At 44.7% G+C, this 222,220-nt stretch overlaps 1 protein-coding gene across 1 annotated transcript; it reads right to left on the bottom strand.

The window, feature by feature from the left end:
- Positions 1-49,862: 49,862 nt before the first annotated feature.
- On the bottom strand, positions 49,863-177,836 carry LOC310749076 (thrombospondin type-1 domain-containing protein 4-like; the record flags this gene model as incomplete). Its single annotated transcript, XM_083585478.1, has 7 exons — positions 177,699-177,836; positions 151,144-151,238; positions 138,530-138,599; positions 117,436-117,875; positions 91,153-91,600; positions 60,532-60,631; positions 49,863-49,963 (listed from the first exon to the last, which is right to left on the bottom strand). Exons 2-7 carry the CDS (start codon positions 151,170-151,172, stop codon positions 49,863-49,865), a joined length of 1,188 nt encoding a protein of 395 aa, XP_083441604.1. The 5' UTR covers positions 151,173-151,238; positions 177,699-177,836.
- Between the last annotated feature and the right edge of the window lie 44,384 nt (positions 177,837-222,220).

The following is a 222,220-nucleotide window of genomic DNA, read 5'->3' on the forward strand; positions in this document are numbered from 1 at the left end:
GTTTGGATCCATTTCTCCGTGTCCGCTTCTCTGGAGCAGCAGAAAACAACCTTTCTCCGTCCTCTATGTGACATCCTTTTATATATTTGAACATGGCTATCATATCACCCCTTAACCTCCTCTTCTCCAGGCTAAACATGCCCAGCTCCCTTAGCCAGGATGAAGAGGAACCGTTGATGAGCACCCTTTGGGTTCGGTCAGTCAGCCAGTTACAAATCCACTGAGTGGTAGCATAGTCAAGACCGCATTTTACCAGCTTCTTTACAAGAATATCATGGGGCACCTTGTCAAATGCCTTGCTGAAATCAAGGTAGGCTACATCCACTGCGTTCCCTTCATCTACCAGGCTTGTAATTCTGTCAAAAAACGAGATCAGGTTAGTCTGACATGACTTATTTTTCAGAAATCCATGCTGACTATTGGTGATCACAGCATTCCTTTCTAGGTGCTCACAGACTGTTTGCTTAATGATCTGCTCCAGAATATTCCCTGGTATTGATGTCAGACTGACTGGGCGGTAATTATTTGGGTCCTCTCTTTTCCCCTTTTTGAAAATAGGGACAACATTTGCCCTCCTCCAGTCTGCCGGGACTTCGCCTGTTCTCCAGGAATTCTCAAAGATGACTGCCAGTGGTTCTGAGATCACATCTGCCAGTTCTTTTAATACTCTTGGATGCAGTTCATCTGGCCCTGGAGACTTGAATACATCTAGACTAGCCAAGTATTCTTGTACTATCTCCTTAGTTATTCTGGGCTGTGTTTCCTCTGCTGAATCATTTCCTCCAAATTCTTCAGGTCAGGCATTGTTTTCTTTATCGGAGAAGACTGAGGCAAAGAAGGCATTGAGGAGTTCAGCCCTTTCTGTGTCCCCTGTTTGCATTTCACCATCTTCTCCTCTGAGTGACCCCACTGTTTCTTTGTTCTTCCTTTTGCTACGAACATACCCATAAAAGCCTTTTTTGTTGCTTTTAACCTCTCTAGCAAGCCTGAGTTTATTCTGTGCTTTAGCTTTTCTGACTTTGTGTCTACACGTGCTGGCTATTTGTTTGAATTCCTCTTTGGTGGTTTCCCCCCTTTTCCATTTTTTGTACACATCCTTTTTTAATCTTAACTCAGTTAAAAGTTCTTTAGATAGCCACCCTGGCTTCTTTAGGCACCTTCCATGTTTCCGTCTCATTGGTATTGCCTGAAGTTGTGCTTTTACTATCTCCCTCTTAACAAACTCCCAGCCATCATGAACTCCCTTTCCTTTTAGTATTACTGTCCATGGGATCTCACCCAGCACTTCCCTAAGTTTTATTAAGTCGGCTTTCTTAAAGTCAAGAAATTGAGTCCTAGTATGCTTGGCTGCTCCTTTCCGCTGTATAGTAAACTTCAGAAGACCATGATCACTCGCGCCTAATGATCCTTCCACTTCTACCCCACTAACCAGGTCATCAACATTGGTTAGGACCAGATCTAAAATGGCTGTTCCTCTTGTTGCTTCTCCCACTTTCTGGACAATGAAGTTGTCTGCAAGGCCAGTGAGGAATCTGTTTGACCTTATGCTCTTGGCTGAGTTTGACATCCAACAAATATCCGGGTAATTGAAGTCCCCCATTACTACTATCTCCCTTCCTTTTGCATGCTTGGCCATCTGTTCCAGGAAGGCATCATCTATGTCCTCCGTTTGGCTTGGGGATCTATAGTAAACTCCCACAATGAGGTCACTGTTATTCTTCTCTCCCTTCATTTTGACCCAAATGCTCTCACTTTGGCTTTGAGGTTCTAAATCTTGGATCTCTTCACAGGTATACACATCCCTGACATATAACGCCACTCCTCCTCCTTTCTTGTCTGGTCTGTTTCTCTGAAATAGATTGTATCCCTCCATTATTACATTCCAATCGTGGGACTTATCCCACCAGGTTTCAGTGATTCCTATTATGTCATATTTAGTTTGCTGTACCAAGAGCTCAAGCTCATCTTGTTTATTTCCCATGCTTTGCGCATTAGTGTACAGACATTGAAGTCCATTAATCATCTGATAATAGTTAATGAGGTCTGATAATAGGTCTGATAATAGTTAATGAGGTCAAATACTTGGGAATCTGTTTACAAATAAAAACAGCAATCCTTTTAATGCTAATTATATAAAGATGTGTAAAGAAATCAAAAAGGATTTAAAAATATGGAACTGGCTGAACCTGTCGCTCTGGGGGAGAGTATCCGCAGTAAAAATGAGTGTGCTCCCTAAGATGATGTTTACATTTCAGTAACTGGGGGGGACAGGATGTTTCAAGTCTTGGCAGAAAGACTTATCAAGGTTTCTTTGGCAGTATAAAAAACCTAGAATAAAACACAAATTATTAATAGACAGCAAGAACAGAGGGGGACTCACACTGCCAGACCTGAAACTTTATTACAAATTGGCTTGCTTATCTTGGGTAAAGGATTGGATGACACTGCAGAACTCAGATTTACTAGATTTGGAAAGTTTTGATAGCCGTTTTAGGTGGCATGCATACCTGGGATATGAGAAAGTTAAAATTCATAGAGGCTTCCTGAACCATGTTATAAGGAAACCACTATATAAGGTATGGGAAAAATATAAAGATATATTGGAACCCAAAACTCCCTGGTGGCTATCTGCTTTGGAGGCCATAGCAGTGAAAAGAATAAATATGAGGGGGGGGACTGGACCACTTATAAAGATCTATTAGAAGAAGAAAATAACAAATTGAAAGTGGGGGGGGGAGATTGAGGAAATAAAACATCACCTAACAGGCTAGCTACAATATTATCAACTAAACAAGGTGTTTAAGATAGACAAGAAAAATGGTTTTGCAATGGAAAAAGAAAAAGTAGACAAAGAATTACTACCGTGCAAGTAGATTAATAGGTACCGCTCCGGCGGGAAGGTAAACAGCATTTCCGTGCGCTGCTCTGGTTCGCCAGAAGCGGCTTAGTCATGCTGGCCACATGACCCAGAAAAACTGTCTGTGGGGTGGACAAACGCCAGCTCCCTCGGCCTGTAAAACGAGATGAGCGCCACAACCCCAGAGTCGTTCTTGACTGGACTTAACTGTCAGGGGTCCCTTTACCTTTACCTTTAAGAAAAGAGTAATATCTAGAATGTATAGGCTTCCTCTAGAATGGGAGGTGAAAGATGAAGAGGTTAAAGAAGTAATGATTGAGTGGATGAAAGATTTCGATAAAAATATCCAACTATCGGCATGGGAAAGATTATGGAATAAAGAATGGCAATTTACGCCCTGTTATACACTAAAGGAAAATCTTTTGAAGATGTTTTACAGGTTGTATATAACTCCCAGCAAACTATCCAAAATGTATAAAATGAGATCTAATACGTGCTGGAAGTATAAACAGGCAGAAGGGACACTGTTTCATATATGGTGGGATTGCAAAAATATTAAGAATTTTTTGGATATTACCGTATATATGGGGAATTGAAAAATATGTTTAAGCAAACTTTCATAAAGAAACCAGAAGCCTTCCTCTTAGGCATTTTAGATTAAGATATTCCAAATGAAACAAGATGGACTGTTTCAAGAAGTGGCAGAGAGACATTTCTAGATTTGTCTGGCAGGGCAAGAAGCCCAGAATAAAGTTTAAAATATTAACTGACGCAAAGGAAAGAGGTGGATTTGCCCTGCCAGACCTCAAACTGTATTATGAATCAGCAGCTTTCTGCTGGTTGAAAGACTGGCTACTTCTTGAGAACACAGACATTTTGGATTTAGAAGGTTTCAATAATGTTTTTGGGTGGCATGCATATTTGTGGTATGACAAGGTTAAAGCACATAAGGCATTCAAAAACCATATTGTCAGGAAAGCATTTGCTGGGCTGCTTCAACTCCCGAGACTCCGCAGCAGCCTTTGTCAACCTGGTGCCCCAGATGATGCAGCAGCAGCAGCAGCAACAGCTGCAAGCAGTGCAAATGTAGGCTTTCAGAAATCCATGGGACTTCATGTTCAGGAAGATGGAGTTCTGAAACAAAGACTGTTATCCCAGCATTATCCATCCACCCATCTTTCCATTTTTGTCCCACCTGTCTCCAAGGAGTTCCAGGCAATCTATGTGGTTCTTCTCCCCTGCCCTCACTTTAACTCTCACAACAGCCCTGTGAGGTGGGTTAGGCTGAGGAAAAGTGACTTCCGGCCACAGCAGTGACTTTTGAGGAAGAGTGGCAATTTGAAGCTGGTTCTCCCCCAGGCCTCTAACCACTACATCACAGTGGCTTTCAAACTTCTGAAAGGAAGGAAGATATGAGTAGGTGTGTGTTATGTGTGTGAACATTTGAATACTATAAATATGCACAGATTGGTCGACCCAAGGAGTGACGCAAGGGAGAGCTCCGTGAGGAGCCCGCAACACCATTTCTCTGGTGAAGAGAAATGGCTTTGGTGGAGCGTTGGCTCCTGGGCAGAGCAAGGTCCAAACTCACAAATTGCACTGTTTGAAAATTGAAATATTTTTTGGTTTCTACAAATTCCTGGGCAACACCAGGCACTCCCCACTAGTAACAAAATAAACGTAATGAACAAACAGTAATTCCTCATTGGAGAACAGAGTCACGAGTGTCAAAATGTCATCATGACTTAATGGTGTTTTCATCTTCAATAGGGTTGTAAAATGCTCCTGATCCATCAGGGCATTCACTCTGCAAAAGATGAGGATTCAAGGTTTCAGACTCGCTCCATTAAACTTCTGCCGCCACCTGGCAGAAATCATCTGGGTAGCATGATACCAAAACTTTAATCTATATCTGGAATTTGGCACTCCACTCCTTGCCTAGTGAATGACATGGGTAGCAGGCAATAGGAAGAGACAAAAGACGATGGAGAATTGCATGGAAACTCTTCCCTAGGTACAGGTGCCAAGGGGGCCTCAATTTACTTTCCATTGCAATTTTTAATCTTCCCTGAAAGATCAGCAGATTATGAGCATTTTCTTTTCTCAGCACAATCACTTAGAGCACAGCTTCACAATGACACTGTGTGCCACATCACAAAAAAACAAGAAGCGGGGAGGTGAGGAAGAAGAAAGGAACATCAAGTTTCAGTTCGTACAACTCAAAGCAACATGTCAAGCAACGATTCAAGAAGAATATACAGTGTATGTTCACAAAGTCAAGTGAACATATACAAGTTTCAATTCAGTCGAAACTGGATGGGGAGTTGGGAATGACTCTGCAAGGCAACAGCACAGAAAGCAATCTTTGTCATTAGCATAAAAAACTGAATAATATGTTAAAATATGAATGAATTCATAAAATGCCTTCAAAGCAGATGGCTATAAAACATAGGCACAAGGCCACCTTTTGTATACCTCTTTTGTGCTACTCAGTTGTGCTACCCAGATTATTCATGAGGCTAGCCATTAAATGACATAATGGATGCTTTTTAAAAAGTAAAGAAATATCCAACTTTTTAAATTCTTGCTAGGCTCCAGTTATATTGTGCTGGGTGCAATATGCCTGTGAGACAATGGCATTTCCACAGGCCCTGAGCACTATTAACAGGTGGAATTATTGTTAACATGAGATGGAGGATCTAAAAAACTACAGACTATGAAAACCAAACCAAAAAAGCATGCCCTGTCCCAGTGAGCTTAAAATATAATTAACTCAAAAGCTAAAAAGGAAGTACAGGAAGGTGCCTTATAGTGGCTCAGACCAGTTGCCCATCTAGGCTTTAACTGTCTTCTCAATTAATGGCTCCCATGAAGAGGCCTGAGTCCCTGACCCATCAAGAAGGAGATGAGATGCCTAGGGCTCAGTTTGGGTATTTCTGCAGCAAAGGAGAAGAAAGTGTTAAAAAACAATAATAACATCAACCAGGCAGAATAAAAGGCATTTTAAAAGAGATGGAAAGGATCAAATGGGTATCAACAAGTGAAGAATCCCACCTATAACCATTGATAAGAGGAAAGCAGGAAGTCACGAAACAGGAAGTGTAAGAAGGGGTTTAGAAAGCAACAAAGACCAGAAAAATGCAAAGTGGGAAGATGTAGAGAAATGAGAGATGAAAGATAAGCAGGAGCAAAGGATTGACTGCATTTCAAAGTAACAGATTCTTAAACTGGAATGTGAAAAGGAAGAGATAGCCAGCACAGGGATACCAAAAGCAGGGAAACCCAATCATCTCTTTGTGTGTCCTGGAAGGTGGGGAGGATACGAAGTGACAGGATGAAAGAGAGAGAGAACCAGCATGTGACACAATTCTACTCAGATACATGCCCCATTGAGTTCCATGGGCTTTACTCCCAGGTAAGGGAAGCATGGGATTGCAGCCTTAAGGGAGGAACAGGAGACCAGGTAAGAGAGCACTGTAACAGCATGTGTTAATTTAATGCATGTATTTGCCACCATCAATGCACAATATAAATCCTCAGGGTAGCTGAGAATAAACCAACCAGAACACTATCAGCACAGTGGCATTGTTGTTTTATTTCATCTTTGCATGCTCAAAGCACTTTACATACATAACGAATTTTACAGCAACCCAGGAAGGAGGGTCACTTGTTGATTATTGATTATCTTCATGCTCTCAGGTGAGAACTTCCACAAAATTGCAGGGCATTCCTAACCGCTAGCTGTGTTCCCATTCAGGAACAGAAGCCTTGCTGTGCTGCTCATGTCTTGGGAAAGGGGATACACTTACCCCTTACACCCCTCCTCAAGGCTTTACCTTGCTGATATAGCACGGCAGGGGACAGCTTTGGGGCTGGGTGCCAGTTCTGAACCTGAGCATTGCATAGCTATAGAGTGGGGGGGGTGCTCTGGAAATGGGGCAAACGGGGAAGGATATCCTTCTTCCTTCCCACCCTCCTGAACCCCCCCCCCCCCCCAGCCATAGAGCACAAAGTCACCCAGTGCATATCGTGGCTGAGTGGGGATTTGAACAAGGCTTTCACAACCTGCATTTAAAGTGCTAGGAATGCGCAGTCATGGCTTCCCCAAAGAATTCTGGGAGCTATGGTTTGTTAAGGAGGATGAGAGTTGTTAGGAGACCCCTATTCCCCTCAAGAGCTACAGTTCCCAGAGTTTCCTAGGAAAACTGATTGATTGTTAAACCTTTATGGGAAATGTGCCTCTGGGAAGGGAATAAGGGTCTGACCCTATCAACTCCCAGCACCCTTAGCAAACTACAGTTTCCAGGATCTGTGTGTGTGGCATGACTGTTTAAAGTGGTCTCGCATGTTTAAAATGTATGTGGTGTGAGGGTGGCCTAGGTCTTAGTCCATCACTCTCATCATCACACCCCACTGGATTGTCAAAAGCATGTGTTGTGAGCTGCCTTGAGGGTCAAAATATTCTAAACAAATAATCCGCCAGAGGGATAATTTGATGATAAATGGCATGTCTAATGACAGCTCTTAAGTGTGGCCAGCTGCATCTTTTGCAGTCCGTCTTCATGCAACAATTTAACATGTAGCACTTAAAACTATCTTTACCGCACCACACAAGGCAATAGGTAGGCAACCAAGTTGCTGAAAGGTCATTAATAAAAGTTAAATTGCCTGACTATAATTGCCAACTCTCCACTTGAACGTTCCCCTCAGGCACCGCTGTGGCATATTAATCTTATAATGGAGTTGTTACAAGGTTTTGGCATTTTCCAGCTCACTGTTCCCAAACAATTAACAGGGTGTGTTTTTTTCTCTGTGTGTGCTGGCTTGGGTGATTTTAAAAATTATTTTAATCAGTCTGACCTTTGAGGCCCATAAGAAAATGCCCCTTTGTTTATAATGAGATAACCAAAACCAGGGTTTTTTAAAAAGGCACAGGCCTGCTGCTGTGCCAAGGAAAAAACTAATTCTTCAAAAGTTTTGTTTCTGCTGCCACAGGAAGCTTACTGATCTTGGGCAATCATGGATCACATGAAAATATATGAGGAGGCGGGGTACTCTTTGGGAGCTAGAGGAAAGAGGGCAGCGAGATAGCAGAATTCTTTTCAAATTGGGACTGAGGGCTGTGGAAGCCAGTCTGGAGACAAAGTTATTGTTGCTTCGAAGATTTATTGGTAGCTTTTCTGTGAGGTTGGGAAGAAGAGAGACTTTGACACTACTGGGTTGGTGCGCCAACGAAGAGGCTGTAGCCACAGAGGCTGGTCTGTCAGGGTGACTGGAACACTGTTCCGCCAGCCTCTGCCAGCCTCACCTGCCTGCCTTCCAACTCACAGCTCAACCAGGGGGTGGAACTACCTGCCAGCTATCTGCACCTTAGTCTCCGGGTTGCTTTTGTAGAACACTGCTGCAAGGAGGAGGAAAAGGACAGGGACAAAACCAGAACTGGTTGGTTCCATCTGGCACCGCCTCCAGTTGGCCTCCCTTTCTTCTGCCCTGCACACCAGCCACCACAAGGCCCAAGGTAACTTCAGGAAGAATATAGGGCTATTAAGTATCCACAGATGACAGATTCCAAAGCAGACTCACCTGATTTGATCTGGGTGGGAAATGACCCACATTGGATCATGAGACCGCTACAGAATCTGAGGTCCTGCAAGTCCCTTTAGCAAGGCATCCAAAGGTCACAGAGCTGCCTCTTTCTGGTCACATTTTTTATTCCATTTTAAGAACCCTTGGACATTCAGTTGCCTACAGCCTAGAGCTACTACGGAGGACTCCTTGCTGCCACTAGAGGAAACCCGCACCCCTACCGCGAGCATAGATAGATAGATAGTTTATTTACATTTATTTATTTATTTATTTTCCAACCTTTCATAATAAGATCTCAGAGTAGTTCACACAATAACAACCAGATGTTCCATTGCTTGCAGTGGGAATTCAATGGAAAAAAACTGGGATGGACATAACTTAAATGGGCCTGCCCACCCCTCTTGGAAGTGCCATCCTCACAACTGTTACCAAAGGCAGGAGTAGTCATCAATAGTATTAGGAAGAGCTAATACCCAGTGTTAGGTGTAGGCACTGACATGGTACTATCCTCTTAATCACTACCTAGGATACATCGTTTTATAGATATAGTGTGTGTGTGTGTGTGTGTGTGTGTGTGTGTGTGTGTGTTGCAGGAGGAGCCTGAGTCAAGAAATAAAGGTTCTGGGGCCATCTTCTGGGAACCCTGATTCAAGAAACCCTGGTGTTTTACGCGCCAGATCTTCCAGCCAGTCCAGAAAGGCTACCTGGGTGCTCTCATGGATGTTACAACCCCCACAACTCTTGAAGGTCAATTCTATATATGTGGAAAAGTGGAGGGAGAATGGTGCCTTTACCGGTTGCCAAAATTCCAAGAGGAGAAAGAGAAAGAAGCAGGGGGAGATCTTTGGAGAACTCCTATTGCGAAAAAAATAATGCACTCCAAGCTGTAAGCTATAAATTGTTCCTTTTTTCACCAAAGAGCAGCTTTCACAAAAGCTGCTGTTATCCATTATGCACTCTCCATTGTAACCATTCCTCATTGGCTCAGGCCCTCGAAAACACACACACACACACACACACACACACACACACACAGAGAGAGAGAGAGAGAGAGAGAGAGAGAGAGAGAGAGAGAGAGCTCCCTCCAGCCATCTCTCCTGAATTACCAACTATTATTTTGCACACGCACACAAAAAAGAGTCAGACAGTAAATGCACTTAAAAGTCACTTGTTGAACTTGATGCCCTGAATATTTAAGGATGTGAAGAGTACCAGACCTAAAAAGCAAGTTAGGAAGAGGTGTTTTCTTAGAGACCATTCAATGTGTCCAGGCAGGAGAAAAAGCATTAAATACTAAGGATCAAATTAATATCTGTGGGTTTCAAGTCCCAAAGAGAAAAACAAACATGCACAGCTACAAATAAATGTCCTGAATAAAGCAACAGGTTTCTGAACTGTTATATTGCAGATCCATAATAAAAATAAAACCTAGCAACCTTTTGTGCTGGATGTTGTACAATCAGTTACAGCATCCTGTGTGTGTTTACATGGAAATAATTCCTCTGTGTCCAGGTAATATTTGTTTTATGACATATTGATCCTGCCTATTCTCCAAGCACCTCAAAGGAACAAATATACAGCGTGTCTCCCCATTTTACCCTCAGAGGGAGGTCAGGCTGAGAGATAGAGACTTGCGCAAGGTCTCTCAACGAGCTGCATGACCAGGTAGGGATTTAAAACCTGAGTTTCTTCAGTCCTCATCCTGCTCTCCCACACACGCCTAGACTGCAATCCTATACTTACCCAGAATTTAGTGGGGTTTACTTCCAAAGAGGCATGCCAAGAATAAGCACTAAGTTATGGAGCTAGTTGGTTGCACTGTTAAACTACAGTTGAGCTGAAGTCCACTCACCCCTCTTGGTGTGATGGCGTTGCAGGACGGTAGAGGCTTCACTGGGGCCCTGACAAGAGAACTGGAACAGTGGTGCCCTTCCTGGTAGGCAGTGGGCGATTAAGCCCCCTCCGCCTATCAGGAACTGGCTGTGCCAGGGGGCGGAGCCGACAGAGCAGGTAGGCTTCCCTTGGATCCGCCCCTTGCCCATTTAAGCAGCCTGCACCTGTTTGTTCCTTCGCTGGGTTTTTTCCCTGCCCACCCACCCTCGGTTTAAGCTGATAGTCAATGACTTTGCTGTGGCTATGGTGGTCGCCGTTCTTTAAGGGATCGGGTAGGAATTTGCCCTCTGGGCTAATTGGCACCAAACCGGTGGTTTTGCCTACCTCATAGCAATCGTCACAACTGGTTGGGCATTAGGGCAATCCTTCGTTTTGGATGGAGGGGAGGTTGTAGTCTCCGCCTGCCCCTCCAAATACTGGGGTATCGCATTAAAGGGATCTGGGGGGAGTGGCCATGTCTGTGTGCCCGGGCGGGGCCAGGGCCAAAGGCACTCCCCCATACAGCAGTCCCTGCAGGGGTCACCCTATTTGATGTAAGTCTTAGGAACCCACACCTGGATTGACCACATATCAATTGCCCCATGCTCAAGCCAAATCTCGTTCATCTGTATTCAATAAAGTTGTGGCCTGTTATGACCCAAAAAACCCAGCCTCAATGGTCTCTTATTTGCATGGGTTGGGGTATAGGGAACCCGATGCCTGGTCCTGCAACTCTAGAAACTCACAAATAAATGAAAGAACATTGTTTATTCATCATTCTAGCTAAAGTCCAAACTGGGCATGAATGCAGTGAACATCTACATGGGGGGGGGCGCTAATCTCAGCCACGCAGGGCCCTCATAATAAACATAAAAATATTAAACATAATAAAATATTAAACTTTTTTATTTAAAAAAACAACTTCCCTATACAGTGCTGCCTTCAGACGACTTCTAAAGTCAGTATAGTTTCTTATCTCCTTGGCTCAGGGGTCAGATAACTCCATAACTGCAATATGGATGGAGTGCAACTGTTTGCTCTTCCAAGCAATAGCCTAGCACCAGTTGAAATAGGAAGCAAGTGAGCATTTATGCATTCATTAGATTTTTATATTAGATTTCCATGCTGCTCTGCCCCCTTCCACACACAGAGAGAGGAACAACAAACCATCTAGCCAGATGGCCCACACTTTGGTGAGGCGGAATAATCAGCAGCAGCCCAGCACTGCGCATGGCAGGCCCCTCGCCCTGGAAGGTGGGGGGTGCAGTTTCTGTGGGGAAGCAAATCAGATATAAACCAAGATGTCCTAAGTGAAATCTTGCAATGAAAAGCAGAGCACAATGACTAACAGTGATTGTGCTTGAATACTGAATTAAAGCCATACTCCTGCCCTGATCCAGAAACCACAGTGATGTTTTAAAAATGAGAATAGCATCAAATCAAATCCACCAGATTTTCTTTTTCTTTTTACAGTTTGGAGAACATAGATTACTATGATGATCCCAAACATCATTTAATATTTATGATTAAGGTTATCCAAATTTACCAATAAATATCCTAAATATTGGATTATTCTGAAAGAACATTCACACACAATCATAAAGTTGTTGACTATACTCAGAAATATGTCCTGCTTAGTTCAATAAGTCTTAGACTGCCATTCTATACCCAGTTATGTGAAAGTAATGAACTCAGTAGGTTTTTCATCAAAGTAGACATGCACAGAATTGAGCTGTTTGAGTTCAATATTAAATATATTTATTTAGAAGTGCCACTGAACTCTATGATGCTTAGTCACACATATGCACTGGACTTTGAGTTTCATTGTATCCAAGAAATAAGATTGCATGCCGCTTTACTCATTCAATCCAATCATGTGTGACTTACCCTCATGTATCTGTGCATAGGACTGCAATCCTATGCCTAAATCTCACTGACCTCATTATTGCTTACTTCTGAGTAGACAATGATAGGATCGCACCAGTCAAACTGCATTTAGGCAGACTTGAACTCACAACGGTGCAAACATAAATTAATAGCACTCCCAAACGTAAAAGTCATATTCATTATATGGAGCAATTAAGAAACCAATTAAAGCAAAGGTTCCCAAATTCATTTGACCTACCACCAGTGCTGTTTTTGTAGAAAGAGAGGTGCCGGAACTCACCATGAACACCCCCCTTGTTCTCTCAGAATGGCAAAGGTGCCCACCTGAGAGGTGCTGGAACTGAGTTCCGGTGAGTTACAGCTGAAAAAAAGCCCTGCCTACCACCCTCTTTTCAGAAAAAAAAATATTCAGTGCCTCCCCCCAGAAATCTACCTTCTTTAAGTGAACAGTGGTTGGTTTGGCACTGCAACACGCCTGCCATTGGCCAAATAGGCAGACAAGCTGCAATTCACTTCCCAAACCTGGGTGAAGCCGAAAAGGGTCCACCAAAGCCCAGGAAAACCCCTCGCCTCCAACACGGATACAGGGAAGGCATTGTTGATGTCCTGCAATGGCACCCAGCCTGGCAGGAAGCGTCATTACACAACAGATGAAACATGCACAAACAGTTTTTCAAAATTCTCTTCTCTTCTTTCTTTATGCTTTCACCACCCCCTTATTTTTATTCAGTGCCCCCAACTGCACTGCACCCAAGGCTACAGCCGCCCCCCTGGATCATTCCAGTGCCGCCGCCCACCCCCCAGGGTGGTATCGGCCATATTGGGAAACTCTGAATTAAAGCATCAGCTCCTCAGTGCTGTCTTAAAAGGACCTCTCTGCACACAAAAAGTTGCCAGCGTTGTTTCCTTTCTGTAAGGCAGAAATCCCATCAGCCAGTTCTTCCTGCAGCTGTTCAGGCAGAGAGAAAAAGCAAGCCTGAAGTTTCAAGCATTATCAGTGTGCAATCTGACCTTCCTTCAAATTGGAGTTTATCCAGTGTTCCTAACAACGCCCCAAGGGCAACTAAACCAGGAATGACTTTTTAAGCAATCATCCAACAATAGATTCAACATGTTTCAAATATCTTCTCTTATTTCCCAAACATTAATAGACAGTATTTTCATTCTGATAAGCATCTAGGCAAGTCACAAGAAAAACAAAGAAACAAACAACAACAACAACCAGGAATCACACCACTAGCATTTTGCTAGTCCTTGTCCTTTGCATGAAAGTTACAAAAAGTATGAGAAATAATTAAGATAGCTTCAAAGACTGGGGTACACCAGCCTCTTCCCTCTCCTGAAAATGGAGGGACTTAAAGGATTTAGAGGGGAGCTGCTCTCTTTTTAGTTTGGCAACAGCAGATGACCTCTTGGTGTTAGCCAGCTACTGACCACCATTGTTTCCCAAGAATATCCCAGATATAGTGTTGTTTTGGAGCATTTAGGTGGGGAAATGGTGCCCTCGTGGAATAAGTGTATCCAAGCTGTCCTTGATATCAGACTTTGTAGCATTGCGATGCATCCTTGGGACTCTGCAAGGAGGCTTTGCACCTCGACAGAGCTCTCCCCCATGCCTACCCTGGACCCCCCCAGCACTCTGCACCAGGCAGTGAAGCACCTGCCATTTAAATTGTTCGCAAAGCCCTGAGCCACGCTCTGGAGCTAATCCGAGGAACCCTGCTACAATGTTAGCTCACCCAGGGGCACTGTGCTGTGCCCCTCCCCTCAAGTCTGGAATCGACTCTGCTTGAAATATTTCTATGCATCAATTTCCTCACATTCTTCTCTTATCCCCCACTTTGGAGCTGAGAAACCATCTCTATATATCCTTTCCTTGCACTGCTAAAGAGAAGAATTGGGAGGGGGGATGACACGTCTGAAGTGGCTGTTTAGTTGCCAGAACACTTAATCTAGCCACCACCCTAAATTTTAAAGGGGGCCCCTGGATAATGCCTTGAGGACTTCCCATTAAACTGTCTGTAACAAGCTGGAAACCACTACAGATTCCTGCTTCCTATGACAATTCTTGCCAATGATGGGTTCAAGATATGTGCAACAGTTCCACTGTGTGTGTGTGTGTGTGTGCGCGCGCGCGCACGCATAAACATTATTAAAAAGAAATAAAACTGCATGTCATCAATTCCTCCCAAGGAAAGCCTCAGTCTGCAAAAGAATTTGATCATTCCCATTTCAGCAACAGGGAATTTCAGCATTTCAGAACTATCACCCTGGAATTTCCCTCAACTTTCACTGAAATAAGGTCTACACTGATACTGGTTTCAAAATTGCCAGGGACTCCAAGACCTACAACATCATTACTCTCTACCATAATCCAAAATATTAAATTTCAGCAACTTGTTGCTGCTTTCTTTTTAAAAAAAAATAACAGCAGCAACAACAACTTTGAGCATCTGTTTATATTTAGGACAGTCATTTTACTGTATTCAAAGGCAGCAAAAAGAAAGGGTTGGAACTAATGTTTCTCTGCTCTCTCTCCCACTGAAGAAAAATTAAGGAATGAGCAGAAAAATGTATGCTTAATGTAAGGAATCAAAGAGCAATTTACAGTGAAAAAATCACATCATCTGCATCAAAATATTAGGGATGGTAAGAGGAAGATGTTTGCTGTATGAAATTCAGAATACTCTTTATCTAGTTTATCAGTGCTCAAATGTATTATGAGACATTTACACCACAAGTAAATGAAGGATCCTCAGCATACATCCAAAATGTCCTTTAATTTAGGTCAATTGACTTTGCCTATACTATGGGAACTTTGGGTTGGGAACTTGCCCAGATCTTGTTCAGAAAAGCTTAGGGACTGCCCAGTTCCTGCCCCACCCCCAGCTTGGGAGCATCCCTGGGTTTGCCCAGTAGTCTTTCCCTGGAGGTGTAGATTAAGGCTTTGGGGAGATTTCCTTAGATCTGTTTGAGCTCACATTGGTATCCAGAAAGGACACACACACAGAGGCTAAATTTTAAAGCAAACCAATGAAATGCAAATAACAAATAAATAATGCAAAGTTTTATGGGTATACAACTTTCAGGAGGGAAATGCAGTCTTCTGCATCCGCATGTATATTCCAAAGATGCTCCTGTTCTACTGTCCCAATACTTCTGTGTGTGCAAAGTGTTTTATATCCTTATAACAACCCTGAATGTGAAGACTACTATTTTTATTCCCATATTGCCTGGGGGGTGGGGACTGAGGCTGAGAGGAAGTGGCTTCCCCCAGGCTATCAAAGGAGGTCACAGTTCAGTGATGGAGCACGTGGTTGACATATGCTCCCCAGTTCAATTCCCAGTACCTCCAGTATGAAGGATCATCTAGCATGGTGGGAAAGGCCTCTGCCTGAGAGGCTGCAGGACCAGAGTTCCTCGATTTTGACGACTTCAATCTGACTCTGTATATTGAATGGAAAAGGCAAGATTCTGGACAGAGAAGTTGATCTGGCAAGCTTGTGCATAAGATGCTTGGAAGACGCTTCAGGAGTTGGAGGCAACCTCTACTTCCTCCAGACAGATACAGAAGAAACACAGAAGGCTCCCCTGGGTGCATCCATCAGGCTAACAGTGTGTGTGTGTGTGTGTGTGTGTGTGTGTGTGTGTGTGTGTGTGTTAATAAGAGTTAATAACACGCTAATAAGCAGTTCCTTGATATACTTGCTGTGAACATTTGGACAAGGGCACTTGCATATAAGGGAGCACCCCACTGAAATTCCTGTGCACACGCTTGGTTCACTATCCAGAACCACATGTGCAAGATCCCATGCTGAAATCCAGCTTTTACATCCACATTTAACTTTGATCCTCTGCATCAGACCTCCTCAGCCTGATGCCCTCCAGATGTTTAGGACTACAGCTCCCATCAGTCCCAGACAGCATGTCTAATGGTCAGGGACAGTGAGGATTGTGGTCCACTATGCCTGCTCCAGATTGGGAAAGGTTGCAATTCACTGAAACCCAAGAAAGTCAGAGTTTGCAATATGCATGCAGAGAGAACAAACCATTTAACTGCTACTTTATTTGTAGTCCTGCCCATTAGAAGTCCATGATTCCTAATATAGTCAAGAGTTTTTTTCTGTTTAATTTGCATCTCCTGCTTATACTCACATGTAAAATATAGGATTCAATGGACCTTTTAAGAGATTAAGTAATGATTTTAACATGTCCTTCAAAACTTTAAAGTTCTTTGTTGGAAACTGCATGTTTGCTATTCAAACATAGAAGGCTAATGAAGTTCTTCATGAAATTACTTTAACAGGTAACTACTTGTTCAATTTGCAGTAGGAAAAGTTTATTTAATTAATTTCTATCTGAATGTTCTGGTATTCGAAGGACGATACCCAATGGATTGGGCTAAGAAAACAGAGGATACTGCCCATTGTTTAAAACCAGCTGGGAACAAACAGCATGGATGGTGGGGCTGTGGCTGTACAAAGAGAAAAAAGTTTAATCTTTGTTTAAATGTTTTTTTAAAAGCTGATGATGAAGGACCCTGGAATGGGTTTTTAATTGCTATTGCTCTTTTATCTGCATGGGATTTATGCTGGCCTGTGTTAACAGCATTGTTAAAATTGCCAATGTCATAATGCCGTTATACAAATGCAACTGCATTTGGAAGACTGTGTGCGGTTCTGGTCTCCTCACATCCAAAGGGACATTGCAGAGCTGGGAAATGTTCAGAAAAGAGCAACCAAAATGATGAAGGGGACGGAGGAAGCCTCCCCTAGGAGAAGAGCTTGCAGCATTCAGGACTTTTTTGTTCAGAGAAAAGGACAGGAAGAGGTGACAGGATAAAAGTTTATACATTTATACATGGCATGGATAAAGTGGATAGAGAAAAGCCCTCCCCCCTCTCTCATAATTCCATATCCTCCAAGTGTCCTGATTTTCCAGGGACAGTCCTGCAATTTGATCCTGGAATTTCCCTGTTTCTTCCTCTAGTGCTTGAAATCCTCTGAACTGTTATTTTGGAGTACTGTAGATTGAATCCAGCAGATTTAATGGGAATCCAGAAGATTAGAAATTAATCACATCCATTAGAAATTAATCATCATTAGCAAGGTAGGGTTTAAAAACCTGGGAAATTTGCTTTAGTTTCTTTTTCCCATTCTAGGAAGGAACATATGACACGGCCTTAATCCAAGTTAGACCATGATTAGTTCATCTAGCTCAGTACTGCCCTCTGGTAACAGCTAGCACTGCAGACAGGATAACCTTGGGTTTGTTAAAGACTGCAAAAGCACCATCCTCTGTAGATTCACTCTGAGGCAAGTCCCCTTCTGTTCAACGCAGCTGATTCTCAGGTAATTGCACATTGGATTGTGCTGTAATACCTGGGAGTAAGCTTCAGTGAACTTAATCGGACTTACTTCTGAGTAAGCATAGGATTGGTCTGTAGGAGTATTATTAAAAAAAAATTTCTTTCTATAGTAACAAAACTGCCGTGTGCATTCCATGGTATAAACAGAATCCCTTTCCCTGAAGCCACAGTCTATTTTGACAATTAATATTATATATGTTTATACATTCAGTGTTCTCCAAAAGCTTGATCAGCTGTTCCTTAAGTGTAAGCATAATTGCAGATTTCCAGTATCAAATCAAGGCTATATAAGCAGCTAATAAGGGATTTAAAATAAGTACTCTATAGCAGTGTTTATAACGTATCACCTGTATCATTAGGTAGCAAGGACTATGGTTCCAATGTAGTACTGACACCCATAATTTGAGAGGACTTCCCCTTCAGAAAACCAGAGGCCAATAGGGCTGGACATGATTACACTCGCCAAAATTTCAACAAATGAGCATGAACTGCTGAGCTTTTTAATCTAATTAAACTGCCTGGTAGTGCTACTGATATATCAAAAAATGTGCTGACAGCAATCTCAATGACTGACTGGAGGAGGGCCGGGGTGAACAACGACAGGGTAGGAGGAGGACGAGACTGGAGTATCCTGGAAAAAGTATTGGTTGGCTAGAACCCTGAAGAGTCGGAGCATTCCAGATTGCAACATTTTCTTGCATATTATATTGTAATAGATCATTGGTGTTAGTTTTTTTAGGTTTAGTAAATATTAGCTTTTGATTAGAACTTGTATGTTATTACTGGACTATATTATAAGACAGTCTCAATGTCAGTCTAAGGTGGCTTACAGATAAAAATAAGATCTAAAAAGGGGAAATCATTAACAAGCAATTAAACACTGATAGAATTAAAACCACACACACACACACAATTTCTTAAACCTATACAAATAATTACAATAAAAACAGAACAGCTGTTTTCATATTTGAAACAGCCCTTTCAAATATGGCTTTTTGTGCACTATCAGCATATCTTCCTATGACTGGGGGTGAGTGCTGGTGGGTGGGTATAAATGTGCTGAAATACACTTGTGTTCATCGTATTTATGCAATAACTGCACCTTTGCATTCCACGTCAATTGCAACTACCCAGCAGGTTGCCTTGGTGTCAGAATGCGCAGAGACGAAAAGTCCCAGATGTCAGATGGGCTAGACCCACAGAGCTCACACTAATCTGTAACAAATTTGAGGCACATCTGAATTGCTTGCATTCAGGCTTCTCTCACTTCTATGGAATTTACTTCCCTCACAGGGCTTTTGATACCAAAATAGATTTGCCGGCAGTTGTCTGGGCTGTGGCAAGGTTATCAGGGGAGCCCTGACTTTTCAAAGCAGCTTATTTATGTGGTTGTAAGCTGTTTTAAACTGTTTTTAATGTCGTGTTTTAATGTTGTAACCTGCCCTGAGTCCTTAGGGTGAAGGGTGAGTAATAAAATAGGAGTGGGGGAGAGAGAGACGCTGGCGCGACATCTCAAACAGAAAGGTTCAAAACCAAGAGAAAGTCAAAGCTGCATCATTGAGCATATGCTTGGGAGGCAGAACTGTGGCCTTGCATCAGCAGACCCAATACAAGTTTTGCTTTAGCTCTTCCCTCAAAAAAATAGTTTGTACAAGCTTGTGCTATCAATGGGATACCATGGCAAAGTAGTTCCCTGGGCAGCAAGTGTGAGCTTGAAGGCCCCCCCCCCCCAGGTGGTGTTGGGGGTGTGCCAGGGGGAAGACTTCAGCCTAGATTTCTGCCTGGCTCTGTATTTCTCTGTGTATAGTCCAGAATGAGGGGTGGGAGCAGTTGCCCCTTCCCAAGTGTGGGGAGAGGCCAACCACCTGGGGCCGTGCCAGGGCCTCAGGAGACAGAGGGAGTCCCAGGTGATGAGTCAGATCCCAGGGAGGTTCCAGTGGTGTAGCCCCCCAATGCCTCCCTGCACATCACCCAGATGCTTGGCTCCCGCATCACCTGTCCCTGCCTCTCATCCTCACACTGCTGGAGGCAGCCCATAACCCATCCTCCCAGAAAGAGCCCGCTGCTCAGTCTGATTCAGAGCTGCCACTGCCCCCACCTCCATTATTTAGGTCATGGAGATGCCAGAGCAACCCAAAAAACAGTCCCACTTGCCACACTGAAGTTGTGCCCACCCCTTTCCCATATAAGGGACCCAAGCGGGGTGTCACTTGTTGGCTCAACATCTTCGTTTGCCTAGCCATGCAGAGCACCTGCTGAGTCTCTGAACCCCTGCATGAAAGACAGAATCATTCAATGCCAGAATGGAAGAGACTCTGGGGGACATCAAGTCCAACCCCCTGCTATACAAGAATCCCAACTAAATCATACATACCAAATGGCCATCTCTGCTTATGAACTTCTAAGGAAAGAGAAAACACTGCCTCAAATGCACCTAGAATCATAGAATCATAGAGTTGGAAGAGACCACAAGGGCCATCGAGTCCAACCCCCTGCCAAGCAGGAAACACCATCAGAGCACTCCTGACATATGGTTGTCAAGCCTCTGCTTAAAGACCTCCAAAGAAGGAGACTCCACCACACTCCTTGGCAGCAAATTCCACTGTCAAACAGCTCTTACTGTCAGGAAGTTCTTCCTAATGTTTAGGTGGAATCTTCTTTCTTGTAGTTTGGAACCATTGCTCCATGTCCGCTTCTCTGGAGCAGCAGAAAACAACCTTTCTCCCTCCTCTATGTGACATCCTTTTATATATTTGAACATGGCTATCATATCACCCCTTAACCTCCTCTTCTCCAGGCTAAACATGCCCAGCTCCCTTAGCCGTTCCTCATAAGGCATCGTTTCCAGGCCTTTGACCATTTTGGTTGCCCTCCTCTGGACACGTTCCAGTTTGTCAGTGTCCTTCTTGAACTGTGGTGCCCAGAACTGGACACAGTACTCCAGGTGAGGTCTGACCAGAGCAGGATACAGTGGCACTATTACTTCCCTTGATCTAGATGCTATACTCCTATTGATGCAGCCCAGAATTGCATTGGCTTTTTTAGCTGCCGCGTCACACTGTTGGCTCATGTCAAGTTTGTGGTCAACCAAGACTCCTAGATCCTTTTCACATGTAGTGCTCTCAAGCCAGGTGTAACCCATCTTGTATTTGTGCCTCTCATTTTTTTTTGCCCAAGTGCAATACTTTACATTTCTCCCTGTTAAAATTCATCTTGTTTGTTTTGGCCCAGTTCTCTAATCTGTCAAGGTCGTTTTGAAGTGTGATCCTGTCCTCTGGGGTGTTAGCCACCCCTCCCAGTTTGGTGTCATCTGCAAATTTGATCAGGATGCCCTTGAGTCCATCATCCAAGTCGTTGATAAAGATGTTGAATAAGACCGGGCCCAAGACAGAACCCTGTGGCACCCCACTAGTCACTCTTCTCCAGGATGAAGAGGAACCATTGATGAGCACCCTTTGGGTCCGGTCAGTCAGCCAGTTACAAATCCACTGAGTGGTAGCATAGTCAAGACCGCATTTTACCAGCTTCTTTACAAGAATATCATGGGGCACCTTGTCAAATGCCTTGCTGAAATCAAGGTAGGCTACATCCACTGCGTTCCCTTCATCTACCAGGCTTGTAATTCTGTCAAAAAATGAGATCAGGTTAGTCTGACATGACTTATTTTTCAGAAATCCATGCTGACTAGCTCCCCTAAATCTAAAAGTTTGAGACTAGCTCCCCTAAATCTAAAAGATGGGTCAAACTGCACGCGCCACTAGGCGCGCGCTGCTGCCCTGCAAGCTCTGATAAGCCCCTCCCACAGCTAATCACCTGCTCAACAGAAACCCTGCCCCCTCTGACCTTTGCACAGGGAGAGCAGCTAATCAGCCACAAAGAAACACACACACGAGAAAACCCTTTTTGCTCCTTCTTCAGCTGCTGCCCTGCAACCTGTTCCACTGTTGAACAGATCTTACTGTCAGAAAGTTCTTTCTGATGTTTAATTGGAATCTCATTTTTTGAAGCCATTGGTACAGGTCTTAGCCTCCAGAGCAGGAGAAAACAAGCTTGCAGGGAGCAAGAGCTTCCATGGGACAACTCTTAAATATTTCAAGATGGCTCTCATATCTCCTCTCAATCCCCTCTTTTCCAGGTTAGACATACCCAGCTCCTTCAACCGTTCCTCATCAGGCTTGGTTTCCAGACCCTCTATTATCTCAGTTGCCCTCCTCTGCACACATTCCAGCTTGTCAACATCCTACTTAATTTGTGGCATCCAGAACTGGACACAGGATTCCAGGTGTGGTCTGACCAAGGGAAAATAGAGCGGTACAATAACTTTCCTTGATCTGGACACTAGACTTCTGTTGAAGTAGTCTAGAACAGAATTAGCTTTTTTTTTGCTGCTGCATCACACTGTAGACTCATGCTAAGCTTGAAGTCTTCTAAGATCCTAGATCCTTTTCACATGTACTACTGTCAAGCCAGGTGCCCCCCATCTTAAATTTGTGCAGCTGATTCTCCCTGCCTACGTAAGTGTAGAACTTGACATTTGCCCCTATTGAAATTCATTTTGTTAGTTTGGGCCCCGTTCTCCAACCTGTTAAGGTCATCTTGAATCCAATAAAGCTTGCAGTAGAAAGAGATCCAAGTCTGAGTCCTCCCTCTAGCGGGAGCCAGGACACCATTCCCAGTCACCTGCCAGTCCAGTTGCCTTCTGTACATGGAATTTGAGGGTGCAGGCTCCTTCTTGGCCTTCACCTACAACAGAAACATGTCTAGGGCCGGCCTCGTTGATACTGATGTCTAGAGTGCAAACCCCTTGGGACAGGGACCAGCCAAACCTGTCACTTGTTAAGTGCTAGATACAGAAATGCAATAGTGATGGTGGTAGTATTAGGAGAAGCCTAAAAACAGAAGCACATAGAGAGTAGCCAAAGATGTGCATCTGTAAGATCAACCACAGAATAAAAAAAGGCTGCATCATAGCCAAGATTCGCACATCTGGCAATCATGTTTGGCCCTTTGTACATCCCAAAAGAGGCCCATCTCCAACAATTTCCTGGCCATTTCTCTCCAACCGGTTCCTTAAAAGCACAAGGAGTAAAATGTAACCCTAGAAGAGGCCTTGAGAAGAATGTGGCTTTAAGTAAACACTTGCAGAGTCAGAGAGACCACAAATAAGAGCAAATATTGACACGGAAATAAAAAAAGAGATGAATAACTGGAAGAATTGTATTTGTAGCCAAGAAAGCAGAGAGGGAGGAACCATCTAGAGTTTGCACTGCAGAGACACCATAAACTTTGCCCTGCCAGCACTACTATCTACATGACAAGCATCAACACATAACCTGAATTTTTTGCATTCTTCTTCCACCCTGAAACACACACACACACCAGCAGATTTCCAAGCCATGACTTTATACAAGCAAAACAGTACTTCGGTTTCTAATGTACTACAGAGGCAGAGGGAAGTAGCAACCATTTCTTTGGGTATCTAGTTTCTATAGTTTCAAACTTATTATTCAGACTTATTACGGTACTTGTCCTAAGGACCAAGCTGCTAGATCTGTGCTTAGAATTCCTGCACTTTTTAAAAGATGAGACGCAGTGGGGAGACCAGATCAGACAATGGTTGCAGCATTGGCAGGGCCAGAATCAGAGGTCAGGATCACTGGCCATTTGCTGAGGGTTGCACCCCAAAAGGGGGCTCACTGCAAAGCCCTGGGAACCTTCTGGCTGGGTGAGGATGGGGGCAGAAATGAGATGCAGTTCAAATGGGAATGCAAACCTACCTAATCTGCACTTCCCAAAAACACAACCCGAACAACAGGCATCCTTCACACTCTTCTGAATTTTGCTGAGAACGATATGTACAAAAATGACTATATGACGGGAAAGTGTACATAACAGTGCATATATATATTTGTGAAAATAACATACAGGAATGCATTCAGCTAGGAGAAATTGCTTGCAAAAATATGTCTGTGAGGCAAACATGCATACAAAAGTTTTTACACAAGAATATTGGGAAAAAATGAATGAGGACCTTGCAAAAATTATTGAAAACTGATCTGGACACGTGAAAAACTGAATGCAGGATTGGAAAAGTGGAGAACTGAAATGGCCAGGTCCACCCATTCCTAGCTGCTTCTCTTCCTTTCTTTTGGTGCCTGTTCACCTGGCACCTCCACACATCCCGCCCCCCAACCCGCCGTCACCACCGCCTTCTCTCTCTCAGTAGTGATGCTAATTGGGCACAAAGGAATAAGGCAACTGAGTGGGCATGAGCAAAAGTGGGCAAGGAGCAAATGCAGGGCTCACTATGAACATTTTTTGTTTTCCAATAGTTGAAATGCTGAAACAGTGAAGATCATGCATAGCCTAAATTTTGGCCAAAGTATTGGTGCATAAATGCAAAGTGAGTTTGTCCCCTTTCAGTGCACCCTTTGGAAAGCCCCTTGCAACAGTATTTGAAATGTTCTCTCCACTTCTGCATGTGGATCTTCCAATTCCAGTCTCCAGGGCTGCATTTTGCAATGTATTTATTTTTAACCTAACTATCCACCACCCAGTATCATGTCTAGTTTGGTCCCAGCACTGAAATTTCAGAGAGAGCCTCGTTTGCCTCAGCTGTGCTTTCAGAAGAGACAGCCCCAGTAACAATAACACCAGTAAAACGTTAATTTAAACAAGTGAAATACAGAAGAATAAATAAGGAAAGACGTTTATCCAATGGGTAGGTTTGTTTATCTCCCATGACAGCCCACCCACAACGCAGTGGAGTGACAAAATGCATCTTGGTGATTAAAAGAATGAAATAAAGTTGAACCTAAAATAGCTAAACCCAAAATGTCAGTAACTGGAAGGAAGTTTATTTCTGCAGCTTGACATACTGAACTATTCCAAAATGTTTTTCTGCATTCCAGAGCAATGCTTCCACTTACCATTTTTAACTCCCTGGTTCTGCTCCTGGATTTACTGCCTCTGTGTTGAATACTTCAGTTCAGCAGCATCCACAAATAGATAAGATCTAGTCAGACCTTATGACTAGAATGCACAGAGTGGGATTTTACCTGATGGCCCTACTTCCTGCTATCTGTATATTCAGCATAATTTCACCACACAGGCTGTTAAAAGATGGGGAATCCTGTAATAACAGGGACTCCATGATGCGTCTAAAGCCTTCGCAACAGCAGTGAGGAACCTCAGACCAAATGAGCCATAGGCCAAATACAACACTCCAGGCCAAATGAGCTTCAGACCAAATGCACCACCCCAAGCCTTACAATGCAGTTCATCAGATCCTTCCTAGCTTCTACCCCCTCTCCCTAGAACAGACCCCTCACCAGGACTGGCACCAACGATTTTAATGTCAACTTGCTCTTAATATTTGATTTTATAGGTACTTTAATGAATATTTTATATAGCTTTGTGTAAACTGCTTAGATAGTGGCGGGGGGGGGGGGGAAGGTTGGTTGGCTAAGTTATATATAGTAAAGATACCCCTGCCCGTACGGGCCAGTCTTGACAGACTCTAGGGTTGTGTGCTCATCTCACTCTAGAGGCCAGGAGCCAGCGCTGTTTACAGACACTTCCGGGTCACGTGGCCAGCATGACGAAGCTGCTCTGGAGAACTGGCACGAGAGCAGCACACGGAAACGCCGTTTACCTTCCCGCTATAAAGCGGTACCTATTTATCTACTTGCACTTAAGGGTGCTTTCAAACTGCTAGGTGGGCAGAGCTGGAACCGAACGACGGGAGCTCACCCCGCCGCGGGGATTCGAACCGCTGACCATGCGATCGGCAAGTCCTAGGCGCTGAGGTTTTACCCACAGCGCCACCCGCGTCCCACCCAAGTTATATATAAATCTCGTTAAATATATAAATCATAAATTTAGAGCTTAGGAGGCTGCCTTATACCAACTTGGGCTGAATGTCTTGCTCAATACACTGACTGGAAGTGGTCCTCCGGAAGTCTGCTTCAGAGAGCAACATCTCAAAGATGCCAAGGGAGGGACACAGAACCACCAGTGTGCAAACAGGGGCTCTATTGCTGAGCTACAGCCTCTCCAGGCAGACAAAAGCAGCATCCCTCTCACATAGGAAACATTTGGGGTGAACACAAATGGTGAACACAAATGGAATTATAGACTTCCACTCCCTGGTGCCAGTAAATCAACTAGAGGAAGATAGGGGAGAAGAAAATTATGCCAAGCAATACAATGAATTACTGTGTGTGCTTTAATGAGTGCTTTGGAAGGTGGCAGCTATTAAAAAGTAATCTCCACTGATCTTTTATTCAAAAGAACTGAACACAAACTTAACACTTTCTTTTTTCCTTTTGAGATGGTGGTTTAATCAGCTTGGATTCTAGCTCCCATTCTTCTGTAATTATTGCCAGGTTACATAAAGAAACTGCTGGAAACATCTGAGCCCAATATCATATTATTTACAATATTGTCAGTAGCCCCAGTGCTGAGGAGTCTGCTAAGTCCTGAAGCTGCTACATCCTTCTGCCCAACATCTCAGCTTTCTTCTCCCACACCCACCTTGGCTCAATCCACGACGTTGTCGTTTATGTGATTAACATGAATACTTTTAGCGGCTTTTGCAAATAAGGCTGCTTTCTATGTGACAAGCAGGTCGCAGTCAGATAATAAGTAGGAGAGTCAATGAGCACAAGAATATAAGAAGAGCCAAAGGCCCATCTAGTCCAGCATTCTGGGCTCTACCCTGTGTTCTCTGTGCACTAGTGCAAGAACCCTTGTGCTAGCAGATGGCAGAATTCAAAGGTTGTGCAACAAAGGAATCCAACAAAGCAGTTGTGCTAGTGGAAGCTTGTTGCACAACAGCTGGTTTTTGATGTCCATCGTGTTGTACAACAGTCTTTGTTAATGCTCTAGGTTTTTGCCTATGCAACCATATTCCATCAGTACAAGTATACCGCTAAATGACTAACAGGGTTGTGGTGGACACAGCCCCCTTTTCTTACCGTGGCCAACCAGATGCCCATGGGAAGCCCAAAGGCAAGCCCTGAGCATAATAACAACAACAACAACAACAACAACAACAACAACAACAACAACAATAATAATGTTGTTGTTGTTGTTTAGTCGTTTAGTCGTGTCCGACTCTTCGTGACCCCATGGACCAGAGCACGCCAGGCACTTCTGTCTACCACTGCCTCCCGCAGTTTGGTCAGACTCATGTTTGTAGCTTCGAGAACACCATCCAACCATCTCGTCCTCTGTCGTCCCCTTCTCCTTGTGCCCTCCATCTTTCCCAACATCAGGGTCTTTTCCAGGGAGTCTTCTCTTCTCATGAGGTGGCCAAAGTATTGGAGCCTCAGCTTCACGATCTGTCCTTCCAGTGAGCACTCAGGGCTGATTTCCTTAAGAATGGATAGGTTTGATCTTCTTGCAGTCCATGGGACTCTCAAGAGTCTCCTCCAGCACCATAATTCAAAAGCATCAATTCTTCGACGATCAGCCTTCTTGATGGTCCAGCTCTCACTTCCATACATCACTACTGAGAAAACCATAGCTTTTACTATACGGACCTTTGTTGGCAAGGTGATGTCTCTACTTTTTAAGATGCTGTCTAGGTTGGTCATTGCTTTCCTCCCAAGAAGCAGGCGTCTCTTAATTTCGTGGCTGCTGTCACCATCTGCAGTGATCATGGAGCCCAAGAAAGTAAAATCTCTCACTGCCTCCATTTCTTCTCCTTCTATTTGCCAGGAGGTGATGGGACCAGTGGCCATGATCTTCGTTTTTTTGATGTTGAGCTTCAGACCATATTTTGCGCTCTCCTCTTTTACCCTCAATAAAAGGTTCTTTAATTCCTCCTCACTTTCTGCCATCAAGGTTGTGTCATCTGCATATCTGAGGTTGTTGATATTTCTTCCAGCAATCTTAATTCCGGCTAGGGATTCATCCAGCCCAGCCTTTCGCATGATGAATTCTGCATATAAGTTAAATAACCAGGGAGACAATATACAGCCTTGTCGTACTCCTTTCCCAATTTTGAACCAATCAGTTGTTCCATATCCAGTTCTAACTGTAGCTTCTTGTCCCACATAGAGATTTCTCAGGAGACAGATTAGGTGATCAGGCACTCCCATTTCTTTAAGAACTTGCCATAGTTTGCTGTGGTCGACACAGTCAAAGGCTTTTGCATAGTCAATGAAGCAGAAGTAGATGTCTTTCTGGAACTCTCTGGCTTTCTCCATAATCCAGCGCATGTTTGCAATTTGGTCTCTGGTTCCTCTGCCTCTTCTAAATCCAGCTTGCACTTCTGGGAGTTCTCGGTCCACATACTGCTTGATAATTATTAATAATAATAATAATAATAATTTATTATTTGTACCCCGCCCATCTGGCTGGGTTTCCCCAACCACTCTGGACGGCTTCCAACAAAGATTAAAAATACATTATAATGTCACACATTAAAGACTTCCCTAAACAGGGCCGCCTTCAGATGTCTTCTAAATGTCAGGTAGTTGTACTCCCCGCTTGTGATTCTCAGCAACTGGATTCAGAGGCATACTGTATCCGATAGTGGAAGCAGAACATAGCCATCCTGGCCAATAGTCATTGATAGCCTTATCCTCCACAAATTTAATCCTCCACAAATTTGTTAGTCTTTCAAAGCATAACGTTCAGAACATGAGATGTAACAGTTCTACTATTTTCTGTTCTGTTCAGGTCACCTCTGGAAGCAAGGACATTGGAACTTGTCCAGAGGAGGACACTTGGGATGGTGAGGGTATCTGGAAACCAAGTCCTAGGAGAAATGACTGGAAAAAAGCTTGGTATGTTTTGCCTGGAGACATGACAGCTGTTTTCAAATATCTGAAAAGCTGTCAGATCAAAGATGGAGTAGGATGGCATTCTGTTGCCCCAGAGAGCACGACTAGAATCAGTGGGTAGAAATTGCAAAGAAGCAGATTTCATCTGAATATCGGAAGAAACTTCTAATTGTAAGAGCCATTTAACAGTAGAACTGTCTGCCTCAGGATGCCGTGGGCTCATTTCATTGGAGGTATTTAAGCAGAAGCTGAAGGTCTACCTGTCAGGGGTGATGAAGCTGCATCCGGCATTAGAGGGCCCACACTGAGCAAGGAGTTGGGCTAGATGGCGCCCAAGGTCACAGCACGCTCACATGAAAGGCAATGTGTCTGTTTGCTTTTGGATGTGCTCTTATTTCTCAAGCAGCAGTGACTGCTCCTACCAGCAGCGGCAAGTTGTGCCCAACATCGTAAGGGCCCGTCGTGTGTGCATGATGTCCCACGCAGAACGCCCTCTCCCCCTCTGCCTGTGATCCTGATGGAAATCACCCTGCCCTGCAACTAGAAATAGGAGAAATGCTGCTCTTGACAGTATGGGGGATCCCACCCCCACCCCCACCCCCGGCATGCTAATTGTCAAGATCATGGCCAAAGAGGGAAGGATTAATCCTTCTTTTCCCATGTACTACAATGTGGGTGGAAAAATTGGGCCCCCATGCCTAAGATTTTAAAAAAAATTAATCCCCCAAAGTGAGGAGGAGCCAAAGCTTTAGCCCCATAGAATCAGACAGATTATGGGAGAATGAACAAAGGCAAGCAGGTGTTCTCTGGCCAACAGCGTAATGCTTTGGTTTGGAAGGCAGTGAAGCAGTAGAAGACGAGTCAAGTTTGCACAGCAAATTAGATTTCTCGTGTCATCATTTGAATCCAACATAACTGCAACCACCCACTACCAGGAACTCAACAAAGCCTTCCCATATCTGCCATCAAAAGAGGCAGTTTCGTTATTTCTTTCCCTCACTGAAAAACATGGGCTGGTGCCCCTACCCATGAGAACACAGGAAGCTGCCCTGTACTAAGCCAGACCCACTGGTCCCCACTGGTTCATACAGCTCAGCACTGTCTTCCCAGACAGGCAGCAACTGTGCAGGGTTTCAGACACCAAGTCTCTCCAATCCCTAACCTGGAGGTGCTGGGGACTGAGCCTGCGGCCTTCTGCATGCAAGGCAGATGCAGCCCTTCCCCAGTCAATCTACTGGGCTCTCCAACCCACCAGCATTTCAATGCCGCAGGGTGGGCTGCTGGCCAGTGAGCCATTTAGCAACCTTGGATTAAACACTTGGAATTCCTCCACAGATGCTTCATGGACTAGCCTTGTTTAGCTGGAGAGCATCTTAGCGTATTTGCAGTATTGCAATTTATATGCACAGAGCTGCCTCCTTATCAGCAATAACAACCCAAAGAAATACAGAGGGCGAAGGGAAACATTCTATATAAAATTTCCAACTCCAATGATGTCACCAGCTTAAAAAAAAAGAAATCCTGGCCCAGTGAAAATTGCAGGCCCCATTCTTTGAGGTCTGTTTTTATACTTGATACCTAAAGAGGCGGCCCAAGCATAGCCAAACAGTTTCTTGTGATCCTTTTCCAAAGCTGTCACATTATTGTTTCACCAGCAATTACACTACAAAAAGATTCTCATAACTTTCCCCCGCTTCTCAAACCCTTTGCATCCTCCTGTCCCACGCAAAAAATGGGCAAAAAAGTGTATGTATGTCCCACAAAGGGCCGGGATAGGCATTTCCATTATTTGCCCCTGGATCTAATCTGGAAAGCAGATTACACAATTAATAAAGCAACAAGCCATTGCAAATGTAGGATTCATAAGACTCTTGGCTCACTTATTTTATTCATTTTTAAACGTTCTTAGCAGGAGTGGCTTAATAACCTTTCCTAGTATCCAGACTCAGTCTCGAATATTATTTATCATATCCTGAGATGAATCACATCACAATCCTAAACTGAAGATATGATGGCTGAGGATTTGGCAGAATGCAAGACAGGTAGAGTGAGAAGATATTCCAGTGGGACTCCTCAGAGATGCCAGCAGAACAAGGTGAAATGAGTTGGATGTGAGCAGCGCAGAGACACGGAGCTGTCACAAATCTATCCCTGAGACAAAGAGCATTTATCACATTGATGTCAATGGGAGAAGAGAATTTAAAACAGCTGCCCCTTCAGTTTCAGGGGGGAGTGGATGGATACTAGCATGGAATTAAGAGACAGTGTATTTTCAAGAGGGTTTTTTGAAAGGAAATGGAGACTGGCCCCCATCCCCACCCCATCTCAGAATGAAGCAACACGTTGCCATGGTGTGTTTCCAGAGGCTTTTGGGGGAATCAAAATGGTGTCAAAATTACCAACAAGGGGGTGATGAATAAAGATTCTATCCATGTTTCAGCTGCCGCCCCTTTGACCACTAATATCCCCCCCACAAACTGAGCAAACAGCTCAAAACTACCAACCTTCAGTCCTAAGCAAAACCTTTTCATTGCATTGGTGCAAATCTGCCAGAGCGTTGCACATCAGAAGCATGCTAGTTCATAAATTATTTTTATTAGATATTTGTTTGTTTTGCTTTTCTTTTTACAGCTTCTCGGCTTTGGGAAGGACGCAGCAGGGCTCCAGCATCCTGCTAGAGACCTGGCGCCTCCTTCTCAAAGCCCAGGAAACTTCTGCCTGGCTTAGGAAGGGAGGAGCATTACTTGTGTGTACAACATCAGAACATGGCAACGTCATGTGTGCAACATGCCCCCCCCCATCACCCTTGCAAGCTGGCGCCTCTGGCCCTAACTGTTCCCCTACGAAAAATTTCGTCGCACGCCACTGCCCACCTCTCCTCCAATCGAAAGCACAGGGCTGCTTCACTTAAAACATTAAAGTGTCATTAAAACAGCTATCTAAAATGAACATAACCTTAAAATCACTACATTGCACTAGAAGTACAGCTGCCCAATCTACCCCCCCCCCCCCCGGCCAGGCACCGATCTTGGACCTTCTCTTCCCCTCACAGAGTTACAGGTCCCAGAGTTCCCAGTGAAGAGAGATTCACAGCTAAACCACTTTGGAAACTGCAACTCTGTGAGGACTAGAGGTTCCCTGACAAGTCTCAGCACCCTTAAACTACAGCTCCCATAATTCTCTTCATGCTTTAAATGTATGGCAAGAATGTGGCCCTATGGTTGACCACAGCCCTAAATTCCCCTCTTTGCATTAGCGCACTCGTGCATCAGGTCTGTACACACAGCACTATAATTTAATAGATCCCAGTTCTTAAAGCATCCCTAAGTAGAATTTGCTCAACCAATGTATCATACATTTATGCATATTCAATCACTCCAGTCGAGATAGCTTTATAAGATGCACATTTCTCTAACCAGTTTCTTCATTTCAACAAGAAATTGCACAAAGTGCTCCCACCCATCACAGGAAAACCAAGCCATGATCGACAGAAAGTTAAAAGAACTTCAGCTTATAGTTTCAGAGGGAAATACACACCTGGCTTTTCCTTTTTAAAAAAACAATTTCTCCAGAACAAAATGGCAGAAAGCTCAAAAGATTCACAATACATGGCTGGTTTCTGCACAGATCAGTGAAAACATCTGGAAAATAGAGGAGAGAGGGGACCTAAGCACTCTAGTTGTTTTACCATATGCTAGCATTAACATTTGAGAATTCCTAACAAACAAGGAAGCGATTAAGCCAAAGATGATCTACATGTGTTCTATTCTCACTGTTGAATCCATGGAATCCATTTCAATAAAATTATCCTCTATACAGCAAAAATGTTCACAAAAGTCACATTACACAGTAGTGCCTTGCTCTGAATGAGCTCTGTTTACCAGTAGTGAGAGCACCCCATTGCCAAATCTGGGTGCATGATGATATCATTGTTCCAAAGAAGTAGAACTCCTCTGAACAAAGAAAGATGGGGCTGGAGCAAGGAGGCCAAAAGATTTCTCCAAAGGACTACTATGATTTATTTCAAACTGGCAGTGAGTGGCATTTTAGTCACCGACCCACCACCTGCTACCTGACTTTTTTTTAAGGAAGAGAAAACAAAAATTGAACTTGAAACCTTTTACATGCAGCACTGGCACACAACAGGGATGTGTGCTAAGTCCCTACCTGTGTTCATTGTATACATACGATTGTGTATCATCTGACCCGTCTACTACAGTTATTAAGTTTGCAGATGACACCACCATAATGGGTTTAATAACAGGTGGAGATGAATCAGTGTATAGAGGGGAGGTCCAAAAAATATCTACATGGTGCCTAGGGAACAACTTGCACCTTAATATCAGCAAGACAAAGGAGATGGTGTTGGACTTTTGGAGGAAGAGAGGAGAACTAGCCCTGCTGTACATTGGGGAGGGCTGTGTGTCTCTTCCTTTAAATTCCTAGGAGTTTATATCAGTGAACACCTTACTTGGAAAATCAATACAACCCAGATGGTTAAAAAAGCCCAAGAGAGACTCCATCTCCTCAAAGTATTGCGAAAGAACAATGTCAATCAACATTTGATGATCTCCTTCAACCGGTCCACAATAGAAAGTGTCCTTTCATACTGCATCATGGTGTGGTGCCTACAGAGGGTGGTGAATGCAGTACAATATATTATGGGCTGTCCTGTGAACCCGCTGGTTGACATCGCGGAAGAACGTTGAATCAGGAGAGTGAGGAAAATTCTCAGGGATGATTCACACCCTGGCCGGCACTTTCTTGATCTCCTGCCCTCAGGCAGAACATACAGAAGCATGATTAGTCGCACCAACAGGGTAAAAAACAGCTTCTATCCGTGGGCTGTTAGGCTGCTGAATGAAAAGATAACAACAGGGCAACTGACTTTTGGGTTTGGTGGGCGTGCGTCAGTAAACGAGGGGAATTAAGGCTAAGAGAGCTGAGTTGGGGGTGCTCGTGTAATCTCACTGTATACAAGTTGTACAAGTGGCAATAAAGTATTTCAATTTCAATGTGCTCTGCCTCTTACCTGTGGCCTCTTCCTTACCAGATTCTGGGGCCATTCAGTGAAAATTAAGGACAGACCAAAGAAGGTACACACAGCACAGAGCTAAACTATGAAATTCACTTCCATGAGGTGTAATAATGGCAACCAACTTGGATGGCTTTAAAAGGGGATTAAACAAACCCATGGCTGATAAGGCTATCTGTGGCTGCATATCCATTTTCACATATTGTCAGCCACCTTGAAGGCCTGTTATCAGGCAAAAAAAAAAAAAAAAAAATTTCCTTCCGGTAGCACCTTAAAGACCAACTAAGTTAGTTCTTGGTATGAGCTTTCGTGTGCATGCACACTTCTTCAGATACACTGAAACAGAAGTTGCCACCAACACGGCTACCTATCTGTAACTGTTATCAGGCAGGTAGGCAGGATATAAATGTTATCTTTATACCAGCAAATAAATAAGTACGGTAAATGAAAGCCTCTGCTCCAATTTCAGATACAGAAAGTGAAGACGTTTCTTGAACATATTGGGTGGGCCATCACCTCTCCACAGCCACAAAAACCCACACTCACACAAACCATCAGAAAGGAGTCCCTTCAGAGCATCACTTGAAAGGGAGGCCACGCTTCATCGGGGGATGGGAGAGAGAAAGTCTTCACAGCATGAGCCCTCCCTGTTTTGACTCAGCCCTCATGACCTGCACCCTTGATCCTTCATCATCAAACTTCTCACTGTTTGTCCGCTGTCAATGTTTCTTCTACAGATAGGTAGCCGTGTTGGTCTGCCATAGTCAAAACAAAAAAACAAAACAAAAAAATTTTTTTCTTTCCAGTAGCACCTTAAAGACCAACTAAGTTAGTTCTTGGTATGAGCTTTCGTGTGCATGCACACTTCGTCAGATACACATCTGACGTCAGATACACATGTATCTGACGAAGTGTGCATGCACACGAAAGCTCATACCAAGAACTAACTTAGTTGGTCTTTAAGGTGCTACTGGAAAGAATTTTTTTTTTGTTTGTTTTGACAATGTTTCTTCTGTAAGACATTCACTCACTTGCAATAATTGCCTAGTTGTTTTGTGAAATGCGACTGTCTGTCAGGCAGTGACTCGGCCTCAAGAGGCTTTTGCCTCTACTAGGCTTTTAAAGCAGAGAACTTGGCTTCTAATGCCCAGGGGCAGCAAAGGGCAGAGGATCTGCATTACAGATTTTTGTTGGGTTCTTAAGTATGAGGCTCTGAAAAAGCTGGTTCCAAGAGCTCAATGGAACAGGTTGTTAAGGCTTAAAAACCAGTCTATTGTTTCTATTTTTATAAAGTGATTCGATAGTGTGAAGAGGTGTGCCAGTAAATCTTGGCAGCAGAATAGAGGCAGAATTAAATTACTTCAAAGAAATAGGGACTGACTCTCTCCTCCTCCTCTCACCTCACTGTGTCCCGACAAATCCCCTCACAGCACAAAATTAATGGATACGTCATTCACATGTTGATGTGCTTCAGGAAAATAGATTGTTTTCCTCCATTTGCCTTGATCTTATCCTTGAAACAAGACCCGTCTCTTATTTTATGTTTCCAACAACTGTTTAGCCAACAGCCTCACACATGCAGAATCTCCCAGTCCCTTTCTGCTCTCTCTATGGCATCCATTTTGAGATGCCTCTAAGGCAGGGATGGGAAGCCGGCGGCTCTCTGACCACATATGGTGGAAAGTGGGGGGGGGGGTATTTAGAATTAGGAGCTTTAGACTCTGGTGCCATCAATCTTTGGCTCTGTCCCATACATCATTGGCCTTCAACTGGCAGGTTGGAGCACTGCAGCCCATCCTAAATTAAGGGAATTGAGTCTGTTTAACCTGGAGAAGAGAAAACTGAGAGGTGTTAGAATAGCCATCTTTAAATATCTGATAAGCTGTCATATGGAAGATGGAGCAAGCTTGTTTTCTGCAGCTACATTAACTCATTGTGGTTACATAAATGATGGAGATATTTAAAATATTATGTTTCCTTCAACTTATGAAATGCATGAAGTATGGGGGTTATTTAGAAGGATTTAGATTGGATACAAAGCTGGTACAATCCAGCACAAGTTAAGCACTTTCAAGCCCCATTGATTCCAGTGGGAAAGATTCAAGCATGTGCCTCAAGCTCTTGTTTAAATTAATGAAACATAAGAGTAACTGACTTTGGTTGAACTGTGACCTGTGTGGTTCTGATTAAAGCAGAATCAAAATCTTGAGGAGGCGCCTGAATGCGAAAACAGAGGAAGAGATGGTTGGGTGCCCAGCAGAAGACCATCCCAGCGATAGAGATCCAGAAGGGAAAAGGGGCACAGGTGGGCAACAGGAAAAAGTAAAAATAAAGTGTACTAATTGGCATTCGTATAGAGAAAGGTCTGAGAAGGATCATACAGAACATAGCTGGGGAGTCAGTGGCCCTCCAGAGGTTCTAACTTCCACCAGCACCAGCCAACTAATTACAGAATCAACAGAGTAAAGGATGTGATGGTAAAATTTCTGTGTTTTGGAGTAAGACATAGTTGAAACCCTAATATAGGACAAGCAAAGATTCAAGCCTTTGCAGGTTATTTTTACTGAGTATAAAGTGAGAGGCATCTAAAGAAACTGGTTTGGCTGCCTAAGAAGCTTACAGATGGGCTGAGATTTAAAAGCAGAAATGGAAGAAGGGGCAAATCATGAAAGAAGAGTATAAACAAGTAGCCAATACTTGCAGAGCTGAGGCTTGCAAGAAAGAGTAAATATAACAATAATAAAAACTGGCTATCTTTGAAGCAAGAGGAAGAAGGAGGAAGCAGTATCTCTGTGTGGAGAAAACTGATAAATGCTATTGGGTGGAACTTCTCAACACCTGCTTCACTCCAAAGGAAAACAGTGCCCAATCTGGTGGTCACAGAATAAAAGGAGGGAGCTGCAACCCAACATAGGAAAAGAGGGAGCAAGGGAACTATTTTAAATGAATGGGGCCTGAAGAACTGCATCCAACTTGCAGATGTAATCTCAGAGCCTCTGTCTATCATCTTTTAGAATTCTTAGAGAACAGAGGAGGTCCCTGAAGATTGGAGGTAACACAATGACCCTGCCAATTCTACGATTCTATGATTATTATTGTCAAATATGTAATCTATTGTTTGAGATTTTTAAACAATCTAACAGTATATAAATTTAATAAAAAAGGTAGATAGATAAATAAATACTTGCAATAACAAATAACATTTTTTAAAATAACATTTAAAGTGAAGAAAAGAGAAACCAGTAAGGATATTACAAATATGTGATATTATAAAAATATTGATCTACCGTAGGTTCATTGTGATGATGCATGTGAATTGCTAACAATTTAAATACTGCTTGCAATTATCCATACATCTGTAAAGGTGGTCATGCCAAAGTCCTGATTTTATGGATGAAACTTATTTCAAGATGAACAATACACTCAGAGCACGACTGCTGATATTTCAGTTTATACACACAGATACTATGGCAGCACAAAGCAGTGGAGAATTTAAACAGGACTGACGAATCAAATATACTCTGAGTCGAGAGTGGATTTCATGCTCTTTATTCAGCTCATAGTGGTGAGGAGGAATGGAAGTTCCCACCAAATGTCTGCCTTACATACATTATTTACACAATGGGCCCCACGTGATTGGCTAATTCCGGGAGTCTCCTGTGGGCCAACCAGGTTGCGGATTCCCTTCCACCTGGAGCTGGATTGGGTGGCTCCTGTGGACCAATCAGACTGCTGCATTCTGAACCCTATTGCTCTAGGACCAATCAGACTGCTGCCTTTTGGATCCTATTCAACACAGTACATAACAAAGCAACAATTTTTTCTCATGTAAAATAGGAACAGCTTGTAACCCTCACTAATGGGCTTGCTACAGTTCACTAGCATACTGGGGGTAGGGGCATAACACCCTGGGCGGCACTTTTTGGGGGGTGGCACTGGAGCCCTGCTCACCTACCAGCAGCTGAGAGGGAAGGGGAGTGCACATCCGCCAGCTGGCCACAGTTCCAATCCCAGGAGCGGAAGCAGCGGAGAAGCTGCGGCAGCATTGCTGCCCCTCTCTGACGCTGGGATAATGATGATTATAACAGCAACAACAACAATTTATTATTTATACCCTTCCATCTGGCTGGGTTTCCCCAGCCACGCTGGGCAGCTCCCAACAAATTAAAAACAGAATAAAACATCAAACATTAAAAACTTCCCTAAACAGGGCTGCCTTCAGATGTCTTCTAAAAGTCAGATAGTGATTTATTTCCTTGACATCTGATGGGAGGGCGTTCCACAGGGCGGGCGTCACTACCAAGAAGGCCGTCTGCCTGGTTCCCTGTAACATCACTTCTCGCAGGGAGGGAATCACCAGAAGGTCCTCGGAGCTGGACCTCAGTGTCGGGGCTGAACAATGAGGATGGAGACGCTCCTTCAGGTATACTGGGCCAATGTTCGGAAACGTACTGGAACCCAATGTAGGTCTTTCAGGATTGGTGTTACATTGTCTTGGCAGCCACTCCCAGTCACCAGTTTAGCTGCCACATTCTGGATTAGCTGTAGTTTCCGAGTTACCTTCAAAGGTAGCCCCACGTAGAGTGTGTTGCAGTAGTCCAAGCGGGAGATAACCAGTGCATGCACCATTCTGGCGAGACAGTCTGCGGGCAGGTAGGGGGAGCTGGTAGACAGCTGCCCTGGACACAGAATTGACCTGCACCTCCATGGACAGCTGTGAATCCAAAATGACTCCCAGGCTGCGCACCTGGTCCTTCAGGGGCACACTTACCCCATTCAGGACCAGGGAGTCCTCCATACCTGCCTACCCCCTGTCCCTCAAGAACAGTACTTCTGTCTTGTCAGCATTCAACCTCAATCCTGCGGAGGCAGTTTCCTCTCGTGGAACCCCAATGCTTCAAGTCGGCCACAGCACAGAAGTGGTGAGCTCCCGTGCACCACCCAGCAGCGCCCCCAACCCCAAGCAGCGACCACAGACACTACGCCTCTGCTGCAGTGCAAAAGCTGGCTGCGCCCACAACATTATCACTGCTCAACATGCCTCAGCGTGGAAAAGTGAAAGCACTTTGGGAATGCTAAAAATTGCTTTAGACTTGGATTTCAGTTTGAACTTTTGGTTGCCTTCACTGGAGAATTCTGATCAGACAGAGCACTTAGTTACACATTAAATACAAGACCTGCAGCCCCATTCTCAGGGAGGCATTTTCCCCACATTGGGGGATTGGCTGGACAATTTCTTAGTTAGCAACTTAGTTTTAGCAGTGGAACTGTAGCAGTCTGAGGCTTCTCCTTTTTAAATGTTCAACTGTTCAGATCTTATGTAAACATATTTCTTCCCACAACTTTTCAAAGTACCATTCTTGATCCATAAGTTTTCAAACTGGACCAACCCTACTGTTAGGTAAAGCGAAGTGATTGCCTAAGGGGGCAGGTGCAGGTGGGTGGCAACACCAGCATCCATCACTGCCCTGCTTCCCAATCAGGATAGGACGAGGCTTCAAAAGGAATTCCTTATGGGCAAAAGCAACAAAATGTGGAACACAGCATATACTTTACCTCATAGTAAATATTTATCCCTTGCCCCACAGTAGTTCTTTGTGTTTTGGGGACCTACACGCATCTCTTGCCCTATGGGAAGTGCAGGTAGGTAGAAGAAGCATAACCTATTTGATTCTGTTATCTACTAATCAGAAGTAACACATTCCTTTAAAGCCAATTCTGTTCAGAGATACTAAACCCTCTGAGACTTGGTGGGTTGGGGAGAGACGCTATTCACTGCTCCACCTTAGGTAGCAAAATGTCTTAGGCCAATCCAGCTTTCAGATCATAAGTGCTTCTAAATATCAGCTCTCAATCAGAAGCTGTTGTTTGCGTCTCCACTTGCTTACAAGTCTCATGTATCACACAACACAATGATATAACTGACAGCATCTGGATCCGTTCAGCTAAGTCCTCATTTTCAACCGGCATGAAGTCAGACCTCCAGTATTTCATGGCTGGTTAGCGAAACTTTAAAACTTTATCCCTCCCTTTACATAAACCTACAAATCCCTTACGGAGATTAATGATAATTGGCTGTGCTAATGCATGCCTACGCTGCTCTATTGGCGAAAGGCGCTCATTCAGAGCTGGCAAAGTTTGTTTCAAAAGAATTTCAAAAGAGGAAGAAAGTGAAGGCATTGTATGGGAAGAGGCAGGGATAGTGTTGACAGGTGGCTGAACTCTTGGATCACAAGTGCCTGAAGTACTTTACGGTGACATTTCTCAGGACCTTCTCCATTAGCTCTGGGATATCGCAAAGAGGTTTTTGTTGCTGCCATTGGTGCCATTATCCTAAGTGTTGACAGAGGAAGCTTACTGTATACAAGGAAAGAATGAACAAAGCAGGAGGACAGGCATTATGGCAGGATTTCTTAACTGGAGCTGCAGAAGGGCTGTGTTCCCTAGGTTTGCACACCTGGTGTGCACACAAGAGGAACCAAGTTTAGTCGCTGGCACCTCCATGCAGGGAAGACTAATCTGAAACCATAAAGAAACACTGCCAGTCCATGTAGACATTACATCACTAGATGGATGGACTCAGCATAAAGTAGCATCTTGTGTTCCTCTCTTTTTCTTGTGGGATAGGACTCTGGTTCAGTGGCAGAGCACATAGTTCAATCCCTAGCATTTCTAGGTACGAATGAGGAAAAACTGTAACCCTGGAGAACCACCACCACTCACATAACTGAGCTTCGCAGACTTATATTCCTAAATGTGGACCACCCATTTGAGACTAACAAATCAATCACGGAAGTTTGTGGTTCATCAGTCTCTCAGAACTAGCCATTCCTCCAAGAGAAGAGGTAGAAGAGCTTGACATTGGGTCCCTGGCATCATCCATGTCCTGTTCTTGTCATCTCCCACATAACTTTTCCATTGTTATTTATATATCTGTTCAATTTGTATGCCACCCTTCATCCGTAGAAGTCAGGGCAGTTCACAGCATAAACATTACTTGCCCAATGCTATGGCATAAAAAGATTCCTGATAGATCAAACCAACAGTTCCAGTGAGGCAATGGTCATAACTAACTTTATCTGGATCACGGCCACAGAAGGTAGGACAACCAATAGGCCATAGCAGCTCAATGGAATCTCCATGTTCAAATACAGTATACAGCAGGGTATACACAAACAACAAGGGACAGTTATCAGCTTCATGACGTGCTTGGGGGGGGGTCTTTCCAGAAACATCTACTGCCCCACTTTTGGAGTCAGAATGCTACACTCCAGAAAGTCAGTCTTGTATTATTACTCACAGCCAGCTCTTATCTGCAAGGCTCAAGTATCTTGCTTTGCTGTATGGAAGAATCAAAGCCAGTAAGCCTGTTAATTTTAATTGGTTTCATTTGGTTGCTGCAGCTTTGCAGATGATATCCCGAGCCACATACTCAAGAATCCCAGATGACAGAAATCGTCTAGGCCACATTTTACTTGAGTGCCTTTGACATCCCATATGTGACATATTTTCCAGAATTATGGAATTAGGAGGAAGTCTGATGTGGCTTAGCATCTTTGCAATGGGAATATATACAAATGCCTTCACTAGTCACATTTTCCCTTTCACATTCTCAAATTGATCTGCACCTCTGCTTTCCTGTGGCAATGTTCCTGATGACAAAGATAAACTTTAACAAAATGCAAAAGCAAAACAACAAAACAAAGAACAGCACAATGGTCATGCAAAGTGAAGTGACAATCTTTTCTCCAAGGTTGTTTTTTTTTAACTTAGCTAAAAATTAAAGATGCTGCTTTAATATGTACTCATTGCTAGTAGATTCTTGTGTAATCGTCTTGATGACTGGGAGCAGAAAACACCCCACCTGCTTACCGTATATAGAGACTGGAACGGGTGTACATTGGTGGAGAGGGATGGTTTAATAACTGGCTTTTCACCAACGAGGTATTGCAGATTGCCAATAAAGAGGAGCCCTTTCTATCATGCCTCAGATTAGTGCATTAAATAGTGCATTCCATTCACTTTAATGTTCCCCCTCAGCTATTTTGGAAGGAAGATTTAATGGCATTCCACAAGTGAATCAGTTGCAAAGTTTGTATTTCATGCTACAAAGATTTATATGGTTCTGAAGGGGGTCAAGGCATTCTCTTATCTGGCTCCGCTATCTTTTCTTAATAGAAAATGGAAGTTCAGATTTTATAAGGAATACTGCAATCCAGGCAAAGTTCAGAACATTACAATTCCATTTAATTAAATGACAGAGTTGATTCAGAAACTGCCAGACTGAAAATACACACTTCTCAAAATGGTAGGATCCAGTTCTGGTTATTTAGAAGCTTCCCCAAGGGGACACTGCATATTTCACTAACAACACTGTATTTACAGGTGTTATTTACCATTTCCAAGACAAATGCAGGCACAGCAGATGGCCAGGAAACAGAGGAATTGATTAAGCACCAGGTTCAGGAATTGCCTCATATTTTAAAAGGAGTCTCCCCCACCATGCAAAAAGTTGCAAACTCCCATCTGTTTTCCCTGATGCATCATTCACAAACCAAGAATTAATGCAGCTAAAAGGAGAGGCATGGTTTTCAATAAATAATCATTTGCTTCTTTTGCAGTTGACTAGATTTTGCTTTTGCTGCATTATTTATTACAGCATTGGGCACAATATTATTACTAGCCCATAGCTCTAGATTTAGGCAGTGAAGCTATAATAGCTATATAGTGCCTACAGTCTTTACACAATGAACTTATTGTACCCATTTAGCCAATGCAGCTTCTCCTTAAAATTCCTGGGAAATGCAGTTTGACAGTGCTAAGAATTTCCTACTGGACATTTCTAAGAACATAAGGAGAGCCCTACAGGATCAGACAAAAGGCAATAATCCTCTCTACTGTTGTTCTCCAGCAAGTGGTATTCAGAACCACAGGCTGCATTTGATCCTGGTGGCAATATAGTCATAATGACTAGCAGCCCCAGCGTTTCTGACTTTGTGTAATTTATTTTTAAAACCACCCAAACTAGTGGCCAACACTATGACTTAAAAAAAAAACAACTAAATTCCTTTACTTACAATGGGAAGAGATTATTAGTTTGGAACATGGGGTAGATGAGGCACCACAGGAAAAACATGGAACACTCAGGAGGTGATGGCGATCCAAGATGGAAAGAGACTAACCTTGAGAGTTGCCTTCCTCTACATCTCACTTCACCGGGCAATCACCACTGGGCTTGTTATTTGAACCAGTGGACGCATTTTCAATTTTTCTCATGACAAGCAGCCCATCAGCTATTTTACCAAAGACTACTTGCTTCCCAGCCATCCAGCCACACTTGGAGCAGGTGATGAAGAATTGGCAGCCATTAGTGCGGAGGCCACTATTTGCCATGGACAGCAGGCAAATAGTGTTTCAGCTTGAAGTTTTCATCTGTGAAGGGACCCCGGTAGATGCTCGCCACTCCGGTGCCATCTCCATTTACAAAATCACCTCCATGGAGTCCTTTATGACCCTGTGAAAAGTGCTGCCTTTGCAGCCAATAGGAACACCATCTTTCCTGAATTCACCTGTGCAAAACTGCCTTGATATCAGGAGTTCCCCCACCAAAGAAAGAAAGAAAGAAAGAAAGAAAGAAAGAAAGAAAGCTATCAGCCATGTGGGTCCAGAACAGCTTCCCACACACATATGGGCCAAGAGGCATCGCTCTAGGCCTGCAACTCACTTGTGACCCACTGCCATCATCTGCCAACACTATGACTTGTGGCAGCGAACTCAGCATGTTAGCAATGAGCTCTGTGAAGAAGTACATCCTTTTTCTGTCCTGAATCTCTCAGGCGTTCTGCATGCAACTCCTGTGCCCTACCACCAAGTTCTGTTGCTTCTCCACTAACCCATATTCCCTGGTGATATTCTACACAGCAGGAGAGTGGATGGCATCCTGATTCATACCCAGACCTCAGCATGGAGAGCCCCTCCCAACATCCATCGCTCCCAGCAGCTGCCTGGTTTCTGAACACTGAGGAATTACGATATCTCCTGTTGGAACTTAAAACTTTCTCAACCACCCAGCTCCTTTTGGTTTTAGTTTTCCCGCTGCCTTCTCTGAGTTTTCAACAGTAGTTCATGCAAAAGTGAGAACAACAAAACTGGTTTATGTCATCCTTCTGTAACTGGAAACAATTAAAATGGAAGCTTAAAAAACAGATAATCCCTTCCCTACAAAATGAAACAGGAATAACAAAACTAGCAGGTGGAGTCAGAAAGTGAAGGGGATCTATCGCCATGAGAAAGAGAGCCATAAAGCAGCTGGTACAGTGGAAGTAATAATTTACAGCTGGAAGAAAAGCAGAACAGCTGGATTACTTCTTGAGATAAGCATGCAGATTGTCAAAACATCTGCCAGGCAACCAATTCAAATTAGTTTACTCAAGGTAAATTGCAACTAACGAGATCATTCTTGACTTTGGCTGCAACAGTAAGTAACTGGGATGGTGACATTTTTGCGTAAGTCAGAAGATTAGTATTGATTGCTCCCAAAATGAACATTTGTGGAAGGCATGATCTGGAACGCCAAGACAACATCGGTTTTTGCTTCAGAGATGGCCCCATCCGAGCCAAGAATTTACAGGCCCATGGGAAGCATCCATCATGGATTACCTTACTGTGTCTTCTCTGCAGATGTGAAGACTTAAACATGCAACAAAGCCAACGCACTAGGCCATCCGCAAACATGTCTGCTGCTTCCCGTTCTGAAGGATGAGTGTCTGCGGGTTCAACTGACATCATTTATTCAAATCTGGGCAAAACTTTAAAAGGCATATTTTGCCCTGGGCTTCAGGAAATAACATCGCTCACCCCTCATTCCTCCAATGCAACCTTTCCATCCTACAGTGTCCCACAGTATTCACAGTTCATTTGGGGAGAACCCCCTAAATCCTAGAAATTAAGAAATGGTAGGATTTTGATAATTCGGGATGTGAATGGAGAAGTAGAAGAATTCCTGCGCTAACCTATGCAGAACAGCCAGGCCAAGCTAGAGTCATTCAGAAACAATACAGGGTCCTTGAGGCCATTGGCAATGCAAGAAAACAGTCCTTTCCCACCCCTCCTGCCCTGAGGTATGAACAGGGACTGGGGGTTTGGAAGGTTGCCAGGGTAACTGGGTGTGAGGTGACTGGAAAAGAGAGTCTTTAGCAAGGTGTGCTGGGAAGAAGAAAGGGAGAAGAAAGACTGAGATCCATCTTGGGCAGGCTGGCTGAAGGCTGGCCGGGAGAAATGCTTCTTTGCATAAGATTTGCATATGTTGATTTATATGTATAGATATAAATTTAGAAACAATTTCTATGATTTAAACAGAAATACATCTCACCATAATGACAAAGGCTGTAACCAACTGAGTTCTGTGCCAGCTCAGTTGCTATCCAGTGCTGTTGATGGGCAGGGGCGGAGCTACCTGCCCCGGCATCCATAAAGCAGGACATATGGCCACACAATGCACAATGGTATCGTGGAAGGAAAGACCCTGTTATATCAATTCTCTCTCATGTCAAAAAATCCCCAACCATCAATAAAAAAACACACAGAAAACTAGTGGTTCTATCCAATGTTAGCTCTACTCAGAGTGAACTCCTTGAAATTAATGGACATAATTAACTTAGGTCCATGAATTTCAGCAGATGTACTCGGAGCGGACGTACGCCCCATTCACACCATTTTAAGCATTGTGATTCTACTTCAAGAAGGCTTGACTTTCCCCAAAGAATTCTGGGAGTTACAGTTTATCAAGAGTTGTTAGGAAACCATTCCCGTCTTGGAGCTACAGTTCCCAGACAGGCTTAACAGTCAATCCCACTTCACAACGAACTCTGTGATATGCAGGTTGCTTTTCTCTCTGCAGGGAGGAAGATGCAGACAACTATAGCATTTCCCCCCCAAGGGAAGGTAGTAATTTTGGTTTGGGCAGGGGGATCAGCCAGAGGGCATGGCATTAGCCTGCACCTCTCTGCACCCCACCACCCGACACAACACACCACACTGTTCCACCGTTTAAACTCTGTGCAAGGGGGAGAGAGAGAGAGAGAGAGAGAGAGAGATACAGATACAGATACAGATACAGATCCTGGTTTGAATACAACTACTGTATAAAGAAATCAAATAACATGGAGAAAGTTTGTGCTTGAGAATGCAGCACTTTTTCAGATGCAACTCCATATTGTAACTGTACTTACCCGTGATGTACAATGTAAGGTTGCACTGCTGTTATTGTTTTTCCTTTTTAAATTGTTTAAAAAACACACTTTAAAATCAATAAAATATTATACCTCAAAAGTGTGTGCATGTTTTTTTTACATCTAGTTTAGTCGTGTCTGGTTTCAGCCTTTTGTCAGGGCTCCAAAGCAGAATGGTGCTTTCTGGGTAATGGCAATGCTTCTGGCACTCCCTTGAGCCTGTTATCTGCAGCAAGGTCTGGGAATCCCAGTATTAGGGCTAGGAATCCTTTCTCAGGGTGATGTCATTGACCATATATTTGCTGAGCTAAGGGAAGGGATCCAAGTGTTAGGGAAGGGCTGTAGCTCAATGGTAGAGTATCTGCTTTGCATGCAGAAGGTCCCTGGTTCAGTCCGTAACACCTGCAGGTAGGGAAGACTACAGCCTGAAACCCTGCAGAGCTGCTGCCAGTCAGTGTCAAAGATACTAAGCCAGACAGGCCAATGATCTGACACATGATAAGGCAGCTTCCAATGTGTGCCAAGTCAGTGCCCTTGAGAAAACTGTGAGGCAGTGATGGCCACCAACTTAGATGGCTTTAAAAGAGGACTGAAAAAGTTCATGGAGGAGAAGGCTATCAAGGGCTGCTAGTCATGATGGCAATGCACTGCCTCCGTGCTCAGAGGCAGCAAACGCTTAGGAATAGCAGTTGCTGGAAAGCACAGGAAGGAAGAGCACTGTTGCCGTGGGATCCTGCTTGTAGGCTTCTCACAGGAATCTGGCTGGCCACTGCGGAACAGGATGCTGGACTAGGTGGGCCACTGGCCTGATCCAGGAGGTTCTTTTTATGTTCTTAAAGCTCCTTGACGTCATGAAGAGGCAATCAGCCCAGCCCACTTTGTGCATGCATTGCTCTGCTTGATCCCAGCACCATTGCTACTCTGCTGCAGCATTTTTGTTGTGGGACCGATACCAGGCAGAGCAGTGAGCAAGGAGTGGTCAAGTGTGGTTGCCATGCAATGAGCCCACCCAACACCTCCTAAGCTAACCTACTGCTCTCCCGTATGGCAGAAGACTCAGTCCATCCAGCTTCTGGGGAGGTTACATCTTGTCCTTCACCTTGGGCAGGAAAAGGTCTTGCACTGGCCAGGCAATGGAACTCATGCAGCCAAATGTCCTGGGAAGGAAGCGGGGAGCAACTATGCCCCGAAGCTTCAATACATCTTTAATTAAGGGGCACAAAGAAAATCATCTCATAATATAATTTTCATTGTTATCAACTTGTACAAGGTGGCAGAGTCAGCCAGCCCCACAGAACTGCCACCTAAGGCAAAGATCAAGATAATGCCATCCCACATTCCACCAACAGAATCCCACTGGACTGGTACCAGTGCCTTCTCGGTAGTGGCCCCTGCCCTGTGGAATGCCCTCCCATCAGATGTCAAGGCAATAAGCAACTATCTTACTTTTAAAAGACATCTGAAGGCAGCCCTGTTTAGGGAAGTTTTTAATGTTTAATGCTGTATTGTGTTTTTAATATTTTAAAAGTTGGTTGGAAACCCAGCCAGATGGGAGGGGTATAAATAATAAATTATTATTATAATTACCATAATCGTTCTTCTGTGCTTGCAAGCTAAGTTAGGGAACAGTGAGGGGCCTGCTACCACCCCGGCATCTGCTTCACCCCGTCTAACAGTAGGGCTGGCGCTGTTAAAACATCTGCGCTAACTGCCCATCTACTACCAAGACAGGTTCAAGGTCCTTGAATTAATTTCGAAAGCCCTGAACAACTTAGGTCCAGGGTACCTCAGGGATTGTCTGAACCTTTCTATCATAGCTCGATCACTCATTCTGCTTCAGTCTCTTCAGCCATATTATTCTCCTCTCTCATTAGCAAAGTGTGAGGTTCCACTATGCCAGCATCCTTCACTGTAGATTCTAAACTGATAGGGTTCTTCATTCCTGAAATATGGCCCCTTTTAATAAATACAAAAGTTTGTATTGGAGCAATAGCAGATAAAACATGGTTTAAAACTGTAGCTGCACCACAGCAAATGAGGGAGAATAAAACTGCATGCCTTACATGGTCACACAGAGATACTTTAGAGGTGGGGAAGGTGGCAAAATTATTTTGAACTCCATCGTTAGGGCTTGGCTGTAAATTGGGTGAGGTGCCCTTCCAAGAGTTCCAATTCAAACAAGAGGTGTAAAATCCAACCCTTCCTATAAAGGATTGCGTTGTTCAGGAGAGTGAAACAGAAATGGTATAAGCTATACATTGAAGCCTGCAAGCTTTCTTTCCTGGCACCATAGAGAATGAGTAATGGCTGGTGAATTGTGGGAAGGAGGAGGTCCCCAAAGTAGCACACACAGTGTTATTGCTTCAAGGAGCAGCAGCAGACTCTGCCCACAGTATGGAACCAATTACCATCTCTGTGCAATTACAACATGGCCTAGACGAGCGTTCCCTGGAGCTATCTTGCTCAGCAAAGAAGTTGGCATGCTCACTCACTGTTCCCATGTGCGTACACACAGGCCGTTGAAATACACAGTTGTGAAAACGACTACTTCCCTTAGGCTGCAATCCTAAACCCATTTAAGTTGGGGAGTAAATCCCATTGATCTCAGTGGAATTTACTTCCAAGGAGACATGTATAGGATTACCCTGCAAGACTGCTATGTCCCCTTCTATAACACGTGTGACAGAATTTTGATAATCCCACCAAGAGGAACTGTTAAAGCTAATTTTTAATAATCTTGTAGCATTATCATCATATGCTGTTATTATGACAGCTTTGTGGCCTACTGAGTCCTGATAGTTTGGGGCAGGGCTCACCAGAACTAGGGTTGCCAAAATTGTTGAAAACTCCGAAGAAATGTAATTTTTTGATTGACTTGCCTAAAATTCAGGACAAAGTGCCACCTTTTGGAAATTCCTCCCAGACATCAATTCCACCTCTGAAATCCCAGTAATGTCAGGCAAAATCAGGACATATGGCAGCCCTACCAGAACTCAGCTCTGGCCCCTCTCAGGTGGGTGCCATTGCCATTCTAAGAGAACAAGGGAGGCAAGTTCACTGGTCAGTTCTGCCACCTCTTTTTTTTTTAGAAAAATAGCAATGGTTTGGGGAAAGGTTTGGGAAATAACAGCCAAGTTTCTGCAACATGCACTGAGGATTTGTGAATGTTACACAACATTAACTTGAGTGTTAGATGCAGATTTTGCTGAGTGACTTTTTTGTACTGATCCTTAATGGAATATATGGCAATAACAGTTTGAGAACTGATTGCATGAACAACACAGCAAAATTATCAGTTGTGACATGAAGGCCAGGATAAAAAGAAAGGTTCCCACATTGCTTGAATGTGGCCAGTGTGGAGGCCAACCAAACTTTATTCAGGAGGGAGCTCCATAATCTGGGGGACACCACCAAGAATGCCCCGCTCTGCTTCACCAGCCAACTAGCAGTAACTACTGTTGGGACAAACAGGGCATTCCTGGCTGATCTTAACAGTCAGTTGGGGCAATACCCGAGAATGCTCTCCTTAATGTCTTTGAATCTCAAGTTGTTCAGGGCACTTTACACAAAAATTAGCACCTTGAATTGGACCTCTCAGCTCACTGGCAGCCAGTGTGGAGATTGAAGATCAGGGTAATATGATCCCCACCCCTCGCCATCTGTGAATAACTGAGAAGCGGCATTCTGCACCAGCTGCAGATTCCAGGCTGTCTTCAAGGCTACCCCCACATGGAGTGCAACTGTAGTAGTCTATACAGGAGGCAATTAGTGCCTTTGATCTGAACCAGTAGAATTCTTCTTACGACAGTATGTAAAGACAGGAGGTGTCTCCCATGCGCATGTAGGCTCTCTCTTCAGACATTCAAACCAATATGTATACGTCAAGGGTAGAACATGCTGCCAGCATGCTGCTCCCCACCCCAAAGATGTGCTAGTTTTACACAGGTCAAAGTTTCACACAGATCACAGATGTGACCCACAATGTCCTCCATGTCCTTAAAAGCCCTGACTTGGCACTTGGGTGATTTATGAAAGAGGTCCAGCGGACTGAGAGAACGTGATGAGATGCATTGTTTTCCTCCCTGCCTGAGGTTGACAGATCACAATGGGCCATGCTGTTTTTCTTAAACACATTTCAGCTGCGTTTATAAGAGGATAGGAAGAGAGGCCTTAACAATATGGAAGCATCCTTACATTCAGAAGGGCAATATATATATATATATATTAATCAGGGTTAGGAGTGAATATTTGACAAAAATCCATAGCTGATCTGTTCTCTCTCTATGTGTGTTCTCTGAAAGCACAGAGGAAGGGGGCCTCTCCTGATCTGGTCTGCTGGTAAGAGGAAAAGTACCATAACTTCCTGCCAATAATAAGAGAGGTAGTTGATTTGTATTGCTTGTCAGCAGGTATCTAATATTAACCTGCAAGTGTTTTTACACATCCTTGGAGGAAACTCTGTAAGAATATATTACTGCAGGGGCTTCAGAAATGTACACTCAAGCCCTGCCAATGCTTTGCAAAGAGAAAATAATCAACATCTATATCGTACCTTTTAATTAAATCTGTTTCTAAGCAAATAGGTCAGCCATGAGGCTTTAAAAGCAATCCGAGTCTCAAACACACTGACTTCCAACATTTATTCCTCAAACAGACTGTATTGCATAGCACAGTTTGATTGCACTTTTTGTACAGCGCCTTAAAAAATTGATTTTATAAGGCATTAAACAAACAAACAAACAAACAAACAAACAAACAAACTGATTGTAAAAATACAGGGACAATATACCTAGCACCAGTTTCACAACTGAGAGTAGTCAATCAGCCAAACCATTGCACACTAGGTTACCAGTATTTGTATCGAAAGAATCATGGAGTTGGGAGGGATCTTATAGGTCATCTTGTCAAAGGTCCCATTTGCACCATACATTTAAAGCACCATGATACCACTTTAAAAAGTTGTGGCTTACCTCAAAGAATCCTGGGAGCTGTAGTTTGTTAAGAGTGCTGGAAGCTGTTTGGAGACCCCTGTTCCCAGGGCCAGCCCATGCATGAGCAGAAGGAGGCAGCTGCCACAGGCAGAAGTATTCAGAGGCTGCCTCTGCCAGAGTGATCCCCCACCACTGCTGGAGAAGTAGCCGTGGCAGCTTCCAGGTTCCAGTGAGATCCTGCAAATGCCCACAAGATCGCACAGAGGCCTCACGAGATCTCGCCAGAAGCTGCAGCCGCCTGACCCTGGTAAGCAAGGCTTGGTCAGGGGTGGCAAGGGGGCAGGCAGCACGCACCCAGGGTGGCTCGTTCCCATTTCACCTCACATGGCGAAACAGGATGCCCCCACCCCCCCGCTTGTTTCCCTAGCAGAGCTACACTTCTTAGAATGGTTCAACCCCCCTTCCCAGAGCAATCTGGAAACTGTAACTCTGTGATGGGAACGGAGAACTCCTAAAAAGCTCTCAGCTCCCTGAACAAACTACTGTTCCCTGTATTCTTTGGGAGTGCTAAAGTGGTATGAAATGGATGGTTGGGCTTTGGCTCCACTCCCTGCTTCATGCAGGAAGCCCAGAGCTGGCGTATCCATATCAGATGGTTGCCCAGCTTCTGCTTGAAGGTCTCCAACAAAGAGAGCCCACCATGACCCCTCCAGGATCCCACTGCCAAAGTGATTGTACTGTTGAGACATTTCTCCTGACATTCAGCTGAAATCTCTCCTCCAGTTACTTAAGCCCATCAGATCCACACTATTGTCATTGGGCAACAGAGAATATGTCTCTTGGCTCTTTCATGAAATAGCCCCTCAATATATTTGAATAGTGATGGGGTGAACACCCTGCATTTGGGCTCAGAAAGCCAAAGAGGTCCTATTTTAAGGAGTGACCTCTAAAATATCACACCCATGTTAATCCACTGCACTAAAAAATACCCCAAATGAAGAGTCCTGTTAATCTTGAAGATTAACATATTTGGTGTGGCAGAAGGGGAGACTTCCGGGGTCGGCGCCATCGGTAATGGCGGATTCCCTGTAACTTTGAGGGATTCAGCTCTGCGGAAAACGGGTCTTGCCGCTACAGCGAAGCGGGGACCCTTCAAAAAACCACAGGCGGGTGAAGCCTGTGATCGTGGGACTCGGCGGGCACCTTCAGCGCCCCCCCAATTTGCAAAGGAACCCGGCTACGGGCTCCGGAGCGAAACGGGGTGAGCGGCGCCGTGCTGAGAGTCAATTGCTTCTTCTGTGGAGTGAAGCCGCACAGCTGTTGCCGGAGAGCGCTGACTTTTTTCCTGTGACAATTCGGCTATCAAAACAACTACCCGTGAGTAGGTTAAAGCTAAAGATTTGAAAATAAGGGAAGAAAAAGTTCTAATTTGGTACCGAAGCGGGAAGGCTTAAACAGGAAGTCCGCCTTCCGTTTCTTGTAAACAGATTAAAGCAAAGAACTCCTAAGCTAAGACTTGGAAAATCGTTTGAAAAGGACTTAATCCTAACATCAATACAAGAGATCTTCCTCCCTGAGCTGCAGGAGAGGGGAGGGAAAAGGGAGAAGTATTTTTTCCTGCAAAAAGAGAGGAAAGGAAACAAAGACCACCGCTTAATGCCTAGGAACGGGCTGTCAATGGGCAATAAGATTGCCGCATTGTGAATCGCGCTGTTTATGGACAATGTAACTTTTTGACAGCTAACTCTGCAAGGGAGATACTTTGTTTTTGACTGGTTTCTCCGGACTCTAAGGTAACTGTAAATTAACTGAAATTGAAACTGTTGCTTATTTTGTTAAATGGGGGACTTGGAAGAGTTATTTTAATGCAACAAGTATTGACTGTTACTGTGTCCCCCTAGAGGAACTTTGAAATTGTTACAACTGGCCAGGGAATTTTCCACTTTAAACTGGCCAGGGGAATTTTCCATTTCAAAACAAACTCCGGCCGTGGGATCGACCTTGAGCTTCAGATAAAGTGTTATGGCAGACTCGCTTCAAGAAAAAACAACAAGGTCTGGTAAATCGTGGCAGCAGCGAAGAGCATCAGCATCTGGCCCTTCTGTACCACCAGGGGCAGCATCTGTTCAAGCTAAGTCAAAAGGAATGGCATCTGAAGATGTTTTAGCTTTGGCATTAGGTAAAATCAATGAATCTTTGGAAAAACTAAGTAAACAAGTAGCTGAAGCAACAACTAAAATTGACCAAAATACTACAAGCATCAATAACCTGGGACAGAAGGTGAACTCTAACACAGAATCTATTGAGAAATTGCTACAGGAATCTACTTTGACCCGAAAGACAGCTGAAGAAGCAAAGGAAAAAGCAGTGGCTGTAGAGGAGAAGATACCACCGATATGTAGGCAACTTGAGGACCACAGGTCGATGTTGTCTATGATTGAATTGAAGGAAAAACAAACAAATTTAAGGATCAGGGCCGTACCTGAACTTGAGAAAGACAAATTAAGTGACTTTCTTATGCAGGAATTTGCAGACTTTTGGAACCTAGATTTAGAGAATCAAGATTTCAAGATAGTAAGTGCTTTTAGGCTTGGAGGGGGGGGGGAACAGGGTGAGAGACTGTTTGATTACCCTCCGAACAAAAGAGGAGAGAGATAAAATATTGAGTCTGCATTTTCAGAAGACCTTGGAAATACATCAATCAAGAGTGGAGATATTTATAGACATTCCGAAATACCTTCTGGATCTTAGATCTAACTACGGAGATCTGGTTGCCCTGCTGAGAAGCAATAGAATTGTTTTCAGGTGGGAATTCCCCCAAGGCCTATCTTTTAGTTTCAAAGGAAGAAAGATAAAAATATGATCAGTGGATGATAAAGAAAGATTTTTGAAAGATCACGGAGAAGACCTGCAGAAAGAATCTGTAGAAGAGCCAAGAGCACTAAAACCAGGAATACTAGACATAGCATCACTACCTTTGGATTGGACAACTCAGAGAAAGTGATACCACTGACAGAACAAGAACAATTACTGGGTGCAGTTGGAGGAAAAGTAAAGTAACTATGCCATGGCTCTGCAACTATTAAGTTGGAACATTAATGGTTTTAACTCCCCGCAGAAAAGGAAAAAAGTCTTTCATTTATTGAAAAAGGAACAATTGGACTTGATTTGTTTACAGGAAACACATGTGATAAGACTACATAGAAAAGTATTGATCAATAAAAGATTGGGCCAAGAGTTTATTTCATCGGACAAGGTTAAAAAAAGAGGAGTAGTGATTTATGCAAAAGAGAGCCTATCACTGAAATTTATTTTTAAAGATGATCAAGGAAGATTTGTGGCAATTGAAATTCAAACACAAGGAGAGAAATTTTTGATAGTAGGAGTTTATGCACCAAATGAGGGGAAATCTGATTTTTTTAAAAAGTTGCATGAGACATTGCTGGACTATTTGGACTACAACATCATCATGATGGGAGATATGAATGGAGTGGTATCTACCAATATGGACAAGGCACAGAGACAGGTAGTCACTAAGGACGGCAGACTACCAAAAACCTTTTTTGGGATGACTGACAATATGGACTTAATTGACATTTGGAGAACAAAGAATCCCTTGGGTAGAGAGGGAACTTTCTTCTCTGAAGCCAAAATGACATGGACAAGAATTGACCAAATTTGGATAACTAGAGGACTGGCTCCTAAGACTAGAAAAGTGGAAATTTGCCCTAAAACTTGCTCCGACCATAATGCTGTGAAAATGGACATGAAACTAACACCAATTGGCTCCTTCAGATGGAGGATGAATGACACCTTGTTTAGAGACGAAGAGGTTACCAAGAAGGCCCAAAAAACTTTGAGAGACTACTTTGAGATAAATATGAATACTACCATTGAAAAAAGAGTAATCTGGGACGCAAGCGAAGCGGTTATGAGGGGGTTTCTGATTCAACAGAATGCAATAAAGAAGAGAACTCAAAATGAGAAAAAAGATAAAATTCTGGAGAAAATAAAAGAGGGTGAGAAGAAATTGAGAGCGAAACCAAAGTCACAAGAGATTCTGAGAGAAATAAAGTTATATCAAGTCCAATATATGAAAATGGTGAATCAGGAAATAGAATGGAAAATTAAACAGATGAGACAAAGGACATTTGAATCGGCTAATAAATGTGGGAAACTGTTAGCCTGGCAAATGAAAAAAAAGACAAAAACTGAACACCATTACAAATTTGGAAGTGGAAGGAAAGAATATACAGAATCCAGTGGAAATTAGAAAATGTTTCCAGAGGTACTTTAAACAGTTATATACACAAGGGCCACAGAAAGAGATTGATATAGATAAATTTTTAAAAACAAATGGATTACAAAAAATCTCTCAAGAAAACAAGTTAATGTTGAACTATAAAATAACAGAACAGGAGGTAGAAGGTGCCATCCAGAATATGCAGCTGGGCAAATCTCCAGGGCCGGATGGGTTAACTTCAAAATACTATAGATCTTTGAAAGATTGGATAATTAAACCACTAAAGGAAGTTTGTAATGAAATTTTGGAGGGGGGAAAAGCACCAGAGTCGTGGAAGGAAGCTTACATTACACTTATACCGAAAACTGAGTCTGAAAAGACACAACTTAAGAACTACCCCCCCATATCCCTGCTTAACGTGGATTACAAAATTTTTGCAGATATTTTGGCTAAAAGATTAAAAAAAGTATTAGTGGAAGAGATGCATAAAGACCAAGCTGGCTTTCTCCCGGGTAGACATCTGTCTGACAACACAAGAAATATAATTAACATTTTGGAAAAACTGCAAGTGAACATTAATACTAAAGCAGTTTTAATATTCGTAGACGCGGAGAAAGCTTTTGACAATATTTCTTGGAGTTTTATGACGAAAAATCTTCAGGGGATGGGGGTTGGTCAAGGTTTTGAAAATGGTATAGGTGCAATTTATTCAGAACAAAAGGCTAAACTAATTGTTAACAACGTGGTGACAGAGGAATTTAAGATAGAGAAAGGGACACGACAAGGTTGCCCAATTTCCCCATTGCTTTTTATTTCGGTCCTGGAGGTTTTGCTAAATATGATCAGAAGGGACCAACTGGTTAAAGGTATACAGGTCGGAGCCAAACAGTACAAATTGAAAGCTTTTGCAGATGATTTAGTACTGACATTACAGGAGCCAGAATCTAGTACTAAAAGAGTATTGGAACTGATTCAAGAATTTGGTCAAGTGGCAGGATTTAAGTTGAACAAGTTGAAAACTAAGGTTCTCGAGAAAAATCTAACACCGATTGAGAAAGAGAGGTTTCAGAAGGAGACAGGCTTAACAGTGGTTAAGAAAGTAAAATACCTGGGGGTTAACATGACCGCTAAGAACTTAAATTTATTTAAAGATAATTATGAAAAATGTTGGTCAGAAGTGAAAAAGGATCTAGAAATATGGTCAAATTTGAAGCTTTCCTTGCTAGGCCGTATTGCTGCTATAAAGATGAATGTATTGCCAAGAATGTTGTTTTTGTTTCAATCATTGCAAATTTTGGACAAAATGGACTGTTTCAAGAAGTGGCAGAGAGATATTTCTAGATTTGTCTGGCAGGGCAAGAAGCCCAGAATAAAATTTAAAATATTAACCGATGCAAAGGAAAGAGGTGGATTTGCCCTGCCAGACCTTAAACTTTATTATGAATCAGCAGCATTTTGCTGGCTGAAACAATGGCTGCTTCTTGACAACACAGACATTTTGGATTTAGAAGGTTTCAATAACGTTTTTGGGTGGCATGCATATCTGTGGTATGACAAGGTTAAAGCACATAAAGCATTTAAAAACCATATTGTCAGGAAAGCATTGTTTAATGTCTGGATAAGATATAAAGATTTACTTGAAAATAAAACCCCAAGGTGGCTATCACCAATGGAAGCGAAGGCTCAGAAAAAGCTCAATATGGAGGCCAAATGGCCGAAATATTGGGAGATTTTGGAACAAGAAGGAGAAAAACTGAAATTGCTGAGTTTTGAGAAACTTACAGATAAAGTGCGAGATTGGCTTCATTATTATCAAATAAGGGAGGCTTACAATCTGGACAAGAAAATTGGCTTCCAGGTGGAAAAATCAAAATTGAAAACAGAACTGTTAGATCCCAAAACTAAGATTTTATCAAGAATGTATAACTTGCTGTTGAAATGGAACACTCAGGATGAAACGGTGAAATCTGCTATGATTAAATGGGCACAAGATGTTGGACATAACATCATGTTGGCTGACTGGGAACAGTTGTGGACCACAGGTATGAAATTTACGGCATGTAATGCCTTAAGAGAGAATATTATGAAAATGATATACAGGTGGTACATGACACCAGTCAAGCTTGCAAAAATCTATCATTTGCCCGACAATAAATGTTGGAAATGTAAAGAAAATGAAGGTACATTCTTTCACCTCTGGTGGACGTGCCCAAGGATTAAGGCTTTCTGGGAGATGATTTATAATGAAATGCGATCGACTAATGGCGGATTCCCTCCGAGCTCCGGAGGGAATCTGCTCAGTAGGGGACGGGTCCTGCCGCGGCGACGACGCGGGGACCCTCAGAAACCACAGGTGCTGAAGCCTGTGGACCTGGTGACTCGGCGGGCACCATTTGCGCCCCCCCGACCCGCGAAGGAGCCTTTTTAAAGGCTCCGGAACGGGGGACAGGGAGTGGCGCGGTGCTGTGAGTCGACTGCTTCCCCTACGGAGTGAAGCCGCATGCCATGGTCGGAGAGCGCTGACTTCTTCCTTTGAACATTTGGACTAAAAGTAACAACCCGTGAGTAATACGGAAATTGGACTTGAAATTTCTTTTTTGGATTTGGCACAAGCGGGGAAGGCGCAAAGAGGAAGTCCGTCTCCCCGTTTTGTAAACATTTTAAAGCAAGGACTAGATAACTAAGGTTGAGAGAACACCTTCTTCTTGAGAGGATAAAAGTAATTAATTTCACGTTTTGGCAGTATAAGTGAATTTGCTGGAGGATAAGAGCTAATTTTGAGAGTGGAACTGTCACCCCCCCCCCAGGACCCGGGAGCGATCCGTGAGAGAGCCTGTTGAAGAGACATAGAAGATTTTGACAGCTGTCAAACTAGCTGTCAAAGCTGGGGGGGGGGAAAGAGACTTTGTTTCTGTTGCCTCGGCTGGTTATATTTGTCACATTCAGGTAATAAATTGTTGAAAATAAAGAGAAAAAAGTTATTTTGACTTTTGGATTGGAACTGAAAGGAATACTAAGTAACCAGAACTCCTCTAGAGGGGGCTCTGGGACATTACAAGAATGGCTGTAAGTGGAAAAATACTGATTGAACTGGAAAAGACTTTTCTTCTTCTGGGAAAACTTCAAGAACAAAGCATTGTTTTGGCTATAAATGTTACAACATTGAATGAAAAAGTAAATAAACTTGCTGAAACTGGAAGGGACTTGACTCAAGTCTTTGTATCAGAACAAAAAGATTTTGTATCTGAGCTAAAAAAATTTGCAACTGAACAAGAAAAGAAATCTGAGAAATTTGAGAAAGTGGGGAAAGAGATACATGACAATTTAGAGGGAAAGGAAGGAGGAGCTATAATGCCGCAGATGATTAAGGAGAGCCAGAGGCCTGCTAAGATGGATATAAAGGAAAAGAAGAATGAGATTATGAAAATCTGGTTTGAATGGAAGAATGAGGAATGGAGAGATCTCCTCATGTGGAGATCTGAAGACTTATGGATTACAAACCTGACTAAAGTGGAAGCTGGAGTTTCTGGGACATTTGGACTTAAAAGAAGTAAGAAACAAGATTTGGACTACAATTTTAAATATGGAGGTCTGGCTGGAAGAAACATGGACCTTATTGGGGCAGAGCTTCTCCGAGATTTGGTGTTTAATATAAAGGACTACCAAAAAAACCGGCAGAGAGGAAATGAGAGAGACTTAAGAGCCTCGGATGTGAGGTCACCAGGCTGACACCAGATAGACTGATGGACATCTGTTGGAGCTTGAAACCGGGAAAGGTGGGGAGTGGGGTTTTGGGTATCCAAAGGCTGTACAATTATACTTTGTTTTTTTATATATATTTTGTTTTGTTACTTATATCAAAATGGGGAACTCGTGAAAGGGAATTGGGGTCGATCTTAGAAAAAGATATTAAGAATAAGTATTGATGCATAAAGATTGAGGTTTATGTTAAAACTGGTTAATCAAAAGGATTTAAATATAATAAGGTAAAATTTGGGGATAAGAACTTGCTGAACTAAAAATTGAATTGGAATACAAGAAGGGGAGGTGTGGGGAAGTCAAGGAAATATGTTATTGAAAGAAAGGAATGTAATTATATGTGTGTTTTTTTATTTATTTTTATTTATTTTTATTTTTTCTTTATTTTTTGAAAATTTCAATAAATATCTTTAAAAAAAAATATAATGAAATGAAAAAGGTATTTAAATATACCTTCCTGAAGAAACCAGAGGCCTTTCTCCTGGGCATGGTCGGCCAATTGGTGTTAAAGAAGGATAGAACTTTCTTTATGTATGCTACAACAGCAGCAAGAATACTCATTGCAAAGTATTGGAAGACACAAGATCTACCCACCCTGGAAGAATGGCAGGCGAAGGTGATAAACTATATGGAATTGGCGGAAATGACTGGCAGAATCCAAGACCAGGGAGAAGAGTCGGTGGAAGAAGATTGGAAGAAATTCAAAGACTATTTACAGAAACATTGCAAAATTAATGAATGTTAAAATGATGTCGGAATGAATTTAAGTGGTTTTAGCAGCAATGTTAAAAAGGAGTATGTAAAAGTGGATTGTTAATAGGTGAAAATGTAAAGCTATAATATATTAAGATAAAGAATTAAGATAAAAACAAAGAGGGAAAGGATTTGCTGAAGTAACCATTTGAACTGGAATACAAAAAAGGGAGGTGTGAGGAGGTCAGGGAAATGAAAGGCAAGATATGGAAAGATGGATTTACTTTTAACTGTTTTTATTTTTTCTGTATTTTGTACTTTTTGTTTCTTTTTTTATTTCTATTTCTTTTTTACTTTTGTAACTCTTTTTGAAACTTTAATAAATATCATTTAAAAAAATAATAATAATCCACTGCACTAAAAAATACCCCAAATGAAGAGTCCTGTTAATCTTGAAGATTAACACATTTGGTGTGGCAGAAGGTTTCATGGGCCTATAAATCAATAAGGACCATGTCAGAATATGTATCTAGGAAGTACAAGAGCTGGTGTTCAACTAAGTTCTGATCCATTCATTAGTCCAGGTCAGTTTGCATCCAGTTCCTTAGGTAGCCCTATTCAGCAGCTTCAGCCCTTGAAGGTGTCTTGTTGCAGGATGGTGACGGGGATGGGGAACCTCAGGTCTAGGGACCAAATTCAAGCCTCCAGGCTCCTCTATCCAACCCTCACGACTCCCCCCAGACCACACCTGCTTTCCTCAGGACACACCAATTGCCAGCCTGCTTTGTGCTCTCCTCCCAGTGTGCTTCTGGATGGGGTGTGTCCTTAAAGTGTTTAGATACCTCTCCCTTTCCTTGATGGAGAAATTTATATGGTGGAAGGGATGTAAAGCAAGACGCCACAGACTTTTGAGGCGGTGGTATGGCAGCCTGCTCGTATTCAAGACAAGAATGGCATCCCTTGTTCTACCTGCTTTTGCCTCTGCTTCCACCACCCCCCAGCAGGCCCTTTGGTTCCTCCCCCTTGCTTTAAAGTCTGCTGCAGGATATGCTGGGGGAGTGAAATGTTCCCCACTGGTTTCCACTGTTTTGTTTGAACTATTTATTCTGCTTTTATCTTGTGTTTTTATCTTGAGAACCTCCCTGAGAGGTTTTGGTGAAGGGTGGTATATAAATATTATAACAACAACAACACCAAAAAACCCACATCAGTTGAATATTGTGTGGCGGGACAGTGAAAGTCACACCATGTTGCCCAAAGGTAGAAACTTCCCTTACCTTCCGCAAAAGGTTCCCACTCATAGAATCTTCCCATAAAAGGCTTGTTGTTGTAGGAGGAGCACTGCAACTCTCTGATGTTTCTGTTCTCAGGACACGCCTGTCAAATAAGGAAGAATTAGATCAGAAACATGTGCAATTGACATGACTGCTGACATTCTCTCATGCATTAATGATAGATCACATCTGGAAGTGTGATCTCCAACAGAGGTGTAATCAATTATTTGTGAGATATCAATTTTGGTGCATCAGAGCCAGGGCTTCTTATACATATGGAAATTACAAACAGGCTACGCTAGTATTATGGGAAGGTTTGCTTATTTATTGGCTTTCAAAAACGTTCTCAGTATTATTGTTATGTGTTTTTATTTATATGGAAAAATCAGTAAAAACATTTTTTTAAATATGTTGGATTTCAAACGTACATATTCAGGAAAAAACATAATATCTCTTATATGTTTGCATGCAACTCAGTAAAGACAAAGGCAAGTCAAAGAAAATGCATAGTAAGATATCCTCTGTGACATAGAAACAACAATATGCCACAATATATTTAAGTTATGTACAGATTATGGGGCAATTTATTACAGGTCTTGGTGGCTACTGTGGATTTCTGTGTCTCCACCCCCACCCGCAGTTTCTTACTGTCTTGGAAAGCTGTAATCAGAGGCAAAGGGGAGGTTGGAAGTGGGGTGCTGCTTAACCCTTTCTACTCCTGCTATTTGTTTGTTAAGCCCGCCCACCAGCAGCAGCCATTTTCCCACTTGTAGGTGAAAAGTATTTGACCCTCAGCACATCTCTCAGTCTACCGCTTCTCTTCAAAGTAATTTACTAAAATGCATTTTGAAAACTACCTCTGCAGACCTGTCCATTGTTTGGAGCTTTTTGGCCAAGTGCCCTGAAAATGCCAGCACTCTCCCAGACACTTGTGAGTTCAGACTGGTTGGATACCTGCAAATGAGCACAGCTGTTCCAGACCTGTGCTGAGATGACACACGTTTGGAAAAGGAGCCACGTGGGTCACTTTCTAGCCAAAACAACCTCAAAAAGCAATTAGAGCCCTAAGTAAGTCCTTGCATGGTCTAGCTTGCATGGCCCTCTAGAATCTGGCAAAAAACGCTCCCCCCCCCCAGCCACTCTAGCTTTCCTGGATTTCCCCAGGTCAGGCATGGGTTTGCCGGCTTAACACTCATTAGGATTTCTGGAAACTAAATGCAAGGAGTGAAAGGGAGGAAAAAACCAGCTGATGTATCACTCGAGAAAAGTCCATCCTTCTGTGGAAATTATAAATTGGGTGGTCTTAGTCTTACTCTTATATTTCCCCCAATAATTTTGCTCAGCTACAACCTGCAGCTGACCAGCGGCATCCTGGCTCATGGAGGACCCCAGTATAAACTAGGAATGGGGGAGGGATTTGATTTGTTTTTTTTTTTATTATTATTAAATATTTATTGGTATTTTCGAAAAACACACAACAAACAAAAACAAAAAATAAACAAAATAAAAACAACACAAAAAAGCATATTCGAAACTAAACAGAAAAATAGAAAAAACACATACAGTTTCTGATACTTATTTTCCTCAACCTTGTTTCTCAGACCTCCTCACACCTCCCCTTCTTGTATTCCAATTTAAATTGTCAATTCAGCAAGTCCTTAACTTATTTCTTCACCTTAACTTAAACATTTATTCTAACATACTGTTATTTTACTTTACTTCTTTTTTCCATTTCCTCCATTTATTTTTAACAGCCTTATTTTCACTTAATTTAAAAAAAAAAGAAAAAAAACCAATTTCACCTTATTAAAATTACACATCAATACTTATACCTCATTAATTTATTCTTAAACCTTTTTCCTAAGGTCGACCAAAATTTCCCTTCCACGGTTTACCCAATTTCCTTACCACTAACAAAATATAAAACAAACAAAGCAATGCAAATTATCCTTATGTACCCTTTGGATTCCCAACCTCCACCCACCCTTCTCCCGGTTCCAGTCCCCAACCAATATCCATCAGTCTTTATATTATTTATTTAGCCTGGAGATCTCAGGTCCGAGGCCCTTATGTCTCTCTCAGTTCCTTTCTGCCGGTCTCTTTGATAGACCTTGATGTTAAGCCCCAGGTCTCGGAGGGGCTCCGGCCCAACAGAATCGGTGTTGCTTCTAGCCAGTCCTCCATACTTAAAAGCAAAAGCAAAGCCTATGGGGTATTCCAACTCTTGTTTCAAATTTCTTTCAAATCCAAATGTCCCCACAGCTCCAGCTTCCACCTTCAACAAATTTATAATCCTCAGGTCTTCAGATCTCCTCAAAAGAGGATCTCTCCATTTTCCAAACTCCCAATCAAACCAGGCTTTCCGCATCCAGTTTTTATTGTCCTTTTTTATCATCATGTCAGGCCTCATATTGTAGCTCTCCTTTGACTCCTGCAAACCTCCATCTCCTCCTTCGTTTTCTTCAAAAAGAACATATTGCTCCATCGTGTCTACGCTTTCGGTTTCATTTATTTGTTCAGTTGAATAGGCTTCCTGTTTCAAATCCTTATCAGACTCCAAGCTGTTGTTTACTGTCCAGTGTAATAGCGATACCTCTGTAGACAAAGCATCGTACTCATCTTGTAAGTTTCCCAAGAGAACAAGTGCTCTGTCCAATTCTGCTTGGAATTTAGACACTCCAGCCATTTTTGTAATGTAGTATCCTTGTTACCCCTCTAGGGGGATTTAATTCCTTGATCTTCCTTTCAGCTCAAAAACCAAAAGTCCAGTTATTTTGTATCAACCTTATTTTCAACAAGTTATCCCGAATAAACCAGCAAAAACAGCAGAAACAATGTTCTCTTTTTCCAGCTGACAACTAGCTGACTAGCAGCTCACTTGACAGCTGTCAAAATCTTCCATGCAACAGGCTTTCTCATCGGACGTTCCCGGGTCTAGGGGGGGTGTAGTTTCAGCTCCCAAAATTCTTTTTATCCTCCAGAATATCTTCTTATAATGTCCAGACCGTGAGGTCAGGATCTTTTGTTAAAAAAAGCAAGAAACAGATTCTCTCGACCTTAGCTGCCCAGTCCTTTGCTTTAAGTTGTTTACAAAGAGGGGGGGGGTGGACTTCCTTTTTAGCCCCTTCCCGCTCGTTCCAAATCCAAGATAAGAAATTTTTTAAAGTTCCAATCTCCGTATTACTCACGGGTTGATGTTTTAGAATCCAATCAATCTTAGAAGAAGTTGGCGCTCTCTGTCAATGGCTTGCGGCTTCACTCCGTAGACGAGGGAGTACTCTCAGCACCACGCCTTACCCTGCCTCCGTTCCGAAGCCTTTAAAAAGGCTCCGTCGCGGATTGGGGGGGCGCAAATGGTGCCCGCCGAGTCTCTGTGTTCACAGGCATCCGCGCCTGTGATTTTAAGGGTCCCCGCTTCGCCGCAGCGGCCAGACCCAGACGCTACGGAGCCGATTCCCTCCGGAGCTCGGAGGGAATCCGCCATTAAACAATGGCACCAACCCGGAAGTCCGGGATTTGATTTGTTTGTACTTTAATAGGAAACTACCCAATTTGTACTTCTTGAACCAGTATGCAAACTGAAACACATCTACCCTTTCATTGCACTTTGCTGAAATTTGCAGTGCAGTTCTCCCAACCAAACTATGCGGACACAAATGCATATATTCATGAAAACAGCAGGCACAAATGTATTATATTGGGAGGGGGGAGGCCATCTCGGTCAGCTCAGTCAGGGGAGCTGCTGAGCAACAGAGTGGTAGATAGACCAGCAGCATCCCCAACCTGTCCTTGTAGCCTAACACGAGGTGCAGACCTTTGAGGCCCTTCCCAAGTGTTATGTACTGAGTTGAATGGGATCCAGAATGCAGCAGTCTGGTCCTAGAACAATAGGATTCAGAATGCAGCAGTCTGATTGGTCCACAGGAGCCACCCAATACAGCTCCAGGTAGAAGAGAATCCGCAACCTGATTGGCCTACAGGAAAATCCTGGAATTAGCCAATCACGTGGGGCCCATTGTGTAAATAATGTATATAAGGCAGACATTCGGTGGGAACTTCCATTCCTCCTCACCACTATGAGCTGAATAAAGAGCATGAAATCCACTCTCGACTCTAAGTGTGCTGGTCTAGGGGGGAGGTTACCGTGGGGCAAGGTCCAGGACCTGAGTTGAGGGTCGGCAGACAGTCCTCCTCGGGCGAAGCGGGGTCCACAGCGAGAAGCCGGGCAAGGACAGGAACTCTGGGGGAACAGGACTGGATGCTGGCCGAAACAGCTCTTCAACGACGTTGCTCCCGCAACCTGGGACCGGGCTGACTGGCCTTTATCTTCTCTGAGGCCAGGGGCAGTCCCGGCCCACAGGAGACCTGCCTCTCCTGGCCTTAAGGCGAGCACTCCTCCTGGGAGAAACCAGTTCCCTTCGCCTCTCTGCCCTGAGCCTCTGCAGTTCAGGAGAGGCTGAAGGGTTACTGGACCCAGGGGGAGACTCACCTGTAGGCACTGAGTCCTCAACCACCTCCGGAGCCAGAGTGGATTCACCTGGTGCCTGCTCCTGAGGATCCGGCACAGGTGCAGGCGCTTCAGAATCAAGGCCCTGCTCCAGTTCAGCCTGCCCTGGAGGCGGGGACTCCTGTGCAGGCTGGGATTCCTCCAGTTCAGCCTCTGAATCGGATTCCCATGCCATCACACCATCCCCCCTCAATCGAGGGTCTGGACCCGGCTTGCTGGGGTACGCCGCATGGAAATCTCGGAGGCAGGCAGGCACATGGACGTTGGCTGCTGGTTCCCAGGAACGGTCCTCCGGTCCATACCCCTTCCAGTCTATGAGATACTGCAGCTTTCCCCTGTGGTATCGGGAGCCCAGAATGCGTTCCACCTCGTACTCAGGCTCCCCCTGAACCAAAACTGGCTGCGGTCAGGGACGGTTTGGGTGGAACTCGTCGGGTGGGGCCACCGGACTCAGAAGGGACCTGTGGAATACCGGGTGAGCCTTCAGGGTTGTGGGCAACCGGAGACGGAATGCCACAGGCGAGACCTGGTCCACGATAGGAAACGGGCCGGTGAAACGGGCGTCCAGCTTCCGCGAAGGTCGAGAGGGGTGGAGGTGGCGAGTGGAGAGCCATACCAGGTCACCGACGTGGAGTTCCAGCCCCACCTGGCGGTGGTGGTCGGCCTGGGCCTTGTACGCCTCCTTGGCCTGGCGCAGTTGCTCCATCAATAGCTGTTGCTGGGACTGTAGCTCCTGAAGCCACTCCATCACTGCAGGGACCGCGGATGCCGGCAGCACATCCGGAAACAGCCGTGGATGATAACCGTAACTGGCCTGGAACGGGGTCTGCTGGGTGGACGCATTCACCGCGTTGTTGTAGGCGAACTCCGCCAATGCCAGGTGGTCGACCCAGTCATCCTGCTGGTAGCTGCAGTAACATTGGAGGTACTGCTCCAGCACCGCGTTCGCCCGTTCCATCTGGCCATCGGTCTGTGGGTGGTAGGCTGATGAGAGACAGACCTCTGTCCCGAGGGTCTGGTGCAATGCTCACCAGAACCGGGATGTGAACTGAACGCCCCGGTCGGACACCAGGTAGGCCATGCAGGCGGAAGACATGCTGAAGGTACAGCTGAGCGGTTTCCTTAGCTGTGGGTACGGATGGGCAGGGGGCACAGTGCACCATCTTAGTGAAATGGTCAGAGAAAACTAGAAGGCAGGTACAGCCACGAGATGGGGGTAAGTCCACTACAAAGTCCAGCGAAACCGTGTGCCAAGGACGTGGTGGGACTGGCAACGGCTGAAGTAGGCCGGGGGGTCGCCCAGTAGGGCCCTTGGCCCGCCAGCAGACATCACAACCAGCGACGTAGCGAGCCACGTCAGCCTTCAGGCGGGGCCACCAAAACTCACGGCTTACCAGATGGGTGGTCTGATACCGCCCAAAGTGTCCCGCTGCTGGGGCATCATGGGTCATCCAGAGAACCTCAGCCCGCAGTGGCCCTGGCGGGATGTACAGGTGACCATGGTGCAGCAGAAGGCCCTGATGCAAGACCAGCCCCGGATACTGAGGGCATGACCCTTCGGCCAGTTCCCGGAGTCGTTCCTGGGCCCAAGCGTCGACCCGCTGCTGTTCCTGCACCCGAGCCTGCAGTGGCTCAGCCTCCTCGGTGGCCAGGAATGCAGCCGGTGGTAGGATCGTGGTGGGTACTGCTTGCTGTACCGTGTCTGCGTTGTCTTCAGGTTTCCGGGACGGGGCATCCGCCTTCTGGTTTTGGGAGCTAGGGATGTAGCGGATCCGGAACTGGAACCGGGAAAAGAACAACGCCCACCGGATCTTCCTTTGGTTCAGCTTGCGGGTGGTCTGGAGGTATTCCAGGTTCCGGTGGTCGGTTCTCACCTCCACCGGGTGTCGTGCCCCCTCAAGATGGTGGCGCCAGACCTCAAAGGCCACCTTGATGGCCAGTAGTTCCTGCTCCCACACGGTATAGTTACGCTCCGCTGGAAGGAGCTGGCAGGAATAGAAGGCGCAGGGTAAGAGTGGCGCATCAGGTCCGTACTGCTGAGACAAGACGGCACCGAGAGCCGTACTGGAGGCGTCGGTCTCTACCACAAAGGGTCGAGAGGGATCAGGATGTTGCAAGATCGGCGCTCTCTGGAAACAGGCCTTCAACCCCTGAAACGCCTCCTCTGCCTCCTTGTCCCAGGAAAACGGCGTCTTGGGGCGCAGTAGCCGGGTCAACGGGGTGCTGCAATGAGCATAATCTGCAATGAAGGTCCGGTAATAGTTGGCGAACCCCAGGAATCGCTGTAGGTCCTTGCGGTTCCGAGGTGCCGCCCATTCCTGAACCACTGCCACCTTCCCAGGATCCATCTGCACCCCATCTGGAGAGAGTCGGTGACCAAGGAAGTCCACTGACCGCTGATGGAACTCGCACTTGCTGAGCTTCGCATACAGGCAGTGCTCCCGCAAGCGCTGCAGCACGGTCCGGACATGAGCCTTGTGGCGAGCTGGGTCATGGGAGAAAATCAGAATGTCATCCAAGTACACCACCACGTACTTGTCTAGCAAGTCCTGGAACACGTGGTTGATGTACCGTTGGAACACAGCGGCCGCGTTGCACAATCCGAAGGGCATAACCAGGTATTCGAACTGCCCGTACCGGGTCCCGAATGCTGTCTTCCACTCATCCCCAGCTCGGATCCGAATTGAATTGTAGGCCCCCTGGAGGTCTAGTTGGTGAACACCTGCGCCCCTTGCACCCGCTCCAGCAAATCCGAAATAAGGGGCAAGGGGTACCGGTCTGGGATGGTAATTTTGTTCAGGGCCCGATAATCATGGCAAAGGCGAAGCTCCCCACATTTCTTCTTAATGAAGAACACTGGCACAGCGGTGGGCAAGGTAGAAGGCCTAATGAAACCACGCACCAGGTTCTTGCGCAGGAAGTCCTGCAAAGCTTCGCGCTCTGGCTCTGTTAGAGAGTATAAGCGACTCACCGGCAGGGGCGCTCCGGGCTGGAGGTCTATGCCGCAGTCAAAAGACAGATGCGGCGGCAGCTGGTCTGCCCCCCATTCCTCGAACACGTCTTGGTAGTCCCGGCACTCGGCGGGGAGCGTGGATGCAGCCTCCTCAGTGGGTGCGGCTGCTAGCATCTCGGACCGAGCATGGGGACATGGGTCTGGGAAGTGCACAGTCCGATTGACCCAGTCAATCTGAACATTGTGAGCCTCCAGCCAGTCCATCCCGAGCACCAGGGGGAACCGGGGCATGGAGGCAATGTCCAAAGTTCGCACCTCCCGGTGCTGCTGGAGACACAGAACCAAGGGCTGGGTCTCCCGAGTGACGGCACCCGAACGCAGGAGCCGTCCGTCAATTGCCTCCACCTGTACCGGTTCTCGCTTGTTCTGAAGTGGCACCTGATGATGAGCGGCAAAGGCAGCGTCCATATAGGAGCGGGTTGCCCCCGAATCTACCAGAGCGTGGGTAAGAATCCAGGGCCCACCTGGAGGGTAGAGACGCACCGGAACCATGAGATGTCGCAATTCCACTGGTGAGGGCCCCTCTTGCATGGTTTGGGACCCCAGGTTGCTAGGGCCTTCGGCTACCGAGGTTGGCGGTTTTCCTGCGACTGGCATCTTCTCAGGACAGGATCAGGCGTAATGTCCACTCCCACCGCAGTAAAGACACAGGTTCCCCTCCCGACGCCGCGTCTTCTCCGAGGGGGAGAGGCGAGGTCGCGCAGCCCCGAGCTGCGTTGGCTCGTTTGGCAACTCGGCTGTGGGCGTGGACCTGCTGGGAAGGACTGGAGCCAGGAGCCGGGGGTGCTGGTGGTCCCAGGCCTGGCAACGGTCCTCCAACCGATCGTCTATCTGCAGGCTCCGCTGAATAAGGGCGTCCAGCGTGGTGGGACGATCCATCATGGCCAACTGGTCCAGTATCTCGTCCGACAGTCCCTCAAGATACTGGTCCCGAAGTGCAGAGTCATTCCAAGACAAGTCTTGTGCCAACAGCCGAAATTCCATGGTGTAGGGTGGTGCAGTGGACTTGCCCAGTTTCAAACGCCTAATTGCCCGGTTGGCTTGACTCTCCTTCTGGGGGTTGCCGAATGCGGCCTCCAAATGGTTGCAAAACCCCATATAGTTTGTCAGCAAGGGGGAGTCTTGCCTGAGCAGCGGCAATGCCCACTTGGCCGCCTGGTCCTTTAACAAACTGATCAAAAAGTGCACCTTGGTGCGGTCGTCAGGGAAGTTCCGGGCTCGCCCCTGAATATACAACTTGGCCTGGGTGAGGAACATGGGAAAGCTGGCCGGGGCCCCATCCAATTTCTCTGGCAAGGCCACTGGGTACTTGCCTGGAGCTGGGGCGTCGGCCACAGGAGCCGGTAGGGCATCCAACCGCTGCTGAAGTGCCGTAACCGCATCGCTGAGCTGCTGCACGGTGTGAGTCAAGGCCTGGTTCTCCTGGGCCAATGCCACGAGCGCAGCTGCCTGGTCGGCCATGGCTTCTGGCTTTTCCCTAACGCACCCCAACGAAGGGGGAGTGCGGGTGTGGCGGGAGAAACTGTGCTGGTCTAGGGGGGAGGTTACCGTGGGGCAAGGTCCAGGACCTGAGTTGAGGGTCAGCAGACAGTCCTCCTCGGGCGAAGCGGGGTCCACAGCGAGAAGCCGGGCAAGGACAGGAACTCTGGGGGAACAGGACTGGATGCTGGCCGAAACAGCTCTTCAACGACGTTGCTCCCGCAACCTGGGACCGGGCTGACTGGCCTTTATCTTCTCTAAGGTGAGGGGTGGTCCCGGCCCCCAGGAGACCCGCCTCTCCTGGCCTTAAGGCGAGCACTCCTCCTGGGAGAAACCAGTTCCCTTCGCCTCTCTGCCCTGAGCCTCTGCAGTTCAGGAGAGGCTGAAGGGTTACTGGACCCAGAGAGAGACTCACCTGTAGGCACTGAGTCCTCAACCACCTCCGGACCAGAGTGGATTCACCTGGTGCCTGCTCCTGAGGATCCGGCACAGGTGCAGGCGCTTCAGAATCAAGGCCCTGCCCCAGTTCAGCCGGCCCTGGAGGCGGGGACTCCTGTGCAGGCTGGGATTCCTCCAGTTCAGCCTCTGAATCGGATTCCCAGGCCATCACACCAAGTATATTTCACCAAGGTAAGAGGTTTTCTGGCAAAGGAAATGGTGCTTTGTGGGCAATAGCACACTGCCAGCACCTGTCAAACCCCAGCCTAGCCTGGTGCTTTACAGAGTAGCCAGGTGGGCACAGCTGTTCAGCAACTCAGACAAATAAATTGTCCATTTCAAAAGCCTCCCTTTTTGCAAGGTTTTGACACAGCCTCTTTCTCTCAATGCATCTGCTACCTTTCTATGCTCATAAGATATATTGAGAGATTGTCATTTCCTTCACTGCTTCTTCAAAAACGGAGAAAGAAAAACCCTTGGGTCAACCTCATCCAGCCTTGCTGATTGGTATGTGTTAAAAGTTTTCCCAGGTAACTACCTCCAGCCATTACTTTGCTGTTAACCTCCTAGGGTCACCCTCCCCACCACGACTATCACCTGTGAGTTACCGTACATTAAGTTACCAGAATTTCTCAGAGCTGAAACACACTGGACAGAACTGGGCTGCTGGCTGCGCTGCAACAATGCAGTTAATGCCTAGGAACAAAAGATGGACCTTCGATTCACCAACCAGTCAGGAAGGATTGCTGCACACCTGAATTCACCCGACCCATGTTGCTTGGATCACTTGAATGAGGCTTTCCACAGGTGCTTGTAGCAGCTGGTAGCTGCTATGCTCATCTAAGCATTGTTGGGATGAATCCATGGGACACAGAACCCCAAATCTCTTCCTAAATGCCCCAAGTGTTTCAAGTAATAAATTTTGAGGACTCTGATCCTCAAGAGGACCTTGATAAGATGGTGTTGTTTAATAAATATAGATATATCTACACACACACTTTTTCTTTCTGTTTTTTTTTTTTATATCTTGAAATACAAAGCCTGAGGAATGGAAAAGGATGAGGGGCTAAATTGCTGGCCCTTGGAAGAATGGAAGAAAACCAGTTGGCAGGGGTAAGATGGAGAGAGTCCTCTGCTCCCTTCTCAGATGCTCTGGGCATAGGGATTAATCTGGAGTTTGTATCGCTGCCAGGAAGTCTGGGAAATAGAATTCTTAATGTGCCCTGAATCATTTCATTCACTCCATTTTCCAGGCTCTCTGGGAGCTACGAATTCACACAAATGTATAGGACTTCCTTCATTCCAGTTCTCCCTCCTACCAACCTTACCCCAACTTAAGAATGGTGCATTTTAGGAAAAACAGGGGACACTGGAGCCAGGTTGACCCCACTCCCAAGCCAGGAGGCTTTTGGTTCCTTGTTTTTCAAACAGCCTATGCCACATGATGTCACAATAGTGAAATGATAGAGAAGCAACCATGACTAGCAACCCAAAAAGGATGCTTGGGAAAGGCTTAAATGAAGCTTGATGGAAATCACCTCCATGTGGTAAGTCCTACATCAGGGATGGGGAACCTGCACCCAAACTCTTGACGGAAGGCGCTGGCACTAATTGCGCCCCCACAAGGGATGGGAGTTGGCCCCCCCCAATCCCATATCGTCCCGACCCAAAGGACCTCTGTCTTTGAAGGATTTAACTTCACCGGCTCCCATGTAGCCATCCAGCCACAGCTTCCAGACATCTGATTAGTGTGTCTGGGGCCGAGCCGGGATGACTGTCCATCAACAGATAGAGTTGGGTGTCATCAGCATACTGATGGCAACCCAAACCAAAATTCCAGACAAGCTGGGCGAGGGAGCGCATAAAGATGTTGAAAAGCATCGGGGAGAGAATTGCGCCCTGCGGTACTCCACACACCAAGGAGTAGCGTGATGACAGCTCCCACCCCCATCCCCAGCGCCACCCTCTGTCCCCGACCAGAAAGGAACGAGCGAAGCTATTGAAGGACTGTGCCCCAAATCCCCACGTCGGCGAGGCGGTGGTCTAAAAGTTCGTGATCGACCATGTCAAAGGCTGCTGACATATCTAAGAGAATCAACAGCCCCAACCCGCCTCGATCCAGCTGCCTACGGAAATCGTCTGCTAGGGTGACCAGAGCTATCTCGGTCCCATGACCAGAGCGTAAGCTGGACTGGAATGGATCTAGAGCCGGTGTATCATCCAGAAATCCACCCACCAGTTCAGCAACCGCTCTCTCAGTCACCTTACCCAGGATCGGAAGATTCGAAACTGGGCATTAATTGGATAGATCTAAAGGATCTAATGATGTTTTCTTTAAGAGCAGACGCACCACTGCCTCCTTCAGTTCCCCTGGGAATGTCCCGGTGCCAAGGGACAAATTGATGATCTCACTGAGGGGGGCCCGCACCTCATCTGATCATGCTCTAATCAGCCAGGACGGGCACGGGTCGAGAGGACAGGTGGCGGGCTTTCCAACATGGAGGAGTCTGTCCACATCGGCTGAGAGTATCCTGTCAAAGTGGTCCAGTAGTGGACCTAAGGACAGTCAAGGGGCCTCCAGTTCCATTATTGTATCCAAATTAGCAGGGATGTCACGGCGGAGCATCAGAACCTTCTCTGCAAAAAAAGCTCACAAATGCCTCACAGCTATGTGCCTGATTCATATTTAAATTTGGCTGTCCCTCTAGGGACATTAGAGAGCTCATTATACTAAAAAGTTGCGCTGGGAGAGAGGTAGCGGATGCAATGGAGGCTGAGAAGTAGGATTTCTTAGCAGCCTTCATGGCCATCTCATAGATTTTCATAAACACCCTATAAGATGTTCTTGAGGCTCTGTCGCAGGCATCCTGCCATACTCGTTCCAGCCGTCTGAGGTCCCACTTCATTTTCCAGAGCTCCTCGGTAAACCAGGGGGCCCAGTTTCTGCAGGGTCACAGAGGGTGCCTAGGTGCGATCTCATCGATGGCCGCCAAGAGCCGGGTATTCCAACCCTCAACAAGCTCAGTCAATGAGTCACCAGGGGGAGCAGGATCCCGCAAGGCCTGATGGAATCTATCAGGATCCATCAGCCTCCGCGGGTGAGCCCAAATAGGCTTGTCACCTAAGCAGGGAAGGGGCAGGAAGCCAATCCTGGCTTTCAGAACATAGTGATCAGACCATGGCACCTCCATAGTGGGGGACATGATCACATCTATGCCTGCACCGAAGATCAGGTCCAGCGTGTGGCCTGCTGGATATGTAGGGCCCAAAACAAACTGGGAGAGCCCTAGTGTCGCCATGGAAGACACCAGATCCAGAACCTGCAAGGAGGGGGAGGCTTCAGCATGGGCATTGGAGTCCCCCAATACCAGTAGAGTGGGGAACTCCAAGGCCCAGCCGGTCACCACCTCCAGCAGGTCTGACAAGGTGGCTGCTGGTGCGCTAGGTGGCCAGTACACCAGCCAGATAGCCAAGCTCTCCTCGGAACCCCACACCAGGCCAACACATTCAATGCCGGGGATTGATGGCAATGGCAGAGCCCTGATAGAACAATCTTCCCAGATTAACAATGACACCCCTCCCCCCCCTGCCCTTAGTATGCGACTGGTGGAGGACAGAGAAACCCAGAGGCGCCATCTCTCATAAGGTAACTATTTCCCCTTTGTGCACCCAGGTCTCCGTCACACAAGCCAGGTCAACCCCCTGCGAGGTAAAGAAATCTTGCAGGGTGGCGGTTTTGTTGCCTATAGAGCTGGCATTGCACAACACCAGTGAGGGAGGTGGGTAGTCCTTGCTCACCCTACCTTTGTCCCTCAGGATGGGGCGCAGACTGGAAGGGGATGAGCATATCCATATCTCATACCCCTTTGCCTATAAGATCTGGCCCCACCGCCATACCTCCCTTGCCCTTCCATGGTAGTAATTCCAAGCTCCATGCTTGCCTCCTTTGATAGCATTAGGGTTATTATTAGAGCCTTGTAAGCTGTGGTGGTGAGTATGGGGCCGACCCCCAGGTCCAAGATGGGAAATGGGCTTCAAGGGGGAGCAGTCCTCCCCAATACTCACAGGCATCTGCAGCAGCAATGCCCTGAGGCCTTTTTTACACACATACACACACGCAAAAGAGAACTCCACATATACCGTATTTTTCACACCATAGGACGCACTTTTTCCCTCCTAAAAAGCAAGGGAAAATTTGTGTGCGTCCTATGGAGCGAATGCAGGCTTTCGCTGAAGCCTGGAGACCGAGAGGGGTCGGTGCGCACCGACCCCTCTCGCTCTCCAGGCTTCAGGAAGCTATTCGCTAGCCGTGGGAGACCCAGCTCTCCCACGGCTAGCGGAGCGCTGCATTAATCCCGAAGCTTGGGGGGCGCGGAGCTCAGCTCGCCCCAAGCTTCTGGGTGCCGGCAAGGTCTCCGCTAGCTGTCTAGCGGGGACCTTGCCGGCACCCAGAAGCTTGGGGCGCGCTGAGCTCCGCACGCCCCAAGCTTCGGGATTAGCGCAGCGCTCTGCTAGCCATGGGAGAGCCGCGCGGCTCTCCCACAGCTAGCGGAGACCTTGCCGGCACCCAGAAGCTTGGGGCGCGCTGAGCTCCGCACGCCCCAAGCTTCAGGATTAGCACAGCGCTCCGCTAGCCGTGTCTAGGCTGCGGATAGTAGCCTGCTTCCCGGAGCATCGGGCGCCCTGAAAGCAGAGCGCCCGGCGCTTCGGGAACACATCCGCAGCCTAGGCAGCCCTGCGGGAGGTCCCGCAGGGCTGTCTAGGCTGCGGATAGCAGCCTGCTTCCCGGAGCGTCGGGCGCCCTGAAAGCAGAGCGCCCGGCGCTTCGGGAACACATCCGCAGCGTGGGGAGCCTTGCAGGAGTTCCCCACAGGGCTCCCCACGCTGCAGATAGCAGCCTGCCGCCCGGCGCGAGAAGCGCCCTGAAGCAGAGCGCCCCTCGTGCCGGGCAGACATCCGCAGCGTGCGGAGCCCTGCAGGAGTTCCCCGCAAGGCTCCCCAAGCTGCGGATAGCAGCCTGCCACCCTGCGGGTGGGGCGCCCTGAATCAGAGTGCCCCTCGTGCCGGGCATACATCCGCAGCGTGGGGAGCCCTGCAGGAGTTCCCCACAGGGCTCCCCACGCTGCGGATAGCAGCCTGCCGCCCGGCGGGTGGGGCGCCCTGAAGCAGAGCGCCCCTCGCGCCAGGCATACATCCGCAGCATGGGGAGCCCTGCAGGAGTTCCCCGCAAGGCTCCCCAAGCTGCGGGTAGCAGCCTGCCGCCCGGCGGGCAGGGCGCCCTGAATCAGAGCGCCCCTCGCACCGGGCAGACATCCGTAGCGTGCGGAGCCCTGCAGGAGTTCCCCACAGGGCTCCCCATGCTGCGGATAGCAGCCTGCTGCCTGGCGGGTGGGGCCCGCTGAAGCAGAGCGCCCCGTGCGCCAGGCAGACATCAGCCAGCCCCACAAGCTCGGGGGACAGCAGGGAGGCGCAGCGCCACCATCCCGCTGTTCCTCGACCTGGTTCGGTTTCCCTGACCTGCTTTTGGGGGGGAAATAAAGGGGGAAAAAAATTCCTTTATTTCCCCCCCAAAAAACTAGGTGCGTCCTATGGGACGGAGCGTCCTATGGTGCGAAAAATACGGTATATGGAGTTCTCTTTTGCTGCATCTGTATCTCTTTTGCAGAAGCAGTGACTATTTCCAGAAAAGAGGCAGCCTCAGATGGCCCATTTAACATCACAATTCAGATTCAGGACTATGAAATAAATCAGAGGAGAAGGGTCATGCAAATTCACACCCAGGCTGACCCCCTTCTTAAGTATTCTCCCCAACTAAAATTGCTATGCACACATCAAGCACAGGCAGCTGAACTTGGCCAGTCTTCCCAGATCCTCGAAGGCCAATAGCAGAAAGCAAATCAGAGGGAATAAATTTGGAAAACAGGAAAAAATGTTCCTGTCGTTGTTTTTCCAAGTTTCTGTTGGAGCTCAGTTCACAGTGAGATGCAGAAGCAATGACGTCTTTGTCTTGACTATCCCGTGGATCTTCTCTGAATGATCCCAATCAGGCATCAACTTGAGGCCACTGCTATTTCGAGCAAATCCTCTAACTACTTTTACAAACCCGTCCAAATATCCCTTGCCTAGAAAGTCATATTTATAGAAAATGTGTGTAATGCAAGAGGCACTTGGTTAAAGGGAATGAAAAGCTATTTCCATTTGACAAAAACTGGCTGATGGTTTGCAGGCTGTCCAAGCTCTAATCACCGTCTGGCTCCTCCATTGGCTGCACCAGGCAAAGGTGCTTAAAAATCAGCATTCCCTAACCAAGTGCCCTACAGATGTTTCTGAACTACCAGTTCCATCATCGCTGACCATTGGCCATGTTGTCTCGGGCTGATACGAGCTGAAGCCCATCAACATCCAGAGGGCAACAAATTTAAACAGGCTGATGTAGTGCCATTCCATTTATTCTGGGAAAATAAATATGGTGGCCCCCAAACAAGAGTGTGCCCTAGCAGTCCCCCCCCCCAAAATGGGCAACATACCACCACAAAATATGAAAGAGGAGGCCATTTCACCTCCTGTCATTTCACCTCCTCCAGTCCAGGTGTGGATTGGTTTTGCAGCTGACCTGAGAAAATTGAGTGGCATTGTGGAATAATGATCATGTTCCAAGAAACCATTTTGGACTTCAGTAGGGTAGAGGATCAGAGCTTTGGGGGAGCAACAGCAATATTTTAAGCAAGGTTTAAACTCCTTTTTTTTTTTTGTTAAATATTTATTAAAATTTTCCATCTTAATAAAAAAATCAAAAGAGAAAAAACAAAAAAAAAATTAAAAACACATAAAGTTTACAATCCGTATTTTCAATAACATATTTCCCTGACTTCCCCACACCTCCCCTTCTTATATTCCAATTCAAATTGTTAGTTCAACAAGTTCTTATCCCCAATTTTTAACCTTTTTATATTTAGTTCATTTAAAAAAAAGAAAAAACCAATTTTAACTTATAAACATCAATATTTGTACATCAGTGCTCATTCTTAAAACCTTTTTCTAAAGTCGACCCAAATTCCCTTCCACGAATTCCCCAATTTTCATACTAAGAAAACAAAATAAAAAACAAATTATAATTGTACACCCTTTGTATTCCCAAACCCCACCACCCCCTTTCCCGGTTTCGATCCCCAACAGATGTCCATCAGTCTTAATCTACTATCAGCCTGGAGACCTCACGTCCGAGGCTCTTAATTCTCTCTCAATTCCTCTCTGCCGGTTTTTTTGATAGTCTTTAGTATTAAACACCAGATCTCGGAGAAGCTCTGTCCCCATAAGGTCCATGTTTCTTCCAGCCAGGCCTCCATACTTAAAAGTGGAGCCTGAATCTTGTTTCTTACTCCTTTTAAGTCCAATTGTCCCGAAAGTTCCAACTTCCACCTTAATCAAATTTGTAATCCATAGGTCTTCAGATCTCCACATAAGGAGATCTCTCCATTCTTCAATCTCCAATTCAAACCAGATTTTCATCATCCAGTACTTATTTTCCTTTGTAACCATCATGTTAGGCCTCTGGCTCGATTTCTTATTTTCCTCTGTAGCCATCATGTCAGGCCTCTGGCTCTCCTTTGTCATCTGCAAATTTACAGCTCCTCCTTCCTTTTCCTCAGAAACAACATATGTCCCCTTCTCCACACTCTCAAAACTCTCAAGTTTCTCTTTTTGTCCAGCTGCATGGGCTTCCTGAGTCAAATCCTTATCAAATTCAATGATATTATTTACTGTTAAGTTCAGAGTTGCAACATTTGTAGCCAAAACATCCATTTGGCCTTGTAGCTTTCCCAAGAGAACAAAAACTTTGTCCAACCCAGCTTGAATTTTCCCTCCTCCAGCCATTCTTGTAATGTCCCAAATCCCCCTCTAGAGGGATTTTGGTAACTTAGTATTCTTTCCAGTTCAAATCCAAAAATCAAGTTAGTTTGTATCAGTTCTTCCTTGTTTTCAACAAAATATAACCAAATTGCAACAAATATATCCAGCAGAGACAGCAGAAACAAAGTTCTCTTTTTCCTTCTTGACAGCTAATTTTGACAGCTGTCAAACTCTTCTATATCTCCTCAACAGGCTCTCTCACAGATCACTCCCGGGTCCGGGGGGGGGGTGGCACTTCAGCTCTCAAAATTAGCTCTTATCCTCCAATAAAATTATTTATGCTTATACTGCCAAATCATGAAATTAATGTCTTTTACCCAATGAAGAAAAAGAAATTCTCTCGACCTTAGTTAACTAGTCCTTGCTTTAAATTATTTACAAGACGGGGAGGCAGACATCCTGTTTGCACCTTCCCCGATCGTGCCAAATTCAACAAAAAAAGAAAAAATTCCTTTACAAGTCCAATTTCCGTACTACTCACGGGTTGTTACTTTTAGAATCCAAAGTCAGCGCTCTCCGACCATGGCATGCGGCTTCACTCCGCAGGAGGAGCAGTCGACTCTCAGCACCGCGCCGCTCACCCCATCCCCCGTTCCGAAGCCTTTAAAAAGGCTCCTTGTTACCACCCAGAGAAAACTCTGGGCAGGCTTGGGGCGCAAATGGTGCCCGCAGAGTCACCAGGTTCACAGGCTTCAGCGCCTGTGATTTCTGAGGGTCCCCGCGTCGCCACAGCGGCCAGACCCAGCTCCTGCGAGGCCAATTCCCTCCGGAGCTCGGAGGGAATCCGCCATTAGCCGATCACGCTAACCCGGAAGTCCGGTTTAAACTCCTGTATAATCTTATTTCATTAACAAAATTTGTATGCCACACCATTGTAACAAAACCTCTAAGCACTCAACAATATTGAAATTATTAATTTTTTAAAAAGTAAAAAATATTAAACAGCATTTTAAAAAATTACATTACTAAAAAGAATTGAATTAGGAATACTTACTCATGATTGTGGTTCCACCCTCAAAAATGCAACCCAAGCCTGCCCAGAGTTTTCTCTGGGTGGTAACAAGAAGTGCTTAACTTGAGAAAAATTATAATATAAACAAAGGAGGCAAGTGACATGAGAAGCGGAGGAGGATTACACATTCCTTGGCTGAGAAGCTTCAGAGACTCCAAAGCCAGGGACACAGGCAGTTGGCAAGAAGGATCTTGTTGACTTCTTCCTACCTGCAGATAAATAAAGGTCTGGCTTGTTTGGTGACGATGAGAACTACTGTTCCCTCAGCAAGGTCATCACCTGCAACATGAATGCTACAGAAATGTAAGGAATTTGCAGCTCACTCTCCTGTCATGAGGAGGATAGGCCTGAAAAGTAGAATCATATGAAGGGACCCCATGGTTCATCTAGTCCAACCCCGTGCAATGCAGGAATCTCGGCTAAAGCATCCATGACAGAAGGTCATCCAGCCTCTCCTTTAAAACCTCTAAGGAAGGAGAGCCTGCAACCTCCTGAGGGAGACCATTCCACTGTTGAACAGCTCTTACTGTCAGAAAGTTCTTCCTGGTGTTTATTTGGAATCTCCTTTTTGTAACTTGAAGCCATGGATTCAAGTCCTGCCCTCCGGAGCAGGAGAAAACAAGCTTGTTCCTTCTTCCATGTGACAGCCCTTCAGATATTGGAAGATGGCTCCCATATCTCCTCTCAGTCTCCTCTTTTCCAGGCTAAACATACCCAGTTCCTTCAACCATTCCTCATAGATGCCATTGGACTACAACTTCCACCACCTCTGACCATTAGCCACATAGGCTAGGATGGATGGGAGTTGCAGTCTGGCAACATACAATGAGCCAGGTGGCTGTTGAGGGGAAACACCTCTACCTGAGCGCTGGAGAAAGAGAGCTGCCACCAGTCAGCAAAGACAGTACTTTTTGCTCTATAGGGGCGGCCCTTGAGTCCAGTCCAGGAGCTACGGCTAGTGCAGAAGGCTGCAGCTAAACTGCCAGTGGGGGCAGATGACTGATGGCATGGGAGTCCCATGGGACACCTTTGCTAAAATATCTGCACTGGCAGCTCATATGCTACTGGGCAAGGCTCAAGGCTCTTATGTTATGTTAACATACAACACCCTGAATAACTCAGGTCTGGGGTGCCTTAAGAATCATCTGTCTTAGCCTGATCACTGAGATCATGCAAAGGAGCATTGCTATTTGTCCCCCATGTTACAGAAGCAGGGAAAGCAGTTATCTGGAAAACATTCACTATTTGCATTCTGGACGAGTAGAAAGAGTAGCTTTGACTCTTAAAAATTCCTACAAGGACAGTAATGGGGGGGCGGAGGGGGGGCATCCTGCCAGTAGAAATTTGGTCTGTCCTTCTGTCTGACACACTCTTTTTCTATGTTCAAAAAGCCTCCTCCCACCATGGGAGGAGCATTCAAATAGGCTGTCCCCTGCCTGACACCTGAAATTGTCCAGACTTGTCCCACTTAGTTCTCCTGCAGAGGTGAGGAACTGCCATCCCTCCAGATGCTGTTTGACTCCATCTCCCATCAGCTCCAACCTGAACAGCCAACAGCCAAAATGGTGGGAGCTGCAGACCAGCAACATCTGGGCGGCCACAGGTCCTCACCACCACCGTTCTGCTGTTTCTATTAAAAGCCTCTCAGAAAAACTTTTCCTTAAAGATCAGCATTTTGGCATGAGAGATACACAGTCCTGCTGACTGATACTTCTAATCATAGGCTCCTCTAATGACCCTTCCCCCCCCCTTCTGAAAGCAGCATACTGAATATTAATTTGGCACAGACACATCACGTTCAATGAATATATACCCCATTTAAACTTCATTGTCCATTGCATGCCAGCCGTGCAGGACCTAGGGGCTTGTATTCACTGACCACCAGGCAAGGGTTCAGAAAAGACATTTTTCGCCTTCCATGAAAGGGAAAGTAGCATCTTCCAAGGACAAATACTAGCAACACAATAATTGTTGTTGTCCCTCAAGCAAAATCACACTTCCTCCCCAAGCCTGTGTGGCCCAGGGCCCATTCAGCCTTGACTCCCGACCTGTGCTGAAGACAGAGCCACCCTGACCAATGGAGGGAAAGCCTGCCTTGCTATCAGGATTCTTTCAAAACCGCAACTGGGAAGGAAGCATTGGGCAGGGATAAAGAACTGCAACAGGAGGGGAAAGTCCTTGGAAAGGAAGCCACTGGATTCAAACTCCGCTTCTGAGCCACGTAAGAACTGAACCACTTTACTACTTTCCACCCACGTTTATTATTGAAACTCATCTTGCAGTATTCATTACTACCTATTTCTGGTCTTCTGATTGATTCAGAATGCTAGATGCCACTGTTATGTACTCTGTGAAACCAAAGGACACTGCAGCCTCAAGCGAGGGCTGGGCTTGTTTTTATGCCCAGAAAGCAGACCTGAGTAAAGCCTTTGGCAGAAGTCTGCATCAGCCCCCTCCCCAGCGCAGCCATGCCCCCAAGCAGACTAGTGATTGCCCAAACTGTCGACAGCCATGGGACCCCAAAACCAGGAGCCAGGAAGCAGCAGGTGGTGGCTGGGCCACAAACACTGTGCCACCCCCAAAGAAGTGTTGAACAGTCATTCCCCATGATGGCAGTTATGGGATTGTTGTCTATCACAATGGTGTATGTTTTGACTCAACCGAGTGGGAAGTGACGGAGACAAGATGTTTGTGTTCCTGTGTTCCGTGAAGTGGGACTATTGTCCTTTGTTCTTTCTCTTTGCTGTCTGATGCTAGAGAGAGAGGGAGCCATGTTGCAGTGCTCCGTGTGTGCTTATATGTAAATACAGTAGATTAGCCCAAATGCTGAGTTGCTGAGTTCTGTTACGCAAGCTGCGAAGACACTGCGGATCCCTAAGTGTGCCGATGTCTGTTGGCATCGGCCCCTGTGATGTTTGGGCAGAAGAAAGCTTTTGAAGCTCCCGAACGAACGACCAGGAGGGAGAGAACATGCTAGTCAGGCATGTGTCTCTCCCAGGGTCCTACTCGAGAGTAGGACAAGCTCCTGACAAGAAGATGGCCAGATATTGCCCCAGTCAAGGTGCCTTTTTTGTTATTTTTAATATGTTCTTACCCACTCTGAGCACAGTTTCTGCAATGGAAGGGTGGGGAGGTAAATATTCTTTGTAATATTCTCAGTGCTCACCACTGAAAACATCTTCTCTTGAAAGCAGTCCACATGCAACTTTAATGCCCCTACAACAGGCACTGGTCTCAGTGCGTGGAGCACTTGCACACTGCTGCTATGCAACTATAAAGAAACTGCAAAGCACATTCTTCATGCGTTTGGCACACCACACATGGAGCTTGGCCAACAAAGTTGGCTAAGACATTTACCATTGATCCAGTGCACTATTTCTAAGCCACAAATCTGTGTCCAATCGTTCATTTTCCTTGCAAAATCAAATCCCACAGTCTCAGCCAGCCTGCCTAAGCAGTTTTACAGAAATCACTCACAAGCTAGCAGCAACACTCAAATCTATTTTTTTAGGCTTACAGCAGGAGTGTGAAGCTTCCAAGTCGTGGAAGCTGAAGTTTGGTTTTCCAACAACCAGGATCAGCTCATGTCCTCTTCCATCTGTGCTAATTTAATGGGAAGAGCACCTGTTTCCTCACGAGTGTTGCCAGACGCTAGTGTGAATCAGATCAGGGCCGACCAAGCGTACCCAAGACGCAATATTGCAGGGCAAGATACACATTACCAGAGCCGTAGCTAAGTGATCTTGCGCCCCTGGCAGAACCGTCCAGATTGCGCCCTCTAGCCATGAACATATTAGCTGTTCTTTCCACCTCTCCTCCAACCCCCCCCCCCCATTCAATTCCTCACACACTTCAGCTTGTAATGAATTATTTCACAGAAAATCCAATATTAAATTTATAATTTCTTAATAAAAGGTTTCAGCAAAGAAAATGACATTGTGATGTGAGTTGACAGGTTTTTTAAATGTAATTCAGTTGTAAAACAATACACAGATAGGCCTAAATGAAACAAACAAACAATATCATAGTGATTTGGTCCACAATGATAACTTTACATTATACTATATGATGTAAAATGGCATTACTTTCACAATATATGTGTTATTTGGTTGATATAGAGTAAGAAAACTTATTATTATTCACAAGTCACAAGTTACAAGTTCTTATTCACAAGAGTTGTAATTTTTTTAAAAAAAAAGTCAAGTTAGGCCAACTCTGGCTTTAAGTAGCAATCTCCTCAATGAAGTCTGATGTGGTTAGAACTTTATTTTTTTCACATTAACCAAAGAAAACTTGTTTTGGCAATGATCCACTCAGGTCACAGCAGGATTCAGCTACTGATGCTATGTACTGGAGCTGAGAGGAGGACATTTGTCAGTGTGCTATGTGATTGCTATCAAGTTGGTTGGGTTTTTTGTCTTCTTCCATTTAGTGAGCTTGTAAAATGTAATAAAATTAAAGAAATGGCACAAAGTTGACTGGTCACCCAGAAAGCCATGTAAAATAGTACTATTAAGTAAACAAGGCTACAGTTATGAAGAAATCAGAAGAAAAATTGGTGGAAACTTAACCAAAGGTGGCATTTCTAATTTTTTGAAGAGGTATCAGGAGACTCAGCCACTACAAAATCAGGAAGGCAGGAAAAGGTGCACAGCAGCAAGTGATGATAGAAGAAATGAGAGACTGTGCCTATGTGACAGAAGAAAATCATCTGGGTGTATACAAGATGACATGGTGCAAGGTAATGTGAAGTTGAGTGCAAGGACTGTTCAACACAGACTGCAGGAATATTGTCTAAATGCTAGAATTCCAAGGAAAAGGTCATCGTTATCTCTCAAACAAAGATTCAGAAAATGAAACTGGGCATGTTAACTGGACAGCGGAACAATGGGAAAGTGTTATTTGGAGTGATGAGACCAAAATCTCCTTGCTTGGTAGTGATGGCATGAAATACGTGAGGAGAAGAATTGGAGAAGATTTACATCCTACTTGCATTACATCTACCGTGAAACACTCAGTTAGCGTTATGATCTGGGGTTGTAGGACAGCAAAAGGTGTGGGCAAAATTTGCGTCATTAATGAGAATGTAAATTACATTATGTTGCAAGCCATCCTGTAAGGGCTTTGTTCTAAAAAGCAAGATGCAAATATTTTAAAACAAAGAAACAGGTAAACCTGGAAATACATCAGTGGTGGTAGTCATGAGCAAAAGTCATTTACATTTTTAAAAAGGGATAACCTTTCGCACACACAAGAACATCAATAAAACTTTCTGCTCCCTGCTGCACAACATTTCATTACCACATAGATCATCCAACAGCATACACATTTTTTGCTTTTGAGCAAGGGGTGGGGGTTTTTATGGCATTTGCTTGACTCCAATAATAGACCATTCCCCCAGCAAAAAAGGGGGGTCTTCCTAAAACCTGCATGCAATTAAAGCAACACAGAGGTTTTCTAACTGAAGTTTCTGCAGATGGAGGGTATTCAAGCAACACATCTTATATGAACTGACAAAAGAACCGAAGACGGCTTGGAATGTGTTATCACACTTTCTAAGTGTACATTTCTGCAGTCAGAAAAATGGCTGGTGCTCAGATCTGCAGGGAATTATTAAAGACACATTAAAATATATAAGGAATGCAGCAATCTGGCTTCAGATAAGATATGAGCAGATCCACATGCTCGCTCTCAACCCCACATGGAAGACACATTGGATTGGGGACAATCAATACAAACTAGAATTTGCCACAAGAAGAAAATGGCTCCTGCAAAAAAAGCTCAGCAGTAGAGCATCTGCTGTGCCTGCAGAAGGGGACCCAGGTTCAAGCCCTGGCACAGCTGGAGAGACTCGGACTGAAACTTCTGGAGATCCACCAGGTGGATGTGCAGAATAGCTAAGGACTTTGGGGAGGTGATTTATTATGTGTTGGAAAATATATTTAAGGTAACTCTCCCCCAAATACCAGAAGCTTTCTTACTGTGGATAACTGGAGCAGATACCCCCTCCCAAAGAAACAGAGAACTCTGTTTCTTTACACAACAATTGCAGCACCAATATTAAACACACAAAAATGGCAAAATGAGGTGGTACCTACCAAAGAAGAATGGCAGCTGAAATTGATAGAATATGTAGAATTGGCAATTTTGACGTGTAAAATTAGAGATCAGAAAGAGACTGATTTTAAAGAAGACTGGAAAATGTTTACAGAATACTTAAAAACTCAGTTAAAATGCAAATAGGATTGCAGTAAGAACAGCAGTGGGGGTGAACTTTTTGCTTTTCTTTCGTGATAAGGTGAAGGTATATAATATGCAGCATAAATTGAAATTTTGGGGGAACCATGGAGGGAGGGAGGGGAAATCAAAGGTGGAATAATTGATTGCTAAATTTGGAATGTTGTTGAATTGTTATTATTATTATTGTTGTTGAATAAAATTATATAAAAAGGGCAATACTGAACTAGATGGACCAATGGTGTAAGTCAGGCTTCCTCAACCTCAGCCCTCCAGATGCTTTTGGCCTACAACTCCCATGATCCCTAGCTAGCAGGACCAGGTCAGGGATGATGGGAATTGTAGTCTCAAACCGTCTGGAGGGCCGAGGTTGAGGAAGCCTGGTGTAAGTCATAGAAGGCAGCTAAGCTTCTAAAAGAGCACTGAACATAGAAGGCTGGCTCAGACCACGTCAGACCACTGGTCCATCCAGGGCTCCCCACACCAGGGTAGCCAACATCCAAATGCTGCTGGACTATAACTCCCATCATCCCGCATCCAATAATCTATAATAATATGCGGAGGGTTACCTATACTGTCTGGCAGCATTTTCCAAAGTTTCAGGAAGGGCTCTTTCGCTAACTGATCCCTTAGCTGGAGATGTAAGAGCCTGAGCCTGGGGCCTTCTGCATACAAGCAAGGTGTCCTACTAGAGTTACGGCCCTGAAGTTCCAATTAGAGGCCCAGGAGTTTTATCTCACTTCTAAACCAGACCTTTCAGCCTTCTCTTCACATCTTCCCTACTCCCTTCCTCTGCTCTTCCATATCCCTGGGCAAGAGCTTGAGGCGGAAGGGAACTGTGTACACCACCTTGAACTCCTTTGAAGAAAAGTGGATTATTAGATAGATAGATAGATAGATAGATGACTGACAATGATGATGGAGGAGAATCTTGTCCATTTACTACAGAGATATACGTCCACTGCATCAGCATGTAATTCAAATGCAAGCAAAAGGTAAGGCAAACATCTCCACTCTACAAAATAAAACTGCCATCTGATCCCTCTCTCTCTTTTTCTGTGGCAGCTTGGAAGAGAGTTCCACTCCACCACTTTATTCCCTACAATCACAAAGCTCACTAGGGAAAAAATCTTAGAACTCTCCCACGAAAGATCCCAGATGCAATGTGTGCAAATAGCCTCTTATACGCAACATGGATTAGAGCCATTTAGAGGGAATGATTTGTAATTGAAAACCCCTGCCTTTGCAAAAGGGCTAGAGAAAGAGGAAGAGGAGGAATGCCAGGATGCTGACCTGGCCATGAAACTGAAGTTCCTTCACCATATAAGCAGAGGCGGGATTGCGTAAATGTTATGTGCATTGAGTTTAAATGACTTTAATCAAGGATGCTGGAGAAATATTTTTGGGCACACCAAATATGAATGCCAAGTGCGTCCATACAGTTTGCAAAAGAGAGAGAGAAAATCTTGAAGACATGAAGCAATTTAGAGAAAATCCACAGGCGGGGAGGCTGTCAGGCCTGGCAACAAATGGTTCAAAAAGCTAAATGTGTCTGCATTAGCTGAGTGGTAGGCGAGGAAGACGTGGACTAGGCTTTAGGTATGAATACCAAGAAAGGGTGAGATGTTACGGATGGAGGAGGGAATTATACCTAGGAGAAATGAGAATAATGAAGTGAAAAACTGAGACACACACAAAAAGAGAGAGAAACTTGGGGTGAAAACTAGGAAAAATGTCTGGGATTTCAATGGAGTTGGTTGGGGGATTCTGAAAAGGGGAGGGGGAAGGATGGAATTTGATCTAGTCACACTTCATTGAGTTTTTAAAAGAACAGACTCTTTGGAGTGCCGTTAGTTTTTAATTTTCATTTCAGGGCAAAGAGAGTGGGGAGGGACACCAGCTGTTAGAGGCAGACATTTGCCACGTTTCAATAGAAACACCTCCCTTTCGGCTAAGGGGGAAACTAAAGGGAAACCTACAACTGGTCATATTTTGAGAACCTGATAGGGACACACTGCACACTTTTGTTTTTTAGGCATAAGGGTTGAACCTGCAATGTCTATACAAATCAATACACTCTACATTATTTCAGATGGCGTGGCATTTTATTTTATCCTTGTGAAATTTTGTTTTTATGTGAAATTCTGAGAATGCCTTTTTGGTGTTGTTGATTAAGCAAGCAGCTTCTCAGGTGCAAGGCTGGAAAGGAAGTAGGCTGCATGATGATGTTCTGGTTCTTCACAGACTATGGGGAATAGGAAGGGAAGCCTTATCAGTACACTATTATTCCTCATAGATCCAGTTACAGATAGGTAGCCGTGTTGGTCTGCCATAGTCAAAACAAAAAAATTTTTTCCTTCCAGTAGCACCTTAAAGACCAACTAAGTTAGTTCTTGGTATGAGCTTTCGTGTGCATCTGGTATCTGAAGAAGTGTGCATGCACACGAAAGCTCATACCAAGCTCATACCAAGAACTAACTTAGTTGGTCTTTAAGGTGCTACTGGAAGGAAAAAATTTTTTTGTTTTTATTCCTCATAGAGTCTTACTCTTTATTATTTAGAGCACAGTAGTACTTCCGTTCTGGAAGTCTGTTCGACTTCTGAAACATTTGACTTCCAAAGCGTGGCTTCTGATTGGCTGCAGGAAGCTCCTACAGCCAGTCGGAAGCTGCGGAAGCCCCGTCGGATGTTCGGCTTCTGAAAGAATGTTCGAAAACCAGAACACTCACTTCTGGTTTTCGATCGTTCGGGAGCCGGAACATTCGAGAGCTCCTGAGGCGTTCGGGAGCTGAGGTAGGACTGTATTTTAAATAAAATAAATAAAAACTATTCCATTTTGCCAAACCTCTGATCCATGTGTTGAATTCACAGCATATTGATCTCTCACTCACTCTCCAAAAGAGATTGCAGTGCATACATTAGTGCAGAGATTCAGGCTCTGGCCTCAGTCCCAACCAAAGTTGTTGGATCTAACTGCCATTAAAATGAATGGAACTTAGGTTGCCCACAAAGTAACTTATCCCATTTATTTCAGTGGCACTTGGACATAACCAGATTTCTGAGCACTGGGACCGCTATATCCACATTGAAGCCCCATGTTTTCTGGGAAACACTAGAGCAGGGGTCGGCAACATGCAGCCCGTGGTCCGGATGCGGCCCACAAAGACCATTTTACTGGCCCATGAGCCAAACCAAGCCGCCCGCTCGGCGAGTCCCCAACATGCTGTGCTAAACTGGCGCAGCACGGCGTGGGGACTTGCCGAGCTGTGCTGCAAATCATGTCTACGCATGCGCAGATACCAGAAATCGCAACTGCGCATGTCCAGATGCCAGAAATCGCTTCTGCGCAGGTGCGATTTTCGGCATCTGGGCATGCGCAGAAGCGATTTTCGGCGCTGCAGACATGAGCAGACACGATTTCCAGCATCGCACTGTGCCAGTCCAGCGCGCATACAATCTCTGTGGGAGTGATCCAGCCCATGGCCAGTAAACCTTGGGATCACTAAATGAAATAGATAGATCAACATCTTATCTCATACTTAGCTATGCAATTCACTCATTCTGCCTTTATCCCTTGCCTTGCCTTGCCTTGCCTTGCCTTGCCTTGCCTTGCCTTGCCTTGCCTTGCCTTGCCTTGCCTTGCCTATGGATCACTCAGATCTATTTATTATTATAATATAATATTGTTATTAATGATAATAATACTGATTTTTAAACATATGAATTGCATTTATATCCCACCTTTCCCTCCAAGGACCTCAAGGTCATATACATGGCTCTACCCCTCCTCACTTAATACCACAACAACCCTGTGGGGTAGGTTGGGCTGAGAGGCAGCAACTGACCCTAGGCCCCCCAGTGAGTGGGGATTTAAATGCTGGTCTCCCAGGTCCTAGTGCAACTACTCTAACCACTACATCACATAGGTTCTCATGGCAGCATTCTGTGCATTAAAGAGTCTGGCAGGAACAGGAACCTGAGTTCAAGTTCTTCATCTGGCAGTGAGTTCCAGGACGCTTCACTCCCATGAACATATTCCAAGCTGTATATCTGACTGCTGGCCACACAGTGAACCCAAGGCTCCCATTTCTTTCCCCAGCACAGATGACGGCTTATGTCAGCTGAGATGTTAGCTGAGATGGCTTTAAAAGGGAACCAGGCAAATTAGGAGGACAGACCTTGCAGAGGAGGCTGTTCCATTAGGGCAAATGCAGCCCTGTTCCACCCACTGCAGCCTACCTTCTGTCCTGGGCCTTCACTGGATGCCCCTGCATTTCAGTATTATGAGAGATCCACTTTGTCCGCATCAGGCATAGTTTTATATAGCTCTGCAACTCCCACAGAATCATAGAATAATAGAGCTGGAAGGGACCCTGAGAGTCATCTAGTCCAACCCCCTGCAATGCAGGAATCACAACACGGATGACTGGCCATGCTGGCTGGGTCCAGCAGAGCCCCAGGTTCTCCATCTCTGCTCTAGATGTCTTCACATTCTGCTTCTAGGCCTTCCAGAAGCATCCGACTAGCCACAGTTGTATAAACAGAAGAGTGGATTAAGTGGACCCAGCAGGGCTGTTCCCACACAAGCCTGAGAAAGCCCCGCACGACTCTTGGGTGCTGCGCAAGTGCACTTACACTGCTCATTACAGAGAAGGAAATGCTTCCCCTCTTGAGACCCATCTTTACCTCTGGCAAGCCTCAACACTTTCCCTCTAAGTTAGCGACTTTTTTATATATAAAAAAGTTTTGTTTGTTTTAATTATCCTTTTCCCTTCTCGTTTCAAATCCTATCGTGTCATGTTTGTAGGTTCTAAGCAATCAGCAAGGACTTACTTGCCCTGGTTTTTCTTTGTAACTTGTACAACAGCTAGCACAACTTCAAGCACTTGATCAAAAACACTACAAAATAAGACTTTCTTAACCAACCACCAGTCTCTATTTATTATTAATCACACAAGCTGAAAAATGTAAGCTCAAACTTCACATGCACCAAAGTGTCAGTCACAAGAAAGCAAGTTCTGCCTTAAATGAAAAAACAATAAAAATGTAACGACGAGGAAATGACCTAATGGACCAAAGCAGATTGACTTAATTTGTTATTAATTAACTGCCCCAAGCAGAATCCATAGGGGGAAACGACCCAACACTAGGATTCCAAATAACAGTTCTTTCCCCTTGATAAATTATATTAACCTCATGGAATGTTCCAAATAAAAGAAAAAACTCAGTGTTCTCTGGATGCCAGCGGGGGGCCTCAAAACATTACAGCTAATAAATTAAATTACTGCCCAATTGTATGAACTGGGAGGTCATGTACTATATGGAGAAACACTATAGATTTCCCAGCATCAAAAGCTTGCTCATTTTCCTAGCTTTCTGATTTGGCTTTTGGGAAGTTCCTCTAGGGCCGACTTCACCATCCTGATGCCCTCCAAAAGTTCTGAACTACAGCTCCCATCAGCCACAGGGAGCAGAGCCAAGCTGCCTAGGGCTGATGGGAGTTGTGGTCCAAAACATCTGGAGTGTGTCAGGCTGGCAAAGTCTGATCAATTGTATTGGTGGGGCAGAAACCAGAAGAATCTAGGAAGAGCCCTGCTGGATGAGGCCAATGGCCCATCGAGTCCAGCATCCCACTCTCACTCTCAAGAAGGATCTTGACTGGCTGGGAGAGATGCCTTGGACTCCAGGGCTGCCCTGCTGTGCGGAACAAGCCCTTCTTGAGATGACCATGTTGTAAGATCCGGACTCTCTCCATCCAAATTCAGGTGACTAAATCGTATTTCCTAAAGCTTCAACAGCCCCCGCCGTGTCTTGATTCTCAAAGGCACACAGCCCCTGGGTCCAGGCACCCCCCTGGAATCTTGCTGCAGCTCAGCAGAGAGCGGGGGTGGCACCCAACTTTTGTAATGAAATTATGTGGGTGGTTCTCACCCAGCCAAGCAATTACTACATTCTTTCAGTAGCTCTTAACAGTCCAATGAATCCCGCAAAGATCCTAAAAGCAAAAGCAAAGGGAGCACCACTTACATTTGTGTTGCAGAGTTTGTGCTGCTTATAGGCTCCAGTGCACACGATGGCCGAGGTCCTCTGAGTGGGAGTCTGGCTTTGAACTGCCCTGTGAGCAACAGGAACATGAGAGACCAGCTCTGTGCCATGGAACAAACTCTGAGATGCTGGAAAGGCTTGCAAGTGGGGCCCAGCCTGGGGGTAAACAGAGTCACTTGAAACCTGAGTCCTGGGTGGGGGCCTGGAGTCCTCTTGGTATAAGTTTCCATGGCGAGGCGAAGGGTTAAAAGGGTGAGCAAAAGGGCTCTGAACCGCTGCGGCCCATTGCTGGCTGGCTGCATTCCGGGTTGACTGCCGCTGCCTGCGTGGCTTGTTGGGTTCCTGCCCCGTGTCAGTCTGCAGAGGTAGGATATAGGGCACTTTTCCGTAGCCATACTTCCCAGGTCCAATGGGGCTTTTATTTCTGCCTCTGAAGACAAGAGGGGCAGGGTGTGAACATGAACAGGTTAGCTCAGCAACAATTGAAAACAAGCATGAATTTATGGATAGTTTCAAGGAGAAGTCCAGGTTAGGGGGGTGTCCTAGCAGGATGTCCTGAGGTTGCCAGCCCTGCTCACTCCCCCAGGTCATTGGCTCAACTCAAAGTGGTGCACCACAGAGGTTTCTGGAAGTCCCATCATCCCCAACTGCTGCGCATGTGGGCTGTGTCCGATGGAAACTGTAGTCTGGCAACATCTGGAGGGTACCATTTTGGCTGCCCCCAGCTTAGCTGGTGGAAGCAGCTGCCTATGGGAAGCCATCCACCATCTGGCCTTGTTCAAGGTGCTTGTGAGTAACTCTGTGTTGGGTATTCCAGGGTACTGTGGAGATCAAAATGGCTGGTAGCTTCCCACTGCAAGGAATCAGGTAGGTGGCCAGAAGATTTGCAGAAGAAGGGGGTTTTAGCCTAGGCTCTTGGGTCCAGCACCTGCCCCAGGAGAGCAAATGTTGCCGTCTCTCCAGTGCACTTTGAAACCTTTTAACAGCCTAGATGTCCAAGAAAGGACCAGTGCCCAAAACCCTTCCTGCCTCCACCACTGTTACATATCCCTGAAGACTTTGCTTCAACCATGAGACATTGTATTGCTTTAGGTTGCAATAAATTTCCTCCGTGTCAACGGCGGCAGCCAACATGGAGACCTCCAGATGTTGCTCCAGTTTCCAGCATGGTGTGGAGGACACCATGTGAGCTACTCCTGATTTAGAAGTCAAGAGGCTTTCGTTCTGCATGAAGATATATTTGGAGGGAAAACACTGTTGTACTACCATAAAATAAATAAACAGCAAATCCTACACACTGCTTGATTGCAGCAAAACCTCTAAGTGGTTTACATGAAATATTAAAATTATCAGCAAAAACAGATTTTAAAAAGCAATTAAAAACATTTAAAATTCAATTTATAAAAACTTAAAAGCAGCCTGCTGCATCAGGCCAGTGGCCCCTCTAGTCCAGCATCCTGTTCTCACAATGGCCAACAGATGCCTGTGGGAAACCAGCAAGCGGGATTCAGACTCAAGGGCACTCACTTGTCATTCAGCTGGTTTTCAGAATCATTGTTACCTCTGGTTCCCTCCAACTTCCAGTTCTTCAGACTGGAGCAACAAAGAACAAGCAGAGGCTCCATGTTCACAGAAGGGATTATGCAAAGGTTGTGTATGTGATTGTAAGACGTAGCTCAGGGGTAGAGCATTTGCCTTGCAAGCAGAAGGTCCCAAGTTCAGTCCCCAGCATCTCCAGGTGGGGCTGGGACAAACGCCTACCTGAGTCCCTGGAGAGCTGCTGCCAGTCAGTGTATGCAGTACTGAGCAAGATGGACCAATGGTCTGGCTCGGTATAAGGGAGCTTCCTATGTTCCTCTTTCACCAGGACTTACTTGACAAATTCTGCTCACTCAGCATACAAAAGGGGTTCAATGGGTAATTAACCCAGCTACTCCCCAAAACCAGCAATTTAAATCCAGCCTTGAAATTGAATGGGAGCCAGAGGAGCTGTCATAGCACAGGTGAAACAAGCACAAACTTCCTATCCCACAATGCAGCAGAGCTCTTTTTATGCCCTGGGAGGAAACATGCACTTGGAGATGATGCCACCATGGAGCCAAACATGCCTTCTCTCCTGATGCAAGCAGGGTCTTAAGGACTTGAGAGTGCCTCAGCTAGGGTCTCCTTTGTTCAGAGCCAGCCCCCAACCCCAACTCCCTAAAGCAACACCTTCTTCAGCTAAAACAAAAGCATGGGACAAACATTTCTGATATGCATTTTCAGTAGGAAAGGCAAGCTCCAAGCCTCAGTTCAGGGGCTCTTCCCAAATTCCTTGTCCCGGGAGTGTTTGTTTTCCTACTCACCCTCTCCCATTGCCAGTCAGGGTGCTTGTTACACTGACGTCTTTGAGATCATTTACATAACCTTCCAGCATTTGGGGTTTATGATCCATTTCCACCCTTTAAGCATGTATGAACCAGAGTGTTGGTCACCAACCCTAAGAGAAACTGTCACTCAGGACTTGTTCACATGGCTTCGTTTGTTCTTTTGAACAAACTGCAGCAGAGGCACCTTTTTCAATTTTCTGTCATGACATATGGAACTGCCCTGGGCTTGAAAGAGAGGGAGTTAAAATGACAAGGCAAAAATGGGGAATGATGAAAGAAAGAAAATGGCAACCTATGTGGATCAATGGTTCCCAAACCTTGGGGAGGGGACCCTGCCTATAAAGTCATCCCCAGCGCCCCTCCCCCAATAAAAAGCATAATTCAGAATAGTGGTTTGCATGACCCTCTAAGGAAGATAATAACACAATAAAGTTCAAAAGAGTAACAATGAATTGCCCATTTATTCAAAAACCAGTTAAAACGATTTAGTTTAATTCGTTCAACAAAATGTATGAACTTAATCTAGTGATACCATCTTTTTAAGTCTGGTAGTCAACTGCACAAACCTGCCACCTGCTTGGCCCTTCCTGGTACCCCCCCCCCCCGGGGGGGGCAGTACTGTCCAGTTGGGCTGCTCAGATAGCACACAACCCTTTCACTGGCTGCAAATGAGCAAATTCTTTCGGCAGCTGGATACTTGTGAGTCAAGGCCCCACTCCCTGCTTTGTGATGAAATAAGACACATGGGCACAAGTTAATGGGCTAAAAAAGGGCACAACTTTATTGGTTACAGAATGTGAGTGGTATTGGCTTAGGCATTGGATCCGAACCAACTATACTTGACTCCTGCCCGCTCTGCAGGGAGTCACACGAGGGTTAACAGCCTGTAGGGGGAGCTTGTTGGTGCAAATCAACTGGAAGCTTTCCCCTAGAGTCACCAGAGGGTCGTGCCATGGCCCTAGCCATCACCTGGGCATCAGACAGGAACCACAACCACCAGATTCCTTTAACGGAACACCCTTCAAAGGGAGGGGTAGGTGATGGCCACAACCTCGCCTCCGACACAACACATTTTTCAATGCCTAACCACCAAACCTTACAAAGTTGTGACAATTTGCTACCAGGTAGGCAAAAAACCAAATGGCTGGTGCCAATCTGCCAAGTGGGGAAAAAAATCCTACCAGGCCCCTTGAACAGGAGACCAACCGAGGTCCATAGCAAGGTTAGGTGCAGAAGCGAAACCTAGAGGGAGGGCAGGTGATCCAAGGAAGCCGGAAGAAAACAAGGATGAGCTTGTGGGCCCGTGGCCATTTAAATGCAGCTAAACCACGTCCCCCCAGCCAGCCAGATTGCTGAGTGATGCAGGGGGGCCCGGCCACGCCCCCCTGCGAGTGTGGGAAGCAATTTCTGCTCACAACCCCTCCCCTCTGGGAAGAGGAGAGGCTTTCCTGGAAGTTCTCAGACTTCCATTTGGTTTGCAGCCAGCCACCATTTTGTTTTGCCCAGAAATAACAACGAATTCAACTGAGCTGAAATCTTAACTCCAGGGAAGGGGGACTGGATGCCCTCTAGATGCCACTGGACTGTTATGAGAGGTTTCTGTATCCAACCAAGTGCCATCCAGAAGAAAATCAGAGAAAACAAAATGGAGCAAATTAGGAAAGAGATAAGTACAAATGAGAAAGAACTGTAAAAAAACCCATAAACGAGATCACAAAACAAAGTATCAAAATGTTGCAAACCAAATTCTCCATATTTTTAAACCATGAAATTGAACATAAATTAAAATGGTTAAAACAAAAGAGTTTCCAATTTGCTAACAAACTGGGTAGAATGCTGGCTTGGCAGTTAAAGAAGAAACAAAAAGAAAAGACGATAGGAAAACTCATAAAAGGAAAACAATTGATGAACCTGAGGAAATAAGCAAAAGTTTTACAAAATATTTTAAAGATCTCTACCAAGCAAGAAAGGAAGATGATGAGAAAATAGAAAAATACTTCAGTTAAAGTAAATTTCCAAAAATCACAAATGATAAAATTGAATATTTAAACTCTCCCATAAAAATGGTGGAAATTCACCAAGCAATTACAAAGGCAAATCTAGAAAATCTCCCAGAACGGACAGACTCTTGGCAATTAACTAAAAGAAGTTGGAAAATGTGCTTTCATCACCACTTAAGACATAAGATACTAAAAGAGGGGCTGATACCAGAGTCATGGCAAGAAGCATTCATAACGTTGATCCCAAACAAGGGAACGGATTTGACATCAATCAAAAACTATAGACCTATATCACTCTTGTACAATGATTATAAACACTTTGCAGATGTGGTGGCAAACAAGTTAAAGAAAATATTGAAAGACCAATAAATGAAGACAAAGCCAGGTCTCTACTGGGTAAACAAATGAGCAACAACATGAGAATGGTGATCGATATTCTAGACTATTTAGAGATGAGACCCGGCAAGCAAGCAGCATTGATGTTTTTAGATGCTGAAAAAGCATTTGACAATGTTTTATGGAAATTTATGGAAAGAACTATAGAATCAATGGGGTTAGGGGAAATATTCAGAAGGGGAATAAGGCAATTTATAAGAACCAAAAAGCTAAATTGATTATAAATAATGAATTATCAGAGAGCTTCAAAATAAGGAAAAGAACCAGACAAGGTTGCCCACTCTCTCCATTATTGTTTACCACGGTTCTGGAATCACTGGTGACAATAAGAATGGACTCAGAAATAAAAGGAATTATACTAGGAAATAAATCCTTTAAGTTAAAAGCCTTTGTGAACGTTCTTATTATAACAACAGAAAATCCATTAGAAAGCGTACCAAAAACTCTGGAAAGAATGTATGAATTCAGTCAGATGTCAGGATTTAAATTGAACAAAAGCAAAACGAAATTGTTGGTAAAAAAATATGTGGGACCAAGAAAAGCAGGAATTACAAACAAAGTCTGGTTTGATGCTAACGGAAAAAACAGAATACCTAGGAATTTGGGTTTCAGCAAAAAACATCAATTTATTTAATGATAACTATAATAAGATATGGAAAGAGATAAAAAAGATTTGGAAGTTTGGAACAGATTAAACCTGTCACTTTGGGGGAGAATCTCAACAATTAAGATGAATGTGCTTCCAAAAATGTTGTTTACATTTCAGATGATTCCAAATTGGGGAGGGGGGACGACTGGGTGCTTTAGGAATTGGCAGAAGCAGTTAGGAACAGAACAATTGGCTGGAACAGATTAAACCTGTCACTTTGGGGGAGACTCTCAACAAAACCCACTAAGTTTTGTTGCAGAAATAGGTGAAAGCCACATTTCCTTCGTCAGAAAAGCATCTGAAAACAAAGACGCATCTTTAATTCTCTAAAGGAGCACAAATCCTAGCCTGGAACCCCCTGGAATCTTGCTACCGCTTGGCTGAGAGTGGCGCCTGGCTTTCAGGATGAACAAAACATATTTATTTTTAAATACCTGGCAAACATTTATTTTATATATTAATGATGATAGCAATTTCCAATTGCCTCCTGTGAAATATGCTATGAGTCATTTATCAGCTTTAAGTGAGTTGATCATAACGCCTTGAGGACAATATCCTGATAATTATATATAAAACAATTTTAAAAAATGTTAACTACATCATAGCACTAATAGTAATATTTTTTTTCCAGAGAATGTGGCTGAAACAACCCACTTTATATTTCGTGTGTGTGTTTTCATTTTCATTCAGTTCATTCTCTTAGCTTTTTCTTGTTCCTTTGTGTTATTTTATGTGCATGTTCTTGCTTAAATGAATAAAAAGATTTTTTAAAAAAGTTTTTAAAAACGGTACATCAACTCAGGCAAATTTTAAAGTGGGGCATTAGCTTTGAAGCAATCATTAGAAGGCAAGCTTCTGTTTAACATACCACATGTTTAAAGAGGAGAATGTCATGACATTCAACATCTCCTGAGGCTTTCAGGTTTACTGGACTTATCTGAAGTGGAGGACTATCTCGCTGATAAAATGCAAGGCTGCTGATATCTTTTCTCTAAGAACCACTTTTGTCCTGCAGTTTAGTTTATTTATTTCCCAATGCTTGATCTCTCAGAGGAGGTGTAACCAGCTGGAAGCAATGAGAACCACCATGATCACCAGAAACCAGATTAAGACCACGTTCACACCATACATTTAAAGCACAAGGATACATTTTTTAAAAACTGTCAAAGCTTCCCTCAAAGAATTCTGGGACCTGTAGTTTGTTAAGGGTGCTGTGAGTTGTTAGGAGACACCTCCCTCTCCCATTCCCTCAAAGAGCTACAAAGGCCAAGAATCATAAAATCACAGCTGCAGAGTTGGGAAGACCCAACTAGCCCAACCCGTGACGAGGATCTGATTGACCACTCTGGAACCACTCTGGAAATAGGGGCAATGAATGGGGGTCACTTTTGGCAATGGGATGTTTCCCATTAGCCACCTCCCCTAGCTCAGATTCCAAACTTTCATTTCTCTTTTTTAAAAGTCTCTATATAAAGCAACAATTATGGTGCTGGAGGAGACTCTTGAGGGTCCCATGGACTGCAAGAAGATCAAACCAATCCATTCTTAAGGAAATCAGCCCTGAGTGCTCACTGGAAGGACAGATCCTGAAGCTGAGGCTCCTCATGAGAAGAGAAGACTTCCTGGAAAAGACCCTGATGTTGGGAAAGATGGAGGGCATAAGGAGAAGGGGACGACAGAGGACGAGATGGTTGGACAGTGTTCTCGAAGCTACCAGCATGAGTTTGACCAAACTGCGGGAGGCAGTGGAAGACAGAAGTGCCTGGCGTTCTCTGGTCCAGGGGGTCACGAAGAGTCGGACACGACTGAACGACTAAACAGCAACAACAAATATAAAGCAACCCAAGACATTTTCCTGTCTAAGATGAAAGAATAGATCCCTAGCCACCTGAAAGGGACCAAGCAGGCAACTGCATCTTTCTTCAACACTGGTGACAGAGCCACATCTTTTACAGCACCAGAGGGCAGCTCTGTCCTCCAGCTCCACATACACCCAGCCTTTGCTTCCTCATTCAGCCTCTTCTCCAACCTGCTGCCCGCCAGAAGTTTTGAATTACAGCTCCCATCAGCCCTAGTCAGCACAGCCCATCACAGTAAGGACAGAAGCTCATGCTCTTTCTTTTTAACTCAGACCTTATTTCATGTTGGGAAAGATTCTAAGTGGGTTGTTTTAGTTTTTAAAATATTTGCACATTTCCCTGCCTCTCCTCATGCAAATGCAGCCCGTTATCTCCTTATTGCTGGTGGGATTGCAATCCATCACCACCCCTACTAAATTAGGTTCACAGGTGGGAGATACTTGTTGGTCCAGATCTGTCACTTCCCCCAGCCAACAGAGATGGCCTAGCAAAACAACATGCAAAGACCACGACTGGATGTCCCAGGAGCATGCTAACCTGCGCTCTGAAGGCTTGGGGATAGCTGCCTGAAGCCTTCCGAGCACAGCGCAAGTTCCTGCTGCACTCCAGAGGCTTCAGGTTCCTTTTGCTGAAGCCAGGAGAGTCTTGCTCCGAAGGCTTCAGGCGGCTATCCCTGAAGCCTGGAGAGCGAGGGGTCGGTGCGCACCGACCCCTCTCGCTCTCCAGGCTTCAGCGATAGCAACGCAAAGGAGCGCGGAGGGAGCACTCCCTCTGCGCTTTGGAGGCTTTGCGTTGCTGTTGCTGAAGCCAAGGAGCCTGCATTCACTCCATAGGATGCACACACATTTCCCCTTAATTTTTGGAGGGGGAAAAGTGCGTCCTATAGAGCGAAAAATACGATAATGGTGATCCAGGAACACCAGAGGTTGACACCTGCCCTGCATCCTGCTTCCTGAACCTGCAGGCCCAAATGACTACTGGCCACTACTTTCAGTCCAATGAAATTACTTTCAGTTCAGAACCAATGTGGTGTAGTGGTTAGAGTGTCAGCCTAGGACCTGCATTCAAATCACCACTTGGCCATGAAGCTCACTGGGTGACCTTGGGCCAGTCACTGGCTCTCAACCTAACCTACTTCACAGGGTTGTTGTGAGGATTAAATGAGGTTGGGAAGAACCTTGAGATCCTTGGAGGGAAAGGTGGCATATAGATGCAATAAATAAACAAAAAAACCTGATACATAGTTCAGTAGCAGAAAGGAGTCCTTGATGATGTGAAATGTGGAAGAAGCAAATACCTCAGTGGAAGAAAAGGCTCAGCAGCCATCTATATAACTCAGGTGAGCATCACTGCCTCCCTGTCAGTGAAAAAGTTAGTAAGTAAGTAAGTAAGTAAGTAAGTAAGGGCATATCCTGTTCAAAGTAATGGTAATTATGTAAAGGTTTGGAAATAAATAAAAAAAGATTTGCAAATTTGAAGTAAAATGCAATTGTCATTGTTGGGTAAAATTTCAGTTATAAAAATAAATATACTCCCAAAGAAAGCCTACTTTGCTGCCTCCATTGCATCCTCATTATGTCATCTGGCAGAGCTTTTCCAGGCCTTTAACAGGCTGGCCCAAAGGAGGTGGGAGAACCAAGAGTAGCTCGCTGTGACTCATTTGCAAGGCATTTTGAGGATAAGATCACTTGCATCCACCAAGACCTTGACTCTGCTGTTATAGCAGATGAATCTCATGGGGTGTCCAGAGCACAGTCTAGTCCTGTTGTGCTGGATGAGTTTCAGTTGTGGCCGAGTTTCAAGGATGTGGCCAAGGTGCTCGGATCAGTCAGGGCGATCACTTGCGCTCTAGACCCTTGCCCCTCTTGGCTGATAAAAACCAGCAGGGATGGAACAGCTGGCTGGGTCAGGGAGGTGATCAGTGCCTCTTTACAAGACGGGGTGGTCCCCACCTGTTTGAAGGAGGCAGTGGTAAAACCACTCCTTAAGAAACCTTGCCTGGATTCAGAAAAACTAACTACTGGCCAGTTGCTAATCTCCCTTTCCTGGGCAAGGTTCTGGAGCGAGTGGTTGCAGACCAGATCCACACACTTTTGGAAGAAACTGATTTTCTGAATCCATTTCAATCGGGGTTTAGGCCCGGTTTTGGCACAGAAACTGCTTTGGTTGCCCTGTATGATGACCATTGTCAAGAGAGAGACAAGGGAAACATGTCCCTGTTAATTCTTCTCGACCTCTCAGCGGCTTTTGATACCATCGACCATGGCATCCTTCTGGAGCGACTCTCCAAACTAGGGATGGGTGGCACCGCTTTGCAGTGGTTCCAGTCCTACTTGGATGGTTGTTCCTAGAGGGTGTTACTTGGGGAATGCTTTTCAGCCCCATGGAACCTTCAAGGTGGGGTTCTGCAGGGCTCAATCTTATCCCCCACGATGTTTAATATCTACATGAAACCACTTGGTGGGGTTATCTGGAGGTTTGGAGTATGTTGTCAGCAGTACGCTGATGACACTCAGCTCTATTTCTCCTTTACATCTGCAGATGAGGCAGTGGAAGTGCTGGACCAGTCTTGGTAGTGGACTGGATGAGAGCCAAGAAACTGAAGTCCAATCCAGATAAGACTGAGGCTCTGTTGGTGGGGGGTTCCCTAGACCAGATGGGTGGGAGGTCGCCTGCTCTTGATGGGGTTATGTTTCCTCTGAAGGAGTTCGTAGTCTGGATCCTTTGCTGTCACTCAAGGCTCAGGTGGCCTTAGTGGCCCAGAGTGCCTTCCATCAGCTTCAGCCGGTGGCCCATCTACATCCCTATCTGGACAGGGAGAGCTAACTACTGTTGTCTATGCTCTGGTAACCTCAAGGTTAGATTACTGCAGTGTGTTGTACGTAGGGCTGCCTCTGAAGACAGTTCAGAAACTTCAGCTACTGCAGAATTCAGCGGCCAGGTTGCTCACCGGAGCAAGACGGTTTGAGCATATTACATCGATCCTGGTCCGACTGCACTGGCTACCGATTAGTTTCCGGGTGTCATGGACATGACTGACTACAACCAAGAGGAGCAGGCTTAAGTGGGGGGCAGCCAAGCAGAAGTGGAAGAGGGAGACATGCCTTTTTCTCAGACAGTTGAAAGCCGTGGGCTAAAAAAACCCTTCTCAGAAAGGAATGCGCCTTATCAAGGTAGTGAGAGCGGGCTGGAAGAAAGCCAACTCTCTGCTTGGAGGGGGGGATTCTTTCTCAGAGGAAGGGGAGGCAGCTAACCCTGTGAGCCCAAGGTCTTGACGAATGGCAAGGGTCAGAGACATGTGTCGACCCCAGAAGCGGAAGGGCAGGAGATTCCGTGTTTCCTGCTGGGGGAGGGACTCAAGTTCAGACGTTTCAATGGAACTATGATATACAGTCGCTAGAGAACGCAGCTCCGAGAATAATTGGCTGTAGACAATAAATCTTCTTGTAATTACTACCACTGCTTGCTGTTTCTCTATGCCGGCAGCCTGCCTACTCCTGATACCAGGCCCAGTTCAAAATGATGGTTTTGACCTATAAAGTCTTAAACGGCTCAGGACCGCAATACCTCAAGGACCGCTTCTTTACATATGAACCTACCCAGACTCTGAGATCATCTTCTGAGGCCTTTCTTTGTGTGCCTCGGAGACTATGGGAACAATTATGGAAAGTAAATATAAGGTTTACAGCATGCTACACGCTAAGAGTAGGGACACGGGTGGCGCTGTGTGTTGAACCACAGAGCCTCAGAAGGTTGGCGGTTCGAATCCTCGTGATGGGGTGAGCTCCCGTTGCTCGGTCCCTGCTCCTGCCAACCTAGCAGTTCGAAAGCACGTCAAACTGCAAGTAGATAAATAGGTACCGCTCCAGTGGGAAGGTAAATGGTGTTTCCGTGCGCTGCTCTGGTTCACCAGAAGTGGCTTAGTCATGCTGGTCACATGACCCAGAAGCTGTACGCCCTTGGCCAATAAAGCGAGATGAGCGCCGCAACCCCAGAGTTGGCCACGACTGGACCTAATGGTCAGGGGTCACTTTACCTTTACCTTTACCTTTACCCGCTAAGAGTAAGCTTCACGAAGATGATGCACAGGTGGTATTTGATGCCCAATACTAGCAAAAATGTCAAAATCAACAAAGGGCAACTGTTGGAAACGCAAGGTAGCAGAGGGAACTTTTTACCACAAGTGGTGGTCATGCAGCATAATTAAAATTTATTAGGAAATTATCCATAATAAACTTCTTCTCTTTTTTTGAAGAAAAAAAATCCTTTTCTAAAAATCCAGAAGCATTTTTGCTGGGGTTAATAACAACAGAAGTTACTGAAAAAGGACTCTGTTCCTATATGCAACAACTGCCGTACATGTGTCATTAGCACAAAAATGGAAAAGAGGTAAGGTACCAAGAAAGGAAGAATGGCATATTAAACGATTAGAATATGCAGAGCTAGCAGGGATGACCAGTAGCATAAGAAATCAAAATGATAAAAGATATAAGGAGGACTGGATATTTTGCACTGAATATATGAAGAAGTTTTATAAGCAGAGTGGGAAGCCTGCCAGCAGGACCCAAGACAAGAGCAGCTCTCTCCCCTCCGGGGGTTTCCAGCATCCGGCCTTCGCAGGCAGGGCTGCCTCCGACGTGGAGGCAAAGCCTGGACACTGAAAGCTGCCTCCTCCTCCACGATCCTGTCCCTTTCTCTGTTAAGGCCACCCAGCTTGGTGTCTGCCACGGCCTCCTGTGGAAGCCAGTTCCATCACTGAACTATGCCCAGCATGACCAAGTCCTTTCTTTTTTCTGTCCCTGAGTGTGAGAGTTACGAGGGAGAGAAAAACTTCTCCCCACCCACCTTCTCCAAGCACTGCATGATTTAATTCACATTGGTCTTAGGGCTATAAAGGGAGGAGGATTAAAAAATGCGGGAAGTTCAGAGATAAATACTTTTAAAGGTAAGGAGTTAAGGTTTGTTTATTGTCTCATTTATTTCCAGTCTTTTCTCCAAGGAGCTCAAGGCAGCATACCTGGCTCCCTCTCCTCTTATTTTAACCTCACAACTTCACCGCCTCTATTGCATCTGCGGAAAACAGCAGCAGGAGACTTTTTCAGGTGGTTCACAATTTAGCGGAAGCAACTGCTACATCGGGGCCCAGTATGGGCCACATGATCTCCTGCAAGGATTTTGCAAAGTTTTTTTGCAGATAAAGTCGCTCAGATTCAGAAGGAGGTAGACTCCACCGTGGGAGCAGAGCCGGGGCGGGAGAGTGCTAGAGTCCTGTCTAGTCAAGTTGCGAGGGATCAGTTCCAATCTGTTACCCTCGAGGATGTGGACCGGCTGCTTGGACGAGTGAAACCAACCACTTGTCTCCTTGATCCTTGCCCATCCTGGCTTATAAAAGCTAGCCGGGAAGGGCTGGGCAATGGGCTTTGTGGGGTGGTGAATGCTTACCTCTGTGAGGGAGCCTTCCTACACCCGCTGAAAGAGGCGGTTATTAAACCGCTTCTTAAAAAACCATCTTTAGATGCGGCCACGATGGCCAACTATCGCCCAGTCTCAAATCTTCCATTCTTGGGCAAGGTGATTGAGCGAGTGGTTGCTGAACAACTCCAGGCGCGCCTGGAAGAAGCGGACCATTTGGATCCCTTCCAATCGGGATTCAGGCCTCATCATGGGACTGAAACTGCCTTGGTCACACTGGTTGATGATCTCCGGCGGGACAAAGGTGAGAGCTGTTTCCTAGTTCTGCTGGATCTCTCAGCGGCGTTTGATACCATCGACCATAACATCCTTCTGGACCATCTAGAGGGGCTGGGAGCTGGGGGCACTGTTATACAGTGGTTCCGCTCCTTCCTCCTGGGCCGTGTTCAGAAAGTGGTAGGGGGGATGAGTGTTCAGACCCCTGGGCTCTCACTTGTGGGGTGCCTCAGGGTTCTGTCCTCTCCCCCGTGCTTTTCAACATCTACATGCAGCCACTGGGAGAGATCATCAGGGGGTTTGGGCTGGGTGTTCATCAGTATGCGGATGATACCCAGCTCTACCTCTCTCTCAAATCAGAACCAGTGAAGGCGGTGAAGGTCCTGTGTGAGTGTCTGGAGGCGGTTGGAGGATGGATGGCGGCTAACAGATTGAGGCTGAATCCTGACAAGACAGAAGTACTGTTTTGGGGGGACAGGAGGCGGGCAGGCGTGGAGGACTCCCTGGTCCTGAATGGGGTAACTGGGCCCCTGAAGGACCAGGTGCACAGCCTGGGAGCCATTCTGGACTCACAGCTGTCCACAGAGGTGCAGGTCAATTCTGTTTTCAGGGCAGCTGTCTACTAGCTCCATCTGGTAAGCAGGTTGAGACCCTATCTGCCCGCAGACTGCCTCGCCAGGGTGGTGCATGCTCTGGTTATCTCCCGCTTGGACTACTGCAATGCGCTCTACATTGGGCTACCTTTGAAGGTGACCCGGAAACTACAACTAATCCAGAAGGCGGCAGCTAGACTGGTGACTGGGAGTGGCCGCCAAGACCACATAACACCGGTTTTGAAAGACCTACATTGGCTCCCAGTACATTTCCGAGCACAATTCAAAGTGTTGGTGCTGACCTTTAAAGCCCTAAACAGCCTCGGTCCAGTACACCTGAAGGAGCGTCTCCACCCCCATCGTTCTACCCGGACACTGAGGTCCAGCACCAAGGGCCTTCTGGCGGTTCCCCCACTGCGAGAAGCCAAGTTACAGGGAACCAGGCAGAGGGCCTTCTCGGTGGTGGTGCCCTCCCTGTGGAACACCCTCCCACCAGATGTCAAAGAGAACAACAACTACCAGACTTTTAGAAGACATCTGAAGGCATTCCTGTTTAGGGAAGCTTTTAATGTTTGATGTATTACAGTATTTTAATATTTTTTTGGAAGCCACCCATAGTTGCTGGGGAAGCCCAGTCAGATGGGCGGGGTATAAATAAATTATCATTATTATTATTATTATTATTATTATTATTATTATTATTACAACAATCCTGTGAGGTAGGTTAGGCTGAGAGACTATGACTGGCCACCTAGTGGACTTCATGGCTGAGTGAGGATTCGAACCCTGGTCTCCCAACAACACTTTAACTCCTAGAGCACGCTGTAACTTTTAAACACCACTCCATAGCCTTCAAAATGACCTGTGAAATACAATTAAATACAAAAAAAGAACAAAAACACACATCAGTCAATAAGAATTATTATTGTTAATATTAGACTTATTAGGAGGGGGAGCCAGCAATAGAAGGATTCTGACTGGAAGACGCTATTGATCTAGAAGATCCTGCCTTATGGCAAAATATGGCAGTAGACCACCAATTAATCCCTTTTCAATTAAGTGGGCATTTGTAGCACTACAAACCAAATTTAAAATGGCTTAGAATAAAACACTACATTTGAGATCAGACAGTTAAAATGACAACACATTCTTCCTTCCTAGAACAGAAACATTTCCAGGGCAAGACAAGACTGTCTTAGTTAAGCACGAAGGATGAGGGGCAGTAGCAGACCTGGTGGCTGGTGGTGTTACACATATAGCATTTCTATACCAGCTTTACTATCTTGGCATCCCACAAAGAAGCCAGGCAAGTACCGGCTGTTTGCAAACACAACATCAAAATAAGAGTATCCATTGATTTTTCTCACGCCAGGTAATCCCAGCGTTCTTTCACAATCAAAGTATAAATGGTAGAGATACATATGAAACAAACTGGATGCTACTCAATCAGTCTGCACTCAACCCTCCCATCTTATTTCAAGATCTTTTAAAATAAGAAAACAACATGTTAGTGCCTCAAAAAACAATTTTTAAAGCTGCTCCAAGGATGGAGTGAGGCGTTTTCCTGATCACACTGGCATTATGCAATCAGTGCTATGTACAACAGGAATCTTGGCAATCCAGTTCTCTTCTGACTTAAATCTGGGTGAGAAACTTACCACTTACACAGAGTGGAGGGTCCCAAGCTAACCAGAATTCTGTTAAGAAATCCCTTGTCTAACATTTTTGAGAGACTGAGTTTTGAAATGTAAGGCAATTTTTCCTCTGCCAGAATATTTTAATATTCCAATAAAGAATTGATTTGCTTAGTATACTTTCCCTTTTTTATGAGCGGTAGCCTCCTCAAATTTTAGTAGTTCTTTCCCTCTACAGCAGAAACTCCTAAAGGTCAAAAGAAAAGAAAAGTTCAATCACATGGTTTGTGCCCAGCTTCCTTGATTCGAGGTTTGTTGAAAAAACTCCCATGTGTGCATGTCCCAACCCTTGGATCCACTGCTATGTGGTAGTTGTGGTAGCACCACAACTGTGAGACTCCCTTCCCATGGAAGCTTGGCTGGTCCAATCTTGTTTAACTTTTCTGAGACATGTCAGGGTCTTGGTATCACACCCAGCTGATTCTCTGAGGCTTTATGCTGCTGCACTTATGTTTGAGATGTCTTTCCGGGCTTTTAATATAGCTAAATTTTAAAAAACATGGTTACTTTAGTGCCTCATCCCTGCATACCTGAAGGAGCATCTCCACCCCCATTGTTCAGCTCCGGGGTCCAGCTCCGAGGGCCTTCTGGCGGTTCCCTCCCTGCGAGAAGTGAGGTTACAGGGAACCAGGTTACAGGGAACCAGGGCTTTCTCGGTAGTGGCGCCCTCCCTGTGGAACTCCCTCCTGTCAGATGTCAAGGAAATAAACAACTATCTGACTTTTAGAAGACATCTGAAGGCAGCCCTGTATGAGGAAGTTTTTAATGTTTCATGTTTTATTATGTTTTTAATATTCTGTTGTGAGCCACCTAGAGTGGCCAGGGCAATCCAGTCAGATAGGTGGCATCTAAATATGAGGATGTTTTCATCAAACAAGCCATCTTAGTGAGGGGTCCAAGCTCACAATTAAGAATGAAAAACAGAGAAAATTGTTCTCAAAAGGTGCCAGCTAAGAATATTTATCACAGCTCAATGTGTCATGGTCCCTTTTCATGAGGAATCCCAACCTTTTAAATTCCAGAGAATAGCTGAAGCCAGCTTGCACAAATACTGCTTTGTGTTTCACACCAAGAGGTCTCACACTTTCATGGTCCCAGATGGGGAGCAGCATTTGTGAAGGCTGCTTCAGCAATTCTTCAGAACCTGAATTTGGGCTCAACCACCACTTTTGCTTGACCCATATTTTGATGGTTAGTATGCTGGTCCAAGAGCTTTTCTTGTTGTTCTGGGACTATGCAATCTTACCCCCTGAATCAGAGAGAGAGATTCAATTGCAATAATTCAATAAAAGCCACATTGTCACAATACCAAATTACAATACAATTTAAAAAGCCGATTATTCAAATACCAAATTAAACCATTTTAGGTGACTTCCCATGTGCTGGATTTCAGGGTGCTAAATTCTTATTTCTTCCTGCTTCCATAATCTTGATTCATCCAATTACAACAGTTCTGATCTTGCTTCTTTGTTTAACAGCCACTGATTTCTTGACTTCCGTTCATGAGTGCATATTTAATTAATTTTATTTCTCCAAGAGGAGTTTGTATCCTATAAATTTCCTGTGTGATGTTTTGTTTCTTCATTCTTTGTGTTGTAATCCAGTCAAACACAGCATCTCTGCTTCTTTTTCGCTTTCTCTCTGCTCTGCTCTCAAGGGCTATAATTTCAGCTGCATCATTCGCCATCTTTGTTTGTCAAAGACCACGAGGAAGACTGGCATCCTGCCATAGCCCCAGGCAGGTCTTCAACTTATCTTTCTCTTCCAACACTCAGTCGCTAATGATCTGGCGTCCCGCCAGAGCTATGGTAGATCTTCAAAGACCATAGTCCTAACTGCGATTCAGTGGAAGATCGGTGCTTTAAATCATATCAACATTCTCACACAGTTCTGTTTTCGTAAAAATCCATAATTATTATCTTGTTCTTGTTAATTTCCTCTTGCCTTTTGTCAATCCATTAGCACTTGAGGTGGTTGCCGAACCGTTAAAGCAGCAAACATGGTATATATAAAGAAAGGGTAAAGGCTCTCCCCCCCCCCCAACATACCACACTTTGTTACGAAGAAAATCTTCTCTCCAGTTCAAAATGTTGCTGCTCAGTGGCTGATTTATCATTTATCAGTTTATCTTGTTCCATTAGTCCAGCACACACCTGTTAATTAGATCCAATTCATCCTGATAAACAAAAGAACCTCTGCCCATAATGGCTACATTGGAGGGGTACTGATAAGCAAAGTGCTTTGCACTCAGTGCCTCCTGCCTCTTGGAGCGAGAGCCGGGTATCAGGGCCGGCGGGAGGGAGCTTGCAAGGACCATTACACTCAAATCATCCTTGTTTATGCTCCACAAACGATCTCTGCTAATGTGGGAGCTGCCTCCATTATGGCAGAAAGCATCAGAAGCCATCCCCTGAATCAGATCTAATCAGATCTTAACAGATGTGCAGAAAATCCAAAGAGAGATTTAGCTCAGCCAAGCTTCAATTCAGCAGGTAAGAAACTGCCCCCTCAAAAACTATTAGAGCCCTGGTGGGAAGCTGGTTAACAACCAGATGAGTGAATAATAGCAAACAAACAGACAACCCACTCAGCAATCTTTGGAAAAGGCCCTGCTTATTTCTTCTTATTTTAGTTATTAATGCATTTTCTTCCTGGTTTAGAAGCAATGATAAAAGTTCCAATACAGCTGCTGAAAGCGTGGCTAGCAGGGCCAGCTGAAACATTTCTGCAGTGTGGTACTCTGGAGCCTCCTGCGTCTCCCCATCATAGCCACTGATGGCTTCTAAAGGATCCTAGAACAATTGGAGATCTCAATAAATTTAATCCCCACATTCCCCTTCCCTCATCCATCTCCACTGCCTCCAGCAGACTCAAACAAAACACCTTTTATTGCCTTGATCAGTGTCTCTCCCTCCCAGATTTCCAGCAGAGTTCAAGCGTCTCATACTTTACTGCTTATCATTCTTTTTTTACAAGATGCTGCCTTCTGTAATTTCAGACGTTTCCTTCTTTTAAAATCTCGAATCACGATTCAAAACATGCATCACAATGAATAAAACTCCAAGACACTGCAGATTAGTTTTTGTTTTTTGTATTTTTAAGACTCTTGGTTGGAGTTGAGTTTAAGGTTCTCCATTACCTCAACCCAAGGGACGAATTTAGACTTTGCATTTCAAGTAGCATTTAAAATGGTTCACTGTGTGTGTGTGTGTGTGTGTGTGTGAACAACACGGGCACTGGGCTTATGTTCACTAGTTTGATGCACATCATATGAACCTATTGACACTATCAAGATCAACTGCACAATCAGATTCTCAGGTCCCATGGGCCTTAAAAGGTTAAAAGGAGCACCTTGAATTGAGCCCAAAAGTAGAGCTCATTAAAAAAAAAAGTCCCATTTTAAAAATTTTGTCCCATTTTGAACTGAACAGGGTTCAGTTCAAAAAACAAGTAAATGCTTCAGTAAAACAAGAGGATGCACATCTGCATAATGTCTTCTGTCACGGTGTCCCGTTGTGCCAGAAGCGGTTTAGTCATGCTGGCCACATGACCCGGAAAGCTGTCTGTGGACAAACGCCGGCTCCCTCGGCCTGAAAGCAGAGGTGAGTGCCACATTCCATAGTCAAATTCAATTGGACTTAACCATCAAGGGGTCCTTTACCTTCACCTTTACCTGTGCTAAATGATACGCAAAGGTGCAAATGCAAATTTAGGTGAGGCTTTCTCATATACTCAAGTTGGCCAGTGAAACCAGGGTTCAATCCCCACTCAGCCATGAAGCTGAATGGGTGGCCCTGGGCCAGTCACTGCCTTTCTGCCTAACCTACCTCACAGGGTAGTTGTGGGGATTGAATGAGGAGGGGGAGAACCATGTAAGCCACCTTGAGTTCCTTGGAGTAAGAAAGGTGGGATATAAATGCAAAGAAGAAAGAGAGGAGGAGGAGGAGGAGGAGGAGGAGGAGGAGGAGGAGGAGGAGGAGAAGAAGAAGAAGAAGAAGAAGAAGAAGAAGAAGAAGAAGAAGAAGAAGAACTGTAGGGGCAACAGGACACTTTTACACATATGGTGGGACTGAGATGTGGTAAAGTGGTTGCGGTCTTGGGTATCTAATATATCAGATATCATTTCTCAGCAACTATTACCTGATTCCTTGGTAGTGCTGTCACTTCCTGAAACCACCCCCCTCCATGCACCATAAACATTTGGAGGTTGCTCAGAGCTGGGGAACCACAGAGGTGACCCTCTAAATAACACTGGTGGTCAAGGGTGTGGGAAGTTGCCCTTTCTGAACATCCAACATGCCACTACAGAATCATAACAGGCACAGCCAAACTGGATAAATTTGTCAAAATTTGGTTTCCCCTTGTAAGCTTTATTAATAAGGTCCAATGCAAATTTTGGTTGTCTCCAGCAAAACACACCTCCAAATGGAGTGCCTACTTCATGGAAGGGCTGAAAAAGTCCAGTTCTTACTGTATGATAGCTGGCATTGTTTCTTTTTACAATCTTTGTTTGCAATCACAGATCCTGTGTTTCTTGTTATACCATTTTTGTTTCTGGTTTTTTTTTAAAAAAGTTTCTTTTTTTTAAAAAAAAAGAGAGAAATGAGTTCTATAAATTAAATAGAAACAGATCTTAAGCAGAAACAGAATTAAATAGAGATGTAGGTAATCTGGTAGCCTCTCTGCCTGCTTAGTCTACTGTTCAGGTGCTGAGCAGAGATAAGCCACTTCAAGGCCCCTCCTGATTTCTCTTCTTAGGGTCCTTTATCTTTCAGCTGGACGCAACCCACCTAGCCGGCAAACAGAGGAACATCCTCTGTGAAGAAGGGCCACATGGTCATCCAACCCGGCCCTTGGCGAGTGTGAGGTGGCAGCTGCTGGAGAGAGCAGCCCCAGGCGCCACAAGACCCGCCCTGCACCCACCCCAAGCCAGCCTGCTGCCTCGGGTGCAGGGTCCCATCTCCAGTTTCTAAATTGTTTCATTTTATTGAAGTCAAGCCTAAAACAAAATCATCAAATAAAGCAGCTATGAAATATTGAAGCAGGCACAAAGAGGTCAGAGACATCAGTAATACATTCCAGACGTTTGGTATAATAGAAACTATAAAAATAAAAACTTATTAATAAATAGAAACTTATTTTCTAGGGGGGGTGAGCTGCATTTCCAACAAACCTTAGTTTGTGAAGCCCTACAAATATTCCTATTTTATTGTATTGTATTGGGGGGGGGTGATCTGTTATGTTCCACATTATTAACGTAAACAATAAAATCAAACCAAACAGAAAGAAACTTGTCCCTACTTTTTTGACCTCTAGAGATTCTCAGTTTACATGTCTATTTTCCTAGTAAGGCTGCTTCCCATATCTTCGCATAACAGTAGGGAATATCCATAGCTGTCACCTTTTCCCTTTTCTTGCGAGGAATCCTATTCAGAATAAGGGAATTTCCGTTTAAAAAAGGAAAACATTGACAGCTATGGGGAATATCTGCTCCAGCTAGATCCCTCCAAAATCTGGCTATCATGACTCTGACCACAATGTACATATCGATAATCAACTCCTTAAAGCCTTATCATTTATCATTCTCATCAAACACTCTGTTCCAGTGCTGAAGCAACTACAAATTTCTCCTGTCCTCTTTTAAAGCCACCCAAGTTGGTGACCATCCCTGCCTGCTGTGTGAGGGAGTTTCATAGCTGAAGTATGCGCTGTGCCAAGAAGTCCTTTCTTTTATCTGCCCTGAAGACTCATTTTCTGTATGTGGAAAGGGAAGGTGCCATCTTGTTCCTCTGGCAGCAAAATGTCCTGGGCCAGCCCTGCCATGACTCAACCCCCGAGTTGGCTGGTATCCTTCTCCACTTTTTGTTTTTTTCTCAGCATTCTCTAAAAATAAATCCACTGTCCGTTGCTCGGCCATTGCTCTAGTCTAGTTGATACTTGGAGGGTTACTTTAATCGGGGGCAGGTTTGGGGCTGTCCAAGTGCTGTGCACCCACTGTGTGCTGAGCTGAGGGGGTGCCATCTCAAAGCCCTGTAGGCAAGTTGCCGGGCTTTGGGAAGGTGGCATGTGGCTCTGACAGGATTCCAGCGTCCTCCTTCGCTTTCCCAGCTTTGAGAAGGAGGGGGAAGGCTCCACGACCCTGCCAGAGCCTTCACGCCTCCTTCCCAAAGCCAGGTGCCTCCTCCCCCATCTTTGGGAAGTCAACTTGAGGGTTGGGGGGGACCCAAATTTTGGCCTCACACAGGGCGCCACAGCACCCAAGTCCACCCCTGTTTTAATGAAATCTGGCAAACAGCTGGTGCTTGAAGGGTGATGCTGGAAGAGTGCAACGCCATCTTCTCACACAGGGAAAAAAGAGCGTGATCTGAACAGCCAGGTGAATTTATTGCCTCATCTGAAGCAAAGCTGGCCATATATCACCTTTCGGTAGCATATCACTGCCACCAGGTGTACAGATTAACATTCCAAGAGTTCCCATTTCACTGTGATGCTCTTAAAGCAAATGAAGTGTTTAAGGTTCAAATGCAACCCATTCTAAACAGACAGCCAACAAGGGGAACACCTCTGGCAAACTGAAAGGAAGAATTTTAAAAACATGTATTTAACATTGCACTGCTACAATTTCATTGCTTATTTTGCTATCTAAATGCCCATGCATAATGTCTTACCTGAAGCTCAATCCAAATGAGACTGAGGCAGTGTTAGTGGGAGGTGGCCCACTCTTGATGGGGTGGCACCCTCTGAAGGAGCAGGTATGCAGCTTGGGGGTAATTTTCGATTAATCTTTCTCTTTTTTAAAAAAGTGCTTTTATTGAGTTTTGTGACAACACATAAACACTCAAAACGTAAACAAAAACAAAAGAAAAACAAACTAAAAAGAAAACACACACAAAAAGAAATTACAAACATATAACCATAAATCCAAAAGTTCTTACAAACGAACTTATGTTGTCTTCTTTTCTACTCCCAATTCTTATTCTGTTCTTATAGACTTCCTTCCTTCTCAATGCCGTTCTGATTTTCCTTTCTTGGTAAACTGCTTCCTTCTCTTTTCATCATTGCTATCTTTTTCTATATAATATGCCTGTAACCCTTATTTTGTTTTGCAAAAATTACTCAAAGCAAGTCCAGGTTTTTATTTGAGGACACTGTTTTTTAAGATACGCTTTATACATTCCCCACTCTTTTTGGGATTTTAACTTGGACTGTCCCCTAACTGTGTCATTTTCACCAGTTCGAGATAATTGAATAATTTATCCTGCCACTCTTTTTTAGTTGGTATTATATCACTTTTCCAAATTTTGGCAATTAATATTTTTTGCTACCATGGTTGCATATAAGAATATTTTCTTATTTTCATTTATGATATCTGATTCTAGTATGGCCAATAAAAAGGCTTCTGGTCTCTTTACAAAATTTTGTTTAAATATTGGATTCATCTGTCTCTTGAGGCTCAGGGGGTCTTGGTGGTGCAGAGTGGCACCTGGTCTGGGCAGAAACAACCTTTTGTTGTCTACACTCCCCACTGAATTTGGCAAAATGTCCCTCCCTCATTTGGCTGCCTGCAAACAGGATGCAGAATTTCACAGCAACATGTTCACTCGGCACTACCTGCTTGTTTTCACTAAATTGGAATTTGGGTTTTAGTTGCCTAGAAACACATTTTCATGCCCTCACAACAGACAGATTGACAGAGAGAGAGAGAGAGAGAGAGAGAGAGCGCGCAATGCCTGGCCTCTGTTACAAGCTGCAACCAGGAGAAATTTCTTGAGATGTTATGGCATGGAGAAAGTAGATAAAGAAAAGTTCTTCTTTCTCTCCCATAATGCTAGAATTCATGGACATCCAGTGAAGCTGAATGTTGGAAGACTTGGGACAAATAAAAGAAAGTCCTTCTTCATGCAGCGCATAAACTATGGCCCACCCTCCCCCAGGAGGCAGCGATGGCCACCAACCTGGATGGCTTTAAATACGACTGGACAGATTCATGGAGGAAAGGGCTATCAATGGCTATTCACCATAACGGCTCTGCTCTGCCTCCAGAGCCAGGGCAGCCCTGCTTCTGAATGCCAGGTCCTGGAAACCACAGGAGGGGAGAGGGCTCTTGTGCTTGGGTCCTCCTTACGGACTTCCAGGCATCTATCTGGTGGGCCACTGTGAGGACAGGGTGCTGGTCTAGATGGGTCACTGGCCTGATCCAGAAGGCTGTTCTTGCGTTCTCGTGGATAAAGCAGCTAAACACAGTTTCTTCCTCCTCTGCTGGCACCAAGAGATGGGAAACTTCACTGTAGCAATGTGAGAGGTTGGTGGTTTCTTTGTACAAATGCTTCCTCTGACCATTTCCTCCCCTCCCCTTTCCACATATAAAAATAGCTTTGAGAAACTATCACACCTGCTGCTGCCCCATTAATATTTTGACAAAATTGCGGGCAAGGTCAGTGTTTTTGATTACTGGGGGGGAGACGTAATTCCTTTCAACTCACACTGTTTGTTTAAGGCTAGGCTACCCACCCACCTCTTTACCCTCTCATAAATCTAATTGACAATTACATTTTCCCCCTCAGCAAAAGAAAGCGTATAAAGGGTTTGATTCAGACCAGAGCCCACACCAACCTCCATCAGTGGAAAAAAAGACTTGGAGTTCTCATAATTAACCAAAAGCCAATGTACGAGCATCAATGGTTTCTTGCTAAGCAAAGGCCAACAGGAGGTGAAGCTTTTCTTGATGATACCCATTCCAATTCAGGATCTTCCCAAAAAATGCATTTCCAGACTCAGAGATACAATTCGTGGTGGGCTCAGCTCAAGTCCTCAAGTCAACATGACTGCGAGACAAGCATTACAACTCCAGAAGTTCTTCATTAGCTCAGATTTTAATCTAACCCAGAAAGGAATTTGTGGGGAGGCCTCCCACACTGCCAACCTGCCTCGAAATCCCCTTTTAGAAACACGCTCCTCTTTCTTGATGCTCTGTCAGTGGTGAAAATGTGGGAGGGTTCTCTTCCTCCATCCCTTGCTATGAGCCAGGAAGCTCACTGGGTGACTTTGGGTCAGTTCTCAGTTTAAGCTACCTCACAGGGCTGTTACGACAATTGCATGGGAGGGGGGAACCACATCAACCTTGCGTCCCCTGAAACACTCAGACTGAAAATTTCCCTGATCAAGCCGAGGAGAAACAGGCAAGATCTGTATGGCTTAACAAATTTTCCTCTCAGAATAAGCACTTATAAATAAAATTCATTTTATTTGGTATCAAATAAAAGGTATCAAAGGTATCAAAATTCCTTCTTTGAATGAAGAATGGTTATGGGGGCTTTAGCTCATCAACATCCAGAGAGGACCCTGTCAGCTACCCCTGGTATAGATGAATATCAACAGCCACACAACTTCAACTGACACTGAAATTACACCAATGCAAGCACAAAGAAAACTTCCCTGGGCAGAATATTCCACAGAATGTGAGGTACCACCAAGAAGGCCCATGTTCACAGGAGTCACCCACTGTACTTTTGAAGATGGAGGCACCTGAAAACCACCCTCTTAATCTACAGACAGACATGTGTGGACTGTGGAGATCATCTTTATCTACAAATAGAAACAGTGGAGGTTTGTGGGGTTGTCAATGGGACCAATAAGGCAGAAGGCAGAGAGCCCAACAGCAGGTGGAGCCAGAGCAAACAACTCTAATCCATTATAAAGCAGAGCCAGCTAATCGTGTCTTTCCCTGCTCAGTTCTACAAAGGTAGCACAGAAGGCCGCATTATACAGACCATGGGCCCATCTAGCTCAGTCTTGTCTATATGGATTGGCAGCAACTCTCCAGGTTTTTAGGCAGGTCTCTCTCCCGACCCCACCTGGAGGTGCTGGAGTTTGAACCTGGGACCTTCTGCCTGCAAGGCTGATGTTCTAACCCTGAGCCATGGCCCTTCCAACATGGCCCCCTCAGCCCCAGTGGACCAGCCCCTCCCTCGTGCCAAGTGGTGAAGGGCTTTGGAAATCAGAAGCAGCACTCACAGAGCTCCTGGCCTGAGACTCCCTCAGAGCCCATCACTCGATTGCATTTGTTAGTCTGTTTCCTGGTGAACTGCCTAGAAGCAGCTTGAAGACATTTCCACTTGTCTCCAAGTGGTACAAATGTTTTATTTTGCATCTTTGAAGGATTTCCACAGCTCTCCAAGGTTGTTTGGTTTGGAGTCTGTCCCATTTCATCTTGAACTACATTCTCCAGAATGAGTTAATCTCAGTCACAAATCTTTATCCCAACCTTACTGTTTCATAGATGTCTGACATTAGTCGGCGAGGGGGTGGGTATCCCAAAAGCTTTCCATCAGTACAAAGCATTATTGTATTGGAATCACTTCAGATCTTTAAGCATTTCCCATTGCCAACTCATTCTGCAGGCTTTGCCATTCGTCTTTCTATCCAGCTACAGACGATGCCCCTTCCCTTGCATTCTACATTTGACCTCTGGAGCCCATGCAAAAATTTAGAAAACAGATTAGGCTTATCACACTCAGCCACTTCATTTAAAATTTTATCTTCCATTCCCCCATAGATCTGCATATTGATGTATATTTAAAGCAGCGAATTATCAGCAAATGTCAGGAAGATGTGTCCATTTTGCGTGGACACACCTTTTCCTAGACTGTCAGACTCATAGTGTTGTAACCTGCTGAAGAGCAGGTAATAAGTTTATCAGTAAAGTAAATCATCATCAACGACGACAACAACAACAACTAGTACAGTGGTACCTCGGGTTAAGAACTTAATTCGTTCTGGAGGTCTGTTCTTAATCTGAAACTGTTCTTAACCTGAAGGGGTTAACCTAATGTTCTTAACCTAATGGGACCTCCCGCTGCTGCGACACCACCGAGGTACTATTTCTGGGTTAGCGGAGTCTGTAACCTGAAGCGTCTGTAACCCGAGGTACACTGTAGTAGTACCAGTTATCATTATGATAAAGGTATTATTGTTTTTATGTGCAGCCTCTCCTCCCCCCCCCCCCCCGCCGTCCTACCTTCTTTCGGCTTTGGGGCTGCGCCTCTGGGACTGTGAGGGCCGGCGGCCTCTCAAGGCTCCCCTGCTCAAGTGGCTGACATTGCGCCCTTCGGAGGAGGCTCTGGCCTGGAGTCCTGCTCGCAGCCCACCTTCGTTCCGGTGAAGAGGCACCGACGTACGGATGGCAGAGATGATGTGGCCAGAGAAGGGACTGAGCAAGTCTTCGTGTCGGTGCGGAGGCTGGTGGGCATGAGTCCTCTCAGAGGTCGGGAACTGCCCAGGCCTGCGGTGGCTCCTCTCGTAATAGTATCCTGGGAGGCAGGGCCTCGTCTGCTCCATCACGCCGCCACTGCAGCTTCGGGAGCAGGCCGACCAGGGCCCCCAGCTGCCCCAAGCCCCCGGGGCTCCTGCGCTGTCGTCTTCCGTGGCAGCACTTTGCTCTCCTATCCTCTGTGGAACCTAAGGACACCAGAGCAAACCAATTAGCAAGAAAGAAACCCCCAGGGTGGCCGGTGCATCTTTGGAGACCAGCCGCTTCACTCCACCATCTCTGAAAGCCGTGCTGCATGTCCTGGGCAAAGCAGAAGGCAGTCCTTGCGTTTGAGCACAAACTGCCATTGCGCTTTGGGATCCGAGGCTACCGTGGCTGAAGGCAACATCTGCAGCACTTTCAAGGCAGTGCTATACCTCTTCAGTCAGGCTTCCCCCAAAGAGTCCTGGGAGCTGTTGTTTTTGTTAAGGGTGCTGAAAGTTGCTAATAGGCCTAATTCCCCTCGCTAGAGCTACAGTTTCAGGGTGGTTTAACCATCAGTCCCTCTTCCCAGGGAACTCTGGAAATTGTAGTTCTGTGAGGGGACTTACATTCCCAACAACAAACAACAGTTCCCAGGGTGCTTGCAGGGGGGAGCCATGAGTGCTACCTTTTCGTAAGGGTGTTTGACATGTATGGGTGGTGTGGTCTTTGTATTCAAGTGACTTCTATGTCTGCCCAGCGCAGTGTCTGGAAACCTGTCAGCCAGGCTCTGACCACGGTGTCAGTCTCCACACCTGCTGACTGGGCCTGAGGAGAATAGCGTGGAGTTCTTTTCCTCCTTCACCCCTGAAATTATTTTTACAAAATAACACACATATCTATGTGTATATTTAGTTCTCCCCAAAGTAAGTGTACATTGTACATTGTGTGAGAGTCCCTGTGTGTTTGTGGGATTACAATGGCCCCAGACCCTCTTTTCCCTGAAATTTACTTACGTTTATTTTCTTGAAATAACTAGCTATATTATGTCCATTACACATTTAATCTCCATTCCCTTGGTTCTATCTCCCCCGCCCCCACATAAAAGATCCTTATATGTGGGCTTCATTTTACAGTGGAAAGGAGGGTCTTCTGAGGAAGATAGGACTTGGATTGTATCCTGCAGGGCTGTTAGTATGTCCCAAAAAGAAAAGGAAAAGTACTTGCAGTAGTACTGAATCCATTGTGTCCTGGAAACCCCAGATCCTACCTGCAACCCACCCCTCCCTCGACCAGGTTGAGAAGGCTGGAGCAATCAATTGTTGGGGTTTAACTGCAGAAAGACGCAGCAAGACGTAGCAGACCTTTCCACCTGTGACCCTCAGCAACAGGTACACAGAGGCATTCTTTAAGCAAGCAATCCATCCCCTCAATTCTACACCACCTCTTCTTCATTGGTAATGTAGGCAGAATTATTTTTATGAAATATACACCAAAGTATTATGAAATATTCCCAAGGCGAAGCACTCAGGAATGAATGAGCTTCAAAATTATGGGAAAGAAGCACTGGCAAAGCAGAATGGGCTCAATAATTTGCAGAAAAATTAAGAAAGCAAGGTGGCATCTCAAACTACGTCCCTAAATGGGAATTTGTCCAAAGTGTCTGGCAGTGCCCTATACACAACATCACCTCCATGTATCTCCATTCCTATGGATGCATAGGAAGGAATAAGTCACAATGATCTCAGTGAGCCTAACTTCAGAGTAAATGAACATAGGATTCACCTAAAAGAACAGCATCAAATATCCGAGAGACTGCTCGTACAATATCTAGTCCTGTTCTACTCTTCCGTGTACAAATATGGGGCTTATTTTATGCCTAAATGGCTCAAGGCACATACAGAGATTAACCTTTTACTCATGCACAATCATTGCAGGTAACTTTCTTTACCTCACAAGGGCAAAGGAAGTGCAGAGCCTTCTGCTCCTCACAACCCAACACTGTTAAGCTTTAGAGCTAAATGCAGTGCCTGGAATCGGAGGTTATAACCCAACTCCAAAGCAACCCAGCCAGTCAGAATGCATCGCTGAACAGCCAACGGCAAGGAAATCAGAGCCTTTGGTGGAATACAGCTTGCAAAGCATGGCTTTTGAGAGAAGTTGATGGCAACACATAAACTCTATCCAAGCTAGGCTTTGGGGTGGGCTACATACAGCCCACTCTTCAAGGTGCCCCTCATTGTTTCATCTCTAGCCCCCTGTGGTACTGTCCGGGGAGGTCTATGGGGCAGAATGAACAGAGAGGCTCCCCAGATGTAAGGGGGGGTGCTTACTAGGAACATAAAAGATACCATAAGACACACTTTTTTCCTCCTAAAAGGTAAGGGGAATGTCTGTGCGTCTTATGGAGAGAATGCCTACGGATGGTGGGGGGATCCTGCTGCAGTCGCAAGCAGAGGATCCATGGTCCCCTTCCTTCCCTCCTCCGTGGCTCGCTTTGAAGCAGCAAAGCAGGAGAGGAGCGGCTGAAAAGCAGCAAAGCTTTTCAGCGAGCTGAGCCGGGGAGGTGGGAGAGAAGGAGAGCCCACTCGCTTTAAAGGAGCAAAGCGGGAGAGGAGCTGCTCCTGTCCAGTTGGCTCCTTTAAAACAACCGTGCTCTTTTCCTCCCTCCTCCCCGCTCAGCTCGCTGAAAAGCTCCTTCTCCACACACCCCACACGTGCTCCTTGTCCCTTCAGTGTTTTTCCTTCCCTCCCCACTTAAAACGTGGTTACAAAGCACGGATCCACATGGATCCTCAGGATTTTTGCACTGGGCTACTCCAAACTCACTGTCAAATCACATGTCTGTGGCCACAGCATGAACCACAAAAATTATACATCCACTGTTTCGTTCAGAATATTTTTTTTCTTGTTTTCCTCCTCTAAAAACTAGGTGCATCTTATGATGCAAAAAAACCATACTTTATACCTAAGGCAGCTCACTGGTCCATGCCCTCCAACATTTCTCCTATGAAAAGAGGGACACCCTAAGGGAAAGCGGGACATTCTGGGATCAAATCAGAACCTGGGATGGCTTCTGTAAATCCAGGATTGTCCCTGGAAAATAGGCAGACTTGGAGGGTCTGGTCAACTTAACTTAGTATTGTCTATGCTGACTGGCAGCAGTTCTCCAGTGGCCCTCAAGGTCCCTTCCAACTCTACAATTCTATGACACTATGATTCTCATCCCTACCTGAAGATGCCACTGCATGCAATGCAGATGCTGAGATATTCCCCTTCCCCTGCACAACATTTTGAAATAAATGGAGTTATACACCTTGCCATCTAAACAGCATGAATGGTGGAGAAATTTGGTTTGCTTCATATTTGGTTTTGCTTCACATTTTAACTTGTGCCTCCCTAATACACACTTATTGAAGCAATACACAAACCAAGTCTAGTGTCCAGATCAAGGGAAGGAACAGTCCCACTATTCCGGCTTGTTCAAACCACAACCTGAATTACTGTGTCCAGTTCTGGGCACCACAATTCAGGAAGCAAGTTGACAAGCTGGAACATGTACAGAGGAAGGCAACCAAGAGTCTGGAAACCAAGCCTTATGTGGAACGGTTGAGTGAGTTTAGTATGTTTAGGGATAGGTTTAGCCTGGATAACAGGAGAGTGAGAGGAGATACGATAGCCATCTTCAGATATCTAAAAGACTGTCACATGGAAGATGGAGTAATGTTGTTTTCTCTTGCTCCAGAGGCCAGGACTCGAACCTATGAAATGGAATCAAGTTACAAGAAATGAGAATCCAACTAAACATCGGGAAAGACTTTCTGACAGTAAGAGCTGTTCAACAGTGGAACAGATTCCCTCAGAAGGTGGTAGACTCTCCTTCCTTGGAGGTTTTTAAGAGGTTGGATGGTCATTGTCATGGATGCTCTAGTTGAGATTCCTGCATTGCAGGGGGTTGGACTAGATGGCCTTCAGGGTTCTCTCCAACTCTACAATTCTATGATTCTACGAAAACACAGCTACCCCTTGAAATCTACAGTGTTCCAGAGTTCGCAATGCAGTTCTCCAACAACGCCTTTTTCTTTAAAGAACGGTCTGCAAAACAGTGCAAGGACATTTGCAAAAGTACTTGTAAAAATTGTGCCTGTTAGGAGAAACACTGCCACCCATGAGGACTTGGGGAGGCAGGAATCACAAACCTACTGCAGCAAACTGAACTGGAGCCTGGAAAAGTGAGAAACTGAGAAAAACCAAAACGGACAGGTTCATCCATCGCTACTTCAAGGAGAGGGGGTCCCACAAGACAGCTTGAAGGAAGGGAAGGAAGGCAGCTTTTCAGATAGTTTTACCTGCTCTGCAAATTGCCATGCTGGCTTTTTCAGTTTCTTGGTTCTCACCCCATCAGAGTTCAAGGCAGCTGCTCCTTGCTTTGTTCAGGAAAACAAGCAGCACTCCCTTCTGTGTCTGCCCCATCAGGCCAGAGAAGCTTGTTGAAACAAAATGCCTCCAATTGTTTTCCAGAAAGTGCAAATCATGGTCACCTGCAGTCACAAACATGCACTTCCCCCCCCTGCTCAGCAGGCTGAGAAGTCCATTTTTATCAGAGCCAGTTTGAATTTCAGTCTGTGGGTCTGCTCTGCCCACATTTTATACCCTCAACAGCACCTTTTGCAAAACCAGAAGACATTCATCAGATTGCCAGCGCCTAAAAACCACCACTTAAAATTATTCAGTTATCCAGGGCGAGCGGGGGGGGGGGGAGGAAACCTGATAAGTGACAAGTGCTGGCCTGCAGCAGAGGCAAAGGAGGAGGGGGCAGCCCCCCCCCCCCCGCAGCTGCTACAGCCTGAAGTCGTCAGGAGCAGGTTTGAGATAAAAAGGATATGCTGGAAGAGCTCCAGGCAAGTCAGAAAAGGTACAGTTTCACACATGTTAATCCCGGAGCTCAAGATTTGCTGGCAAATGACAGCAAGCAGAATCCTAGGTACTGAAATCTAAAGCAGAACATGAGTTGGTCAGGAGAGGGGGGGGTTCATTTGTAATGCAGAAAGGCTCAATGCAAGAATATAGATGCATCCAGGGATGGAGAACCTGTGGCTCTCCAGATCTCTCTCTCTCTCTCTCTCTCTCTCTCTCTCTCTCACACACACACACACACACACACACTGCAAACCATACTCTTAATAATGGCACATGCCCACTTTTTCTCTTGCGAGGCTTGCATGCACCATCCAGGAACAAATGAAGTATGTTTCTCACTTTGGGACTATTTTGTTTACCCACATGCATGATTTAATTGATTTGTGCCCTTTAAATGGATAAGTTGAGTAAAACCTCTGTGGCTAATTGGCAGAGATTTCAAGTGATGGTCCTGATTTCTACCACGCATGGCCAAAACAGCAGAGGCCCTTCGGTGGCTGACTGCAACCCAGCTGTTCCCTGGCCATGCTGGTTGGGCCTGCTGGGTGCAGAATTGTAACTACCTCCACAGCCCTGCTATAAATCTGCAAGGTCTCCATATAAGCACAATCTGGGTGGGAGCACAAGTAGTTTTATTTCATTTCCTCAGTGTTTTCCTAACTGTTGATTTCTGCATTATACTTTAGCATTTATATGATGTAAAAAAACTTATGAAAAATTAATGGAATCTAGCACAAGTTCGGCTTCCAACTCACTTCCATGTTGTTTGATTCCAGAAAATCCATTTGTAGCCCCTCAACCCGGAAAACTACAGGAGTCCAATGATGAAATTTCAAGCAGTATACTGGCATGCAGTCCTTTCCTACTGTTTTCATGCGGAAACAAGTACACAAATGTGGAAAAGGTTTGGGAAGCAGCAACGCTATCCATTGAAACTTGCTGTTGTGCCACACTGTGCCCACTGGTGTAGGGTTACCAGGCGTCCGCGGTTCCCGGGGACAGTCCCCGGATTAGCAAATCTGTCTCAGGACAAATTCCGTCCCCGGAATGTCCCCAGATTTGCAAATCTGTCCCCAAGAAACGTGGCGGCAGCAGCCTCAGCAGCCCAGAGCCAGCCTGGTAGTGCAGTTGGCTCTGGCTGGCTTCAGGAGCTGCTCACTGCTCGCTGCCATGGCGCCTGCCATTTTTCCTGTGCCACGGCAGCAAGCAGCTGCTGCCACTGCAGAAGGGGAACCGGGGACATCCGGCAGTACAGATCAAAGGGGAAAGGGGGCAGGAGATCGGGGAAGGCTCGGGAGTCACGGGCGGGCAGCGCGCACTTGCCCAGGAGCGGCACAAGGCGCACGGTTACTCTGTCGGGCAAGGTGCAAAGCCCTTCTTTCGCACCCTGTGAAACATAAATGCACAGAGTTTTTAAAAAACTGGGCAAAGGCTGCCCGCCTGCTACTCCCAAGCCTCCCCCAATCTCCTGCCCCCCCTTTGTTTTGACTGATTGGGGAAGGCTTGGGAGTTGCAGGCAGGCAGCCGTTGCCCAGTTTTTTTAAAAAAAAATCAGAGCATTTATGTTTCACAGGGTGCGAAAGAAGGGCTTTGAATCTTGCCTGGCAGAGAAACCGTGCGCCTTGCGCCCCTCCTGGGCAACGGCCGCCTGCCCACGACTCCCGAGGTTCCACCCATCTGTCAAAACAAAGGGGGGAGGGGGCAGGAGATTGGGGAAGGCTTGGGAGTCATGGGCAGGCGGTGCGCCATTGCCCAGTTTTTTTAAAAAACTCTGTGCATTTATGTTTCACAGGATGCAAAAGAAGGGCTTTGCACCATTATGCAATATGCATGTGTGCTTGGGCTCAGGGTCTTTTGCCTCACCATCCCCACTACTGACTCCCTGTTGCTACTCAGCTTCCAAAAAATAAAAATAAAAAAGTGTCCCCGGATTCATTGAAAAAATCTGGTAACCATACGACTGGTGCAAACAGAATTTGGCATGACTGTCAGCATCGCCCTTGAGCCAGTGCCACTAACTGGACTCATACACTTCAGCCCCGACTGGGCTAGGCGAGCTGGGTAGCACTTCCAGAGACCACCTTCTGCACAGGAACAGGTCAAAGTGCTGTGGACTCACAGCTTAGAGTTGTGAGCACCGGATTCACTTCCACAAGTAGACAGTCGTCACACAGCAGAGTATAGCAGAGTATAGCAGAGTATAAACAACTCGGAGATCAGCTCTGTAGAATATCTTCTTTATTCTATCTACAGCTATTATACAACTATATACAGAGCTTAATGAGGTCTAAGCATAAATGAATGCTAAACTGCACTGAGTGTCTGCAGCTGCTCTTAGCAGCAACCTTATCTCTACACACGATCTGTAACACTCAGTCTCTCTCTCTCCGACACACTGACTGACTGACTCTTTGATGTGGTGCTGGAGTAGAATAAGTAGAGAGCAGAACACTGCTCCTCCTCTCTGGAGAATCAGCAGAGATCATCAGGAGATTCTTGGATATGGGAGGGGTGAAATCTCCTCATCGACATGCTGGTAAATTGATCATAATAAGCAGTGGCGTAGCGTGCGTTGTCAGCACCCGGGGCAAGGCAAGTAATTTGCGCCCCCTAACCCGTGGATTTGCGCCCCCTAACCTGTGGATTTGCGCCCCCTAACCCGTGGATTTGCCCTAACCCCAGATGATGCGCCCGGTGCGCCCGGCCCCCCCTGCACCCCCCACGCTACGCCACTGATAATAAGGCACAGTTCCATAACAGGCACTGCAGTGTAAAAGGGATATTAGAAATATTCAAAGAAAAGGGAGTTCAAGATGCATGGGAGTTTCTTAACCGTGAAATATTGAAGGATCAAAGGCAGAAAAATTCAACAAGAAAGAAAAGTGGGAGGCGCCTGAAGAAACCAGTGTGGCTGCATAAGGAGCTTACAAATGAGATGAAATTTAAGAAGGGCATGTACAAGAAATGAAAGAAAGGAAAAATGAAGGAAGGGTGTACACAAGTAGGCAACAGTTGCAGGGACAAGGTCAGAATGAACTCAGGCTTAAAGGTTTCTTCAGCTATATTTGAAGCAAGAGGAAGAACAAGAAAGTATTGTGTGCCCAACCTTGCAGCCTAAGATAGGAAAAGAGGTGGTCAGGGAACACCAGGATACTTTAAATGAATTCAGATCTCCAGGGCCTGATGGGCTGCACCCAAGGGTACTAAAGGAGCTTGCAGATGTAATCAGAGCCTCTCGGAACCTATAATCTTTGATAATTTTTGGATAACAAGTGAGGTCCCTGCAGGCCGGAGGCAGGCAAATATTATCTCCATCTTCAAAAGGGGGGGGGGAGATGATCCAGGTAACTATTGACTGATGAGCTTAATATCGACTCCAGGAAAGCTCCTAGAACAGATAATTCAACAGCTGGTCTGTTAGCACTTAGAAAAGGATGCTGCGATTACCAAGACCCAGCATGGGTTTCTCAAATCAAGTCATGCCAGAAAAATCTCATTTCTTTTTTTGATGCAGTTAGAAGCTTGGTAGATCAGGGGAATGCTGTGGATGTATCTTGATTTCAGTAAGGCTTTTGACAAAATCCCCCATGATATTCTTGCTTAGAAGTTGGTAAAATGTATGGTGAATGAGGTAACTATTTGGTAAATTTGTAGCTTATTGACTGACTGATCCCAAAAAATGCTCATTAATGGTTCCTTGTCATCCTGGAAAAAAGTGACAAGTGGGGTGCCACAGGGCTTGTTCATTGTTCTGGGCCCATTGTTGTTCATTGTCTTTATGCATGACTCGGATGAAGGAAATGAGGGGGTGCTCATCAAATTTGCAGATGGCACCAAGCTGGGAGGGGTAGCTAATGTCACAGGAGACAGAATTGGAATTCAATATGATGATCTTAATAGATTGGAGAACTGGGCCAAAACTCACAAAATGAATTTCAATAGGGACAAATGTAAGATTTTACACTTAGGCAGGAAGAACTAGATGCATAAATTTAAGATGGGGGACTCCTGGATTGGCAGTAGTATATGTGAAAAAGATCTAGGGGTCTTGGTGGACCACAAGCTAGATTCTTGGCAAATCTGTCTGTCTCATAGGGCCAGTTCATGCATGATTGGAAATCCCTTGTGAGATTTCCTTGGGAGGTGTCAAGTTGTGTGAATTGGTGGCTCTACAGTGAGGAACCTTAGTATGTGTTTGAATATCTTATGTTGCGATTAAGATGGGACTTTTTCAAGTCACTGCCAATCGGAGGTCAAATGGTTGTCTTCTGCTTTTCATATTTTGGCATCCTTGTCTCCAAAGTTACTAATTCTCTTGACTTCTGAGTCTCTTCCAGCTTTGGCAGTGGAGCTTGCAAATTCCTTTAACTTGTACAGCTGAGTAACTGACGGTGCATTTAAGAAGTCATTGCATACAAAGCTGAGAGATTAAATTACCAACAGTCTTAAAATCGTCCCCAAATGCTTGTATCTATATAAAGCTTCAATCTTATCGTCTGCTGGCCAGAATGTTGTGCATATCATGTTCCCCTTTGAGGGGCTATGGCAATGATATTATCTAATACTCTCAAAGTGATTAACATATTGCCCACTATTACTATTATACTATTTGCATACCACCTTTCATCTGCGGTTCACAGCAAAACAATACTATATAAAAACATCACATGCATAATAAAAACAAGAACAAGAACAAACCAAACCAATAACCTCCTCCCCACCCCCCATTCCCACAAACACATTTAGAAGGATTTAAGATGATAGGCAGCCAAAGGCCTGGCTGAAGAGCAGCGTTTTCACCAGGTTCCTGGTTCAGTTACAGGAAACTCCCCCCCTTTTATTTAATACTTCGGCTACAGCTACTTATTTATTTATTTATTTATCTATCTATCTATCTATCTATCTATCTATCATCTATCTAATATGTCACCTTCTCCTCTAAGGAGCTCCAGATGTCATACATGGTTCTCCGCCTCCTTATATAATCCACACAACCACCCTGCGAGGTAGGTTACACTGAGAAACAGTGACTGGCCCAAGGTCACCCAGTAAGCTTCATGGCAGAGTGGGGATTTCAACTCTGGTCTTCCATATCCCAGTCCAGTACTCTGACCACTACAACACACTGGCTCCCTGAACATCTTGTAGGTTGGCAAGGAACAAAATAAGTATCAAATGACAATTAATGAGTGCCAATATCCAAGTTTGGGCACATTTTGGTGAGAGAACCCCAGCAGAGATTTTAAATAACAAAATATGTACCAAACTAAAGCATGGAAATATAGGCTGTTAGACCTTTAGATTGTGCCCTTGTGTTCCTCTTCCCCCAGCCTAGAAAAAGACCACACACTTGGTAAATTAAAAATGCACTCCAATCTATTTTACTGAAGAGAGTGTGAATGATTGGAAATCTGCAATAACTTGGTTGTTAAGGTGTGGCTCACTTCCTGATCCACCTCCTTTATTCTTGCTCTCTGATTTGAGACATATAAGCTATCTAGATTATTTGGTTCTCCACAGTAGTGTTATAAGTAGAGGATCCTGCCCTGCCCAGTGACTAAAAGGCAACAATGGCTGCTTCACAATCTGAGTGTTTTGGATGGAGCTGCGAAGTCATCTAAGTGTTTCTTTGCTTTTTGTCAAACCCAAATGGGAAATAACCATTTTTCCTTCCCTCATTGGAGAGGCACAGATGAAACAAAATTAAATGCTTAGGCAAGTTGGACTACTCGTTTAAGAATTGGGTGCAGGCTGGGAGGAACCCATATAGACTCTTAAGAGCATGGATGAAAATACTAACATTTGAAGTTGAGGACATGACGTGGTGGAATGCCGCAGCAGGATTTGCCAGCAGGAGTTCGGGATGGGTACATAAATTATCACTGAGCACTGCAAATTACCATAACTCAATGCTAAATAAAACCTATCCTAATGCTACAGTCTGCTGACCGGGCCCTTCCTGCAGCAACAATGATAACCCCTTGTCCAACCATAACAATAGATTCTGCTGCTTGTCTTCTCTGGCTACAGGCTGGAGAGTGCTGGAAAATTGAGGGGATGGAGTGATGCCCCAAGTGGGGAAAGGTTGCAGCACTTTGGACTTTTCAGCTTAGAAAAAAGGCAAGTAAGGGGTGAGTGCACCCTAAGTCCATAAAATGATGCATGACATGGAACAGGCGAATGTCAAGCAAGACTAGTTTTCCTCCTTTCTCATAACACTAGAAGATTCAGGATAGATTAAAGAAAGGACTTATTCACACAGTGCTTACTGAAACGATGGAACTCACTTCCCCAACAAGCAGCAATGCTCACTTAGGGTGGCTAAAGGAGGATTAGACAAATTCTCAGGGACACAGGTGGCGCTGTGATCTAAACCACTGAGCCTTGGGCTTGCCGATCGGAAGGTCGGCAGTTCGAATCCCCGTGACGGGTTGAGCTCCCGTTGCTCGGTCCCTGCTCCTGCCAACCTAGCAGTTCGAAAGCACGTCAAAGTGCAAGTAGATCAATAGGTACCGCTCGGGTGGGAAGGTAAATGGCGTTTCCATGCGCGGCTCTGGTTTCGCCAGAAGCAGCTTAGTCATGCTGGCCACATGACCCAGAAAAACTGTCTGTGGACAAACGCCGGCCTGTAGAGCGAGATGAGCGTGCAACCCCCGAGTCGTCCAGGACTGGACTTAACTGTCAGGAGTCCTTTACCTAGACAAATTCAGGGAGGACAATAAGGCTCTCCATGGCTCCTAGTCATGATAACTGTGCCCTGACTCCATGGTCAGAGGCAGTACTGCTTCTGAATCCGTGGCTGGAGACCCAGGAGGGGGCAGTTCTTGTGCTCAGCTCCGGCTTGTGAGTTCCCCACTGGGGCATTCGGTTGGCCCCTGTGAGAACAGGATGCTGGACTAGACGGGCCATTGGCCTGATCCAGCAGGCTCTTCTTTTCTGTTAGTTCCTATTGTGGTCTTTGCAATGCATCTTACAATATGTTTTGTTCTGAGATTCTTGTGTACTTTATGGTTTTTATTTCTAGTCTATTGACTGAAATAAACTGATGAATAAAGAGGATATAGTCTTTCTCTCTCTCTCTCTCTCTCTCTCTCTCTCTCTCTCTCTCTCACACACACACACACACACACAGCTCCAGACTTGGATTGGGGCCATAAGTAATCTGGATCTAGAGTAGCCATTGCTCAACAGCTGCTTCCCTTAACTGTTCTTATATTTTCCAGACATCTGAGGTTTTGCGTGCTCTTGTTGGGGTGGAGTAAGGAAATGGAGGTTAAATGTTAAGCAGACCTATGAAATTTGCATTCCTTTTTGGATTTTGGAAAAGGCCACCATTAACTCAACCTTGCCTCCTCATTTGCCAAAATTGTGTGTTACTACTATTAGATGAAAAATCTCTTAATGACAAAAGATTATGTTGATTATCACTCAGAAGTAGCACTCATGGCCTTCCTTTGTACATTTCAGAATTATGCCTGTGGTAGATTGACTTAAGATGTTTGCTAAACAGGGAAGAATAGAGCAATCATTTCTCGAGACACACATCGATTTCTCCAAACACACACCTTGGCTCTGGAATCCATTCAAATATTTCCACTAAGCACAGCAGTTCATAAGCTATTTAAACTGCTGTTTTAAATTGTAACAGCACTTCCATCTAGACATAGAGGAAACGGGAGCTATGTCTTGGGACTTGGTCTACTGTTGTTGAAACTTCACTATGCAAGAACACCCCTGAGGAGGAAATATCGCTGGAATTAGAAGCCACAATTATTCCAAAACTAACTGGTTCTACAAGAAACGGAATATATACCAAGGGTTCAGAAATTCTAATTTTCTAACATGGTGCAAGACTTCAGCAAGGCACAGGGACTAGCACATGAATATGTTCACCCAAAGGTTTTGATGCACATTAGCAGTGTTTGGACACCACTAACTCTACTGAGGGTGTCGTCATCATTTGGATTGTGATCTAGAGAATATGTGAAGATATATAATACCAGATTTCCACAAGCACTCGTTTTCACACAGTCTACAGTAAAGAAACGGTTTAAAAAACGGAAAAAGAAGGTCCTCAGCTCAGTGGCAGAGCACCTGCTTTGCATTTAGGTGGTCTCAGATTCAATCCCCAGCATGACCAGATGGGGCTGAGAGAGGCCTCTGCCTGAAACCCTGGAGAGCGGCTGCCAGTCAGTGTGGACAATACTGAGCTAGAGGCACCACTGGTCTGACTCAGTCTAAGGCAGCTTCCAGGGTTCCTAATGCTTCTTCCTACCTTAACTGATCTACATCCCTACTCTTTCTACATTAAAAATACTGGAAACAAGTATCTTGATGGTCACAGACCTACTGTGGTGGTCAGCAAGGTCTGGGAAGCACCACTGGTGGCATCTGAAGGGACCTAAGCACTACTGAAACACTTGATAGGGCAAACCATCCTGAACCCATTTCATGCATGCCCTCTTGCCTCCAGAGCTTCCTCAAACCTAGCCTCCCATACCAATAAAACAATATAGGCACTGTGGGTTGGTATCCTAGAGACCGAGTCTTGCATCTCATGTAATTACCGTATTATTCGCTCCATAAGATGCACTTTTTTCCTCCTAAAAAGTAAGAGGAAATGTCTGTGCGTCTTATGGAGTGAATGTGTGGTCAATCGCTGGCTCCCTTTCTGGCCCCACCCCCTGGCCCAGGCCTCCATTGTTGAATGTTCTGCAGAAGGAGGCTGTTTGTTTCCCCAGCAACATGTGACTGGCGGATTAGATTATCTGTCTGGAAATTGTAGAAACGGCTCCCTTTCCTTTTGCAAAGAAGCTGCAGAACTGTGAGTTGAACCCCATAAAAACAGGATTTTTTCCCTTTGCAAAGTGAGCTCAACAACTTTGAGCAGATCCCCCCAAAAGGGGGACTTTTCCCCTTTGCAAAAGAAGCTGAAGAACTGTGAGCTGATCCTCAAAAAAGGGGCTTTTCCCCTTTCCTCCTCTAAACACTAGGTGCGTCTTATAGAGCGAAAAATACGGTAAACTAGGTGCAGTTTCCTGCATTCCAGCCGTTCCTATTTGCTAGTGGAAGTTCCAATTCTGGCGGTTCTTTCTCCAGCAGTGGATGGTGTCCATTGGGACTGGCAGGGCATAAGCCAAGGAGACCAACAGGAGGTGGCACCAAGAGCCCATGGCAGGCAGAGCCAATTATTTTCTTTTTATAATATTTTTTATTAAATTTTCAAATTTTACCAATTCTTTTAGAATAAGTTGACTTCCCACCCACCCTTCCATTGTGTTCTTTTATTCCCATATAAAGATGCTATGTTAGTTATATTTTATCCATTATATATGTTATTCTAAATTATTAAACCGCAAATTATCATTTGTTGCTATACTTCAAATCCTGCATACGCTTTAACATAACCATGATCTTTTTTCAAATATTCCACAAAGTATTTCCATTCATCTATTTTATTTCTCATTTTGTTCTCTCATTCTCACAGTTAGTCTAGCCATCTCAGCATATTCCATCATCTTCATAAGTCAATCTTCTTTCATTGCAACTTCTTCTTTCCATCTTTGTGTGTACTCTTGTTGCTGCTGTTGTATCACACGTAAACAGATTAAACAGTTCCTTCGGAAGCTCTGGTCTAATTATACCTAACAGAAAGGCCTCAGGTTTCTTGGGAATCACCACTTGAAACATAAAAAAACCAACTCATTATAAATCATTTCCCAATAGACAGGGGGAGCCGATTAATGCTAGTTTTGCCGACGTGTTTCTCACTGCTGAGTTTGACAAGGGCAGCACTGAGACGCAGGAGGGGGGAGCTGGCAGGCAGTTCACCCCCTGGACTGGTTTAAGGCGACTCAGAAATTTCAAGTGGCCCAAAATGCAAGGGCTGGATTACTGGCAGGGGTTCTGCTTGGGTCCCACATAACCCCTAGTTTAAAACAGTTACACTGGTTGCCGGTTTGTTTCCGGGTCCAATTCAAGGCGCTCACATTTGTGTTGGAAGTCCAACATGATGCAGGCTTCACCTGCCCTTCCCTACAGACCCTCTCAGGTGCTGAGGTCAGCAAAGGGGGCCCTCTTGATAGTTCCTCTGCCCTCAGAGCCTTGGGGGGCAGCAGCCTGGGAGAGGGCATTATCTGGGGTGGCCTCCACTTGTGATACTCTGCATGCACAGAGGTGTATCTGACACCTTCACCATACAGCTTTTGGGTGCTGCTGTAAACGCCCCTCTTTATCCTAGCTTTTGATACTTGAGGTAGATATTTTAGGACCCACCTTAGTATTTGTGATTGTAAATTGTTCTAAACAATGGCTGTACCCCACCCTGGAACCTTAGGGTAAAGAGTGGGTATTAAATGATGGTGATGAATAAGAAGACAGGCAGGTGACGGCTGGGTGAGGGCAGATTGAGGTCAGTGGGGCAGAGCCCCATTCCCCTTAATGGACTACTCTTCCCAATCTTGCATTTTGCAGAGATTTTATTAAAATGCATTACTGCTAGTTGCCATCCTTCAGGTTTCCGCTCCTTCCCCAGGCTCTCCAGAAGTTCAGCCCTTAAAGCTGGGAGGAAATAATACATCTTGATTAGTAGTCGGGACTCGTCTGCCCATGAGCCGCACTGACAGAGTGGGGCTCTTTGCAAAAGGGCTTTCATGCAGCTCCACACTGTGCTTTAAAGTCCCGATAGGCGGGCCGATGACGCCTGGTGATGTCATCCCTCCAGGATGGGGAGATAAGGATGTGACCTACCAGCAACAAAATGTTCCTCGCTCCTGCTCTAAACTCTGCAGTAGTGTGAAGACTTTCTTGTTCAGGAAGGCCTTTGGTTGCTTGTGAACTTTGATTGATTAGTTTTCACTTCTATTATAGCTTTAGCTTCCTGGGTCTTTTTTCTTTTCCATTTATGTAAATGATGGCAGTGGTGCACCTACTCTCACTCAGCTGTCATTCCTGCATTTCGAGAAGCTTGGGCTAGGTGACCCGTGGGGTCCTTTTCAGTCCTACACCTCTCTTATTCTGTGATCCATTCATTTCTGGTTACTTGCACAATTTTGGATGGGAGTTTTGTAGTAAGAACAACAAGAGCTAGGAGTTTCTTTTCTGTCATTGCACCTGCACTCAGGAATACCCTTTTTCTACCATATGTGAAGTGCTGCCTATAAGTTGCTTCCCCCTGACCCATGATGCTGTGCTCTTCTGCTACTGAATTTCTGTTTTTAATTATGCCCTTTTATCTTTTTTATGTTGTATTCCTGCATGCCACTTAGGCTCGTCTAAATATTAAGCTGTTTAAAAATGTTATTTAAATAGAATAAGTAGAATTATTTAAAAGGTGCTGCCAAGAGACGCAGAATATCAGAGTTCCTAACCAGACTTCCATTTCGTTCCCTCAGAGCGGCTTTAGAGAAGGGAGGCCCCAGCACTTGGCCCTGGACTCTTCTGCTCTTCAGGGTTCATTTTACCTGCTGATCTCTTTTGGTTGTTCATAGTAATTACACATAATGCAGAGATACTATCACTACTAATTAATTCCAATATTTACTAATGCTGCTTTGGGTGTTCATAAAACTGAAAAGACAGGACAGAAATGGTTTTAAAATGTAAATAAAATTAAAACACACCCACAATTAAATTCTCCGTAAAGAAGGCTCATAGCTGCATTATAGGTGTCTGGGGAAACAGAACTGGCAAGTCAGTTGATTCCTGTCCAATACGCTGCAGATTTTCTTGTTGTCACTTCATTTTCCAATGAACTTTGCCATAAAGAAATATCGAACTATTTACAAATATCTTAATGGAAAATTCCCTCAACGATCCAAGCCTCGAAGCCTGATTATATTTCCTGTGCTTACCTTCCAGAGCAAAACCAGATGTGTAAGGTGCACGCAGAGGGATCCTAGCATTTCCTTCACCAAAAACTGAACTCTCTGATCCTTCAGAACTTACATACATGCCTTGCTTTAGGCTTAAGGGAAAGCACATGTGCTTGGCGGGGGGGGGGCAGGCAGTGTGAGAAAGTGAGGCTGGTTTAACTCAAATTCATTCTGCCAAAGCAGCACTGAAGGCTCCGTGGGTCAAGGCTGGTCATCGTTCAGCTTTAAAATACACCTTTAAAAAAATGATCAGTTTGTCAGTTTAAAATTGTTTCAGTGCTATGACTGCAAGGAATCCCACTGTTGAGGCAGAAGATATTCATTCTGTAGATTGATTTACGTACAAAGCTCTCCCTGTGGATAGAATTACTGGGGAGGAATGCCAACACTGAGCAACTTAAGCCTAGGGAACCTAACCTTGATCTAGCACTGGTTGGAAGAGCGCATGCTAACCAAAAGTTGATTCCTTCTGCTTCTTAGGGATGGAGGCAAAATTCATTAGGACACATTTTTAAGTGAGCTGACCGAATTTGCTTCAGTTGGGAGGGTGGGATGGAAATTGTATTTTTTCAGGGCTGGGGGGGATGCATACAGAAATATGTATTTTATGAAATGCATTGAAAAGTGCAGTTTTTCTGGGGAAATGCATACAAAACAGCATGTTTTAGAAGAAAATGCATTGAAAAGAATGCAGAAATGTGTATTTTAAAGAAAGAATGTATACATCATAGGTATTTTAGGGGAAAGTGCATCATTTTAAAAGCTATTTAGGTTTCTCTCTTTTTTTAGCTGCTGTGAGTTCCACCATGGACTTAGCCATGGGGGGCAGGGGGGCAATTGCCCCCCCAATCAAGTAAATAAATTAAAATACTTAACTTAAAAGCAGAAATTGTAGAAATATTTTGACAGATTGTTCTGACCACTTGGGGTCAAAAGAAAGTAATTTCAAACAACTGTTATTGAGACATTTCATTCCAAATCTGTTAGACAGAGCCAGACAGAGGATGATGACAGGTGGGTGTCTCCCCCCCCCCCCAAACATAAATCCTGGCTATGTCCATGAGTGCCACAGAATTTGGGTGGGGAAACTTTCAATTATGTGATATCATGATGCAAGATAAGATGCACTTAAAGCATTAAGCAGAAGAACAAGACAGTGGCTCATCAGCAGAGAATTCCAGGGCTCTACACATCAGGATAAAAGGAGGGCACCCCACATTTTAAAACAAAATATGCTGCCATTTTGGGGAGAGAAGTTACATATGCTAATCATATTAATACATGCGCTCTTCTTTGTCTTTGTTTTGTTGTCACTACAAGCACGTTGATGCAAAGCTTCTATTTTTAATGCCGTGTGCAGACCATCAAGCCTGCCTTGTGCTGGCACCTTTTGAGAAACAGAACACTTTAAACTACCATAGTATCCCATCAACACTCAGCTGCTGTCCTCTCCAGCAAACACACCCAGGACTCAGAAATCCACTGATAACATCACAAGACATTTTGCTGCCCAGAGACACTGCCCCCTCACCCCTACTATGGTCAACACCATAGTACACAACAACAACAATTTATTTGTACCCCACCCATCTGGCCGGGTTTCCCCAGCCCCTCTGGGTGGCTCCCAATGGAATATATAAAAAAGCGACTATTTGGGCTATCTCTATAGATCCAGCCAGTTCAATTCGGATTTTAATGCTAACCTGCCTAATTTACACTTTCTGAAACAATACATCAAGAGAAACACAGCTATATTTTGAAATTCACCCTTCACTTGTGATGCAGTTCTCCAACCAGGAGAAGCATGCAAAAATGCATGCATTAGGGGAAAGTGCACATAAAATGCATATGTGAAAAGAACGCATGAAATGCACTATATTGTGGGGAATTGCTTGCAAAACTCGGTGCATCGTCCCAAATTACACACAAAAAGACATGTTTTAAAAGAAATATGCAATAAACTTGCAAACTGATTCTGAAGTGCCGAGAACTGGCAGAATGAGAAACAGAGACAAACCCAAACGGTCAGATTCCTCCGCCAGAAGGCGACAGCACGGAGCAGTCACTCAGAAAGAACTTGCACTTCATGCAAAAAGGGGTCTGCCTTGCCCTTGGGGAGAAGAAGCCACAGCTTTCTTGCCCAGCAGCTGATTGGGGTCCCACAAAGTTTAGCAAGCGTGTGCCTCCTGCCTGAACGCTTAGAACCAGCTTCTATAACATGAATCCCCAGAGAGGCTCTCCAGACTCTCAGAATCTCTCTTGTTCCCAGCAAAATGGGCTGCTTCAAGATGGCCGGCAGCAGCGCTCATGAGCACCTGGAAAAAGGTCCCCTAATGCCAGGCATTTTAAGAGAATTCAGAAGGAGTCTCCGAACTTGCAGTTTATTTTGTTTACTACTCCAACATACCCAAAGAAACCATTTACGGTTTTATCACACCACTCTGCAGCTTAGAATGAACTGGCAGGGCGGGGGGGGGGGGGAGTTGCTCTTAGTCTGAGCACTTTCCCCCTTTTTTCTTAAATGTCTTAATTATGCTATTCTCACCAGTGCTGGCATTGTGGAAGGGCAGGATAAATAACAGACCCAGTAATGACCAGAGAGGCCTGCCCATCTCAGTCCAAACAATGCAATCATTTCAAGAGCAACATGCTCTGAGGGGCCCTGACTAACCAGCTCAACACAAAAGGAAGCAAGTCAGGACCATACACGTTTTGAAAATATAAGCTGTTAAAAGTTGCTAGTAACCCTGTTTAACCTGTGCAAAGAACCTGAGTACCTTAGCATGACAACCACATTCTTTAGGAACAATGGAAATGTCAATCCCAATGTGTGCTGGGGGGGCGGGCATTGCTACCCAAAGGAAATACTACATTTCTCAGAAGTCAGCATATGGTTATTACTAGGCTGTAGGGAGAGGGGGGTTCCTCCTTCAGCAGAGATTAAAGTTGTTGTGGACCTCACCGTGCCTTCGGGACAAAAATGCCACTCACTTACCCACAATGGTGAATTCTTAAGGATGAAAAACATACATTCGTCTAGGGGGATTAACAACCAGATCAGGGTGTTATTGCAGGGTTGAGCTCAGAGATCAAACTGAAATGGAATTTCTGCTGGGACAGCTTTGCAAGTTGAGCAGTGAGCACCACTTCATTTGAAAGCCAGCGTGAATATAGCGTTCTGGGACAGCTGGGTGCAACCTCCCCTTTGTCATAGGCTTGTGGTAGGTCAAATGCTCCTCCTCTGCCCCAGTTCCCCATCTGTGAAATGCAAACCTTACTGGGCCACCCACTGCCATGCTCAGAAAGCACACTTTTGGGTCTGCCTTTGGTGCCTGGAAATCCATGATTAGGAACTTTTGTGCTTTTTTGCTCTGCTAAATTAGCAGTCCTATAAGAAAAAGCTCTACAAATACTGTTGTGGGTTGTGGGGGTCAGTCTGGATGATGCTCCGAGTCCCTTCCCATTTTTTGGGTCCTTTGGGAGGATTAGATCTAAATAGAGGATTCCATCGCTGAAGGAGTCAAGTTTCTTTGTAAGACAAGGACCTTAGCAGGTCGCTTAAGTGTCTTCATCCACATCCCAAAAGAATAAGCTAGCCTGCAAGAACTGCAACTAAGGGAGGCTGTCCTTTAGGCTAGCGGGTGGACCTTTCCTCAACGCCCCCCCCCCCCGCCTCCTAGGTAGAAGAACAACAGCCAGAATGTAGGCGAGAGAGCGGAAGCGGAAGCCGGCTGGACACTGAAGATGCCAAGAGCTGCTTGTTCTGTGCTGGATACAAACTAATGGAGAAGAAATATCTGTTGGGGTGCTAATGCAGTAAACCCCTCCATCTTATGTTCACATCGTGCATAGGTGTAAATAAAACCACATATTCTAAAGACACCCCAGACTCCCCTGACCTTCATCCCAAAAGGGTAAGTGTGCCTGGAACCCCTGAAATCTCTCCCCACTTGGACATTGGGGTGGTATGTAACAATATATGAAGGAACCTAACATGACACGGGGCAGCTGTTTTGCAGCAACAGCCTCACAATTATCAGGAGATAAAGTGTAATAGATTGTCCTGAAGTGCTGTGTGGGTCACTTACCTTTCTGTGTTCGATGGAGGGCTGTGGAATGACAAGCTGAAATCCAAGGACCACAATGGAGCTCAGAAGCCTGCAGGACAAAATAGTTTCTGCTGAGTTCCAGGAGTCAAGGAAAACCACAAGCAACAGTTATGGTTTCTTTTGCTTCCACTCAGCTCCCCCACCCCCCACAACGGCACCCCTAAGCAGCCACAGACCACACAAGGGGGGGTTCCAGGTCAGAGGAAACAACACCTGTGAAAGGTTGAACCGTGACATTTTCCTATTTAGAAATTAACCACTGCCCCCCCGCCAATTCTTCCCAGGTAAATTACACCACCGCAATTCAGATCCTTCTGGAATCATCTCAAAGGGGTGTGAATGTCTAAGAGAGAATATACTGTATTAATAAAGAAATATTTATTTGGGGGGGTGGGGGAGAGAAACCAACACAAACTACCAGTATATGGTTTTGCTTTTCCCTCCCTCTTCCAGATGCTGCCCTTCATTCCATTGTTATTGTTGTTATTGTACTTATTTATATCCACCTTTTTCCCAAACTGGGATTCAAGGCGGCTTACACAAATTAAAACAGGCATCTTTAAAATCCAAAAAGCTAAAAAAAAAATATTATGAAAGATATCAAAAAGCAATTAAACTCAAATTGAAATAAAATATAAAAAACCCAAATCTGTTAAAATGCAGCACAGTGCTATTTAAGCATTTGCTTAAGAAAAGCCAGTCCGTTCCCAAAGGCCTATCAGAATAAAATAGCCTTCTCCTGCTGACAGATTCTGTTTGTTCCGCATTGCAGCCCTCCCTCTGCTGAGAAGTCCAGCCGAGCTGCGCTGCGAACTGGGGGGGGGGGGGGCGGGGTGGAGTTTCTGCAGCCCCTGCATGCTGCTGGTAGGCGAGGCAGAGGCAGCAGTGGATCTTAGCTTTGTATAGATACTCAAAAGCCAGAGATTTCGGCACATGCATACTCCATGCTATGTTGCCACTTTGAACAGCCAGGGCTTCCCGGCTTGTGCTAGCAGATGGAGAATGTTGTATACAACCCAGAGAGTAGCTGAAGGGGAAATTTGAGACATTTTCCTGGAAGAGATTAATTATTAGTATTGTTAGATATAGATAGGTAAATTCGCACACTGAATAGACTACAGTGGGCTCCACAATTCCTCCGTTTCCTTGTCACATGTTTGGCTCACACACACTCCCTGCTGGGCATTTTAACCCTGAGCAATGGCCCAGAAGCAGGGAACAGTTAGACATGCCTTAAATCATTTGTGGGGAGCCAATATCCTACTTGGGCTACAGGTTCACCCCTGGTGGGAAGTGAGACTTGGCATGAACATGTAGGGATGTTATAGCATTTATTTATTCATTCATTTATTATTTACTAACACTCCTACAATTGCTTGATTGTAAAAAAAAAAAACAAACGAGGCAATTTACAAGAAAGATAAAACAACAGAATTATCTATAAAGGTTAACAACCATAATTTAAACCATTCAAAAAGTTTAAAGTTAACAACAAACGAAAAATGGATAAAAACACACATCAACTGTCTAAGCATTTGAATAGACTTGTCTAAACAAAAATGGTTTTAGGCACCGGAAAAAGTATAGTGAAGGTGCCTGGCTAAGATCACTAGGCAGGGAGTTCCAAAGTGTAGGCACTGCTGTACTAAGAGACTGATTTATTCCAAATGCAGAATCGGTCCTCTTTGGCACATGGCACAGGGTCAGTTCTGCAGATTGAAGCGGTCAATTGGGCATAGATGGCGTCAGACAATCTCACTGGTAAACTGGTCCTAAGCTGTTAAGGGCTTTACATACTAATAGTAACATCTTGAACTCGGTCAGGCATCAAATCAGTGCAGAGTTCTGAGCAGCAGTATTATATCCTGGCAAGGCTTCACTCCTGTCAGCAATCGTGCTGCAGCATTCTGCACTAACTGCAGCTTCTGGATCAAAGCCACCCATGGAGCTCATTGCAACAATCCAGTCTTGAAGTGACCAATGCATGAACTACTTTTTTTATATAATATATTTATTAAAGTTTAGGAATTTATATAAAACAGAATAAACAGAACAATAAAAACAAAAACAATAAAAATACATACAATCCAAAAAAGAAAGAACACACATACAAAACAGGTATAGTTTCCATCCCTTATATTCATAAAACTTACTTTCCCGACCTCCTCATACCTCCCCTTTCTGTATTCCATTCTCTAATTAAGTCAATTCAGCAAATCCTTTCCCTAATTTCTATATACTTTTTAACCTTTCTTTTCTTAATCACATAATCATTACAGCTTTTAACTCCTTAATTTCTGAATCAACATCGTTCTAGCCTTCAAAAATTTTGCAATGTTTCTTAAGATAGTCCTTAAATTTCTTCCAATCTTCTTCCGCCGTCTCTTTTCCCTGGTCTCGGATTCTGCCGGTCATTTCTGCCAGTCCCATATAGTCTATCACTTTCATCTGCCATTCTTCCAAGGTGGGTAGATCTTGTGTCTTCCAATACTTTGCGATGAGTATTCTTGCTGCTGTTGTAGCATACATAAAAAATGTTCTGTCCTTCTTTGGCACCAATTGGCCGACCATACCCAGGAGAAAGGCCTCTGGTTTCTTCAGAAAGGTATATTTAAATACCTTTTTCATTTCATTATAAATCATTTCCCAGAAAGCCTTAATCCTTGGGCAAGTCCACCAAAGGTGAAAGAATGTACCTTCAGTCTCTTTACATTTCCAACACTTATTATCAGGCAAGTGGTAAATTTTTGCGAGCTTGACTGGAGTCATGTACCACCTATAAATCATTTTCATAATATTTTCTTTCAAGGCATTACATGCCGTAAATTTCATACCGGTGGTCCACAACCGTTCCCAGTCCTCAAACATAATGTTATGACCAATATATTGTGCCCACTTGATCATAGCTGATTTAACTATTTCATCCTGTGTATTCCATTCCAACAGCAAGTTATACATTTTTGACAAATTCTTAGTTTTGGATTCTAATAGTTCTGTCTCCAGTTTTGATTTTTCCACCTGGAAGCCAATTTTCCTGTCTGACTTAAAAACCTCCATTATTTGGTAGTAATGGAGCCAATCTCTCACTTTATCTTTCAATTTCTCATAACTCTGCAATTTCAATATATCCCCTTCTTGTTCCAAAAATTCCCAATATTTCGGCCATTTAGACTCCATATTAAGTTTTTTCACAGCCTTTGCCTCCATTGGGGACAGCCACCTGGGAGTTTTGTTCTCCAGCAGGTCTTTATACCTAATCCAGACATTATACAGTGCTTTCCTGACAATATGGTTTTTAAAAGCTTTATGAGCTTTGACCTTGTCGTACCACAAATATGCATGCCACCCAAAAGTATTATTGAACCCTTCTAGATCCAAGATATCTGTGTTCTCAAGAAGTAGCCAGTCTTTCAACCAGCAAAAAGCCGCTGATTCATAATAAAGTTTAAAATCTGGCAGGGCAAATCCCCCCCTTTCTTTTGCATCAGTTAATATCTTAAATTTTATCCTGGGCTTTTTGCCCTGCCAGACAAATTTTGAAATATCTTTCTGCCACTTATTGAAGCAGTCCATCTTGTCAACAATTTGCAATGTTTGAAACAGAAATAACATTTTAGGCAATACATTCATCTTTATAGCTGCAATTCGACCCAACAAGGAAAGCTTCAATTTTGACCAAATTTCTAAATCTTTTTTTACCTCTGTCCAGCATTTTTCATAATTATCTTTAAACAAATTCACATTTTTAGTTGTCATATTGATCCCCAAGTATTTCACTTTCTTAACCACAGTTAAACCTGTCTCATTCTGAAACCTCTCCCTTTCCATAGGTGTTAATTTTTTTTCCAATACCTTAGTTTTGGATTTATTCAATTTAAATCCTGCAACCTGGCCAAAATCTTGAATTAGTTCTAAAACCCTTTTAGTACTAGATTCTGGCTCTTGTAACGTAAGTACCAAGTCATCTGCAAACCGAACCCAAAGGGTGCTCATCAATGGTTCCTCTTCATCCTGGAGAAGAGTGACTAGTGGGGTGCCACAGGGTTCTGTCTTGGGCCCGGTCTTATTCAACATCTTTATCAACGACTTGGATGATGGACTCAAGGGCATCCTGATCAAATTTGCAGATGACACCAAACTGGGAGGGGTGGCTAACACCCCAGAGGACAGGATCACACTTCAAAACGACCTTGACAGATTAGAGAACTGGGCCAAAACAAACAAGATGAATTTTAACAGGGAGAAATGTAAAGTATTGCACCTGGGCAAAAAAAATGAGAGGCACAAATACAAGATGGGTGACACCTGGCTTGAGAGCAGTACATGTGAAAAGGATCTAGGAGTCTTGGTTGACCACAAACTTGACATGAGCCAACAGTGTGACGCGGCAGCTAAAAAAGCCAATGCAATTCTGGGCTGCATCAATAGGAGTATAGCATCTAGATCAAGGGAAGTAATAGTGCCACTGTATTCTGCTCTGGTCAGACCTCACCTGGAGTACTGTGTCCAGTTCTGGGCACCACAGTTCAAGAAGGACACTGACAAACTGGAACGTGTCCAGAGGAGGGCAACCAAAATGGTCAAAGGCCTGGAAACGATGCCTTATGAGGAACGGCTAAGGGAGCTGGGCATGTTTAGCCTGGAGAAGAGGAGGTTAAGGGGTGATATGATAGCCATGTTCAAATATATAAAAGGATGTCACATAGAGGAGGGAGAAAGGTTGTTTTCTGCTGCTCCAGAGAAGCGGACACGGAGCAATGGATCCAAACTACAAGAAAGAAGATTCCACCTAAACATTAGGAAGAACTTCCTGACAGTAAGAGCTGTTCGACAGTGGAATTTGCTGCCAAGGAGTGTGGTGGAGTCTCCTTCTTTGGAGGTCTTTAAGCAGAGGCTTGACAACCATATGTCAGGAGTGCTCTGATGGTGTTTCCTGCTTGGCAGGGGGTTGGACTCGATGGCCCTTGTGGTCTCTTCCAACTCTATGATTCTATGATTCTATGATTCTATGAAATGCTCTCAATTTGTATTGTTTAGCTCCGACCTGTACCCCTTTAACCAGCTGGTCCTTTCTGATCATATTCAGCAAGACTTCCAGGACTGATATAAAAAGTAATGGAGAGATTGGGCACCCCTGACGTGTCCCTTTTTCTATCTTAAACTCTTCCGTAACCATATTGTTTACAATTAACTTTGCTTTCTGCTCTGAGTATATTGCACCTATACCATTTTCAAATCCTTGGCCTACCCCCATCCCCTGGAGATTCTTCTTCATAAAACTCCAAGAAATATTGTCAAAGGCTTTCTCCGCGTCCACAAATATCAAAACTGCTTTAGTATTTATGTTCACTTCTAGCTTTTCCAAAATGTCTATTATATTCCTTACATTATCTGACATATGTCTTCTCGGGAGAAAGCCCGCTTGGTCCCTGTGAATCTCTTCCATCAAAACTTTTTTCAGTCTCTTAGCCAGAATATCAGCAAAAATTTTGTAATCCACATTTAGTAACGAAATAGGGCGGTAGTTCTTAAGTTGGTTCTTTTCAGTCTCAGTCTTTGGTATAAGTGTAATATAAGCTTCTTTCCACGTTTCTGGTGCCTTTTTCCCCTCCAAAATTTCATTACAAACTTCCTTCATAGGTTGTAATAGCCACTCCTTTAACATTTTATAATATCTGGAAGTAAGCCCATCCGGTCCCGGAGACTTGCCCAGTTGCATATTTTGAATGGCACCTTCTATTTCCTGTTCAGTTATTTTCTGATTCAAACCTATTTTACTTTCATAAGAAATTTTTTGTAATCCATAAGTCTTGAGAAATTTGTCTATGTCTATCTCTTTCTGCGGCCCTTGTGTATATAATTGTTTAAAATATCTCTGGAAGCAGTTTCTAATCTCATTTGGCTTATATACATTCTTTCCTTCCACTTCTAGATTTGTAACCATATTTAATTTTTGTCTTTTCTTCATTTGCCAAGCCAATAGTTTACCGCATTTATCTGCTGATTCAAATGTCTTTTGTCTCATTTGTTTAATTTTCCATTCTATTTCTTGATTCATCAGCTCCATATATTGTGTTTGATACAATTTGATTTCTCTCAAAATCTCTTTGGACTTTGGTTTTGATCTTAGTTTCTTTTCCCCTTCTTTTATCTTCTCCAAAATCTTGTCTTTTTTCTCATTTTGGCTTCTCTTTTTTATTGCATTTTGTTGTATCAGAAATCCTCGCATAATGGCTTTACTTGCGTCCCAGATTACTCTTTTTTCCACATTGGTGTTCATGTTTATTTCAAAATAATCTCTCAAAGTTTTTTGGGCCTTTTTGTACACTTCTTCATCTCTAAATAGGGTGTCATTCATCCTCCATCTAAAGGATCCAGTTGTTATTTGCTTCATCTCCATTCTTACTGCATTGTGGTCGGAGCAGGTTTTTGGGCAGATTTCCACTTTCTTTATCTTTGATGCCATTCCTCTAGTAACCCAGATTTGATCGATTCTGGTCCATGTCATTTTGGCTTCAGAAAAGAAGGTTCCCTCTCTCTCAAGAGGATTCTTTGTTCTCCAAATATCAATCAAGTCCATATTGTCAGTCATTTCAAAAAAAGTTTTTGGTAATCTTCCATCCTTAGTGAGTACCTGTCTTTGTGCTTTGTCCATATTAGTAGATACTACTCCATTCATGTCTCCCATCAAAATTAGATTATAGTCCATATCGTCCAACAAAATCTCATGCAACTTCTTAAAGAATTCAGATTTCCCCTCGTTCAGTGCATAAATTCCTACAGCCAAAAATTTCTCTCCTTGGATTTGAATTTCAATTGCCAGGAATCTTCCTTGTTCATCTTTAAAAACAAATTTCGGTAGTAATTTTTCCTTTGCATATATAACAACTCCTCTTTTTTTAACTTTGTCTGATGAAATAAATTCTTGTCCCAATCTTTTATTCACCAATATTTTCCTTTGTAGCCTCGTCACATGTGTTTCTTGTAAACAGATCAAATCCAGTTGTTCTTTCTTCAATATATGAAAAACAGCTTTCCTCTTTCGAGGCATATTCAAACCATTACAATTCCAACTTAGAAGTTGCAGAGCCATGATGAGACTATTTACTTATTCCTGTTGCTCCAAGTAGTTGTTCTTCCTCTGTCGATGGTTTCAAACCAAATGACAAGTTCGATATGTCTGATATATCCAGTGTTCCTTTTCCCAATGATGTCAGTTCCTGCCCAGATTCCACCTCCTTCTGTAGATCCTCTTCGTGGTCTCTCAAGAATTTGTCTTTATCACTCAATGTTCTTATTCTTATCTTCCTTCCTCTGTATTTGAAAGATAGGCCTTGTGGAAATTCCCACCTGAAGAATATTTTGTTTTTCTTCAATAAAACAACCAGATCTCTGTAGTAGGTTCTTACGTCCAGAATGTGCTTCAGAATATCCTTAAAGATCTCCACATAAGAGTTTTCAATCTCCAAGGTTTTTTGGTAGTGCAGATTCAAAATTTTATCCCTTTCTTCCTTTGTTCTTAATGTTATTAAACAGTCTCTTGCCTTGTTCTTCCTTTGTCTTGTACCAAGCCTAAATGCACTCACTATCTTGAATTCCTCCTTCTCCAGGCCCTGTTGCCAAAAGTCCAAAAATTCTTTTGTCAGGAAGTCCACCAAGTTATCTTTCTCACTTTCCGGAACCGATCTGATCCTTAAATTCCTCTCTTTTCTCTGCAGTTCAATCATAGACAAAGTCAGATCATGATCCTCCAATTTCCTGATGACCGGTGGTATCCTCTCTTGGGTGACAACTGCTATTTCCTTTGCTTCCTCTGCAATCTTTCGAGTTGTGGCCGAGTCCTCCAAAAGTCTTACAATAGTCTCTGTGTTGGAATTTACCTTCTTTCCCAATTCATCAATACTTTTCGTGTTCAGATAAATTTTTGCTGAGATCTCAGCCACTTGTTTATTCGTTTCCTGAATTTGTTTATTAGTTTCCGCAACTTGTTTACTTGTCTCTGTTCCCTGCTTCGTTAAATATTCCAAAGATACATTAATCTTGCCAAGTGCTTGTGCCAAAGCGTCTTCTGCTGACATAGCTCTTGGTTTAGTTTGAGAGGCAGCAGCTGTGCCCGTGCCTCCGGATGTTGAAGCTCTCCGCTGGTGGGAAAAATCAGTCTTGTATTGTCTGCCTGATCTTAAGCTTCTTTCTTCAGATTTCCCCTTTTCTTTATCCATAACACTCTCATTCGGAGCCAAGGTCACGTCTTACTCTTGTACTTTGTTTTGAAAAGGAAATTTCCACTGGCTCTCACTCTGGTGGCTTGATTGTTATTGTAACAACAAAGTCTCCACTAGGGGGAAAAGTTCCAGCTTCACTTTGTAATTTTGTAACCAATATCTCTTAAAAGCCCCCTTTTTTCCAATTAGCCACAATTTCAAATTTATTTTCAATGCTATTTTATATATAAGTCCATTCAAAGACACTGTATCTTTACATAAAGTTACTGTTATAAACAGTCCCAATGTGTTGACAGTCCACCATTCAGTTTCCCTGTCAAGGCTGTCCGACTCCAGAGATCAAAGCAGCGGACGTTCTTTTTAAACGTTCCTTTCTTACAGGCATAAAAAGTTCAATTTCCACCCCCCTCCGCTCCTGTCAAGAGTTGGGGAGAAATACTCTTCCAAACGATGGATTACTAGTTCCAAGAAGATATTCCCTCTTAAGTTACAGCTTTCAGTCTCTTTGCTTTAGGTTATTTACACAACGGGAAGGCAGACTTCCTTTTTGTACCTTTCCCGTGCAGTACCAAATTTCTTCCCAATTTTGTTTCAAATTAAGTCCGTTATTCCTACTCACGAGTAGTTGCTTTAAAGTCCAAATTTCAGAGAAGAAATCAGCGCTCTCTGATCATGGCAATGTGGCTTCACTCAGCAGGCTTTGTCAGCGACCCTCAGCACCGCGCCGCTCTCCCGCTGCCACTCCAAAGCCTTTAAAAAGGCTTCTTTGCGGTTTGGGGGGGGGCGCAAAAGGTGCCCGTCGGATCTCTTTGCTCACAGGCTTCCGCACCTGTGATTTTTTAGGGTCCCTGCTTCGCCGTTGCGGCAGGACCCGAACCCGCGGAGCAGGCTTCCCCTGGAGCTCGGGGGAAAGTCAGCCATTAATCGCCGGCGCTGACCGGAAGTCTCCAATGCATGAACTACTACTGTGGTCAGGCTGTCCTGGTCCCAGAATGGCCGTAGATGTTGAACCAACTACATGTGTCGCTTTTGTCCTCTGTGAAGTGTTCCAGTGCATAGAAGGATAGCCCAGTTGGAAGAGCAGGAGACTCTTAATCTCAGGGTTGTGGGCTTGAGCCCCACATTGGGCAAAAGATTCCTGCATTGCGGGGGCTGGACTAGATGACCCCCATGGTCCCTTCCAATGCTATGATTCTATGAATTGAAGGCGGTGTTCTGCAAATTCGGGGATTAAGCAACTCCACCCCCCCGCACCAATGAGCAGTTGCTTTTAACTTCTCTGTGCCCTCTTGCGTTCTCTCTCTCTCACACACACACACATACCATTCATTCATAGAAAGCTCAACACTGGTAGGAGGAAAATCGTTCCACAGCTTGCAGTTCAAAGAGAGAAAAAGGCTCAGCAGTTCCTAATCTGCATGTGGAGATGTGCATTTCCATGAATACATTCTGCAAAAAATCCCACATGAGGGGGGCAACCGTTTGGGAGTGAGCAGAGCCCTTAATCTTCAAAGCAAATTACTTAACGGATTAAGAGTTCTTTCTCCAGAGCTAAAAGTCCTCAGGATTGGGGTGATTATTCTGTGCCAAGCTTATCCCAATCATTTTTCCAAAGAGAACATTATAATCAGGGCCTGTTGGTGGATGGGAATGGAAACCCAATTGGACAATGGAGCTACTTTCTAGCAAGCCCTGGGTGTGCAGTCTGGTAGACTCAAGTTGCAAAGCTGTTATCAACTTTCGGCTTCATGCGCATAGGAAATTTGGCAGGGATCTTCATTTTGATTCAGTGTGTTGTGATTTTTAAAAATATATTGGTATATTTCATGTTCCATCAAATGACGGTTTGCTTTGGCTGTATTAACTGCCTCTTAAATGCTTTGCCATGCTCTATTTTAAAAAGGAAGGAGGCTTCTTTCTTAAAAACAACAACGAAGTCTTCCTAATCCAGAAGGTTTGCTACACACTGGCAGTCTTGAAATGCAAGAATGCCATAAAACAGAGCTAAATAAAACTTCGGGGGGGGGGGGGAATCCATCCTTGCAGCCCTTTGGAATGGGATCATAGATGTGTCTCACAGCCAAGGAGAAAGATGCTTCCACAAATCACACCAAAAATGCTCTGGGTGTGTCGCTTGTAAATGTTGTTGATACAGGGCAGAAAGCAGGAAAAGACATTCCAAAGGAGACAGCAGTTTCACTTTTAGCCAAAGGGGCCGGCTGCATTCAGTTAACAAAACTGGAAAGTACAAAAACATATACACTGAAGATGCAGTCCTAAAAAATACTTGCCAGGGTGTGAGCCCCCACCGAACACAGTAGCACTGACTTCTGAGTCAACATGGGATTGCACTCCAAGGGCATCTTGTGAACAGGGTTACCAATTGGCCACTGTACAGTGGTACCTCAGGTTTCGCCCTATAGGACGCACTTTTTCCCCTCCAAAAATGAAGGGGAAATGTGTGTGCGTCCTATGGGGCGAATGCAGGCTTTCGCTGAAGCCTGGAGAGCGAGAGGGGTCAGTGTGCACTGACCCCTCTCGCTCTCCAGGCTTCAGGAAGCTATCCGCAAGCCTTGCGAGCCCGGCGGGAGGTCCCGCGGGCTCGCAAGGCTTGCGGATAGCAGCCTGTTCTGGGGGCTGGGGTCGGGGGAAGCTCGGGCTTCCCCCGCCCCAGCCCCGTGGCTGGGGGGGGGAATAATTTTTTTTAATTCATTCCCCCCCCCAAAAAAAACCCCGAGGTGCGTCCTATGGGCCAGTGCACCCTATAGGGCGAAAAATACGGTAATTCATTCTGGAGGTCTGTTCTTAACCTGAAACTGTTCTTAACCTGAAGTACCACTTTAGCTAATGGGGCCTCCTGCTGCTGCTGCCATGCAATTTCTGTTCTCATCCTGAAGCAAAGTTCTTAACCCGAGGTACTATTTCTGGGTTAGCGGAGTCTGTAACCTGAAGCGTATGTAACCCGAGGTACCACTGTATTACTAATCTGACTAGGAATCCACATTCTGGAGAGAAACTGCCAGGTTCACCATCCTTGGATCCATTGGCAAAGCCCCTCAGGGACCTCCTGAACCTTCTCCCCAGCTCAGTCACTGAGATCACCTGCAGAAGCATCACTGGTGGGTTGGTGCTTTGGAGTTTTTGTGAAATAGTGGTATATAAATGTGTGTTTTTAAATAAATAAAAGAAAAGAAAAAACCTGCACAGCTTAGTCCTCCACACTCCATGCTAACATCCCACCGTATAGTGGCAAAGGGGGCCCTGCAGGTCTCTCTGCTTGGCTTTCTGAGCTCTACCCAAGCTACGCCCCCTGCTCAGGCCACCCCCTTCCTTGTAGGCACACCCCCTCACTGGCCATTCTCTGTGTCCCCAACCTCTTGCTTGCCTGGATGGAGGATGCGGGGGGGTAATGGCTGGATGCATGTAAAGCACCAACTTTTGCTGACGGTTCAAAAGTAAGGGTCCTATCTGTTGCTCCGCCCCTTTTGCCACCCATCCCTGGCATAAGGCTGGGCTAAGATGGAAAGCAGCCCTTGACTCGCCTCATGCCTGCCTCCCTGGGGAATATTGGAAGCAGAGGCTCTGGCCTGGCTGGGCAGGTGCCTGGGCTCCACTGGCCAGAAGGGGCCACCACTGTCCCTGCCACCATTGGCACCCTCTTCACCCCGTCCTCCCCATAGACATGTTTTACCCGGGGATGGGGCTTGTAATGGATGATGAGCCAGGAGCTGTCTGGGAGCCCCCAAAGCCGGGACAAACCAGGCACCAGAAACTCAAAAAGCCCTTCTTTTGCACTCCACCAGTAACTTCCTCCACAGCCATTGGGGGCAGGTTTGCTCTGCTCTGCCTCCTCCTCCTCCTCCTCCCCCTCCCCTGCCAGTCCATCTGCCTGCCTCCCTTTTTCCTCTTCCTGCAACTTCTGCCTGTTCTCTCAGTCTTTCTTCCCCAGCTCCTCTCACACTTCTAATCGTGCCACCGGCTGACTGGAGAGAAGGTCCCAGAGGGCTGCTGCAATGGCCCATCCCAGTGGCTGGATTCCTCCTCCCAGAGGAGCCTGCGCACCTCGCCCAGCGCCCAGAGCGTGCACAGGCAGGCAGGCAGACTCCTGGCCCTCCAAGCCAGAGTACAGAGGTGCCACTTTTGCACCCACCCAGTCTGGACCTGGGCCATCAGCAGGCCAGCCTGGCCAGCCCCAAGGAATGCCCTCCATCAAGTCCAAACCCTGCAATGCAGGAAACACAGCAAACCAATTGTGCCAAATTGTCTTCCAAACTGGCTCTGTTCCCCACTGGGCAACCTCCATGTGAGATTCCCCGAGGTACAATGTTCAATGTAAGGCACATGAAGAGGGGAGGGGGTACCAATACTTACCTTAAAGAGCCTTTAAAATTGTCTGCCATGGTTAGTGACTCTTAACCTGATGTGTCCAGTGTGATAAAAAATTCAGGGTGGGTTACAGCAAAATCCTAGGGAAACAAAAAAAAACAAGATAGATTACTGTAATGGTTCTAGGGGTTGCTCGTGCGTAAGCCGGTGCCAACACCTGGCTGGGTTGCCTGAGTGAACCTTTTCTGTCTGGACAGCCACTCACCCGTGGCTGTCTCAATCGCTGGCAGTATCCGTCAGTGGGCGTTTCTTAAACTTCTTCCAGCAAAGAAGCTCTTTGACGCCTAGTCTCCTCCTACTCTCCCTGCGTGGAAGCCTTCTGCGCAAGGAGGGCGTAGGCAGCGGAGGACCCTTACTCTCCCCGCTGGTTCCCGGCAAGGAGTCATGGGACCGCCTCGCCGATTCCCCCATCTGCCCCCCTTCTCCACTGGTGCTACACTGATTCTCTTCCCCAGAAGCTGGGCTGCCTCTCCCCATCCCAGGACGCTCTCTGGAATCCCTCTGGAGCTTGCTCTCTCCCTCCGGCACTGATGGCAGTTCCCTGACAATTACTTTTATGTTTTTATAACTGTGTTTAATTGCTTTTAGAATGCTTTCTTGTATTTAAAAAAAATGTAAGTGATTTTTGGTGCTTTTAATTGTAATGGTTTTTAGAATGTTTTAATCTGTTCTAAAATGTTGGTTTTGGTTTCAAATAGTGCATCTGTTTGTTGCCACAGACTCCTTGGGGTGGAAGAACTGGAAATAAATTAAATCAATCAATCAATAAGACACTTTTCCTAATGTTTCACCCTATGTTGAAAGGGTTCAAAGAGGGACAGATCAGTGTTTCCCCAGCCAACATCAATTTTCCATTCATTCATAAATCTGTTCTGTCCTGTTCCCACATTAAACTGCATAAAAAAATCCATACAATCATCACCATCATCATTATTAATTACTACTTATACCCCACCCATCTGACTGGGTTATCCCAGCCATATATTTAAATATGTACTTAAATGTTTAGTTAATATTTTACACTTTATGCTTGCCTGTCTTGTTATCATTATGTGTTATTAAAACTTCAATAAAAATATAATTAAAAAACAAGGCATGTATTAAAAATATATTTTATCCCAATGTACACATTTCTAGATGTATTTTATCCCAAGCACCTCTTTCTTTCTTTTTTTTACACATTTTGAGACAACATCCATATGGCAAAATTGAAAGAAGTGCAAAAGCTGACGGATAATTGCATTGTATTAATCCAGGAGGTGCAAATTAGATCAGGTCACTTAAAAATGCAGACCAAACAAAATTCTTCTCTGTCACTGGAAAAGTCTAGGCAAACCTTTTTCTACTGTTGTTGCTGTCTCTCTCTGCTGAATAAGGTTTAGACAGGCTCTGCTTCTTCTACAGAGCTGGGTTTTGGTGCCTTTTGCTGCTCACAACTAGCACAGTGTTTGAACAGAGCATAGGGCCATGAAGTGAAACATTACAGCATCATTCCTTGTAGATAAGATGTTATCCATTTCTGTCAACCAATCAGATAACCGCAAGGTGGCCAAAGGAAGCCTGGGTTTATCTTACAAACCGGCCATGTGCACAGCTCAGTACAAAGCTTACAACCAGTTTATTGTACAAACTTTGACATTATCAGCCAGATAACATTGGTTTTAATTATCTGCCCAAGACAATCATGGCTTGTAATTTTGCAAAAAAAAAAAAGCAAAGCAACTTTTGAAGCCTCTCTTAACTCAAGGGGGCAGCCAGGCCTGTGCCAGTTCAAAGAAGTCCAAGATCCATGCAAAGGAAATTGTAAATCTGAACTCTGAATAAGTTGAAACGTATTCCGTTTAATTCAGAGCCAGCATCAGCGAGTTCAAATGGAATTCTCTTCCTAGTAAGCATGCATAAATTACACAAGATCTTGCTTGACCCTGAGGTTTTTAAGTGTGCTTGAATATGCAGAATGGGAGTCATTGCACATGGAACTTTACAGGGACATCCACATCCTTAAACAAAACACAGATAGTAAAAACAAAGAGGTAAAAAAACCCTACACTTTTCTCGTGCGTTTCTATTGGAATATACTACACGTTAAATATCTGGTTTTGTACATGATTTGCACATTCAAGGCTAAATCAGTCAATGGGTTTTCTTTTCACTGAACACTAAACATTATAAATCAATATCTAAGACTAATTCAAAAGTTTGTGCATGCCCCAATACGTCATACAGACCTGAGCTCTGAAGGCAACACTGCACCAAACCAGGATCCCTCCTTTAATGTGTAAACATTGTTTCATTTAGAGAAAAGGCTAGTAAGAAGCGACAGGATAGAAGATTATAAAATTATTTATGGCCTGGAGAAAGTAGACAAAATTCATAACTCTTGAACTAGTGGACATCCCATGAAGCTGAATGTTGGAAGATTTGGGACAGAAAAAAATAATGCCCGACCTGAAGAATTTGGAGCAAATGATTCAGCAAAGGAAACACAGCCCAGAATAACTAAGGAGATAGTACAAGAATACTTGGCTAGTCTAGATGTATTCGAGTCTCCAGGGCCAGATGAACTGCATCCAAGAGTATTAAAAGAACTGGCAGATGTGATTTCAGAACCACTGGCAGTCATCTTTGAGAATTCCTGGAGAACAGGCGAAGTCCCGGCAGACTGGAGGAGGGCAAATGTTGTCCCTATTTTCAAAAAGGGGAAAAGAGAGGACCCAAATAATTACCGCCCAGTCAGTCTGATATCAATACCAGGGAAGATTCTGGAGCAGATCATTAAGCAAACAGTCTGTGAGCACCTAGAAAGGAATGCTGTGATCACCAATAGTCAGCATGGATTTCTGAAAAATAAGTCATGTCAGACGAACCTGATCTCGTTTTTTGACAGAATTACAAGCCTGGTAGATGAAGGGAACGCAGTGGATGTAGCCTACCTTGATTTCAGCAAGGCATTTGACAAGGTGCCCCATGATATTCTTGTAAAGAAGCTGGTAAAATGCGGTCTTGACTATGCTACCACTCAGTGGATTTGTAACTGGCTGACTGACCGAACCCAAAGGGTGCTCATCAATGGTTCCTCTTCATCCTGGAGAAGAGTGACTAGTGGGGTGCCACAGGGTTCTGTCTTGGGCCCGGTCTTATTCAACATCTTTATCAACGACTTGGATGATGGACTCAAGGGCATCCTGATCAAATTTGCAGATGACACCAAACTGGGAGGGGTGGCTAACACCCCAGAGGACAGGATCACACTTCAAAACGACCTTGACAGATTAGAGAACTGGGCCAAAACAAACAAGGTGAATTTTAACAGGGAGAAATGTAAAGTATTGCACTTGGGCAAAAAAAATGAGAGGCACAAATACAAGATGGGTGACACCTGGCTTGAGAGCAGTACATGTGAAAAGGATCTAGGAGTCTTGGTTGACCACAAACTTGACATGAGCCAACAGTGTGACGCGGCAGCTAAAAAAGCCAATGCAATTCTGGGCTGCATCAATAGGAGTATAGCATCTAGATCAAGGGAAGTAATAGTGCCACTGTATTCTGCTCTGGTCAGACCTCACCTGGAGTACTGTGTCCAGTTCTGGGCACCACAGTTCAAGAAGGACACTGACAAACTGGAACGTGTCCAGAGGAGGGCAACCAAAATGGTCAAAGGCCTGGAAACGATGCCTTATGAGGAACGGCTAAGGGAGCTGGGCATGTTTAGCCTGGAGAAGAGGAGGTTAAGGGGTGATATGATAGCCATGTTCAAATATATAAAAGGATGTCACATAGAGGAGGGAGAAAGGTTGTTTTCTGCTGCTCCAGAGAAGCGGACACGGAGCAATGGATCCAAACTACAAGAAAGAAGATTCCACCTAAACATTAGGAAGAACTTCCTGACAGTAAGAGCTGTTTGACAGTGGAATTTGCTGCCAAGGAGTGTGGTGGAGTCTCCTTCTTTGGAGGTCTTTAAGCAGAGGCTTGACAACCATATGTCAGGATTGCTCTGATGGTGTTTCCTGCTTGGCAGGGGGTTGGACTCGATGGCCCTTGTGGTCTCTTCCAACTCTATGATTCTATGATTCTATGATTCTATGACTTCTTCACACAGCACATAGAGAGCCTCCGTGTGATGGAAACTGTTTAGTAGTAGTATTACCAGAGGAGGAGGAGGAAGAGGAAGAATTACTATTTATACTTTCATTTCAAGAAGAATAAGAAGAAATGCTAAATAATGAAGAGGCCAGATGTGCAGCCCCAGGTAAGGTATTCCATAGCCCAGGTGCCACAACCAAGAAGGTCCTGCCTCTTGAACTCCAAATGGCAAGGGAATACAGAGCAACATCTCTGAAACTGATCTGTGTGTGGAATGGCCATCTGTCCATTTACGTTCTTTGGTTGGATGGATTTGCCACCATGATAGCAGCAAACCTACATGCATCATAGAGGGGGAATACAATGGGCTGAATCCAAAATATGCCCTCCTGCTTAGGAAAGGAATCCTTGCACCCATAGAAGTGCAACATTGATGGAAGACTCTGACCTACAGAAGGGCATTTCTGTATCCAACCCAGTAAGATTTGAATTCCAAAAAACTGAAAACTTTGAGGGTCAGCAATGGAGACAACACACCACCGTTAATTACTCACAACAGCACAATCCTGCCCATGGATGCCTCCTCAGGCATCTGCTTCATTGAGCTCCATGGGGCTACAGCCTTAAACAAGGTCCTGTAAAGTATAATGCAAAAGGTAAGAGAAGGAAAATACCAACTTCCTAATTGGTAATTTTGATTTCCTCGAGGCAGCTCCTGTGGGATTATATGACTTGACCCTTTGTTTATTGAAAGCAGACACTTTCACTTTTTCCCAAGAGGCGACAGTCACACATGAAAACTCTTCCTGTATCACTGGATGCTCTTTAAACTGCCACCCCTCAACCTCCCCAGCCTCTCTTTTAATCTCTCTACATGCAAACATGGATCAAAAGAGTTCAGCTAAGAGCTGTTCACCTGCAGCACTTGTGCTTCTACTCAGTCAGGTGCAGGATAGGTCTGTGCTATGTAATCTATTTTGTCTTGTTGACTTAAATGTCTGCCATGCCAAGCCAAATTTCCCTTGGTATTTATCTTTCTGCTTAGTGTGTGTGCCCTCCCAGCTGCTACTAACAATTTTAGTGGAAGTAGCAAAGAAACTTCAGGACTTGCTTGCTTTTTCTTTCTTTCAAAGGACTATTTCCCTTTGATTTATTACCCTGTTCCTTTTGTTTAAATTCAACGGCCAACCAGGCCAAGCAAATAGCTTTTCAGGGAACAGAAAATAAGTACCATCCCTTTCAACAAGTGTGTGTATGTGCATTGCAGTAAACACTCAAAATTTTGTGAATGCTGATGTGCATTGTGCAATATAGGAACAAATCAATAGTTAGAGTACTAGACTTGGGTCTGGCAGATCTAGGTTCAAATCCCCACTAGGCCTAACCTACCTCACAGGGTTGTTGCAAGTATAAAAAAATGAAATATGGATGTGGAAAGTAGAAAGTGGAGGAAAAGTGGGATGTGGATGTAGTAATGCAGTGTAAAAAAATGTATTCCTCGTCTCTGCTCCAGAGGAATCTATCAAAGCAACTAATAAAGTATGTAAATAGACATATATAACAAAATATTCTATATTATGTGTATATCTATTATGTCTATAATATGTTTATGTCTATACAAAAAGAGGAGATTAGATTGATTAATTTATTAAATAAATTAAGCAGCAGCAAGAAAACCAAAGCTTTCTTTTAAAAGAATCATCTCAAATGCCAACTGAACACAGATAGAGAGGAAGATCTTCTCAGCTCTTGTAGGAAGGGCTGAAGAGTTCCCGAGGGACCTCCAGATGTTCCTTCCTTCCTAAATTTCATTCAGAATTGTATTTCTATGCTCCTCTTCCACAAAACAAATCCTGCCCAAAGCTGTTTACTACAAGGAAAGCAGGACTACATGGCAAATCAAACACCACAGGAACAAGTTCATGGTATTATAATCAAGCAGCAACATAATAGCAAATATAACAACACATTTTAGTACTATAAATATATATTTTTTAAAAGATATTTATTGAGATTTTACAAAAACATAAGTTTACAAAATAGAAAAAAGTCACATAAAAAGAAAAAGATACAAAAAAGAAGACATAGAAAAATACATAAAAGAGAAAAAAGAGGAATAAAAATACAAAATACAAAAAACAAATAGATAAAAAAGAATTAAAAAACAAATCCGTTTTTAGTAATTTTAAGCTCATTAGCTTGTTTCCTTGGCCTCCTCACACCTCCCCTTTTTGTATTCCCATTTAAATAATCAAATCAGCAAATCCTTACCCTCTTTCGTTTATCTTAACTCTATATCTTAACATATTATAACTCTATATTTTCATCCATTTATCAATTCATTTTTGCATATTCTTATTAACTTTGTTGCTAATGCCACTTATTTTCAGTCCAACGTCATTTTAACATTCATTAATTTTACAGTGTTTCTGAAGGTAGTCTTTAAATTTCTTCCAGTCTTCTTCCACCAACTCTTCTCCCAGGTCTCGGATTCTGCCAGTCATTTCCGCCAATTCCATATAATCCATCACCTTCATCTGCCACTCTTCCAGGGTGGGTAACTCTTGTGTCTTCCAATACTTTGCAATAAGTATTCTTGCTGCTGTTGTTGCATACATAAAAAAGTTCTAGCCTTCTTTGGCACCAATTGGCCGACTATGCCCAGGAGAAAGGCCTCTGGTTTCTTCAGGAAGGTATATTTAAATACCTTTTTCATTTCATTATATATCATCTCCCAGAAAGCCTTAATCTTTGGGCACGTCCACCAAAGGTGAAAGAATGTACCTTCATTTTCTTTACATTTCCAACATTTATTATCGGGCAAATGATATATTTTTGCAAGCTTGACTGGTGTCATGTACCACCTGTAAATCATTTTCATAATATTCTCTCTTAAGGCATTACATGCCGTAAATTTCATACCGGTGGTCCACAACTGTTCCCAGTCAGCAAACATAATGTTGTGACCAATATCTTGTGCCCATTTGATCATAGCAGATTTAACCGTTTCATCCTGCGTATTCCATTTTAACAGCAAGTTATACATTCTTGAAAGTATCTTAGTTTTGGGATCTAACAGTTCTGTTTCCAATTTTGATTTTTCCACCTGGAAGCCAATTTTTTTATCCAAATTATAGGCCTCTCTTATTTGATAATAATGAAGCCAGTCTCGCACTTTATCTTTTAATTTCTCAAAACTCTGCAATTTCAATTTGTCTCCTTCTTGTTCCAATATTTCCCAATATTTCGGCCATTGGCCTCCATATTGAGCTTTTTCTGAGCCTTCGCTTCCATTGGTGACAACCACCTTGGGGTTTTATTTTCCAGTAAATCTTTGTATCTTATCCAGACATTGAACAATGCTTTCCTGACAATATGGTTTTTAAATGCTTTATGTGCTTTAACCTTGTCGTACCACAAATATGCATGCCATCCAAAAACGTTGTTAAAACCTTCTAGGTCCAAAATGTCTGTGTCCTCAAGAAGCAGCCAGTCTTTCAACCAGCAGAATGCTGCTGATTCATAATAAAGTTTAAGGTCTGGCAGGGCAAATCCACCTCTTTCCTTTGCGTCAGTTAATATTTTAAATTTTATTCTAGGCTTCTTGCCCTGCCAGACAAATCTGGAAATGTCTCTCTGCCACTTCTTGAAACAATCCATCTTGTCCAAAATTTGCAATGATTGAAACAGAAATAAAATTTTTGGCAATACATTCATCTTTATAGCTGCAATTCGACCCAACAGGGAAAGCTTCAAATTTGACCATATTTCCAAATCTTTTTTCACTTCTATCCAACATTTCTCATAGTTATCTTTAAAGAAATTTAAATTCTTAGCAGTCATATTAACCCCCAAATATTTTACTTTCTTAACTAATGTTAAACCTGTCTCCTTCTGAAACCTCTTTCTCAATTAGTGTAAAATTTTTCTCAAGCACTTTGGTTTTTGACATGTTCAACTTAAATCCTGCCACATGACCAAATTCTTGAATCAATTCTAATACTCTTTTCGTACTAGATTCTGGCTCCTGTAACGTCAAAACTAGGTCATCTGCAAAAGCTTTCAATTTATACCTGAATACCTTTAATTAGACGGTCCCTTCTAATCATATTCAGCAAAACCTCCAGAACCGAAATAAAAAGCAATGGGGAAATTGGGCAGCCTTGTCGTGTCCCTTTCTCTATCTTAAATTCCTCTGTCATCACATTATTAACTATTAACTTAGCCTTTTGTTCTGAGTAAATTGCACTTATACCATTTTCAAACCGTTGGCCCACCCCCATTCCCTGAAGATTTTTCTTCATAAAATTCCAAGAAATATTATCAAAAGCTTTTTCCGCATCTATAAAAATTAAAACTGCTTTGGTATTGATGTTCACTTGCAGCTTCTCCAAAATGTTAATTATATTCCTCGTATTGTCAGACAGATGTCTACCTGGGAGAAAGCCGGCTTGATCTTTTTTTTTATGAAATATTTATTAGGATTTTTCAAATTCAATACAAAAAAATCAAAAAGAACAAAAAATGCAAAAAAATAAGAAAGGAAAAATTAAAAAACACATAAAATTTACAGTTCCATATTTTCATTACCATATTTCCCAGACTTCCCCACACCTCCCCTTCTTGCATTCCAATTCAAGTTGTTTGTTCAACAAGTTCCTATCCCCAATTTTTAACCTTTTTATATTTAATTCATTTTTTTTAACTTATTTTAACTTATAAACATCAATATTTGTACCTCAATACACAAACCTTTTTCCTAAAGTCGACCCTAATTCCATTCCACGAATTTCCCAATTTTCATATTAATAACCAAACCAAAAAAAAATAAGACAGATCATAATTATACACCCTTTGGATTCTCAAACCCCACCACCCCCTTTCCCGGTTTCGATCCCCAACAAATGTCCAGTCTTAATCTTCTATCAGCCTGGAGATCTCACGTCCGAGGCTCTTAATTCTCTCTAAGTTCCTCTCTGCCGGTTTTTTTGATAGTCCTTAATATTAAACTCCAAATTTCGGAGGAGCTCTGTCCCAATAAAGTCCAAATTTCTTCCAGCCAGACCTCCGTACTTAGAAGCAAGGTCTAAAAGTCCAATTGTCACAAAAACTCCAGCTTCCACTTTAATCAGATTTGTAATCCATAAGTCTTCAGGTCTCCACACAAAGAGATCTCTCCATTCTTCCGTCACCAATTTAAACCAGAATTTCATCATCCAGTAATTATTTTCCTTTGTAGTCATCCTGTCAGGCCTTTGGTTTGATTTCTTGTTTCCCTTTTTGAGCATGATATCAGGCCTCTGGCTCTCCTTTGTCGTTTGCAAAATTACAGCTCCTCCTTCCTTCTCCTCAGAAACAACATATATCTCTTTCTCCACACTTTCAGAATTCTCTTTTTTTATATATAAATTTTTATTAGATTTTCCAATTTTATATAAACACAAAAAGAAAAAGAAAAAGAAAAATATTAAAAACAGATCAATTTCAATAACAATCTTTCAATAACATATTTCTTTGACTTCCTCATACCTCCCCTTCTTGTTTTCTAGTTCAACCTGATAATTCAGCAAATCCTAATCTCTTAACATTCCTTTTAAAATAAACCTTATTTTCATTCCACTTTTTTTTTTAAATAATAACTTAAACAATCTTAATCCCCATTATCTTTATCATAACAGCTAGAGACCACCAAAACTCAAACCAACATCTTTTCAAAGTTCATTAATTTTATAGTATTTCTGTAAATAGTCCTTAAATTTCTTCCAATCTTCTTCTGCTGACTTTTCTCCCTGGTCGCGGATTCTGCCGGTCATTTCTGCCAATCCCATACAGTCGATCAACTTCATCTGCCATTCTTCCAGAGTGGGTAGATCTTAAGTCTTCCAGTGCTTTGCTATAAGTATTCTTGCTGCCGTTGTAGCATACATAAAAAAAGTTCTGTCCTTCTTTGGCACCAAATGGCCGACTATGCCCAAGAGAAAAGCCTCTGGTTTTTTCAAGAAGGTATACTTAAATACCTTTTTCATTTCATTATAAATCATTTCCCAGAAAGCCTTAATCTTTGGGCACGTCCACCAAAGGTGAAAGAATGTACCTTCAACCTCCTTACATTTTCAGCATTTATTATCGGGCAAGAATTCTCAAAGTTCTCTTTTTGTCCAGCTGCATGGGCTTCCTGAGTCAAGTCCTTATCGAGTTCCGTAATGTTATTTACTTTTAAGCTCAAGGTTGTTACATTTGTAGACAAAACCTCAATTTGGCCTTGTAACTTTCCCAGGAGAACAAATACTCTGTCCAGCCCAGCCTGAATTTTCCCTCTTCCAGCCATTCTTGTAGTGTCCCAAATCCTCCTCTAGAGGGATTTGGTAACTTAGTATTCTTTCCAGTTAAAATCCAAAAGTCAGGTTAATTTGTATCAGTTCTTACTTATTTTCAAGAAAATATAACCAAGTTGCAGCAACTGTATCCAGCAGAGACAGCAGAAACAAAGTTCTCTTTTTCCTTTTTGACAGCTAATTTTGACAGCTGTCAAACTTCTCTATATCTCCTCAGCAGGCTCTCTCGCGAATCGCTCCCGGGTCCGGGGGGGGGGTGGAACTTCAACTCTCAAAATTAACTCTTATCCTCCAGCACAATTACTTATACTTGTATCACCAAATCGTGAAATTGATATCTTTTATCGAAAAGACAATTCTCTCGACTTTAGTTAACTAGTCCTTGCTTTAGATCTTTTACAAGGCGGGGAGGCGGACTTCCTGTTTGCGCCTTCCCCGATAGTGCCAAATTCCAAAGAAATTTCCTTAAAAAGTCCAATTTCCGTACTACTCACGGGTTGTTACTTTTAGGGTTCGATTGTTCACAGGAAAAAGTCAGCGCCCTCCGACCATGGCTCGCGGCTTCACTCCCCAGGAGAAGCAGTCGACTCTCAGCACCGCGCCACTCACCCCGTCCCCCGTTCCAAAGCCTTTAAAAAGGCTTCTTCACAGGTCGGGGGGGCGCAAATGGTGCCCGCCGAGTCACCAAGTTCACAGGCTTCCGCGCCTGTGATTTCTAAGGGTCCCCGCGTCGCCGCAGCGGCAAGACCCCACTCCTGAAGAGCCGATTCCCTCCGGAGCTCGGAGGGAATCCGCCATTAGCCGATCGCGCTAACCCGGAAGTCCCCGAAAGCCGGCTTGATCTTTATGTATCTCTTCAACTAGTACCTTTTTTAATCTATTAGCCAAGATATCAGCAAAAATTTTGTAATCCACATTAAGCAGGGATATGGGGCGGTAGTTCTTAAGTTGTGTCTTTTCAGACTCAGTTTTCGGTATAAGTGTAATGTAAGCTTCCTTCCACGACTCTGGCGCCTTTTTCCCCTCCAAAATTTCATTACAGACCTCCTTTAGTGGCTGAATTAACCAGTCTTTCATAGATCTATAGTATTTGGAGGTTAGACCATCCGGCCCTGGAGATTTACCCAACTGCATGTTCTGAATGGCACCTTCAACCTCCTGTTCTGTAATTTTGTAATTCAACATTATCTTATTTTCTTGAGAGATTTTTTGTAATCCATTTGTTCTTAAAAATTGGTCTAAATCAGTCTCTTTCTGTGGCCCTTGTGTATATAATTGTTTAAAATATCTCTGGAAGCACTTTCTAATCTCCAATGGATTCTGTATGTTCTTTCCTTCCACATCCAAATTTGTGATGGTGTTTAATTTTTGTCTTTTTTTCATCTGCCAGGCTAGCAGTTTCCCGCATTTATTAGCCGATTCAAATGTCTTTTGTCTCATCTGCTTAATTTTCCATTCTACTTCCTGATTTATCATTTTCATGTATTGTACTTGATATAGCTTTATTTCTCTCAGAATCTCTTGCGACTTTGGTTTCGCTCTTAATTTCTTCTCTCCTTCTTTTATTTTTTCCAAGATTTTATCTTTTTTCTCATTTTGAGTTCTCTTCTTTATTGCGTTCTGTTGAATCAGAAACCCTCTCATGACCGCTTTGCTTGCATCCCAGATTACTCTTTTTTCAACCGTGGTATTCAAATTTATCTCAAAATAATCTCTCAAGATTTTTTGGGCCTTCTTGGTAACCTCTTGATCTCTAAATAAGGTGTCATTCATCCTGCATCTGAAGGAACCGGTTGGTGTTAGTTTCATCTCCATCTTCACCGCATTATGGTCGGAGCAAGTTTTTGGGCAAATTTCCACTTTTCGAGTCTTAGGTGCCAGTCCTCTAGTTATCCATATTTGGTCAATTCTTGTCCATGTCATTTTGGCTTCAGAGAAGAATGTTCCCTCTCTTCCAAGGGGGTTCTTAGTCCTCCAGATGTCAATCAAGTCCATATTGTCAGTCAGTTCGAAAAAGGTTTTTGGTAGTCTGCCATCTTTAGTTACAACCTGTCTCTGCGACTTATCCATATTTGTAGATACCACTCCATTCATATCTCCCATCATAATAATGTTGTAGTCCATGTAGTCAAGCAATGTCTCATGCAATTTCTTGAAGAATTCAGATTTCCCCTCATTTGGTGCATAAACTCCTACAATCAGAAATTTTTCTCCTTGTGATTGAATCTCAATTGCCACAAATCTTCCTTGTTCATCTTTAAAAACAAATTTCGGTGATAGGCTCTCTTTGGCATAAATAACAACTCCTCTCTTTTTAACCTTGTCCGATGAAATAAACTCTTGACCCAATCTTTTATTAATCAGTACTTTCCTGTGAAGCCTTATCACATGAGTTTCCTCTAAACAAATTAAGTCAAATTGTTCCTTTTTCAATAAATGAAAGACTTTCTTCCTCTTCTCCGGGGAATTAAATCCATGAATGTTCCAACTTAATAATTGCAGAGACATGGTGTGGTTATTCTATTCTCCTCCAACTGCTCCCAAAGGTTCTTCTTGTTCTGACGGTGGTATCGCTTTTTTAAGTTTGTCCAGTCCCAAAGGTGGTGGTACTATGTCTAGTACTCCTGATCTTAAAGCTCTTAGCTCTTCTAGTACTTCTTTTTGCAGGTCTTCTTCGTGGTCTCTCAAAATTTTTTCCTTATCTTCCACTGATCTTATTTTGAACTTTTTCCCTTTAAGGGTAAAAGATAGTCCCTGGGGGAATTCCCACCTAAAAACAATTCTGTTTCTTCTCAACAGGGCCACCAGATCTCCGTAGTTGGTTCTAAGATCCAATAGATGTTTCGGTATATCCTTAAAAATCTCCACTCTCGAGTCGTTGATCTCCAAAGTCTTCTGGAAGTACGCACTCAGTATTTTATCTCTCTCTTCTTTTGTTCGGAGGGTAACCAAACAGTCTCTCACCCTGTTTTTTCTCCCTCCTCTTCCAAGTCTGAACGCACTTACTATCTTAAAGTCTTTCTCCAGCTCCAAATTCCAAAATTTTCCAAATTCCTGCGTAAGGTAGTCACTTAGGTTATCTTTTTCAAGTTCCGGTACTGCCCTGATCCTCAGATTGGTCTGTTTCTCCCTCAGTTCAATCATAGACAGAAGTGACTGATGATCCCCAATCTGTTTGCGCATAGGTTTTATTTCTTCCTCTACAGCCACTGCTTTTTCTTTTGCTTCCTCAGCTATTTTTTGATTGGACACAGATTCTTCCAGCAATTTTTCAATAGATTCTGTATTGGAATTCACCTTCTGTCCCAGATTATTAATGCTGGCAGTATTCCTGTCTATTTTAGTTGATTGTTCCGTAACTTGTTTGCTTAGGCCTTCCAATTTTTCATAAATTTTATTTAACACAGAAGTAAAATCCCCTTCTGAAGCCATTCCTTTTGACCCAGCTTGTGCAAAATCTTCCCCCCGTGTCACAGGAGGGCCGGGAACAGATGATCTACATTGCTGGGAAACTGTGCTGGGCTGCTGCACTCTAGCCTTGCCCGATCTTGTTGTCCTATCAGTCATCACACTTTTGTCTATGAGTCAAGGTCGATCCCACGGTCAAGTCTTACCGTGGAAAATCCCCAAAATCCAGAATGGAAAAATCCCCCAGCTGGATGTACAGCTTCAATGTTCCTCTAGGGGGGACACTGTAGCAGTCATTAAAGTTACAATGAAGAATCTTTTCCAACTTTCCTAAGTCCCCCTCAAGAAAACAAGCAACAGTTTCAAGTCCAGAGAAGACCTTCAACAAGTATCTCCTTTGCAGAGTTGACCATTAAAAAGTTACATTGTCTATAAGTAGTGCGACTCTCAGTGCAACAGTTCTAGTGAACCTGGCAGTCCATTCCCAGGAGTTAAATAATTGTCTCTATTTTTTCCAGAAGTAAAAAAGTCACCTTTTCCTCTCCCCCCCCTCCACTTGCCTGGGGGGGGGAGTTCTTTCACTTTGATGTTCGGATTTGGAGCTTTTAAAACACCGCTCTCCAGGTCTTAGCTTAAAAAGGTCTTTGCTTTGATCTGTGTACAGAAACGGAAGGCGGACTTCCTGTTTACACCTTCCCGCTTCAGTGCCAAATTAATCCCTTTTTTCTCCTTTTAGTCCCAATTTCTTAAGCTTCACCTACTCACGGGTAATTGTTTAGCAGCCGAATTGTCACAGGAAAAAGGTCAGCGCTCTCCGGCAACAGCTGTGCGGCTTCACCCCACGGAAAGAGCAATTGACTCTCAGCACCGCGCCAAGCTCCCGTTACGCTCCAGAACCCCTTACGGGGTTCCTTCGCAAATCCAGGAGGCGCTAAGGGTGCCCGCCGAGTCCCACGTTCACAGGCTTCTCCTGCCTGTGATTTTCGAAAGGGTCTCCGCTTCGCCGTAGCAGACAGACCCAATTTCCGCGGAGCTGCTCCCTCCAGACTAGAAGGAGACCGCCATTGCCATTGGCGCCGCCTCCGGAAGCCTTTAGTACTATAAATATAATGAGATTAAGTTGACAACTTTACACCTCCTGGCAACAGCAAAAATAACAAGGGAGCTTGGCTGTTTCTCCCTGGCCCTAGAAACTACAGTACAGTGGTACCTCGGGTTAAGTACTTAATTCGTTCTGGAGGTCCGTTCTTAACCTGAAACTGTTCTTAACCTGAAGCACCACTTTAGCTAATGGGGCCTCCTGCTGCTGCCGCACCGCTGGAGCACGATTTCTGTTCTCATCCTGAAGCAAAGTTCTTAACCCAAGGTAATATTTCTGGGTTAGCGGTGTGTGTAAGCTGAAGCGTATATAACCTGAAGCGTATGTAACCCGAGGTACCACTGTACTGGGTCTTGGCATCTTGCATGCCTCCAGTCACTAGAAGGCAGCACTGAGACTGAGAGTCAACAAAATACACGGTGTGGTCTCTGGTCTCCTGCCAAACTGCCAAGTTTCTCTTTCTCCCTCCCCCTCCCCTTTCCCCATGTAGGCTTAGAATCCAAAGCCATCCTTATAAGGGATGCCAACTTGAATAAAATATGGGGGGGGAGGTAAGCCCCGCCCTGCATAATTGATCACATGACATGGCACATGCACACCATTTAAATGGAAATACTCACTGACTTTGGGGGCTTGACCTCCTTGAATACTTTATGGGGGGGGGATGAAGGGATCTCGGCCCCGAGGAGTTGGCTCCTATGCTTGTAAATAGAGCTCCTATCCATTGTAAACTAGACCACCAAGCCTCAGACCAACCAGATGCCCCAAAATGATACGGCTGTTGACTGTATCAAAAGCTGCTGAGAAATGTCGAATAATAAGTAGGGGCTTACTGTAAGTGGTCATCCACCAGGGCAACAAAGCTACTTTGGGTCCCACATAACAACCAGATTGATACAGGTTAGCACTGTCCAAGACTCGCTCCATTTCAGAAGCAGCTACAAGGGTCTGCAAGGTAACTTTTAGATTCAGCTTGAATCATGGACAGGTACCAGCATGGCAGCAGAAACACTGTTCTTGTTTAGTCGTTTAGTCGTGTCCGACTCTTCATGACCCCCTGGACCAGAGAACGCCAGGCACTCCTGTCTTCCACTGCCTCCCTCAGTTTGGTCAAACTCATGCTGGTAGCTTCGAGAACACTGTCCCACCATCTCGTCCTCTGTCGTCCCCTTCTCCTTGGGCCCTCCATCTTTCCCAACATCAGGGTCTTTTCCAGGGAGTCTTCTCTTCTCATGAGGTGGCCAAAGTCTTGGAGCCTCAGCTTCAGGATCCGCCCTTCCAGTGAGCACTCAGGGCTCATTTCCTGAAGAATTGATAGGTTTGATCTTCTTGCAGTCCATGGGACTCTCAAGAGTCTCCTCCAGCACCATAATTCAAAAGCACCCATTCTTCGGTGATCAGCCTTCTTTGTGGTCCAGCTCTCGCTTCCATACATCACTACTGGGAAAACCATAGCTTTAACTGTATGGACCTTTGCCGGCAAGGTGATACAGAAACACTATAAAGCCAATAAGTTGTCATTTTCCAACTACAATTTCAGACATTGGCTAAATGTTGGTATATGCATGACAAGATTGCTGGGACAATTATTAAATCCTTGGGAAATAAATCTTTGCACATCTGTTCAGTAAGAGCGCTGTTTGGGAGTATGCTGACATCCATCCTCAAAATATTGTGAAGAAAAGCAAATAGCCAACTTCCTGTAAAAAGATAGTTTGCGCACCCAGACTTGCCTATGAAAAGGCCACGTTGAAACTACATTTCAAGAGTGTCCTGCACATTTGAAAAAAAAACCTGAAAATTTCAAACTACCCTAGGGGTGACCAAGGGTCATCTCGCAACTCCCAGGCTACACACATCTGTACTTTGGGGCAGTCCCATTTTATCTTCACAGCAGTCCTGAAAGGTAGGATAGGTTCTACGGGGTGGAGAAAGCCAGTAGGGCAGACATGTCCAAACTCCATTTCGGGGGACTAATCCGGCCCCTGTGGCAGTTTATTTTCTGGGGTAACAGAAGCCTAAAAGAAGCTCAACAACTTTGGGGTAAAATCATAAAAAAGTTCAACAACTTCAATCCTAAAAAAAAAGGCCAACAACTTTGGTTGGCCCTTCGGTCAGCCCTCATGGCCCTTCACTTCATCAAATCTGGCCCTCTTTGGAAAAAGTTTGGACTCCACTGCGGTCGGGGAAAGGTTTTCTCTCTCTCTTGTAACAGTAGAGCTCAGGGACATCCCATGAAGCAAACGTTGGGAAATTCACGACAGAACTTTTTTGCACAACACATAAATTATGGAGCTCACCTTCCACAAGATGGAGTGGTGGCCATCCACTTGAATGGTTTTCAAAGAGGATCAGAAAAAATCATGGGGAATAAGGCTTAACAATGGCTGCAAGATGGAAATAGAATGAAACTATAGTAAATCTAAATACGGGAATACACTACAATAAATCAATAAAAAGACTAGATAGCATCAACACAGGTGCACCATGAATCATACTTGATGCATTCATGATGGCTTTTTCCACCTGCCTGGCTCACCCAAGGAGCTTTCACAAATGAATCACTTTAAGGGGTATTTTTATCTGATCTATTAGCAAACTGTAGGCATGGCTAAATGGGTAATTGTTGGTTTTTTAGTGTTGTGGTGCACTGATATTATACGTCTTCTTAAATATTGGTTTTTTTATTAAGTCCTACAAAGTTTCCCTTTAAAATTAATAAAGATGAAAACAGATAAAAGTATTCTTCACCAGTGAGTTCCATCATTATTGAGAATAAAAGTTCTATAGAATCTTAGATGAGCCAGATATTGGCATATACTGGTGGCACTCTATATTCGTATAAGAAATAAAACCATGCCATCTAGCTAAAAAAGATCCTTTGAGCTCTGTCCTTTGCATACTTTTAGTTCTTATGTATTGTCACTGTAATTCAGCACTGAGACTTTGATTTTTCTGTGAACTGCTTTGAGTACAAATTTACTGTGGAAAATGCATTATGCAAACTACCAGTGACAATGAGCTCATTTGTGCTCTCACCACAACCCAACTGTCCCAGCCATGGACTCCTCCCTGCAAGCAAGGGCAGCTGTGGCCAAGCTCTTACAGGTGCCCCCAAGGTGGGGCTGGCTGGCTCAGCCTTCTGGCTCTCTAGGTGCAGGTGCAGCAAGGAAGGTCCAGGGAGGCTACATAGCCAGCAATAGCCTTAAGACTGCTACCTGCCCACCTCCGGTTCCAGTTCTCATGGGGGAGCAGTCTGGCAAGAGGGAGGGTCGGATTCTGGGGCCTCCCCAACAATCAAATCCATCTTGGTTTCAAGGCTGAAAATCCTTTGGGGCGCTCGCCCCAAGAATGCCTCATTTCAGGGCCCACTGCCATGCTAGCTCCATGCTCAAATGCAAGCAGGGGAGGAGACTCTGGAGTGGACAGACACCTCCACCATCAAAGCTCTTCTCCACCACCGGAAAAGCTCCTCCACTCCTCCCTCCCCCTTCCAGCCAGCAAATCTGGGGCTTAGAGTTGCACTGCTAATTCTCAAAGTTTGCTACCAATCAACCAGCCAAAGCTTGAGTCCAATTATCTACCAATTAAAACCAATCAAAGCTTGCAAACTTGAAATATGCCCAAATGCACTAATCTGTAACTACTTCCAAAGATTGCATAGAGACATGTAGAGAAAAAGAAACGCAGCCCTTCCTCCTGTTCTGCTTGCTTGGAACGTCTGAAGCTGAGCGATCCCACCCTTCACCACCGTGAACTTTTCAGGAACTAGAGAGTGCCAACAGCAACACGATGGTATCCCAAAGCAAATTGCTATTCTCAGAGGATTTGTGGTTCAGCTGCAGTATTAATATTCTAGATGGAACCAAAGCCTAGCTTGCTAGCTTCTCTTAAAAGTTTATGATCCATCTTATTAGCAAGACCTTAGGAAACAATAAATACTTCCACGCGGCTAATTGCAAGCATGTGTACACGGAGATCAAAGTGCAGTGCATGTCAGGATGATGTAGGGCCAACCCAAAACCCAGTGAAAAATTATGTTGCCGTGGTCAAAGGTACTTCCGTAAAGTACTGTGGAAAAAAGTGTGGCAGGAAACATTATTCCACAACCTCACCCTGTTAATGACAACCACTGTCTGAGATGGGACGAGGAGCTACCTTTTTCTGTTTCTAAAGCAAATGTTTTGCATCTATCAGGCTATATTAAAGCTTCCACTCCCTTTCCTGAAACGGGAAAACCCAGCTCTCTAAGCAGAATACCATAAACATTTTTAGTGGCACCTTCAGTCTGAGAAAGGGGAAGACTGACTCCTGGGTTGCAGCCCTTCAAGCACGGCCTTGTTTGGCATGGGTTGAACGTTGCTATCAAGTGACAAAAGTGAAGCATCTAACTTCCAAGGTGGTCTTCCTCTGGTTTAAGAACACAAGAGGAGTTTGCTGGATCCGGCCAGTGGCCCATCTAGTCCAGCATCCTGTTCTCACAAGGGCCAACCAGATGCCTGCAGGGAACCTGCAAGCAGGAACTGAGCACAAAGCAATCTCTCCTCCTGTGGTTTCCACACACTGGTAGGGAAGCAGTGCTGTCTTTGACCATAGAGATGACCTACATGCAAAAGGTACGGGTCTGCTGGAACTGTACCACTTCAACATGCAAGTGCAGGAATCATAGGATTAAATGCTCTCAAACATCAAGAATCCCCTGGCTGTGGAAAGAAAGCATGTCAGGGACCAGGGCACAGGTTATTATTACATGTGCATCCGTTTATCACATATCCATTTGTGTTGCTCTATAATATTGTTGCCACGTTATATTCCTGCCACTCAGTTTTTTTTGTTTTTAAAATAAAGGGTGAGGGAATCCCAGGTTTTGCTGAGGTTTTACTGTCTACTTTTCTGCACCTGGCACCTTCACTATATAGCAATTCTTTGCCCTGGCTCTTGACAGTTGAGGGGTGCATTTTTGGGTGTGACTGTAAGCTGCTTTAAGATGTATTTACTATTGTGTTTTTATGTTGTAATCCACCCTGGGGCCTTAGGGTGAAGGGGAAGGTAAATAATAACCCTGATGTTTTGGACTACAGTTCCCATCAGCCCTGGTCAATGCGAGTTGTAGTCCCAAACACAGGGAGGGCACCAGAGTGGTGAAGGCTGGTCTCTGAATTGTAACTCCTCACCCTTGGTAAAATGGCTCACCCCATACATTAAGCTGCGTCAGGTCAACCACACCAGTGAATGCAACATATATTGTGTTCCTTTTTGAAGAGCTTATATGACCTTATTAAAACATCTGGTCACGCACACAATGGAAGCCAGCTCTTAACTGCTAGCAGATTTACTGGCATGGTGAAAAGGCTGGGTGGGTCATTTTCAAGCAGAGAATCGTTTTGATTCATTTGTGGCTACATATCTCACAAAAGGCATCCCTGCTCTTGATGCGCTTCCAAGCTCTTCTTCAGGGAAGGCAGGAAGGATGGAAGAGATTATGGCGATTCCCAGAAACAAAGCCTCAATCAGGTTGACCTGGTGCTTCATACCCTCCAAGTGTCCCAATTCTCCAGGGACCATCTCAGAATTACAAAAGCCACCCTGGCTTCTAATCTGATCCTGGAATGTCCCTAATTCTCACACCAGTGCTGCCGCCGCCAAGCTCAAAGACAAGGCTGCCATATGTCCAGATTTTCCCAGACATTACCAGAATTTGACATCCAAGGAGAATTCCCCCCCCCAACCCACCTTGCAGGGTTGCTGTGAAGATAAAAGGTTAGGGGAGAATCTGCATGCAGTGCCTCAAAGTCCTTGCTATGAATGGGCCCCATTCCCTTGACTTTCAGTGGGGCTTTCTTTGAAGGTGACTCGGAAACTACAACTAATCCAGAATGCGGCAGCTAGACTGGTGACTGGGAGCAGCCGCCAAGACCACATAACACCAGTCTTGAAAGACCTACATTGGCTCCCAGGACGTTTCCGAGCACAATTCAAAGTGACCTTTAAAGCCCTAAACGGCCTTGGCCCAGTATACCTGAAGGAGCGTCTCCACCCCCATCATTCAGCCGAGGGCCTTCTGGCGGTTCCCTCACTGCAAGAAGTGAAGCTACAGGGAACCAGGCAGAGGGCCTTCTCGGTGGTGGCGCCCGCCCTGTGGAACACCCTCCCATCAGATGTCAAGGAGATAAAGAACTATACAACTTTTAGAAGACACTGAAAGGCAGCCCTGTATCGGGAGGTTTTTAACACTTGATATTTTATGTTTTTAGATATGCTGTAAGCTGCCCGGAGTGGCAGCATATATTATTATTATCCCTGCATCTAATTTTAGACTCCTTGGGCCAGGCACCTGCCCTAACTGCACACTCCAAGGCAGGAGTAGCCAGTGTGGTGCCCCCCCTCGATGTTGCTGGACTACAATTATTACCAGTGCCTTTTTTTCTAGAAAAAGAAGTGGGGTGCTCAGCAGTTGTGGGCAATCTCCCTTCAACCTCAGCTGCATCTCCAGTGTACAATACCAGCAGTGGACTGCACGGCAGGGTTGTCGTTAAGCCATTAGTTCTTAGCTACTGCTCCCTAATCTGCAGCATGGGCGTGATAACTGTATTATATATTCATTAGCATAACCATTTTTAATCCTTAAAAAGGTGTTGCTTAAAACAAATACATTTTACAAAACCAGACCTGAGTTAGAAACAACATGAACAACTCCTCAGGCATCTGTTCCAATCTCACCTACACTGTTTCCCAATCACAACTACACTGAAATCCTGGATTCCCCTCTGCCATTGCTTTCCTCTCCAGCAGAAGAGTCTGGGTGGGAGTGTGGAATTGCCCTCAAAAGAATCCAGGAAGCTCTGTCTCTAAACCATGCAATCATCACTCTATTTTTTAAAAATATAACATCTCTGCTGGTGTGTGCTTTCCTCACCTGCCTGCCTCCTTGGGCCTGCTGGGCAATGCTCTAGGCTTTGTCCATTTGCTCCCTGGTGGGCTGCCCCCTTGCCCACTCACAACTGACCGAACGGACAGATCAGTTTTCCAGGCAGCAAGCTCAGCCCAGGGAATTGCTTTGCTCCCTGAGAAACCATCCCCAGGGCTTCCACAGGCAAAAAAGAGGTGCCACTACAAAGTACTGGCACGTACCAGCTAACCCCCCCCCCCACCAGACACTACTTTTCTTCTCATTATTATTATTAACCAATACAATTCCCATCATTTCTGCCCATTTGTTGTGCTGGATAGAGCAGATAGGAATTGTAGTCCAACATATCCGGAGAGCACCATGCTGGCCAGTGCTTTTCTAGGGCAGCATGTGCCCTGGTGGCGCTGGTCATTCAGTAGTATGCTCTTCACATTCAGAAGCAAAGCTCTAAGAATGATGCCACATGTCCCGTTGCTCAGTCCCTGCTTCTGCCAACCTAGCAGTTCGAAAGCACGTCAAAGTGCAAGTAGATAAATAGGTACCACTCCGGCGGGAAGGTAAACAGCGTTTCCGTGCGCTGCTCTGGTTCGCCAGAAGCGGCTTAGTCATGCTGGCCACATGACCCGGAAGCTGTACGCCAGCTCCCTTGGCCAATAAAGCAAGATGAGCGCCACAACCCCAGAGTCGGCCACGACTGGACTTAACTGTCAGGGGTCCCTTTACCTTTACCTTCAAGTCGCTACTAATTAGATGTCTCTGAGACCAGAGGAACCCAAAGGTTCTCACTTTGCTCAGAAACCAAATCACAGAGAGAGAGAACCCAGGGAACTGTACAAAGCAATGGAGCAAAAGCCAACAGAAACATCCAACTCAATGCAGACGTGCCAGCGTTGATGACATCCCTCATTCAACATGCGCTGCAGGCAGGCAGCAAATCCTACAACCCAAAATTGTGCTTCTAAGCGCTAACCTGACAAAGGCTGGCTCTCTCCTCTGCACATGGCCCAGGTGGAAGGGAACATGTATAAAAATGCAAAAAGGAATCTGTCAAGGGACAGTTTTATTCACACATGTGTGTTCAGGAATCATTATTTGCTCCATTATAGGGAGCTGCTTTATACCAAGTCAGACCAGTGGTCCACATATTGCTAACACTGCCTGGGCCTCCCCTGCTTCAAGAACAGCTGATCAGACTATGAGGCCTGTGCACAGCATCCATGCCTTTCAGGGATTTCCCCACTTCCCCTAATCCAAAGCCACCAAGCTGCAAGTCTTCAAGTGTTGTTTATCAGCAACTAGTGCAGAGTGCCCAGTGCTGCCCAGGAATTTGTAGAAACCCCAAAATACTGTGTTTTTAACTGCACTGTGCTATTTGTGAGTTTGCATCCATCGTGCCAAAAAAGCAGGCGACCAAAAGTCACATTTGGGTCCACCATCTTGCTTCAGAATGGCACCCAGCACCCAAACATAAATAGCAACTGCTGCCCCCACCTCGGGAACCCTAGTGCCACGTATGGCGACAACACCTTGAAAGGTAGCCAAACCTATAGAGAACAGGTGGTCAAAACCACATTCCGAAACATATAGTAGACAGTGGTACCCTGCATCGGTTTCCAAACTGGATGGGTGTTTAGAAACCATAACCATTCGCATAAAGTTACACACAAGTACTTGCCTGCAATAAATTAAATTAAATAATTCCTGCAGCAGAGAGTGGGGGGCAGGATCCTGGTTGGCTGACATTTCTCGGCTGTCATTAGATTTGTCCTATCAGCTGAAACCCCCAGGGAGGGCAAGACAATTGCCTGGGTTGCCTTCACAAAAATAAAGACAGAGATTAGATAAATATTCGAGGAAACTGCTTTCTAAATGGTCGCTATGTCATATTTTAGCCGTTTGCTTAATGATAGAACAATGCGAGGTTTTTCGCCAACGCTGGAATAGTATTTGTAACATGCATACACGCATACACTTTATGATGTTTAAACAGGGTTCTGGTCAGTGGAGGCTGGTCCATGAGGGTAAATGGGAAGCTGCTCCGCCAACTTCAGCCTGTCCTGAGCCGGCCGGCCCCCAGCCCCACCCGCTTGCTTTATTCCTACCAGTTCAGGCTGCTGCCTCTTCCTTAGTCCTGCTGTTGCCCCACACAGAACCCAGCAGGGGGGCAGGTAAGCCCTGACCCACATAATCGATGACAAGATGCAGCGCATGCACAGTATATGAATGGCAATGCCCGACAACTTTGGGGGACCCAGCCCACTCTTATATCTTATTGGAGGACAAGGGACCTCAGCCCCTAGCAGTTGGCTCCTATGCCAGCAGGGAAGGGGGGGGCAAACTAGAATTAGTTGCCTGGTCCTGCCATTGGCTCTGGTGCCGCCTGCTGTGGGACTCTCTGCCTTCCACGCACAGTCCCAAGGGAGCAGCCTCTACTAGCGCTGGTTCCGCAGGGAGGGGTTACAGCCAAATTACCTGCTCTTCAAAATCCGGTTCCCCAAGCACTTCAGAACAGTTTGTTGAAAATCTGTAGCTATTGCATTACCCAATCAAACTACTGGTTTGCGTAGTCCAGGAATCCTTCCTATGGTCCAACTCCCTTCTCCCTGACCATTGGCCACAGTGGGCTTCTTGGAGTTCAGAATCTGGCAAGGCTTTGAGGGCCACAAGTTCCCATCCCTGGTCTATGCTGGCTAGCAGTAGCTCCCCAGAATCTCAGGCAGAGAAATGTCTTTCAGCACCTGAAACGGAAGATAGCAGGAACCAAAGAATTTGAGAGGTCCTGAAAACTTGGAGGGGGCTATAGCTCCACGGTAGGGCACACATTTTGCCTTGAGAAAGCCCCAAGTTTGATATACTTTTATCCTCCATGAATTTGCCCAATCCTCTTTGAAAGCCATCCAAGGTGGGGGCCATCACTGCCTCCTGTGGCAGTGAGTTCCATAGCTTAACTGTGCTGTGTGAAGTAAGGTAAAGGTAAAGGTAAAGGACCCCTGACAGTTAAGTCCAGTCGCTGCTGCTGCTGCTGCTGCTAAATATTTGAATGAGGAAGCTACATCAGATGAAGGGGCTGTTTCTTTGTTTGTTGCTGCATGAAAAATCCATACCTGGATTTTAGTCTTCAGAAGAGGACAATTAAAAATAATAATCTTTGTTTGGCAAAGGGATGCTTCTTGGAAAGGAATAAAAAGCCCACTTTGGGCAAAGATTAATTTCGTGAAGTAGCAATGACTTCCAGGAACATTTCTTACGGTTACCAAATTATACTCCATAACATGGCACAATCACAGGTAAAACCATTTAAAAGAAAAAAGAAAAACAAATGGATCTGAGCTGCTGGCATTCACACCTAATATGTAGCTCCATTTAATCACTGATAATGGGGAGGGTGGAGATACAAGCTGTCCTCAGAAATGAACACCGGGGATCTGAAACACAGCAGGGAGCAGATGCCTTCATTGGAGGGGGGTCTTTCTTACAGAGCACACCTTTCCCAAAGCTATCTGCAATGCAATCCAGCATCCTGCTTCCTTGAGAGGATCAAGAGAAGTGACTGCATGCTGTCCTGAATGCTGCCTTCACGCAACAGCAAGATTAAAATGCAATTAAGCAAAACTAAGTAAACCGGCAAAACATGCACACAGAGTTGTATTCCATTCATTCTGGTGCAATCTGTGGAGGAAGGCGACAAGTCCTGCCAAATCTGTCCCTGTGCATCTTTCAAGGCAGCCACACATTTTCACTGGAGACACATTCCTTGGCCCCACGGCTTGTATCTTGCCAGAGTGCAAAAAACCTGGAGTAATTAATGGTGTGCGCTCTTTTTAAAAAGCAGACATTTTGCTTTCATGCTGTCTGGAACCAGCTTCCTCATTATCTCCTTCCATCATGAGAGACTTCAAACTTCAGCTATGGAGCAAAGCCAAGGGGAAGGCATGTTCACGCCCCCCACCCCCCCATCCCCAGTCATTTTAGACACACATATTTATCCCTTGCTGTGACTAGGATACCTCCAATGGCTGGAGCCTGGGGGCAAAGGGGGGAAGTGATTCTGAAATGATCACTTGCAACAGGAGAAGGTGGGGGATGCAGCCATAATTTGGGAGTGTGCAGATAAAACAGGAAGCCTTTGAAGCAACAGCATGGAATCATATATACAGGGTGAGTCCTTTAAAAGAGGCCCTGTGGATACCGAGTACACATGCTCCACGGAGCCTCTTTTAAAAGACTCACCCTGTATATCGCTTTTCTGAGGGTCAGGGAGCTACACAACAGGTGTGCCACGCCAGATCAATTCCTCCGGCCAAATGAGGACCCGATCCAACTGAAATTGCACACCTTAAGGCTGCAATTCTCCAAGTAAATGTACACCTATGAAGGGAAAATGCAATGGGCTTTCTGCATAAGGCTCCTTAGGCTGCAAATCACCTGGATTTCACGGGGAGAGTTGGGAATATGTTTGAAATCAAGAGAGTTCTGGGGCTGCGAGCCGGATCACGACCCATTTACACACAGACAACCTCCACGCTCCCCTTGGCTCTGCTCAGGGCGCTCAAGCGGCCGCCTGCCGTTCTCCCTAAATCCAACTCCCCCCACCAAAAATGTTGAGCAGAATTAGTACTGCAAGCCCCGGTCAGAGGGAGCCCCGCTTCCCGGCGAGCAAGAGGCGCGGGAGGCGGGCAGGAGCGCGTCCCCTTCCCTTCCTTACCAGTCTCTCGGGGCTCCCCGGGAGATGTCCCGGCTGAAGGCGCAGGGATGCGGAGTCCGTCCCGGAGCCAGGCGGGAGAAGCCGGGGGAGCCGCAGGCGCCTCTCCTCCCGCGCTCGCCAGGGAAGAAGCCCGTCTCCTCGGCCGCGCGCGCCGACTCTCTCGCGCCCGGAGCCTGCCGCTCAGCCGCCCCCTGGTGGCCGCCGCCAGGAAGAGCGCCTTCGCGGGGCCTCCGGGCAGGTGAACAGACAGGTGAGGCCTTCGAGCCGCCCAATACTGTTTGGTTTGCTCGCTTGTTTGCTGTTTGGGGTATTTTCACACCGACCGTCGTGCTTTTCATTTCATCTTCAAGCTCAGGGAATAAGTGCATAAAGACACACAGGTAAGATGGAACGCTGGCCCACAGCCCAAGTCTGTAAATAGGTCTGCTCCTGTCTTCACCTATAAACTGACTCAGTAAATTCACTTCTTAAAGAAATAAAAATAAGCACTTTCCTTTTGTCACCCCCTCACAACACACATTCCAAGGCAGTTTCTATCAAGCCTTGCCCCAGTTTCAACTAATGGTGTGAAACAGGAAGGAGGAGCCTTTTCCGCCCCAAGAGCCACATTCCCTCCCAAGGAAGCTTCCAGGGGCCACATGCCGGTGACTGGGGGTGCCAAAGGCCAAAGTGGACCAAGCAACAGACATTCCAGCCGTGCCAAAAGGTCAGAGAGGTTTTGATCTGCCTCCATCTTGCCCAGGTGAGCAGCCCAGCCAGAGCACTGGGGAGGGGAGGAGGGGGGAGGCTTCCGGAGAGGCTTGAAAGCCACATTTCATCCTCAGGCCTCTCAGTCCCCACAGTAGAACAGTCAAACTTGCATCCTTAAAGGACAATCACCGTAACAGAAGTGAGGCAGACAGAATATGACAGGTAAAAACCCAGTGGAAAGACAGTTTGGGTTTTTAAAGATGCATTCACTGAGTTTTCAATAGCAATATGCAATAAAAGCAATACAAAACAAAGAACAAGGACAGAGGAGAGCACATCACTGCAGCTGGAACTGAACATAAGGTTCAGGACACAGTTGCAGACACAGAGTCATAAAACAGATTCCAAGAAGGGGGACATTTTGGAAGGAAGAGTCAAATTGTACGATAAGGGAGCTTCACCACCTGGCGCAACATAGGAACCAGCTCCTAGGGCCAAGGGGTCTTCAGCCCTCCAATAAAATATTTGAGGGGGCCAACCCTGCCCCCAAAGTTTAAGGGCATTGTCATTCAAATGGTGTGTATGTGTGTGTGTGTGTGTGTGTGTGTGTGCACCGCATCATGTGATCAATTATGTGGATTGGGGCATACCTGCTCCGCCCCCAGTATTTTATTCAAGTTGACATTCAGTGGGATGCTGTTTCTCTTTATGAAGCATGTCAGAAGCCAGGCAACATAAAAATGGTCTCATTTTGCATCCTCTCTTAGAACCATCCTGCAGTGGGTTAAACACTTAGACAAGGTAATGCCCTACCAGGGCAGGTGTGTGCACATGTGCCCCCACCCCAGGGGAGGACAGAAAACGCTAACCCCTCGCTGCTGCTGCTGCTGCTGCTGCTGCTGCTGCTGCTGCTGCTGCCAGACGAGGACCAGACGAGCGGGGGCAGGGTGTGGAGGGTGAAGAGCCTTCTTCACTCTTTCCTTGCCAGGCACAGGCAGCCCCCTCCCCCAGCTGATGGGCGGTGGCTCCCACGCTGAGCAGGGGCTGGGCGTGGGGGGAGCCCCATCAGCTGGGAGCCAAGTGGGCTAGCGCGTGTGGGGGTGCGTGGTTCACCCCCCATGCTACACCACTGTGCCCCACAGGCTCTCAAACTATCCACCCCTAGAGCAACCCGATGCAGACTTCCAGTGTTTGATTATTTTGAGTCCGGTTGCAACCAGCAACAGAGCTAGGAGCTTCTTGTGAACAAGGGTGGAGTTTAAATCACTTCCAATGGCCAGGAGGGCTAATACTGAGTCTGGAGTTAGAGAGTGGCTCATTGTTGCAGAAAGGCCTGTGAATATAGACATAGAGGTTTCAAAAAAGCTAAAGGGGGAATTTTGTGCAGAGAATTCCATAGTCTGCATTGTTCAAATATTATGTATTTTTTAACTTTGTTGTAACAATTGGGGTGGAGTGGGTGGTAAATCTAGCCTTGTAATTAAGTCCATTATAGTTCTAGGCTGAAAATAAGAAAATAAGCAAAACAAAACCAAAGTAGCTTGTGGTAAGAACATGAGAAGAGCCCTGTAGGATCAGGCCCATGACCCATCTAGGCCAATGCCTTCTGTTCTGCTCAATTCACTACGTCACCATTGCAACACCCTGCACTGCTCCTAGGCTTGGTATCTAGGGTGGTGGAATCAGTCTCACTGCCCTGAATCGGCCTCTTGTCTCCAGCAAATGGCATTATAGCCATTGTAGCTGGTAGCCACTGGTAGGGCGCTCCTGTCCATGGCATCAGGTGACTGGCATGCAGGTGGCCCTGCCCACCTGCCCAAAGTGGCCTGCAGCATGTTCCATTGGCTGCCCCCTGCCCTGCTATAACTAAAGCCAAGTATGTGCAATGGAAATCCGTGCCCAGGAGAGAAACCTACAACAAAATGTTGCAGCATGGAGTGCCTCCAGTCCAGCTTGGGGCTGAAGTCAGCTAGTCAGCGATGCCCCTTTTGCACAGTACTCCATTTGATTCCCTCTCCACCATTTTTCTATCCTTCCCAGCAGAACTGAAACTGAGGCGAGGCGAGGCGAACCCTTGGGCCTCTCATAATCAGTCCAGGTAAGCAAATCACTCATCACCGTCCTTTTGCACAACCTGTTTACTGACAGGGAAAAGCATGCTTAATGCCAGCACAGATTTGTACCCTCCAAGATTCTTTCCCTTGTGAGTGGGCAGAGATGGAATGTGGATTGTACTCCCTCCAGTTATATCACTGTTGAAGCTTAGGTATTTCTATTCATTTACCTGGATTAACCTTGCTGAATGACAGAAGGAGTTGTGTAAACTCGCCTGGGTGATCTCATTAGACTAGGCAGAGGTAGGTTGAATGGTGAGGGTGGCAGAAGAGACAGATTTGACCCTTAAATCCCAAAACAACAATGTCCTCGGGGAACACATGTGAAAACGGGAAGCAGTTTGCCCACAGTGTTTTCCCAACAGACGTTTCTGAGGCACCCAAAGGAAATATAATGTCAAAAATATCACCTCTTGCGGCGAGTTCTCCTTTCTCATGTTTACCCTCAAAGACTAACAAATTTATCATGCCCTAAGATTTCATGGACTACGGTCTACTTCACCAGATGCAGTTGTGGCTGTGGCTGCAGTTCACACAAGTGTAGCTAGAGCTACCCATTCCTGGTTCATGTCTCAGAAATCTATAATTCCACACTCTTATGTAGCAACTGCTGAAGGCTCTAATGTTAATGGTCCATTAATTCATCTAATCCTTAAAATAAAAAAACTGCTATCAAAAGTGGCCAGGGCCTCATCCTGTGGGTAATGATTTCCATAAGTTAATTTGGAACACATGAGCAATCCCAACAGAAATCAAAGTTCTTCCTCTGTCAATTTATGAGCAATTAAGATGTCTCTTTTACCATCATGGCTGAAAAAAATGCTGAAGTTTTTATCTGATGCTTTCCAATATTTTGTCAAAAAATACCTATCCTCTTGCGGCTGGCGATTTGGGATAGACAGTCCTTAGCCTTCCCTATCTGTGTTCTGTGCACTTCTCACCCTCAAAAAAAAGGGGGGGATATCCATTATTTGCTTATTTCTTCTTATTTTACTAGTGGCGATCGCCCTGTGCTGCTTGGGAATTTGTAGAGACCATCAAATATTTTGTATTTTAAATGGATAGTGCAATTTGTGAGTTTGGATCTGTCATGCCAAAAATCAGGCAAAGTCATGCCAAAGTCACATTTTGGTCCACCCTCTTGATTCAAAATGGTGCAGGGCATCCAAACATCCATGAATATGGACACTCCCACCTCAGGAGCCCTCATGCTGAGTTTGGCAGCAGTATCTCAAGAGGCAGGCAAAACTATGTCAAAACATGGGTGAAGTCATGCCAATGGCCTGTTTCAGTCTGCTATCTTGAATCAAAATGGTGCCCGGCATCCGAGTGTCAATGAGGACTGCCACCCCCATGTTGGGAACCCTCTTGCCGATTTTGGTGATGGTATCTTGAGAGGTGGCCGAACCTGTGGAGAACAAATGGCAGATAGGCGGAAAAATCACTTTCCAAAATATGTAATATATCTTTTAGGTAAAGGTAAAGGGACCCCTGACCATTAGGTCCAGTCGTGGCCGACTCTGGGGTTGTGGCGCTCATCTCGCTTTATTGGCTGAGGGAGCCGGCGTACAGCTTCCGGGTCATGTGGCCAGCATGACTAAGCTGCTTCTGGCGAACCAGAGCAGCTCACGGAAACGCCGTTTACCTTCCCACCGGAGAGGCACTTATTTATCTACTTGCACTTTGACATGCTTTCAAACTGCTAGGTTGGCAGGAGCAGGGACCAAGCAATGGGAGCTCACCCCATCACAGGGATTCTGATTGGCAAGTCCTAGGCTCTGTGGTTTAACCCACAATGCCACTTGCGTCCCAATATATCTTTTAAGACATAGCTATTTCCCAAGTTGATGAGGAATATATATTAATAAACATTCAACACCTCCCTTCCTTCATGATGCACCAGGCCAGTGTGATGTCAAGCAGAGAGCTGAACTGCTGCTGAACCGTCACTCTTCTCATGCAGAGGGGCAGGATAGGAATCCTGTCATGGTGTCATTACAAATATAAAATAGATTTTAATTACATGTGGCATCTTACAAAAAGCGTACAGAGGCAGCAACCTTGGGACATGACTTGCCTGCTGTAGGCCTCTGGTTCCGCTGCAGATTAAGACAGACAAGTGAGACAGATGTTCCTGTGACTTAGCCAAAGGAAGATCTGCATTTGTTTTAAAAAAATTCTGATATGTTCGTTATGCAAGAGCTTGCAGAGCATGTTATGTAAAGAAATTTGGGGGGTGCCAAGTCACAGGATGCATGCAGAGGAGGGCGACCAAGATGATAAAGGGCATGAAGGCAAGCCTTGTGAGGAACAGTTGAAGGCGTTAGGTAGGTTTAGTCTGGAGAAGGGAAGGCTAATAGGTGATACCACAGCCATCTTCAAATGGCTGCCTCTTGAGATACTGAAGGACTGATTGTCACATGGAAGATGGAGCAAGATTTTTCTCCCTGGGTTCCATTAAAGTACAAATTCTCACACATTATTATACACATTATTGTGTGCCCTGATTATAAGCTATATTATATGAGTAACATATTATACATGTAATTTATGTGCATCTACACTCCAAGGTTTCCTAAAATAACCACCACACAAAAATGTGAAAAGGCACAGGACCATAACAACAATGCATCGATGGCGAGAAGATAAGAGAGAAAACATAATTACAGTTACAAAGTGTATATTTCAGTGATGCTTACAAAGAACCATGTAGCACAAAAGAATTACTAGTGTACTGCAGAATGCTGTAAGCAGCTGAAAAGAGATAGGCTTCCACATCATGTCCTGTTTCAGATAGCTTCCTCTGAAAGCAACACCACTAGGAGGACACCAGAAATATTTACAGTATCTCTCCAAAGAAGTTACTTGATTCCAAGAGGACAAGGCCTCTGCAAGGTCCACATTACAAACCTGAAGTCTTGAAGTCCTCCCAATCGTGAAAAGACTTTATTTGCAGAGTGAGCAAAGGTTGGAGAAATAGCTGTTTCCTCTGGCTAGGGCTGCTTCTTAGGATCTTCTGGCTGTTTCACATTTACTACAGTGCTTCAGTGTGTGAGGTGAAAGTTGGCCTATTTCCAGTTGTGGAACCAACGACAGAACCAGTGAAAACTTTTCAGGAAATGGCTATGGCACTGAACGCCCCTCCCCTCTCTTTGGGAGCCTGCCCATTTACCCCCGTCTCCAAAGGATTAAACGAAGGACTAATTACTTCATTAGCTGTTCTGACAGAGAAATGTGTCAAAAGTTTCAGGAGGTGGTGAAAATGTAGTTTTATTCGTTTGTCCGACATTTCTCAATGTTGCAGTCTCCCCAATGTGCCCACAGCTGCCAGGCTCAAGGAGGAACTGGCTCATGGCTTTGATCAATGGTGCTTGTAGAGCCTCCAGAAAGGAAGTCCTAACCCCTGGCCTTTGAGGGAAGCGCTGAGGGTTCGTTCCAAAATTCCTCCTCCCACAGATTACAGTTCTTTCGGTGTGGTTAATTAAAGCCCTGTTACAAAACCAAGCAGGCAAAGGGGGCAGAGGAGGGGACATTTGACGCCATGAACATTTACCTCATTAAGCAACGTGTGCCAAGCAGACACACATGCACATCTTCAGAGAGGTTGTGCTTCAGCCAAAAGCTACCTATTAAAATGCAAACTACACTAATGAAGTCTTCTTGGCAGTGGGGTTATATTTACAGTTAGGCATGGCAAGAGGGGTTTTACAATGACCGTTTAAAAAACCAACAACCCACCGGGAGTTCTAAAATGTTTGCCAAACTTAGTAGTGCAAGATTTCTCAAGGTCGCTCATGGAAATGAGGACTTGCTTTCATTTCATGGTTAGAGGGTGTGCCTCTGCGACACCTGAGTAACAGATTGCCCAGGCATCTAACTAAAACAATTTAGCCATGCTTCCAAAATTTTCCTCATTTGGATTTCTCACTGGATGTTTAAAGTTTCAAAATGTCTGGTCTCTTCCCATCCTGCAAAACAGCAGGACTAATGAATGTGAATTCTCCATTGTTCTAATACCTGTTCTAATAGCTAGTTCAGGTGGGAAGTGCCAACAGAAATGGGTCCAAAGTGAGGCTACTGAGAAAGGAATTATCAGAAGTGCATATGGAACTCTCTCCCACAGGGGCAGAGACGGCCCCTAACTTGGATGGCTTTAAAAAAGGATTAGATAAATTCATGGAGGAATACTAGCCATGATGGCAGTGCTCTGCCCTCGTGATCAGAGGCAGCCATGCTTCTGATTCTGGGGACTGGAAGCGGGGGAGAGGACTGCTCTTGTGCTCAAATCCTGCTTTCAAGTTTCCCAATGGTATCTGGATGGCCAATGTCAGAACAGGGTGCTGCACTAGGTGGGTCGGATCCAGAAGGCTCTTTTTATGCTCAGAGGAATGCTGACATTTGCAGAAATACTGCATTGGAGGAAAAAATGAGGGACAACCCTCTTCGCCTCCCCTCCCCCTAAAAAAACCCTCAGACAAGGACTAAACATACTCAGTAGCAAAGAAGGTTGAGAATCAATTGGAAAAGAAAATTGAAATCTGGGAGGTGGGAGGGAAGACTGTAATGACCTGCTGGAGGAGGGTGCAGCTACTGGGCTAGAACTATGGAAAGAGGGAAGGAGAAGAAGGTGAGGATGTGCTGCAATACTTTGCTGCAGTTCCCACTTGACCTTTTTCTATGTCTGAATTTTGCACACTGGACTTGCACAACACGTACCATCCGTTTGAAGGCCTGCATCTTTCTCCCTTCCACTTGCATTGCCCATGTGGATAGCCTTTAATCCCTTGATAGTCCTCATTAGAACACACAGGACACAGCAGGGCTGCCTTCTCAGGACTGATTAGCTCGCTCATGGGACTCGTCTTAAAACTTGGGGTGTCTAGGGTGGCATCCCCATAACACATTTTTATCTGTTGCACCTAAATGCTAAAAGTTAGACTCTGTTTTGATGGATAGGACCTTAAACACCAAATCTTTCTCTTGAACAGAGAAATGTGAACGGAGAAAAGAATTTGAGGGTTCTTGATAGTACTAGGTAAAACCAAGCACTAAAGCTTCTGAACATTCAGTCTTTGGATTTTTGACAATTTTATGACCAGTGGTCATAAAGCAGGAAAAGCAAGGGAAATTTGTTCCCTAGAAATACTTCTTCATACACAAGTTAGTAGTGATAGGTTTAGAGCCGGCCCACAGATGAGGCAGCGTGAATGAGCCGACTCAGGCAGTGAAAACCTAAGAGGAGGTGCATTGCCCACCCTCCCACCCCCACCACCGCAGCTCTGCTTTGCCAATGATCTCCCCAATCGGGGGGGGGCAGAGAGAGGGACCAGCAGCAAAGCTCTGCAGGATTCCTCCCTTCGCCAAGTCAGGGAGAGGAGAGATGTTCTGCCACCCAGCATTGCCACCAGGAGAGGAGGGAGGGGAAAGCCCTTGCAAAGCCTCACAATTTTGTCTCAGGCTAACAACGTCTCAAAATCTAAAAATCTAAAAATCTTGCTAAAACCATCCCAATGAAAAGGAAATGCAAGAAAGCAAAGTGGCTGTCCAACGAGGCCTTACAAATAGCGGGGGAGAGAAGGCAAGCAAAATGCGAGGGAGATAGTGAAAGATACAGGAAATTGAATGCAGATTTCCAAAGAATAGCAAGGAGAGACAAGAAGGCCTTCTTAAACGAGCAATGCAAAAAAATAGAGGAAAACAACAGAATGGGAAAAACCAGAGATCTGTTCAAGAAAATTGGAGATATGAAAGGAACATTTCATACAAGATTACCATAATAAAAGAAAAAAGTGGAAAGGACCTAAAAGAAGCAGAAGACATCAAGAAGAGGTGGCAAGAATACACAGAGGAATTATACCAGAAAGAAATGGATGTCTCGTACACCCCAGGTATTGTGGTTGCTGACCTTGAGCCAGACATCCTGGAGAGTGAAGTCAAATGGGCCTTAGAAAGCACTGCAAATAACAAGGCCAGTGGAAGTGATGATATTCCAACTGAACTATTTAAAATTTTAAACAATGATGCTGTCAAGGTGCTACACTCAATATGCCAGCAAATTTGGAAAACTCAGCAGTGGGCAGAGGAATGGAGAAGATCAGTGTACATCCCAATCCCAAAGAAGGGCAGTGCCAAAGAATGCGCCAACCACCGCACAATTGCACTCATTTCACATGCTAGCAAGGTTATGCTTAAAATTCTACAAGGAAGGCTTAAGCAGTATGTGGACCGAGAACTCCCAGAAGTGCAAGCTGGATTTCGAAGGGGCAGAGGAACCAGAGACCAAATTGCAAACATGCGCTGGATTATGGAGAAAGCTAGAGAGTTCCAGAAAGACATCTACTTCTGCTTCATTGACTACGCAAAAGCCTTTGACTGTGTCGACCACAGCAAACTATGGCAAGTTCTTAAAGAAATGGGAGTGCCTGATCACCTCATCTGTCTCCTGAGAAATCTCTATGTGGGACAAGAAGCTACAGTTAGAACTGGATATGGAACAACGGATTGGTTCAAAATGGGGAAAGGAGTACGACAAGGCTGCATATTGTCTCCCTGCTTATTTAACTTACATGCAGAATTAATCATGCGAAAGGCTGGGCTGGATGAATCCGAAGCCGGAATTAAGATCACCGGAAGAAATATCAACAACCTCAGATATGCAGATGACACAATCTTGATGGCAGAAAGTGAGGAGGAATTAAAGAACCTTTTAATGAGGGTGAAAGAGGAGAGCGCAAAATATGGTCTGAAGCTCAACATCAAAAAAACGAAGATCATGGCCACTGGTCCCATCACCTCCGGCAAATAGAAGGGCAAGAAATGGAGGCAGTGAGAGATTTTACTTTCTTGCGCTTCATGATCACTGGAGATGGTGACAGCAGTCACGAAATTAAAAGACGCCTGCTCCTTGGGAGAAAGGCAATGGCAAACCTAGACAGCATCTTAAAAAGCAGAGACATCACCTTGCCAACAAAGGTCCATATAGTTAAAGCCATGGTTTTCCCAGTAGTGATGTATGGAAGTGAGACCTGGACCATCAAGAAGGCTGATCGCCAAAGAATTGATGCTTTTGAATTATGGTGCTGGAGGAGACTCTTGAGAGTCCCATGGACGGCAAGAAGATCAAACTGATCCATTCTTAAGGAAATCAGCACTGAGCGCTCACTGGAAGGACAGATCGTGAAGTTGAGGCTCCAATACTTTGGCCACCTCATGAGAAGAGAAGACTCCCTGGAAAAGACCCTGATGTTGGGAAAGATGGAGGGCACAAGGAGAAGGGGACGACAGAGGATGAGATGGTTGGATAGTGTTTGCGAAGCTACAAACATGAGCCTGACCAAACTGCGGGAGGCAGTGGAAGACAGGAGTGCCTGGCGTGCTCTGGTCCATGGGGTCACGAAGAGTCGGACACAACTAAACGACTAAACAACAACAACGTCTCAAGCTGCCCCGGACATCTGCAGAAATGATTCCCTTATCAGAGGATATTAAGACTTTACAATGCAAGGGCCCTGCTGGATTTAAGAGCGTAAGAAGAGCCTGTGGGATCAGGCCAACGGCCCATCTCACCCAGGATCCAGTTCTCATCCTGGCCAACCAGATGCCTCTATTGAGAAGCCAGCAAGCAGGATTCAAGCCACACACTCCTCTCCTGTGTCTCCAGCAACTGGTATTCAGATGTTACAACTTGCTTCCCAATGCGGCCAGACAGATGCTTAATAGAAAAACATAGCCCCGCTGGATGAAATGAGGGTCCACCACATCAGGCCTCCCATTTCCCCCAACAGGGTGCCTCTAGGAAGCCCACAAGCAGGGCCTTTCCTGCAGCTGCCCCTCATTGGTTCACTGCTTTTGCACAGTCAATGTTTTATTTATGGGCCACAACATACATTTAAAGCACGACGATGATGCTTTAAACAGTCAGGAATTCTGGGAGCTGTAGTTTGTTAAGGGTGCCAGGAGATGTTAGGAGGCCCCTTATCCCCTCACAGAGCTACAATTCCCAGAGTTCCCTGGGAAGAGGGATTGATTTGTCAACCACTCTGAGAACTGTACCTCTGGGAACCTTCCTTTCTTTAAGCCACCTGCTCTTCAGCTCAAAAACTAAGGAGGAATGTGTCTTTTGAACCCTGATCATGTTCTAAAGATTGATTAAAGAATACAAACAGCTTTGCAGGCTGCTGTTGTCTCTGCTCAAGCCCCTGAGCTTGTACCTGGCTACACCAGGCGTGCACGAAAGGGAATCCTGGAGCAGCCCTCAGGCCCCTCCCCCTGCCGAGGCAGCCAAGCCAGAGACGGTGTTTGTTAAGCTTCTTGCTCATGTCAAACCTTTGGCTTCTGTTTCAGCTTTGGCAAGATGGAGCACGTAGAATTGCCACGCTAATAAATTACAAAAATGAAACACACAGAGAGAGGAAGACTAAATTTAGAAGCTGATTCTGTAAAAGAAAAATGTGAAAATTCTTGACCAATGGGAAAGCAAAGTTATTTCAAGACCAGGCAATTTCTGGGCAGTCATGAGTTTGGGAGGAGATTAATGTGGGGAGATTTGTTTACAACATTTGCGTCCTCTAAGAAGCTCATTGTGGAAACATGGTCCTCACTTCCATTGTTTATCCTCACACCAACCCTGTGAGGCAGGTTGGAGTAAGAGCAAGGGATGGCAGAGGTGTGAACACACATCCCGCAGGACACATCAGAAATACAGCTCTTCTTTGCCTGAGGACACATCTCCCACATTTTGTTCAAGGATTTTCCTTCAAGACATTCTGTGACATTATGGAAATTCAGCCAATGTCCCACCACATCCCAGCCACCTCCGCCTCATAAAGCCACCCTAAGAGAGCCACCATTAAACACATTAAAACAAATGTCAAGGCAAACAGCAGCAGCAGCAGCAATATACCCTTTTGTCAGCAGAAACAGTAAACAGAGTTGGACCTGCATATATCCCTGGGGAAGGAATGCCACAGAGTGGGTTCTACAATAAAGAACATTTGATTCAATGTCCTGGCAGATTTTGCTTATGGAAATGAAAATATGAGGAGCAAGACCTCTCCAGCTGATCTAACAAAATAGGGAAATATATTCAGGTGGGCCCTAAAATAGTCTATTCAAGATTTTGAACATTTTGAACATTTTAAAAGTGTGTGCCTAGTGCTTGCTGATCATCCCTGTACCTTCACTAGGCAGAAGATTAGAAGATGCAAAGCAATTTGATTCTTAGAAGTTTATTTTGTGTGCTTGCTAGATCATTTGCTTATTTGTTTTCATTTTTGGACTGTATGTCTTCCCATAAGATCCCATAGCAGTTCATAACATAATCAGATGAAACACAACATCACAAAACAATATTTAAAACAATAAAAACCTTCTGATGCGAACACATTACAAGCATAAGCACTTCCTGTATGGCAGCAGGCTAAAGAATCGCTGCTGGGCTCCACAGAAGTTTTATCTCTTAAAAGCCTGAAGCAAAAGGTACATTGTCATTTGACAGGGCTGGCCCAAGGAGAAATGATGCCCAAGATAGAACAGCAAATGATCCCTGATCCTCTTGTAGGAATGGAAGAAAAAAATCAGTTTGGTATCATTTAGTAAGAATTCACACTTCCCAAAACACTATACAATATAATATCCTTTGAAATTCACGCTTCTCCAGATTTCGTGATGCAGTTCTCCAGACAAAGAGCAGGCACAAAGATAGTATATTAAAAGAAAATGTGCATTAAAATGCATGCATGTGATGGTCTGGGATTCGGACTCGGAGGCTGAACCTAGAATCATAGAATCATAGAATCATAGAGTTGGAAGAGACCACAAGGGCCATCGAGTCCAACCCCCTGCCAAGCAGGAAACACCATCAGAGCACTCCTGACATATGGTTGTCAAGCCTCTGCTTAAAGACCTCCAAAGAAGGAGACTCCACCACACTCCTTGGCAGCAAATTCCACTGTCGAACTGCTCTTACTGTCAGGAAGTTCTTCCTAATGTTTAGGTGGAATCTTCTTTCTTGTAGTTTGGATCCATTGCTCCGTGTCCGCTTCTCTGGAGCAGCAGAAAACAACCTTTCTCCCTCCTCTATGTGACATCCTTTTATATATTTGAACATGGCTATCATATCACCCCTTAACCTCCTCTTCTCCAGGCTAAACATGCCCAGCTCCCTTAGCCGTTCCTCATAAGGCATCGTTTCCAGGCCTTTGACCATTTTGGTTGCCCTCCTCTGGACACGTTCCAGTTTGTCAGCGTCCTTCTTGAACTGTGGTGCCCAGAACTGGACACAGTACTCCAGGTGAGGTCTGACCAGAGCAGAATACAGTGGCACTATTACTTCCCTTGATCTAGATGCTATACTCCTATTGATGCAGCCCAGAATTGCATTGGCTTTTTTAGCTGCCGCGTCACACTGTTGGCTCATGTCAAGTTTGTGGTCAACCAAGACTCCTAGATCCTTTTCACATGTACTGCTCTCAAGCCAGGTGTCACCCATCTTGTATTTGTGCCTCTCATTTTTTTTGCCCAAGTGCAATACTTTACATTTCTCCCTGTTAAAATTCATCTTGTTTGTTTTGGCCCAGTTCTCTAATCTGTCAAGGTCCTTTTGAAGTGTGATCCTGTCCTCTGGGGTGTTAGCCACCCCTCCCAGTTTGGTGTCATCTGCAAATTTGATCAGGATGCCCTTGAGTCCATCATCCAAGTCGTTGATAAAGATGTTGAATAAGACCGGGCCCAAGACAGAACCCTGTGGCACCCCACTAGTCACTCTTCTCCAGGATGAAGAGGAACCATTGATGAGCACCCTTTGGGTTCGGTCAGTCAGCCAGTTACAAATCCACTGAGTGGTAGCATAGTCAAGACCGCATTTTACCAGCTTCTTTACAAGAATATCATGGGGCACCTTGTCAAATGCCTTGCTGAAATCAAGGTAGGCTACATCCACTGCGTTCCCTTCATCTACCAGGCTTGTAATTCTGTCAAAAAACGAGATCAGGTTAGTCTGACATGACTTATTTTTCAGAAATCCATGCTGACTATTGGTGATCACAGCATTCCTTTCTAGGTGCTCACAGACTGTTTGCTTAATGATCTGCTCCAGAATCTTCCCTGGTATTGATGTCAGACTGACTGGGCGGTAATTATTTGGGTCCTCTCTTTTCCCCTTTTTGAAAATAGGGACAACATTTGCCCTCCTCCAGTCTGCCGGGACTTCGCCTGTTCTCCAGGAATTCTCAAAGATGACTGCCAGTGGTTCTGAAATCACACCTGCCAGTTCTTTTAATACTCTTGGATGCAGTTCATCTGGCCCTGGAGACTTGAATACATCTAGACTAGCCAAGTATTCTTGTACTATCTCCTTAGTTATTCTGGGCTGTGTTTCCTCTGCTGAATCATTTGCTCCAAATTCTTCAGGTCGGGCATTGTTTTCTTTATCGGAGAAGACTGAGGCAAAGAAGGCATTGAGGAGTTCAGCCCTTTCTGTGTCCCCTGTTTGCATTTCACCATCTTCTCCTCTGAGTGACCCCACTGTTTCTTTGTTCTTCCTTTTGCTACGAACATACCCATAAAAGCCTTTTTTGTTGCTTTTAACCTCTCTAGCAAGCCTGAGTTCATTCTGTGCTTTAGCTTTTCTGACTTTGTGTCTACACGTGCTGGCTATTTGTTTGAATTCCTCTTTGGTGGTTTCCCCCCTTTTCCATTTTTTGTACACATCCTTTTTTAATCTTAACTCAGTTAAAAGTTCTTTAGATAGCCACCCTGGCTTCTTTAGGCACCTCCCATGTTTCCGTCTCATTGGTATTGCCTGAAGTTGTGCTTTTACTATCTCCCTCTTAACAAACTCCCAGCCATCATGAACTCCCTTTCCTTTTAGTATTACTGTCCATGGGATCTCACCCAGCATTTCCCTAAGTTCCTGAGGAATCCCAGCCTGCACAGGAGTCCCTGCCTCCAGAACCAGCTGAGCCAGGGCTGGGGCCTGAGCCTGAAGGGTCCTCACCTTTGCTGGATCCTCAGGTGCAGGCACCAGCTGAGTCTGCTCTGGCTCCTGAGGTGATGGAGGACCCATTGCCTGCAGGTGCTCCACTCTCAGCCCCTTCAGAGGAAGCTGAGGTTGCCTCTGGGTCCGGGAACCCTCCAGCCTCTCCTGAGCTGCAGAGGCTCAGGGCAGAGAGGCGGAGGGAACTAAGTTCTCGCAAGAGGAGTGCTTGCCTCCAGGCCAGGAGAGGCAAGTCACCTGTGGACCAGGGCCGCCCTATGCCTCGGGGCAGATAAAAGCCAGCCAGCCCCAGTCCCAGGTTGCGCGAGCAACATTGTTGGTAGCCTGTACCTGCCTGCACCCTGTCCTGCTCTTCTACCAGAGTTCCTGACCTCACCCGACTCCCTGCCTTGGAACCTGCTTCAGCTTTGACGGACAGCCTCCATACCGTACTCTTGACCTTGGACTGGAATCGGACCTCGCTGCACGGTTAGCCCTCGGGACCAGCACAATGTATATGTGAAAACAACATGCAGAAATGAATTTTATTAAGGAAATTTGCTTGCAAAAATGTTTATGCTCAGCAAAATTGCATTCAGGAACATGTACATTAGGAGGAACATATGCTAAAATGGTGGTAAATTTTCATGAGAACTTTCTAAAATAAAAAATTAAACATCGGAACCAATGCAGGAATGTGGAGAAATGAACTCAATATCACCTTATTTGTCCAATCTTGAGTTGCTGTTGTTGTTGTTAGGAAAATTCCTAAGCAGATAAAGCTGGGAATGTTCACAAAAGCAATGCACGATCTATTGAGCCCATAGCACCTCCTTTGAAAGTTACTGGCCTTCTGAGTCAGGCCGATGTGCTGGAATAATGTGAGGTGATGGCTCCGTCCTTGAGTCCTTGATTAACTTTGCTTTCCATCAAAGCGTTGCTTGTCAATGGCCAACACAATAGCTAATTAGGGAGGCCATTGGGGTTAGCTAAATGGCAATAATGTCTCTCTCTATGTGTCCCACCACCTTTTTTATTTTGCAAATAGCAAGTCAGCCTCAGAAAACTTGAAACCTGCATTCAAGTACAGGTATGAGATGCAGATCAAAGGAACTGTTCCATTTGCTGCAACATGGTTTACAGAGCTGGGCCTTATGGCCACAGCCAATCTTTATGGAGAAAGAGAAAGGAGAAGGGGCAGGCAAGAGTGGACAAAAGTCTTTGTCAGTTCTTCAAGTAACTCATGGAGAGGAGTTCTAGTAGAGATGTTTCAATTGCACAAAAGCCGAATTCAATTCTGTATGAAGTAGGACACTGGTGAGAGCCAACTCAAGACATTTGGGTGTCTCCTGCAACCCCTGCCAGGGAAGAAGGGGTGAGTGAAGATCAGTATCAGGAGCAAGTGAATGATAAAGATCTACATTGGGATCTGCCTCCTGAGGCTGTCACCTCGTCTTGCCTCCTGGTTGAGCCAGCCCTGGCATTGATCCAATAAAAAACTTAGTTGGTTGATTAATTGCATGCATTGCAGTTTATTAACCAAAGGTTTGATTTGGGTAAAAATGATTTTGCTGAAGTACATAGCATACTTTAAGACAATGCATGCATTTCTCATAGAACACAGAGCAAATATTGTGTTGTTTTGTATAATTATGCTTCCAACTTAAGAAAATTTGTTCACCCTAACTACAAGGTTTGACTGGAAAGTTCAGTGAAAGGTCACAGAAATGAGACAGCAAGAAATATTCAAACATACAATCGGCATCAGAAACCCACAAAATGCTCACAATTGTGTACAGAGATGAGGCTGTAACTCGAAAGATAGTGTGAGTGGCTTAAGCATTACCGTGAAGGGCTGCAAACCATCAAAGATGACCCTTGTTCTGGCAGACCGTCAACAAGCAGAACAGTTGCAAATGTCGACAGAGTTCGTGAGTTATTGATGCAGGATCGGCCGAATGACGGCAAAAGACTTGCATATTCTGCGTGAAATCATTACTGAGGTTACTGAGTTGTTCCACCCTCCATATTCTCCCAATCTAGCCCCACCGAATTTATTTATTTTTCCCCCAGAAATGAAATCTGCATTGAAAGGGCACAGATTTTCCAACATTTCACACGTCCAAGCTGCTGTGACGAGGGAACTAAAAGCAGTATGAAAAGAGGACTTCTCCAAAAGTTTCCAACAGCTCTGCGAACGTTGTCAATGGTGAATCGTATCAGAGGCAGCCTACTTTGAAGGCCTATAAGGCATGTATGTTCAAATATTTCTCACTGTCCGATTTCTGTGACCATTTACTGAACTTTCTGGTCACACCTTTTATTTGTATTGCAAGTTTTATTCCCACCCCAAGCTCCACAAGCAAGGAGTTAGTCACTATTCCTCATTTCCACTGGTGGCTCTTTTAACAGTCCTCCAAAGAAACACCATGGGAGTTACCCATAGTGAAGATGGAAACATCTTACTATGCATTTCAGAGGTTATCCTCTGCTTCAAGAGGAGCATGTAGACATTCCTGGGTCTCCTGGTTAACCAGTGCAAAAAGTCTTTGGACAAAACCTCTGTGCTCTGGGCCAGACCACACAGAGCAACCCTGCAAGGAGCTGCCGGTGGGAAAGCTGAAATATCAGTGCAAATAAAGGGCTGCATCTGGAGAAAAATATCTGAACTCAGGCAAGCCACTGGCTGCATCTCCCTTCCTGCCAGTGAAATTAGTTTTTTAGCAAAGGTCTGAAGGATAATTGATACTTCACAAAATAAACCGCCCTGTTTGAATAGGCATCTGAATCACGTCGATGACTTATAATGCAATTCTGTTCACATTTGCTTGGAAATTGTTTACCTGAGACTTGAATGCTTTTTCAAAAAAAATGTATTGACATTTTACATCCCTGGTCTGCAGCTCAGTGGCAGAGTGTTATTTTAATTACTGGTATTACTTGGTTTCTTTTGCAACAAGAGATACAGAGAAAACTAAACCTGAAATCAAGGCAATTCACAAATATTAGAGCATCTGCTTTGCGTGCAGGAAGTCCCTGGTTCATTCACCAGCATCTCCAGGTCCTGCCTGAAACCCTGAAGGGCTGCTGCCAGTCAGTGTAAACAATACTGAGCTACATGGACCAAATAGCCCAATTCAGTAAAAGGCAGCAGTGCTCCTGTGTTCATAGCCACAACCTTGAGAGACCTTCTTAAAGCTCAAAAGTGGTGTGGGATAGTTTTATAATTTAAAAAACTGAATGTCTCCTTAAGTTCAGTAGGGCTTTCCTCCTGCTAAAACAATCTGGATGGAATGGATGCTGCAGCCCTAGTGGAGCATGACCTCCCTGATTTCTGTTTGCAATTGTGGGAGATGTACTCTTAAAAATTCAAAAAGGCAGAGTAGATTATTTATTATTATTACTACTATTATTATTAATCACTTCATCTTGTCCAAGGTAACCCAAAGTTACTTACAACCAAATGGGTAAGTGGCTCTGTAAGGAAAACAGACTCTGCATGAGGTGAGCGGGGGGGGGGGGGGTTTCATTCCACAACCCAGGAGGCTCTCACCTGCCTCACCTGATAGAGAGGTAGGGATCCAGGAGAAGGAAGGGTCTCCAAGGAGATCCAGATTCATGAGAGGAAAGGTGGCTTATTTTGGTTGTGCTGTAAACTTTGCTTGCCCTTTCTGTGCTCACAAAGGCAGTCTACAGTCAGGGGATTTCTTTCTGGCAATTGAGAGGTTCTTTTTTGGTCAAGGTAAGCCAGATGTTCCAACTTTGCTAGCTCTGTCCTCCCCTGATTTATAGTCCCTGCCACCAAACAATCCTAGGAGTAAAAAGCGGCTCCACATTCCATGTCTGCTTGGCCTAGGAAGAAAAGCACAGGCTAGCGGGGGGGGGGATGAGTTTGCCCCTGGGGTTCCATGTAACGGAGTCGTTCAGAAGCCAAGGTGCAACCTTGAGATAGTTGCAGACCTATACAGAAGGCTATGGAAAACAAGGACAAAGTAGAGTTCAGCCCCTAATGAGGTATGAAGATGCTGCCAGATTTCTGCTGGAAATTGTTTTTAATTGAGCTGAAGTTGATTTTCCACTAAACCGCTTAACAAACTGTTCAGGGCCATTAGAACAAAATGCAAAGAGCTCCAAAAAGGATATCTCCAAATGGAAGGAATGGGCAGCAAAGCGGCAAATACAAATCTATATAAACAAGCATTAACTGAAGCACAGGGTTGTTTTTTTCTTTCTTTCTTCATTTCACATAGGAACTAGTAGTGACTGGCCAGGAGTGAGACCTTGGGGTCATATTTAATTTTTACTTGTTTCATTGCATTTACATTCCCCCTTTTCTCCAAGAAGCTCCAGGTGGTGTACATGGTTTTCTCTTTCCTCATTTGATCCCCACAACAACCCTGTGAGGTAGGTTAGGCCAAGAAGCAGTGACTGGCCCAATGGGCTTCATGGCCAAGATTTGGACCCTGGTCTCCCAGGCCCCAGTCCAACACCCAAACCATTGTTGCACACTGGCTCTCAATGAAGATGCTGACTGAGTGTGAGTCAGCTGTAGAAAAAGCAAATTCCATGCTAGGGGTCATGAGGAAGGAAATGAAAATAAAGCTACCAATATCAATAAAGGTGACAAACTTCTCAGGGGTCCAGATCAACAGAGCAGACCCTCTGCCACCCTCAGAAGCTCAGGTGGTGGTGGTGGTGGTAGTGGTGCATTCTCTGCATCAGCCCCAACAAAGGGGTGTTTGGCAACTTCATTATACAGGGTTTTTTTTGGCAAATACTTTGGCAAATAGTTTGGAAAAATTGAAGAGAGATTTTGCTCAATTCAGCTGGTAAGATCAGTTTTTCACAAGGCACAGCCATGGAATACAGAGAAAAGCTCTCATACCTGGAGGGAATTGATCGGTACACAATCTGGTCAAAATACAGGTCTAGTAAAAGTGCAGATGAGCTCTGCAGTAAATCCTTTCTTTCACAGTACTCAGCAACACAAACTCATACTGAATTCTAATTTGTGTGAGCGATGTCACCATTGCATACGTGGCAATGCTTAGCATTCTTGGCCTAAGTCTCGATAAGTCTGTCAATAGCGCATGATGGAAATATAGAACCTCCCTGTACAGATGCAGTCTGAATCCCAGTCGTTGTGGTCAAACAACCAGGGAGGGCTGTTGCCTTCACAGCTTGCACATGGGATTATCATTGGCCTGATCCAGCAGAGCTTTTCTTATGCGAAGTTTTCAGGGCCACTAAACCAACTTGCACCCACCCACCCCACCCCACAGGATGATAGGCTGGCAACAGACATTTAGTCAAAGTTATGGTCAGCGTGAAAAGTTTACTGCATCCTGTTGACACACACTCAAAATTAACAGAACATGGTGAGTTGCCTTCTGGTTTCTTGGCTGGTTTTATCACAGATAAATATGATGAGCCATTAAGTCTAGAGGGCATACAGATGCCTGCTATGGGGCTACGAAGGCACAAGGGCGAGTGCTCGGACACAGCAACACACACACACCAGATAATACACGGCTCGAAAGCCAAGCCTTTCTCAAAACGCTGGCATGACTTATTTCACCAAATGTAAATTACGTTAATGCCATTAAAGTCTCTCGTATACCCAAATAAGATGTCTAGACGATGGGAGTGTATATAAAGTAATGCAAACACAACATTTCATAGGCCCAGTTTCTTCACCACTGTATTTTGAATTAACTTTACAATCATTTGTCTAACAGTATATTTCAAGCCGATGGAAACCAGATGTGATTCTGGGCGATCCTCCCTTGCACTTAAGTGTTAAAGGCACGAATGGAGACATGCAAGGGGGGGTTCTTTCCCCCCTTTCTTATCCTGATTCTTGCATGGGTACAGAATACGCAGTTTCTTGGGAGGTGAAATCTAGCACCTTCTGTGCATGGTCCCCACTTTAAGCAGAAGGAGGTTTCGCTTCAGTATCCAGATTAAGCCCCCTAACATGTGAGGTGGAATATGAGGTGGAATACATCTTGCTAATGTATGGAGGGGGGTCATCAATCAAGCTAACTAAAAAGGGGACTATTTGGCCTGAACTGAAATAGTATCACTTCCATGGGCACGGCTGCTGAGCGAGCGCCAACAGGACCGATCTGAGCACATTACTCTTTGAAGAGGCTTGGAAGGCAAGCTGACAGGGGGCTCAGAGCTACAATATTCAGAGTGGAAAGGCAACACAGTTTCTTCGTTTTTTGGTTTTTAAATACTATCAGTAATGGTGGCTGTGGTTCAAACTGCAACATTGCAGGACCACCACCATCAAAATTCCAATCGGTATATCCCACCTAGGGTTATAAAACCCCATGGGTGTCACCAGAGGGGTCGGGGGGCTCCCTCCCCACTTTCTCCCCTGCCACATAGATAAACTTCTATCATGAACATGCACTGTTATTTTTCCTTCAAATACCTTAAAATGTAAGATGCAAGTCACCCACCTAGAAAAGCAGAAGCTTACAAAAAGCATGGCCTATTGCTCAACATCCATAAAAAAGTGCTGCACCAACAGGCACAAAGCAACCCCTCTGCAGTGCCACAAATCCAACTCAACAGTGTTATGTTGGAAAGTGTTGATCACTTCTCCTACCTGGGCAGCTGTCTTCCCACAATGGCCGACACTGATGCCAAAATCCAACATCACCCAAGCTCTGGGAGTGCAGCTTTTTCCCGATTGAAGGGCCTGGTTTGAGGACCAGGACATTTGCAGGGAAACCATGATGCTTGTTTACAAAGCTGTTTACTCCCAACTTTACTGTACACTTGTGAAACATGGACCACTTATAAACACCATCTCCCACACCTTGAAAGATTCCATCAATGGTGTCTCCGAAAAATTCTACATATCACTTGGGAAGACAGGCGAATTAATGCCAGTGTACTGGAAGAAGCAAATATCACCAGTGTTGAAGCAATGATTCTTCAACATCAACTTCGTTGGACTGGTCATGTTGTACAGATGCCTGATTATCATCTACCAAAGCAATTACTCTATTCCAAACTTAAAAATGGAAAGCGTAATGCTGGTGGTCAACAAAAGAGGTTTAAAGACTCTCTCAAGACAAATCTAAAACAATGTAGGATAAACACCGACAACTGGGAAACACTGGCCTGCAGGTGCTCCAGTTGGAGAACAGCCTTTATCAAAGATGTCATGCACTTTGAAGACACTCGAACTCAGGACGAAAGGGAGAAATGTGCAAAGAGGAAGGCACGCTTGGCAAACCTTCACCATGATCAACTCCCACCCGGAAACCTATGATCCCACTGTGGAAGGACATGTGGATCCAGAATTGGCCTCCAACAGTCACTTATGGACTCACTGTTAAGGCCGTGTACATGGAAGACAATCTTACTCGGCTACGAGGGATTGCATTATTATTATTATTATTATTATTATTATTATTATTATTATTATTATTTATACCCCGCCCATCTGGCTGGGTTTCCGCAGCCACTCTGGGCTGCTCCCAACAAAATATTAAAGATAATAATAATAATAATAAAGTGATAAAACATCAAACATTAAAAACTTCCCTAAACAGGGCTGCCTTCAGATGTCTTCTAAAAGTCAGATAGTTGTTTATTTCCTTGACATCTGGTGGGAGGGCATTCCACAGGGTGGGCACCACTACCAAGAAGGCCCTCTGCCTGGTTCCCTGTAGCTTCACTTCTCGCAGTGAGGGAACCGCCAGAAGGCCCTCGGCGCTGGATCTCAGTGTCCGGGCTGAACGATGGGGGTGGAGACGCTCCTGCCATAATCTTTTTTCTGGTCCACCACCACTGTATATTGGTTTCTGGGTCCAATTCCAGGTGCACCTGAAACTCATTGCTCTATCACTCTCACAGAACTTTGGAAGTGATGGAGCGAGGCAGGAGGAATGTGGCTTTCCTAGACATGGCATATCGGGGATGGACAGGGCTGGTGTGCCACGAGGCATGCTGAGGCAGCCACCTTGAGTGGCAGAAGCCCACGGGCGCCCCACCACCACCAGTGAAGCAGCGTTGACTGTCCCAGCGGTCCCAGTGAGATCGTGCCAAAATCTCAAGGCAAGGTTGGCTTTGGTGGAGACGGGGGCAGGAGAGCACCTTCCAGTTTTGCCTCAGGCACACCCTCCCTATTTATTTTTTGTTACAGTTTATGTTCTGTCATGGTGGAACCAAAGGTCCTGGTGACCTTCAGCAAGGGAAATGCATCCTGTGAATCCAGAACCAGGAGAGCAGAGTTGTCCTTTCCATGGAAAAGCAACCCCTGGATCTCTTGGGGCTGGGAAAGAGCCCTTGCAGAAGCCCTGGAGAGTTGCAAAAGTCAGTGCAGACAATACTGACCTCAGCAACCCATAGGTCTGAATTCTAAGGAGGCTTCCTAAGTTTCTGCCACTATAATGGCTGCTGCTATAGAACTGCCATGTGTTTTAGTGCAGCTGTACTATGAAATTGTCATATTATTATAATTTGCTGTTTTTTATATTTTTTGGTAAGCCACTGGAGAAGGGGAGCTGTCCTAGGGATCAAAGATACTGGGTACTGCATGTAGTAAGCTTAATGAAATAAAATATTTGCAAAGGTATAGGCTAACTGGGTAGGTTATATTCACACAACCTCTCAGGGGCGCTGCAGTGAGGGAAAACTGAGATAACCCCATGTAAGCCACACAGAGCTCCTTGAAGAAAGGGTGGGATCCTGAGAAACATTGCTAAAAGCTTGCTTTCTCATGCTTAAACTATGAAACTCCCAACCTAGGAGGCAATGTTGGCCACCAGTGTAGGTGGCACTGAAGGAGGACTGGACAAATTCATGGAAGAGGAGAGAGCTATTGATGAGCCACTAGCCACAAGGGCTCTGCTCTGCCTCCAGGCTCAAAGGCGGCAGGGCTTCTAAATACCAATTGCTTTGCAGGTTTCCCACAGGCATCTGGTTGGCCACTGTGGGAACAGGAGGCTAGACTAGATGGGCAGGCAAATACCTGAAAGCAAATGATATGCACTAGAAATCATATAAAAATAGTACAAGCCTTGTTCCACAGGCTGACAATCCTTTTTGGGTGCGGGACACAAAAGTGGAGGTGTGGTAAGGGAAAGGAGAAACTTAAACAACAAGGGGAGAGAAAAAGAAGGGGACTCATAGAATCATAAATTCTAGATTTGGAAGGGACCCCAAGGGTCATCTAGCCCAACTCCCTGCAATGCAGGAATCTTAGCTAAAGCATCCATGACAGATCCAACCTCTGCTTAAAAACTTCCGAGGAAGGAGAGTCCATCACCTCCCGAGGAAGACCGTCCCACTGCTGAACAGCTCTTACTGAGTAATTCTGGGTAGGTAATGAATTTAGGGGAAATCAAATCAGAGGGTAGATGATCTGGTTACCAATTAGGGTGTTCATTTGGGAAAATATATTCATATAAATTTAATATTTTCTCTAGATATTATTTTGGGGGTAATGGGTTTAATTGAATGGAATTAAATTTATCTGGAGTAGGTTATGCTGGAGATCAATTGAGGGAAATGAACTGAAGAGGAACTTGTTTATGGTAAGTCACAAGTTAACTGAAGAATTTCTATGGGATTATCTGGCCGGGAAATCAGTTGGCTCACTTTCTGTGGCATTTAAAGCCTTAATTTGCATATACACATAGGCATTAGCACTGACACATTTTTTTGCAAATGTAGGCCTAAGGGCCTGCATCTCTGAAGCACTGGAACCCTTGAAAGTTAATATGGTTAGTATTCCAGGTATCTACAAATATGGACAAGGCACAAAGACAGGTAGTCACCAAGGATGGTAGACTACCGAAAACCTTCTTTGAGATGACTGACAATTTGGATTTGGTTGATATTTGGAGAACAAAGAACCCCTTGGGTAGAGAGGGAACCTTCTTCTCTGAAGCCAAAATGACATGGACAAGAATTGACCAAATTTGGATAACTAGAGGACTGGCCCCAAAGACTAGAAAAGTGGAGAGTTGTCCTAAAACCTGCTCCGACCATAATGCTGTGAAAATGGAGATGAAACTAACACCAATTGGCTCCTTCAGATGGAGGATGAATGACACCTTGTTTAGAGACGAAGAAGTGACTAAGAAGGCCCAAAAAACTTTGAGAGACTATTTTGAGATAAATATGAATACTAGTGTTGAAAAAAGAATAATCTGGGACGCAAGCAAAGCGGTTATGAGAGGGTTTCTGATACAACAGAATGCAATAAAGAAGAGAACTCAAAATGAGAAAAAAGATAAAATTTTGGAGAAAATAGAAGAAGGTGAGAAGAAATTGAGAGCGAAACCAAAGTCGCAAGAGATTCTGAGAGAAATAAAGCTACATCAAGTACAATAAATGAAAATGATGAACCAGGAAATAGAGTGGAAAATCAAACAGATGAGACAAAAGTCATTTGAATCGGCTAATAAATGTGGGAAATTGTTAGCTTGGCAAATGAAAAAAAGACAAAAACTTAACACTATTACAAATTTGGAAGTGGAAGGAAAGAATATACAGAATCCAGTGGAGATTAGAAAATGTTTCCAGAGGTATTTCAAACAACTTTATATACAATGGCCACAGAAAGAAATTGACATAGATCAATTCTTGAAAATAAATGGACTACAAAAAATCTCTCAAGAAAATAAGTTAATGCTGAACTATAAAATAACTGAACAGGAGGTAGAAGGTGCCATTCAGAATATGCAATTGGGTAAATCTCCAGGACCGGACGGCCTAACTTCAAGATATTATAGATCCTTGAAAGATTGGATAATACAACCATTAAAGGAAGTTTGTAATGGAATTTTGGAAGGGAAAAAAGCACCAGAGTCGTGGAAGGAAGCTTACATTACACTTATACCGAAAACTGAGTCTGAGAATACACAACTTAAGAATTACCGCCCCATATCTCTGCTTAATGTGGATTACAAAATTTTTGCAGATATTCTGGCTAAAAGATTTAAAAAAGTGCTAGTGGAGGAGATACATAAAGACCAAGCAGGCTTTCTCCCGGGCAGACATTTGTCTGACAATACAAGAAATATAATTAATATTTTAGAAAAACTACAAGTGAACATCAATACTAAAGCAGTTTTGATATTTGTAGACGCGGAGAAAGCCTTTGACAACATTTCTTGGAGTTTTATGAAGAAGAATCTTCAGGGGATGGGGGTTGGTCAAGGTTTTGGAAATGGTATAGGTGCAATTTATTCAGAACAAAAGGCCAAACTAATTGTTAATAATGTGGTGACGGAGGAATTTAAGATAGAGAAAGGGACACGACAAGGTTGCCCAATTTCCCCATTGCTCTTTATTTCGGTCCTGGAGGTTCTCTTAAATATGATCAGAAGGGACCAATTGGTTAAAGGTATACAAGTCGGAGCCAAACAGCACAAATTGAAAGCATTTGCAGATGATTTAGTACTGACATTACAGGAGCCAGAATCTAGTACTAAAAGAGTATTGGAATTGATTCAAGAATTTGGTCAAGTTGCAGGATTCAAGTTGAACAAGTTAAAAACTAAGGTTCTAGAGAAAAATCTAACACCGATTGAGAAAGAGAGGTTTCAGAAGGAGACAGGTTTAACACTGGTCAAGAAAGTAAAATACCTGGGGGTTAATATGACTGCTAAGAACCTGAATTTATTTAAAGATAACTACGAAAAATGTTGGTCAGAAGTGAAAAAGGATTTAGAAATATGGTCAAATTTGAAGCTTTCCTTGCTAGGCCGTATTGCTGCTATAAAAATGAATGTATTGCCAAGAATGTTGTTTTTGTTTCAATCATTGCAAATTTTGGAGAAAATGGACTGTTTCAAGAAGTGGCAGAGAGATATTTCTAGATTTGTCTGGCAGGGCAAGAAGCCCAGAATAAAATTTAAAATATTAACCGATGCAAAAGAAAGAGGAGGATTTGCCCTGCCGGACCTTAAACTTTATTATGAATCAGCTGCATTTTGCTGGCTGAAAGAATGGCTGCTTCTTGAGAACACAGACATTTTGGATTTAGGTTTTAATAATGTATTGGGTGGCATGCATATTTGTGGTATGATAAGGTCAAAGCACATAAAACATTCAAAAACCATATTGTCAGGAAAGCATTGTTCAATGTCTGAATAAGATATAAAGATTTACTTGAAAATAAAACCCCAAGGTGGCTATCACCGATGGAAATAGCTCAGAAAAAGCTCAATATGGAGGCCAAATGGCCGAGATACTGGGAGATCTTGGAACAAGAAGGAGATAAATTGAAATTGCAGAGTTTTGAGAAACTAAAAGACAAAGTGCGAGATTGGCTTCATTACTATCAAATAAGGGAGGCTTACAATTTGGACAAGAAAATTGGTTTCCGGGTGGAAAAATCAAAATTGGAAACAGAACTCTTAGATCCCAAAACTAAGATATTATCAAGAATGTATAACTTGCTGTTGAAATGGAATACTCAGGATGAAACGGTGAAATCTGCTATGATAAAATGGGCACAAGATGTCGGACATAACATTATGATGGCTGACTGGGAACAGTTATGGACCACAGGTAGGAAATTTACGGCATGTAATGCCTTAAGAGAGAATATTATGAAAATGATATACAGGTGGTACAGTGGTGCCCCGCAAGACGAACGCCTCGCAAGACGAAAAACCCGCTAGACGAAAGGGTTTTTCCGTTTTGGAGGCGCTTCGCAAAACGAATTTCCCTATGGGCTTCCTTCGCAAGATGAAAGCCCATAGGGAAATCTCCAGGACAGCGGGGAAGCGCAGCGCGTCTTCCCCACTGTCCTCGGACCTCCTCCGAAGGCTGGCGGTGGGGCAGAGAGACCTCCTCCCGCCGCCAGCCTTCGGAAGGCTCCTCCGAAGGCTGGCGGTGGGGCGGAGAGACCTCCTCCCCGCGCCAGCCTTCGGAAGGCTCGTCCGAAGGGTGGCAGTGGGGCGGAGAGACCTCCTCCCGCCGCCAGCCTTCAGAAGGCTGCTCGGAAGGCTGGCGGCGGGAGGAGGTCTCTCCGCCCCACCGCCAGCCTTCGGAAGGCTGCTCGGAAGGCTGGCGGCGGGAGGAGGTCTCTCCGCCCCACCGCCAGCCTTCGGATGGCTGTCCTGAAGACTTGCAGTGGGAGAAGGGTTTTCCTTCCCACCGCCAACATTCAGAATGCTGTTCTGAATGTTGGCGGTGGGGAGGAAAAACCCTCCTCCCACCGCAAGCCCTGGGAACAGAGGAGAAGCGCTGCGCGCCTTCCCCTCTGTTCCCGGACCTGTCCTGAAGGCTTGCAGTGGGGAGAAAAGCCCTTCTCCGCACCGCCAGCCTGGCAAGCGGTCTCCATAGGAACGCATTAATTGATTTTCAATGCATTCCTATGGGAAACCGTGCTTCGCAAGACGAAAAACTCGCAAGAAGAAAAAACTTGCGGAACGAATTAATTTCGTCTTGCGAGGCACCACTGTACATGACACCAGTCAATCTTGCAAAAATCTATCATTTGCCCGATAATAAATGTTGGAAATGTAAAGAAAATGAAGGAACATTCTTCCACCTTTGGTGGACATGCCCTAGGATTAAGGCTTTCTGGGAGATGATCTATAATGAAATGAAAAAGGTATTTAAATATACCTTTCTGAAGAAACCAGAGGCCTTTCTCCTGGGCATGGTTGGCCAATTGGTGCTAAAGAAGGATAGAACTTACTTTATGTATGCTACAACAGCAGCAAAAATACTCATTGCAAAGTATTGGAAGACACAAGATCTACCCACCCTGGAAGAATGGCAGATGAAGGTGATAGACTATATGGAACTGGCGGAAATGACTGGCAGAATCTGAGACCAGGGAGAAGAGTTGGTGGAAGAAGATTGGAAGAAATTTAAAGTCTAGTTACAGAAATACTGTAAAATTAATGAATGTTAAAATGATGTCGGAATGAAGTTAAGTGGTTTTAGCAGTAATGTTACAAAGAAGTATGTAAAAAATGGATTGTTAACAGGTGAAAATGTAAAGTTATAATATATTGAGATAAAGGATTAAGATAAAAATAAAGAGGGAAAGGATTTGCTGAATTAACTAACTGAATTGGAATACAAAAAAGGGAGGTGTGAGGAGGTCAGGGAAACAAGTAAATGAAAGACAAGACATGGAAAGATTGATTTATTTTTAATTGTTCTTATTTTTCTGTATTTTGTATTTTTTGCTTCTTTTTTCTTTCTCTTTCTTATTTTTGGTAACCTTTTCTGAAACTTTAATAAATATCATTTTTTTAAAAAAAAAACAAAGTCTGAACTTACTAGAAAACAATAGAGGAAGCTACTAAGAACTTCCAGGGGTCTAAGTTGCGCCAAACCCGTTTATTGCCACAAATTACAACAGCAAAGCGAACCTATGGCTAAAATTAGCAAGATCCACCCACTGACTTCTTTTCAAATGGAGAGGCAGGAGTGGGGGGTGAAATGTACTTATGCTTGTTTGTAAGGAATGAGATACTTAGGGCAAGTATGCATTTGAGACAGGCTGAGCTTCAGGATAGTTTCAATTTGTACTTTCAAAGGCTTGTAATTATTAGGATGATGAAAAGGGGAGATGGCTTATACAAACTTGTGCCAAGGTGGCTCAGAGTTTGATCACAAGATTGGAGAAGCTCTTTGGAGATACAGATCTTTATTGGCAAACAAGGCAACTTATCTAACATGGGTTGCATGTGAATGAAAAAGCTCCAGTCCACCCCCCACCCCTTTAGTTCTTTTCCCAATGTTGGCAAAGGCACATCATGTTGAATTGCTGCTCCTTTCATGCTACAGAGACTCTCCAGATAAACAAAAGAGCACACACTCACTTTTTCCCTTTAAGATCCTCTTTCCAAAGCAGGAAACGAGATACAGCCTTAGTCATCAAGATCTGGATTTCTACTCTGAACAAGAATGCATAACAAATGGGAAAACATTTCCAACCCGCAAAAGGTTTCAGGACTTGGTACACACCCTTACTGTGCAAGCAGATGCTAACAGAGGGCAGAGGGACAACCATTTCCATGGGGAGAAGGAGCTGTACATACTCCAGGGATAGATGGATCAGTCTATTTATGGCCTGCACTGTCTTATCTCTGCATCCATATAAAAATATGCATCTTATTCAAATATGTATCTTATCTCTATGTTACTTGAGCCAAGAGATGCACAACAAAATTAGGAGAAGTGAGAAACCCAAAGGATAATTATGTTCCTAGCCGTGCATTAGTTCAGGGATGATGCTGGGTGATCACTCAGCTAAGAAACCTAATCTGAAAGAGCAGGTAACCAGGACAGCAAGTTCCCCTTGCTGCAAGAATTCTTCCCCTGAGGCATGCAAATGAACAGATTCACCCCCACATCGGAGCATCACACTCACCTGGATGCAATTGCCTGATACCTCCGAACAAAAATTGAGATCAACAAGGAAGGCATCCTAAGAAAAATCTGACAACAGCTATTAGTTAGTTTGATTCGTAATTGACCTTCCTCCTGCACAAACCTGCCAGAGCCTTGAGGTCATTCTCAGAAGCCTTTCCCTATGCCCTCTTTTCCCCACCTTCAGAAGTGAGATGCATGGTTAACACAGGAAGCTGCCATACACAGAGTCAGTCCACTGGTCCATCTTGCTCAGTATGTTTACACTGAAGGGCAGCAGCTCTCCAAAGTTTTAGACAAAGGGGCATCTCCCAGTCCTCCCTGGAGATGCCACAGAAGGAACTTGGGAGCCTCTGTGTGCAAGGCAGATACTCTGCCACTGAACTATGGCGATGCAGCCATTTTACTGAGGTTGCCCAGCTTTACTACAATAGCACCAAAAGAATTCTTTTTAGACAAAAACGCTTTTTTAATGGCCAGACCTTTTAGATCCATAACTTGTAGATTTTTGATGAACATGCCTAACTTTGGTACATTCATTTCAGTGAGTCTGCTCTGAGTAAACCTTGGCTGCATAGAGCCCTTAGGATTTTTCTGTAGGGAATGCCAACACTTTCTGCCTGGCTCTATTTTGTAATGCCCTTGTTTCATTTGAGCTTTGCATTTTAACGTTTTTAGATGTCTACCTGTCACCCTGGCAGTCTTTTTTAAGATCAGGGATGGAGCACCTGGAGCCTTCCAGATGCTTGGTTGTGCTTGTTGTAGCTGGTTCAAGTGTTTATATTGTTTTAGTAAGCTGCTATGAGTCACTTTTGTTTAGTTATAAACAACAGTCTCCACCAGAGACCAGCCTATTTGCTGCTTCTGAGAAATAGAGGAGGCAGTGAAGCCCCCTACATCAGCTTAGCAGGGACTGTCCTTTGGCTCCTCTCCCAGAACTGCCTCTATCAGCTGCTTCACAGGAAGAAGAGGAACAGTGAGGCCCCTTCCATTGGCCTCGCTGGGACCAACAGTTGTTTTGCTGCTCCTTTTCCAGGACTGCCTCCGGTACTGACCACTCCACCAGGAATCCAAACCATTGCCTGGATAATTTTAAATGCAGATTATGTAACAATGTGAAAGAGTTGGTGGCCTACAGATGCTTATTGCTCCCTTCCCTTCCCTTCCCATTCTTTTCCTTTTCTATCATAATAGTTCAATACACACACACACAAAACCCCACCCTGATCACTTTGAAAGAATATAAAAAGAATGCACCCAAACATTTAGCTTGTAGGACTGTATTGTATGTTCTCATTTAACTTGGAGCCACTTCATACATTATCCGAAGGCAAACATGCATTTGCTATCAAGTGTATGCTCAAATGGAACTTGACACTAATCCCTGATGAGTGTATTTGTACAAAATGTGAGTTGGATTTGCACATTACACTTAAAACCTCTTTTGGTGTGTGAAGGAGCCCTCAGGCTGACCAATTCCAATTGTTTCTTAATGTTTTAACCAGAAAATTTAAAATAACTAAGGGGACAAGACAAGGCTGTCCCCTGTTACTGTTACTGCTTATATTGGTTTTACAGGTTCTGACTAAAAGAATTAGATCTGGTAATGAATTCAAAGGGATAACAGTGGGGCAGAGAGCATATAAGCTCTTATATCAGCATCTGCAGGTGATGCAGTGATATCCGTAGAGGAACCTATGGTCAGTGTACCAAGGGTTTTAGAACAAATTCGGAGGGGTAGCAGGTTTCAAACGTAACAAAAACAAAACCCGAATTATGGTGAAAAACATGAATGACTTAATTAAAAATGATCTACAATCATTAACAGGAATAATGATTGAAAAGAAAATTAAATATTTAGGAGTGTGGTTAACACTGAGGAATATAAATATTTTTAAAGATAATTATGTCAGAGCTTGGAGAGAGGTTAAAAAGAGTCTAGAAATTTGTGGAAGGGTGAACTTGTCACTTATGAGAAGAATATCTGTGATAAAAATGAATGTGCTACCAAAAATGTTATTTTTGTTTCAAACAGTACCAGAGATCAACAATATAAGATGCTTTAAAGAATGCAGGGGAAGAAACCAAGAATAAAGTATAAAGTATTGACTGATGCTAAAGGGAGAGGCGGATTCTCCCTACCAATTTGAAATTTTATTTTGAGACGTCTTGTATTTGCTGGCTAAAGGAATGGATATCATTGGGAAATGGTTCCATATTAGATCTTGAAGGGCATGATAACAGATTTGGTTGGCATGCTTATTTGTGGTATAACAAGGTTAAAGTTCATAAAGCTTTTCTGAACCATGTTATACGGATAAATGTAAACATTTATTGGAACAAAAAGCACCATGTGGCTCTCTTCACTAGAAGTAATATCAGTGAAAAAAGAGAGTATGAGAAATGATTGGGCAACCTATAAAGAATTATGAAATGATGTAGATCAGGGTTTAAAACTAAAGAGGTTTGAAGATATAAGGGAATTAGTAACAGATTGGTTGCAATATTACCAATTTAATGACATGTTTAAGTTGGATAAAAAGAAGGGTTTTTCAAATAAAACCTCCCAGTTTGAAAGGGAACTGTTAGGAAATAAAATTATGTTCATTTCCAAAATGTATAACCTTCTGTTAGAGTGGCAAACAAAAGATGAACAGGTCAAATCGGTTATGATCCACTGGGCCAAGCATTTTGAGCAGCATGGGAGAGACTATGGACAAGAGGATTAAAATTTACAGTGTGTTACACTCTGTTGCATCTACCATGATGGATAGGACTCAGAGATCAAAGGTCTCGAACTCTGGCAGACTACCTAAGGCTTTCTTCGACTGACAAATTAACTGACAAATTTGATTTGTCAGACATATGGAGAATAAGAATCCAATGGAAAAAGACTTTACTTTTTTCTCAGATGCTAACCAAGTATTTTCGAAAATAGCCTACCTATGGATATCCAGAGACTTGTTTCCTAAAGTAATAAAAACGGAAATTTGCCCTAAAACTTGGTCTGATCATAATGCAGTTTCTATGGACTTGAAAATGTTTATACAGGGTTCCTTTGGATGGAGAATGAATGTTGATTTGTTGAGAAGTACTTCAATTGTGAATAAAGCCCAAAAAACCCTAAAGGACTATTTGGAACTTAATATGAACCAGGGAACGGAAACAAGGGTTATTTGGGATGCCAGCAAAGCAGTAATGAGAGGGTTTCTGATACAACAAAACTCTATTAGGAGAAAGTCACAGAATGAGAGAAAAGATAAAATTATGGAACAATTAAAAGATAAAGAGAAGAAGCTTAGAGGAAACCCAAAGAATTTGCAGATTCAAAAAGAAATTAAGGTCCTACAGATTCAATATTCACAGTTAGTTAACCAAGAAATAGAATGGAAGATAAGAAGGATGAGACAAAGAAATTTTGAAACTGCAAATAAATGTGGGAAAGTATTAGCCTGGCAGTTAACGAAGAGACAAAAGCAAAGTACTATCACAAATATTGTAACAGAAGGAAAATCTGTAGAGAACCCTGCAGATATAATAAAATGTTTTTACAAATATTATAAACAACTGTATAAAAAGGAAAAAGAGGATTTGGCAAAAATTGAGCAATTTATTAAGATTAATGGTTTGCAGCAGATTCCAGATGATAAAAAGATCCTACTAAAAGGGTTAATTACAAGACAGGAAGTTGAACAGGCAATAAATTCAATGCAGCTTAGCAAGACACCGGGACCTGATGGTCTATCAGCGAAATATTATAAGACACTGAAAGATTGGCTTATTCAACCTCTGGTAGAAGTACCCATCATGCGAGGGGGCAAAGCACCTGAAACCTGGAAGGAAGCTTATATTACTCTGATTCCTAAACAGGGTCAAGATAGATCCAATGTTAAAAACTATAGACCAATCTCCCTACTCAATGTGGATTACAAAATGTTTGCAAATATATTGGCTAACAGGCTAAAGAAGGTTCTATCTAAATATATCCACAAGGACCAGGCAGGATTTCTGCCTAGAAGACATATGAAAGATAATATTAGAAATGTTGTGGATATTTTGGAAAAACTGGAAGCAAGAAAGAATTGTAAAGCAATGTTAATGTTTATTGATGCAGAGAAGGCCTTTGACATATAACATAAATCTCCAAGATACATTGTTATATAATTTCGAGAGTATGGGGGTTGGTCAAGATTTTTAAAATGGTATCAAAGTGATCTTTCAGGAACAAAAAGCTAAAATTATTGTAAATAATGTGGTATCGGAGGAAATTAGAATAGAGAAGGGAAGCAGGCAAGGCTGCCCACTTTCCCCTCTGCTGTTTATTTCAGTCCTAGAGGTCTTGCTAAGTATGATTAGAAAGGATGAACAAATTAAAAGTATTACAGTAGGATCCAAACAATATAAATTAAAACCCTTTGCGGATGATTTAGTATTGACTTTACAAGATCCAGACTCCAGTGCAGTTAAAGCACTGGAGCTGATACAAGAGTTTGGACAGGTAGTAGGATTTAGACTAAACAAGAGCAAAACCAAAGTATTAGAGAAAAATCTGGATAATGATGAAAAAAAATCATTACAAGAAAAGACGGGCCTGGATTTTGTGAAAAAAGTTAAATACTTAGGGGTGAATCTGTCTGGGAAAAACTTGAATTTATACAAAGATAATTATGAGAAATTATGGAACAAAATTAAGAGAGATCTGGAGATATGGTTAAATTTAAAATTGTCACTAATGGGCCAGATTTCAGTGGTTAAGAAGAATGTGCCAAAGATGCTTTTTTTGTTCCAAGTCCTTCCAATCATAGACAATGCAAAATGTTTTAAAGAATGGCAGAAGGCTTTATCTAGATTCATCTGGCAGGGGAAAAACCCAGAATTAAATATAAATTACTCATGGATTCTAAAGAAAGAGGGGGATTTTCCCTGCCAGATTTAAAAATTTATTTTGAAGCAGCAGCTTTCTGCTGGATTAAAGAGTGGATGCTTTTAGAAGATACAGATCTATTAGATTTGGAGGAATTTGAAAATGTGTTTGGCTGGCATGCATATATATAGTATGACAAGGTAAAGGCCCATAATACACTTAAAAACCATGTACCGTATTTTTCGCTCCATAGGGCGCACCTGACCATAGGGCGCACCTAGTTTTCAGAGGGGGAAATCAAGGAAAAAAATATGACACCCCCCCCAGCTCTGGGAGCAGCGGACAGGCTGCAGGCAGCCTGTGCCCTTCTCCCAGACCTTCTCCCTGCTTTTGCGGGAGGTGGGGGAATTCCCCCATCTCCTGCAAAAGCCCACAGGAGCCACGCACTCTTTAAAGGGGCTGCGCAGCTTCTGCTGGCTTTTCTAGGAGATGGGGGAATTCCCCCACCTCCCGCAAAAGCCCGCAGAAGCCGCGTGCTCTTTAAAGGGGCTGCGCGGCTTCTGCTGGCTTTTCTAGGAGGTGGGGGAAGCCGCGCGCTCTTTAAAGGGTGCATGGCTCATGTGAGCTTTTCTACGAGGTGGGAGAAGGGACTGATGCGGCCAGTCAGTCCCTTCTCCCTCCTGGGGAAAAGCTCGCAAGAACCACATGGAGCTTGTGTGCGGCTCTTGGGGGCTTTCCCCGCCTGCCTCCCCCCTGCATTCACTCCATAGGACGCACACACATTTTCCCTTGCTTTTTAGGAGGGAAAAAGTGCGTCCTATAGAGCGAAAAATACGGTAATTAGGAAATCATTGTATAATGTATGGATTAAATATAAATATCTTTTAGAAAGAAAGATGCCCAGGTGGCTTTCACCAATGGAGGCAAAGGCCCAGAAAAAGTTAAATATGGATACCAAATGGTTCAGATATTCTGATTTAATATTGGAAGATCAAGAAGGATATAAATTAAAACCATTTAATCAAGTTAAAGATAAGTTAAACTGGCTACATTACTACCAGATTAATGAATTGTACAAACTGGATTTAAAAAAAACGGTTTTGCTTCTGAAAAATCTAAGTTGGAGACGGAGTTGTTGGACACTAAAGGTAAAAATTTGTCTAAAATGTATAAGTTATTGTTGGAGTGGCATACAAAAGATGAATAAGTTAAATCTGTGATGATAGATTGGGCAAGAGACGTTGGACATCACATAATGCTTGATGATTGGGAAAGACTGTGAAAGGGGTTAAGTTCACCGCATGTACTGTGTTAAAGGAAAATATAATGAAAATGATGTATAGATGGTATTTGACCCCTGTTAAATTAGCTAAGACTTATCAAAACTGTGATAATTTATGTTGGAAATGTAAGGAAAAAGAAGGAACTTTTTATCACATGTGGTGGACCTGCCCCAAGGTGAAATACTTCTGGGAAAAGATTTATAATGAATTGAAAAAAATGTTGAAATAGATATTTATAAAGAAACCCGAGGCCTTTCTTCTTGGAATAATTGGTCGGGAATTGCCCAAGAAACATGTTAAATTATTTTTGTATGCCACAACTGCTACTAGAATTTTACTAGCTAAAAAGTGGAAAACCCAAGAATTACCAACTGTGGAAGAATGGCAGATGAAGATGATGGATTTTTCGGAGCTAGCCAACCTAACCGGAAGAGTCCGCGACCAGAAGGAGGAGGAGTATCGGGAAGAATGGACAAAATTTAATAATTATTTAGCTAAATTTGTTAAGTTAAATTAATTGGAAACAGCTTGCGGGTATTAGATTGGCTTAGGATTTTTTATAAGTTAAGTGTTGAATTAATATAGAATCATAGAATCATAGAGTTGGAAGAGACCACAAGGGCCATTGAGTCCAACCCCCTGCCAAGCAGGAAACACCATCAGAGCACTCCTGACATATGGTTGTCAAGCCTCTGCTTAAAGACCTCCAAAGAAGGAGACTCCACCACACTCCTTGGCAGCAAATTCCACTGTCGAACAGCTCTTACTGTCAGGAAGTTCTTCCTAATGTTTAGGTGGAATCTTCTTTCTTGTAGTTTGGATTCATTGCTCCGTGTCCGCTTCTCTGGAGCAGCAGAAAACAACCTTTCTCCCTCCTCTATGTGACATCCTTTTATATATTTGAACATGGCTATCATATCACCCCTTAACCTCCTCTTCTCCAGGCTAAACATGCCCAGCTCCCTTAGCCGTTCCTCATAAGGCATCGTTTCCAGGCCTTTGACCATTTTGGTTGCCCTCCTCTGGACACGTTCCAGTTTGTCAGTGTCCTTCTTGAACTGTGGTGCCCAGAACTGGACATAAATATGATAACTGGAACTGGATAAATATGTTTAATTTCAAATTTCAAATTGAAAAGATGTAAGGATGTTAAACGATTAAGTTAAGTTTATAAGAATTCTGATTTGGAAAACCGTTAAAAGGATATACACTGAAATTTAACCAAGGGGAAGCGAGGAAGTCGTTTAACAATGTTAATAAGTATAACTTTAATAAGGTTATTGTCAGGGCACTGCCATCAGAGCTAGAGGCGGAGGGAAGGCTCCAGAGGGATGCCGGAGAGGGTCCCAGTAGGGAGAGAGGCAGCCCATCTGCTGGGGAAGGAAATCAGCGTAACACCAGTGGAGAAGGGGGGCAGATGGGGGAATCGGAGAGGAGGCTCCAGGACTCTTCACCGGAGACCAGCGGGGAGAGCACGGGTACGCCGCTGCCCACGCCCTCCCTGCGCAGAAGACTTCCGCGCAGGGAGAGTAGGAGACTTGGCATCAAAGAACTTCTTTGCTAGAAGAGGTTCAAGAAACACCCACTGACGGATTCTGCCAGCAACTGAGACAGTCATGAAGTGAAGGGCTGTCTAGACAGAAAGGGTTCAACCAGGTAACCTAGCCAGGAGTGGCGGCAACTTACGCACGAGCAGCCCATAGAACCATTACAGCAATCCGTCAGTCACCGATGTTGCTTGTGCGCAGCTCCAGAGAGGCAGCACGATGAGCCAAACCAGGGAAGCCGGAGAGACGGAGCAAGCAGCTGGAGTGCAAAATCTGGTGGAGAGGAACCGAGATTTGGAACAGCATGTGGCTCTCCTGACGGCGCGGCTGGATGAAAGATGGACTCAGGATGCACAGGTCAGACCCACCCCCATCGCAAGGAAGGTACCAGGGCTGGTACACAAGTTTGGGGGAAAACCCCAGGACTACAATGCGTTCCGAGCGGAAATAGAGTACGCTTTGGAACTGCAGCATGATGACTTTGCTGATGATGGGGAAAGGGTAGCCTACATTGTGGGGCATCTGGAGGATGGGGCACGGGAATGGATCAGGCCCCTAATGACGACGCAAAATGCTGCCTTGAAGGACCTTAGGAAATTTTTCCAGGCGATGAATGCGATGTATTCCAGTGAAGTGGAGCAAAGTGTGACTCGGCGGGAACTGATGGGGTGCAAGCAGGGGAGCCAGTCAGTTAGAGACTACTGGTCGCGCTTTGCGATGTTGATCCACCGGCTCGGGTGGGATCTGGACTCTGAACCTATTCAAATGTTGTTTGAGGAGGGGTTGTCCCCAACTGTGAAGGATGAGCTGTCCCGCGCGCCCCGCCCACAGTCGATGGATCAGCTGACCAAGGCTGTGCTTGTGATTGGAGTGCGGCAGGAAGCGCAGGCTCAGGAGAAACGCGAAGTGAGAGGGGAACGTTGCCATGACTACCGCATTCGTGAAATACCGAGACAGCTTTCCCAGGCGGCTGAGGCAATGGAAATAGATGGCGCGAGAGAGAGAGAGGTTTCAAACTCCAGTGAAGGTCGCAAGAGGGAGGGGAAGGATTGGAAAACCACCAAGAAGTGTTTCCTCTGCCAACGGCCAGGACATTTTGCCAGGGTCTGCCCTCAAAGAAAGGCCTGGCAAGGGACGGTGGGAGCTGCTGGCTGTGAGGAGAAGGGGGAGGAAGGGCAGGCGCAGGGAAATGCCAACGCCTGGCTGCCAACCAGCGGGGGCAGCAGCCAGGCCTGCAACCAATAGAAGTGCCCCAGCCTGACCCTCCCAGGGCAGCTATAGCCATAGAAGTGGTGCTAGAACTCCCGAATGGGCACCCAGTCAAAGTGGAGGGGCTGCTGGATTCAGGCAGCTCCTGCAATTTCTTCAACAGGGACTTCGCTCTGGAGCACTAACTCCACCTGCTGCCCCTGGATTTTCCCTTGCAAGTGACCACCATCGATGGCAGTGAACTTGGGGGGGGGGAGTGACACACCAGACCCCGCCAATGCAAATGAGGGTTTCCAGGCACACGGAGACCATTGCCTTTCACGTGGCCACACTGGCAGGACCCCCAATAATACTGGGGATGAGCTGGCTGGCACTGCATGATCCAGTAGTATCATGGCATCAGTGATCAGTCACCTTTGGGTCAGCTTACTGCTTGGAACACTGTCTGGGAGGGGAGAACCCAAGGATGACAGTGGCCAGGGTGGCTGGGCTGGCTGTGGAACCAAAAGGGGAGGTGCCACCACAATATGCTGACCGGAAGGAAGTCTTCAGCGAGAGGGAGGCGGATAGACTACCCCCCCATAGGCCCTTTGACTGCCAAATCAACTTACTCCCAGGGGCTCAGCTGCCGGTGGGTAAGCTGTATGCCATGTCTGACCGGGAGATGCAGGAGTTGCGGTAATTTATTGACAAGAACTTGAAGAGGGGGTTCATAAGAGAATCAAAGGCGGTGGGGGGCAGTCCGGTGTTCTTTGTGGACAAAAAATAGACTAATCAGCCCAGACTAGTCGTGGATTACCAGGCCGTCAACATGGTGTCAGAACCCATGACCTTCCCAATGCCCAGGATTGACGACATTTTAACACGGGTGAGGCAGGGGAAAATTTTTACCAAGCTGGACCTCAGGGGAGCATACAATTTGATTAGGATAAGGGAGGGGGACGAATGGAAAACCACCATGTTCACTCCCCTGGAGGCTTTTGAGTACTTAGTCATGCCATTTGGATTACAATCGGGCTCTGCCTGTTTTCAAGCATTCATGCACCACGTGTTGGGGCCCCTGCTGTACAAGAACTGCGTAGCCTTTTTGGACAATGTCTTAATCTATTCGGACAATGAGAAGCAACATGTCAGAGACGTCAGAGAAGTGCTAAAGAGACTGCAGAAGCACCAGTTGTGGGTCAAGCTGGAAAAATGCCAATTTCACGCCAGAGAAGTCGAGTTTCTGGGGTACAAGTTGTCAGACAAGGGCCTAGCTAAGGACCCAAGCAAGGTGCAGGCAGTGCTGGAGTGGAAGGCCCCCAAAACCCGGAAGGATGTGCAGAGGTTCCTAGGGTTCAGCAACTTCTACAGGAAGTTCATCAAGAACTTCGCCCACTTGACAGCGCCCATCACAGATTGTCTCAGTAGCAAAAAGAAGTTCGCCTGGACAGAAAGTGCACAGAATCTTTTGAAAAACTGAAGAAGGCGTTCGCTTCGGAAGAGCAGCTCCTGCACGTTGATCTGGAGAAACCCATGAGGCTGGAGACCGACGCGTCCGACCGAGCCATTGGAGTGGTACTTTTGCAAGCAGGGGCCAAGCAGGGCTGGAGGCCGTGTGCCTTTTTCTCGAGGAAACTGAGCAAGTCAGAGCAAAACTATATGGTGTATGACCGCGAACTGCTTGCAATCTATGCGGCGTTTCGCCGATGGAGACATCTGTTAACAGGGGCACAGCACAAGATCCAGGTTTGTACGGATCACAAGAACTTGGAATACTGGAGGACCGCGCGAGTCCTCAACCAGAGACAGATTCGATGGGCACAGGAGTTCTCCAAGTTTTCCTTCGAGATCCGATACGTGCTGGGAGAGGAAAACGTAAGAGCAGATGATCTCTCCCGGAAGCCGGAGTACATGGAAGGAGAGGGACCGCCGGAGGTCCGACACGTGTTCCCCGAGGAACGATGGGTGTGTGTGGGAGCGTTGGTTGGGAAACGAGAACTGGCCGGGCTTACTAGAAACGACGTGTTCACTCAAACTAAAATCAGGGAATAATAATAATAATAATAAATTTTATTTATATCCCGCCCTCCCCAGCCGAAGCCGGGCTCAGGGCGGCTAACAACAATCAAATAATCAAACAATCAAATAAACCAACATTCTAAAAATATTTCATTATAAAAATTAATTAAAATCAAGTTGATGGCAACCATTAAGCAAAACTCTGTGCAGGTTGCCAGAGGAGGGAGTCAGGCTGCGCCCTGACCAAAGGCCTGGTGGAACAACTCTGTCTTGCAGGCCCTGCAGAAAGATGTCAGGTCCCGCAGGGCCCTAGTCTCTTGTGACAGAGCGTTCCACCAGATTGGAGCCGCAGCCGAGAAGGCCCTGGCTCTAGTTGAGGCCAGCCTAACCTCTCTGAGGCCTGGGACCTTCAGGATGTTTTTATTTGCAGACCGTAGGTTTCTTTGTGGGGCATACCAGGAGAGGCGGTCCCGTAGGTACGAGGGTTCTAGGCCGTATAGGGCTTTAAAGGTTAAAACCAGCACCTTAAACCTGATCCTGTACTCCACCGGGAGCCAGTGCAGCTGATATAGCACCGGATGAATGTGGTCTCGCAGCGAAGACCCCATAAGGAGTCTCGCCGCGGCATTCTGCACCCGCTGGAGTTTCTGGGTCAGTCTCAAGGGCAGCCCCATGTAGAGCGAGTTACAATAATCCAGTCTGGAGGTGACCGTCGCATGGATCACAGTGGCTAGGTCAGGGCGAGAGAGATAAGGGGCCAACTGCTTAGCTTGGCAGAGATGAAAAAATGCCGCCTTTGTTATAGCTGTAATCTGCGCCTCCATAGAGAGGGAGGTATCGAAGATTACACCCAAACTCTTAACGGACGGTGCTGGCACTAACTGCACCCCCGCAAGAGATGGGAGTTGCCCCCTCAATCCCATATCGTCCCGTCCCAGCCAGAGGACCTCTGTCTTCGAAGGATTTAACTTCAACCGGCTCCCACGTAACCATCCAGCCACAGCCTCCAGGCATCTGGTCAGTGTGTCTGGGGCCGAGTCAGGATGGCCATCCATCAACAGATAGAGTTGGGTGTCATCGGCATACTGATGGCAACCCAGCCCAAAACTCCGAACAAGCTGGAACTCCGGGACAGAAGGGAAAACCATGGAGGGTTTGAGGAAAAGGAAGGGCTACTGTATTATAAGGGGGCGCTGTATGTACCGGGGGAGACCTTGAGGGGAGAGGTACTCAAACAACTCCACGACAACCCAACAGCTGGACACTTTGGACAGCACAAAACCATGCTGCTTGTCACCAGGCAGTTCTGGTGGCCAAGGGTGAGGGAAGATGTACAGGAATATGTACGGGGGTGCGACCGCTGCCAGAGGGCAAAGGGGGAGAGGGCTGCCCCCACAGGGTTACTGGAACCCTTACCCACGCTGGGAAGACCCTGGGAGGTGGTGTCCATTGATTTTATGACAGATTTGCCCAAGTCAAGGGAGAAGACAGCAGTCATGGTAGTAGTCGATCTACTGACGAAGATGTGCCATTTCATAGCTTGCTCACATGCGGTGACGGCAGAGGAGACAGCCAGGTTGTTTGTGGATCACATCTTCAGGCTGCATGGGGCTCCCTCGAGGGTCATTTCAGACAGCGGGAAACAATTTACTTCCCGGTTCTGGAGGAAGCTCATGAGCTTGCTGCAGGTCGAGGTGGGCTTCTCGACGGCGAGACACCCGGAAACCAACGGGCAAGCAGAAAGAATGAACAGTATACTCCAGCAATACCTACACTGCTACGTCAGCGAGAGACAGAACGATTGGGTAGAGAAACTAGCGCTGGCTGAATTTGCGTACAATAACGCTGAACATGTGTCCATGGGAATGAGCCCGTTCATGGCCAATTATGGGTGTAACCCCAGGGCCTTCCCGGGGAGGGGGGAGGAAGGATGGAGTGTACCTGCGGCAGAGCAGTTTGTGGAAGAAATGGAGGCCTTGCACCAGCAACTCAAGATGAACTTGGAGCGGGCCAAGGAAGTTTACAAGAGGCAGGCAGACAAGCACTGTCGGGAGGGGGAGGCTATACGGGTGGGAGACCGAGTGTGGTTATCAACCCAAGGGTTACCCCTAAAGGGAGGGTGCAAGAAGTTGCAGCCAAGGCGGCTGGGACCTTTTGAGCTAACACAGCAGGTGAACCCTGTGGCATTCAAGCTCAAGTTGCCTGACAGCATGAAGATACATCCGGTGTTCCATAGGTCCCTACTCTCACCGTACAGGGAGGGGCGGGAATTTCCGGGGTGGGAGGGAGGAGTCACCACCCACCCGCGGGTAGAGGAGAGGGAACACCACAACCAAGCCACTGAAATACTCAGTTCAAGGTGGCGAGGGCGCCAGGTGGAGTACTTGGTAGCTTGGGAGGGAGAGCCCAGGTCAGAAAACACGTGGGTCCCCGCTGAGGTGATCAATGACGGGTATCTGGTGGAAGAGTTCCACAGCCTGTTCCCAGATAAACCCAAACCACTAGCGAGATTCTGGGAGGAAGAATTTGGAACCACAGACGACGAAGAGGACTTTGTGGGTTTTCCTGCCTCTGAAGAGGAGGGAGGGGAGGTGTCAGAGGGAGAAGAATCAGACTGGGAGGCCCACCCCGCGGGAAGAAATCAGAGCGGGTGGGAAGTGGGTTTTGAATCCTCAGAGGAGGGCGACAGCTCCTTCAGGGGATTCCCCGCATCATCGGCCGATGAAAGGGACGAGGTTGGATCAGAAGGTCGGGCCGGGGGTGGAGGGGGTCCTGGGGGAGAGGTGGATGTCAGGGAACTGCCATTGGAGCTAGAGGTGGAGGGAAGGCTCCAGAGGGATGCCGGAGAGGGTCCCAGTAGGGAGAGAGGCAGCCCATCTGCTGGGGAAGGAAATCAGCGTAACACCAGTGGAGAAGGGGGGCAGATGGGGGAATCGGAGAGGAGGCTCCAGGACTCTTCACCGGAAACCAGCGGGGAGAGCACGGGTACGCCGCTGCCCACGCCCTCCCTGCGCAGAAGACTTCCGTGCAGGGAGAGTAGGAGGAGACTTGGCGTCAAAGAACTTCTTTGCTGGAAGAGGTTCAAGAAACGCCCACTGACGGATTCTGCCAGCAACTGAGACAGTCACGAAGTGAAGGGCTGTCTAGACAGAAAGGGTTCAATCAGGTAACCTAGCCAGGAGTGGCGGCAACTTACGCACGAGCAACCCCTAGAACCATTACAGTTATGATTTATGTTTGTTTATAATTTTGTGAAAATTAATAACAAAAAATTGGGGGGGGATGTACAGTGTGTTACACTCTGAAGGAGAATTATATGAAATTGATGTTATCGCTGGTATTTAACTTCCAGCAAATTAGCTATGATGTACAAAAAAGAGTCTAAAATGTGCTGGAAATGTAAAGAAAAAGAGGGTACTTTTTATCATGTGTGGTGGTCATGTAAGATGATAAAATATGATAAATGAT

Source organism: Podarcis filfolensis (genome assembly GCF_964270895.1).
Source record: "Podarcis filfolensis genome assembly, chromosome: 14".
In the NCBI taxonomy this organism is placed as follows: domain Eukaryota; kingdom Metazoa; phylum Chordata; class Lepidosauria; order Squamata; family Lacertidae; genus Podarcis; species Podarcis filfolensis.